The 277,853-nt window shown below is 40.3% G+C and overlaps 6 protein-coding genes across 20 annotated transcripts; 3 read left to right on the forward strand and 3 right to left on the reverse strand.

Annotated features, from left to right (window-relative positions):
* Positions 1 to 1,595: 1,595 nt before the first annotated feature.
* LOC134295894 (uncharacterized) lies at positions 1,596 to 30,629 on the reverse strand. The gene is made up of 4 exons (XM_062969383.1): positions 30,536 to 30,629; positions 27,951 to 28,936; positions 7,926 to 8,520; positions 1,596 to 2,342 (listed from the first exon to the last, which is right to left on the reverse strand). The coding sequence occupies exons 1-3, from the start codon at positions 30,627 to 30,629 to the stop codon at positions 8,512 to 8,514; spliced, it is 1,089 nt and encodes a 362-aa protein (XP_062825453.1). The 3' UTR covers positions 1,596 to 2,342; positions 7,926 to 8,511.
* rhbdl3 (rhomboid like 3) lies at positions 28,821 to 172,230 on the forward strand. Of its 11 annotated transcripts, none has more exons than XM_062971014.1 (10): positions 28,821 to 30,759; positions 37,534 to 37,680; positions 46,495 to 46,518; positions 98,087 to 98,245; positions 136,698 to 136,922; positions 138,396 to 138,544; positions 146,938 to 147,050; positions 154,429 to 154,529; positions 163,284 to 163,344; positions 171,663 to 172,230. In XM_062971014.1, exons 1-10 carry the CDS (start codon positions 30,628 to 30,630, stop codon positions 171,683 to 171,685), a joined length of 1,134 nt encoding a protein of 377 aa, XP_062827084.1. In that variant the 5' UTR covers positions 28,821 to 30,627; the 3' UTR covers positions 171,686 to 172,230. The 11 variants fall into 11 exon arrangements, with proteins under 11 accessions (XP_062827084.1, XP_062827078.1, XP_062827080.1 ...); XM_062971008.1 differs by lacking the exon at positions 171,663 to 172,230 and adding an exon at positions 165,310 to 168,592; XM_062971010.1 differs by lacking the exon at positions 171,663 to 172,230 and adding an exon at positions 165,310 to 168,592 and having other exon boundaries at positions 138,396 to 138,514.
* A 2,495-nt stretch (positions 172,231 to 174,725) lies between these two features.
* Positions 174,726 to 192,522, reverse strand: c2h17orf75 (chromosome 2 C17orf75 homolog). The gene is made up of 10 exons (XM_003223225.4): positions 192,298 to 192,522; positions 187,965 to 188,042; positions 186,263 to 186,388; positions 181,689 to 181,829; positions 181,053 to 181,110; positions 179,857 to 179,976; positions 179,585 to 179,649; positions 179,346 to 179,479; positions 177,824 to 177,927; positions 174,726 to 176,606 (listed from the first exon to the last, which is right to left on the reverse strand). Exons 1-10 carry the CDS (start codon positions 192,438 to 192,440, stop codon positions 176,352 to 176,354), a joined length of 1,224 nt encoding a protein of 407 aa, XP_003223273.1. The 5' UTR covers positions 192,441 to 192,522; the 3' UTR covers positions 174,726 to 176,351.
* An 8,150-nt stretch (positions 192,523 to 200,672) lies between these two features.
* Positions 200,673 to 211,405, forward strand: znf207 (zinc finger protein 207). Of its 5 annotated transcripts, XM_008114392.3 has the most exons (12): positions 200,673 to 200,845; positions 201,862 to 201,988; positions 202,212 to 202,350; positions 203,245 to 203,415; positions 204,032 to 204,107; positions 206,722 to 206,822; positions 207,424 to 207,581; positions 208,544 to 208,633; positions 209,651 to 209,893; positions 210,361 to 210,523; positions 210,666 to 210,849; positions 211,066 to 211,405. In XM_008114392.3, the coding sequence occupies exons 1-11, from the start codon at positions 200,805 to 200,807 to the stop codon at positions 210,824 to 210,826; spliced, it is 1,470 nt and encodes a 489-aa protein (XP_008112599.1). In that variant the 5' UTR covers positions 200,673 to 200,804; the 3' UTR covers positions 210,827 to 210,849; positions 211,066 to 211,405. The 5 variants fall into 5 exon arrangements, with proteins under 5 accessions (XP_008112599.1, XP_008112598.1, XP_008112600.1 ...); XM_008114391.3 differs by having other exon boundaries at positions 210,666 to 211,405; XM_003223183.4 differs by having other exon boundaries at positions 200,676 to 200,845; positions 206,722 to 206,792; positions 210,666 to 211,405.
* Positions 211,406 to 235,369: 23,964 nt separating this feature from the next.
* cd63 (CD63 molecule) lies at positions 235,370 to 257,499 on the forward strand. The gene is made up of 8 exons (XM_003223184.4): positions 235,370 to 235,523; positions 237,734 to 237,815; positions 249,188 to 249,379; positions 253,015 to 253,089; positions 253,333 to 253,425; positions 255,421 to 255,558; positions 255,657 to 255,740; positions 256,860 to 257,499. Exons 2-8 carry the CDS (start codon positions 237,750 to 237,752, stop codon positions 256,923 to 256,925), a joined length of 714 nt encoding a protein of 237 aa, XP_003223232.1. The 5' UTR covers positions 235,370 to 235,523; positions 237,734 to 237,749; the 3' UTR covers positions 256,926 to 257,499.
* A 3,057-nt stretch (positions 257,500 to 260,556) lies between these two features.
* Positions 260,557 to 274,274, reverse strand: rdh5 (retinol dehydrogenase 5). The gene is made up of 5 exons (XM_008114395.3): positions 274,112 to 274,274; positions 266,794 to 267,126; positions 265,313 to 265,571; positions 262,632 to 262,795; positions 260,557 to 260,890 (listed from the first exon to the last, which is right to left on the reverse strand). The coding sequence occupies exons 2-5, from the start codon at positions 267,104 to 267,106 to the stop codon at positions 260,667 to 260,669; spliced, it is 960 nt and encodes a 319-aa protein (XP_008112602.1). The 5' UTR covers positions 267,107 to 267,126; positions 274,112 to 274,274; the 3' UTR covers positions 260,557 to 260,666.
* Positions 274,275 to 277,853: the final 3,579 nt, after the last annotated feature.

The raw sequence follows: 277,853 nt of genomic DNA on the forward strand, positions 1-277,853 counted from the left end.
GCCGTGGTGGAGGCTCCTTCTTTGGAGGCTTTTAAGCAGAGGCTGGATGGCCATCTGTCGGGGGTGCTTTGAATGCGATTTCCTGCTTCTTGGCAGGGGATTGGACTAGATGGCCCATGAGGTCTCTTCCAACTCTACTATTCTATGATTCTATGATTCTACTAACCATTTTGAGCCAGAAACAAATCTAAGAAAATAATCCTACCAATTGAGACTCTTGTTCAGTCTTGTGGGGTTGCCATGACTGAGGCTATGGGCTGTTGCTGTGCTGGGAGAGGCATCTAGTGGCAAACCTTTGAAACTCCTTGCTCCATCCTTTCAAGTGGCAAGGATTTCCATTCATGGGCTGTTCGTGGTTGCAGAGATACAGCAATTTCAAATCCAGTCCATCGCTTTGAAAAACCTTATATTATTTGCAAAGTCTGATTTAATGTTATGTGTAGTGTTCTCATACTACTTCCAATTACTTCTTTAAAAAAAATTCAGCAGCATTAAGCTTTTCCATCAAGAGACTAGCTTCCTTTGATCCAGGCAATCTTATCATTTTTTCATACATGAAGCCTTCTGTCACAGACAGAAAAATGCATGGATAAGCATGTTCTGTCACTGAGCTGTCTTGCCACCAGTTTGCCCATCCACCCTCCTACTTTTGGTAGCGTGTCTTTGTGACCCCTCAGATGTTATTGGACCACAACACCCATTAGCTGTTGTCCTGAAAAGCCAAGGAAGACGGATCATGGAAGTTGCAGTCCAGTGACGCAGAGAGCCTCAGTCAATGATTGTGCTAGAGGTATAATTCATACCATGTGGGGAAAATGGGGACTGCTGAATAATCAGTTGGTTCTAGGTGATTTACGAATGTGCCAAGCTCATATTTCTTTTCAAACCTGAGAGCCTTTGAAGTACTTGACTTTGAGTGGATCCTACCCATGGTCAGGGGCGGTTCACCCGCCAGGCAAACTAGGCATTTGCCTGTGGCGACATCTTGTTGGGGGCGCCACAGGCAAATCCTGGCTCCGCCAGGAAGGTGTTCCGCGCTTTGCAGACCAGAGAAGCGGTGTCCGCTTCTCTGGTCTGCAAAGTATCGAATGTCTTCCTTCTCGCCAGGAAGGCGTTTCTCGGCGCTTTGCAGACCAGAGAAGCGGTCGCTGCTTCTCTGGTCTGCAAAGCGCTGAGAAACAGCTTCCTTCTCACTCCTCGGTGCTTTGCAGACCCCTCCCCACTGCTCAGCCCCCCCAATTTGGGGGGGCCAAAATTCGGGGGGGGGGCACCAAAATTCTGATTGCCTACTCTCAAAAATTACCTAAGAACGGCTCTGTCCATGGTTTTGAAAACTGGATTTGAAATAAACTCAGTTGTCTGAAACAGAGAAAAGTCTCCCTACATTTTGTCTTCATGCATTTACTCTGCATAGGTACATAGAATCAGTAGAGTCCCTATCATCTCCTGATAAAATGTTTACATTATAGTGTGTCCTGAGCTCAGGATCTAACCCAGTGTTTCTCTTCATGGAAGGTGAGGGATCTTTGAAGGATGGCTATGTCGCACCTCAGAATAGTTCACCTTGCTATTGACACCAAGTCACACACAGAAGGTAGTATTTTGTAATTTTATTGAGCAAAAGCAAATATATAAATCAAAGCAGGCAGATATAAAGTTCCCAAAGTTGTTGTAAAAGAGTCAGTAAAATCCAATAATCCATAGGCAAAAACAAGAGTCAGTGAATCCAATAATCCATAGGCAAAACAATAGTCAGTAAATCCAAAAGAACAAAGGCCCAAAGGTTACAAAGATCCAGGAACAGGAGAATCTCTAAGGCAGGGAAGCATGGACATCCACTCAGATGAAGCGAGAATTTGCTTTGACAAAGATCTATCTCAAAACACACAATTTTAAAAGCAACCCAAAAATGCATTTCTTTTTCCTTCAGAGGCCTCTCGTTTTCCAGCCAATCTTAAACTACGACGAGGCTGAAACATTCCTTTCCATTGCAAGCAATCTGCTTTAGATAATGATGACGCTCCTTCCAGGCTTTCAAGGCCGGCCATCTCATTATCTCGCACCTGAACTGAGGCCTGAGACATCTCATTATTTCCCATGGGAATGTCATCCTGGCTGTTATCTATGACCGGCTGGTTCAAGAGTTCATCCTCAAGCTGCATTTCTCGAGCCTCTGAATGAGCCTGTATAATTCCCATCCCCATGCCATCATCCTGAAATTCATCCTGCATCCCATCATCTGGCTTTTGTACCTGAAACCAGAATCCTCTTCTTCATCCTCACTCTGGCTCTGCAGGCTATGCTGTTGCTGAGTCACAACAGGCTAGGTGTTCTGTGAGATACTGTGATTGGGAAAGAATAAACTTTGTTGAGCTATAATTCAATGTATGACAATTCAAGGATTCCCCCATGTTTGAGAAAGTCTGAATTAAGCAACATTTCCCTTAAAATTTGATTACTGGGGTTTCTCCTCTAAACAAGGTTCCATTCCGTTTGCACATCTAGAATCTCTGCCACATACTTCACTGTTTCCATTACTTCATCTTTCTGTATTATAAATTGCTGCGGAGGTAGGGGTGTGCCTGTGAAGAAATCTCCTACTAAATCAACCCCGTTTCTCACATGCTTATGTAAATCCCACCAATCAATGGGCAAAGCCATATTAAAGCAATGTCACGCTGCATTGGATTATTCTTATTATTTTAAGTTGTGCCGCATCCGGTTTTTTTTTTTCCTCCCACTTCGTTGCGGCTGCTGTTTCAATTAATGAGGCCACTTGAAGAAGGGTGGGAAATTAATTTTGGAGTTGAATTAAAACTGAGACTGAGCAAAGGAAGGCAATTTTTAACAGCAAGTTGTCCTTCACAAGGAGGAAACAAGGCCAATCCGTTAAACTTGACATAGAATTCAGATTCCTCTCAAAAAAAGGGGGAGCCGAGCAAACACATTGCAAACCATCAAAACATACAGGCATCTGCGTTAGTGCAAATAGGGGGGAAATTGAACAGCAACAGTAGCATACTAATTCATTTTATATTTGTAGGCTGAGCCCAGCAAATAATCCCACAGAGTAGTAAAGAGGCTTTGAGACTCAACAACGCTCTTTGGCAAGGGGAAAGGAAAAGGGGATAATAACATTACTTAGCATGTTGCAATGGATGTCTGGAATTTGAAATGGCTTTACAGTGGGATGAAAAGGGAAGACTTTGATGAGACCAGGGCTGGAAAACCTCTAACCTTCCAGGAGCTGATGTAAATAGCTGATGGGCTGTGGTTTTTAACTCTGAATATGTTTTAATGGTTTTTAACTGGGAATTTTCAATACTGTTTATATTTAATCCTATTTTAATATTTGCATATTTGTATATTTTAAATAGGAACCCCGGTGGCGAAGTGTGTTATAGCACTGAGCTGCTGAACTTGCAGACCGAAAGGTCCCAGGTTCAAACCCCGTGAGCGGCATGAGCGGCCGCTGTTAGCTCCAGCTTCTGCCAACCTAGCAGTTCGAAAACATGCCAATGTGAGTAGATCAATAGGTACCGCTCCGGTGGGAAGGTAATGGCGCTCCATGCAGTCACACCGGCCACATGACCTTGGAGGTGTCTATGGACAATGCCAGCTCTATGGCTTAGAAGATAAGCACCAACCCCCAGAGTCAGACATGACTGGACTTAACGTCAGGGGAAACCTTTACCTTTTTATATTTTAAATGGTATGCTGATGCTTTTATGTTAAGCCACTTTGAGTCTCCTGCAGGAGAGACAAAGTGGGGTATATTCAGTGGCGCAGCGGGTTAAAACGCTGAGCTGCTGAACTTGCTGACCCAAAGGTCGGCGGTTCGAATCCGGGGAGCAGAGTGAGCTCCCACTGTTAGCCCCAGTTTCTGCCAACCTAGCAATTTGAAAACATGCAAATGTGAGTAGATCAATAGGGACTGCTATGGCAAGTAGGTAACAGCGCTCCATACAGTCATGTTGGCCACATGACCTTGGAGGTGTCTATGGACAACGCTGGCTCTTCGGCTTTGAAATGAAGATGAATACCAATCTTCAGAATCGGACACGACTAGACTTAATGTCAAGGAGAAACCTTTACCTTTACTTTATTATAAATAAATATAATAATAGTAATAATTATAATAATACTCCAACCCCCATCAGTCCCGGTTAGCATGGTCACTGGACAAGTGTGATAAAAGCAGTGGAAGGCTAAGGTTTTCCCATCCATGGATTAGAGCAGGGGTCCCCAAACTAAGGCCCGGGGGCCGGATGCGGCCCTCCAAGGTCATTTACCTGGCCCCTGCCCTCAGTTTTATAATATAATATTTGTATATCAGTTTTAATAATATAATATTGTATATACATATAATATTGATAGAAATATTATAATGTAATACAATGTAATACTAATAATAATACCATATAATAATATTAATTGTATATTATATATTACATGTAATATTACTAATATTATTACAATATAGTGGTATAATTCAATATAGTAATATATAATGCTAATATTGTTCTATGCTAATAATATACCGTAATATATAATATATAGATATAAATTGTAAGCCGCTCTGAGTCCCCTTCGGGGTGAGAAGGACAGGATATAAATGTAGTAAATAAATAAATAATAAATAAATAAATTTTTGACTTAGGCTCGCCCAAAATCTGAAATGACTTGAAGGCACACAACAACAATAATCCTAATTAACTTGACTATCTTGTTGGCCAGAAGCAGGTCCACACGTCCCATTGAAATCCTGATAGGTTTGAGTTGGTTTTTATTTTTAAATATTGTATTTTTCTTTTGTTGTTGTTGTTGTTGTTGTTGTTGTTGTTCTTTTTGCACTACAAATAAGACATATGCAGTGTGCATAGGAATTTGTTCATTTTTTTTTTCTTTAAATGATCATTTGGCCCCTCAACAGTCTGAAGGATTGTGGACCAGCCCTCTGCTTTAAAAGTTTGAGGACCCCTGGATTAGAGCATACTTGCTGCAGAAAGATCTCAGGCTGCAGCACGAAAAATGATAGGTATTCCTCTTATGAAGCAGGGGGAAAAAGAAAGCCGATAGTACCATGCTATTTTGGTTGGTTGGCTTGGAGTATTACCAGGTTGAACCATCCCATAGTGAAATGTTCTTCAATCAATACTAGTTATCCAATGTGACCTCTGTATCTAGGCCATTCATGTTAATGTCCCACTTTACTAACAGAAGTGCTTATTGGATTTTTATTTTAAATTACTCCACATTCACTGAGGATAGGAGCACAGGACCCTTGTGAATGTGGAAAATGCAAATAAAGGCATTTTTGAACACGAGAAAACATCTTTCTAGGAATTTCTGCGTCCTCCAGCATGACTGTATGGTCAACTTCTGTTGGAAGCTGATCATAGACTCACATTAGAGGACCTAGAGATTGCTAGAGAGAAGATTTTTTAATTCGTGAATAATCAAATCTGCAAAAGTCAAAACTACAAATGTGGAGGAATAACATTAAAAATAGATGTTTACCTTCAAAAGGGATCTCAGTTATATGCAATAATGTTCCAGTGTAACAAAAGCCATAAAATAAAAACATGAAAGGAGCTAAAATAACCACATTAGTTGGTAGTCTCTATAAAAGCTGACTAAACGTCCAAATATGTCCATTTATAAATTTCAGCTATGCTTCATTTTTTCAGGTCTTGCAAACATTGTTAGATGTTCTATCCATTGGATCACAGATGGGGAAATATATATTTTTTAGTAACAAAATAAGGAGCCCCTGGTGGTGCAATGGGTTAAACCCTTGTGCCGGCAGGGCTGATGACTTGAAGGTTGGGATGCTGACCTGAAGATTGCCGATTCGAATCCAACCTGGGGACAGCATGGATGAGCTCCCTATGTCAGCTCCAGTTCCTAATGCGGGGACATGAGAGAAGCCTCCCACAAGGATGGTAAAAACATCCGGGTGTTCCCTGGACAACATCCTTCCAGACGGCCAATTCTCTCACACCAGAAGCGACTTGCAGTTTCTCAAGCCACTTCTGACATGAAAAAGTAACAAAATAGCAGTCTTTTAGCAACTGAAAGAGTACAAAAATATACTTCTGTTTGCTATAATTTCCAAGACACAGGTAAATAATCCCTGACATTCCAAAACCAAATTTCCTTCTGTGATCACTTCTTTCCAAAATGTAGTTCCTCCAAAACATGTTCACTGGAATTAGGGGCACAGGACTCTTATTAAAGTGAAGTTAAGGAAGTATTAGCAGTATTGTATCTCCCAAAATTTGCTGACTTTTCCTTTCTTGAATAGACATGATAACAATTTTTGTGAAAGAACAATTTCTGTTGTTTATGACATACTGTAAATGCTCATGTAGAAGTCCATAATTTTAAGTCAAAAACAGACCCCAAAAACCTGGGGGTTTGCTTATCCACAAGTCAGTGTAAGTACTGTTTCAGTGTAAAAAAGAATGAGAAAAATTGGTCTCATTTTGAAATGTAAAGTATCATTTCAATCATATTTTAGAAGACCCAAAATTAACCATTGCTGTTCAACATGTAATATAGCTTTGTAGGTAATTCTCCACCCCATCCATGAGGGCCCTTGAGCCTGATTTTTTGTACCTAGCATGGGCAATTGCCCAGTCGAATGGTGACTTTGCTGCAAAAGTTCTTACCAGAGGAAGGGTATATGGCATTGCCATTATCTGTATTTCCCAATGAAATATTTTTGATCCCCAATTTGGCATCAAACTACTAGCAGCATTCTAAAAGTACTGCTGTTAATAACCATAGGGAATAAAGACACTGTCAGTGTAGTAAGTTCTCAGTTGACTGAAAGGACTGTAAACATGCAGCCACAACAAATTAAAGCATGTATTCATCTATCGCAAAATCCTGACATGGCAAATATTTTCAATGGCAATTTATGTTAAAACTGCTCCTAGATCTGAATGTGATTCCACTCAAATATTGTTATGATGCAAAATAGGCAGACAAGAGAGAGGAAATCTGCAGCGACTGCCATTGTCACAGTAGCTTCTGAGCACACATTAAGAGCTAGTTGGTTGTTCCTGCTTCAGCTTTTCCCATCTGCTAATTTCCAAATGGTGATGTTGTGGACTTGCGTGAATCTGTTTGTTTAACAAACTCAGATTTTTTTTTATTCCCTGGGATGATGATGATGATGCCACCATGCTAGAGCACGTTTTGTATTAACCCTGGTCTTCAGTATGATGTCAGACACAAACAGTGCAATTTGGATTGTTTCCTTAAAAAACCCCTTTTGAAAGATGAGCAAAGTCAGGGCAATAGAACAGGCAAGTATTCCTGCTCTAATGCAAAGGGGAATATCTGTAACCTGGTGCCCTTGAGCTGCATTGTTTCCAGCTGGTGTATGAAGTCCAATACATCTGGAACGCTGCTTTCAAGAGTGCGGAGGAGATGCAGCAGGGTCAGGAGGGAAGGAAGAACGGTACAAAGCAAGCCGGTGATTGACAGGAGAAAGCCAGTTAGCATGCAAGAAACAACATGACCTACAGCTGCACTGAAGTTACAAGACTTTATCTGCAGTGCTGCCGGGTGCCCTGATCCAGAGTGATGCCCGCAAGCACCGGCTTCTCTAATTTGCCACAGCATTATGTCATCTCTTGCAGGGAATGCAGAGGAACTTTGCAGTCAGAGTTGTGCTCTGTGCTTGCAAAAGATCACAAGACGGGTTCATCTGCCAGCCAGTTACCTGGATTAAACAAACATGGGGTACAGCAACGATTAAAAGGGACAGGGTTGCCCCTATGCTGCAAACCATATATGAATCCACAGCAATAAACACATGGCTTTTTGTATGATTACTTTCCCTGCTCAAGCAGTGTGTGCCTTGTATCTTCAGCAAAACTGGAAATAATGAGTGTGCTATGCCTTTCTCTTACCTGGGAGGCCAGATAATAAGAAAGCCCTGTTTTGGGTGACAGAGAGAGAGTCTACTTAACTAAAGCCTATTCTGTGAAATTGAAAAGTAAATCTCTACCCCACACTCATTTCTGTTTCAAGGAAAACAAAAATAGAAAGAAGCTTCAAAAATATTGAAAAAGCTTCATCAGTATAAGGGAGCTGTGGTGGCACAATGAGTTAAAGCCTTGTGTTGGCTGGGCTGCTAATCTGAAGGTTGGGTTGGTGACCTGAAGGTTGCCACTTCGAATCTGCGACATGGGGTGAGCTCCTGTCTGTCAGCTCTAGCTTGCAGGGACATGAGAGAAGCCTCCCAGCAGATAGTAACACATCCCCTGGGCAAAGATGGCCAGTTCTCTCACACCAGAAGCAACTGGCAGTAGCTTCTCAAGTCGCTTCTGACACAATTAAAAAAAAATCAGTATGTATGTAAAATTGAAATTCTATTCTATTTAGTAGTTCTCAAGTCATTTCTGTCACGGAAAAAATCATACAGCCAAGGATTGATCCGAATGATGGTGGTGAATTTCCAGAGAGGTCTGGAGTGAGCACATCGACATAGTGTTGTTAGTCCAACTGTGAGAAGACAAAGAGATAACAGAGGCACATGGTTAATAAAATGATTACATTGTGATCTGTACTTCCCAGGACATGGCATTTAATAATGGATGTTGCCTGCCTCATCATTTACTTTACCTTCTTTCTCAGGAAGTCATTTCTCCCTGACAGATGGCAAACATGATGCATGAAGCTGTAGGTCAAAGTCAGGCAACATTTGGGAGCCTTTTTACAAAAGAGAGGAGCCTCCGGTTGCGAAGTGTGTTAAAGCGCTGAGCTGCTGAACTTGCAGACCGAAAGGTCCCAGGTTCAAATCTGGAGAGTGGAGTGAGTGCCAGCTGTTAGCTCCAGCTTACGCCAACCTAGCAGTTCGAAAACATGCAAATGTGAGTAGATCAATAGGCACTACTCCGGCGGGAAGGTATCGGCGCTCCATGCAGTCATGACGGCCACATGACCGTTTGGCCTACAACTCCCAGAAATCAAAGCCAGTTTACCAGCTGTTAGGATTTCTGGGAGTTGAAGGCCAAAAACATCTGGGGACTTCAGGTTGAGAACCACTGCCCTAGCAGCTTGTCCACATCAGCAGTGCTCACTAACCAAAACGGGACCAGTGTAATCCTATTCATAGAGCTGCTTCTGTGTCAGCTTCTGTTATAATAATGGCATCTAAGTTTCCTTCTATCCAAGAGATTTTATGTGTACCATTAAGAGTATCACAGCAAATGGCTAAGATCTAAAATTGGATTAAGGGGGAAGGGTGCCTGAGTCAAATCTCTCACCACCTGACTAGTTCAGTTGGACACAGATATAATACGTGCAGAGAAGATTTTCATTACGGCATGTATTTCTACTGCAGGAACAAAAATAGTCTCTAAATCATGTCTTGTTGATAATAAGTTGAGTTTAGCAACATCTGTTCTCCAGTCATCCTTCCTGTTTCAGTTTCCTGAGGTCCTCTGCGTATCAAGGAACCTGATTAATTTTTTGTCAGTTTTTACAATTGTACCATTTTCCCCCTGAAAGGTATCAAACTTAGACTAGCGGTAGACTAAAGCAGGCTGATAATTTACAGATATTAGTATGCCTACTGAGTTGTACTAATTTTCCTATTTGAGCATGCTATAGCATTCAGTGAAGCGTATGAAACTCATGCATCAGATTGACACCAATCGTTAGATTCAGGTGCTCAGCCTGAAAGAAACCCTGAACCTGAAGAATGATACAAGAGAGAGAGAGAGAGAAACAACATCATTCTTCTGCCTCTCATAAACAAGAAACCAAACAACTATCGGTCGGAAAGAGAACGTATTTCACATCTATGATGATAAAGAGGAATCTGTGGGCTCAAAGAGGAAAGGGAAAACCCTATGTAACTCTAACTGGACCTTTATTTTGGCAGGAAAAGGTACCAAAAATAACCTTCCAGCTAAAGTGAAAGAAAGCAACTATTTGCAGTTGCTTTCTTTCACTATAGAACTGGGAAGAAGCTGTGGAGATGCCTTTGAGCAACCCAGTTAACAACATTTGCACAAAGCTTCAAATGTGAAAAGAATCCATTTATTATTTTCCAATGCTAACAAGGAGACAAAAGAAACTGAGTGTGGCTTGGAGAGAGGATGAAGCCAGGGTCAGCTTGCAGAGAAAAAAAGGCAAGCAGGACAGAGAGCATCTGATTTTCTCTTCTAACACAGGGCACAAATTGGTTGACAACCATTCAGAAAAACAACAAAAACTGCAGCATGTGCCTATTAAGATGTTTATTTATTTAACGTGTCAGAAATGAACCGAGAGTACAAGTTGTAATGTATTTGAAAACACAAACAAAGTTTTAAAACTTGGCAATATAATAAATGTCCTTTGACCAGTAGCTAGCCACTTGGAGTGCCTTTGGTGTTGCTATAAGAAGGTCCTCCATTGTGCATGTGGCAGGGCTTAGACTGCATTGTAGTAGGTGGTCTGTGGTTTGCTCTTCTCCACACTCGCATGTCGTGGACTCCACTTTGTTGCCCCATTTCTTAAGATTGGCTCTGCATCTTGTGGTACCAGAGCACAGTCTGTTCAGTGCCTTCCAAGTCTTCCAGTCTTCTGTGTGCCCAGGAGGGAGCCTCTCATCCGGTGTCAGCCACTGATTGAGGTTCCAGGTTTTAGCCTGCCACTTTTGGATTCTCGTTTGCTGGGGTGTTCCTGCGAGTATCTCTGTAGATCTTAGAAAACTCTTTCTTATGTTGTCGAAGGCTTTCATGGCCGGGATCACAGGGTTGTTGTATGTTTTCTGGGCTGTATGGCCATGTTCCAAAAGTATTCTCTCCTGACGTTTCGCCCAAATCTATGGCAGGCGTCCTCACAACCTCTGAGGACACCTGCCATAGATGTAGGTGAAACGTCAGGAGAGAATACTTTTGGAACATGGCCATACAGCCCAGAAAACATACAGCAACCCCCAACTATTTCTTGATTTAAGACATTGGTGTGCTGGCTGATATCCAAACAGGGGATGGCCTGGAGATGTCAATGCCTTGGTCCTTTCATTGTTGGCTGCTACTTCCAACATATAAAGCGACTTGCAACTTATAAAGATGTTGATACACACAAACCAGCAGATGAATTTCTCTAATGGCACAGAAACTGACATTATTGTCATCACCAACCTTTGATTACATTTACTGCAGTGGAACCTGCTCTTAAGTAGGAAGCCACATGGACTGGGTCAAGTGCTAGTAACCACAGCACTTACCATTGGATATGTGTTCAATTGTTTTTCCCTCCCTGCTGTACTGATAAAATAAAAATTAAGCACTCTTTGGCTGGTTTGGCCAAAAGTTACCCTAGATCATTTGTGACCCCTTTTTGTCTGAAAAATCTTTATGTGACCCCAGGTATATAGGTATGTAAAATAAGTATTAAAAATCAAACATTATTGATAATAAGTAAGCATCTGCAAGTCTTACTAATATTTTTTGTAGAGTAAAGCAGAAGCATCCTTTGCCGAGTCCACTGTAAGCACTACACTTTGTTGCTAACAGGTTGTGTAAATTTGTGGCATTCAGAAACCTTTTACTGCTGAAAAATTTTCATGACCCCAACATTGCGATATGGGGATCCCATTTGGGGTCGAGACCTACAGTTTAAGCATCAGCACCCTAGACTACATGTGGAGCCTTGTGTGTACCGACCTTCTCAGCGACTGCCATTAAAGTTCAAAAGAATCGTGAAATACACACCTCTCCACATTTCTAACTAGAGCCCCGATGGCGAAGTGTGTTAAAGCACTGAGCTGCTGAACTTGCAGACCGAAAGGTCCCAGGTTCAAATCCCGGGAGCGGAGTGAGCGCCCGCTGTTAGCTCCAGATTTTGCCAACCTAGCAGTTCAAAAACATGCCAATGTGAGTAGATCAATAGGTACCGCTCTGGCGGGAAGGTAACTGTGCTCCATGCAGTCATGCCGGCCACATGACCTTGGAGATGTCTACGGACAACGCCGGCTCTTCGGCTTAGAAATGGAGAGGAGCTCCAACCTCTAGAGTCGGACTCAACTAGACTTTATGTCAGGGGAAACCTTTACCTTACCACATTTCTACATTTAAAAGAAAGCATAATAGGATCACATGTGAGGACAATCACACATTTAGAAGTCACCATAAAGTATGATTTGACTCATTCAGAACATGATGTATGTTCACCACAAACATTGTTTTCTTGCAGAATCCTACAATGTTAGAGGTGGGAGAAGCAGGCTTCCCAGTCCAACCCTCTGCTATGCAGAAATATATAACAAAAGGACTTCTGAAAGATGCCCATCCAGTTTCAGTTTAAACACCTCCAAAATAAAGGTTTCCATCACCCTTAGAAGCAGTTTATTTCACAGTTAAAGAAATTCTTACAGTAAAGAGGTTCTTCCCAGTGTTCAGAAGTAACATATTTTCTTGTTATTTGAATCCACGGATATATGGTCTAGCCTCTGAACCAACAGATAACAACCAGCTCTACCATGTGCATTACATCTTGTCAGTTATTTGAAGATCATATGACCTCTTGGTCCGCTCTTCACCAATCTATATATCCAAAAAATTTCCTCACAGGGTTTGGTTTTTAGACCTCTGATCATTTTGGCCACTTTTCTTTGATCACATTCCAGCTTATCAATATCCTTCTTGATTTGTGGTGCCAAGAACTGGACAGAATATTCCAGAAGTCTAACCAAAGTATAATATAATGGCAATATTACTTCACCTGGGGAGCCCTCAGTGGTGCAGCAGGTTAAACCACTGAGCTGCTGAACTTGCTGGCTGGATTCGAATCTGGGGAGCGGGGGGAGCTCCCCCTGTTAGCCCCAGCTTCTGCCAACCTAGCAGTTCAAAAATATGCAAATGTGAGTAGATCAATAGGTACCGCTCTGGCGGGAAGGTAACGGCACTCCATGCAGTCATGCTGGCCACATGATCTTAGAGGTGTCTACGGACAACACCAGCTCTTTGGTTTAGAAATGGAGATGAGCACCAACCCCCCGAGTTGGACACGACTAGATTTAATAACAGGAGAAAACCTTTACCTTTACGATTACTCAGGACCATAGCCAGAAAAAAATTGGGGGAGGGGGGGCAGGGTTGAAACTTTTTTAAAGCGAATCATGAAGGGTAGTTCCATAATGAAAAATAATTTAGAAATCAGGCTCCATTGATAATCCTCAGTGGGCACTCAAGACAGATAAACTTCAGTGGACACTCATGGGGATTTGGTTAATCAGTTTAAATTCATGAGTAAATCAGGGTTTTTTTTAAAACCTGAAAAATTTCAAGGGGAGGGGGGGGTTGAACCCCTAACCCCACCCCCACCCCCTTGGTTACAGCCCTGCTATTACTTTGCCAGATCTGGACACTTTGTTCCTAATGAGGCAGCCCAGAATTGCATTGCTGTTTTCTTTTTCTTTTTAGCTGGCACATTGCGCAGTTGACTAATGTTCAACATGTAGCCTACGAAGATGCCTAGTTCATTTTTCCATATACAGCTTTCAAGCCGTCATACATCCTATATTTATGCATTTCATTTTTTTGCATAGATATAGTGCCTTACATTTATTCTTTCTGAAATTCCTTCTTTTCATTTTGGCCCAACAATTCATCCATTAAAATGATTTTGAATTCTGACCTGTCACTGCCTGAGGTATTTCCTTACCGCCACGGCCCCTGCAAATTAGTGTCAACTTCAAAGTTGATAAGCATGTCTTAATCATCAATGTCATTCATAAATATGTGTTGATTTTTTTTTGTTTTTTCCATATAATTTTTATTGTAAGGATATAAGGAATCGAAAAGAGATACAAGAGTGCATGTAGAACAAGGGCATTTTTAACATCTTGCATCTTTGTCTTCTTCCATTGTTATCTAATACAAGAAAGGTTTCTATGTTTAAATAGAAAAGAGAAAAAATACAATTTCTTTTCTAATCTAAAACAGAAGGATAGAAAAGTGGGCATACAGTGTTTTGAAATAAAATGAGAAAGAAAAGTTGAGAAATAGAAAATGGAAAGCTCTAACTCGGTGCTTCTCAAACTGGAGCCCCCATGTGTTTTGGCATACAGCTCCCAGAAATCCCATCCACTTTACCAGTTGTTAGGATTTCTGGGAGTTGAAGGCCAAAACATCTGGGGACCCAAAGGTTGAGAACCACTGCTCTAACTAATGCTTCCTACCGTGTCTCTGCCATCTTCTTCATTATCAAAAAATCTATCCTTTTGTTATAAATCTTCTTATCTCTGGTAGATTAACTTTCCACAATTCCTTGGATATCATTGGGGATCCTGTTATTCTTGTCACGAACGTCTCTATTTTTTCTTTTCTTGTTATTCCTACACCCCTGTACTGCTAATTTTCCCTTAATACTATAAAATACAAAGTAGTTCATTTTTCCCTTCTTTAAAATATTAAAAAAGCTGCCATTCTTCTTCAAATTTGGAAGGATCTGGCGATTGTATAAGCCTAGTCGGTTTGTCCATCTCTGTCATGTCCAACATTTTTGTAATCTATAAATCTTGAGTGGGAATTTCTTCTTGTTTCCAATAGTAAGAATAAACAATCCTTGCTGCAGTCATCATGTATAAAAATAGTATCAGAATTTTTTTTTGGTAGTGTTGAATTTGTAAGGCCCCTCAAAAAGGCTTCTGGTTCTAGTGGTACTTTAATTTTTAAAATATTTTCAGTATTTTTATGAATTATAATCCATTTTTTGTTTTGTTTCAGGACATGTCCACCATATATGGTTAAAAGTTCCTTCTTTTTGATGAGATTTCCAATAAACATTTTGCTAATATTTCTGGCATCATGTACCATTTATAAATTTATACCATCCATAAATATGTTAAATGATGCCAGGCCCAGGGGAAAATTATCAAGGTTTGCAGCCTTTCTTCCAAAGCGTGGTCAGAGGCAATCCGAGATTCAAGTTGTAGTCTGTCCAAGAAAAAGGGGCAAAAAAAGCAGATTCCAATGTCTGTTCCAGAAGGTCAAATTCACAGTTTCACCAAAAAGTCCAAGTCTGAAATCCAAAGAGCGTAGGCCAAGGTTCAAGGCACAGGGTCACCAAAGATTACTAGCTATAGAATCAACACAATTGATTTCAGCAATGAGCTGTTACAAATGCCAGCCCTTTATGCTGCTCTAGAAAAGTCCTTACAGCCCCGACATTCTCTTCTGAGCCAGCCAATCGGACCTCCGCAGCTGGATGGCATCGGGGCCAAAGCCGGGTGGGAAGAATTAACTCCTGCTTTTTTTTCTGAAGGACTCAATCCTGCCCAGACTCAGCTGCTTCCATTCCTGGAGGGTCTTGCTCCTGCTCAGCAGTAGCAATCTCTACAGTAGTGGTTCTCAATCTGTGAGTCCCCAGGTGTTTGGCCTACAACTCCCAGAAATCACAGCCAGTTTACCAGCTATTAGGATTTCTGGGAGTTGAAGGCCAAAATATCTGGGGACCCACAGATTGAGAACCACTGCTCTACAGTGTCAGGCTGCTCATCCACCTGGGGCTCAGATTCTGCTGTTGGGATGAAACCCTCTCATCTTGTCCCACAGTCCTGACAGAAATGCACTTTCCTCCAGGATGCAGAGCAACCACTGATGAACACCCTCTGGATTTGGGTGGTCAACCAATTACAGATCCACCTAACAACAGTATAATCTAGCACACAGTTTGCAAGTTTGCCTGCAAGAATATTATGGATATGAAGTTACGCATGGTGTGAAGAAAGAGGTCGTCTGTCTCCCACTCTTTAGGAGTCATTAATTTTTTTATGTCATTATTCCATGTTTTAAAATAGTTTTACTGTTATTGTATTGCTATTGTATTATCTGATTTTAATGTGTTTATTTAGTTGAAGATGATGTGTTTTTACTTTGTTTTATTTGTTTTCGAGCTTGGCCGTTTGTTACCCACCCCGAGTCCCTACGGGGAGATGGAGGCAGGATAGAAAAATAAAGTTATTATTATGATATTATTATTCATCCACATAGAGGCAAATGATTTAGGGTTTAGGGTAGATAAAAAAAAGAAAAGCAATAATTAGAGACTTGAGATACCTTTTAAAATTAACAGGTTTTCTTAAGAATAAGTTAAAATATGTCTGAGCCCTTTCCAGTTCTAGTACTAAAACACATGCATTCAATTCCTGGAATTCAGGTATTTTACTAGTTTAATGCCTTTTGCCTCAGGCTTGATTCGGTAGATCCTAGGATTCTGGTAGACCACACCAAAGTAGTTCCTACCAGTCAGAGATTTAGTCATTATATGGTAAGTACATACTAATATAATGCAGTTAAACTGCATTATATGAGTCCACACTGGCCATATAATGCAGTTTGAAACTACATTATATGATAGTGTAGATGAAACCCCAGTTAAGGGGAAAGGGTAGGTGTGGCATGGGAAGAAATGGTGGTCTGAAGTTTTGGGTGAAAAGAGCAAGAGACAACTGATAGCACATAGTGTGTGATCTCGTTCTGTGGATTTGATCTATAAAGCTAAGCAAGCTGTGGTCCAGTTAGTAAATGGATGGGGGAACCATTTAGGAATGCAAGGTATTGTAGGCTATATTTCAGAGGAAGGCCACTGCTTATCTCCAATTAAACACTGTTTATAGATAAATCAGTGTTAGAATCAAAATCTTTAAGGGAAACAGCTGTCAAGGGGAAACATCCAGTGCTCTTCCTATGCATATTTTCTGGTACTTCAAGAGCCTGCAGTCAAATAAAGCACAACAAACAGAATTTCAGAATCTTTAGTCATGGAAATTAGTGTTCCCATTTGAGTACATCCCCATACTGCTTATGTGGCAGATGTTAGCCGGTTTCTGCCCTTGTGTTTGGTATTCCATATTCATCAATTGACCTTTTTGCATTAGCAGATGAGACTGAGATCTATAGTCTATTAGAATAACAAGAATTTTTGCCATTTCAGTTCATTTTAAAAGAAGGAAGAACTTGGCTCATGTTTTCAAAGCATTCCTTGTATCTCATGGAAATGAGCTACCTACACATTTAAGGTCCAAAGTTCCAACATTCTTGCATCAATTAGTGTTTTACAGAGCTGTGCTGTTCAGGATATAAATGCAGAGGAAAAAAAGGTCAGCCCAAATAGGAGGCTCTCAAAAGTGCAAAAAGGTCATTACGTACTTGCAACAAAGCCTTAATTAAAAGCGTGCCATTTCCCTTGTAGATGTCAATAGCATCAAGGCACTAGTTAACACATCTTTGCTGAAGTGCATTGCTATAAATAATCAGAGCTGTTGATTTCACATTTGCAACTACGGAGCGTGATAATTGTAGGATCAAAAATTGCTGATAAAAATTAATCAACATGGATTTTACCTCCTCAGCTAAGGACTCAATAATTGAAAGAGTTGTTTTGTCAGCCCAGCCATTTGGTAGCTACTCTTTTTTGTTCAGCACAAACAAGAAATGGTGCCTAGGTGCAGAAAGTGGCACTATTGTGGGGTTTCTGTCTTAGGCCCCTTTCACACAGCTGAATAAAATCCCACATTATCTGCTTTGAACTGGAATATATGGCAGTGTGGACTCAGATAACCCAGTTCAAAGCAGATATTATGTGATTATTCTGCTTGATATTCTGGGTTATATGGCTGTATGGAAGGGTCCTTAGATGTCAGAAATGACATCAGTGGGATGCAAGCAGTGGGATAAATGCTTTATAATTCAAGGACCAAGGCATTGACATCTCTGGCCCATCCCCTGTTCGGATATCAGTCAGCACACCAACGTCTTAAATCAAGAATTAGCTTTCTAAGATCTACAGAGATACTTGCAGGAACACCTCAGCAAGCGAGAGTCCAAAAGTGGCAGGCTAAAACCTGGAACTTCGATCAGTGGCTGACGCCAGATGAGAGACTCTCCCCTGGGCACACAGAAGACTGCGCAACTTGGAAGGCGCTGAACAGACTGCACTCTAGCTCCAAGAGATGCAGAGCCAACCTTAAGAAATGGGGCTACAAAGTGGAGTCTGCAACATGCGACTGTGGAGAAGAGCAAACCACAGACCACCTACTGCAATGCATTCTGATTCCTGCCACATGCACAATGGAGGACTTTCTAACAGCAACACCAGAGGCACTCCAAGTGGCCAGCTACTGGGCAAAAAACATTTAGTATTAATAACAAGTTTTTTTCTTTCTTTTTTCTTTAAAAATCTCTATGTTTGCAAATCCATTACAACCCTCGGTTCGCTTCTGACACGAGAAATAAAATAAACTCAAGACTAAGAGCAAATTATGGAAGTAATTAGTTAAAACAGACTGTTCTTTGTAACTGATTGCCTTTTTTTTGTGTCAGCGACTTAAGAAAAGGTTGCTTCTGGTGTGAGGAATTGGCTATCTGCAAGGATGTTGCCCAGCGGGCGCCTGGATGTTTTTGATGATTTTACCATCCGTGTGGGAGGTTTCTCTCATGTCCTCACATGGAGCTGGAGATGATAGAGGGAGCTCATCTGCAATTTTCCTGGGTTGGATTCAAACCGGCAACCTCCAGGCCAGCAACTCAATCTTCATTCCTGCCGGCACAAGAGTTTAATCCACTGCGCCACCAGGGGCCCTTGTTCAATATCTAAGGCATACCCAAATTAACATGGTAACTTTAAAAGAGGATAACTTCACTCTTAATGCAGCTCCTAACTTTTCAAGATACTGTGTCTCCGAGTTTCAGATGTTCCCATAGCACAGGCAGTGGTCCGGGCCAGCCTTTCCAAGCACCTTGCATCCCAGGGCCCCACTAGAAGCAGGAGTGGAAACAGGCTGCTCATGGTGAAACTGCAAAAATAATAGCAAGCAATGATGACATTGCACACAGACTCTGGACCAAAATGATGCATGTAATTCCCCTCTCATTGTGCCAAGTAGAGCTGATTTCCAAGTAAATGTGCACAGAATGAATGATAACCTCTATTATACTCGGAGCCCAACTACGACAGTAATCTCAGGCTTGAGTCCTATTGCTGCCCCACAGTGCTATATCTAAGCTGTTATAGGTAATGGTAGCAGCATTTTGTTCTCAATATTTTTTAAAGAAGCATCTGATTGATAACTTCTGAGAGGACTCATTTGCAACTGAAACATAGGCCCCATCTGCACTCTTGTATAATCTCTAGATTATCTCTTTTGAATTGGATTATATGGCAGTGTAGATTAATACAATCCAGTTCAAAGCAGATAATCTGGATTTCATATGGCAGTGTAGATGGGAGCCTTGGTCTCATGTTATTTGTTAATTTTTAAGGGGAATTCTGCCTACATACTTTATTCTGGAGTGCTGGTCAGTTACGTTGGATCAGGGTCCCCGTGCTATTTTTTTCTACTAGTGTGGGAACACGGAGCAAGAGATTCAAATTGCAGGGGAAAAGATCCCACCTGAACATTAGGAAGAACTTCCTGATGGTAAGAACTATTTGAAGTGGAATATGCTGCTGCTTTGGAGTGGGGTGGAGCCTCCTTCTCTGGAGATTTTAAGCATCTTTTGAGGGTGCTTTGATTGTGTATTCCTGCATGGCAGAACGGGGTTGGACTAGATGAGGCTTATGCTCTCTTCTTATTCTAAAGCAAGAACGAGGTAGAGAGGAGAAAACCATGTTCATACTACAAACTTGTAGCATTTAGATATGTGTGTTTTTAAAGTAATAGTCTAATTACTTTCAATGATTTCTAAATACTATAGCTATAGCAACATCCTTGCAGATGGCCAATATTTTTCACACCAGAAATGACTTGCAGTTTCTCGAATCGCTCCTGAAATGAAAAAATATAATGAAGCAGTAACTGATCTTTAGCTGTCAAGAAAGACTGGCATCCTGTTGGGTTGAACTTTGGAAGTACTGTACTACCTTTGGATGTAGCTGAATGAACGGGGAGGCAAAACTACAAGCAGTCTTGTAGAGAAACCATAGGCTGCTTCACAGTTAACAAAGATTGTGAATGTACAGTCTTTTCCCAGGTGTATAATGCAGTGTTTTGAAAGTATCTATGAGCCAAAACCTTTCCCTGAAAATCACCTCAGGAGAATGGTCTGGAAATTGTAAATAAAAACAAGTATTAGCTTCTAGTTTTAAAAAGATCAGTTCATCATACACCAGCACAACCAAAGTGAATTATTTTAAAAATAACGTTAAATGGCTATAAAGTAGATTTGATAAACATGGGGAGGACAAGTGTAGCCACAGTTGTTAGATGTGATATCCAAATTGAGCTTCCAGATATAGAAGAAACCTACCTCTGAATGAGCCCCTAGAGTCGCAGGGGGTTAAATCAGTGAGCTGCTGAACTTGCTGACTGAAAGGTTGGTGGTTCAAATCCAGGGAGAGGGGTAAGTTCCCACTGTTAGCCCCAGCTTCTGCTTCTAGCAGTTCAAAATATGCAAATGTGAGTAGATCAATAGGTGAGATCAATAGGTACCGCTCCGGCGGGAAGGTAATGGTGCTCCATGCAGTCATGCCAGCCACACGACCTAGGAGGTGTCTACTGACAACGCTGGCTCTTTGGCTTAGAAACTGAGATGAGCACCAACCCCCAGAGTCAGACACAACTAGACTTAATGCCAGGGGAAAACTTTTACGTTTACTTACCTCTGAATATCAGATTCCAAGACAACAACCTTTATGCTCTACTTATGAGCTCCAAGGGGCAGCTGGATGCCAGAAAATTGAACTAAATGGGATTTGATTTGATTCAGTGGGGTTGTTCAAGTGAAATAAGGAAAAGTCTTAGCCTGGCAAATGTAATTCTGGTTTATATAGTGGAAAATAACATATGATTCACTAAGGGTAAAGAAATTTGTCTGTGCAGATATTCTGACATAGACCTTCTACAGTCCTTTACAAACATTGGTCTAAGCTTCTAGGAACTGAAGTCCAAAACATCTGGAGGGCCAAAAGTCCCCCCAGTCCAAACCAAAGAAGAAAGAACCACATTCAGTTCATGCACAAAAGTGAGTTTTGTTGTTTTGTTTTTTTCTCATCTGGGAAGGTAAGTCATGATGAATCATAAACCAAAATGTTGTTTTCTCTTAAATGTTGACACATCCTTGAAATATATAACTCAGGTGTGAAATGGAGTGTTATGGCTGATATCAAAATGAAAACACATTTCTATGAAGCAGTTTTAAAACAACAAGCCAAAGGTTAACTTTAAACAAATGTATTAAATTACAGGTTGCCATCTTTTTTTTTTTACAGGTTTTCTCACGCTCAATAAAACAATCGTAAACATTCTCAGCATGTGTGGTACAGATTTCAAAAGGAGTAGAAATTATATTGTTGAGCTTTCCCACCACTCAGTCATTAACTATTGCTACATCACTTTGGGAAAAAAGTAGTTTGAATTAAACAAAACATCATCCAGGTTTTGATAATGCTGGGATAATAAGAAAGGATGCAGACAAAACTACTGGGAAATCCTGATGGGTGGTAATAATGGACATTTCATGGGATGATGCAGTTGGTCTGAAGTGAACCAGCTGATGTGTGTGTTCTTCCGTGGTGTACCAGCATATTTCCTGTTCTTGATTGTCATCGTCGTCCCCAAACACTGGACATAATCTAACCAGTGGCTTTGTAGAAGACAGTCATGTTCACCCTTTTTTTGATGCAATTCCCATCTTCTTTTTCCATTTGCATTTGGTGAGAGGATAGCCTCCAGTGTGCTGGTATCAGAGTTGGAGAAGGACTCTGGAATACATATCTAAGCTCAGGCAACTCATTGAGTGAGTTTGGGCCACTCACGCTCTCTTAGCCTCAGAGGAAGGCAATGGCAAATCCCTGTGAATAAATCTTGCCAAGAAACCTCTGTGACAGGTTGACTTTAGTGTCACCATAAACCAGAAATTACTTGAAGGCACGCAACTGTAACAATGGCGCTGGGGGTATGTGTGATGACATGACTGTGGGTAGCTCCTTCCTCTCTCTTTCTATTTGAATTTCCAGTGGCCACTCAGATGTGAGTTAACTCTTCTGTTGGCTGTTTGGTAATGATAATTCTGTTCCCCCTTTTGCAATTCTGACACTAATTCTTGATCATGGGCTAGATTGGAGTTCACTTCCTCAGCAACATTACAAGCTTATACAGGGCCTACACGTGTCCTTCTAGATTTTATTTGGGGAGGAGGGGAGGCTATTTTCCATGGTGTCTTGCTCCATACACCTATTTCCCCTACAGTTCCCCCCCCCCCCCGGGTTACACTGGCACACTGAATTTTGTTATTAGCTGCTGTCAAGTTGACCCAGATTTATCGAAGCACTATGAATAAGAGACCTCCAAGTCTCTTTATCATCAGATCGTGCAGAGTCAGGGCAGCGATAGCTTCCCTGATTGAGTCTATCCTCCTGGAATGTGGCCTTCTTCTTTTCCTAATGCTTTATACCTTACTCAGCATTATCATCTTTTTTTAACGAGTCATGCCATTTCTTGATATGGCCAAAGTAGAACAGTTTCAGTTTAGTCATTTTGGCTCTAGTCATCACTTATTTTTCTTTTCACCAGCTCATGGTGTTCACATTGCTGTTACCTCTGTGCACTTGTGCCTACATCTTGTGTAGGAGATTTGTGGTTTTTACCATCATCTTAGGCAATGCCTCGTGGCTGAGTATGATTGTCTCCCAAGGGTAGAGTCTTGGTGGTGGGTCCACAATTTACTGTAGAGAGAGACATATTCTGGATCGGCATGGTATATCGCAATGAGGACATTGATTTCCAGGTAGATGGTGGTCACAATAAAGATTTGCTTGATATGCCTTCCTTTTGGCAGGTTTCTCTTTTTCATCCTCCACTCCTGCCTCTCCAAATCCATAGCACTGTTGGTAAAAGCTGATCTCCAGTTACATCACTCAAGGGCTAGGGATTCTCAGTTTTCAGTGTTTATTCCACATTTTAAGGTTATCTTTAAGCCCATCTTTAATCCTCTGTTGTTGTCCACCTTTCTTCTTCAAAGCTGTGTAGGCTATGCACTCTGAAATCCATAAACTAGCCTCCTGCCCCCAGGCACAGTAGAAGATGCTGTCCTCCCATCAGTACTGAACTTAGACTTGATGCTTTTGTATATAGTGGAATAAGATAGAGGACATCATATGTGGGTGTGTAGGTAAGTGTGTGTGTGCATGGTGTCCTTTTGCGCAAAATGCCTTGTGGAGAATGTTTCATACAGGCTGCGTATTCAGGGGCAACTGTACCAAAACCTACCAAACAGCAATCCCTTTATTGGGATTTATGCTCCAAAGCATAAAATACATCAAGAAGACTTTTGAACCTTTACTGGCTTCTAAATCAGGCAAAAGTGTTAAAACACAGGAGAAGAAAAGTGATGGTGTCAGAGTTACTTTTCTTCTCCCGTTAGGTCAACTTAGCTGATGAGAGAAATAATAAAAGATGAAAAATGTTGGCTTGTGACTCATTGTAATTTTTCTACTCCTGTATGATTTCAAGCATTTTTGCCTGATGCCATCAAAGCCTGCACAATGCATTTTCTGCAGGGTCAGGACAGGTATTTTTGTTAAAATGATCTTAGATTTTGTGTTATCCTACCGGCGGGTGCCCTGGACGCTCTGCGACTGAGCACCTACCCTGTGCCCTGAAGAGCCCACGACTCCCACTGAGGATGCTGGACTAAGGAGGAAGCAATTTCACTGTGTGAATGATTATATGTGAGGTTCTGGTTAGAAGCCTGGATGGTGCTTATTCGCCCTGAAGAATTTGGCTCTGACTTCATTCCAGGATCTGCTATGTCTGCAGTTTCATGGCCACGAAGGATTTTTTTTTTTGTTTTCACCTCCCTCCACTGTAATGGATTGTGGGAGCACCTTTACCTTCATTGGTGAGGTTCACATTTAGCCACGCTGATGTAGATTATGGGCTCTGAATGGAGTAATAAGAATGTATTAAATATCATTAAACATTGTATTATATACAATAAATGTATATAGATTTCATATAAATTTCATATAAATGGTTACAAATGACAATCAAACTGTTGCATTCACAGTATGATGAATGGTAGTTGCATTCACAATTGAATAAACTTTCTTGTTTGTTTTCTTGTTTCTTCATAAAAGAAGAGTAGACCCCTGATCCACAACCGGTTTCGACTACCTATAGTCTTCGTCTGGTGGTAGGGTCTGAAAGTATTGGGTAACATTAATACAATTGTACAAAGTGTTTTCTGGCTTAGTAAATTTGACAACTATTAATACATACTACTTACTATTGTTATTTAGTTCAAACAATTCAAGGGTGTACTCAATAAACCGTAAAGTCTTTCTTAGATACCGTGGAACCTATTGGGAACATACAGTGGCTTACAAGTTGTTCTCTTGATACATTAAACACAGTGAATCATTTTGGATTTTCACTCTCCAGACATAATTCCCTAAAGGTTTGAATGATACCAACTCTTATGACTGTTTTTTATAAATCTGTTGTATTTCTTTAAATGTGACTCATAAGTTAATGCTACACACTGCTTTGTAGAATACCTATGTGAGATTCTTTGCTATTTAAACATCTGGTTGAGCCATTTAGGCTCATACTCGCAGTAGAATAAAACCTGTATGCAGAGTATCATTGATTTGAAACAGAACGCTTTGTAAGTATAGACATAATCTCTTTTCATTATTTTATTTTTATCCACTCTGTGTTTAATGTATCAAGAGAACAACTTGTAAGCCACTGTATGTTCCCAATAGGTTCCACAGTATCTATTCATTTATTGTATATAATACAATGTTTAATGATATTTAATACATTGTTATTACTCCATTCAGTGGACATTTGTTAGTTCAAGCTCTTGGGAACCCATCTTTTCTTATAATATGTGTTATATAAATGCCATCAAGCTGCCTTCAAACTACATTAATTGTTCAGTGTAAATGTGCCCACAGATACTATGGAAGATCCAAGACAGAGCTGACTCTTTGGGGTGTATAATATGTACTGCCCAGGTCTCGACCTGGTTCCTACATTTGACCTGTGACCAGGTACATGTTTGTTTCACTTCCTCCTTTGAACACTTTTGTCCCACTTTCCATGGGGTGCATCAACACCAGGCATGGGCAAACTTTGTCCCTCCAGATGTTTTGGACTTTGAACTCTCAGAAAGCACAGCCAGCTTACTGGCTGTTAGGAATAGTGGGAGTTGAAGTTCAAAACACCCGGAGGGCTGAAGTTTGCCCATACCTGCTCTAAAATGTGGAATGAAGGTAGTTTGATGCTACTTTAACTTCCATGGGTCCATGATATAGAATCTTAGAAGCCGTGGTTTTACAAGATTGCTGGTGCCTCACCAAACTACAACACCTGCACATCCATAGTGTGCTGGAAGTGTGTAAGTCCCAGTTCCTTTTGTTAGGCTGCCTCACCCATAGCTTGAGAGTAGCCATTTTTCTGTTAGTTTATGAGGGTGGAGTTTAAGAAAACCTTTCCTGGTTTGGAGCAGTAAGTTGGTCCGCCCCTTTGCTTAATTAAAGTTATTACCACTAGGGAATCTTGGAAGCAAGACGTGTCTATAGTTGGTCTCAGTTAGATCCAGGCTTGGACAAGCCATTTCAAGCCAGTACTAACTACTCTTCTGGGAACGCATTCGACTGTACTGATCCACCGCTGGTCAGTGGCAGCCTATGGGGTTTTCAGCGCTTTCAGCAAAAGGTGCCAGGCCTCAATAGGAGAGACTGCTCTTTCAATCTCCAGCCTGACCACCTTGGACATTGGGTGCCTCAGAGGCCCCTCTACCAGAGAAAGTGAGCAAGGGAAACTTCCATCTGTTCCTCGTCTTCAGAATCATCCACTAGCAGTGACTTCAAGGACAACCAGCTACCTTCAAGCTTTAAGTATAAACTTTGTTTTGGGGAAATCAAGATAGTACCTGGGTGGAGATAGGCTCAAGATCAATTAATAAACTATTACCATTTCTTGAAAGTAATGCTGTGGACATTGATTCTGTGGGGTTCAACATTCCTTGCTCAAAAAGGGAGAAAAACCAGCATCCCACAAGCTGATAGAAAGTTAAGTCACACTAGCGCGAAAGACATTTAAAGCAGCTTGGGTGTGACAGCACACATAGCATGAAGCTAGGGCAGTAAGACTGGTGTCAAGCTGCATTCATTCTACAGCGTAGATGCAGCCAGAGGCTGTGTAGATGTGTCCTATGTTATATTGATTCTGGATTTTGTTTTATCAACCGGCTGGTAGCTCCCTGACTAAGCCCTTCCTCTGTGTCCCCGAGAAAGGTCAGGGCTCAAGCTCCCCTCCCCCGCCATTTGAAGAGGATGAGCTTTGGGAATGGGGAGCCCTGCAGCTGCTGTTCATCACTGCGGAGCTCTGCACGAATGGCTCAGCAGACAGACTCCGGGTGGGAAACCAGCACTGCAATGTGGCTGGATTTAATTTGAACTGCATTATGTGGCTCTACTACACTGACTGACAAGATCATGCAGCTCAAATGCATTGCAGAGGCTCTCACCACGGCCTCCCCCAACCCAAGGACCCCAGCATCCATTCCCGCACCCCTTTTGTCTCCAAAAGAAGGCTATTCAATTCTAATCAAGCTAGCCAATTGAAACATTCACTCTTACCTCCAAAAGACAAGAGTTCTTTCTCCCACCCTGGACATCCTTCCTCAGATATATAAACCCCACTTGACTAGTTTCCAACAGAACTCACAACCTCTGAGGATGCCTGGCATAGATGTGGGCGAAAGGTCAGAGGAATTCCAGACAGGAAACAATCAGGGCCAGCTAATCACCTCCCAACAAAGGATTCCCCCAGGCAGGAAGCAGCCAGGCTTTGAAGCTGTAAGGCTATTCAATGTTAATCAAGGTGTGCCAATTGCAACATTCACATTTGCCTCAGGAAGGCAAGAGTTCTTTCTCCCATCCTGGGCATTATTCCACAGCTATATAAACCCCACTTGCCTAGTTTCCAACAGACCTCACAACCTCTGAGGATGCCTGTATTTAAAAGCTCTAAAATCAGGACAGTAAATAAAGAACAACACTCTGAGAACAGGTGAATTCCAGACAGGAAACAGTCAGGGCTAGCTAACACACCCCAAGAAAATATTCCCCCCAGGCAGGCAGCAGCCAGGCTTTGAAGCTGTAAGGCTATTCAATGTTAATCAAGGTGTGCCAATTGCAACATTCACACTTGCCCCAGGCAGGCATGAGTTCTTTCTCCCACCCTGGATATTATTCCACAGATATATAAACCTCCTTTGCCTAGTTTCCAACAGACCTCACAACCTCTGAGGATGCCTGCCATAGATGTGGGCGAACCGTCAGGAGAGAATGCTTCTGGAACATAGCCATCAAGGCTGTAGCCAAGGGGGGGGGGTGTTAGGGGTTCAAAAAAAAACCCAAAAAAAACCTGGTGTACTCATGAATTTTAACTGATTAGCCAAATCCCCATGAGTGTCCACTGAAGTTTATCGATGGAGCCTGATTTCTAAATTATTTTGCGTTATGAAACCACTCTTCATGGTTCGCTAAAAAAAAAAAGTTCAACTCCCTCCCCCATTTTTTTCCTGGCTATGCCCCTGATGGCTATAAGTAAAGGTTTCCCCTGACGTTAAGTCCAGTCGTGACCGACTCTGGGGGTTGGTGCTCATCTCCATTTCTAAGCCGAAGAGCCGGCGTTGTCCGTAGACACCTCCAAGGTCATGTGGCCGGCATGACTGCATGGAGCACCCTTACCTTCTCGCCGGAGCGGTACCTATTGATCTACTCACATTGGCATGTTTTCGAACTGCTAGGTTGGCAGGAACTGGCGCTAACAGCGGCCGCTCTCGCCGCTCCCGGGGTTTGAACCTGGGACCTTTAGGTCTGCAAGTTCAGCAGCTCAGCGCTTTAACGCACTTCGCCACCGGGGCTCCTCTGATGGTCATACAACCCGGAAATCTCACGGCAAGACCCAGACCTACCTTCGTCCCTTGGCCACACTGCTCTGGGCATTCCGCCGCTGGCGCATTGGCCACGTGCGCCCTGCAACGCGTCACCCCGATATGTAAACAAGGGGGCGGGGCTATGCCCAACGAGGCCACGCCCCCTCTCCCTCCCTTTCTGGGAAAGTCAGCCGGAGTCCCCTTGCCTTCTTCCCTTTTCCTCCGAGGAGGGAGGGAGAAAGAGAGAAGGAGGGATGCCCTGCGGAGGAGCAAACTTCTTCGCCTCTGCTCCTCACTCTCTCTGCCGGAGAAGGACTCCGGGCAGGAAGGGCTGGCTGCTTCCCATCCCATCCTCTTGATCCTAGCAAGGCGCTTCGTAAGTGCGCCAGACCCTGAGCGGACGTGCTGCGCTTCCCCAGCCCGGGCAGGAAACCGACTGGAGCGAGACCCACGTGGAGGAGGAGGAGACCGAGAAGGAGGAGAAGCCGGGCGCTGCAGAGGACCTCTCTTTCTCTCTGCGCCTCCAAGGCTTTGCCCTTGCAGCGGCCTGGAGAAGCAGAAGGAGCCGCGGAGGAGAGTTGAAAGCGCGCCTTCCCTCTCTCCCGAGACTTTTGCAAGGTCATCCCTAGAGGAAGAAGAGGAAGAAGAACAGAGGAGCCCGGGCGCCCTTAGCAGTGTGAGATTTCGCCTCTCCTCCTCCACCCGGATGAGCCCTTGAGCGACCCGCAGCAGCACCACCAGTAGCAACAGTCTTCCCGGCTGCTCGCTCCGCCTCTCGGCCTCTCCACAGACCCCCCCATGAGGCCATTGGGCTTCTCGGGGCGGCGGGGCTCCGAAGGGGGGCGCCCGGGGCCCCAAGACCCATGAGGAGACGGAGGAGGAGGAAGAAGAAGAAGAGGGGGAGCCGCCTCCGCGCCCAGGATGTGGAGCCAAGCGGGAGGAGGAGGAAGAGGAGCGGAGGGGCGGCCTCGGGGGCCCTTTTGACCAGGACTTAGCCGCCCAGGGCAGACCCTCGGCATCGCACACTAACAGAGATATATTAATATTCAGAAGCCTGGATATTGATCCCCCCCCCCCCAGGAAACTGGTGTGTGTGAGAGAATTGGCCGTCTGCAAGGACGTTGCTCAAGGGGCGCCCGGATGTTTGATGTTTTACCATCCCGTGGGAGGCTTCTCTCATGCCCCCTGCATGGGGAGCTGGAGCTGACAGACGGTACCTATTGATCTACTCACATGTGCATGTTTTCGAACTGCTAGGTTGGCAGAAGCTGGGGCTAACAGCGGGAGCTCACCTGGCTCTCCCCGGATGCGAACCGTCAACCTTTTGGTCAGCAGTCCTGCCGGCACAAGGGGTTTTTTTTAACCCATTTCGCCACCAGGGGGATATTGATTGATTGGGGCCCTATTGGCGCGCGCTAAAACCTGCCTCATTCAGGCTGACACTTTTGCACAGCCTGGATATTGATTCCGTCACCACAGAAAAAAAATACTCCCAACTACAGAATACAACTTGGTAGTTTGGCCAAGCCTGGGTATTGCTGAGTCGTGTCCCCTCCACAAGGACTTGAAGCGCCCGCCTCATCCGACGAGGAATTGGTTTCCTTCAATCCACGCCCGCCCTTTTCTCTGAGAGGAACTTTCCCTCAAGACAGTATATCTAGAATTATAGTTGGAAGAGACCTCGCGTGCCATCCAGTCCAACTCCCTGCCAAGAAGCAGGAAAATCGCATTCAAAGCACCCCCGACAGATGGCCATCCAGCCACTACTTAAAAGCCTCCAAAGAAGGAGCCTCCACCACACTCCGGGGCAGAGAGTTCCACTGCTGAACAGCTCTCTCTCACAGTTAGGAAGTTCTTCCTCATGTTCAGGTGGAATCTCCTTTCCTGGAGATATACAGATATACATATAGATACATTGATCTATCTATCAAGACATATATTGGTGTATTAAAAATGTGGACACTAAGTTTTCATCGCCAAGCCTGGATGTTGCTTTTTGGATAGATCTATCGTGGATTCAACTACTCGAGAAGGCAAAAGTTGGACCAAGCCGGGATATTGATTGTGTCCCCTCAACAACATCTCTTTGGATTGTGTCCCCTCAATGACATATCTATCAATATATATATTGGTGTATTAAAGAACTTGGGCAGTAAGAGGGGAGAGTTTTCATTGCCAAGCATGGATGTTGGCTTTTGGATAGATATAACAGTGAATTCAGCTACTTGGGAAGGCAGAAGTTGGACCAAGCCGGGATATTGATTGTGTCCCCTCAACAACAGTTGGACCAAGCGGGGTTATTGATTGCGTCCCCTCAACAGCAACATATCTTTTGGTTGTGTGTCTTTATTTAACAGCTTGGCAGGGAGGGCAGAGCTTTGTCCAAGGCTGGACACTGGTCATCCCTCGAGGAGGTGTCTCTTGAAGGACTTTGAAGCGCCCGCTTCGCCGTCCCTACGACGCCGACGCCTTGGGAGTTTGGTGGTCATGGCAGCAGAGCTGGCAGCAAGGAAGCCCTTCTTCCCGCCTTTTCCCTCCTCGCCTTGACTGAGAGCAATCCACGCACGGAACTCTCTTCCCTTCAGAGTCGCAGCAGCGGCCGCCTTTGGGAAAGTTTACCTCACACAGGCGACACCTCATCTCCCCGTTCCCTCCCTCCGTCCGAAAGAGGAGCGGCAGAAGGCAGGCGAGGGTCGTCCTCGGCGGGTTGCCCAGCATGGGAGACGGCTCTCCGCCGGAGCCCAGCCGAGCCAGCAGCCACCCCTCTCCCGCCGTGGCCGCCTCCGCAGAAGCCGAAGCCATCGAGGTGCTGGGCGCCGAGGATGGGCTGCCCATGGCCGCCGAGGACGTAAGTGGCTCTCCCTCCTTTCCCTCTTCGGCTCCCCGGTAGACTTTAATCGGATCAAGTTATTTAAAAATAAACTTTGGCATTAAAAGTGCGGGTGGGGAAGGGAGGGAGGAGGAGGAGGGAGGAGAGGTTGGAGTCTTTCGAGGAAGAGAAAGTGCTTCCCCTTCAGGGGCTTCCCTCCAGAGCCCTTCCTCTCAGGAGGAAACTCCACTGAGCTCTTATTTCTAGGAAGTAGACATGGCTGCATCTACACCAGGCACGAGCAAACTGGGGCCCTCTCTCCAGGTGTTTTGGACTTTATTTATTTATTTACAGTATTTATATTCCGCCCTTCTCACCTCAAGGGGACTCACGGCGGATCACATTATACACACATAGGGCAATCATTCAATGCCCATAAACACATCAAACAGAGACCAAGACAGACGGACGCAGAGGCAATTTAACCTTCTCCTGAGGGGATGTTCGATTCTGGCCACAGGGGGGAGCAGCTGCTTCATCATCCACTCTGACGGCACTTCCTCATTCCAGGTCGTAAATTAGTTAAACTTGCCTCCCCACTTTATAAGTGGTACCTTATTTCCTACTTGATAGATGCAACTATCTTTTGAGTTGCTAGGCCAGCAACGAGCAGGGGCTATTTTTTATTTTTAATTGACGGGTGCCCACCACGGGCTGGCCTCGAACTCATGACCTCATGGTCAGAGTGATTTATTGCAGCTGCTCAACAGCCTGCGCCACAGCCCGACTTCAACTCATACAATTCCTAACAGCCGCAGGCGTGTGAAAAAGATCTTGGAGTGTTGTTGTATGTTTTTCGGGCTGTATGCCCATATTCCAAAAGTACTTCTGGAACATGGCCATACAGCCCGAAAAACATACAGCAACCCTGTGATCCCGGCCATGAAAGTCTTCAACAACAGATCTTGAAGTCCTTCTGAACAACAAGTTAAACTTGAGCCTACAATGTGATGTGGTGGCGAAAAAAGCCAGTGGGATTCTGCATAAATAGGGGTATAGCGTCTAGATCCAGGGAAGTCATGTTCCCCCTCTATTCTGCCTTGGTCAGGCCACACCTGGAATACTGTGTCCAATTCTGGGCACCACAGTTGAAGGGAGATGTTGACAAGCTGGAAAGCGTCCAGAGGAGGGTGACTAAAATGATCAAGGGTCTGCAGAACAAGCCCTATGAGGAGCGGCTTAAAGAGCTGGGCATGTTTAGCCTGCAGAAGAGAAGGCTGAGAGGAGACATGATAGCCATATATAAATATGTGAGGGGAAGTCATAGGGAGGAGGGAGCAAGCTTGTTTTCTGCTGCCCTGGAGACTAGGACGCGGAACAATGGCTTCAAACTACAGGAAAGGAGATTCCACCTGAACATCAGGAAGAACTTCCTCACTGTGAGAGCTGTTTGGCAGTGGAACTCTCTCCCCCGGACTGTGGTGGAGGCTCCTTCTTTGGAGGCTTTTAAACAGAGGCTGGATGGCCATCTGTCGGGGGTGCTTTGAATGAGATTTTCCTGCTTCTTGGCAGGGGGTTGGACTGGATGGCCCGTGAGGTCTCTTCCAACTCTACGATTCTATGATTCTACCTGGAGAGAGGGCCCCAGTTTGCTCATGCCTGATCTACACTGTAGAATAATATTCATGGAATCATAGAGTTGGAAGAGACCTTGTGGGCCATCCAGTCCAACCCCCTGCCAAGAAGTAGGAAACTCATTCAAAACACCCCGACAGATGGCCATCCAGCCTCTGTTTCAAAAACTCCAAAGAAGGAGTCTCCACCACACTCCAGGGCAGAGAGTTCCGCTGCTGAACATCTCTCTCTCACACAGTTAGGAAGTTCTTCCTAATGTTCAGGTGAAATCTCCTTTCTTGTAGTATGAAGCCATTGTTATTTATTTATTTACTGTACTTATATACTGCCCTTCTCACCCCGAAGGGGGACTCAGGGTGGCTTACAAACAATGGCAATAATTTAATGCCAGATTCAGACAATAACAATATCAGTAAAACACAATAATTATAAAACTGTAAAAAAAGCATATACATGTCAATTAAAATAGTATTTCACGTGATTAAAACATATCAAACATATCAAAAGTCTAGCACCAACTGAACTTTGAATCAATTGCTTTTGCTGTCCTAGTCTCCAGGGTAGCAGAAAACAAGCCTGCTCACTCCTCCCTATGACTTCCCCTCACATATTTATACATGGTCATTGTGTCTCCTCTCATCCTTCTCTTATGCAGCCTAGACATGCTCTTTAAGCCGCTCCTCATAGGGCTTGTTCTCCAGGCCCTTGATAATTTTAGTTGCCCTCCTCTAAATACATTCCATCTTGTCAACATCTCCCTTCAACTGTGGTGCCCAGAATTGGACACAGTGTGATTCCAGGTGTGGTCTGACCAAGGCAGAATAGAGGAGGAGCATGACTTCCCTGGATCTAGACACAATACTCCTGTTTATGCAGGCCAACATCCCATTGGCTTTTTTTCCCGGCCGCATGACATTGTTGGCTCATATTTAACTTGTCCACGAGAACATAGAGTTGAAGCTTTCTCTGTCAAAGACTGCTGGTACCTCACCAAACTACAAATCCCAAGTTTCAATAGCATTCAGTCATGGCAGTTCAAGAGGTGCCAAACTGCATCCATTCTATATTGAAAAATATGCACCCAGAGGGTTCCCTCAAGAGCCTCTTTTGGTGCCCAGATATAAACTCCATTACAGGCTCTTCTTTCTAGGAAAGTCTGCCCATGGCTTCCCTAACAGTCCCTGTCCTGAGTGAGGGCCCTTCCACACAGCCATATAACCCAGAATATCAAGGCAGAGTTAAACCTCTGAGCTCTTGAACTTGCTGACCGAAAGGTCGGCAAGTCGAATCCAGGGAGCAAGGTGAGCTCCCACTGTTAGCCCCAGCTTCTGCTATACTAGCAGTTTGAAAACATGTAAATGTGAGTAGATCAATAGGTACCGCTCCAGCAGGAAGGTAAAGGCTCTCCATGCAATCATGCCAGCCACATGACCTTGGAGGTATCTATGGACAATGCTGGCTCTTTGGCTTAGAAATAGAGATGAGCACCAACCCCCAGAGTCGGACACAACTAGACTTAATGTCAAGGGGAAATCTTTACCTTTACCTTATCAAAGCAGAAAATCCCACAATATCTGCTTTGAACTGGGTTATCTGAGTCCACACTGCCATATATTCCAAAGCAGATAATGTGGGATTTAATTCAGCTGTGTGGAAGGTACCTGACTTAATGCAGTCCTTTTGCTCCTCATCTACTAATTTATTTTATTTGAGTCATTTTTTACGCTGCTTTTCTCCTGCGCCAAGGCGAGACTCAAAGCAGCTAACAATACAATAAGAACATACAAAGTAAAAATTAAAACAGATTAAAACCCAATAAATTCCTTATAGAAACCTGATTAACTAAAACTGTCAGCGATCAAACCCTATTTACAAATATAACATACCTATTTAAAACCATTAATTAATCTCATTGGGTTAATACTTGGTTATTTTTTAAAAAGACACATGCCACAGTTATTGCTTTCCTTGTCCACTTGCCACCACCAGAAAATGCAGCAACTTCTCTGAGGCAAAATTAATTTCCCACAGTCTTCTCAGAAGTGGCGCCTGGCAGCATGAAAAGAGAGAAGTGGCTTGTCTGCATCTGGCTTCACTGCCATGTTACAGCTAGAGGCAGATGTTGGTACCTTGTGTGGAAAGCTGAGCAAAGAAAGGGAAGGTAATATTGTGGCCCCAGATGCAATAGCTCCTACTTACAAATCCTACTCAGATGCAAAGCACATTGGACGAAATGAAATCTAGAATTAATTCAGTTTGACAGAGTCACTGGAGTTGTGTTTTTATAAGGTATTTAGCCTTGTCTGCCTATGAGGGCTGGTGCCTTGCCAAATTACAGCCCCCAGAATTCCACAGAATTGATTCATGGCAGTTAGAGCTGCACCAAACTGCATTTATTCTACAGTGTAGGTGCACCCCTAGACCCAGAACCATTGCCCACAAGGTTAACATGAGGATAAAATGGATTAATCCCTGGCAATCAATGGTGGAAGAGTTTGATATGAGTGTAAAATAAAAGAACTAGTAGAAACATAGAGGGAAGGGGTTTAGTTATTGTTCAGGCTCTCTTCATTGCTGACTTCTGATTTCTCTCCACTACTTTGCCACTCTGCCGCCTTCTTTTGAACACTGACTTTTTGCTGTGCGCTGCAGTGGCGCATAAGCGTCCTTAGCCTACCACCCACTGTCTGACGTAGTTGTGTCGACACGTGGGAGGTAATTTGTGGTAAGGCTCTACGTAGTCTATCTGCAATGTGTAGAGATGCCCCCATTCAATATTTGTTAGCTCCCGGGAGCTTTCAGTCTGTTCCCTTTCCACAAAATACTGCTTGACTTTTACTGCAAGCTGTATGGATACATAATTGTCATTGGCTCATCCCTCTTCATATTTTTACCCTTCAGTAGTTTTTAAATGGCTAGCGATGATTGAATGATTTTGTGCTTACCCTTTGATAAGTGTGCAAATTACCACACTGGCAGTAATATGACTCAGGGGAGGGAGATTTTTTTTTTTTAAGCAGAGAGATTTTTGTGAAATCTACAACTTTTCCTGGTCATTTCAAGCAATGGTTTTACAAGAAAACATACTTGGATCTGAATCTCTCAGCCCATTTGGGATGTGAACACATGTACTTTCATTTTCATTAAGTGTGGTTACAATACTTTAAACGTGAACCTCCAGCCTTGCTAAGCTGCCTAACTTAGTTGTAAGCCCTAATCTCTAAAGATTCTTAAACAGTGAACCTTATTAGTTCATCAGTACAGCCATCTTCCTCAAAGGATGTTTCTCTCCATCCGGCTGTGTGGCAGAAGGGAGCGGGTGGGGTTGCTCTTAGCCCAGAGCTGCTGCAAGATTTAATCACCAAATGACAACAAGACTGCCTAGAATGGCAAATTCCAGCAATTATGCACAGCAGGTGATTTCCCAGCGATTCTGTGGGTCATACATTGAGTTTAGGTATCCTGGACCTCGTGTCTTGCTCTCCGAAGGTTTACCGGTATAAGAATAAGTCCAAGTACTCTAGTGCTTGAATAATTCTCATAATAATTCTCCATAGAAGAGCGTATTCCAGCATTTATAGTGAGGTGCTAGTATGCAAACACATACAAATAGCTACTTGAATAACTGCCCTGAAAAAGTAAACACCCTGTGAAATGTAGCTGGAATGCATCTGAAGACAATCTCATCCAATTAATTTTCAAACCAAGTTTCAGGAAAGAATAGGGTGCCTTGTTAGTGTTTATCTGGAGATGTCTCACTCTGATAATGAGTTTCATGAAAGGGCAGCTAATGGTGAGATTTGTAGAGTTCATCTGCAATTTGTGTCCTGTTGGTAGAAGGGCATCACCCAGACGGTGTCTCCATCTGATCTGAGGAGTATACCTTCCCTATTTAGCATTAACATCCTCCACCACCCAGAGGGCTGGTGGGAAAGTCTGCTTCCACTACCATTAAATCTGGATCTGTGGTAATTTCACTGCCAATATAGAGAAGCGTTGCTTGTGGAGGTTTTTTTTTTTTTTTGCCTTGGGCAATAAAAGGATTTAACCTGCTTTACTTAATAAGTACATATAAGTAATGACAAAGAGCAGAAATGTATAAGGCAGGGTGGATAAGTGTGGTCTTTCAGATGTTGTTGGACATCAGTTTCCCAGAAATCCACATACCTGGGATACAAGGAATTGCAGTTCCACAACACCTGGGAAGTTACCTGTGATATAACAGTTTCTCAGGAGAGAGTAAAAGGAGTTAATTTCTACAGTATGGATTCCCTTTACTAAGGAATGTATGATATTGCTGTGAAAAGATCCACGTGAAAACAGAAATTTTGGAAACTATGGATTAAGGTGTGCCAAATCATCCATGTCCTTCAGTGTCCTTCAACTACCATTCCATAGTACAGCACAATAATCTTTTATGTGCTCTAACTCCTAAATCTCACCCAGAGCCGACATCCACAGCAGATGCAGATGATGTGAGGCAAGTTAGGCTGAAGGAGAGTGATTGGCCCAAGCTCATCCAGGGAGTTTCATGGCCTAGTGGAGACTTGCGGGCAGGCCTTCCACACCCCAGTCCATCACTTGAATTACTGTGCCACACTGACTCACGTGCATTTGACTAATACTGTTAAATATATTGCCATCCTTACAAAATCTTAGGGAGACATTATTCTTTACAACCCATATCTTGAAGATGTGGTTACCTAGTGGTTATACAGTATGACTCTTGTATTTGTGGGACTAGTACCAGTTTCATTTACTTGTGCCTGACAAAATGTGGCCTCTCTAGGCATTTTCTTGGTCCTCCATATGATTCTATGGTATGCCTCTGCTGGAAGTTGACTATAGAGTCACATTGGAGGACTTAGCAGTGCTCAGACAGGTATCGTCACTAGATATTTCCTAGCTCTTCCACTGTGACTCCATTGTATGCTTCCACCACTTCTGGAAGGGTTTACCATTTCCTACGGTTTTATGTATGCATTAAGTGTGGATATGGGTCATACTATATATGCACCTGTATATCAGCATCTTATTTATTTCTTTTTATAATATTGATGTGTTCTATTAGGTTAGTGTTTTACTCCTAGTTGTTGCCAGAGAATTGGTAGAATGTAATCCACTTGCCATTTCTTGCCTGCTTCTATCGACACGTTCCCGTTACTTCCTGCTTTATAGAATGATAGAGTTGGAAGGAACCAAAGTTCAGCTTCTCCAACCTGCTGCCCAAAGGCAAAGCTGCCCAACCACCAACCCCTCACAGAGCAACCTTTGCTGTCCAGAATACAGTGTGACACAAGCAGAGGGCAGAAGCACACGAGAAAGGTATGTTCAGGAAGTAGCTCTGTGTGGCATAGCTCTGCTTCTCAGTATGGTGATGTCTGTGAGTTGTGAGGTGTGTTTCTGTACCAGTGCTAAATTTGTTTGCTTGACATGGGAGTTGCTAGGGAGGGAGGGAGGCTTCAGCAACATCTACAGTATGGACTACCCTTACCCAGAAATGTATGATACTTACCATAATCAAGGATTAGAGGAGGGTTATGGTAGCTGTTACCAATGGAAACGTGCAGCATTATGGGTATTAGCTGAAACTTTAAAGGAGTCATCCAGACTGGTGATAGGGCTGTGCATCTTTTTAAAATTCAGATTAAAGCCCAGAAGGAATTCAGTAGCCCACTGATGTGAAAATCAGTTGCCACCCATGGGGTGAGTAAACTTATAGAACTCAAAGTATAGAAACAATTCATAGTAGTTTATCTGAACCTTTATCACTGAACTCGTTCTCAGCCAGTGAGTCCCCAGGAGTTTTGGCCTTCAACTCCCAGAAATCCTAACAACTGGTAAACTGGCTGGGCTTTCTGAGAGTTATAGGCCAAAACACCTGGGGACTCACAGGTTGAGAACCACCAGGCCTGTAGCGGGGGTGGGGGGGTGGGGGTGGTTTAGGGGTTCAACCCCCCCCCTTGAAAATTTTTCAGGTTAAAAGAAAAACCTGGTTTACTCATGAATTTTAACTGGTTAACCAAATCCCCATGTTAAGTCTATGAGACACAAAAAATTAAGAGTCCCTCCAGGCACTATCTCAAGCAGATATTGACAGGTCTGTAGGGGTGGGGGGTCAGGGGTTCAGCCCCCCCCCCCCTGAATTTTTTTTCTGGCTACAGCCCTGAGAACCACTGATCTGCTAGGCTCTGTCTAGAATAGAAGGTTTTCATTTTGTATTCTGTTGTCAGTCAAGATCAGCAGTGGGCCATAAAAACTGCCAAGTAGACAGAAAACTAAAGTGGAAGCAGGACCAGGACCAGAACCAGGACCAAGTAGGACTGCGGTGAGGGATAGAGGAACCTAAATAAACTAAAGGCACTAGATCTCATCTGATCTTGGAAGTTAAGCAGGGTCAGCTCCAGCTAATACTTGGATAGGATACTGCTGCCAAATGCTAGGTTCTATAGTCTATATTTCAGAGGGTGAAACTGACAAAACAACCTCTGAGTATTCCTTGCTTAAGAAAATAGTTTGAAATTCATGAGGTCACCATATGTCGAAATGCAACTTGAAGGCACACACGTTATCAATTTCAAACAGGCTGAGGGGAGAGATTAGTCTGAGATGAGGATGCTGAAGAGCAAGGTGATATACAGTGATGGAAAAAGATAGGACAGGAGTCCTGGACCAAATGAAGATTTTATGAAATCGGTGTCTGCTGGTGTGAAGAACTAGCGCGGCAGTGTATATAACTAAGCCAGGGGAGAAACAACCCAAAAGCTGCCTGGAAGATATGCGAAGAGAGCCTTGATGGCATATTGCCAGTCCTTCTTTCACTCTTGTCTCACTCATAAGGGATACCAACACATTGTCCTGGTATCTCCTGAACAGTATCCTAATTGATTATGTCAATGGGCTTATTGGTGAAATTAATCTTTGCCAATAATAATAATAACAACAACAACAACAATAATAGTTATTTCTTGCCTGCCTCTCCTCACAGCTCAAGATGGGTTACAACATTGTAAAACACACATTCACCTAAAAACATTATTTAAAATAAACATATTAAAACATATTTCTACAAGATACATATTAAAATACACAAAACAGGAATCAAACATGAGATGCAAGTTTAAAAATTGTCATTAGGGAAGGAGGGGAGGCATGGACTACTTATCTGAAGCTGAATGTTCCAAGTGATTCCCCTAGCTTATAGTTTTATTTATTTGTTAGACATTATTAATGTGTTTATTTGAAAATATATACATAGTTTAAAAGATTAATTCATGAATGTTCCTTCAGATTTTGGATTGCACCTCCCATTAGCCCTAACCACCACTCCTAACAAGTAGTGATGGGAGTTATAGACCAACAACATCTAGTGGACACACATACTTCAATGGGATGAAAGGATTATCCTCAAAACAGAGTGAGGCATTTTAGGAGAGTGAGAAGGCCTTTCTCTCCATGTAGGACAGTGGTTCCCAACTTGTGGTCTATGGACCACCAGTGATTTGCAAGAACTAAAATATGGTCCATGACTTCACCGTTACTGCTACGGATAATAACACAAACCAATTTTTTTTCTTCGTGTCTTTGTTTTTAGGCCTGTTCCTGGGGTAATTTGGGGTGCCAATTTATAAAATGGCATTGGATTAACCACATCAGCTCTAGATGATTAAATATGGTTTTTTGTGGGCAAGCAGATGGCGATTACTGAATGGCATATGTTCTGTATCAGAAACTAAAGCTGATGTGGTCTATCTAATGCAATTTTCTGAATCAGCACCCCAAATAAAAAAAAACAAAACCCTAAATTTAAAGTTGACCAAAAACTGATTCATAACCCTTTTGGTACTAAAGATGGAGAGTGGCCCTGATCAAGTGGTCCCTGTTCAAAAAAAGTTTGGGAAACATGGATGTAGGGTATATCCTTATAGAGCCCAAAGCCTAAACTACTGAAATGTGTGGAGTGTTTACAAGAAAAGACCACAAAGAGAATGATCAAATTCCTTAATGCTTGTACCCACCCTTCATATTGAAATACATTCATCTTGTTGAATTTGTTTCCCAGAGAGCAATAATAAACCTCTTATTATTACCCGGGAAAGCTATGTTTAACAATACATGTAATTAGAGAAGAGAAGCTGCATTTAATATTACACAAGAGAACGGAACCCCTCATTCAGAAGGAAACAGGCTTTCAGCTCTCCATAATTATAGCTCCTCCAAATGTCTAAAATGTCTTAAATCTTGTTTTTAACTCCTTATTGTAAATTGTTTGGCCAGCATTGCTGGCTGGATAGGTCTCTCTTCTACCTTGAAGCCATTAAAAGCAAACCATTACATTTGAGCTGCTGTAACTAACTGTAGAATTAAGTCATTAACTGGATCTGTTTTGCAAAAGCATCCATCAATCATCAGGCTTAACAATTAACCAGAAAAAATGCCCAGGTCTGTTCTGACTTTTAAAAATGTAAAGAAACCAGAAGGTAATTTCAAAGCATGCAGGCAAATCCCACTAATAACTTGCAGCTCATTCACAAAGCAATTAACAGCTGCTTTGCTAAAGACTGAGTGTCTGGCCTTTATACTAAGTGGGTTGGACTGAGAAGACTATGTTCCATCAGTCGAGTTAACTCCTGAGCAAAATTCTGCTCAGAATATTTCCACTATCAGAATGTTGTGTGATGTGATGTTTACCTGTTTTCTTTTCCATTGGACTTTCTGGCACTATCACTACCACCAGATTTCGGGGCTATAAAGGGATAGTTGACAATAATTGGTGCTACCCCTTCCCATTCCTCTAGCTGCATGATTCCTGTGTAGGGTCAGAAGTGTCCCATGCATGGTAGGAGCTCTTCCATCTGTGGGATGCATACTCTGGATCCCATGTATGGTGGCAGTTTTTAAAAAAAAATATATACCTTAAAGAGAAAAGTTTAGCCATTGTTTTTGACACACAACAATTGCAGTTAAGCTTACTTTTCATTTGTGAAGATGTAAGGAAGCTAGTGGCATTGAACAGGAATATGAAGAATTTTCCCATCATCTATGAAAAAAGGTGTCTTGTCTCTAGAGAAGTCCCAGAAAGGAAAAGGAATACTGCCAGGAGTCTGGGAAAATGTATTAAACAATATGCATCTTTTTTCTGCTGAAAATACATTTTGGGAGTATTCTCCCAGATCACTTGCTAGCACCTAAATAAACCTAAAGGCACCAGATCCCACCTTATCTTGAAAGCTAAGCAAGGTCAGCCGTCATTACTATTTCAGTGGAAGACCGCCAATGAATACCAGGTGCTGTAGGGTGTATTTTAGAAGAAGAATCTGGCAAAACCACCTCTGAGCATTCATTGCCTAAGAAAACCCTATCAAATTCATGGGGTCACAACAAGCTTACAGTTGACCTGAAGGCACATATACACAGACTTCTTTTTCTGCCCATTAGCAGCACTGCAGATGACCTGAGAGGGCAGAGCTTAGCTTCCATCGCAGGAGACACAAAGAGCCAATGAGGTTCTTCTTAGTTCTAAGAAAGCTCCTGACTTCAGCTATTTATTATTGTCTCTGCTAAAATTTGGGACAGCAAGATGCCTTGCTTCTTTTCCATGTCAGATACATGCCTCGTTAATTCTTTCTTGACTTTGTGTCAGCAACTATAACCTGTATAGCCCCTAGGGAGATTACAATTTAAAACATTATTAATGTCAAGTGCCATTGTTGATCAGCCGGGAAATACAAACTGAAACTTCACTGGGTTTGTGCTGAACTTGGAAAATTACCAGAAACAGGGTCTTTATGGCTGGGGAATACTGGGAATTGTAGTCCAAGAAGGTAGCTCTTCCAACCTATGTTTTTGCACCAGTGGCTGCTGAGTTTAAAAACAAACAGGAGGCTTGTGGAAAGTATGAAACCAGATTCATTGTGTAACAAATATGATTTCTGGAGTTTTTTTCTGCAGGCTTCGCTTGCTGAAGATTCATTTTCTGTGTAACAAGAACACTAACCTCTACTTTGCTACATGCTTATTTTAGAAGAAGAGAATAATGTGTGGTTGTGTGCCATGTTACAAGTTGGGAATAGTCAGTATATTGAAGCTTTAAATCAGTATTGGGCAACTGTCTGAGCTGGAGACATTAACCTTGCCTATCTAGATAACGTCACAGTCTCCAGGATCATAGATTGCACTTACAACTCAGGTGTAACTTTGCAGTCTCTACATAGAAGGCACATATACACAGACTTCATTTTCTGCTCATGTATCTGGGGGCAAGGGGTTAGGGCTGTCCCCCTACTCTACTTCCTGACACTAACATAATAAATACATGACTGGGAATGCATGGGCAAGCCTCAGCCATCCAGATGCTTTGGACTTCAACTCCCACAATGATAGGCTGTTAGGAATTGTGGAAGTTGAAGTTCAAAATATCTGGAGGGCCAAAGTTTGCCCATGCCTGGGTTAAGGCATCCTATTATTTAATGACTAAAGATGTTATTGCAGGCCCCCAATGCATGGATACATTTATATTAACATTAATTAACATTAACTACCAAATAAGCCCAAGGTGACAGTGCTAGGGGTCATTTTCAGGACACCTCCTATATTTCAGATTATTAGGTTTTATAGCCTTAGAATGATGACTCTTGCTTTTCAAGACTTCCAAATGTGTAGTGATGTTGGTAGTTCTAGTAGTGGTAGCAAGAGGAGGATCACATTCCTGGTTAGAAAGAAAACAGGCCCGACTCCCATTGCAACAGAAGGCTCATCATCCTGAAACTCAGCTATGAGAGATGTTGCATTGCTTCTGTGCTGTTTGGTAGCATCTGCAATTATATTAAACAAATCTAGGATTGAACATTAAATCACTGAATAGATTTTCAGTGGTTAAATGAATATTCACTCAGACAATGACTTGATTATTTCTGCGGGATTTCAGGGAGCTAATGATAAAGCTTTGAATTCTCCAAGAACTTTGCTAGGGTGGTCCTGTGATGTATAGAGAGATTAGATTCACAGATGTGACATACTGATTGTATGATGCTTATCTAGACAAGATGCCGGCCTTCCTATACATTTATTCTGACTATAATACTTATTCTTGTTCTTGAAACTGGGGATCTTTATTTAATATTTATTCATACATACATAATAACATTGTCTCCTTCTGATTTGAGATGATGATGGAAAATGTGACCAGTTTGAGAACTGAGCAGGTTACATAGAGACTCAGCCAACACTGTCAAAATAAATGGTAATGCTCGACCAAAGGTTCATTGTGTTCCTATGTTTAGAGAATGCAGGAATGGGCTGGCACGTACCCTTTCATATATAGTAGGTCTAACGAAAAGATGGCCCTCCAAATGCATTTAGAGTCCAACTCTCATCGGATCCAATTAGCATGTTCAATAAGCAGGTGTGATGGGAGTGGTAGTATTGAAAATTATCGATATCTGCAGGTTTCCTACTCTTGATTGGGCACATACTGGCATGCTTCCTAACACATATTTACTCTTCCCTCATAACCCATCTAGAGTTGTGTTTGCATGCAGGCAAATGTGTGCGTGATGGATGGACTGTGTGGATGGCGTATGTATATTGAAGCACATGTCATGCTCTTCAGGTTGTGAGGCAGCATGCTTAATCCTTAAGCTTGATATTGTGTCTCACTGCATGAAGACTGATCTATAAAGTTTCCCAAAGTATTTATCTCTATGTTCATTTTAGACAAAGTTATGGTAAAACTGGATGCTTTTTAGCACACCAGTTCTTGATCTTTGATTTCAAATCCCAACCAGTATGACCAATGGTCATCAATTCTGGGATTTGAAATCCAACATTTGAATATCTGAGTTTGGGGACCAATGGTCTAATTGGTGATCTAGAATTATGGTGACCTCCTGTTTAATATCATGGTGTATCTTGGGCAAATGACACACTCTTGGTCTTAGTTCCCCATGTCTGCACTGCACAAAATCTTTCTCAGAACAAGCTGAGGTAATGAGAAAAAAACTTTCTCCACACAGTGAAGAATTATGTCATTTGGTTATGATGTGGCATGGCTTCACAGTGAAGTTGTTCTGAGAAACAGCCTAGAGAAATGAATGGCCAATCTGTAATATGGATGGTAAAGTTTGCTACAGGTGCAGGTTGCTGAGGACATTATGTGTCCTGGGGAAAGGCTGCATCTCAGTGGTATAGTACATCTGCTTTGTACGCAGGAATTCCTCTAGATTTCGTTTTCCGGCATCTCCAGGTCAGGTTGGGAAAGGCTGACATCCTGTCTACAGTCCAGGAGAGCTGTTGCCAATGGTAGCTAGTGCTTCCATGTTAGTGGGGTAGTGGTTCTGCCAGGGTTCAGTTTGAACATTAAAGGAGGTATCTCAGGCATGGGCAAGCTTTGGCCATCCAGGTGTTTTGGACTTCAACTTCCACAATTCCTAACAGTTGTTAGGAATTGTGGGAGTTGAAGTCCAAAACACCTGGAGGGCCGAAGCTTGCCCATGCTTGAGATATTTTTTTTTAAAAACTGGACTGTATTTGGGAAGATAAGATTTGGCACTTTTTAAAACAGTGGTTCTCAAACTGTGCTCCTCCAGGTATTTTGGACTTCAGCTCCCAGAAATCCCAGCCAGCTTACCAGCTGTCAGGAATTGAGGGAGCTGAAGTCCAAAATACCTGGAGGAGCACAGTTTGAGAACCACTGCTTTAAAATATGGAGTGGATTCATTGACCTATTGGCATTAGAGTCACTAGCTTACAACTGGCTGTTTCCAAGCAGAGTAGAGATTCCTGACCTAAAGAGACCAGTGGCCTTACATGGGACAAAGTAGCTGCCGGTATTCTTGGTTTCTAGGCATGTCTGTGCTATAGAGAAATCACACTGTGATCTATATACCCCATGTAAATGGTCTACAAGAAAGGTTGGCAAAACCTGTATTGCTGAACATACTGAATTTTAGTACTGAACCAGCAAGGATGATATCTGATTTCACATAATAATAGCCAAACAAACAAACATTCCAATAATAAAGCCTCATGCCAATTTATGCTCTACTGAAGTGCTACTCAAGTCATGGTCATGAACCAGTGATTGTCCCCCGAGCTGTTGCCTACTGGTCATTGGCCACAGTTTCCAAAAAGAACCAAAGAACTAGAGCCAATGAATACAAACATGTACTGGGCCCTGGCACACTGGAAGAAAATAATTGCTGGTTCCCACATCAGATAATTTGCATTACAGATTGTTGGGCAAATCAACCAGTCAACAGACAATCCTTCTGAATATAACCATGAAGGTGTTGTTTCCAGTGGCGTGAGAAAAATAACTTTCCCAGAATGAGAACTATAGATGCATTGTACCTTGACATGTTCAAGGCCTCAAACTAAGTTCCTGCCAAAGGAAGCACTATAATAATAATAATAATAATAATAATAATAATAATAATAATAATAATAATAATAAATGTCTCATAACCCACCTCCATCTCCCCGAAGGGACTCGAGGCGGCTCACATGGGGACATGCCCTAAAACATCAGTTGAATACAATCAAAACATAAAACAAATTACAGAGTTAACATGATACAACAACCATTTAAAACATCTAAAATAAACACAACCGTATCAATTAAAAAATGAATGAATTATTCATAAAACCATAGTGGCATAAAGTGCTTAGAACTGGGTAGGAGCGGATGGGATTGTGCAATGAAATGCAGGCTGAGTTATTCAAACACGCATTTAAACAGCCAAGATTTCAATTCGGAATATGGCCAGGGTGGGCGCCAATCTGATCTCTCTGGAGAGAGGGTTCCAGAGCTGGGGGGCCACCACCGAGAAGGCCCTTTCCCTCATCCCCAACAACCCACTTGTGATGGTGGTGGAAGCGAGAGGAGAGCCTCCCTGGCAGATCTTTGAGCCTGCGCTGGTTCATAGGGGGAGATATGATCACGAAGGTAAGCAGGACCTGAATCATTTAGGGCTTTGTAGGTCATAACCTGCACTTTGAATTGCCATTCCTATTCCTGTCCCTCAATTTGATTGTTTGCTCTTAAAAGATATATTTTTGGAATGAAGTGCATTTCTGTGCTCTTACACTTTACCCCCTTTTCCTTCTTCTTTCTTTTATGCATTGCCTCTTACCTCTCAGCATTGGAAAGCTCTATTTGATCAGGTACGTGAACAATTCAGATGTTTATACTCTAACACCTTTTAACAATGGAAATCTATTGACTTTTATTTTCATCTGTGTCTTGTAACATGTAACTGATATGCTGTTGATATCATGTTGCTATGGTTTCGCTAGTTTTGGGTGTGCTCTCTACTATCCGTCTTACCTTTACACACACTTAACTCAGTTATTTTAGTCCATTGATTGAGACCCTACAACACACACAAAGCAAGGAGATTAGTGTGATCCAATATGTGTTTTGCCCTTTGCTTAGAAAGTCACAGCTACATAACTGTCAGTGCCTCAGAATGAAGTCCACATTCTTTCCCCTTATGTTAGGTTACTTGTGCCAAAATTACCTTGAGCTTGTTGTTATTTTGTGCCTACAAGTCATTTCTGACTTGTGGTGACCATAAGGGGTCACCACAAGTGACTGTGACGGACTGTGGTGGAGGCTCCTTCTTTGGAGGCTTTTAAACAGAGGCTGAATGGCCATCTGTCGGGGGTGCTTGGAACGCGATTTCCTGCTTCTTGGCAGGGGGTTGGACTGGATGGCCCATGAGGTCTCTTCCAACTCTACAATTCTATGATTCTATCATAGTGTTTTCTTGGCAAGATTTGTTCAAATTGGAGCAGTCAAGCTACTTGCAGCTGGATACTTGCTCATCCACAGTAGGCCAGTATTGCACAGTATTTCTGTTTTACAGCATGGAGTGGCCCATTTAGTCACACCGTGACAAGCAGATTTCACTTCTGTGCATCCATGGTAAGGTCTCTTTAATCACCAGAGGCTACAGGATGTCAAGGACCCAGCAGATTCAGGAAGGTCTTAGGATTCAGTTTTGAAATTAGATATGGGCATTTAGGTTAAAAAATAAAAGTCCAAACATTTTCTGATAAAAAACCATGTGCTTCTGGCCATGTGTAAGGGGATGGAGAAGTCAAAACATTTGATATTGGCTCTTAAAAATCCACCACTGCCATTTTAAAGTTTTTTTGTGCTGATTTACTCCAGCCAAGGAACTTGATCCTCCCTTTTAAAAGGAAATGTACTATTGCTTAGCATCTTCTGAGAGTATCCAATGCAACGGAAACATGCACTACATGCAGGTAAGCCTAAAACACGCATCTTGATATTCTACACTAGTCCTGTTTGAGGCACTTTTCTTGTGTTCTGAATTATGACAGAAGATTTAGTGCTTCTGGTGATGTTGCCTGTTGATTTATTCTGCTTTGTGTGTTTTCATGTCAAAGGAGCCTCCGGTGGGACAATGGGTTAAGCTCTTGTGCCGGCAGGACTGCTGACCTGAAGGTTGGGTTGTTTACCTGAAGGTTGCCAGTTCAAAGCCGAGGAGAGCAAGAAGGCTGGGTCACCTCATGTTGGTTATGAGTTCTGTTGCCAGTTATGTTTTGTTTTGTTTTTCTTTGATAGTTTTGATTGTGCATTCTGTTTAATGTGTTTTACCTGTGGATCTGAAGGTGTGCCACAGTTTGCAAACATTCAACTGGTATTTGTGGGTGTTTTCAGACATGGATGTTAAAAATGCATATGTGAGGGAAAGTAACAATTTGAAGTTGAATTTCTTCTGATTTACTTTTTTTTAAAAAGCTATATTTGCCTTTAAAAATGTGAAAATATATTTGGAAGGAACATGGAGAGGGCTGTTTATGAGTGGAAACATTTCCCCTGTGACTCAGTTTTGGCATATAGCATTAATATATTTCTGTGTGAGAGTCAATATATTCCTTCATGCAAGTACACAGTTGTATTACATTTCTTGGCCCTGATGACAGGAGCATCCAGAGCTTTACAAGCCAATATAACGATTTAAGGTTCCCATGTGGTTAAAACTACAGTCGGAATGTCTCGCACTGTGAATGAGCGGCTCCCCTTGTCCCAGAGATGGCTTATTATCATTCCCTCAGTAATCTTGCTGCTCATGGCGAAGAGTGTCTGTTTATAACCTAGTAAGCTGGGCTCTATATTTAGCCCATAAATCTGGGGTGAGCAGTGTTCCTCATTGTGCACAGTATGTATCTGAGGTGGGATCATGTGGACAGATTGCTTTAATGACAAGTCAGATGAGTCAGTTCTGTAATGTATTGCTGCTAATTGCTCCCATTTTTTACTTGTGATGAATTGTTTTTTTGTGAGGTGGAGAAAGGAGTGGTCATTTTGCTTCAGTCTGTCTTGTGCTGAATCCCCCATTTCCAAAGGCCTTGGGGAATTCCAGGAGTTGTAGTTTAAAACAAAGCAGTAACTTTCCCAAGTTCCATTGAGAAGAGAATGGAAACTGGGCCTTAGGTGTGCCTTATGCTATGTGTGTTTAAAAGCTCAGCTCCCTCTCTGCCAAGAGAATTCATTAAGTAGCAGAGAGAGAGAGAGACAGACAGAGACAGAGAGACAGAGACAGAGAGAACACATTGACTAGAAGCAGGAGCTGAGTTCCAATGCTGCTTGATCCATTGCCCCCCCCCCCCCAGTTCTCAGTGTGCTACCTTCTGCTGTCTAAGACATTTCCCAGCTGAGGCCTCAACAGTTGTATTGGTGCGTCAAAAGAACATAGACTCCTTGAGTATTCCACAGAGATAAGTGTATGCCTGCCCTCCAGTTCTTTGCCAGTTTTGTGTTCCTTCTCTTCCTTGTGATGGTTTTGGAGAGAGTATGTCTTCCCTCCATTTCACCAAAGTAATGCTTGTGAGAGGAAGTGGATGTCGGGTTATCTGACAGCATGGGAGCCTGTTCAGAAGGGAAGGAAGACTTAACTTTCTTTTTTCCCTAGGAGGCTGTGGAGGGATAGTTTCTACAAATTCTTTACTGGACAGCTATTCAGATCTTTTTGAATGCAAATCTCAAGTTCCCCCAGCAGTCATGCTTTCCAAAATACATTGTAGAAGGCTTTCATTGCTGGAATCACTGGGTTGCTGTGAGTATTCAGAGCTGTATGGCTATGTTCCAGAATCATTCTCTCCTGAAATGTTAGGAGAAAATGCTTCTGGAACATGGCCATATAGCCCAGGAAACTCACAGCAACCTATTTTCTAAAGTAATTATTAATATCTAAAATTCTTCATCTTTCATGAAAAAGACAATCCTGCTGGCAGCAGCTGGCAGTGCCCAAGTACTCACCCCATACACTCAGTGGAAAGGTAAAAGACACTGTATGGACACGGAATCAAGCTCAAAGGATTCTTAATATTTTGTTGTCAGATGGTTCATGCTAGGAGGGGAAGCTGAATGTACATGGTTCCCCCATTTATACAACTTAATATAATCAGTGGCACTTAAAGCTGTATGGCTGAAATGCAGTCCATGGATCTGCTTTTTGCCAGTAAAAGGCCTGGTGGTTGACACCTAGCCATGCCAATTTCAGTTTTTGGTAGTGAAACTGACAAGATTAGATAGGGTTTTAGTAATGCAAACAACTCACTAGTACTGGCTAAGAACTGACTATTGTGCAGGTGGAATGTACTACTAGGTAGCTGACATCTGGAAAATTAACACCTCCTGAGTTGGGAGTCAGTGCTGAAATTTAATCTGTCTCTGGGGCATTGTTTCCAAAAAGAGCTCAGCTCTTGAAAACTAGACCCCAGTTTTTTAGTGAATTCACATAGCTTTTATTGCCTACAGGCAAAAGTAGATATACTTCTTTTAGATATTAGCGGCTAGGGTAGAAAGCTCATGAGATTTGCTCTGTGTAATGAAATACTGTTTGTTATAACTAAAAATGTACACTTCCTTGTGGAGTTGCTGACATCAGCCCTGGGTATGTCCTTATTTAACACATTGGTGTCCCACTGTCAGAGCCTGGCATGAAGGCATTTCTCCAGTTTTTATTCTTGTACAACCCCATGAACTGGAATAGCTTAGCCACTGTTCTCACTGGAAACCAAGATCTGTGCCAAGGAACCCAAGCTGACAGACACATCACAGCCAGGAGAACTGTGATTATTTGGGCAACATCCTAGGGCAGACAGGGAGTCTTTTCTAGCCCTTTATATATTGTAGAGTCCAATAGCCAGCCTGAGTGGACAAGACCACTCCAAAGTCAGAACAAAACCAGTGGTTCACAAAACAGGGCAGTCATGCACAGAGCTGAGAATGGCTGGTTCTAGCCACAACAGCTTCTGCTCCACTTACTACCACCTACACAAAAATCATTATTGGAATGGTATGGTGAAAATCACACAAATACATGAATCTGCCTGGGCTGATACATCACTTGTTTGCAACATTGCAGCTCTTCTGATGTTCCTTTGAAATAGAGATGTCAGACTCTGGCTGGGACTACTTATAGACTTCCTCTGTATTCTTGTGCCATGATTACAAGTGAGAGCTACCAGTGGGCGCAACCAATGTCTAATAAGGCACTTGGCACAGTGAAATTGGTGTTGCAGAACCTTGGACAGATCCAAGCAAACAGTTCACTTTGGGCTCTTCCAGACAGGCAAAAAATCCAAGAGGAATTGGGATTTTAAATCCCACTTCTTCTTGGTATGGAGGCCGCACAGCTGGCCTAAACCCCAGGATTTTGATGTGAGGGGGCAGACACTCACCCCTGCTGATCTGTGATTGGCACTGCCAGCCTCCCCATCCATTCCCCCATTTTCCTCTGCACTTACTAGGAGAGGATTCCACTCAGACAAGGACTGAAGCCTCCCTCCCTCCCTCCCTCCCCCCTCCTTTGGAAGAGCAGAAGGAGGGCTTTAGGTAGGGGAGAGGGGTTTCTGCTTCAGGGTTGCATCTTCTGTTGGACGAAGAAAGGCAAAGCTGCAGGCCTGCATAAAAGGCTTCCTCTGGTAAGTTGAGAGGGAAATGGGGAACTGAAGGGAGTCCAGACCGGGGGAAGAAAGGAAAACATATTTTTCCCATTCCTGCAGGTTTACACAGGCATAGAAAAATGCATCTTTCTCATAAAGAACCAGGTTTAAAGGGCAACTTTTAAACATGTGTTTTCCAGCCTTTAACCCAATTCTTCCTGCATTTTGGCTAAACATCGCTTAGCCACTCCCCCCCCCCCTTTTGGGTTACAATGCATGTGTGGAAGGGCCCTTTGTAAAGGCCTGAAACACAATGAAGACAGTTTGGACTAGAGTACCAGTTTCAGGTTCCATCCGTCCTTAGGCTTGGACCTTAGCACTCTGTTGCCTCTCAGTCAGCTCTTCCCTCATCCATTGCTGGTGCCTATGAACAGACCTGGGGACTGTAAGGTTCCAGATATAGAATGAGAGTCATATTGTTGGAAGGATGAAGGTAGGAACAGTGAAGTTGTTTTAGATGAAGTGACTCTTGTTCTGTAGATTCAGTTGAACCCTGAATCTAGGTTAGTGCTTCTGTAGTTTGGATTGTTGACACAAAAGTTCATGGGTTAACTTCCCAGTTGGACTATTGCAATGTAGTCTATGCAGAGCTTCCCTTAAAGCAGGTCTGCACAACCCTGTGTCTGCCCCAGTGTTTGGACCTCGAACTCCCAGAATTCCTATCCATTGAACAAGCTGGCTAGGACTTCTGGATTTGGTGACCCAAACAGCTGAAGAACCACAGTTTAAGGATGCATGCTCTAAACAGTTGATGACAAAGTAATTTGACAACTGCCTCTCTCAGTACCAAACTGGCCAGGTTTTATATTAAACCAGAATATTGCTGCTCATGCTTCAGATGACATGGCACACAAGTATGTTACATCTGCCAAGAGCTTATTGGTGGAAGAACACTGATTATGAAACCCTCTTGTGTTAGACATCTAATTGTCCCAGACACTGTTTGCATTTCAGGCATGAATTAAAATAATTGTACAAACTCTTTGGGAATAAGAACATGGTTGTCTTCTGCTGCTGGTAGTTTGTATTTCTTTTATATTATTTTAAAAGCAAATTTTAATTCTTATATTTTAGATATTTGTAATTAGTGACATTTGAGCTTGGAAATTTGTAATGGTGAGCTCTTATAAAAAAAGGATGTTATATAAATTAAATTAGTAATCATAGCATAGCCCTACAGTTTCTTGTGGTATGAAATCGCACGTATATCATTTTTGCTCCATATCTGTGGTTTCTCATGAGATTAGAGATTGGCAGGAGCCATGATAACACTTTATACAGAATTCTTGATTCAGAAGCACAGTTCTGAATGAACATTTGTCTTATCCATGCTTCACACCCCCATGTGCAGAGTAGCCTCTTTCCATTTTAAAACTTGTTTTTATGTCCATGTCAGAAATGTGTTGGAAATGGAAAGAGAATGGCACCTTGTACAATGTGGATTGAGGCTGTTCGAAGTATTGATATGTGTGTGCTGTGATTTTTTTTAAGAACAGTGTCCAGTTGTAAAGTTAACTAAAGAACGCATGCTGGATTTTGCTCTTTGCATTTTTCCCAGTCTGTAGGGTGCAAAGGACAAGGGCAGGATCTCGATTACAGAATACCGTTTAACATCAACTTAGGAGCATCCCAACTTAAGAGCATTTTGAGTTAAGAGCCATTGCTTGGCCCAGGTCCCGCTTTATCATACGAGCTGCATTTTGAGTGAAGAGCTAGCATCAGAGGGAGAGCTAATGCAATAGTACAAGGGTTTACGGCATCAAGGGAGCAGCCTCAGTGCTTGAGGGGCCAGAACGGATTAAAAGCATTTCAATAGAAAAATTTGCTTTGAGATAAGTGTGTTTTGAGTTAAGAGCCCAGTCACAGAAGGAATTAAACTCTTAGTCAAAGCATCATTGTAGAAGCCTTGGAGATCAGTCCACTTTGAACCTGGACATTGTCATTATAATTGTAATTAAATGCTACAGTCAGGCTACCACATTTGCTAGGGGCACACAGGTATCCCAAAAAAATGAAAACCACAAATAAGGAAATCATTATTTTTTTTACCTATGAGAGTGCCTCTTTAGGAATTTCTAGGTCTTCCAGCATGACTCTGGCTAACTTGAAAGACAACAACAATTGCAGTGGAAGATCGAGAGATTCCTAGAAAGGTATTCTATAGAAATCTCTAGGTCTTTGAGCATGACTGGAAGATATTGACCATAGAGTCACACTAGAAGAGCCAGAGATCCCAAGAGAGAATATTGTAATGAAAACCATGAACAATTCTGCAAAAGTTGAAACCGCACATGTGGAGGGATTTTATAGCTATTTTAACTCTTGATTTTACATTCTTTCTTATATCTTAAAAATCTTGGGAATTGCCCCTTTCTGAAAAAATAAAAACAATTTAACTTTTAATTTGGAAAGTATTGTTGTACCTTATGATTACCTGATTTGAAATGTATCCTGTAAATAATTTTTTTTAAATCAGCAACATTTATTTTTATTTTTCTGGAGCTTCAAATGCAAAAGAAAGCATATTTCAGGAAAGAAGAAATATATCCTCTTATTCCCATCACCCTCTCTCTGTGCTGCTTCATTTGGACTTGGTATTAAGCTGCAAGATACTTGTGGAAAGGAACATATTGACAGAGAAAAGCACAATACACTGGCTGTGAAATCACAGGAAAGTGAATGGTCGAGGTGACTAGGAGAAATCTAAATCACTTGCAAGTATTTTGCTTAATAAGCACATTGGCTTGCTTTCAAGTTTCCCCGGTCCCTTCAGTGCCAGAAGTCCCTTCGGCTAATTATAATCCTGTCTGTCTACTCTCAAGTGCAGTTTTGTTGCCAGCAGAGCCTCCAAGAAGGCTGCTCTAGCAATAATTGCGCCCCAGCCACAAACCTGCTTCCTTGCTTTGTTTTGCTTTCAGTTTGTGATCTCAGGACCCAGGGTAGCCTCATAGTTTGCTTAATATCCCATTTTGCATTCTATGTCAGGCCTTGGGGCAGCTCACAACCTAAAATCAGCTACCAAAATGCAGTTTTTAGTGTTATGTTTTCTCTCACAAGAATCTTGCTTTTTTGTTTGTTTTCAGTTCATTGAGTGAGATACATGGAAGTCATTATAAAAGGGTTTTCACACTTTCCCATCCCCACCCCTTCATTATTTCCTCTAGAATGGGAAAGGGGCAGAAAACTTAAGTGTTGAGAATACAAGGACTTGAAAGCTGGGAAAGTTCATATGATGATGTGTGTGGCCAAGGCAAAGGGTGCACAAGAGGGATGGTGGGCTGCTTGCATCTGTCCCAGCATGGCCTGCCAGAGAGTCTGATGGCAGAAGGGACCTATGGGGTGTGTGGGAGGAATGGCCGGGCCACCTTTTCCCCTAAAATGATGGGGCAGGTTAAAAATGCCTGTCCCAGGCCACTGTTATCTTTGAAAAGGATAACTGTTGGGCCACTGTTGGGGCAAGTGTCTCCTTCTGCTGTCTAAAGTCACGATTAAGGAGTCAAGAAGGGAGGCCTATTGTAAACCGCAAAAGTCCAGGGGCTTTAAATTGGACTGTCTGTCTCCACTCTTTTTTCCTCAGCATCCACCATTACATTTCTCAAGGAAACACTGAGGCAGATGTCTGTGAAACCACAATGCCTCTCTTTCTCATTCCTCCCCTAAACTGTGCCTCACCTTTGTTCTGCAGCTTTAACCCCTTTGACTTTTCCAGTTTAGGCCCTGGGGTTGAAAAAATAAATCTCTTTTATATGATTCGTCATGCCTCTAGATCTGAAGAAAAAATGCCTTGTAAAATATAAGAATGCGAGAGGGAGTAACTGTAGCTGAAAGGAGATCATCCTTGGTTCAAGGACATCAGTATGGAAGATTATTTATGATGTTGTTGTGTGAATTCAGGATATTTCTATCATGCGGTTTTCTTGGCAAGATTTGTTCATAGGATTGCCTTTGCTTTTTTCAGAGGCTGAGAGAGTGTGACTTGCCCATGGCTACCCAGGGAGTTTCCATGTCCAGCTGGAGATTTGAACTCTGTTGTCCAGAATACTAGTCCAGTGCTCAAACCATTACATCATACTGGATTTCTAAAGCTTGGAAAGCTTTTTGAGCAGCTTACATAGCAAATTAAAAAAACCTCAAGCTTATATTATAATTCATTTGTTTATTTAATACATACATCTGTCTCTTGGCAATGCACGCTAAGCAGGTTACAAAATATTGAAAACACAATCTAGCTAAAATGGATTTTTAAAAGTTAAAAAGCGATTTAAGCATTTAAAAACCACATAGTTTAATAATAATAATAATAATAATAATAATAATAATAACAACAACAACAACAACAACAACAACTTTATTTTTATATCTCACCACTATCTCCCGGAAGGGACTCGAAGCGGGTTACACAAGGCACAAGGTGCCTAAAAAACAGAACATAAAATAGACACAATATAAAATACAAATAAATCAAACATATAAGCATGTAAATAACATAAAACTCAGATTAAAACTCATCTTAAAACACCACTCATCCATCAATGTTGGTTAATGTAAATATGACCAGATTGTAAACAATACGGCAATGGAATGGGAATAAGTGCAAAGCTGTAACCATGAGACGAGGGCATGGGATGAAGTACAAGGCTGCATAATTATTTCGTAGATCAGCTAGGGACTAGACATTCTCAAAAGCTTTTCTGAATAGCCAGGTCTTCAGGTCCCTACGGAAGGAGGACAGTGTGGGGGCTTGCCTAATCTCCCTGGGGAGGGTGTTTTAAAACAGTTTAAAATACATTTAAGACAAAATGAAAAGATAAAAAGCTACAACAGCACAAAACATTATTTTGCCTTATAATTTGAACACCAGTGGCCTGCCTAAGTAAAAAGGTGTTTGATTGCCAAGGGAAAGGAACCAGGATTGGGGGAGCAATTGAACCATTTATGGAAGTGAGATCCACAGCCTGGGAGTAGCCACTGAAAAGGACCTCTCCCATGTCTTCACCAAATATCCCTGTGATGATGCTGGACCAAGAGGAAGTCCTACCTGAAGATCTTATCACTTGGGTAAACCCATATAGGAAGTTGTGGTCTTTTAGGTGATTTGAACCCAAGCTGTTTATAGCCTTAGAAGTCATAACCAGTACTTTGAATTCTGCCTAAAAATGAAGCAGTAGCCAATGAAGCTATTTCAACCGGGGGGGGGGGGGGGACGGGGACATGATCCTGGTAACCATGATTAGTAAGCAGTCTGGCCACAGTATTTTGCAGTTGTTGAAGTTTTCAAACATTTTCCAAAGGCAGCTCATGTAGAATGTGTTAACATTAATCCAAATGGGATGTAATCATGGCATGTGTCACAATAGCCAGAACTGACATTTCAAGGAATGGGCCAAGTTGGCACACTAGGCTTTTCCAGTAGTACAAAAAGATATAACAGAGATTGAAGGGTGAATGGGAAGGGGAAAGGAAAACAAGAAAATTAATACTGCAGTCCCCTGAGCTTGGTGGGATGGCTGTTGAATGATAGAAGGTAAGAGGTGAAGCTGGTTTCCCAAAGGTACAAACTGCAGCTCTACTTTCATTTTCTCTTCCCCCCACCCCTTTTCCTGGTGGAATTATTCTCCCTTATTTAACATCTGCATTTAAGCTTCTAAGTTTGGAAGATTTGAAAGAGAATTTTCACAGAAGAAAGTAAGTGGAAGCTGTATGGCTAGTTTTGCATAACTTTAAGCTGATCCCTTGCTTCCCTCAAGAGGAACAAAAAGAGTTTGCTGTGGTTTGATTTGGTTTTTTTTTTTTTTTTTTTGCAATACTTTCCCCACACTCCCTGCAAAGGTGATGCTCACTCTTTAATAATTCACTCAGCTCTCTCCAACTAGTGATGTAGCTCTTTCCCCCTTTTGCTTTCTGGTAGTATGTAGGCCAGGTATCCCCAGCAGAAGAAGCGGCAGCAGTAGTATTTCTGCTGCAGGCCAAGGAAATGCGGCACCATTAATGCTTTGCTTGCTGTGGACTGCATCTATAGAAATTTCTAATATACATTGTTCAGGCTTTTCTAAGTGGCCTATAATGAGAGGTGTGTGGGACAACAGACAGTTAGGGAAATGGGGAGGGGGTTCATGCACTGTCTGAGACATGCCTTCCCTCTACCTTTAGCATGGAATATTTGATATTTTGGACGGCAAATCCTAGCATCTCCTGGTGCAGGCTCTATGGTTGCCCCATCCTTAGTCCCATCAGGGAAAGGTGGTTGTTACTGATGGATGCTGGCACTCTTGGGCAGGAGTCATCTCTTGTTACTACATGCAATAATACCAGTATTTATTCAAGTCTAATGTGCCATTAAATCTAATGTTCATCTTAATTTTCAAAACCCTGAAACCAAAAAAAGCATTTGCTGCCAAATGTAATGTACAGTGGCAAAATGCACTCTTTGTAATTTGTCCAAAAAGTGTGCATTACAGTTTCTGCATGCTTAGAATTTTTCTTTTAAAAACAAAAGTGTTCAAGTACCAAATCTGCTAGCAATGGAAAGTAAAACCTTGGGTGCATCTATGCTGTAGAATGAATCCACTTAAATTGCCTTGGTTCAAACCTATAGGATCCTTGGGGCTGTAGTTGTGACAAAGTTTTGAGCCTTCTCTGCCAAAGAATGTTGATGCCTCACCAAACTACAAATCCCAGGCTGGCATAACATTGAGCCATGGCAATTAAATTAGAGATAACATCCATCAAATAAGAGCTCCAAGTGCTCCTGAAACAGCTTCTCCTTTTGCCTTGGCTAAGCACCAAGATTACAGTGTTATGCTAATTTAATGTGCACCAGGGTTTGAATCCCTGTTCAGCCATGGAAACCCACTTGGTGATGGTGGGCAAGTCACATTTTATCAACCTCAATAAAAGGTAAAGGCAATAATCTCTGAACCAATCTTGCAAAGAAAACTCCATACCTTAGGGTTGCCTTAAATCAGAAATGACTGAAAAGAACACAAGAAGATATATTTAGGAAGAGTTGTTGTTATGTGTCATCAGGTTGATTCAAACTTATGCTGATCCACTCATAGAGTATTCAGAAGCATTTGTCATCGCTGTCCTTTGAGGCTGAAAAAGGTATGACTTTCCTAAGGTCACCCAGCAAGCTTATATTGATTTGTCATGTTATTATCTGGTTTATTTTTACTTTACATATATTATTCATTGTATTTATTTATGTTGTAAGCCACCCCGAATCATTTTCGGGGAGATGGAGTGAGGTATAAATAAAGTTTGTTATTATTATTATTATTGTTCCATGACTGAGTGTGGATTCAAACCCTGGTCTGCTGGAGGGCTAGTCCAACACTAGAACCACTACATGACATTGGCTCGGAAGACTTAAGGGACATAATGTTAATATGTTCCATTGCAATTTTTATAATTGGATAAACCACCTCTGGCCCATTTATCCTATATACTCATGTATAAGTCTAGAAATTCTAGACCAAAAAAATCAATCTGAAATACCTGTATCAGTTTATTCATGGGCTGTACCTTAACTCTTATCAAAAGGTGATGTACTGTACCTTAACTCTTATTTAAAGAGGAACCATCTTCTTCTCTGAGTGGAGTGGTGAAAGGCAAGATCTTTGTCAGCCCTGGAATAACTCAAAAGAAACATTGACCCCACTCTACTCTCTCTGCCATTGTGGCACTACTCGCCTCTTTGAATGCCTGGGTAGAGAAATGGCAATGGTTGACAAGGTCAGCTAGCCCCTTGAAGTGGAACTGGGACTTTCCTCTCTCTGCTGATTGACCTTGACTTATCCATGGGTCATATCAAACCCCATAATTTTGGCCTTAAAACCTGCCCTTGACTTATACATTAACTCATATGTGAGGTTCATGCTTCACTCTGATGTGTCGGACAGCTTTGACATACCCCCTTCGATTTGTAATGCATATACAATTTGCCTGTAAAGAAATGCTAGAGAAGGATGCAGTCAGGCTTAAGCTAAACAGCTTTGAGTAATTCGTCTGTATGCTGCAATTCTAAGGTTGTAAAACTTTCAGGGTATTTCCTGCCATTATTAAAATATATGTATCTGGATTCCTTCTGCCTCCAAAATGCTTGGGACTAAACACTGTGTGAGGAATAGGTCTGCAGGAACAGAGTGAACGGGAGTAGATGTGAGTGAAATAACATTGCACTTGATAATACTGCTTTCATTCTGACTCAATTTCTTGGTGTTTGTTACGTGCAGGGATTGACGTTTGTGTGTTCCTGAAAGCACACGGTGTACTGATGTTCCCTTTTAGATTAATATGGCAAAGGCTTTTTTCCCCCTAGTGCAAGAGTTCTTACTAATGCATCGTAGAGTACCACATCCTCTGCGTGCAAGTCCATTAAAACAGTATTAAAATTTAAAGCTTATGCACAGGTGGCGGTGGTGGGGTCATAAATGCTAAACACATTTTGGCCAAGTATTGCCATGCAAGCCTACTGTTTGTTTAAAGCCTCATTGTCTAGGGGAGGGTCTTGTCTCCATGGGAACAGTGCCAGCTGGCCGGCTAGTCAAAACAATGCCAGTCTTTTCTTTTATGGGTCTTGCTTATGCCTGCAGGGGCAGGCGATCACTGGGTTTGAATCTTGTATTCTTGCCAGAACAACACTGTGCCAAGATGACAACATTTCTGAGGGAATGAAAACTGCTCTAGAAATACTGTATTTCACAGCACTGTATTTTCCCCTGCTGTTCAGGAGCTATCCCTGTTATCAGTTAGGTAAAGATTTACAGTATCCTGCAGGCATACTGATTTGTTATTGGGTTTGTTTGCTTTTTTTGACAGTTGGAGTCAGTTTATAGGAGGTCTACTGTTAATAAATTAGGTTTTTTAGGATTTTATATTGTTTCAAAATTTCTGCTTGTGAAGATGGCAATGAGAGAAAGGAAATGTGCATGTAAGCATATTAAAATGTTGCTTTATTGAAATTAAAGTTCACAGAATCTCCAAGCCAGCATGGCCTCTAGAAGTTACTGTTGTCATTCATGTTGTGTGCCTTAAAGCCATTTCTGACTTATGGCTGTCTGAAGAAAACCTTAACGTGGTCTTTTTTGGTTGCAACATATGTCAGAGGGGATTTGTCCTTGCCTTCCTCTGAGACTAAAAGATAAAGGTAAAGGTTTTCCCTTGACATTAAGTCTAGTCGTGTCCGACTCTGGGGGGTGGTGCTCATCTCCATTTCTAAGCCGAAGAGCCGGCATTTTCCAAGGTCATGTGGCTGGCATGACTGCATGGAGCACCGTTACCTTCCCACCAGAGCAGTATCTATTGATCTACTCACATTTGCATGTTTTCGAACTGCTAGGTTGGCAAAAGCTGTGGCTAACAGTCAGCAAGTTCAGCAGTTCAGCGATTTGATCCACTGTGCCACGGGGAGGCTCCAATAATGTGCTCAAAGTCACCCAATAGGCTTCCAAGGCCAAGTCAAGATTTCAGCCCTGGTATCCTGAGTTATAGTCAAACCACTACAATATACTCCACATTAGCTGAGAAACTTACAGTGTCATAACATCATATCATGATGAACATATTTTATTTGGCACACGTACTTATGAATTGCAGCCTATTTTATGATATGCTATGCATGTTGCCTGAGTTAAAAGATTATTACACATGTATTTCAGTAAACCTGCATATCTTAACAGTACCCATTAGTAAACTATGAATGATGTGGTATAACAGATACTTTTACATAGCTGAGCAAATGAAGACATGGAATATGATGTTTAAAAGTATTGTGCCTGTTGTATCCCGGTGTTAAGATGACTTTGCTTCCCTTCCTCTCCAGCTAAACCCCTTCCGTGGATCTCATGAGCAGATACATTTCAGACCGTATAACTTCCCAATAGAAATTATACTGTTTTAATCTTATTTTGTTTTAAACTGAACTTTTACTGTGGTTCTTGGAGCAGAACTCTGGCCCACCTGCATTGATTTATGGCATTATTTAGGATGATGAGTGGCCAAATCGCAACTGAAATATGCTCATCAATGACTGATTTATATTCCAAGTAAATAGTCCTGAAAGTTGGATTGAGAATTCACTTGCTTTTTCTGGTTCTATATGGCCACCAGTTATGTTATTTTGTCTTACTTTTTTTAAAAAAAGTTAAGTAATAGAATTGATAAAAGCAACTGAGCTTTTGGGCTTATTAAAACATGGCATTGTGGAGAAAACTGGGTAAGAATGGAAATGTGAGCTGTTCACCATTTGCAAACAGCACTGAATCTATGAGTGAATAAGCCAGCATTAAGGACAAACAATAACTGCCTATACCAACTTAAAAAATTGGTACTGCCAAAATTGGTACTGCCAAAACTATCCATGAACAGTTGCCAACTTGTTCAAATTTGCATTCCATTTTTAGATGTTTTCATGTTGGTCTGAACATTCATGATTCATCCATATAATTATGGATTTTCTAAATACCCCATTTTTACATCAATTAGACTCAAGCCAGTAAACATAGCCCCCCCCCCCCATCCCCACTGTATCTTCACGACAACCTGACAGTAAGTCAGGGTCATTGAGAAACCACTTAGTAGTCACAACTCTGTAGAGATTTCAACTTGCATCTCCCAAATATTAGTCCAACAAAATGAGTGATGTTTTGTTTGTGGTTTCAGTCTTTTAAATTATTTGATAAGGAGTAACTTGGTGGCAGGAAGAGAGAAGCAGGTGACTCTGAAGGATGGCATGGCCTGTCCTAGTATGCATGACAATGGATGGGAGTCCATGGAGGTCTGATTCTGGAGGGCTTCCTTAGCCAGGTAACATGCAGGGCTCAGTCTGAATTGTAGGACCTTGGCTAGCTCCAAGCAGTCAATTTCCTCTCACAAGCATTCAGTGCCTGAGTCTGTTTCAGCACATGTTGCAAGACTTGTGCTGCTATTGTTTCTGAACAAGGATCAGAAAATATGGTTTGGCCTTCTTCATTCCTGATGGGGGTGACGATGATCCCAAGTAATGCTTGGCACAGAGGTTGGTTCCTCCTTTCTGTCCGCAGTAACCCAACATGGATGCTTGCTGATAGCAAGTGAGGACAGAAGAGAAAGTGGGAGTCATCTTCTCCACCTATTCCACTCCACTGTTTTCTATCCCCTTTCCAGTCCACCCAGTAAGCTCTGACATCAGTTTTCCAGAGGTCTGAATTGATTTCCTGCAGAGGACTTTCTCCCCACTACTGTTGTTCTGTCCATTTTGTTCATCCCCACAATCTTTTCCATCCCTCTTTTCTCCTTCTGGGCTACAGTTTTCAATCCCTGGCTCATCCAGTGAAAAGTTACTGGAGATCTTGACAAAAGGATGACAAGCACAGGCCAAAGAGCAGGTGTCATCTCAGTTTTTTTCACTATAAATACTTCACATAATTTTTAAAGAGGTGAAGATTGACAGGATTACAATTTATATACCAAAGGGAATAATTATTGTATATGTTAAACTTTTTGTTCATGTGGAATTTTTAGACATATACAATGCACATTGTAGTTCCCTCTCAAATTTTCAGGATGAAGTAAATTGTAGAGTAGTTTTTAACAACTAATTTAGGATGGAAGTGTGTCATATTATAAATATGTAATTAACTGTGTATTACAATTATATGGATATTAATTCTTGTTTTATATAAAATTCCATAAGCCTTATATTATATACTTTCTTAGAAGTAAAGGGTGTGTTCGTGGGTAAACGGAGGGAAAGGGTCTTGACCTCTACAGTCCAGCAGACACATAGCACATGGAATCTTTGTGTTTTATCTCCCAAAGCAAAGGAGTGAGTAGGGATTCAATCTTCTAAAAAACTCTAAGAAAACCAAAAAGATCAACCCAAAACTTTTAGATATCTCTATCTATCTATCTATCTATCTATCTATCTATCTATCTATCTATCTATCTATCTAGATATAAATGCAGATAAATAGAATACAGTATGGCTCCCATATCTGCAGGGCCAATATCCACTATTTCATTCATCTGTGTCTGATAACATATGTTCTCTAGACATTTCTATGCCTTACAGTGTGACTCTATGGTATCCTTGGGCTGGAAGTTCTTCATTTCAATAGGGTTTGCTATTATCTGTGGTTTTGCAACCTTGACGGGTGCCTTTACTTATATTGAATTCCTCCAATTTGGCCATTGATCAAAATATTTGCTTTCTGATTTTCATAAATTGCATTAATGGCGTTAGTGAAGTGAAAGCCCATGTCTAGTTCCCAAATCAATGCTTTAGAAAAGTCCAACTGAGTTTATCAAAGGCTTTCTCTGCGTCGATTGCCGTAGTGCCAGTTCTTTCTGGTTATTTATCATATAGTATTCTATTAAGTCCAGTACTGTTCTTATATTTTCTCTCAAATTTCTAATCGGGAGGAAGCCTGTCTGTTCCTCTCCTATCCAGTCTTTTAAGAAATCTTTTAGTCATGTCGCCAGAACATTCGTGAATATTTTATAATCCGTATTAAGTAATGAAATTGGCCGAAAGTTACGTATGTTTGTTTTTTCCGTGTCTTCTTTGTATATCATTACTATCTCAGCACTTTTCCAAGAATCTGGGATTTCTTTTTAAGGAGTGGTATTAATTCTTCTTTCATTTCAATAGGGTTTGCATTATCTGTGGTTTTGCCTATCCACACGAAGTTTGGGATACAAGGTTCGTGCTGCATACCCAACTTCTGTGTGCTTGGTGTTGGAGAGGAGACAAAGCTTTCTGTTCTGGACAATTGTTTCAGACCTACCCTTAAGGAGTTGGGTCCCAGCTCTCTGGAAGGCCCTGTCTTCCCATATAAGCCTACTTGAAGTTTTAAGATCATCAGGTGAGACCTTGCCAACTTCAAAGAAATGTTGAGGGCGAGGCTCTTATGCTGCTCCTTAATTGCAGAATTCCTCCTCTGGGTGTCTAACCTGGTTCCTTCAGTGCCTCAAGGCAGGAAAAGTCCTTTTAATTTATACAGATTGTTGACTACTGAGGAACTATTGACTACTGATTGACTGCTGAGGAAGTTACTTTTAATGTAAGGAAAATAGTATACTATGTTAACTGAGGTCCTCTTGAATTTCTTTAGTCTCATTTATTTTTTTATTTATGTCTTCTAAAAATCTTGCTTTGAGCTACCCTACATCTTAGTTCTGGGCAAAAGATAGGATATTACATACATAGATAAATAGAAATAGACAGTACTGTTGTGGATGGATGATTAATCTGAAATGATATAAAGCTGCTTTCTCTATACCTCAGCTTGAGAAGTAACACAACTTGATAGTTTCTTTCTTAAGGCATTTCGATACCCATTTATGCAGCTCATTTTGCAGCTTTTGCTCCATGGAGCTGAACAAGGAGCTCTGGTTGTAAAGAGAGGATAGGTTCTCACAAAAAGTAAAAAGCAGGTTGCCATACTTAATGGGTCACATGTAGCTGCAAATGCATTTTGCTGTGGCATTGTGTTATATCTGGCAGTTCCCTGGCTTTGAAGATCTCAGTAGTAGAGACCACACACCATGTTCCCAGGCTGCTGGAGGTTTCCTTTCCCTAGTGAGAAAACCACTTGTGTGTGCCGCTGGGGGTGTGACAGCAAGTGAATGCATGGGAGCAATTCTCGACTTTTAATTTGGGCTTGGCGATGCTCCTTGCCAAGTATGTCACTAAATAAATAGCGGCCGGGTGAAGAGACCCAGTGGCTTAGATCCGATTAACCTTTATAACATCCTCCTGTGTCTTAGATGGATTAGCTGCATTTTTTTATTAAAAGATGCTTATCTCAGTGACATCTGATGGAGAGGAATTGCCCTCCCAGTAATATCTGAGATAAAAATATATTATGGAATAGTGGAGTTGCCTTTATGCAACACTGCTAGTTAGTATGACAGTGAAAAGCTCAAGCCTGTGAACATTAATAATTAGATGTCCAAAGTAATGTTCTATAATACAGGACCGAAATTGCTGGAATTAACATGAAACCCAATTAACATGAAACTGGCACCTTGCACTTTGCTGTATGCTGACGACATAATACTTGTTTATGAGGACAAGAAAGAACTTGAACGTCAAGTGCAAGCATGGTGTGATCAGTTGGCATAGTTCGACCTTTGCCTCAAAGTCAAAAAGACAGAGCAGGGCTGTAGCCAAGGGGAGGGGTTAGGGGTTCAACCCCCCCCCCCCGAATTTTTTCAGGTTTTTTAAAACTGATTTACTCATGAATTTTAACTGATTAACCAAATCCCCATGAGTTTATCTGAAGTTTATCTGTCATGAGTGTCCATTGAAGTTTATCAATTGAGCCTGATTTCTAAATTATTTTGTGTTATTTAACTTCTCTCCATGATTCACCAAAAAAAGTTTCAACTCCCCTCCCCCCGAATTTCTTTTCTGACTATGGTCCTGAGACAGAGGACCTGATTTACCAATGCAGAGGACACTGGTACCATCCAGGTAGACTGGGTCAATCTCCCAAAAGTCAACATTTTCAAGTATCTTGGATCGACATAACTTCAGACGAAGTCTCCATACGGATTAACATGGCTTGCATGAAACGGCACTCGGTAGCAGGTGTATTCTACAACAAGATGTCCAATCACCTAAAATCAAAAATTTATCGAGCTGTCGTAAGGCCTGCCGCAATATATGGAACCGAATGTTGACCAGCAACAAAGCAGGACGCTGCCTCGGTGTTATGGAGGTGAGGATGATATGACTTACAGCTGGCGTCACACGCCTTGACCACATCCACAACTATGACATCTGGCAACTTTTTGGCATGGCTCCAATTGCAGACAAACTACAAGAATCATGCCTCAGATGGTATGGTCATACTCTCTGAAGTGAAGATGAGTCCATTCGCAAGATTGCTCTTGATTTAAAAGTGCCTGGCAAGAGACCAAAGGGATGACCAAAGCAACACTGGCTGGATACGCTGCACAATGATGTGAAAACTGCTGGCATACACCCTGATCAGATCTACGACTGGGTGAAATGGTGCCAACAAACCCCACCATCAAGCAGGACAAATGCTGAAGAAAAAGAAGAAAAAGAACATTAAACCCATTGTGTATTGTGTGTATGTTTTTGTATGTCATCTTGTTTGGCTGCCTTGTCAGGAAACTATTTGGAAACCATTAGCGACAATTGAAATCCAAAGTATCATTTCAGCATGTACTTATTTTTCTAAGTTTCCTTTCCCCCCATTAAGGTTGTTGATTTCTCCAGGTATTTCAAAAACATTAGACCTCACACACACATTCTGGTAAAATATAATGGCAAGGGCTTCTGTTGCTGCCTGATATAAGTGTGTAATGCATGCCAGTTAGTGTTATGTTACAGTTTTCTTTGTTTTGAACGAAGTGCAAAAAGGTGGGTGCTAAAATATTTTATTGAGAAAAGAAAAATGCTTGGGTACAAGGTGATATGTTGAATATTAATATTCTACTCACACTTATTTTGGCAAGATATACAAGAAGCTTTTCCTACAGTTATAACCATGGGGTATTATTGCATATTGATGGCCAGTTCTGGTTTTTATGCAGAAAAGGTTTTTTTCATCAATAGGAATTGATAGTGGGAGGTTGTCATAATCCCAAAAGATGGCTTGATGGGAGACTGTTGGTGACTCAAGAACTGCTGACTACAGGCTTATATGAAGAATACGTTTCCCTTCTTCAGACATCTGCTCTCCACAGCTGGATATGGAAGGATGAAGTGAGGCATGTGAGATGGGTAGGGACAGTAGCACAGTGCCACTGTGCTACTGGCCTTTTAAGCAGAAGCTGGATGGAGGCTTTTAAGCAGAAGCTGGATGGCTATCTGTCGGGGATGCTTTCCTGCTTCTCGGCAGGGGGTTGGACTGGATGGCCCATGAGGTCACTTCCAACTCTATGATTCTATGATTTTTAATCTTGTGAAGTCCAGGCCCATATATCATGGGAAGAAGGTTCATGATTATCTTTAACATTTGCAGGTCGAGCTGCTGCTAAAGGCACAAGAGCAGTTAGGACTTTACACACCCAAACATTTAGCAGGCATAGGAGCACAGGAAGGCAGATTTACTCTCCAGCTCAGGGGCTCCACAGTGTTAAGACCTGTCTATGTGATCATTTCACAGACATGTCTAGTAGCCTGGGCTTGTTGTATAACAGACTTGAACCTGTCATGTTTGGTTCAGTGAATAAATTGCTGTCCATAGACCCCAGGGACTTGGTTTGAAATCCCAGTTCAATCCTGGGAGTGGGGGTTGTGCCACTTCTGTTCTTTCTTCCTGGTTCCCCTATCCTGTTTATTAAACAAACACACATTTGATGGCAGTTTTCATTTTTGGGATAAATATATTTATGTAATTCTTGCCCATTGACCATCATGTAGAACATTTGAAGGAAGGTTGGAAGCAAATGTGCTCGTTCACCACAGTGTACCAGATAAAAGCCTGAATCTTCTTCCTCTCCTGTAGGGAAAAACAGGATACCATTTGCTTCCTAGAAACAGATTGAACGTGTGCCTATAATTCTGTGAAGAAGAACTGGTTTCAAACAGATATTCTGGCATGTACAATATTACAGGGTGTTGAGAGATACCTTGTGAAGGAAATAAAGTTTTGCAGTGGGATTATTCCTCTTTTAAACACAACAAAAAGTTCTGTGGCATCTTGAAAACTAACAAATGTATTATAGCATGATCTTTTATAGACTGTAGCCCATTTCATCAGATCTCTAATATGAAATTTTATTGTCTTGAAATATATTGCCAATGAAAATCACAAATTATATATTCTGGTAAACCTGTTGTGACAAGTTAACAGGAACAGAGGGTATGTGACTGGGCAGAGGAAGTTGCAGATTTAGCTATGTTAGTGTGTTTGAAAGGGAGAGGTGAGGAATTTGCCCCTTGAGCATCGAAAGCAGCTGCTAAAGCGGGAAGAAAGAAGATAGTGAGTGGGTGGTGTCTGAGTGCATGTAAGAAGGTTAATGAGAGGAGGAGAAAGGAGGTGAAGAAAGGCAGCTTTTAGCAGATCTCCATTAATTTGTGCAAATGGTCCCGGCACTGCTTTCTCTCCTCAGGGGTTGCATATAAGATTATACACTGGAGGCTTGATTTCACAGTGACAGTTCAAAGAACTTGACTGCTGCACACTGAGGCAGGAACTTCATCATACCCTTAATGATGATTATATCTGGAGATGGGTCTGTAGGTGGGGCAACATTGGCTATTTATACGTTTTTTACTTTAATCTCCAGATTCCCCACTTAGTGTGTTCTCAAGTAGAAAGTTGTAAGAGGGCAAAACTGTTCCCGTCTATATTGTAAGGCACGTTAAGTTTGTTAATTGGAGTTAAACTATATAAGATGGTCATCATCCTAGGGTGAAAGTAAAGTAAATCGAGTGCCATGATGTGCTGTACTGAGGGGGAATATAACAACAACAATATACAAATGATAGCTCTCTGCATATTTTGGATATAACCATTTACAATCTATTTTTGGTTTCATGCTGAGATTGTAATGCCTTCTGTTTTTACAGACTTTGACTAACGTAGGTGCAGTGTGTGACAGGAAAATACCTTCACCTCCCAATACTAGGTAGACAGTACCAAGATTGGCTTATCCCATCCTGAATTTACTTGCCTCATACATCCCATGGTGAGGCTGCTGCTTGGCAAATGAACATCTAACTTCATCAGCCTCAGCCTCTTTGCCCCTTAAAGTGAGCTCATTCTAGCAATAGCAAGGTAGGTATCATACAGGGTTACCTATACAGGAACACAGTGAAAAATTATTTCTCACATGATTGCATATGCTTTCACTGAAACAGGAGCATTTGCAAGGATGCAAGCAGGGGCAGGGAAGAGAGCAGAAGCAAGCCATATGCCTGTCTTAAACAAGCCATTTATATAATCTAACAGAATAGTCTAATGCATTTTTAAAAACGGATTTGTTTCTAATATCTGCTGAAATGTTATTTATCATTTGGCTGTATGATACAGATCAAACAGGTATCCTGGGTTAGAGAGAGAGGAGCTCACACTGGAAGCTCTTTGGTTGTCTGAATGGGCTCTGTCCCATTTCTAGAGCCATGGCAGTCCCTGAACTGTCTGTCTTTGTTCATCTCATTTGCCATTTTGTCCCTCCCAAGGTGCCTACATCTTATTCATGACTGAGCAACCTGCAGATCCAGGCTCTGTCCTCCAGGACCACCCTTTCTCTTCCTTTTTTGCTTCCATTAATTGTCAGTGTCTGACAGGGAGCGTTGGTGCCTAATAAGCTGTGCAAGGGGCAATTCATTCTTGGCAGATTTTAACTAAAGTGGATTGACGGAACACACAATGTTTTCACCCTGAGTGGAGAAGGGGGCGTCTTCTATCTGCATTTAAAGTGGCTGCTGTTCGCATCAGGATCCCCAAGGGCCAACCCAGATAGGCTAAAATTGTGCATCAGGGTTTTAAAAAATTAATATTGGACAGAGGGTCTGTGGGGCACATGGGGGAGGAATATTTGACAGTTGCCTGCCCAGCTGTGGTTACATACTAATAGTTCTGTGGAAGAAATTCCCATTAGGGCCAATGGGGACTTGAAGCAAGACATGTAATAACAACTGTATACAAGGTAGTTTCCATTATGATTCTGCTGGTAGTGTGGAAAGGTTAAGCTTTTCTTCCCAGTGTGGTGCAGTACTGATAAAAATTATCCCCTTGCCCAGACACCCAGCACCCAGCTTTTTTTTGAAAAGCTTTCCACTGAAACAGTTAGCATCCTGTCCACTGTGGCCTGCCATTCCACTTAGAACTGTTCATACTGGATGAGGTGAGTTCTTGACATGGATGAGAGATTAAACCTGAGAATCAGTTTAAAATGCCCTAAATGCTGCATTTATATTATTGCTGCCATAAACTGTATGTAAAAGCTCATTGGGTTAGCTTGAGCGTTCCTGGGGAAGCTGAGGAATTGGAATTCTCTTTAAGTAAAAACACATCTGCAGCCTCTTTCAAACCCTCCCCTGTTTTGTAACTTATCTATATCCCAAGATTTAAAAAAGCCAGAAGCTGTGGAGAGAGTAGAGGGGTCGTAGCTTATTTTGGGTCTCCCTGGATGGACTAAGCTACGTATTGACTTTTACCACTCAGGGAAAGAGATGGTTCCGCTTTTTAAAAACTAAGAGTTAAGGTACAGGATTGACATCAGCCCATAGATAAGTTGACTGAGTTTTGGAGGGTTAATTTTTGACTAAAGTTTCTAGACTTATACATGAACACATGGGATAGTCTTATTTAAATTGTTCTGACAGTCTATTCTCCCTTTATTATTACATTAACCATATATGATGGCGAATCACTTCCCACACACACCTTAGAAATCATTATTGTTTTTTATTTTTCTAATAACTGAAGTTTTCCATCTTCAACTGAAGAAAAAGGATGAATTTCTCTGTACAGTATATTTCTTTTGCCACATACCTCTTGCAGGGACAGAAAACCTTTAACATACTGTCAGGACCCAGGCTGCAGAGCACCAATAACCATGCACAGAGACCAGAATCTATCTAATATCTTTATTAAAGGAATATATAAAGTCAATAAAAACAAGTGGAGAATATAGTTCAGAAGTAGACCTTTCAGGAAAGGTCAAATATAGTCCAGGAAAACAATGTCCAATATGTGATATTAGAGTCCAAAGTTATAATCCAATAACCGAAACACACACTTTGCCAAGCAAAGTGTGGGGAAATGACAAGGTCCTTTAGTCCAATGGAGCTTGACAACAAGGCTGGAAACAAACTAGATTCTTGGCAAACAAGACTTGATACGTGGCAACAAGAAGCAAGAAGCAAGAACAAGGTCCGTGGCGAGGTCCGGGGAACAAGGCAGGCTTGAAACTAGAACAAGGTCCGTGGCAAGGTCCTGGAAACAAGGAACTGGAATAGCGTAGTCCACACACGATCTCACTCCTGAAGCTGACGAATTGACTCCGCAAGGATCTCCTTGCGGTAAAACAGCTATATAGGATCTTGTTTTCCCGCCAAGGAACACTTTCCCTGGGGAACAAGAAGTGAAACCCAAACTGTGTCCAGATGCATGACTCCTTAAGATTTCCCAAGGGAAACAGGCTTAATCAGCTAATTGTCTGGCAGCGATTCTGGCGCTTCGGCGATTCGCCTCCCTAGCGCCTCTATCTCGATTATAATTATCCTTGCGAGAGAACGGGGGAGAATTCTGCCCAAGGCTTGTTTGGCTGACTTCTTGAGGGCAAACATCTTGCAGGTGCAGGGGCTCCGATTCTGGCTGAATCGGTGGGAAACCCAAGTTTTCCTCTTCGTCTGCCACAATAGTACTAGGAACGGGACTACATGGCCCATGAGACATCACACATACTTAAGTTAGGACACATGCAAACTTGTATCCTGAATTTTGGTTCAGTTTTTGCTCCAGAGGACCCTTTATTTTTGTACACTCTCGTCATCTATGCTAGACGGCTTTCTTGCATTAAGACCTTCAGCATGCTGAGACCTAGACAGAGTCAGAGATGCTATGTTTTAAGATATACCTCCCAGAAGCTCTTCTTGAAAAGCTGTTACTGGTGCGCTTATATTCTCTTTTTGAATGGTTCTGGAGTTGTGTTGATATGGCAAAAGTCTTAAATAAAAAGGCAACCAAGCGTCCAAGAGGAGGGCTTTCCCTTAGTCTGCCTATATTCACAAACTGCTGGTGGGCGGGAGAAGGATCTTATTTGCATGATGGGATTTAAGAAGACATTACTTTGTTTTATTTTAGGGTTTCTCTTTTAGGACTCTTGTGCCATGACCCCTGAGGGTACAACAATACAAAGCCTGCTCATGAGATTTCATAGGGACTGGAGCCTGAGGGCAGCAGCAGGGTGAAGGGACAGGAATAAATGACAGAAGGAGCCTTTCTCTAACAGATGTGGCCACTCAAAAGGAAGCCTGTGCCCCATCTATCACTCCTGCAGATGAGGGCTTTCCATGTCCCCCTCCTTTGTATAGCACTAGTTAAAAATTATCAATGTGAGAAGGGAAACATGGAAGAAAAATAGTGGGGGTGGTTTGTGGCCCAAATAAAATATGCTAATTCTTTGCTTTTGTGGTAGATTATCCTCACTTTCCAACACCTTCTATTCTTTACCTTTATGCCATGGTATGCACCAGCTAATTCGTAGGCATAAAACAATTCAGAAGAATTATTTGGGGAAAAACAAAGGTTGTCCTTATGTTTTATGCCTATGGATTCCACTTCATTTCACAGCTACTGCCCTATGCTCTGGAGTTCTCCTTCTGCAATGCAGTGCTGGAAGATGCAAGTAAAATCTGATCTAAGCAATCATTTAATAAACTTGATTGACCCTTTTTTGGAGATTAGTTAAGGTAGAGAGACTCCTTTGGCTTGCTCCATTGCAAATTTTAAGGGCTAGGATCTCTTCTTTGTAACAATTGATGAGTAAGTTTATGAAACCACATATTGGCAGAATCATATAATGGTTTAGCCAGCTTTATGTTCCTAGCAAGGTTTGGAAAAGTTAGTCTTTTGGGACAACCAGAATTTCAAATTAGCATGGCTACTGGCACATCAAATTTGTTTTCATTGGATTTTCTCCAAATATGGAGACTATGTTTTGAAAGGACCATCTTAAAGTATACATTATGTGACAGACACAGAATTTACTTTATGGCACCCTATTGGGGCAGGGGGAATCTTAATTATTTTTCATTCATAGGGAGTAGTATAGGACTTCATTGAAAATTTTTGTGAGTTGGAAGTTAAATGGATAAGATTTTTTAAAGTTTGGTCTATTACTGGCATCATATCTCTCTCTCTCTCACACACACACACCCTGCATCCACTTGTACAGAGAACCTATGCCTAAGAGGGTGTCCGTAAGTGCAAAGTCTTGCATGAGATTCAAAAACTCAGTCCTGAGAAATACTGAATTCTTCGGAAAAGGCTGAAAGAGTTATGTATCCACTGCACATAGCCACACCGGAAGCCTGGATGGATTAGCTATGCAATGAAGGAATATCAGTGGCAGAGTTACTTCTCCCCACTGTCCCTGATTGTATGATGAACTTTAGTGATGCTTGAAAAGGCTATAACAGGTAAATACATCCTATGAACAGCACTTAGCCTGACATCCCAGATGGAAAACATCTGCCACCAAAACTGGTTCCATAGTTTCCTGCTGAAATATGAACAGCATTGCAGTGCAGGACACTTCACTAACATAGTCAATTGTCTCATCAATTACTAGTCTAAATGCAAATTACAAAATACAATTGATTGACAGAGACAGTTTGCTGTCAATTATACATTGAACACCCCCTGTATCAATTAATTGGTTTCAAGCTACCAAAGTGTTGTTGTGTGCCTTCAAGTCATTAACAACTTATGGCGACCCTAAGGTGAGACTTTCCCAAAGTTTTCTTTGCAAGATTTGTTCAAAGTGGGGCTCTCTTTGCCTTCCTCTGAGGCTGAGAGAGTGACTTACCCAAAGTCATTCAGTGGGTTTCCATGGCTGAGTGGGGATTTGAACCCGGAGCTATAGTCCAAATCTCAGTGCAGTACACCACACTGGCTATCGACCAAAGGTTTAATGGGCTTTTTATTATTCTTAGTTACAGAGCTTGGAAAATTGTCTTAAGAAGAAAGAACATACCGTAATGATACTAAAGCTGTCTATAACTGCACTGTCTATGGGATGGTGCTCTGGGACACTCATCAAATGGATTCATCGTGTCATTGTATTAATTCTTAAAAGTAACTTTCCATGTTCTGCTCAATTAAAGCTAGTTTTAGGCAGGGATATGTTGAATCTAAAGGGAGAACGAATATGTCTCACTAAATCATTCTTCTTGTTGCATCAATTACATACCACGCCCCAACTTGATATTAAAAGCTCTTATAGGCACGGTTATCTCTGTCTACCCACATTTCTGCCATGTTTTGACTTCAGTTACTCCCTCCATCTCAACTCTCAGTTCACTTCTTTCTTCTTTTTATGTTCTTTGGTTGTAGTAATTCTATTACTGTATATTTGGGACATCTTTCAGGAGAATTCACACCCTAATTATTCTTTCCCACAGTCTGAATTGTGTTTTTATGCTCTTCATCTCCTTTTATTTTCTAACTCTGTAAATGTTTGCCCACCAATACCCACAAAGCCAAATGTTGTGAAGAACTTGCTGAAGCTATCTCAGTTATCCCCTGCCCTTTTTGCATAAGAAGATTAGCTGAGCTGTGTGACATGTGCTGGTCATGATTTCACATGAACCACCTGATTTTGGAAGTAGAAATGACCTCTAGTTTTCTGAACATCCCATCGAAAAAAGAGCCATAGTGTGCTTTCTCCCCCAAACTCTGGTGCCCCAAGAGGAGCCTTTCTTTGTCTTTCTTTCCATTCTATACAAATGGAATGTCGTAAAAAGTAGCAAGATATACACACTGCTTTAAAATTGTTCAGAGAAGGCATTTGTAGAAAGCACATTGCAGCTTAGAGCTCTATCTGTGGATTGAAAAGTTTGTGTCAACCAGACCTGAAGACTTGGTATCTTGAAGAGTTTGCATCAACCAGAAATTCAAGAAATGTAGATGACGGAAATGAGGTTGTTGTACTTTGGACATATCATCAAAAGGACATGACTCACAAGAAAAGACCATCATGCATGGTAAGATAGAAGACTGGATGTCAGGAAAAGAACACATTCCAAATGGAAAGACTTAATCAGAGAAGCTACATCCCTGAGTTTGTAAGACCTACGCAGAGCAGGATGGTTGGGTGACTTGAAAATGTCTCATTCATAGGGCTGACCTAAGTCCAAGGCAATATGACAAATAACCACAAAACCTTTCCCACAATTACATATATATGAAAAAACTAAACAAATGTACCTGGTAAATTTATACTAATTGCTTGGGTCCCACAGATATAGAAATCTCTGCCAAAAAGTGATATGGGAGCTCCTAACTGACCATAACATCTTTGGGGAGTAGTGGCTTATTTCTGTAGCTATTGTGGCACGTTTTATACTATTAATGTGGGTCTGCTTTTTTCCGTTCACATGTAAAGAGCCACACAGGGTTTGACTTAAAGTGCAAAGTGTGTGTGTGTGTGTGTGTGTGTGTGTGTGTGCAGTCAAGAGTCCTGAGCACTTTCTCCTTCTGCCTGTTACTTTCCACTTCTCCGCATTGCCTGAGGCAATTCCCTCCAGGTGGAGTTTGATACTATAGGTGAACTTGGTAAAAAGGATGTGTGGCCATTTTGTTTACATGCCTATTTTATACTTTTCATACCTATCCTCACTTTACATATTGTCAGTAGATGTGAGCGTATGCATATGGCGCCTTCAAGTTGTCTTCTGACTTGTGGCAACCCTATTAAATCAAGGCAAAGAATATCATAATTGGTTTTGCCAGTTCCTTCCTCTGAAATGTCACCTACAACAACTGGTACTCATTTGAGGTCTTCTATTCAGACTCTGTTTAGCTTCCAAGATCAGGTTGGATCTAGTGTCTTTAGAGTATTTAGAAATGTTAATTATCTTCAGCCTCCTCAGTATGGTCCTGAGTCTTATTCACTCAGTTCTGGTTATTCTGCATTAAGGCTACATGTGTTTCCATTGCATTCCAACCTGTCTTCATAATTTCTTTTTCAACAATGTTAAATTTTGTCCCAACAGATTCTGAACACCAATTGCTAGCATACAAATGATATGACACATTGCATTCCTACCTCCCTTTGCATCCAGGAGAATTTTTGCTCTAAAATAAAATTTTACATGGTTTGATTTATCTTGCAGTGTTACAAAGTACCATAAGGTGAAAAGCAAACAAACAAAAGCTTGTTTACAGAGCTGACAATTATTTCTGTTCTGTTTTCTCTAATCTCTCTTCTTCCACTGAGCTTCATATGTACGTCATTTATCCCTGACTAGCAGATGGAAAGCAAGAATGTGTTACATTTGCAATTATGATTCTCTGTAGCCTTAGCTTGCTTCTGACCGTTGTCAGTTTTCTACCACGTGTGCCTTCTGGACTTCCTTGCGAGTCCCTATGCCCTTCAGTTTCTTGTTTTTGGTAGATTCTCTCCCTCCCAATTAAAATCACCATCATTTGGCGAAACATTTCCTGCTTCTTGTCGATTCCTTTGGAAACTTGTAAATAGTCTAGAAGGCATTATGCTTTATTTTTAGCTTCTTATGCCATAGCTCAACTTTCAGTTGTTGTTGCCAGCTTTGTATGTTTTGTTGCTGTTTATTATATAGAATTTGCGTTTTTCTCAGAGATAGGCTGCTTGTAGAAACATTTTGGAAAAAACTGTGGGATGCAAAAGCAAGTTGATGTTTCTTTTTAGAATAATGGCTGACCTTCTGGATACTATAACAAGAACAGGTGGTGTAAATACAATTATCATGCAGCAAAATTGAAACAAAAATGAACATGATATGTGTTCTTGGTAGGGAAATATTTGAAGTTGTGCTTAAGTAAAATAACTTTCAAGCCTACTACTCAAATACTAAAATTAGTATAATTAGTATATCTAATCTTGATTTGGAGTGCCAGAGTAATGTAGTGATTTGAGCGCTGTACTGTGTCACTGGAGACTCGGGTTCGAATTCCCCTTCACCCACAGGTCACACACTTTCAGCCTCAAAAGAAGGCAAATGCTACTCCTCTCTGAAAAAATCCTCTGAAAAAACAACAACACTCTGATAGATTTGCTTTAGGATTGCCATAAATTAGAAACAACTTGAAGGCAAACAACATACACTCCGTCTTAGATTATGCCAGCCCTTTTTTTCTTTGTAGAATTGATTCAGAATTTCCTTGTAATTTTCAAGAAGTACTTTGACATGAGTGCTGGGGATTATAGTCTTTGAAACAATCTGGGGAGTATCCACATTACATAGTTATAACTGTTTGATTTCTCTTTAACTGCTATGGCTCCATCCCACCTAGTGTTTGCAACTAATTCAAGGAGGATAGACTAGTGCTCACCAGCAAGGAGACCTAAGTACTTTGCCAAACTACAAATTCCAGATTTTTTTGTGGGCTGAAGTCATGTTACTTATAGCTACTTTTGTAACTAAGGAGAGAATCAATCTATGTTAGATATGTTTGGTTACATAATAGATTGGTCTGGCCATATTTTTCTATTCTAAGATAGCATTTCCAGAACAAATAATTACATTAATGATATTGCTGCCTGCCATCCTCAGTAAATCACCTGTAGTTATGTGGGAGCACCATGCTTTGAAATCTCTACACTGCTATGTTTATCTGATGTATTGGGCTATAGATTAATTACTTCTGCTTATAATAAGTGAGACTCTTTCAGAGGTGAGGGTGGTGGAATTGACTCAAGTGTGAATGCCATATATTTCACCTGGTCATTTCTCCAGAAAGAAAAGAGCAAATTCAAAAGGTAGCATACTTGTTACACATATGCCCAAGGACATGCTCTGGGAAAAATGTATGGAAAGAGAAATCTGGTTTTCCATTTTTTGACACTAGCAAACCTGGCTTATAATATTAATTTATTGTGATATTCCAGGTACAGAGCATTTGGAGCCAGGAAGAAGCTCACCTGGGATGGTTTCAGTTCAAATCTTTCCTCCAAGCAAATTTCCTAGCTAGCCTTAAGCAATCCCTTCCCCTCCCCAACCTCCTGGCAGGCCCCTCCGGTAAGTTTTTTGGGAAAAATGGGGGGCTGGAGGGGAGGGGCGCCCTCCCGCTCCTTCAGGCTTCAGAAGCCCAAAGAATTCGGATGGCTGTGTGGACGCAGTCCCAGGGTCAATCCCCACAGGCACAGCACCTGGAAAGATCTAGACCTTAGCTTAAGATTGGGATTTTTCCAGGTGTCAAATTAATGTGCAGCAAACTGGAAAAACACAGTTTTCTCTGCATTAATTCACTTTTACTTGAGGCATCATTTGGATGCTTCAGGTAAGACCGAGACAAGTCCTGTATTTTGGGCCTGTTTGGAAGGGCCTTCAGTCTTCCTAATACAGTTGACTTTCATTTAACTGGAAGCAACTGGAACTCTCAAGCAACTGGCAATGTGTTTTTATAAAATTGTGTTACATTAAGTTATGCTTGCCTTTATTGTCTTTATTTGCTTGTAATTATGTTCTAAGTAATAATTTTGTTTTTATATGTTGGGATTTTTTGCTATTATGTTTGTATTGATAGGACAGAATATAAATAAGGTTTATTATTACTACTAGTATTACTTACTGGTGTTGTAGGTAAAGGTAAAGGTTTTCCTCTGACATTAAGTTTAGTCGTGTCCAACTCTGAGGGTTGGTGCTCATCTCCATTTCTAAGCCAAAGAGCCAGCGTTATCAGTAGACACTTCCAAGGTCATGCGGCCGGCATGACTGCATGGAGTGCTGTTACCTTCCCGCCAAAGCGGTACCTATTGATGTACTAACATTTACATGTTTTTGAACTGCTAGGTTGGCAGAAGCTGGTCCTATGGGGTATAGTATGTATAGTATGGGGTAAAGTATTAGTTCGGCCTATTTTTAGTAGTAACTTTCAAACAACCAGAAACTGTATTTATCTGATGACTACCAATCCCCATGTGTTTTGATTAATGGAGATTCTACTATATAAATATCATGACATGGTGGTTTCTGTATCAGTGAATCTGCTCTGAGTTTCTGTCCACACTTTAAAGAAGGCGTTCATGAGGGTGAGCTTAGAGGAAAAAAAAGATTAGAACCTTGAATACATTTCAGGCTAAAACCTGTACTCCACTCCCACTGACAAGGAAGCTGCCAAAAACAAAGAGTATCTGGTTGTTTAGTTGGCCCCACTGATTGTGTGAGCCAAGGGGGAAGTAATTGGGCAGCGTGGATTGTCCCATTAGCCTTGCTCACAAGTGATACAGATTGCTTTCTTAAAGATGTCTGAATGGCTGCATTATACGGACCATGTTTATTGCCTTGTGGAGACCTCCCTTTCAGACCAGATTGGGTCATCTCCTGGGCCCCTGCCTTTCACTCAGTCCAGGTCTTCCGTTGAATATTTGTTATTGTTGTTATCTTGGTGAATGAGGGGTTTTGCCACGGGTTCAATGGAGCTTGTGCTGGCCTAGAGTTCATGAGAACTCAGAGACTAAACGAGGAGGAGATGCACATAACAGAGGGATTAAGAAGGGGGCTCTAAGACAGTAACACAGTCTGCGGCAGACTGCTTTTCTGAGTTTGAATTAAAGTTCACAATGTGTCACTTGCCGCTCTTTTGAAAGCCACGTCGAGTGATGCGGGATGCCATTCTGTCCTTGCAGTTGTACTTAGCACTGTTCTGCTTCCCGTCTGCTTCACTTAGCCTCTCTTCTTTATCCTTCCATTCAAGTAGCATCTCTTACTCTTCCCCCCATTCAGGTTTTCCTTTGCTGTCTGCCCCTTGTAAGACTTTGTTGCCTTCAGCACCATTCATCCCGTGTCCTCGGTCCATTCAGGTCCCTGCTTTCCTTTGCTCCATTCATATCCCACAGCCGGCCTGGCCAACCAAGGGGCTTCCCTTTTTTGTCTTCTGCAATCCCCTTACACATCTGACAGTTGATAAGGCATGGTATTTCGAGACAGGTTATTGTGCTTGCCCTCCTCAAAGCCTCCCCATTTTTTCTCTGGGAATACAGGGCTAAATTTAGAATCATATATTGAGCAACCTGAAACGATTTCTTAACAATGTAGTCCAGCATGGCAGGATAAACTTCTAAGTATTTTACAGGCATTTTTGTAGCTTCCAGATGTATGTTATATAAATCTAAGAAATATAGGTGTGGGTGAGAGAGCATATTTCTCTCTCATACATTCTCTTAATGTGAACAGACGCTGAGCAATTGCCTTTGTCAGAGGCAAAGAGGGTAGCTTTAATTCCCCGGCAAAGGAAAGTTAAGGTGAAATCATTTGTCTGACAATTGTTAGAAATGTGACAGTGTCAAAATAAGATATGGGTTCACTTAGGTAAAATCAATGTGGTATATTATATAAAAAAGGAAATGGTGAGATTTTAAGCTATATTTTGTTAATTATCTGTAGATCTTAAGGGTGGTTTTCAGTAATAAATGGTTTATAAGGCAGGTTATATTGATCTTTTTTTTTAATCTTCTCCAAATGGTTCTGCACACAGTGAGAAAAAGAAGGCAAGTCTTTGATATATTGGGCATTCAAGTGCTCACTTCATACATACAGCCTGGGGATAATGTAACAAAATGTTGTATTCACTTTGCTTTTTGTTGCATGAATTGTCACAACATTATGGGGTAAATCTGCACTTTCTTTCCAGAGTCACTTTTCCCTTCACTCAAACCAACCTATAATGCATACTTGTAGAACTAATTTTTCAGAACTAGTTCAGTGACAGAAAAAATGTGTATTTGTATGGGACATGGGATAAGCCTTTCTTCAAAATAACCTAATATTATATCTGTTTTTGGGATGGTTGTTTCTTCCATGCATCATGTTTTATTCTGAAGAGTCTTAAAAAGTGTTTGGGAGGGTGTAAGTGTCTGCAAAATGTCAGTCTGATTTATATGTGGACTCTTTGATCAAAGGACTTCCTTTCTTGGACAGAGAAGCTGTCCACTCCAATCTGTGTACAGACTGAATACTCCAGCCCCATTTAAAAGATTGGGGATTGGGAAGAACAAGCAACCAAAAGATGTGAAGCAGCCTATGAGGTTTTTTTTTAATGGCAGGTGGCAGAAAAACTCCACTAGGACCGTTTTTCCATATCAATATGAAGAGCTTAACAAAAGCTGGTAGAATGAGTAGCAGAGGCAGATTTGCAATAAATAAATAAATAGTGTCCTTAGATATTCACTTTACAAAACAGAAGCATATGTTACCAGGGGGACCTTGTGAATTAATTTCTACATCTGCCCTTTTGGCTTGATGAGGGGTATTTTAAGTCTGAGCAGATATTTATAAGGGGCCCTCAGTGTCAACAGTCGGAGGAGGAGTTGTTTAAAGCTACGGACAATGCAGTTGCTGTTGCCCGTTTTTGGTCTAAAACTATTTAGTTGCTTGTGATTTCCTTTTTTTTCATCATTTTAAAATGTATTTGTTATGCAATGCTTTTGACACGAAATAAATAAGTGTCAACAGTAGGTGCTTCCCCATTTAAATGGCTTTAGAAACAGAAGGTTCCAAGTGATTTCTCTTTTTCCTTTCACCTGTAATAGAGGGGGAAATAAATTATTCTTATGTTTTTAGAGAAAATATTGGTGAAATCCCTGCATTATTAGTAAAAAAAAAAAGAGCAGGAAAAATAAAAAGGGAGGGGGGAGGGAGGGATTTTTAAAAAGAAGATGGCTGAGGCAAAAGCACGTACCCAGGAATGGTTAAAGCAATAGCTTTCCTCTTGAGCTGTCAGTAGCTTCCTGGTACAAAGGTAAACTGTGTTCTCCAAGGTTACCTTCCCCCTTGGAGAAGAGTGGGAATCATGCAGGTCTCCATACAGTGATGAGATGCAACTCCCACCATTCTTCACCTTGGGCAGGTGTCATTGGCTTTACAAACCAACAGGGCCACAAGACAACCAGCTCTGTTGTACAGATGCAGGGCTCATCTACACTGGCCGGTTATTTCACATTGGCCCTGGAGGCCTTGAAGGTGTCCACACACACAAACCTGACCCTCTGTGGCAGTGAAATCACAGTGGAACAGACCAGCCTCTCCCCTTTTTCCTGCACTGATGAGTCTTGGAAAAAGAGGATGGCAGTGGCAGCCCATATGGACAGCAGATCAGTTTGCATTGGACCCAGTCATGCTGTCTACTCTGTGCCCAAACTGCATGGCTTATCCAAAATTTTATCCATATTATGGAGTATTCTTCAACTTTCCTAAGAGCATGGCTGGTTTATCCCACAATAAGGCCGAGAGGTCCCTAGATGCAATGTCAGTGGTCAGTGGTTCTCAGCCTGTGGTTTCCCAGATGTTTTGGCCTTCAATTCCCAGAAATCTTAACACCTGGTAAATTGGCTGGGATTCCGGGGAGTTGTAGTCCAAAACACCTGGGGACCCACAGGTTGAGAACCACTGGTATAGGTAATTAGAAGCACCTTCATTGTCAGCATGGGTAATTGAGCCTATAGTCAGTTATGCAGCTGCTCCCAATGTCTTCAGAAGTCAGCTTGTCCCAGATCCAGCTCACAGAAGGTCCTCCTCTGTGGTTGCTCTTCTCATTCTGTATGCTGGGGAATCCCCTTATTTCTCAAATTGGCAAATTTTTTATGTGTTACTGGGTTGGCCCTGTTATCAGGTAGCATGAAATAGCAGTACAATAGGCTCCCCACTTTTGAGGGATTAGGAGCGCAATATCTATGCAAAGTGAAGAGGAAAAAAAACAGAATAAAAGGCATTTTTTTAACCTGAGAGAACACTTCTCTAAGAATCTCTTGGTCCTTCAGAGCAACCCTATGGCCAGAAATTGACCACAGAATCATGCTGGAGGACCTACAAATGCCTAGAGAGGTTTCTTTTTACGAATGTCTAGATCAAGGATCTTCAAACTTTTAAAGCAGAGGGTCAGTTCATGGTCCTTCAGACTGTTGGGCAGTCGGATTATAGTTTGAAAAACACATGAACTTCAATGCCAAAAAAGCCTAAAGTTCTAACCCAAAATGGATTAAGACCAAGAATTTCCATTCAAGAATACCTGGTGATAACTGGGAATCCTTTGTTTGATCACCTTTCCTTGGATGCAGATGCCAGTCACCACGCTGTTTGTTCAATTCTGTATCCAAGAAAGGCTTTTTCAGTCAAGATCATATTACTACTGCCTGTTTACTATTAAGCCCCATATTGCAAGTACTTTCAAATTAATTCCAGCTTAGAACAAATGACTTTTGCTTCCATGGCTGATTATTCTTCTTTAAGAAACAAATTGCAACCACTTTACTTAAACTTAACTTGCTAGCGCCCATTGCTCTATTGTGTGGGTAGGAAACAGGTAGTCCTCCACATATTACTGCACTACAGATTTCAGCATCCTCAGCCTTGGGTATTGCTGCATGAGGTTATTGGAAGCTGACTGAAAAAGCCTTTCTTGGGTACAGAATTGAACAAACAGCGTGGTGACTGGCATCTGCATTCAAGGAAAGGTGATCAAACAAAGGATTCCCATCTATCACCAGGTATTCTTGAATGGAAATTCGTGGTCTTAATCCATTTTGGGTTAGATCTTTAAGCTTTTTTGGCATTGAAATTTCCCTCATTCTCAGTGTGCAATGATCTTTGCAAGGAGAAAGAGGGAAGCAAACATGGGACAACCTTACTGTGTCTTCTGGACCTTTTGGCAGATCAATGGACCTCATCACATGGCCCTTTTAGGCCATGCCGTTGCACCAGCAATTGCTGGTGAAAGGGAACACACGCAGGACAGCTCGTGGCATCCTGCACACCCTCCCTCCTCCCCTCATCACTTGGACTCCCTCCCCAAGCTTTGATTTGGAATGTGGCACTGTCTTCATGTGGATGACACCTGGCTCTATTTCACTTTTTTAAGGAGCTCAGCCCAGGCAGTAAAAGTGCTGAAATCCTCACAATGTCTGCATGCAAAGCATTCCTGTCCTTGTTGAGCTCTGGCCCTCTCCTCCTCTGCTGCTGCTCTAAACAAATAGGGTTGGCTAGAGGGACAAAGAGCCTGACCTATATTGAGGGAGTGTCCAGTGACCTCTGTGATCGGAGCATACAAGCTTCTGGCAGCCTTCGGTAATTCCTGACTTTTGCCTCTAGTTTGTCCATCCAGAATGTAATCTGGAGTCTTCTAGAGAGAGCAAAACAAACATTGCTTCTAACTTATCTGACTGATACTTTAAACTGATTGCATTTCCCAACCCTTAAGAGAAAGTCTGAACTCCTTTTGAGAGCATGTGGTGCCCTTCTCCAGTTCTGGAGCTGTCCAGCATGCTAGATCTGTGATTTACTAGGGGCATTAACTCAGTGCTTGAATGTTATCTGGCTTCTTGTGAACAGGGTGATACTTTCAGCCCTTGGGTTCACCCTGGGTCAAAGCAATCTAAAGCACATGAAAGGTAGGACTGGATGGTATTTAATAACTTATGGGCTGTCTGAAGAGTATACTACCGGGAGAGAGCTTTAGTGAAAATAACTTTATGTGTGTGCATATTGCAAAGCAGAAGAAGAGTGAAAAAGATTGATTGATTCAAGCAAATCTGTTTTGTGGAGGAACAAGGATGTGGAACAGCCTGTCAAATTGGGTTTCTAAGGCATTTCCCTTTCCCCTCAACCATTTCTTCCTGCTGCTACATTTTCCTTCCTTCTCTAGGTCATTATGAAGATAAAAATAAAATTATGCTACATTTCTGTTATGGTAGCGTCTATCAGCTCTTTCTTTTCAAACAAGTTACTGGTATTATGTTGAGATTATAAAGTAGAGATCCAGCCACCCATCCAGCATCCTAGGAATCTCTTTCCAGTTCAGAGTCAGGTACCTTGGAAAGCAAAGCACAAACAAGAGAGCCATCCCCTGTTGGTATTTTGCTGTTTCTTCCAGAAGCCATGCTAACAGTGTATTGCTGTTGAATATAGAACATGCTTTCCTGATGGCCACATGTGGTCTCTTTCTTCAGGTGCTGTTGTATGCCTTCAAGTTGTTTCTGACCCATGGTGTTCCTAATATGACTTTAATACTGGGCTCTTTGGTTAGGAATTGTTCAGAAGAGGTATACCTTTGCCTTCCTCTGAGGCGTAGAGAATGTGACTTGCCCAAGGTCACTCAGTGGGTTTTGTGGCTGAGTGGGGATTTGAACACTGGTCTTCAGAATAGTAGACAAATTTTCAAATCACTACTTCACACTGGCCCCCTTTCAGGTTTTACTGTATTTATGATAATTATGGAGAGGTGTGAAGTTTTATTATACCTAAATATGGTATAGTGGCTTGAGTGCTGGATAAGGATTCTGGGAAACCAGGGTTTAAATCTCTGCTCAGTTTTGAGGTCCATTGGGTGCCCTTGAGCAAGTCATACTCTCTCAGCCTTTGAGGAAGAAAAATTCTGCCAAGAAATCTCGCTGATAAGATTACAATAAGTCAGAAATGGTTAAATCACAACACAGTCATAACAAATATCAAAATAGATTCAGCCATAAGTCAATGGGGTTACCTAGCAGTCTGTATGGATAGAAAGGATGGGCAATAGGCATTCACTGTGAGAAGAAGAGGCATGACAGAACTAATGCTTTTAGGGAAGGCATATAGGTCAATATCAGAGTGAATATGAAAGGTTCCAGGTTCCAAATCACCAGCCATTTATAAGTAGTATCGGGAAGAATTACTTTCTGAAACTTTAGACCTTAACAATAGACATTAGGCCTGGGGGACATTTGGTCTTCCAGAAGTCTTGAACCTCATTCCAGAAGTTTCAGACAGCATGGTTAATGATAATACATTATGTGAATTATAGTCCAAAAATATCTGGAGGACCCCCCATCCTTCTTGGTGGATAGATGGACCAGTAGTTCTGCGTATCATAGAGTGCAAGCTCCATAATATGGTGAGCTTTTATTTTCTACAGAGCAATGGAGACAAATACAAGTAACCATACTGTACAATCTTGGTGCTTTAAAAAAAATACTTATGATATTGCTGATTATGTTAGATATGTATACTTGTGGAAAAATGTACATGTGAAATGAACTCTATATACATATCGGTGGAGTATTCCTTATTTGGAATTCTGAAACCTGAAATGCTCCAAAATTCAAACTTGTTCATGTGGATAGTTGACATAGTTGATGTCTATGCTTTCTAATTCAATGCACACATACTTTGTTTCATGTAAATATGTTAAAAATGTATAAAATTACCTTCAGGTTATGTGTATAAATTGTACATGAAACACAAATGAATTCCATGCTTAGCCTTGGGTCCCATGTCCAAGACACCTCAGTATGTGTATGTAAGGATTCCAAAATATTTCTGGCCCCAACCATTTCATGTAAGGGATAATCACCCTGCATATATAGAGAGAGCGAGAGCGAGAGTGAGAGTGAGAGAGAGAGAGAGAGAGAGAGAGAGAGAGAGAGAGAGAGAGAGAGAGAGAGAGAGAGAGAAAACAGGGCTGAAATAAACAAATCAATATATTTAGGGCATCCCTGCCCCCATGAAAGATTTGTTTGCATACCAGCTAAGTCCTGGAAAGGATTTGGTACTCTCACTTGTTTTCAGCTGGGTAGTGATCTGTTTTTCTATTTTTCGTGCTCTGATTGGTCCAAGAGCTGTTTGCCCTCTTCATTCAAATCAGATCGCCCTTGAAATGGGGAAGAAAACATGAGCTGAGCAGTGATGGGAGGTAGCTATATCTCCACTGTTTATAAGGCCATTGTTTAACAGCAGTGCTTTGACCCACCCTATTTGTGAACTCAACCGTAGCTAATGTGACTTTAATTAAAGCAGAAAAATAATTTGAGAGTCAAGATTAATGGATAGGAAGGAGGATAGAACCTTAAACCTCCACCCTGCCCCTTATTAAAGAAAGGTTCCTGACATTTTTTCTCTCAAAAAAACAAAAACAAAACCTTTGTATGTATTATAAGAGATGGGAAGAATTTGGTCTCAGGTCCAGTTGCAATTATGTCTATCAACATATTTACATTTTTGCCTAAGAGCCTGGTGAGGGATCAAGGGAATTAAGGGCAATTGTCATTGAAATGCAGAGGAAATCTTGCATGAAATTACCGTTAGTGCCCTATTGTTGAAGTGCTTTCCAGCCGTCCACACCCTCAAGCGGTTTGGTGGCATTTTGCTCATTGACATATGAAGGTAGAGGCAGAAGTAACACAACTGAACGTAAAAGAGGAAATTATTTTATTCACTTGATGATAACATTCATCTGAATGAAGCTATGTTCTAAATGGGGCTAAAAACTCAAGGGACTAACTCAAGTTAGTCCTGGTGTGACCGCTTAATGAAACTGGAGACTTGGCAATCTCTCCCATTCATAGCTCAATAATGGATAAATACTCCAGGCGTCTCTTAAAGGTCAGTTTTTCTTCTTTTTACTCCCCATATCCACTCTGCATATAGGGTGTGTGTAGGGTGTCTATTTATCTGTGTGAAGTGTTGCTGGAGATTTGTAAAATACAGAGAAAACAATGTTATATGGAGAACTGGTTCAGTTTTCTAAAACTGATACTTGATATTCATTCTTTGAAGGAAGAGCTTGAAACCACTCAGGAATGAATTCTTGATTTGAAGAAGTGAGTCTTGCTTTAATATATTGTGCAAATTGTGTTTTAACAGCAAACAACTTTAAGTGAAACAATTTTCAAATCTGCTAACATAGCAGAATTAGATTCAGGTCCTCAACCTGCTTTTAAAAAGCTAGTCAGAGATCCAGGAGAACTTTGTAATCTAAATGTTTTGGAACACATATTTCTGTTCCATGGATTTGTTTTAAGCCCATTATGGCAAAATGTGACACTATACAAGAAGCTGTTTCACAACCAGGGGCCGTTTAAACAGCACTACTCAAAGTGGTGGTCCATAGCCTAGTGTTAATTCATGAGATATTGACTACTAGTCTATAGTAAGTTTCCATATGATGAAAGAAACTATTGTTCTCAATGCTGCTCTCTGTACATTTGGAAAAAGTCCTACTAATCCCACACATATACTATAAGAAGCACTGATCTAAACAGCTCTTGTTAGCTGCAAGTTCTAAAGATGTTTTGTGTTTTGTGCAGTAATTTTCTTGCCTTGTTACTGACTGCTTATGTGAATTGGCTTTCTGATTCAAAGAGCAAACCAGGGTGCTTATATAGAACAGGGCTTCTTAAATTTTTCCCACTCACGATCCCTTTTCCCCCGATAAATTTTTACGTGACTCTAGGTATAGAGACATATAAAATACATATAAAAATCAATACATGTGCTAATAATAAATCAACATTTGAAAGGCTTGTTAAACAGGTTGATTCTCTTTTTTATTAATCTGAAGCATTTTCTACAGAATCCAGTATAAATCCCGCATGTTGTTGCTAGAAGATCTGTGTAATTATCTAAAACAGCCACTAATTGGCATTCAGAAAACTTTTATCATTGCCAAATTTCTTGTGACTCTAACATTGAGCAAAGGGGATCTCATTTGGGGCCAGGACCCACAATTTACTAAGCAGTGATATAGAAGTTAGTTATACAGGCACTAAGGTGATAACTGTTTTTCGCACCAATGTCACAATGTTTGAGGGCCCAACTGGACAAGAGGCTACTGTGGGACTTCTTCTGTCTATCATTCTTACTGTTGAGCCTATTCTACTTTTTCAAAGATTATTTAGGCAGTAGTAGCAGTGACAGAGTCAAACACCATCTTTCTCCTCTCTGACACAGTCATTGCTGCCAACATGCCCAGTAAAAGAAGCAGTTTCTTGGCAGTTAATGGGTTGAACTGAAGCTGGATTGAAGCTGTAGCTATATACCATTTTAGATTGAAGTATTTTCCTGTCTTCTGGGTGGTTGAATTGTTTAGATGTTACCCTGGTAGGGAGACAGCCAATAAGGTTTTCAGAGTGGCATGTGGGCATGCTTCCCATGCTTATTTCTCTCAGTGTCTGCTAAGGGACTCTTTCCAAGAAAGTCTTAACATTGAGAAAATATATTTGAAAACATGTTTGGCACCCATAAGTTTGGCTATCTTATTGCTTATTCCCATCTCCTGGCCATTTAAGAAGAAGTTGGATACCACAAGTCTCAATATGGAGGCCCTTCTTTCTGACCTTGAATATGATCTATTCATTGCATGAAGACTTGTATTGGATTGTTGAAATTTTACCCTACTTAGAACGTTATATGAGACACATTTGACATTATTAATTCTTGTTCTTGCTGCTGCTACCCCATATAACACATAGTTTTATGTTACTTGGCACTTTATATCAACATTCTGTGCATTCAGCTGGGTTGCTATATTGATTACATGGATCTTTTAACTGATTCTTTTTTAATAGTGGTTGTTTTATCCAATTTTTATGCCTGGATAATGTAATGTTATTATTGTTTCATGTTGATAGATTTTATTTTATGTATTATGTATTTTATGTATGGCATCTTTGTGTGCTATTTTGTAAGCTGGCCCTATGGGAGATGGTGACAGGGTATAAATAAATAAATAAATAAATAAATAAATAAATAAATAAATAAATAAATGTGTGTAGGAGGGAGAGGTTTACATTTAAGTAAGTACAAGCATTTTGGACAGGGACCATAATAGTTTGTTTAGAATGGTTTAAACCTTTCCCATTAGCTAGATTTCACCCTAATCAAAAGTAAGAGTCATAAAGTTGGGTGAGTAGGGGATACTTTCCACTGGTATTAATGTATGCTTCATCTTCTGTAATAGAGCACCAGTGGAAACAGTGTGGAAGCAGGAGTTTTAAACCTCTCCCAGCCATCTGGGATGGCCCCAGTCAACATTAAGACTAGGCGCATTTGCTTGAATGCAAAGAGAAAGAAAGAAAGAAAGAAAGAAAGAAAGAAAGAAAGAAAGAAAGAAAGAAAGAAAGAAAGAAAGGCGGGAGGAGAAAGAAAGAGATCCTAAATGACATAATAGATATTTAACATAATGTATAGCTTAGGCCTTAAGCCATTGCCACAGAAATGATTTGAGGAAATATTTAAATTCTATCCATTATGCCCATGTACACATATTGGATATCATTTGACATTGTCAGCATGCAATGATAAATGTACAGAGTGGTGAATGCATGAAGTGATGAAAATCAGCTGCAAACAATGCAAGCTAACACTCCAGAAAAATGTAGAGGCACTCTTGTACTGTTGTATGAGCTTATCTACTTTATTCCATAGAACAATAAGTAGCACAGGAGGTTGAAGTCATTTGTATACTGTACTAGAATACTAGATTGGCCACCTGTCAAGACTAAAGGGCTTTCAAAACCATGTAATCAGGAAACAGCATCTCATCAGGAGGAAATCCAAGGGTCCTTAACAAGGGAAATTTAGCTTGCCTTATCAAAAGAAGACCTAGTCCAGTCTCTAATTATACTGCCATATCTCTACCGTGCTTGATTCTGGCCATGATCTACAGTTATTTTTAAAATATGTCTTTAACTTTTAAAATGGAAGCTTTTATACATTCAGAACTGTGGCTGATTTAGCATTGGAGGCTGGTGGCTCTGCAGTCTATGCGTCACTGAATCCTCTCTCCGTTTAAGGCAGAACTTTTAACAGAACTGAAGGTTGTCCATCCCACTCCAACTTTAGGTTCAGTACCTTGGATAGTTCTTTTGAAGTGCAAGCTAAGAACTCAGGTTAATTTACTTCCCCATCAGAGCTATTAACCTCCTTTGTAATTCAAGGAAAAGAGATGGCAAAGACTAGAGAACTCTAGATGCTACTTGTGTACATGTGCAATATTTTTTTTAAAAGAATGAATTAAAAATAACAAAAATAAAACAAAAACTAAAACTAAAAAATAAAGTAAAAATAAAACTTTACATACTTTCTGATAGTGTAGATCAAGTTGCTAATTCTCTACTATGGTAGATCTACTGAATCAGTGGGATTTTTATGAGCATTGACTTAGCTTTCAGTACTGGATCTACTCTCATTGGAATAAGCAATTAGATTTAGTATTTTGACATTATTTTTTGCCCTCTGGTAGTGCAGTCCCTCTTTCTTTCTTTCTTTCTTTCTTTCTTTCTTTCTTTCTTTCTTTCTTTCTTTCTTTCTTTCTTTCTTTCAAATAATTTTATTGTGTAAAGGTGGCATACAGAATGCAAAAGAAAGAGAATTCAAATTCAAATACACACAATACAGATACACCTGTCCACCAAACTCACCCTCTCCTCCCACCCGTGAACCAATCCCCCTTTTTCTACCACCTTCCACTTTACCCAGATCTGTCATCCTTTCCAGTGAGTCAGGTTTTCTTATGCTATGCCCAAAGTATGACAGCCTCGGGGCCCCTTCTACATTGCTATATAAAATTCAGATTAACTGCTTTGAACTGGCAGTGTAGAGACATATAACCCAATTCAAAGTAGATAATGTGGATTATCTGCTTTGATAATCTGGATTATATGGCAGTGTAGAAGGAGCTTCAGTTTAGTCATCTTTGCTTCTAGGGAGAATTTAGGCTTGATTTACTCAAAGACCCATTTATTTCTCTGTTTAGCAGCTGACGTTATCTATAGAATTCTTCTCCAGCAAAATTCAAATTAGTTTATTTTCTTCTTATCAGCTTCCTTCATTGTCCAGTTTTTCACAACCATACATAGAAACCAGAAATGATTCTTCATTATTTAATGCTTGTTTGTTGTGCTTGTGAATCACATTATAACTAGAATTCCCATATATCTTGATGACCCTGAATGGGAATCAAAGAGATACTGGGCTCCTGGCAGCTCAGTACAAATATCAACTCAGTGTGTAGCAGCAGCAGCAACCACTACCACAGCTATTTGAACAAGGCCTGTTTCTTGTTTGGGATTGCTAGGAAAGGGGCTGAGAGTACAACTGCCACTATCACAATGTCTTTATATAAACCCACAGTGTAATCCTCTTTGGAATATGGTCTCTTTTTGAGTTCAAAAAGACTATCATAAGAACTTGAAAGAGCTAACCAAAAGGATGGAGTACTTTTCCCAAAGAAGGAAAGGTTAAAATGTTTTGGGTTTTTTTAGCTTATGATCTGCAGATGTGAGAAGGAAGAGATTAAAATGAGGAAGAGAACAGGATGAAGAAATAAAATTATACAGGGTGAACAGAAGGAAAGAAACCCAGCCCATTAACCTGATGAGCAATAGATGCAGAAGAGACAAAAAGAGTTCATCTCTGGCATCATATGTGCACACAATGTAATTAACGTACAGAATTCACTGCCTCAGGATGTGGTAATGTTTAATGGCTTTACAAGGGGATAAAGCAACCTCATGAAGGATAGGTCTACCAACTGCTGTTAGTTGTAATAGCTTAATAGCATTTCTAGGAGCAGCAGGCCTCTGAGCACCCATTGCGGAGCAGGTGGGAGGGGAGAAAAGAAAATAACGAGACAGGGCTTTCATAATGTCTTCCTTGGCAGGTTCTTTGGAAACCTCTAGGTGGCCATAGCCTGAGAACAGAAAGGTTGGGACAGATTCACTTCCAATAAATCACCCTGGGTGGGAATGATGGGTGTTTTAGTACTGGAGGGCACCAGTTGGGTGCAGGACAAGTTAGGTATAAATGGTGGCTGGTGGGTTTCTTGTCACTTCAGTAGTCATATTATAACTACCCTCTGGAATCTGATTTCCAGGAGTTAATGGCTCCAGATAAAAATCAGTCGAAACTGGAAGCGGAGGCCCAAAAAGATGTGGCAGCAGGCTCTGGATGCACAATCTTCCTTTGAGAGGAGTTTTGTAGTTCCCAGTGTCGAACAGTGATTCAGAGAGCATCTGGTTGTTCAGAAACAGCTGCCTATAGATCACCCAGCAGCTCTCTGTTGGAAATAGCAATCTCCCAAGCCTTTTACTGTTTATTTGTTAATGTATACATTTGCTAACCTGTATTCTATGTGTATGTTGATTTGCCAGTTTGACTGTACCTCTTTGGTGTGGGAGGGGTTATAGACATGTGACTATACTGAGTATGTTCAGACTCAGGACTCCATTTTGTATTCAGTGTGATTATGGACTTCAATGTATTAAGTCTGTTTTATACCTCAATGGAGGTGGATGCATGTTGCTGTTTGGACTCCAGTAGAAAAGTATGACTTTTGGACTTCTGTGAGTACAACTATACCTAAAGACTATGGACAAATGATTAAGAATGATACCCTGTGTATTCAACACACACACAGAGAAACTACATCATATCTGTAACTGAACTTTAATAAGAAATGTTCCTGTATGGTGAACTAATACAAGATGCTTGTGAGGAAACAAGATGTGTTATTTTTTCTAAGAATTCTTTGTTTTTATCTCTGGGTGTATATTTTAAACTGAGGTTTTAATGGAGTGTATATCTTTTGGGCAATTACAACTGCAACTGCAATTTCAGCTTCAAAGAAACAACCATCCTCTGCTAACCAAATATATTTTTATAGCGGCATGTCTTTATCCTTGGCAGTTTAAAGACAGGGTTCTTCAGTTTAACAGCTGAGTTACCTGTGTGCCATACATGAATGCTTATGAATATCACTTGTTCAAAGGATTGACTTTTAACAAAGTCATGCTTTTCATAACTAGTGGTTTCAAAAAGTGGTCTCCGCATGTTCATGGAAATTCACATTTGCCAAACCGATGTGACATCATTTTTTCCTTTTCAATAAGGTTATGTTTGCCATTTATTTCTAAAAGGTTATGTGCCCAGAGACTGGGTGCAGTTATTTCCAATATTCTCTGATGTCTTTGTTTCTTGCAACCATTATATCTCAGTGACTGGTACTGGCCATGTTCATTTTCTCTTGAATGTGGACTGATTATGATTGACTACTCTTGTGTCTCACTTCTTCTTGGCTACATTTATCTGGATTACTGGTTTGGTGTGATGACTTCTGGGTCAGTTGATAACCATGGCTTTCAACCAAATGACTTTAGACTCATTTGCTGACTGTAGTCAGGATTTTAGTCTGAGGTGCTAAATCCTATCCACTTATGTTCAGCACCTTAGATAAAACCTTTACATTGAGAGTTTAGATTCACCATCCCCACTGACATGGGAGCCCCCATTAAGGCTCTCCTTGCATTCTTAGAGCTGCTCCCTCTCCCCCCCCCCCCACCAACATTTTAAAATACTAGTGAGCAGCAGCCACCGCCGCCTCTTTCCGATGGTATCTTGGGTGTGTATCCTGACTGAAACAGTAGAAAATGCATGCACATACTACCTGGGCAAAGAGAATGCCTTGTGCCAACTTGGGCTATTCTCACCCGATATACTCCTTTTCAGTTACTCCACTTGGCAGGAGGAGCCCTTTGCCAGATTTAGCTGCTGGCAAATGACTCTTTTTGCCCCCTGCCCTCCCTCCCTCCCTCAGCCCAAACTCCTGGGCTGCCTGCCAAACCAGCTTTTCTTCTGCTGTATCCAATCAATTCTAGCTGAAGGTATAGTCTTTGTTCAGTGTTAGAAACAGCAAGGATGTTTTTTTTTTCTTTTTGAAAAAGGTTCTTGTCATTTTTACCAAACTGCCTTTTTCATGTACAAAATGTTTCCATGGAAAGATGCCCTACTGGGCTGCAAATTCTCTCATAAATCCCCACCTCTTTTCTTCTGCCTTTCAATCCATCTGACAAGCTTGATATCATTATTATTGGCAACCAGAGGCCAGCAGGCTAAGTTTCGAAGATCAAAGGCAAATCTCCCTACAGTTGAGATCCAGCCAAGACTAGAGTACATTGGATTTACTGTAAAACCCGCTGAGATTCTCCTGGGATTTGAGTTTATGAAAGAAAATGTTTTCAGCCTGCTGCCAGGTTGAGCTTTCTCTTTTAATGAACACAGAAATATACATTGCACCCTAGCAAATTTTATCTCACCACTAATCATTCCTCTTGCTGCTGCAGGAGTGAAAACCATTTGCAAAGAAATTATTTTTAGTGTTCAGCTCCCAGTGAATCTTAGAATTACCTTTAAAAAAGACAGGTTACTTTATGTGGAGACTGTTCAGTTACAAAGGAAGAATACATTACAGAAAGCGTTCATTTCAAACATAACTGGCAATTCTCCTTTATATATTCTTTTTTCCCCAGGCACCAGAGATCTAATTCATTGAACCTATGAATGTATTACACAATGTATTAAAAACCAGAGAGAGGGAGAGAAGTGCCATTGAGTTTAGGGTTTTTTTCTACATATCAACTACTAGGGTCAACATATATTACAATGGAAATCGTTTTCCCAAGGTCATATTTATCTCCCGTTTCCAAATTATTACCTGTAGGTAAAGGTAAAGGTTTTCCCCTGATGCTAAGTCTATCCATATCCGACTCTGGGAGTTGGTGCTCATCTCCATTTCTAAGCCGAAGAGCCAGCGTTGTCCGTAGACACTCCAAGGTCATTTGGCTGGCATGACTGCATGGAGCACTGTTACATTCCTGCCGGAGCAGTACCTGTTGAGCTATTCACATTTGCATATTTTCAAACTGTTAGGTTGGCAGAAGCTGGGGCTAACAACGGGAGGTCACCCCTCTTTCCGGATTTGAACCTGGCACCTTTCGGTCCACAAGTTCAGCAGCTCAGCGGTTTAATCTGCTGCGCCACTGACTCTGTTACAAGTAACAGAGTCTAAATGAATCAAGATATTTTAACAAAATCCATTACTTACGGTGGATGATTCAGGGATTTGAGAAACTGCAATTGATCACATCAGGTAGGGGAAGACTTGAAATGAATAGTCATAGTTCCTTTGCCAAACCAGTAGAAAGTAATTTACTGCAGACTGTTTTGAATGGATATCAAAGATCTCATGGTATCTCAACAAGGCATAGCTTTTGAAATCATTTGGGTTTGAAAGCCTTTTGCTCAACAGAAGAAACAAGCAACATAAATTCACAGAATTCTCCATTTTCTTGAAAATTATCAAATGTACCATACAGATACATCTTTGATTTCATAAGGTTTGGATGCTGTTCAGTCAAGAATTTTCTTCAGGGAAGCAAAAATGTTGTGGAAAGACGAGAGTTGACCCTGGAATATCCCATCAGGGTCAACTCTCATCTTTCCACAATATTTTTGCTTCCCTGAAGAAAATTCTTGACTGAACAGCATCCAAACCTGCTATTACCTTACATAGAATCAAATATATGATAAAGCCAGCTTGAGAATCTTAGTGCTGTGGTGATTAGTGTTAGACTAGAATCTGGTTTCGAATAAGCCCTTGGTCACGATGCTCTCTGGACAACCTTAGGGCTGTTTTTTTCTCCCCCTTTGATTTCTGTATTAAAAAGGTCTTCCCTAAACCCTCTGTAATGGACAACTATCACCAGTGTCCAACCTTCAATTTTTGGGTAAGGTATTGGATCATGTGGAGCCCTGGTGGCGAAGTGTGTTAAAGCACTGAGCTGCTGAACTTGCAGTCCGAAAGGTCCCAGGTTCAAATCCTAGGAGCGGAGTAAGTGCCCGCTGTTAGCTCCAGCTTCTACCAACCTAGCAGTTCGAAAACATGCCAGTGTGAGTAGATCAATAGGTACCACTCCGGTGGGAAGGTAACAGCGTTCCATGCAATCATGCTGCCCACATGACCTTGGAGGTGTCCACGGACAATGCTGGCTCTTCGGCTTAGAAATGGAGATGAGCACCAACCCCCAGAGTCGGTCATGACTGGACGTAACGTCAGGGGAAACCTTTAGCTTTTTATTGGATCATGTGGTAGCCTCCCAACTCCATGCATTTTTGGATGATACTGAATAACTAGATCCATTTCAATCTGGCTTCAGGCCTGATTATGGAAGAGATAGCTTTAGTAGCCTTGGTGGATGACCCAGACATGATGACCCAGGATGATACAGACAACTGGACCGGGGGGAGGGGGGCTGTCTTTGTTGGTTCTACTGCATCTCTTGGAAGTTTTCAATATCATTGATGATATCCTTCTGGGCTGCCGAACTGAGGTGGAACTTGGAGGCACTGTTTTAATTTCTTGAAGGACAAATGCAGAAGGTGGTGCTGAGGGACTCCTGTTCGACCCCCTGGTCATTGGTTTGTGGGGTCCATCAGGGCTCTGTTCCCCACCACCACCACCACCACCACCTTTTGCTGTTTAACATCTACACGAAACTGCTGGGAGAGGTCATCCAGAGTTTGGGGACACAGTGTCAGCTCTATGCACATGACACCCAACTCTTATATGCCTTTTCACTCAAAACCAAGAAAGCTATCTTGCTCCTAAACCAGTGCCTGTCATAAGTGATGGACTTAACCCAGAGTGTTTGGAAATATCAGTTGGTCCAAAGAACTGTGGCCATACTTAACCTGGGCTGGCTATAGTTTCACTAGCTGCCAGTTTGTTTTAGGGCACAGTTCTAAGTATGGCTCAGGTCCAGTCTATTTGGGAGGTTGTATCTTCCTGTAGAAATCTTCTCAGGCACAGAGATCTTCAGGAGAGGCCCTTCTCTCGGTCTCACCTCCATCTCAAGCTTGGTTGGTGGGAAGGAGAGTGTGGGCCTCTTATCTCAGTGTCTGCCCCTCGAATCTGGAACTCCCTTCTTCTTCACAGGAAAGCCAGAATGGCCTCCCTCTCTGCTATCCTTCTGAAGACAGGCTAAAATATTTATTTTTCAGACAGGCTTTTGCAGATTTTAAGAGCAAGCCAGAGGGTGCTGTTTAATGTTTTAATTGTTTTCATATTTTTAATGATTTAGGTGATTTAACTATCTGTTTTAACTATTGTATTTATTTATTTTACTGTTTATATGTTGTTCTGAATGGTAATTTGTACTGTTTTTAATGTTGTGAGACACTTTGTGTATCAGTCAAGAGATAAAAGTGGGACATTAATATAATAGTAATACATATGTTGTGAAATGCAGATAAATGAAAATGCAGATACCAGTCCCATGCATATGCAGGTTGTACTGTGTTTCCACAGTTGGCACTTAGATCTGAGAACTGTCATTGCAGCCTATTAAAGACCAATGTAGTTGTCATTCTCATTTTAGGGACTCTAATAATTGTATTGGAGTGAAGAATGGAACTGGAGGAGTGTGATGAATGTGCAGTGTTAATACACTGACTGTTAGGCATTCTCTTTGTTTTCTCTCTATTTTTTAGTTTGACCCTGAAAACACTGGCTATATAAGCACTGAAAAGTTTCGAAACCTCCTCCAAAGATATGGTTCTGAGCTGGATCCACATAAACTGGAGGTGCTTTTGGCCTTGGCAGACAACAATTCTGAAGGGAAGATATGCTACCAAGACTTTGTCAACTTGGTAAGTGATTCTTTCAAAGGACACATATTGTTGTGGGATTTAGTGATTCCCTGGTCCAAAAAAACACAAGAAGGGCCTCAGTTCTGACATACTAATGTTCTGCTTCCACTTCGTCTTGTGTTAGGTATCTTTTCCATCAAAAGTCACATATAAATGATGTGGTGAGGGCTGTAGAATATGTAAAGTCTTCTCTCTCCAAATCTAAACATGTCTCTTAACCTGCCACTTTAAATGGGATGTTTCAATATTTTTAAGTCTAAGGTGTAGGACTTCTTCACTCTGTGCAAAATAGACCTGTTTTGCTATTTTTAGCTGCGGCTTGGATGGGGCCTGCCAAGCGCCATCAGACGACACACGGCAGGCCCTACCCACATTCCTTCCAAAGTGAGGGGGAAGCACCAGAAGGCACTTCCTCTTCCAGGGGTGGGGGGGAGGAAAGTGTTTTTTGGGTAGCTTCGATGGAGCTATCCACATTCCCCCCCCCCTTTTCCCCATATGATGGGGGAAAGAGTGGCATGGCAATGCATGTTGTCACGCGTTGCTACCCTTTCTCCCATCTGATGGCACCCTGTTTTGTCCCCACCATGTGATGGGGAAGGAGGGAGTGCATGCAGGGTGACATGAGGTACCCCACACGCCTTCCCTTTCGTCGACAGTGCAATGGCACGGTCTCCGTGGGCCATGTGAAGAGGTCCCTAGTCTTAGATTGTGTCTCTTTGTGACAGACATGTTAGCTGGAGAACATGTGGATACAATCATTAATTGTTTGAATTGATTTGTAATGCAAATCATACGTCCAGTTGTTTTGTAGTTTAAAGTTCTCAGCTTTCAGAGACACGGATTGGGGAAAAATATTTTGGGGTCACAACACAGAATCCATTTGCCAGCATAGCTAAGGGCCATTTTGGCTAAGGGATTCTGGGAGTTGAAGTCTAAAAAGTGTAACATTTCTAAATTTTATCTTTCTTATTGTGTGTCTAGATGTGGTTGTTTTTTTTTTGGTTTTTTTTGCCAAGCAGGAATGTTAATTCCTCGTTTATTTTGTTTTCACACACAATGACAAGAAATTGCCATTTTTTCTCTCTGAAAGTTGAATACTTTATGCCAATTTCAGTGACAGTTTTTGCAATTGTGTAAATGATTTTTCAGCAAATTGCTCACATTGTGCAAATTATAAAGCAGAACTGATAGCAGCTGTTGTATTGCATTGGCTTTTAAAACTGTTTGCATTTTTTGTGCTTGCCTGGTATATGCACTGGTAAGTGCTTTATTTCATACAGGAAAAGCACACTAGCTTTGTACAGTCATGCAAAAACTGTGAAAATGTCATGTTATATTGTTTTCACACTGGAAGAGAGAAATGCCACCAGAATTTTTTTTTAAAAAAAACCTTGAGAAAGTTTTTAATTGAGAATGTGTAATTTGGTGACATCTTTTCAAATTCTTGCACTGCTATAAATACTGGAGGAGAGAAATGCTACCAGGTTTAACAAAACTGTTGTCAGTGTTTTCTATTAAAAATGGGTAATTTAGTGACATCACATTTTTAACACCAAAAGGTAGGATTGGGTACCTAGAGATGCATTTGCTAGCATATATACTATACTTAAAAAAACATTATTATGTTCATATTTATATGCAACAATGGGAACTTGGTCCCCCACTGTGGTTTGGATATATGTAAGAATACCAGAAGCATAAGCTGAGAAGGATGAGAAAGTTGTACACGTCCTTGAAGGAACTGGGGGCGGCAACGGTCGATAGGGAGCTCTGGCGTGAACTGGTCCATGAGGTCACGAATAGTCGAAAACGACTGAACGAGTGAGACGAGGACATACACGAGAAAAATAAATCAGGATGATCTCATGCTGTAGAAGTGAAAGCTCAGTCCTAGGTACGAAGAGCTTGACAGTTCAAGGCTTTAGGCATCCTAGCTGCTCCAGAATAGTCAAACATGCATCTGCTGAGCTTATGCTTTTAATATGGGATTAAAGAAAAGATAATACAAAGACTCAAAAATGCTGTAAATATTGCAGAGTATGGGGGAACACAAGTAAGCTAGTTTGTGATACAGTGTTCCCTCATTACTTCGCGGTTCACTTTTCATGAGTTTGCTGTTTCGTGATTTTTCAATAAACTCTAAAAGACTATTATAAATCATAAAAAATACAATTTACAGCCTAAGGAAGGGAAGAAGGAGAAGCCAAAGGGAGAGAAAAGGAGCCCAAGCAGCAACAGGAGGAGAAGGAGGTGATTTATCAACACATGATTGGTTGATAAAGACTTGAAATAGTGTATCTATATATATAAACTAGCTGTGCCCGGCCACGTGTTACTGTGGTGAAGTATGAGGCCCCTTCTACACAGCTGGATAAAATGCACACTGAAGTGGATTATATGGCAGTGTGGAGTCAAGAGAATCCAGTTCAAAGCAGATAATATGAGATTATAAATGGGTTATATAGCTGTGTGGAAGGGCCTTGAGTCTACACTGCCATATAATCCAGTTAAAATCTGATAATCTGTATTTTATAGGCAGTGTGGAAGAGGCCTAACTCTGCCTGTCCCCTAGGCTGAGTGGGTTGCTAGGAGACCAAGTGGGCGGAGCTTAGCCTTCTAACTGGCAGTAATTGGATAAAAACAATTATTCCTCTCCCTCTAATTAGGACTTTATTTTTCTTTTCTTTTTGTTGTATGAACGTAGAGGCATATATGAGGGGTTGTGCTGCCAAGTTCAGTGTTTCTGGGATGTGTAGTTTTGTTGTTTTGTCCTAGGCCAAAATTTCATTACCCTTTTATATATATAGATGAGTAATGGTGTGTCCCCCCTACCACTAAACAACAAAAGTACAAACCCCAGAACCTAGAAATTTGGCAGCACAATCCACCATCCTTGCCCCTAGGTTGCGACAACAAAAAGAAAAGAAAAATAAAGTCCTAATTAGAGGGAGAGGAATAATTGTTTTTAGCCAATTGCTGCCAGTTAGAAGGCTAAGCTCCGCCCTCTTGGTCTCTTAGCAACCCACTCAGCCCAGGGGACAGGCAGAGTTAGGCCTCATTTAGGCTTCTTCCATACTGCCTATCAAATACAGATTATCAGATTTTAACTGGATTATATGGCAGTGTAGACTCGAGGCCCTTCCACACTGCTATATAACCCATTTAGAATCTTACATTATCTGCTTTGAACTTTATTATCTTGACTCCACACTGCCATATAATCCACTTTAGTGTGCATTTTATCCAGCTGTGTAGAAGGGGCCTCAGATAATCCAGTTCTAAGCAGATAATATAAGATTATAAATATACAGTAGAGTCCCACTTATCCAACATAAACAGGCCGGCAGAACATTTGATAAGTGAATATGTTGGATAATAAGAAGATATTCAGGAAAAGCCGATTAAACATCAAATTAGGTAATTATTATACAAATTAAGCACCAAAACATCATGTTATACATGTTATGCCCCCGGTGGCGTAATGGGTTAAAGCCTTGTGACTTGAAGGTTGGGTTGCTGACCTGAAGGCTGCCAGGTTCAAATCCAAACCGGGGAGAGCGTGGATGAGCTCCCTCTATCAGCTCCAGCTCCATGCGGGAACATGAGAGAAGCCTCCCACAAGGATGGTAAAAACATCAAAACATCCAGGCAACCCCTGGGCAACGTCCTTGCAGACAGCCAGTTCTCTCACTCCAGAAGCGACTTGCAGTTTCTCAAGTCGCTCCTGACTCGAAAAAAAATCATGTTATACAACAAAGTTGACAGAAAAAGTAGTTCAATGCGCATAATGCTATGTAGTAATTACTGTATTTACAAATTTAGCACCAAAATATCACAATGAATTTAAAACACTGACTACAAAAACATTGACTACTAAAAGGCACACTGTGTTGGATAATCCAGAACATTGGATAAGCGAATGTTGGATAAGTGAGATTCTACTGTAATATGAAATAATTACTGTGGTAGAATAATACAGAACAATATAATCTCTAAAACCAGGACAGTAAATAAAGAGCAACACTCTGAAAGCAGGGAAATTGGGAACTCCACAAAGGAAACAATCAGGGCCAGCTAACACCTCCCGAGAAAGGATTCTTCCACAAAGGAAGCTGAGAAGGGAGTGAAGCAGTGTGTATTACCAAAGTCATTATTATTACTATCATTACTATTATTATTATTATTATTATTATTATTATTATTATTATTATGTTGCTGTGAACCGTGAAAATGAATACAATTTGGCTCCAAGTATTCAAAAATGCTAAAATCAGAATATATTAAACTTAATGTGGTATAATAAAACAGAACAATACAATCTCTAAAATCAGAACACTAAATAAAGAACAACACTCTGAAAACAGGGGAATTCCAGACAGGAAACAATCAGGGCCAGCTAACACCTCCCAACAAAGTATTCCCATCACCAAAGTCTGCAAATCCTCTGTTTTCTCAGGGCCACAGACTTTTTTTGGGGGGGGTGGGCTGTGTGCGCTCAAGCACTGCATATGGGTACTTCTTCATCTACACAGACAATAGAAGCACATAAAATATCACAAAGAACACCACTCTGAAAACAAGGGAATTCCAGACAGGAAACAATCAGGGCCAGCTAACACCTCCAAGCAAAAAATTCACTCAGGGAAGAAGCAGCCAGGCTTTAAAGCTGCAAGGCCATTACATGCTAATCATTTTGCCTAATTGCAGCATTCATGTTTGCCTCCAAAAGACAAAAAAAGAGCAATCAGAAATATTGTATATTCACAAGCTTTAGGAAATAATATCCCCTGATGGCGCAGCGTGTTAAACCGCTGAGCTGCTGAACATCTGCACTGAAAGGTCGCAGGTTTGAATTGGGAGAACCTGCTATTCCAGGCTTCTGCCAACCCTAAAGTTCGAAAACATGCAAATGTGAGTAGATCAATAGGTACTGCTCCGGCGGGAAGGTAATGGCGCTCCATGCAGTCATGCCACATGACCTTGGAGGAGTCTACGGACAACGCCAGCTCTTCGGCTTAGAAATGGAGATGCGCACCAACCCCCAGAGTCAGACACGACTAGACTTAATGTCAGGGGAAAACCTTTACCCTTTACCTTAACTACCATCAATTCCTCAATACTTTATTTCCCATACCACCATACTTCGCCACAGCAACGTGTGGCCAGGCACAGCTAGTAACTACTAAAATAATGTATAGATATTAAAATAAATATAGCGTCCCTACTTTGCAGATTTTCACTTATTGTGGGTGGTCCTGGAACGTAACCCCCGCGATAAGTGAGGAAATACTGTATATACTTTTGGATCATTTGGAAATCTGTACCTTTGATTTAGGAATTGGCTCACCCCTTAAAGTAAACTTTAATAAGACATACGTGCTTCAAATTTTTACAGTGTAATGTTTACATTTAGGATGGTACAATCATTTGCAATCCTTTCCAAAGAGGGCTGATTTTCTTATCCAAAGAAAGCTGTTATTTCACTTTACATTGTCAATGCCTGACTTTTCCTTTTGCTTCATTTGCTTGAAGATTTGATATGTTATAAATACTTGTATGCTCTACAGTTGTAACAGAAACTTTTGATGGTTAAATTCTCATCAATTCCCGACCCCTCAAACACACAACCAAGCTGCAGTATCCCAAGAACTATCTGACCCTTTTCTGCAACTTTATCTTGTTTCCTCATCTTCTGTTTTTAATAGAATAGTAGAGGTGGAAGAGACCTCATGGGCCATCCAGTCCAACCCCCTGCTAAGAAGCAGGAAATCGCATTCAAAGCACCCCCGACAGATGGCCATCCAGCCTCTGCTTAAAAGCCTCCAAAGAAGGAGCCTCCACCACGGCCCCGGGGAGAGAGTTCCACTGTCGAACAGCTCTCACAGTGAGGAAGTTCTTCCTGATGTTCAGGTGGAATCTCCTTTCCTGTAGTTTGAAGCCATTGTTCCGTGTCCTAGTCTGCAGGGCAGCAGAAAACAAGCTTGCTCCCTCCTCCCTATGACTTCCCTTCACATATTTGTACATGGCTATCATGTCTCCTCTCAGCCTTCTCTTCTGCAGGCTAAACATGCCCAGCTCTTTAAGCCGCTCCTCATAGGGCTTGTTCTCCAGACCCTTAATCATTTTAGTCGCCCTCCTCTGGACGCTTTTTAGCTTGTCAACATCTCCCTTCAACTGTGGTGCCCAGAATTGGACCCAGTATTCCAGGTGTGGTCTGACCAAGGCAGAATAGAGGGGGAGCATGACTTCCCTGGATCTAGACGCTATTCCCCTATTGATGCAGGCCAGAATCCCGTTGGCTTTTTTAGCTGCTGCATCACATTGTTGACTCATGTTTAACTTGTTGTCCATGAGGACTCCAAGGTCTTTTTCGCACACACTGCTGTCAAGCCAGGCGTCCCCCATTCTGTATCTTTGATTTCCATTTTTTCTGCCGAAGTGAAGTATCTTGCATTTGTCCCTGTTGAACTTCATTTTGTTAGTTTTGGCCCATCTCTCTAGTCTGTCAAGATCGTTTTGAATTCTGCTCCTGTCTTCTGGAGTGTTAGCTATCCCTCCCAGTTTTGTGTCGTCTGCAAACTTGATGATCGTGCCTTCTAACCCTTCGTCTAAGTCGTTAATAAAGATGTTGAACAGAACTGGGCCCAGGACGGAACCCTACGGCACTCCACTTGTCACTTCTTTCCATGATGAAGACGACGCATTGGTGAGCACCCTTTGGGTTCGTTCGCTTAGCCAATTACAGATCCACCTAACCGTAGTTTTGTCTAGCCCACATTTTACTAGTTTATTTGCCAGAAGGTCGTGGGGGACTTTGTCGAAGGCCTTACTGAAATCCAGGTAGGCTACATCCACAGCATTCCCTGTATCGACCCAACTCGTAACTCTATCGAAAAAAGAGATCAGATTAGTCTGGCATAACTAAATAGTTGTTGATCATTTTAAGTTTCTACAGACAATTACATAGCTTCGTTGCTACCCTTCAATCTGCCTGTGTTGGCTGAGGAATTGATATGTGGGGCAGGGGTGATTAGTCCGAAGAAGGAACTTTTCCAAACTCTGGTTTGGTTTAGCTGAGTCTACATAATTGTTAGAGGATATAATGACCATTTTTGTCATATCCAACAGAGCCTATGGGAATTTCTTGTAGCAGATTGTTTTGGTTACCGGCTCATGTTGCGGATGGTTTTCATAGGTGAAATGGGCTCAAGATCTCCCATGACTTGTACCCTGACGATCAGTGGTGAAGATTGCTAGGAGCAGTGGCCCAACAACACTAGGAGGTGCTTAGACATTTGATTTGGGGTTTTTTTCATGAGCAAAGCAGGGACATGTTTACTGTGTTACTACATAGCCATAGCCTTTTGAATTTTAGTGAAAAGGTCACTACGATCCTGTGGCTAACCATGCCAAACTTTGAAGATACAAATCAGTTGTATAACCATGCAAATTGGGGGTGATGGGAGTTGTAGTCCAACAATCTGTAGGGTCACAGGCTGGGAGAATTTGTGCTAAACAACCAGAACTATCCTCCATTTGGACTATGTTTAGGGAACATATGTACCTTCTAGTGTTGTTGACTGCCACTCCTAGCAAACTTCACAATTGATTGTCAGAAATGAACTGATGAGAATGCATCACAATATGATGACATTTATATTGGCTTCACAGTATTATACAATGAGGTTACTTTCTTTTTTTGCCAATCTTAACATTAGCTTTTGCCATTGTAAAAGGTTAATAGTTCATAAGTCAAAAGTTTAGTTTGGAACCAGAGGTCAGGAGGTTTAGCCAAGAAAAAAGAACTGATCAAAGGTCAAAATGACAAAATGAAACTGGATTTATAGATTGTGGGAGTGAGAATTATCCTCCGAATAAATTAAAAATATTTTAATATTTTAAAATGAAAAACAATGAAAGCCATAGACAGATAAACAAAAGATCAAAGAAGGTTTCATGATTCCCAGAGTCCTGAATGTGGGCAGGTGGGTGGGAAACAGCTGTTGAAGCTGAAGATCTGATTAAGAAGATTGGCTCAAGGATAGTAAGATATTGCTTAGATAAGGAACTCGGATAAAGTAAGGACACTGGCTAGTTCACATAATTAGCTGCATTTATTCCTCCTGGCTGTTTTGCTGTCCTAGTAGCAAATAAACCTGTCTTTGTATACCTCCGAAGAATAGCCTACATAGTGTGACTTTAAAAAGTCTTCAAGTAATGTTATGGGGTTGTTGTCAACGTTGGACACATTGTCTCTCCATGCAGTATGAGTGCCGTTATATAGGTTGGAGAATAGTTTTATTTTTCCTTACAGAGAAGATTCTGATCCAAGCCATTTTTATTCTTATTTATTTCTTATTTTACTTTATTTGTAATCTACTTTCTTTCAAGCATTGTGCAGATTTCCCTCTAGAGTCTTGACTTCTCTGTATGTGTTCCTGTTTTTCTCCTTTCTTACAGGTTACTTTTTTGTAGTGTCAGTTGTTCTGGTTGTAGCCTTTCCCATTTCATCAGCTCATCTCTGGTTTTAGTTATTTTTACTATAACTTTTGATAGCCCTTTTTTGACAAACTTCTTAGAGAATCTATTCATTAGGAGGAACCTGAGTACCAGTAATAGCAATGTGCTGGTTAAAGAAATCTGCCATTTAATATCTCAAGATAGTACTGTAGACTGTAACTTTTCACGTATTTTGGACTTCTGCTCCAGAAGCCCTAGGCAGCTTGAAAAGTCATCAGGAATTCTAGCACCTAAAGTCCAAAATATCCAAGGACAATTTTTGGGAACTACTATATGAAATTTTTAGTTTACCACCTAGTTTCATTGAATGATAAATTGTTATTTTCTCCTGCTGCAAACATACAAACCAAACTTTTCATATAAGCCCTGAAAAATGAACAATGCCTGGTTAGTTTGTTATTTAATCTTTTAAAAAGTTACATTATGCCACCATGCCATGTTAACATAATAAAATAATGCAATAAATGTTAATAACATAATAAAACATTTGAACAAAAACCCAGCCAAAACAAAACAAAAACCCAGCCAAAATAGTATGCTGCGAGGCAGGTATTAAAAGCAAGTGTCAGCCAAAGGTATAGACAGTGCGCTCATGTACATTCAAAGTGGTACTCCCAAAGAGTGCCACACATCCCTGTGCTTTTTGCCTTCCCCTTGAGAATAATTCCAGCGAAGCAGATCTGCTTCCTCCAGAGTTTTGCTTTTCTGTGGCGGATAGGCATGTTAACTGTGGTGAATGGTGGGCAGTACCAGTTGAGTCAGGATTTTAAGCCTGCAAAGATCAGCTGTGAAACAATTGGACAATTGGACAAGATCCTCCAGTGCAAATCTGTATCGTAAAGTGTGGATTGGTCATGCCATGATATTCCCCATCATTATGGTATGTACAGCTCTGAGAACGCTAATAGGAAGAAAATTAACTCATTTGAGATGTGATGCCAAAGTTCTAGAAATACTTTGGTCTGCAAAAAAGAAAAATGAGTCCTAAAACAAATCAAACATGCTTTCTCCCTTGAAGCCAATGTGACTAAATTGTGGCTGTCATACTTTAGCCACATTATAAGAAGACATGGCTCTCTAGAAAAGACAATAATGCTTGCTAAGGTTGAAGGCAGTAGAAAAGGAGGAAGACTGTATTACAGATGGATAGACTAAATCAAAAAAGTTATGACCTTGAGTCTCTAAGACCTAAACAGTGCTGTTGAGAATAGGGTGCCCATGTGATCACCATGGGTCAACGCCAACTTGAACGCAGCTAACAACAACAATGGGAGAGTTGCTGACATCCACCTTCCTGCTCACCCTGTCATGTAAGAGTTCTTTGAGAGGAGTTTTGAAAGGGAGATATGTCCTCAACAGTTTTTGGCCCATATGATGTCTCCTGTATATGAGAATGTATAATGGCACATTTTTTGAGGAAATGTGGCAAAGAAGCATTGATTTCCTGTCTTGCCTGCCACTTTATTCTTATTCAATTACATTTTTGCTCTTCTAATCAATCTGTGTGTAGTGACACTTTAAATCAGGCCTGGAGAACATGCCACCTGGGGGCTGGATGCTGCCCTCATAGGACTTTGGTGTGGCCTGAAGAGGCTCTGAGTCTAAGTCTTAGAGAGGAAGGTCATGTGCAGCATTACAGCAGAGTAATATTTGGAACCCATCATTCTCCTGTCCAAGTGCTCTACCTCTACACATTTCCTTTCTCTATGCAGCAAAGTTACCAAAGTAATCTGTGGCAAAGGGGGTGCCACCCGCCAGGACACTGGAAGGGCTGGTATCAGTTGGAAGCACAGCCTGGGGCGTTTGTTGGACTCAGGTTAGCGTAGTGGGGAGCAAGGATGAAATTTTAAGGGATATTGGACCTTTTTTTCAAGGGGAAGGGGGCTAGAATCTTGGTCTCCAGATTATGGTAAAAAAGAAATGCCTTAGTTCTCGACTCCAACTTTATTTTTCTGTGCACCTGTCATCTCCTTCTTATCTGGCAACAAAAATGCCAGCTCCACATCATTCATTTCCCTTTTTAATGAGGGAGAAACTTAGCTTAACCATGAAGTTGTTGTGGGATCTTTGGGGTGAAGCAAAGTTCCTTTGCCCAGTCAAATTAATTTGGCACCAGATCCCCCAGGATCTTTCCTTGTCCTTGCCTTTCACAAATGATAATACATTAAGCAACTCATAAGTCTTTGGTTTTTCATGACACTCAAAAGGAGTTGCCTGTCTAATCGTAATACAGGCCTTCTTTACTCTTCCTCAAGAATGGCATCTTTATAGCTACACATTTTTTGTTTTGTTGTTGCTCCTGCTGAGTGTGATTAAACTCCTTTCTTTCGCATGCTATGATGATCAGATGTGAAGGATTAATCAAAATATATCATTTACTGCATGTGTTCTGTGTGGGTCGTGGTTTATGAATATGCCTCTGTATCTGCCTATCAGTAGTCATGGAAGAATAACAAGAACCAGCTGTCATCTGTTAAAACGTAATTGATCAGAAATGTTTATAGCTTCTCAAAACTAGTTCACAATGCTGTCACTTTACTGTTGCAGAATTAGAGGAACATTGTATAAAGTTCTAAGGATGGACTTATAAATTAAGTTGCAGTGAAATGTGTGGAATCATTGGATTGGAAACTGGCCGACATAAGGCAATATTGTATAGAGAGGACTAGGCTTGAGTTAGATAGATGAGGTAGTGTTATTATCAGGCCTCATACTCTTTTCCATTGGTTCAGGCAAAAATTAAGACAACAAAACTTTACCTGCTTTTCTAACCTTAACCCTCTAGCAACACATGAAAAGCCAATTGTATATTCTACATTCCTTAGTCCTTCAGTGGGAGGGGGATGTCTTTGTTATACCAGCCTTTATTCCCATTTCAGAAAACCCCCATGATAGGTTCACTTTAGGGTCACCATAAGTTGGAAATGACTAGAAAGTACACAACAGCCACAAAAAAGTCTTGGAATACCTCTGCTAGTCCTCTCCTTCACTCTGGAATGCTATATTTTTCAAAAGTGTTGCCATTGGAGCGTTTTTTTGGGGGGGGGGAGTTGATCCAGTAGTTAAAGAAGATGAGAATTTATCTACCATGTTGTGAACAATTAATCATTTAATTAATTTTCTTACAAAAATGCTGTTTGCCCTAAGCCTTGAGTGTAGCCAAGCTATAAATTAAAATAAAACAATCATGTCACCCAGAAGCAATTTACTAACTTGTTCTCTTCTTCTGAAGCAGAGCCAACAAATCTCTTGGAACTGAGTGATAGTTCAAGATATAATGTATCTTCACTTCAAAGGAGATAACGATAAAATCATTTCCACTAACAGAACTTGGTAAAAATTACTTGTTTGAACTATAACTACCAGAATTTCCTCATCCTGGAGGCTAGGAGTTATAGTGAAAAAGTAATATCCCCTCCCCAGCCCTGTTTAGTGGCAACTTAAAAAAAAAACATCAAAGTAATGGCTTGTCAACTGTTAACAAAGCAGCTCACTAACATAATAAATTTTCTTAATGGTGACCCTAAGATTTTCTGTGGGTCGAGTGTGTGTGACTCACCCAAGATTGTCCAGTGAGTTTCCATGGCTGAGCACAGAACTGAACCCTGGTCTCCAGGGTTATCGCCCAATGATCAAACTACTGCACCATGCTGGCACAGCAATTCCTTTCCTTTTGGTTTTGTTTTGGATTTTGACAAACAACTGTGCTAGCACTTAGGGGAAAAGGAGGGTCTTTATTCTATGAGCGAGTGATCAAACCTTTCCTCAAGTAGATCTTTCTGTTTTTAAATTGGCACCGTGTTCTTTTGATCCAACAAAAACCATGTGCTTCGTGGGCTTGGATTGGATGGTAATTTAATGAATTCTTGTTAGATGGTAACAGCTGCACTCTATGGTGATGTGCTCAGAGATACACTAGGGTACTTCCTCCCATTAGGTGTGTGTCAGGCAGTGCTAATCATGTGTGTCTGATATGGGCTTCATAAGTGAGCATCTGCCTAATTAACATAGCCTTTCAGCATGAGCTGATGTCATGGGATCTAATAGCATCATAAAAATGCCATCCATTTGGATCACATTTTACAGTTTTGAAGTATTTGACATGTATTATCTCAGTGAATTTTTACAACATCCATGTAATACAATTTTATTCCCATATTGTAGGTGAAAAAACAGAGGGACAAATAATTGTCTGCCTAAAGCAGTCTTGCAAATTGTGAGTTCAGATAAGATTTAACTGGGGAATTTCCTGGCTCATAGGCTGTACTGTTGCATAGTGCTCTAATTCCCACTTGTACTGAACTGGACCAGGCCTAAGAAAAGTCACTTGTTGGGCCCTGTAGTAACTGGAGGACTCTGGAAGATATGCCCCCCAAAAAGTATTCTAAGATCTGTCCTGGGTAGGAAAGGACCTCAACAAAGCCCTATTGTCCTATCAGACCTTCGGGATGGTTCAGATAAACACATTTCCACAAAAATACCTGTGCTTTTTTGGGCAGAAAGCATGTTTTGAACCAGAAAATACATTCTCTGAACAAACCCAGTATTTTTGCTCAGAAGCCAACATAATTTTAAAATACACTTATTCCTATGCAGAAAATGTGCTCTATATTTAGAATGTATTTTCTGCCTCAAAACATGTTTTCTGCACATAAAAAGTATATCAATTTTGCATATTATGTAAAAAGTATTTACAGGTTGCAGAAGCACACTGATTTCCACATAGGGCACAAGTTTATTATGAGGCAGAAAACATTGTTTTAGTATTTTGTGCATGTCTATTTGTATTAAATACATTGCCTCCATTTTATTGTAAGCTGCCTTCAGTCATAATTTCTAGAAGATAGGTCAGGCATAAAACCAATAAACTGCTGTCACCTGCAACTATGTTATGTCCATGTTGACTGGCGCCCGCCCACCTGGGACTCCTGGCTTGCTCTGCCTGCCACCATCCTGAAGCAGCTCTCTCATCTCTCTTTCCTTCTCACGCAATCTCCACACCAGATACCAGGAAAATCACCATGGAAGACTTTTATAAGGAGCTGAACTGGAAACCTAAACTCTTTCCCTTTTTCCTCTCCTGCCTCTTTCCAACCTTTCCTCTGTGAGCTTTTTGTGCACTTATTTACCTTTTAGAGCTTTTATTTCCACTTTCCATTTAACATAGTAAAGCTCTGTAAGGTGTGCATCCTGTCTTACAGATTTCCACTATGAAAGAGTGGCAGTTTCCATGGGAGAAATGTGAATAAAGAATACAGAGGATTTTTGTAATAGTGAGTCTTTTTAAAATAAAACATTTTTGATAGGGCATGGCATTTTTGTAGCAATCATAATTAGACGTGGCCAGGTCAAATTTCTTTAAGTGACGGAAGATGAAGTACAAACATCCCTCCCCATCTCCAGGTCTAACTTTTTGACAATTTCATTATTTGTGAATTTGATTAAAATGTTGACTTAGGAAGCTCTAGGTCTCTGTGAACATCTTCTGCTGGAAGTGGACAACAGAGTCACACTAGATGACCTAGTGATTCCTAGAGAAACTATTTTTCTTGAAATCTGTAGATCTTCTCACACAACTCTATTGTTAACTTTCAGCAGAAGATATCCACAGTCACAGTGGGTGACCTAGAGATTTTTTGAGGGGTGTTCGCTCAGATAAAATAATAATTTTTTAATTCAAGGTTTTTTCTACTTTCACAGGGGTCCAGTGCCACAAATCACAGTTAATATGGAGAGCCGACTGTAACGATTAGTATGCTTCTCTGTTTTTAAGAGACATGATTGATTTTCCATAGGTTTGCCATCATTTGTGTCTATTAATATAAATAGTAGCAATGTAAAGAAAACTGTTAATTCAGTATAATTGAAAATTTGTAGGTGACAGATTTGGAGTGATTCCTCCCCCCCCCCCCCCCTCCATTCATATGAATTGCTTTGAGCCACCAAGAGTCTGTGGATAACTTGCTTGTGTGTTTCTAACTTTACATTATTACCCTGGCTCCTGCTCTTTTAGGGGCCATGGTGGCTCAGCGAGTTAAACCGCTGAGCTTTAGAACTTGCTGACTGGAAGGTCGGTGGTTCAAATCCACGGGATGGGATGAGCTCCCGTTGCTAGCCCCAGCTTCTGGCAACCTAGCAATTCGAAAACATGCAAATATGAGTAGATCAGTAGGTACCGCTTTGGCGGGAAGGTAACGGCACTCCATGCAGTCATGCCGGCCACATTACCTTGGAGGCTTGTCGGCTTAGAAATGGAGATGAGCACCACCCCTCAGAGTCAGACTTGATTAATATCAAAGGGAAAGCTTTATCTTTTTATCTCAAGGATTTTTGGATTCTTAACCATTTTTCTACACATCTCCACCTAGTCAAAATAAATGCACAGCTATTTGTGCACATATTTAGCATTTTTAAAATTTCACAAGATGGAAAATGTGCATGTTGAAAACAGAAAGATGGCAACCATTAATGAGGAATAAACTACAATCACAATAATCAACCATCATTCATCGTCATATTAGCTACTTTAAAAACAGGGTTTTTAAAGTAAGAACTTGTTCATGTGATCTATACATTCTGCCACTGAAGGGCTTTTACTCATTTGTCCTTGTTCCTCCCCTGCATAGTAGCTTATTAGGTTGTATTTTTTACACAATGCAAAAGTAACAAGCAATATATTTTCGCAAAAGCATTTTCTTAAAAAAAAATCTGTTATCTATTTAAATAATAGAAAATGTCCTTTAAAAAAAACCCAATAAGTCATTTCTAATTCCTCAAAAAGTGATAGAAAAGGTGGGCCGGGCTGTGGCACAAGCTGGTTAGTAGCTAGCTGCAATAAATCACTATGACCAAGAGGTCATGAGTTTGAGGCCAGCACATGTTGGAATGAGCACCCGACCATTAAAATAAAAAATAGCCCTGCTCGTTGTTGACCTAAGCAACCCAAAAGATAGTTGCATCTATCAAGTAGGACATTTAGATACCACTATGTAGGGAGACTAATTTACGACACCATAAAAATCGTCCAGCAGTGTTTGGAATGAGGAAGTCGGCATCACAGTGGATGGTGAAGCAGCTGCTCCCCCTGTGGCCAAAATCGAGCATACCCTCAGGAAGCTGGAAGCTGGAGAAGGTTAAATTGCCTCTGTGTCTGTCTCTGTCTCTATGTTCATATAACATTGAATGTTTGCCCTGTATTTGTACATTGTGATCCGCCCTGAGTTCCCTTCGGGGTGAGAAGGGTGGAATATAAATACTGTAAATAAAGAAATAATAGAAAAGAGTCCTCTTCCCCCTGCCCTCAAAAAAAGTAATGAAAAAAAGTACTTTAAAAAGATAATATTACTAGGGGGGTTTTTTTAGGAGCAACTACCACAACTCCCTCAAAGCAACTTGCCATACTTTTAGCAGCCTTATTTGTTTCCAACCTTTGTTTCAAAATTGTATTCAACTCACAAGAATGTAGGAATATAGATAACATATAATTTATTTACGATGCACACATCCAACTGAAACTTGCAAATTCCATGTGAGTTGCTCCCATCATTACTCAACAGCAAGCTGATGTTGTGAATAACAAAGTATTCCTAGGAAATTGTTTGTGGGTCTTAAATATGGGTATATTTTTCAAGAAAGCAAACAAACCCAAGGTCTTCTTTCAATGCTTGGCAGAGGGGAGCAGAAGCATAGTCAGATAAATGTGGCCTTGTGAATTATTTCTCATATATATGCATGAAAACTGCCGTTTGTGAGTGTAAAGGATGTTTCTGGCACAATGCCACATGCAATTTAGTTTTATGGAAGGAGGTGCTATAGCAAAAGGGCCTCTTTTCCTTTTCCTCTTGAAGAGTGCTTAAAGATTAACATTTTACTTGAGAAGCTGTAGAAAGAGGGGGAAGAGAAGAGAATCTTTACTCCAAAAACAAGGGTGTATTTCCATTAGCATGAAAATTAGCATTTCCATTGTATGTCATGGTTTTGTTGTTGTTGGGATTTTTCTTTCTTTCTGCCATAAAAGGAGAGTGATAGGAGGGGGAAATTGCTCAGACTGGCCAGCTCCTTGTATGCAAACAAAAACAGCTGCGGGCAGAGATAAAGCACAAACCTGTTTAAGTAAACTTTTGCTACTGTTGGGTGAGGGGGACACACTGGATCCTATTTACTGGCAGAGGCATTGTTGACTGGGCTCTTCGTTGGGGGTTGCAATTTGCCTTTGGCAGCCCAGGTCACCTTTTTCACACACTGTTTTGCAAAGCCCACAAAGTCTTAGCAGCAGGACACCAGGATCCCCTGGAGAGATAGAGCCTATGCTTCCAGGTCAAGTGTCCCTCCCTATTCTCTTCTGTAGTAAACAAAGGGTTAGCTTGTTACATAGGAGGGCTGCTTGGATGCTGGTGCTGCTTGGACCCACAAAGGAAGGGAGGCAGAGGCAGCTGGTGTCGCTGAGGCCTCTGTGCGAAGAGCCACCTGCTCGGCTGCCTCCAGATTTGACCCAGGTGAGAAGCAGATGTGAAGTAGGAGAGAACACAATGGTGTGGCTGTCGGGGAACATGCTCTCGGATTATCATAATCCTCTGAAAGACCCATTGACACCCCAGAGTAGTAACATGAGAATATTCTCCGGGCCGGGGCAGCTCCAATTCCCTTTCTCACTAACAGGAGGAGACAAGGAGGCTGTGCTTTAATTGGACTGAGAATTTAGTGTTTTCATGCACACTCAATAATTGTTAGTTGTTTTTTCTAAACACTCGTACAAAATTTGAATACTATGCTAGACCTCTGGTAATTTTTTTCTTCTTACTTGACAAAAAGCCTCTTTTAATTAAAAAACTCGTTGGGCTTGGATATTGTAAAGACCTGCCACTTCATGGGTTTTAAGACCTCTGGACCTCACATTTACTCAGCACGCAGAGCAAAGACATAAAAGACTTTTATATTGTTTTATATGGTTCAGTAGTTTTGTCCCTGTGCTTGAATGGGGGATATCTGCAAAGGGCTTCAGGATCCTTGGATTGAGGACATTTTCTTAATGGATGATTTTCTGTGCACAAATGATTGAAAAATGCATTATATTGGGGGGTTTGCTTGCAAAAGTGCTAACATGTAGATTACTACATTAGGAAATGCATGAGAACATGCAAACAGGTATTAACATGTACATCTACACACATACACTGAACAAAAAAAGTTGACATCATTATTGACGGATGTGGATGCCAAGATAAACTACTTTGGGAACCTTGACACCATGAACTTTGTTGACATCCAACATAAAGTTTTAGTTCTGAAAGGGCTATCTCCATTTCAGAAGCCTTACTTGCCTTCTGTAATTCGAAAATGTGATTATCCACATATATTCACAGAATGTTACAAAAATGGAAATACTATCACTCTACAATCCCCATTTGGTAAATAGGATGACTGTTTTTAAAAGCTGGTCTTTCCTAAAAATTGCAGAGGAAATACCCCCCCCCCCCAAAAAAAAAACACAACATTAGTGGCCTTGAGCATTTAAAAGAAATGCTTTCACCTTGAAAATGGAGAGATGTTGTATGTTCAAACAGATTCAGATTGAGATATGGAAGAATTATTTTGCTAAAGAGCAAGGTTTTGCTACAAAATCTCACCCTCAGACATGAAGAAAGAAGACTGAGTTGTTTATTCAGTTCAGCTGAAATGGATGACACCTGCGATCGTTCGTCAAGGAGCCATAACACGCAATACAGAACAACAACTTTTATAATACAGAAAATGGGAGACACGACTTGAATTTCGCGCCGTTCGTTTCCCCGCCTCCCTGCGCGCTGATTGGTCCCTGAAGCAACGGTGTGAACCCCCAATCAGGGAGCTCCTGGCGCCTCGGTGTTTCCACCAATCAGGGACGAGGAGGCGGGCTAAGCCGAGAACAATGGTTTTGCTAGGGATTATGATCGAGTCATTGAGATAATATGCAAGAAGGAAGTACCGAGAGCCTTGCCAAGCCCTCAAGGTAGTTCCTATACTGCTTCTTAGGGCGCAAATATACATATTTGTCTGGCAGGCTTTGCCAGATTCCGGTAAGCCAAGGCTGATCAGATGGGCTGTATTAGTTTCTGAATGAGTCCAGTTCATTTTGACAGCCAGGGCAATCATAGGCTTTGACCTATGACCAGAGAACCAGATAGTCATCTTTCCATTAAATGGGCCAGCTCTGACGTTTAATGGGGGGAAGACCATATCATAGAATCATAGAATAGTAGAGTTGGAAGAGACCTCATGGGCCATCTAGTCCAACCCCCGCTAAGAAACAGGAAATCGCATTCAAAGCACCCCCGACAGATGGCCATCCAGCCTTTGCTTAAAAGCCTCCAAAGAAGGAGTCTCCACCACAGTCCGGGGAAGAGAGTTCCACTGCCGAACAGCCCTCACAGTGAGGAAGTTCTTCCTGATGTTCAGGTGGAATCTCCTTTCCTGTAGTTTGAAGCCATTGTTCCGTGTCCTAGACTGCAGGGCAGCAGAAAATATCTATTGTCCGTGCAAGATGAGTGTCTGATAGTCTCCTGATGTGGGGGATAATCCCCTCCGGACAGTGTTGCAACTATCTGTTCATTTGATTCCTAGGTCAGATTTCGATCATTCTTTAATGTAAAATATATTTCATGGTGATAAAGGGAAAAGAGGACATGCAGGGTACATGGGTCACATGTAGGAACATATTTCATCTTATTTCATCCATCCCAAAGCCCAAGTTTTAATGTAGGGAATTCATAAAGTAATAAAAGTCCAGAGAAGGGGGTTGAATTTGTGGCGATCCGGAAGAAACGGCCCCACTAGGTCAAAGGTCAGCGGGAGGGGGCACTCCGAAGATGAGGGCAGTTCATGAATGGCAGGCAAGGAGCCCTGGGTAGCTCCCTCCGCACCCAGCACGTAGTCTGAACCTTTGTGAGTCCGTTCTTGCAGAGAAAATTGTGCCGCAGCGCGGGGAAACTCCGTTTTGACAGTTTTACAGGTTTTGACAATCAGCTGATTTGCTTCTAAAAACTTCATTAATTTAAGAACGGGTGGTCTCCTCATGACGGGGTAGCCTTTTGAGTTAGGGGTATGGAAGATGGTCATGCTTGGGGTCAGAATGGGAAAGTTATGACCGGAAATAGAGGCTGGGGGGGGGGGGGGGTAGCCTGCGGTTCCATGGTTTGTCCAGTGAGGGAGAAAAGGAGGAGAAGGCAGAGCGGCTGAGATCGCAAGGGAATTCAGGCTTCAGTGCAAGGAAAGATACAAAATAGCCATAAGGAGAGAGGTTAGAGCAAGGAGATTCTTTATTAGGGGTTTTGTTACATAGTTAAAAGTTTGAAAGGCACAGGGAAGGAGCAGAAAATACATCTTAAGTTGCTGCTGGGGCATGCAGTCATGGCCGGATTGATCTCAGCATGGCTCCTTCCGATCGGCGGAACTCCCTGCTGCAGGTCAGATTAAGCTGAATGCAGATGGCCACCCGGCTTCGACCACATTAGCTTCCCATACCCTTAGGTGTCCACAATACATGTCAACACCACCTTGCTATTATTAATGCAGCAAAAGAGTAAATCACATGATTTTGGTTTGAAGAGAGATGTTTACATGTCACTCTTAAGCATCTTCAGAACTGGGCCAATTTAGGACTTTACCCCCATCGATATTATGTCATATTTGTTGTTAGCCATCATGATGATGTCCTAAAGTGGAGACCCTAAAAATACTGGGGTCTGGGCATGACCGCAAGTTACCTTGATCAGCAGAGCCGGCCCAAGATAATTTTCAAGTGTAAGCGAATAGAAATTTTGGTGCCCCCCCCCCCCACACACACCAAACCACATGAACGGGCCAGCAGAGCATAATAAGTATAAGTTCCGGATTGCTATTGTTGCAGGGCAGTCGGTGGCTCCCAGAAAGAGCACCACACTCAGAACCAGGAGGCTGCGAGTTCGAATCCCACTCAGGGACAAAAATGTCAAAATCAGCTGGAAAAAGGCATGGAGGGTACGGGGTGCACGGAGAGCTGCCAAGGCACATGTTTTGCCCGAGAGCGCCCCCCGTCGACATGCGCCCAACTCGGAGGCGTAATTGGCGTGCCATGTTGGACCGGCCCTGTTGATCAGTTCAAAAACCCACAATTGACCCCATAGCCAATTCCTCATTCCTCTCCCAATGACTCATAAGTACTGACAAGAGTGCAACTCCAGCCATTGGCAAAATAGGCTGTGAAAACATCACCTTCCCATTCTTTTATACAATGTCTATAAAATGTCCATGCCGGTAAACAAGATTTATATCACATTTGGGAAATTCCCCTGACATCTTGCCTTGGCCAGTGAAGCAATAAATCAACTTCTGATCCTGCCCTTGGTCTCTGTGTGTTTTCATTGGAGCAGATTTGGAGCCGGCACACCTGGAAAGCTTCCGAAATTTTTATCCCTCCTTTCTACCAATAAAGGGACTCAATGATGAGTCCCTTTATTGGTAGAAAGGAGGGATAAAAATAAGGAGGGGGATATGTATTTTATTTATTTATTTATTTTACATGCATGTCTTTATTGCAAGTTTGGACATGATGTTTGACAGTAGGCTTATCTTTTTTAATGGCACTTATAACATATGAGTGTGCAGGAGGTGTGCATGAGTGTGCAGTGCAATTGATTTTACTTTGTGTAAAAAGTTTTCTTCTTGCCATTTCTTCCAGTGTTGAAAACTGTCCTTGCTCAAGGGCTGGTATGCCCATTTAAAAAAAAATCCCTAGTTTTATCTGCAGCCCCTCTTTCTTATCTGGCATTATTCTCAGACTGTCCTTTGCTCACATTGCCATAGCACTTAATCCAAGAATTGTATTGATCATGCTTGCTGCAGGTCATTTCCAAGCTTCTGTTCTTTCACAGGAGCCCCTCTAGTGCAATATTGTACTCACTGGTTCTTCTATTTAGTTACCTCCCCACTCACTTTTGACTCATTGCTTATGTCTCCTGCAGAAGATGAGAGTGGCAAAGGAGATATAGCTGATTCCTCTGGTGATTTTGCCATTTGCCACTAGGAACCACCCACCATTGTTTCTAGGGTTGAACTATCAAAACACCTGCTGGGATCTACAAGGGAACTACTCAACAACAGGCATGCCTAAAATCAGGGAAAGCAAGTTCATGGATAAAAGTTGATCTGAACCCAGTTTGTTATGTTTGCCCTCACCGTTTCCCTCCTTCTCTTTGCTCCCTAGAAAATTGTGGCATTCTGTTAACAGTGTGATGCACCACTGTTCCTATAAAATTATACCTCTGAAAGCTAGAGATAATTCAGCCTCCCCACTCCCATCTATAAAAATCATTGCAAAAAGTAACATTTTTATTCTCCACTGATGAAGTGCCTGCCCTGGGTGTCACTTGCTTGTTATTATGGATGCCCTAGCTTGGTTTGGCCTTGTTTTGATGGAAGAGGAAGAAGCCCCTAAACCGTTTTTTTGTTTGTTTTACAAACACACAAACAGCATGATGAAGAGGAAAAAACAGCACATTTCATCTTGTTCTGCACTTTTATTTTGTGGATTAAATATCACCAGGATAGTTTTATTATCTTTTTACAGGGAGGGTTTTTAAGGGGCTACATTCCATGTTCTATCTAAGTTTAATGGCCATGAGGAAAGGGAGAGGAGGACATAAATTTAGAACTTCATTTTTATTTCCACGGTGCTTAGAAATACTTTTGTAGAGCAGACATAAAAGGGGCGTAAATCATAGCTCCACTGTTGCTATAAAATTCTGGTGCTATCTTTGGTAAATGTGTGTTTGGCCAAATATGCTGGAAGGAAGAACAGAGAACAAGAAATGCTTAACGACAAGGACTTTGGAGATTTAACTTGGAGCTCCACCTAGTTTGAAGTGCTACTTTGCATAGTGAGCTGCTATGAAGGGCTCTAGTCTGTGCGCCCTTTGTAGCTAAGGAAGGAAGAGTGTCTAATATCTACTCCTATGACTGGCAGGCAGTATGACATCTCTGGATTAACCAGACACAATGTGAATATTGAATGCCAGGTTTTTGCCTGTGATTAGCAGAGCAGTGCACTTGGGGGCTGTTTGGAGGTGGTCGGGATGTGGAGGGATGGGTGTGTTGTTTTGTGGTGTGTGCTAGCAGGGCCGGCCCTAGGTAATTTTCAAGTGTAAGCTAACAGAATATTGGTGCCGCCCCCCCAAACCAATCACTGAAAAATAAAAGTGTTGGATAAGCTAAAATGTTGGATAATAAGGAGGGATTAAGGAAAAGCCTATTAAGCATCAAATTACATTATGATTTTACAAATTAAGCACCAAAACATCATGTTTTACAACAAATCAACAGAAAAAGCAGTTCAATACATGGTAATGTTATGTAGGAATTACAATATTTGCGAATTTAGCACCAAACATTGAATTGGGATTTAAGGCAGTGTGGACTACCCAGTTCAAAGCAGATATTGTGGGTTATTCTGCTTTGATATTCTGGATTATATGGCTGTGTGGAAGAGCAGTGAGGGTCCTTCCACACAGCCATATAACCCAGAATATCAAGGCAGATAATTAAAAGGCCACCGAAAGGGAATCTGACCCCCGGTATTAAAAAAACGCTAAAATCAGGACAGTAAATAAAGAACAACACTCTGAAAACGGGAAATCCAGATAGGAAACAATCAGGGCCAGCTAACACCTCCCAACCAAGGATGCTTCCAGGGAGGAAGCAGCCAGGCTTTGAATCTGCAAGGCCATTAAATGTTAATCAAGATGGCCAATTGCAACATTTACACTAGCCTCAAACAGACAAGACCTCTTTCTCCCACCCTGGACTTTCCACAGATAAATAAACCCCACTTACCTAGCTTCCAACAGACCTCACAACCTCTGAAGATGCCTGCCATAGGTGTGGGTTAAGGCGGGCCTGGCCCTGGGCCAGGCCCCGAAGACGGCCACAGGCCGAAGGCCGGGCACAGGCCCTGAAGGTGGCCACAGGCCAAAGCCAGGCCCACAGCCGAAGGCCCAAAAGTAGGCCCAGGCACAAAGGCGGGCCCAGGCCGAAGCAACCCTGGGAGTAGGAGGCAGGGGGTGTACGTGCACGCATGCGTGCGCACGCGGGAACACCTCAACTGCACCCCCTAGAGGATGGCACCACAGGCAACTGCCTAATTTGCCTTGCGGTGGAACCGCTTCTGTGTGCTAGGGAACACATTTAATTTAGTTGTACAACAGTACAATGACAATAAAACTATTTTATTCTATTTTGCACTGGAGGCGCCAGTTTCTTTAAGTGGGGCCAGTGAACATGGTCACTCTGGGAGAACACCATTTATTAGGCCATAGAAGGGTCTTGAGTCATTAGCCACATGAACTTCAGTCCTCACAGGAAAGGAACCAACGCACAGCACATCCCAAATCTGAGTCTTTTATGTCTTGCAAGGAAGAGCCTGATGCCATTGGTCAACGTTTTTCAGGAAGAGGTCCAAAGAAATGTGAGAACCACATCAAAACAACGGTAGTTCTAACTTTAAAAAAAAATAAATTATTGATTGTTTTGCACATAATAGTGAAAGACAAAAACACAAATTATTAAAAAAACATATAACAAAATTAAGATAAAATACAACAAGAAAAAGACAAAAATCCCTAATACCAAATATAAACTAAGAAAGGAAAAGGTAAGAAGGGAAAACAATCGAGGTAAGCAAGCCGTCGTAGAATGCACCTCTAAACCACTGTGAAGTCTTACAAACACAAGAAAAGAAGCAAAGAAAAAAGAAGAGGAGAAAAGGAAACGAGAGAAAGAATACAAAAAGAAAAAGGAAAAAAAGAAAAAAGAGAAAACAAAATAATAAAATGACTTCAATTTCTTTGAATGGTATATTTGATAAAGTTCCTTTTGCAATCCATTATTCTTTTGTCATTGTTGTCTCAGGCGTCTCTGTTCTTTATAATTCGGGGAAGTTCTATATCTTGGAGACTTTCCATACTATTCTCAAGTTATTATTTTAATTTTCTCTTTTTAAAGGTAATTTAATATCAGCTCCCAATTAGTCTGGTTCCTTAGTTCATATGGGTTATTTGCCAGAGAGTAGGAGAGACTATCCATAATCCTAACTTCATATTCTTGTGCAGATGATGGCTCCCTATCTGATCCTGATTGCTTTCATTTTTTCATCCACAACAATAAAAACTTTCATTAAATATTGAGATATCCCATGATGGCCTTTGGGGCTTATTATGTAGAAATGTTGAGGATACGTATGTTGTTTTGTGTGTCATTTTTATTCAGAAAATTGTATTTTGTACTAAGTCCCAAACTGCAAAAATCACTGAAAATGCACTGGCACTCCTGTAATCTCACTGATCCTTGTATGTGAGCATGAAGTAAGTCAAGATTTGCTTTCATAACTTTGACTTTTGGCTAACTACATGTGCAATTTTTATTGGATCAGGTTTGTAAACTGACTTTCTGCTTATCTCATTGGACTGATTCGGATCTGGGTTCCTGCTGAATGATCCTGCTTAGCTTCTGCTTTGGATCTCCTGTCTTGGCTTTTGACTGTTTCTTAGCTATTTTTCATCATTGCCCATAGTCTGGGGCTGAGGTTCTCAAACTTTTTCAACCACTGAGCCCTTTTTGAAGCAAAGGTTTCTCATGGGGCTCCAGTAATATATTGTATTATATATTGTATATGATGTATAGATATCAGGCATGAGCTGGGCTGGTGGCAGATGGAGAGTGTTTGTGTGAACTAATTCACACAGTGAGAAAAAAGGAAAGAAAGAACATATAATATTTAAAATGAATAACAATTTTAACCAACATAAACTTAATGGTATTTAAGTGGAAGACTCCAGGCGTCATCCAGTCCAACCCCCTTCTGCCATGCAGGAAAAGCACAATCAAAGCACTCCCAATAGATGGCCACCCAGTAGATGATTGCATTTCCCCTTATGAACCCATGTGATCTCTTCGTTCCTCGGGAGAGGCCCTCCTCTCGCTCTCACCTCCATCGCAAGCGTGACTTGTGGGGACGAGGGAGAGGGCCTTCTCCGTGGTGGCTCCTCGGCTCTGGAACTCCCTTCCCAGGGAAATCAAGCAAGCACCCACCCTGACAGCCTTTAAGAAAAAATTAAAAACCTGGTTCTTCCAGTATGCCTTCAATAATTGATTATAAACACAAACTCCTCAGCATTAACAATCACTGTGCCGATGCACTGCTTCCTGCCTATAGTTAGTATCAATTCTTCTTGTTTCCCCACCTCTGAATTTTTCTTTTTCCCAGTTATAATACAGCACTTTAATATCAGTCTCCTCAGACTCCTAATCATGCACTCCACGCACTTTTGCCCAGTTTTTTTATTATTTTAAATCACTATTTTGTTCCTTTTGGCGGTTCTATTCAATCACTACATTATTGTTTTTTATTGTGCTTTTAATCTGTTTAATTCTTTTTTTACCGCTGACGATGTTTATTTGTTCTGCATACTGGTCAGGCTGGACTAGAGCGGAGGGAGAGGAAGGAGGGAAGGAGGGAAGCACGGAGCCCCGCAGTAGGCTTCGTGGAGCCCCAAGGACTCCACGGAGCACACTTTGAGAACCACTGGTCTGGGTTGTCGTCCATCAGGTGATGGTGATTGTGGTGATTCTCTTGAACCAAAGAAGCCCCAAAGATGCAGAATCATAGTGAATTCTGAAGGAAAGGAAGAATCAGTTTCTCTTCTAGTTTTCATTTAATAAATGGGCGAACGCTTTAGTAGAAATACAAGAAAGTACTTAATTTCAAGTGTGAGTAATCTCATTTATTGTTGCTATTCTATGTTCTAATTATAGTTGCCTGGCCCTGAAGTGAAGTTATAGATGTGTCAGCCTCTTACATTTATGATTCTGTGAATGTGACTGAGTATTTCTCTGTCACAGGTTCAGAGATGTGAAAAATAAAGCAGGATATAAAGGAGGGAAGAGCTCTATGGCTAGATTAACCTGCAGTAGACACTATTAACAGTATTTATGGATTTATATTTCTTTCTGCAATTTGTCTTGGTGGTTGCTATGTTGCCAAGTACAGGTTTGGTTCTATATCATCTCAGGGCAGGAAAGGATGTCTGATATAGAACAAATGGGGATTTTTATTTGATGAGACAATACGATTTTTCATTTCATTTTCCATGTTTCATCCAAGCACTGCCTCTGACTTTAATTCAAGTACTTTCTGGTAAAGTTAGTACCCCAACCATTGCAATAGAAGTAAATATCACCACTATTCTATCTTCTTCTATCTAGAAACGTCAAAACCTGCTATCTACTGAATCAAGTAATTTATCTATGTAGCTCAGTACTGTGTCTATACTGACTTACAGTGGATTCAAGGTTCCAGGCAGGATTTTTTCCAACCTTACCAAAAAAATGCCAGGTATTAAAAGAGAGGCCTTTTGCATGCAAACCATGTCATCTGTGTTATGGCTCTTTTCTAATCTTGTACCATGCCACTTATAACACAGAGAAAACGGAATGGGAGTTGGGCAGTTTCTTGGAGTAGTGTCCAGAAATGTCATATGAGTTACCACCTGATTTTGCTCAGGTCCAGTCCATGTGAAATGGGACATCGCGCACAGCAGATAGAGTGTTCTCCCCAGTAAAACAGTCAGGTAGTTCATCATTGTGCTTGTGAAATGTGACAATGAAATTTTTAAACACCATTATGATAGCTCAGCTGTTTCAAATAATTAAAAAAGCTGAAGCTCATCAATGACATGTCAGTTAAAATAAGTTTTAATTATATATATATATATATATATATATATATATATATATATATATATATATATATAAAACTTTCATTTAAATTAAGAAGCTGTCTAATGAAAATGAAATCTGGACTTACATGGGTTGTAAGAGAATGCATACACAAACCCTTATTCTTAAATGGAATCTCTGGGGTATATGGTGCCTTCTAAAAATGAAATGGTCATGTGAACAAAAAGTATACATCTAGTAGGAATAATTCCAGTAAACCCTTCCATAGTTAATAATATATCTTTGAAAAACTAATACATCTTTGAAAAGCTGTCCTCATTTGCTGAGATTAGGGACACAGGTTATTGCAAAACTACTCCAAAAAAGCAAATAAAATGCTATTTAATTTTAACTGAGAGAACACCTCTCTAGTAATCTCCAGGATCTCCAGTGTAACTCTATGGCCAATTTTCACCACATTTTAATCAAATCTACAAATAATCAAGCACACAAATGTTGGGGTCCAACTGTACCATGAAAATTCAGCAGAGCGATGGGGACACTGATAATGTGCCTCTTCAAAAGTGATGCTCGGCTTTTGTGATTATTTGCAGGCTATTGAAGACTACATTTTATAGTAATGATTTAATCAAAGTTACAATTTTCATCTTAAATTATCATTTTATTCAAGGTGTTCAAATGGCCGTCTCTTCTCAGCATGCACTGATCATCTTATCAAAGCACAGACACGCAACCCTCATTTAAAATTTCTCTTTTAATTTCGTGATGCTTTTCTATTATTAGAATGTTTTATCTTGTTAGAAGTGTATAGATTTTTTTTAAAAAAATTGAACCCCACCCCTTCTTAAATTATAAACTAATAATAATAATAATAATAATAATAATAATAATAATAATAATTTTATGAATTAGTCCTTAGGCCATATCACAATACCAAACCAAACAACAAGGCTTGATAGAACTTGATTACACTCTATGTAGTAAGTTAAAACAAGATACTTCTAACAATACAGTAAATAAGTATGATAAAACAGAATATATACATCATATTTACTTATCACCCCTACAATTTACCCCAACCAGCCCCATATATGTGGTTCTCAAACATATTGTTTTGCTTAAATACAGAGCTGTTTTATATGTCATTTTTGGGTCTTGGCCACACATAAAATAGGTTGTTCTGATGTGAGATTCCCAATACATTGTCCATTTGATATATGGACCAAGGTAAAAGTATCTCACCTTCTGATACAATTTACAGTCAAATAATATGTGTGCTATATCCTCAATTTCAGGTGCTTCACAGATACAAATCTGTTCATTATAAGGGATGCTGTTAAATCTCCCAAACTATTAAGTGTGTGTACATTTTACTTTGCACACCCTGTATTTCTTCACATGCCCACTATCTCTCAGTTTTTCTATATAATAAAAAACCCAAAACTTGCTATGTGCCAAAAACTAAAGGGAGTCACATACTTTTCCTCTTTGGCCTACACATCAAAGAACACTAAAAAAGTGGTTATCTATGAAACTCAGACAAAATTGCAGCTCCTTTGTTTTGGGTGGCACTCCTATTTATAGCCATGCACATATATACGGTTACTTATTGACTGATGAACTTTTCTGAACCTGGCTTGTCTGAATATTCCTCTCTGTTAGGAATCGCATTTCATAGGATCATATCTTGCATCCACATTAAAGCGATAGGCGTCCTCTTTCAAGTCATAATTGTTTAGATTTTTTAAAAAGTCACATAGGTAATGATTAATTAATCTGTCTACTTTGTCAAAAAAAAAATCCCCAGAAGCATATCAGCAGCATATTTAACTTCAGTGAATATACTTATTATAGTTGTCAAATTTCATTTGTTTTTCAGGCCTAAATGTGTTTTGGGGAGAAAACCAATGTGTGTTGTTAGCAAGTAATCTGAGCTTTCTTCCTCACATGCTTAATAATCCAATAACTCATTTTAGGTATATGTCTTTAATGAACATGAATGTACAGTAGTCTCTCCCATTTGCTTCCTTTTTTAGTTTGCATTTTGTCTATTCATCTGCCTTCAGACTAAATAATTTGCTTATTAACTAACGTGAGCCACAAATCAACTGCATGGGAGAAAAGCAGGTAGTTTTGGAGCTGAAATATTGTGTCAGCCCACAATAGGCTGTCTGCCTTTTTCTGCTAATAATTAAATACTTTAATCATTGTGTTGTCGAAGGCTTTCATGGCCGGGATCACAGGGTTGTTGTAAGTCTTTAGGGCTGTGTGGCCATGTTCCAGAAGTATTCTCTCCTGACGTTTCGCCCACATCTATGGCAGGCATCCTCAGAGGTTGTGAGGTACCTCACAACCTCTGAGGATGCCTGCCATAGATGTGGGCGAAACGTCAGGAGAGAATACTTCTGGAACATGGCCACACAGCCCGAAAGACATACAACAACCCTACTTTAATCATATAGACCAGTATTATAAAATCCAGAAAAAAATTGTCCATTTGGGATATGAGAGACTTTCTTTTTGGGTGTAGCAGTGAACAGATAATACATGAACTCTAGAGATTGCAAATGAAAATATATCTGTTGCTTCAGAACAGACATTTCACATATCACAACAAACCCAGTTTGTCATCACCTGTACATTTGAAAAGGAGCCCTGACAAATAGCAATTCTGAAAAACATAACTGTCTGTGACATATGTGTTTTTAAAGCACCTGCTTGTCAGGTTTTAAATAAATAAATAGTGCCTAAAATTGTTGAATAAAAGATCCCAAAGAAAACACGCATTTTAAAGAGTATCAGCCAATTGGTATGAAGCAGTGGTTTTGAGATGCTAACTCATGTCTAGTTTTCTTTCACTGATCTGTGTCCAATTTCATATAACTGAGCCATGACAGTTAAAGTGGTGTCAAACTGCATTCATTCTACAAAGTAGATGCATTCAGTGACTCCTATCATCCTCAGCTGACATGGCTGTTGACCATAATATCCCAGGAATGATGGGAAATTAAGTCCAACATAATTGGACCTGATCCCAGAGATACTTTGAGACTTTTTCTACTGAAGGAACAAGAGAACCTGTGATTCTTACTAAACCACATTTCTTAGGAAAAGGACATGACAATCAGACTGGTTTATGTTTATGTTGCTGAACTGCTTAACTGAAAAGGAATAGTGGCTCTCACCTTTTCCTTCTGAACAGAGTTCTTCTTTGTGTCTGCACATAACTGAGGAGTGCTTCAAACAGTTTGCCACTTTGCTACCCATAACACTTTGGTTGAAAAAAATGTGTGAATCTCCACATACAAGTATCACAGTTTTCCCCTACACTGTTTTAAGAAAGCTGAAATGTCTGACATATCCCCAAGTGGCATATTTCTGTGCACTGAGGATAGGAAAGAGCATTTGCAGCCTCTCATTAGAACATCTTTTCAAACAAAAATCCTATTTTGAAAAATGTAAACAATTTTTCTGGGCAAGCAAATGATAAAGGAGCTGGAGCAACTCCCTAATAGGTAAGGGTTATAACATTCAACACATTTTAGCCTACAATAAAACAGAAAATCTCTCTGTGTGGAATATAACAGAGTGTATAAGAGTATGCATGGTATGGAAAATCAGATAAGCCTCTCATATAATACTAAAGTCCACTGAAGTTGAATAGTGGGAGTTTCAGGACAGAAAAAGAGAAATTATGTCTACAAAGAGCACATTGTCAAATTACAGAATTTGCTACCACAAGAAGTAGTGATGAATGCTGAATTGGAGAAATTTCAAAGCAGACTAGGTAAAGCCATACAATAGCTTTTGCTTATGTTGGCTAGAGATTGCCTCCAGTTTCAGAGGTGGGTTGCTTCCTATTTTATGGAGAATCTATGTGCCGTTACTTACAGGATTTCTCTCAGTCATCTCCAGGATTCAGGACTAGATCGGCCATTTTTTAATCCCACATTTTCCATACCTTATGGGACAGAGAGGGCCTTAATGAACAAAAAACAAAATATGCTGGAATTGGCCTTGGTGTAATTTGAGCTCTGTGTTTTTCAAAACAATTGTTCATTATTGGACATGTCAATTGATAAGACTTGTGTTTCCTAAGAGTTTTAATCTCTCTACTTAATGCCAACATTTACTGCTTTCATAAAATCACAGAAGGTGATTTTTATAGTTGAAATGACTGTTTGCATTTTATTGCCCCAAAGTGATCAGAAACAACTGACATGCATCTCTTCACAAAATTAATGGAACATGAATGCAGGTAGTTTTCAACCCTTCCTTGCTCTACCAGCAAAATATTTTTGTTTCTCTTCCTAGATTGAGCAATGGAACTCTTTAAATGTAAAGAGAAAAATAATGGTAGCCTGAAACTTCTATATTCTTTATATTCATGGATACAAACAGCTCTATTCTGCCTTGGTCAGACCACACCTGGAATACTGTGTCCAATTTTGGGCACCGCAGATGAAGGGAGATGTTGACAAGCTGGAAAGCGTCCAGAGGAGGGCGACTAAAATGATTAAGGGTCTGGAGAACAATCCCTATGAGGAGCGGCTTAAAGAGCTTGGCATGTTTAGCCTGCAGAAGAGAAGGCTGAGAGGAGACATGATAGCCATGTACAAATACGTGAAGGGAAGTCATAGGGAGGAGGGAGCAAGCTTGTTTTCTGCTGCCCTGCAGACTAGGACACGGAACAATGGCTTCAAACTACAGGAAAGGAGATTCCACCTGAACATCAGGAAGAACTTCCTCACTGTGAGGGCTGTTCGGCAGTGGAACTCTCTCCCCCAGACTGTGGTGGAGGCTCCTTCTTTGGAAGCTTTTAAGCAGAGGCTGGATGGCCATCTGTCGGGGGTGCTTTGAATGGGATTTCCTACTTCTTAGCAGGGGGTTGGACTAGATGGCCCATGAGGTCTCTTCCAACTCTACTATTCTATGATTCTATGATTCTATGTAATCTTGACCACTCAGGGATCACATTGGCAGAAGCTACTGGGGCTGTGGATGGGAAGAAGCTAAGGAGCATTGGAAAACAGCAACCTAACAACTTCATCAGACAGCTGATAGCAGGAGGTGACTGTGCTCTGCTTTGCCACAGGGCGTGGGGAATCCGGCACCCCATGCCTCACATCTTCCACATCTCTGGGAGGGCGATCACATGGGGGGAAGCATGAGCACACAGAAAACATGCAGCTCCCCCCCCCATAGATTAGATGGAAAGCCTCCTATGTTGCCACCGTGGTGGCTGCATGCCGGTTTCACCCTCCTTCATCCATGTAGCTGGCACGACGTAGTCTGATGGGAGCTGGCCGGCTTCATGAAGGACCAGGGCTAGATCGCCGTATGCCACCGATTTTAGCCCCCTATGATGAGGTTGTTGATTAGTTAACTGCAATAGAAGATGATGCGGGTGGAGCAGAGTTCACATTCTGTTTTTAAAAGACAAAAGACAGAGCCTTGCCTCTGTTTATGTACTGTCTATCTTCGTCAATTGTATAACGGCATTGAATGTTTGTCATATATGTACCTTTAATCCCCTCAGGAAGATAGAGCAGAACATAAATAAACATAAATAAACTATATTATTATTGTTATTATTATTATTATTATTATTATTATTATTATTATTATTATTTCTTTTATTCTTAGATGCCATCAATTGTAAGGCGCACACTTTCAGTACCGTTGACAGAAACACCAGTTTTTAGAGATGCTTGTATTGGGGGGGATGCATATTAGAATTTTAAAATTCAGTAATTAAAATAATATTTTGCATATTTGTTGATAATTTATAGAGGTCTGCAAAAGGAGGTTAGCAACAGGGGTATCTTCTCTGTTGTATCAACACACTTTTGAAGGTAACGGGAATGATTATCATATGATGCCATGCTGGCAGTTTGACCCCTGATTGGTGAGCATTGCATGGGCAGCAGGGTGGGATGTGGAAGAGCACTCTTTTTATTGGGTTTCAAAAAATCTGAGTAAAATGGTAGAAGTTTCTTCCCTTTAAAAAAACATTCTATTTGCTCTCAGTATCTTCTTTGAAAGCAAACAAAAGCAGTGTTCAATTCTCTAAAACCATAGATTGGAAAGTTTTCTAAAATAGTTGGTTCCTGCTGATTTGTTACATTGTTTAAAAAGTACTGTAGTCAATGTTATGTATTTGGTGCAAGGTGGCCATTACTTGCTGCTACATTTTTGAAGAAAACCCCTTTGGGTTAAGAAAAGAATTGCATAAAAGTACTAAAAAATGTTGCAAATAGATGTAATATTGTGTTGTCGAAGGCTTTCATGGCCAGAATCACTGAGTTGTTGTGAATTTTCCGGGCTGTATGACCATGTTCCAGAAGCATGCCCTCCTGACGTTTCGCCCACATCTGGACCTTCCACAGATATATAAACCTCCCTTGCTTAGTTTTCCAATATACCTCACAACCTCTGAGAATGCCTGCCATAGATGTGGGCGAAATGTCAGGAGATAATGCTTCTGGAACATGGCCATACAGCCCGGAAAACTCACAACAACCCAGATGTAATATTAGCTTAAAACTAACAGTTGAAAATAACTGTAAATGATAAAAGTAATTCCAACCTTCTTCATTACATTGTTTTAAAATGTAGCTGTGACGTACTCTTGTTGCCTTTCTAAAATAGCTGGTTGCTCATAACTGTATTACTTCAACTGGTAGTAGTTACTTTCAAGCTCAAATATGATACAATCCTAAAAGGAGTGTTTATATGTGTTGAGAAGAGAAGTGTGTTGCTTTTTGGGTTTTACTTTTCAACTACAAAAGTATTTTCATCAGGTTCTTTTTTTCAGCCTTTGTTTATTGTAATTGCCCTTGGCTTCTTCTTATGACATTGCTATCAATGAGAGACATCCTGTTTTCAATAATCTTTTAGGGTTTCACAGACTCAGATCTAGGATATGGCTTCCTAGATTGAATCTATCCACTTATAATGCAGCCTCACTCTTTTCCTATTGCTTTAGACTTTGCCAAGCATTACCGTCTTTCTACTATCATGTCATGATATGTTCAAGTACAATTGCCTGACTTTGGTCATCTTTGCTTCTAGGGAGAGTTCAGGCTTGATTTGCTCTCAGACTTGTAGAATTTTCCCCCAGCACCACATTTCATTTCAAATCAGTTGATTTTGTTCCTCCCAGTTTTCTTTGCCGTCCAGCTGTAAACCCATACATAGAAATGGAAAATACTATGACATGCATGGATTCAATTATTTATATGCCTGATGATCTTTGTACTCCCTTCAGAGCTCTCCCATGTCCTAGTTTTCATCTGATATCTTGATTACAGTATCCATTTTGGTGTATTACTACCATGTTTCCCCAAAAATAAGACAGTGTCTTATATTAATTTTTGCTCCCAAAGATGCTCTAGGTCTTATTTTCAGGGGATGTCTTATTTTTCCATGAAGAAGAATTCACATTTATTGTTGAACAAAAAAATTAACATTTATTATATACTGTACAGTAGTCATCATAAACCAGCATAACCAGACAAACTGAATCCTATCAAGAATTTATTGTTACTACCAATATTTCCATGTACAACACTTTATGGTACATACATTTACCAATTCTGCATGCTCTGGTGTTGTGTGCGGCGGGCATGCTTCCAAACAATAACGTTGCTAGGTCTTACTTTCAGGGGAGGCCTTATATTTAGCAATTCAGCAAAACCTCTACTAGGTCTTATTTTCTGGGGATGTCTTATTTTAGGGGAAACAGGGTAAGTTAAGGTATAGGACATCCAAGGACAACGAATCCATGCATACAAGGTGTAGAAATGTATGCTCTTTTCATACTTCATACTCAAGAACATCTATGACTGTTATAAGGAAAACATTAAGCTTGTAACTCTAGTCTTTCACAAATGTCAGGGAGTATCTTTAGTTTTTAGCTCCATGCATTTTGAATTATCACAAAAACATCCTGGGCTTTAGGATGTTATACTTCAAAATTAATTGCTGTTTTATTTTATCAAATCCCAGCAAACATTTGCCAGTCCAGGTTTAAATTAAGTAATGCCGTCATTAGCATAGCTCAGAAAAATTAATTTTTGGACTACAATTAATGTACATGTGTTATCTGGGTTGCTTCCAGAAAGGGATTTTATTATGCAATTGATCTGTTTTATTCATCATTGAATTTTACAGTGCTTCAGATGTTATCACCTCCCATTTCTAACCTTCTCATGCCCCCTCCACACCTGCTTAATCTTTTTCCTTACAACATAAGCACCATTAAGAAAGAAAAGATGGAATAGTTCCAAAATGGCTTTTGACAAGTATTGCTAGGAGTCTTCCAACAGCCTCTGTTTACCAACTATCTGAAGAATATGTACAAACATTTTGTTTATTGAGCATACTTGCTTCCACCTCAAGGTACCATTTTGAATTTGGATCTCTTTTGCAGACCTTAAAGTTCTAGCAAAAAGCCAAAGTGCTGCTAGGTCTGAGGGGGCCTGAGCAAGAGCCTGACCATACTACCCTGTATGTTCCAGAATCACTGTCAGGTTTTTATTTGTATTGACAAGTTGTTCCTTTGCAATTTTCTTCCTGTCTTCTGCTTTTGCTGGTTTTAGTGTTTGTGGGGATAGAAAAGGGCTTCTTTTAACTTCTACTAGTTCTTTTATTCTAGTTTTAAATTTATTTATTTATTTATTTATTATTATTTGTGCTTTCCAAAAAGCTAGTATTGTGACAACAATCATATCATTTGCCAGTGAAACAACTGGTGCCATGCATCATGCTACTTGGCTGCCTTTATACAGTACTTTTAAGGAAAATGTTTTAAGGAAAAAAAGAAAATATTTTCCTTTCTGTTTAGGAAGGGAGAGGTGTTAAGGTGGATACCAGAACCACCTTCTTCATTGTCTGCTTTACTGTCCCACCATAGGGAAGTGGTTCCATGTTCTATTTTTCTTTTTTAAAAGTAGGGTGATGATATATATACTATCCAATCAAGCATTGGATGGTGGTTGGCTACACAAGATACCCACTGTCAGAAATATTAAAAATTAACTAGGTATTTTTAATTACAAAAATGTGAGTCAAACACTGAAGGGGTTAAATAAGCTAGCGTCGCCCTGAGGAGAGTGAGTAGGCTGAAGTATGTTAAAGTTAGTGGGACAAAGCTAGTGTCATCCTGAGGAGTGAGAGCACCTCAGTGTGAGGTAGACCTCACTGTAAGTAGGCATCTGTGTGAGGTTGGCCTGGTGTGAGAAGCTTCGGTGAAAGAAGCCCCAGATTGAAGGCCTTGTGTATAAAGCTACATTGTGAAACTCCTGTGTAAGTTTGTTGTGAGAGGAGGCTCAGTGAGAGGGAAGTTAGAAGTTGTTTATCTGCATAAGAAGCCCAGTGTGGAAGCAAAGAAGAAAGTATAAAGAAGTTTATTTGTGTTATGGAAACCTTATTCTTGCAAATAGTACAACCATATTATTTTACTATAAAGAAAAGCCTCCTAAGGAAGAGATAACATTGGTCTCTGGGGTTTTGTTCTTGTTATCACTTTTGGCTACTGGTGCTGAGTCACGCTGCTGCTAAGTTATTCTGCTATACGTTTCTGAGGAGGGTCTTTTGTTAAAGGTGAACCTCTCTTCCTGCCCCAGCATAACCTAATAAGCAAGGGTGAGATAAATGATAAGGTGAATGCCAGGGCCACACTAGTTGGAGTGTTAAAATATATTGATAAACACAAATATATAATGTAATGCCATACAACAGCGGCTTCTTGGAGGCTATGAATCTTCATTCACGAGTGTGATCGCTTCAGAGTTGCTCACAGCAACTATCAGTATGTGTTTAGACAACTTGGCTCTGCTTGCAGCAATTACCCAATAAGGATCGTACATCTGAAAGCAGAAGGTTCAGCCTTTGAAATCATGAGGCTGTGTGCCAAAAAGAAAGTGGTCCAAAAACAACAACAGCTCTGGGCTGCTAATGCTCTCATGCTTTATGCTTCATACTGAATAAGGCCCTGGCAGCCTTCTATGAGCAGGTGTCAGCAGAAAGTTGGGAGCAAAGGGCTCTCAGAATTAGTTTTGGCAATTGCACAAAAATGTTTACAGTGTGCTTGTAGCTGGAGTGTCACATATACTTGCCATACTTTATTATGCGGTAATGTATGAACAGTGAATAGCACATGCCAAAACAACAGGTTGTTGTGATTATGTTGGATTCAGTATCCATGTCCAGTTTGTTGTCAGCAACCTAACCCTGGAGAATCTTTTTACAAAGCTCAATAGAGCAAGGCTTTTTAAACCTTTTCCATTTGTGATTCCTTTCCACCTTAGAGATGACTATGTGACCCCAGTTCTATAGTTATATATAATAGACATACAAATACACTTCAATCCCTCCTCTTCCTAAGTCCAAACACACTTTTCCCTTCTCAATCAGCACCCCAATTCCTCATCTTCCTTCAACACTTTTCCCTTTCTTAGACAGCAGCCCAATCCCTCCTTATTCCAAACCCCAAAAAATTTAACTTAAGAAATGTTGATATAGCAAATATAATTAAGCATCAATAATTAACCATGTTGTAGTACGCGCCTTTGGCCACAATGCAGTCCATTGTTAGTTTGTGTAACAATGTAGATTCATGTGAAATGATGGTGTAGATAAGGGATGAGCAAATTTTGGACAGCCAGGGGGGTCACTTTTCAGTCTTCTGGATAATCTGTGAGCCATGTGAAGCCTAGAAATAAGCAAAATTTCAAAGATATCCAAAGTACTTATCCAGTTAAATCGAGACTTTATTTGCAACCATTACGCATAGATCCAAATAATCTATAAACCTAGCATAGACTATTTTAATAACCATCTTGCATTTAATTGTGTGTATGTGTGTGTTTAAGAACTCTCCATGTAAGGAACTTTGCTTTCAGATTTTTAGGTATTGACTAAGAAGACTAAATTCAACTTCTCTCTTTATCTTTCAGCAACATCACATCCCCCCCCCCCCCCAACACACAAAATAACTTACTAAATTGTCTACGTTTCATAATAAAACTTGAGAGTCACTACTTTATATTTCCAGATAAGGATAAGATATCAAATTCTATTATTGTATCAAATTATTTTTCTGAATAAGAAATAATGAGATGCTTGGTGTCATTGCTAAGTTTCTGTATTTTATTTTTTGCTTTCCTTTTCTTGTTTTCCTCAGATGAGTAACAAAAGGTCCAACAGCTTTCGCCAAGCCATTTTGCAAGGGAACAGGAGGCTGTGCAGCAAGGCACTGCTGGAGGAGACGGGACTTAGCCTTTCACAGCGGCTTATTCGGCACGTAGCATATGAGACTTTGCCACGAGAGATAGACCGGAAATGGTACTATGACAGCTACACCTGCTGCCCTCCACCTTGGTTCATGATTGCCATTACCATTGTAGAGGTAAGTATCTTTAGGCAGGACAAGATACAGGGAAGTTATGTTTGCCTGTTGACCTGGAATCACTTTTTTTCAAAAAGATCTGCAATCTGGCAAGGGATGATCAGGTTTCAACTGGGTCTGGGGGAAGATTTTATAAGGTATGATAAAAGATTATGGCTTGGTCACATCCATTCCTTGATTACAGTGACCTTTCCTGAATAATTCATGCTCTATGTAATTCCACAGAGGGCTTGGAAGCTTCAGCTTCTGTAGAACTCTACTGGCAGGGGCGAATACCAGGAAGAAAAAGAGTTAAACAATGTGTGCCTGTAAATTTTAGTTCAGATGAGGAACACATTGCTCTCCAGGTGTTGCAGGACTGCAATCCTGGTCAGTATAGCCACTAGTCAGGTATGATGGCAATACCATTGGCATTCCTATTTTAGCAACAAAAAAATCCCTCGTTTGGTGTTATAAACCTATTCAAACAATTACAGAACTTCTATGTGGAAACATGTTGTGCTGGTTGAGAAAACATTGGTTGCAACTGAATTGTATGAAATGCAGTACAATGGCATTTAGTTGAAACTCACAAGTCCCATTGATTAGTATTTTATGTCAATATAAATTGTACGAATGTTTGAAAAGAGGACTATTTCTGTATGGGTTCATGTGGGAGCAGACCATCCTGTACAGGATTGCAAACCATTGCTCATCAGGGATCATGCAGAAATGTCTTTGACATGAACCTCTTTTCATGCTGATACTTAATGCATGGTTGCTGGTTCATGGCTGCAGGTACATCATCATCATCATCATCATCAAAGGATCGGGCAGTAATACAACTCCTTTCTCTACTTGTACAGTGAAGCTTTGAATGTCTAAGTGTGACCAAGCCATAATAATAATAATAATTATAATAACAACAACAACAACAACAACAACAACTTTATTTTTCTATCCCGTCTCCATCTCCCCATAGGGACTCGGGGTGGCTAACAGAGGCTGAAGCCCAAGAACAATAAAACAGAGTAAAACAGATAAAACAGCATATTCAAACACATAATACACAATAAAATCAGGCATGAATACAAATGCAATACAATAACAGTAAAAAACAATTTGGAACATAAAATAATGAGATGTGACAATTTACAGCTCTTAAATTTGATGTAAAGCCAGGATACTTCTGAGGGCTCACCACTTCTAAATTTCTCTCATCCTATGGAGAGAGGGACAGGTCATGCACGAAGGCTGGCTCTCTCCTTCCTCAGGGAAGTGGAAATGTTTGAAGGTGAATGGTTCTATCAGCCTTCGATCTTGTTACATGTACATTCTGACTACTAGTCCTCCCTCTGAAGGTCTGTACTTTCCTTAGTCACATCTGCTTCTGATTAAGTCTTTTATGTCACCTTAAATGCATAAATATACATATTCAGATGCCCATAACTGACTGAATTGTGGCTAATTGTGGCATTTCCTTTTCTTTCCTAGGTTGCCTTCTTTCTTTACAATGGAGTGGTACTGGACAGGTTTGTGTTGCAAGTCACCCACCCCTTATATCTGAAGAACTCATTGTTATATCATCCTCAGCTCCGTGCTCAGGCCTGGAGGTACCTCACATACATATTCATGCATGCAGGGTGAGTGCTGAAGAATCACTGAATTCCTCCTAGTGTGAACTGGATGGGAGTGGGAAAGGACAGGGGTGAATATAATGCCGGTGCCAGTATTTGGTATCCTCAGGCTGCTTCCAAGCCTCAAGCAACTGGCAGGCCCACTGTTGACACATGTCCTGATCCTCCTTTGAAGAGAGAAAGAACCCAGGCAGCATCACCCCATTTGGTACTGCATTGTGATAAATTAAAAGAGTATCATGCAGTCACTGAGAATTGCTGTTTGCCACTGCAGCTAACAAAGTCTGCCATGGCCAAGAAAACATTTCCTATTATTGCCAAATATGAAAGTACTAAGCAGTGATCCAAGGTTGATTTATCCTTACAAAATCCAGGTTACCTTTTTGTAGATTCATACTATAATGGCAAATCCCCAACTATTTGGTAGTTTGACTGTGTCGTTAATGATGGTGAGCACTGCTGTCAAGAGGGGGGGTCCACCACTCAGGATCTGATTTCAAAATCTCTGGGATAATTAAATCCGATCCAGCCCCTTTTCCATTTTTTAGACCAACTATCAGGTCTGCAATTGCCCGTACTGAAACAGGAGTCCAGTCGGTCAGTTCAGAATAATATACTGCTGAGCTCTGGGTTTCTAACTCATCAGCCTGAAAGAGGCTGGAAAAATAACTGTACCAGTATGATGGAGAGATTGATGAGGTAAATGTTGGACTTGAATTACTCAGTCCATTGACCAAATACCAAAACTGCTTAGAGTTATTTGTTACAGATGTGTTTAGAAGTTGGTTTCATTTAAATTCTGCTAATAATTGCTGCTTAATCATAGAATCATAGAATAATAGAGTTGGAAGAGACCTCATGGGCCATCCAGTCCAACCCCCTGCTAAGAAGCAGGAAATCCCATTCAAAGCACCCCCGACAGATGGCCATCCAGCCTCTGCTTAAAAGCCTCCAAGGAAGGAGCCTCCACCACAGTCCGGGGCAGAGAGTTCCACTGCTGAACAGCCCTCACAGTGAGGAAGTTCTTCCTGATGTTCAGGTGGAATCTCCTTTCCTGTAGTTTGAAGCCATTGTTCCACGTCCTAGTCTCCAGGGCAGCAGAAAACAAGCTTGCTCCCTCCTCCCTATGACTTTTCCTCACATATTTATACATGGCTATCATGTCTCCTCTCAGCCTTCTCTTCTGCAGGCTAGACATGCCCAGTTCTTTAAGCCACTCCTCATAGGGCTTGTTCTCCAGACCCTTGATCATTTTAGTCGCCCTCCTCTGGACACTTTCCAGCTTGTCAACATCTCCCTTCAATTCCGGTGCCCAGAATTGGACACAGTATTCCAGGTGTGGCCTGACCAAGGCAGAATAGAGGGGTATCATGACTTCCCTGGATCTAGACACTATACTCCTATTGATGTAGGCCAAAATCCCATTGGCTTTTTCAGCAGCTGCATCACATTGTAGATTCATGTTGGATACAGTGTTGAAGGTAACACTTAAAGATTCCAAAGGTTAGCAAGATCCACACCAGACTTAAATCTTTAGAATTTCTTGTACAGGGGTCTTATTTGTTAGTTCATTTTATAACCACCCATAGCAATTATTTGAGTTTTTGTGCCCCCATCAGGTTGGGGTTTGTCCAATTATTATATTCTACCTAATCAAATTTTATCATTTTTGCGAATACCACGTCAGTTTTCTAAGGCAAAATCTGGGCCCTAAGATAACATTTAAAAAGTAGGAAAATGCTTTACAATGCTAGGTTTTCTGGCAACAAGTGTTGAATGATACTGGAAATTCCAGTTGAAACAAGTAATTTTCCATATACTAATAAAATGCCTGCCTAAATCTTATTTACTAAACACTCAGTCTTACTACATGATTAGTGCAGCATAGTTATTTGCTATACCACAAAGTCATTGGAACTGTCCTCTCACCCTTCCAGATCTATCCACCAAGTAAGAGAGCTGCCTTTTGGTCCATTTAAAAAAATGGTTTTAGATCTGTAGATAAAATATTACTTTGTGTGAGCTAGTTTATATAACTTGCAAGTCGGTGTAGGACAAAAGTACGCACTGAGGTGACAAATCTGTCCTTTGAAAAGCAAGCTTTAATTCTTCACTTTGTAATGATGACTATGCTTTCTTTATAGATCTGTAGGAATCTTTCAACTTTTGTTTGTTTTCTAATGAGAGCCTCCCTTTCTATGCAATGGCAGCTACAGGGAGGAAAAATTTGTATTGGGAACAGAGCAGTGAAGATTTTTCTTTGACAGCATAGTCCCCTTTCTGCTTTCCTTCAGATGCCCTCCTCCCAAACATCAGCTATTTACTTTATAAAATAGCCTATGGACATCCATCACTTTCATGCAATTCATTTGACATTACATCTAGTTGGGCCCTAAATGCTCTGGAATTTATTTGGATGAAAAAGATTGATCTGATCCATGTGGATGCCTCTTACAACCTCAGAAAACTAAGTGCTTGTGGCCAGCTTTCTTTAGCTACATAACACTAACCTTTGCCTTGACAGGTATCTTGTTGCCATTATCCTGTTGTGTTGCTTGAAAAATGTGCTGAACCTTTTAATTATCAAATTTCATTCACACCCTTGGCCGGTTTCCCAGGAAAACTCTGGGGGAAGATACGATATCCTGTGCCTCCCATCTGTAAATATTAAGAGACTTTGCTAGTATAAGCTTATTACTTTTTGCAGCCAATTCTAAATGTTTTGAATGTGCAAATCATCAAAGCTACACCTCGTATTGAGATGCAGTCTTTGCTGATTTCTTTCTCTAATATGATGAAATACACAACACAGTTAGGCAATATAGAACAATTTATAGCCAGTTTAACAACTTTTTTCCACACCAGGAGAATCAATTAAAGTAATAATCTTGTTTTTAAAATGGTGAGACCATTATTCCCTTCTCTTTCACCCTTCTCCCTCAAAGGCCAAACTGATTCAAAGGTGACATCTATTGTTGCATACTTCCTGCTGTGGCTTTAATATGTTAATTTGAAGCTCTTAATTTACTGTGCTCATCTTCTTCTTCATTTTAATGGGCTAATATTTGACAGCCAGGAGGTATTGGAGGAGGTGGAGGAGGCGAAGGCTCCCTTGTTAAGGGTAGCCAGCTGGGCTTCTTAAGAGCCTCCCAAAATGTGTGCTGTTTGTGCCTCAGTCATGATGGAGAAAAGCTTTACAAGAAGCCAGTGCTATAAATTTTGGGCTTTTTTTAGTTTTAAAAGCCAAGTGGACGTTAATTATCTATGGGGTCCACCCATTTGTGTTGCTGCCATAACTAATGACTTGCATTGATTCTAAGACCCAATTTCTTTGGTTACAGAGAAGGTGAAGCCTTGATAAATCAATTATATTGTCATCTGAAGAATGACACATTTGGAGCATGAGAAAGCTAATTATGTTTTATGGGTGCTGATTGACTATGTGACTCTTGATGCTTTTGCTTCTGGTAGAAGTTTGACTGAATAGAAAGCTTCTTGGGTCATTTTTTAAAGAACTGGCTTCCATCAAACACACTGAAAAATAAAACCTTTGAGGCTTTCCCATCTGAAATAAATCACTGCTTCACATGGGTCATTATTTCAAGAGAGTTAAACTCTTTGTTAGAAAATGTTGGATACCTTCCCATGACTGTGGCTGTGTACTACCCCTCATCTAATTCTATTTCATTCTATATAATAAAAGGTGGGTTTCTTTCTCTCCCAAACTGCTGTTTACAACAATTCTAAACAGAGTCCTAGATATTTTTAAATGTAAATCTTTTCCTCTTATTGTCAGAGGGAAAAAATAGGCAGTTGTAAGGAGGTAACCCAGACTATTGATGCTGAAGCTGTTTACAGTAATTGATAGTGGTAAAAGATTATTATTTTATGTAGAAGAGAGGATTTATCCCTAAAATTAAATAGTGAGTCCCAAACAATTGATTTGGGAGTGGTAAGACTCAGTCCTACCTTTTGTGTAAGCATTGCATCATAACACACATCAAAATCTTTATTCATCACTTTGCATATTCCTAATGAGAGAGGTTGCATAATTTTCTAGCAAAGTTTTCCATGACCATGAAAGAGAAATAAGAAAAGACTGAAGTGAATACACAAGTATGCATAGAGAATTCAGTTCTTTTACTGAGTGAGTACTTTGATATGTTTAGCTATATATTTTTCGTAAAATGTGCATTAGAATAGGATTGAGAAGATGAACCCCCCTGCCATTGAAATGTTAAGTCCCAGTAGCCGTATCAATCACAGACCATAGTGGAACATTCAGAGAGCTGCAGTTTTGTTTCTGGAGGATTATGAGTTGCTCATCTCTGCTCTAAATCATTTCCTCACTAAAAGTATGCTGCTTTGCACCACTGCTAAGAATTGAGCTTAGTGGAACGTTTCTCCAGTTTGGTAATGCAGGACGAAGCAGGAGAAGTGGACGACACAATCCAGATGGACAGGTTCAATCAAGAAAGCCACAAATGCCCTGAGTTTGCAAGACCTGTGAGGGCTATGGATGATAGGATAACTTGGAGGTCTCTCATTCATAGGCTTACATTAAATCAAAATTGACTTGATTGCAGTTGACAATAACAAAGTATGTATGGCATTTCAGAATGAATGGTCTTCACTCCCAGCCCCAACTGTAAATGCTTTAGATTTCTTTGAAAAGGATTCTCAATACTGCGTTTGCATTTCATTTGTTCTTTTTTGTACTTTTGGAGCAATTAAAATTCTAATTTGTAATCCAAATGTGACATGCACCTTTCTTCTATATAAAAATGTTATAATACTGGCAATTCTATTTTATTTATTTATTTATTTACAGTATTTATATTCCGCCCTTCTCACCCCAAAGGGGACTCAAGGCGGATCACATTACACATATAAGGCAAACATTCAATGCCTTAACATAGAACAAAGACAAGACAAACACGGGGCTCCGAGCTGGCCTCGATCTCATGACCTCTTGGTCAGAGTGATTTGTTGCAGCTGGTTGCTCAACAGCCTGCGCCACAGCCCAGCCCAATCTCCTTCCTTGATAACTCTCAGATAAGCTCCTCCACCCACCCATTTTCACTAACAGTATATACGGACTCAATGTTTTCAGGAAGTTGTGCACCATGAACCCACTACAGGTTGATCATTCCTTATCCAAAATTCCCCAATGCTCCAAAATTGTCCATATGGGTGGATAAGATAGTCCCGCCATTGCTTCCTGATAGTTCAATGTAAATAAACTTTGTTTCATGCACAACATTATTAAAAAGATTGTGTATACAACTACCTTCAGGCTATGTGTATAAGGAGTATTTGAAACATAAATGAATTTAATGTTTAGACTAGACTCCAAGATGTCTTATTATGTATGCATATGCAAATACAGGTACTGCAAATTCAATTTTCCCCCAACATCTAAAACTTTTGGTTTCAAGCATTTTGGATATGAAATATGCCAACGTTCAGAATAAAAAGTAGTTTAACGTTTTGTGAATGCATATGTAAAGTTACATTTTTTTCTTTATGCCCACCCCTTTACTTTTTTCATTTGCCATTTTCTTGCCCATTTGACCCAGTTTAATAAGATCAATTGATAACAGATTCACACAGTCTTAGATGTGCCTATTTAAAAATAAGTCTTCTTGAGTTCAATAGACAGATGAATACAAGATTTCAGCTTTAGTTTGCAGAAATTTGTCTTGGAGCACTGGCACAAATCCAAATCAATTACTTACTTGATATACAGCTAAGATCCATTTTCCTCCACTTTTTCATAAAAGTGCACTATTGTCTTGATTCAGTGGCAATACATAAATCTTATTTATTGAGCCACTTGCACCAACTGTTCTAATTCATAACTTTAAAGAGGTTTTAGTTTGAAAATATTTCTATTTAGCCCCGTGTTTAAAATGTGCATCCAGTCTAAAAGAGCCAAGGATTGTGAGCCTTTTGCCTTCTCTGTAATTCCAATTATAATAATGCTGCCTACCAATTTTTCTGGAATCAAGGTTAGGCAGAGAAGTCTATAATTTCCTGAAGTCTTCCTTTTAAAGAAGCAAGCACTGGCAGCCTTCCAGTTCTTGATCTCAACTTTGCTTGCCTGTTTCTGTTAAAAGATCAGCACTTCCCCAGGTGAGGTCTTTAGGAACACTTTGGTAAATGTCATCTGGCTCTAGTGGTTTATAATTTGTTAATTAATCCTAAGACATCAGTCTTTGTTGCTTCTGTTTGATAAATCTTCTTAAGTATCCTTCTTGAACAAAATGAGTCAGTATCTCTCCAGGATCGGCTGTGTGAAAACTGGATGGAAAAGAATCTATTTAGCCACTTCACACTATTCTCCTCCTCCATGCTTTGCTCCTTTTAGACAATGATTTGGTTGACTTAACCTCTTGATTTCTGACCTGTGTAACAATTATTTATTTGCTCCTCATATTCAGTGTTGTTGTGGTTCTGGCCATGTTTCTTCCTTTATTTTATGTATAAGCTTGTGTCTTTTCTGACAAAAATAGTATCCAAGGCAACTAACTACGGTCAAGTCAAACATACAATAATTCCCCCATATCCACAGGGGATATATTCCTGGTCAGACCACAGTTACCTGAAACTCTGAATATGACTGAATATCATTAAATTACATGACTTCCATTCTCAGCATATATAGTGTCACCCTGGAGGACCTAGAAATTCCTAGGGAAATATCTTCTCTATGAATTTATTAGGTCCTCCAGGGTGACTCTATGCTAACTTTTGGGAGTGACATAACATATAATTACACTGGAGAACCTAGCACATTTCTAGAAAGACCATTTTGGGTATGGGCTCCACAGTTTCAGGAGTCTTACTGTATTCTGTTGAAATAACAAAGAAATAAAACAGAATTAAAATGCATCCATCAAAAGGAACAACAGTCCACTTCAACTTGGCTGAGAGGCCACTGTTCTATCCTTCAGGGCACTGATAATTCTTTCTTTGCTGTCTGATGTCCCGAACTGCACTGAACACTTGCTAAGCTAGTGCTCTGAACATTGCAATCTGTCCTCAAAGGCTCATTGCTCCAGCCCATTTGATTGCCCTTTTCTGCACCTTTTCCATCCCTACAACATCCTATTAAAGTACAGTGACCAGAACTGCACACAGTATTCCAGATGTGGTCACACCATAGATATGTACAAGGACAGCATGCTATTGGCTATGATTTCTTCTGTCATAATGCCAAATTTTGATTTTTGCTGTATAATCCATAATCCCTAGCCCCTTTGTTCAGTTAATGCCAGTTCATGCTCTATCAAAATATGAAGTTGGGCTTTTTTTTTTGCCCCAACACTCTTCCCTTTAAACTTGATTTCATTGCAGTTTGTTTACAATTTGAATGCCCATTCTCCCAGTTAAAGTCTTTTGGAACTCTAAAACCTTTTTTTGTTCTCAGCAGCCTAAATAATTTGTTATTATCAAGAAATAAGTATGTGACTACCATACTATACACCCTATAGTGTCTACACCTGAAGCTTGGCAGATACACATAAATTTCATTTTTTAAAAGAATATTATTAGTGTGATCCTTTATCTTCCAATATATCTCTACAGCTTTTACTTTTACTGGAGTGTAGTGGAGGAACAAATGTGTTTTGGTCTTAACTATGTTTTCCTTTGCTTGCAATATTAATTTTATTTATTTATTCTGCAATTTTGTTTAATATTCCATTTGTTATGTTGCCTCCATTTTTACAGAACTCGTATCTTCAACAACTTCAGTTTATTGTTCTTGTTTAATGCATTCTGTTTTCATTATTTTTTCAAAACATAACTGTAATTAAAATTAATAATGCCCTACCTTTGGAGATGCCCTCCCACTCCACTACTTTAAAAGTAGCTCTGGATTCCTGCCAGGCAGCCCATATTTTTCACTGTTGTACTTTACATCATGTTTTCTATTCAACATGGTTAGAAGGACAGGATTCTTAAACATAAATCACTATATATATATATATATATGGCTTTGAGGCACAAATTATGGATTTTGATGTAACCTGTAGATACGTTGAGGATCATCCTCAAAGAAGGGAAGGCACTAATGCCTCCTTGGGGTGAGCCCACCGGCCACTGCCATTCCCCCACCAAGGCACAGAAGGGAATGTTTCCTTTTTGATAAGACTGAATCACATTACCCATAGATAAATTGACCCACATTCTTTGGGTTGATTTTTTACAAAAGTTTCTAGACTTATATATGAGTATATAGGGTATTGGAATGTTAGATAGAATTAAACTTAAAAAAATTCCACGGCTTAGAGCTGTGTGGTAGTTAGTTGGGGCTCCACATACAAAGCTTTGCATTTATCTGTCTGCAAAGGGAAGCTGAACTAACTAATGGGAGTTTTTTCCCTTTGCCCCAGGATAGAGCACCTTGGACTCAACGTAGTTCTTCAGCTTGTAGTTGGAGTCCCCCTTGAAATGGTACATGGTGCTGCAAGAATTGGATTTGTCTACATTGCTGGAGTTTTAGCAGGTAAGTGTTATAACTGATGTTGAATAAACTGCATTCATCAAGGAACTGTGTTTAGGATCCCTGTGATGAAAGTTAAAAGGTTTCATTTATCCTTGTTTTTTTTTAATGTATTCAACATATACAGTAGAGTCTCACTTATCCAACGTAAACGGGCCGGCAGAACGTTGGATAAGTGAATATGTTGGATAATAAGGAGAGATTAAGGAAAAGCCTATTAAACATCAAATTAAGTTATGATTTTACAAATTAAGCACCAAAACATCATGTTATACAACAAATTTGACAGAAAAAGTAGTTCAATACGCAGTAATGTTATGTTGTAATTACTGTATTTACGAATTTAGCACCAAAATATCATGATATATTGAAAACATTGACTACAAAAATGCGTTGGATAATCCAGAACGTTGGATAAGTGAGTGTTGGATAAGTGAGACTCTACTGTACTCAGATTGTATCCTGCCATAGGACCTGAGGTGGCAGGGGACAAGTAGTGTATAAAAAGGTTAGTTAAAATGTAATAATATAAACAGATTTTAACAATAAACTCAAGTTCTATAAAAAGCATATAGTTAAAACCAATTTAAAATGCATTAAAAGAATGTAAAAATAATGCACTAGTTCCAAACACAGTTTTTTATGTGATGTAAAAGTCCTGCCTAATAGGAAAAAAAATTAACCTGCTGGTGGAAAGAGAATGGGGATAGTAAGCATTATTATTGTGCTGAAACCAAGGTTATATTTCTGGAATTCTTGTTCCTTTACCAGTTAAGTTGTAGTCATGGAAAAGATTTTTCCAGAAGGCAATATTTTTTCCACATATTGTCCATTTGGTTTTTCTTTTGGGTTCTGGGACAGGCAGCATTTCAGTCAGCATTGGCCTATTCTAGTTTGCCGTAATTGACTACTAGTGGCTCTGCAGTTCTCAAGTTGTGGAGGTGGCGCCGGGGGGGTGGGGGTGGGAGAGATCTTTGGTTTGCTTTTAACCACACATAAAATAATCCTAATTGGTTTCCATATTTAGTCAAAGTTTTGAAATTATACATATACGGTGCAAAAACCAAATGTGTTCAGAAGCCACAGTGAACTTTTTCACCAGATTTCACACACATTTAATCATTCTTCTGGTTGAGTTCCCTTATTATTGGAGATATATACTGGTAGTTAAGCATACAGAACCTAAACATTTATCTCTGCATATGAGAGAAGTCTATATTGAGTTATACACTGAGTTCAAGAAGAGATAATAGGATAGTAATTAAATGTTTTCCTGTATGAGGCAATGATAGAAGTGTGTGCTGTAACAATTATTGCATTGTTGCTACTAACACATTTCAGCACTTGTGCATTCTGTTTTCATGAGAAGCATTTCCAAAGGGAACAAGAACCTCAGGAGTTATTTTGTATGTCAATCTGTATGCTACTTTTGCTTTATCTTTGCATGTTGCCGAGTCAGTAACAGGCAGTTTTACAGTTTGATTAGGGGCCAGTAGAGCAACCTGCCAGTATTGGATGATATACCTTCATGGATTGATTGATTTTACATTTGCACTGCATTTGTTATTCATGTGCAGCACCTCTACAGTTTACAGATGAAGGAAAATTTAATTAAATCAAGAGATGAGGGTGAGCAGCAACTAGAAAGAAGATTAATAATGTGGGCTGGGACAATGATAAAAGGGGGTTAATTCCTCCCAATAGCCCCAACATTCCTAGCATAATTTTGGGTTACAATGAAGAATTACAATTTACAATGCAGTAATAATATTAGATACTGCTGTTTGTCATGAAAAAATATTGAGAGGTAGACATTAGATTAATTGGATTAGAAAGCTAGGAATGGGGGCTCCATTAAACATTTGTATTTTTTGCAAAACAGAATAAATTTGCTTTTATCCTGAAACTTCTGATCCTATGCGTGATTAGTCATACACAATTGGGGGGGTGGTTTTATCCTGAAACAACTGATCCTATAAGTGATGTAGTCATACACAATTGGGGGGGGGGGGGGTATTCTAAAGCCAGTGTGGTGTAATGGTTTGGGTGTTGAACTACAGCTCTGGAGACCAGGATTCTCTGTTTTGCCTTGGAAGCCCACTGGGGTAACACGTCACATATTTTCAACTCCAGAAAACCCTGCAATGGGATGGCCTTAGGGTCAGTATGAATTGGAAATTACTTGAAGGCACACAACAACATATGGTAGATTGCTTCTCAGGGAAGATGTTTTTGTGTAGAGCATTCAGTCACATAATGTCCTAGTTCTGAGACCTGAGCCTAAGTGTGCATGGCTGCATTTACTGTTATTCATCCCTTTTCATGATTCAGCCCCTCATCTCCCTTTTCCCTGTTGTTGTTCCCTTGTCTTCCCATCCTTAATGTCTCCTTCTTTTGAAATTCATGTTATACTAAAGAACCTATACTTTTCTTTTTCTAAATACATAAAGAAATCCAGTAACATCTTTGACCCTAAAACTGGGACAAAGCAGTTTGTAGCATACATTTTTATGGATACAGGTCACTTCATTAGATACATGGAATGAAAGCTCTGTGGACAGGCAGAAATACAAGTGGAGTAAGGGAATGTGAGAAGTAACTGACATGCAAAATATGTTGGAGTATGGTATACAGCTTGGTGTAGTGGTTGAGCATTGGTTCAGATACCCACTTGGCCATGGAAAGCCGTTGGGTGATCTCGGGCAAGTTACAGTCTCTCAGTCTCAAGAGAAGACAGTCAAAAACCTCTCTGGACAAATCTTTCCAAGAAAACCCCATAATGGGTTTATTTTAGAATTTCCACGATTCAGGAAATGATTTGAAAGTGCATAACTACAACAGCCACAGTTAAGTTTGTAAAGAATAGTTAAAAGGATAAAGGTGGAAACCGGTTTTCATACAAGTTGAGATATGCAGGTAAACATTTATATAGTGAGGGACTGTCTGGACTTACATACTGATATGGTTGTAGGCCCAGTAAAATATTATTGTAATGCAGGCATGAAGAGGACTTCTGGTGTTCCTTCTTGTTATTTGTGATTATGTTAATTGTGGAATTATATCTTAAAATACATTAGCCTCCCTCCTCCTTTGTTTAATTTTAAATGGGTCATTAAAACATTCTTACTCCTTGTGGATTTTGAGCGATTTAAAATGTAATTTGAGCGATAATAGCTTATTTTTCTCTTTTTTAAAAAATGTTCCTAACTTTCCTCACTTACAATATTGTATATTTGTTTAATCATTGGAAAGTTTTAAATTATGTCACTCCAGCAGCTCTTTCTAATCTGAAAGCAAGTGTGTGTGTGTGTGTTTATTTGTTCCTTAATGTGGATGTGATTTTCATCTATCTAGCACTTTGTATTCTTCATTTTCCAACCCCCATCATTATTTATCCTACATATTCTGACTCTTGTCAACTGATTTTGTTCATAATAACTTTGTCAGACTGTGGAAAAGAAATGCTAAAAATGGAAAGGGATAGAGGAGTTATAACTTTTGAAAGACTGTATAGCAGTTGAAAGGCACTGCAAGAAAAGATCACAGGCAGAACGCATCTCTTTGCTACCAGCCAATTATTTCACAGTATGAGAACGGAAACATTTTCTTTCACCTTTAAAGTGTTTGCAGCAAAAAGGAAGATAACAGGTGTGATTAATGAATGAAAGTATTAGGGAAAGTCTTGCATTTTTAAAATACTTGTGGACAAATGTGAGGCATTTCAAAGTGTATAATCTATTTTTGCTTTTCAGTTATTTGCGTAGAAACTGGAATTTTAACACACAAAAGAAATTAAAAAATATCAACATGTGAAAACTTTCAGCTCAGTTGGCTGTTTTTTTCAGCTAAGTTAAAGGTAAAGGTTTCCCCTGACGTTAAGTCCAGTCATGTCTGACTCTGGGGGTTGGTGCTCGTCTCCATTTCTAAGCCGAAGAGCCGGCGTTGTCCATAGACACCTCCAAGGTCATGTGGCCAGCATGACTGCATGGAGCACCGTTACCTTCCCGCCAGAGCGGTACCTATTGATCTACTCACATTTGCATGTTTTCGAACTGCTAGGTTGGCAGGAGCTGGCGCTAACAGCGGGCGCTCACTCTGCTCCTGGGATTTGAACCTGGGACCTTTCGGTCTGCAAGTTCAGCAGCTCAGCGCTTTAACGCACTTCGCCACCGGGGCTCAGCTAGGTATCTTATTTTATTAAGATATCCTTGTGAGATAGTTGGTATTTAATTTAATTTAAAAATAAATCCTTTCACATGGGAAAATGAGGTGAATATTTTTTTACATATCAAGCAATTGCTTTCTTACTACTGTGTGCTTTCAAGTCCCCCAGCTTATGGTGATCCTAAGGTAAATCTTTTACAAACTCTTGGTAAGGTGTGTTCAGAGAAGATTTGCCTTTGTCTTCCTGTGTTGAATGAGTGTGATTTGTTCAAGTTGGTTTCTATGACTGAGTTGGGATTTGAACTCTGATTTCTCAAATTTTGAGGACATTTTTTAAATGCAGTTATCTTGAAATGCGCATCTAGTACTAAATCTGTTGTGTAGTCCATTATTAACAGCAGCAGCCTCAACATAACCTTAACCAGAAGTGTCCCTCGTCCTCAATTATTGGGTTGTGTTTGTGTCCTTTTGGTTTCTTTCTCCAAATCACTCCAGGTAATCCTTATCATTCTGCCAAACAGTAATGCTGGTGTGGACATATTGCTATTCAGTCAAAGACATTCTTGGCAAAGGCCCTACTGATGGATGACGCCCAGCATGTGCATCTCATTCCGTCTCTAAAACTGACTGCCATTCATTCAGGAGAGAAGGGAAGGTTTCTTAACTAGTTGTGTTCTTGGGATGTGTTCTTGTTAATGCATCATCTATTTGATTTCTAAAAATGTTAACTTTACAAACACATTTTTAATGTGGAGGATCATAATGAGGAAGATTATAGCCAACATCTAATAAAATGCAAGCCTGCTGCTTCAATTAAGCTCAGAAAAGAAATTATCTTAGGTACCTATTGAGAACTGGAATTTGGCAAGAGAGTATTGGTTGCATGCCTATTTACCGTTGCTAGTTTGAAACCTGGATGTTTTAAATTGGTTTCATCAGAACAGCTGAATAAAAAAAGATAAATGAAAACGTTCCTTGGCCTGTCAGCACTAGAGTTTCCCCAACTTCCATCCTGGTTTGGTGTTTCATTGCTAGGCAATGAGTGAGAAAAGAGACACCACATGAAGTGAGAATGGAGACACTGGGAATCAACATGGCCCCTTTCATTGCTAGTTCCATACTATGTGCATGGTTTTCAATATTATTGGGTCTGGGCAAGATACAGATCTAACCAATCAGTGACAATTATATTAATTTGTGACAAGTATGTGTGAAGCACCATACAAATGTGATCATTTATTCACATTCTAACAAGTAGTGTCTTCTTTGACCTTCGGGAAGGCAAGCTGGCTAAGATGGGCCCTTGGTTTGAATAAACTGGATCACTTTATATGTTCATAAAAAGCTCAAAATAGCTGGTAAAATGATTTTGCAGTGAAAACCTTCTGTTCATACTCCTGATTAGTACAATTTCTTATATAGTTTTACCTTATAAGATAGAGTAAATTAACATCGAAAGAGTGAGAAAATTTGATTGTATAGAAAGTAGGAAAACTGAGATTAAAAAAGGATCAAAAAGGGAGAGAGAGAGAAAAAAAAACCCCAAAAGCAAAGCTAAAGTCTCTCTCTCTCTCTCTCTCTCTCTCTCTCTCTCTCTCTCTCTCTCTATATATATATATATATATATATATATATATATATATATATATCTATATATATATATATATATATATATCTCTCTGAACAAGTGGTGATATAAAAATGCAAAAGTACTTGGCAAAGAAACACACCAAAAAGCAAAAGCAAAAAGCATTAGCACTAGCATTAAACACTTTGAATAAAATCGCTAGGTTAGAAGCAGCTGACATTGGTAATGCTTTAAGAAAGAACTGCCCAAAAACTGTTAAAGTTAAACTAAACAATCATTGTTGTTCCAATACGACAGTTGGAAAATAAAATAATAATAGTAGTAGTAGTAGTAGTAGTAGTAGTAATACTAGTCAGGATTTCCAAGCAGTATGTCATCATTTGGAGAGATATAGAAGAAGAATATAACGTGCATTTATGATAAGTCTATATTTCATTAAGGCTAGTAATAAATCATGTTCTTACTCCTAGAATAGTATATTTTTGCTTTTTAGTACATTAAGAATACTTTTTAATGTATTTCCTTAGATGGTAGAATATAAATGCCTGCATTTCAGGCAGAATTAGTAGAATTTCTTGTTCTCCCAGACAGGTCTGGCCATAGATGTGGGCAAGCATTCACATGGGAAACAAAACTGAAGCTGAATGCAAAGGCCCCTTTTACACTGCCCTATATCCCTTTATCCAGTTATCTGGGATAACTGGATTTTATGAGTCCCCACTACCAGATAATCTGGGATAAGCAGATAACCTGGGACCAGATCCTGGGATATAGGGGCAGGTGGATGGATACTCTTTTCAGCGAGCTAGGATTTTTTTAAACAGAAAAAGCGGTGCCTTTCTTTGACTTAAAAAAAAGTTGTATAAAGTTTTGGAGCCACTAATTAGGAAGAATAATTTTAAAGTTGTGTTTCCTTTTTCCTTTTCAGTTCAATGTTATTTGTTCTAGAAGAAAATCAATAAAAATCACAGCTTGCCAGGTGTCACCTTAAAAAAAATTACACTGCAAAATTATTGGGAAGAGCCATAGGTGCCCCTGGATCTGCTCCATGCCAAGGCTCCTGTGTATGCTAGGGCTAGCACCTTTCTAGCAACTAAAAATTTAGACTATATGGTCTGTCTTGCTGAATCTCACAAACTTATCCTACATTTTGTTTGTAAACCGATTGCTTTGTCGAAGTTAAGAACTAAGGCAAGGAGGCGGTGGAGATTGCCAGTTCTTGTTCTTGGTCTCTAGTGGACATTATTCAGAGGTTTAATACTTTTGAACCTAGATGTTCCATTTAGCTATAATATTTGGCAGGCCAATGCGTTGTGGGTTTAACTGTAACTTTTCAAAAAACCATCTATGATAAATGACCTTTTGCTGGACAAATACACATTTTCTATTCTAGTGACACATACATGGTAGATACCCAATGGTAGAATCACCTTGGTGTCTACTCCTAAGCAAACCCCATTGAATACTATGACATATAGTCACTCACAACAACTGAATAGGAAAGGTGGTTATTTTGCAGTAAAATAATAACCTCAAAATGCCTTCTCAGAATTTCATTCAAAAAAGGAAGGAGCAGATTAACACTTGGTTTAGCAGGATCATGTCATAAAAGTTCCTTTTCTTTCCAAGGTTCCTTGGCAGTGTCTATTGCTGATATGACTGCACCAGTTGTGGGCTCCTCTGGAGGAGTGTATGCGCTTGTTTCTGCTCACCTAGCAAACATAGTAATGGTAAGTGCTGGACATTTGGGATTTTTACTTTCTGGGACTAGAACTGCCAGAATCCCCAGTTCCCAATTCAGGTTGTTGTGGTCTAAAAAACCTAACTTTCCCAAACTTTGTTAATGAAACTGATTTAATATTCTGAATACATTTTGTAATATATTTTACTTTTTATTTTACTTTTGCTGATCAAAGATTGCACACAGACCACCCATATTTATATTTAAACAGATGAACCATACTTTTTCTAGGTTTTACCAAGATACACATGCTATATGTTCAGGGTTTATCTATTCAACAGACGTAGTATTGTTTAGTAGTTATTCCCTCTTCCTGGGAAACTCCAGAAAAGTACTGTGACCCCAGAGTTAGGTCCAGGACAGGCTGAGAAGACACTTTTCAATGTCTGGGTGGGAAAACAGTGGTGTCAGTGGCTCTTTAGCTCTTCTCCTCAACAGAGCGTTTAGCCAGTGATTCTCAACCTGGGGTCCTCAGATGTTTTAGCCTTCAACTCCCAGAAATCCTAACAGCTGGTAAACTGGCTGGGATTTCTGGGAGTGGTAGGCCAAAACATCTGGGGACCCCAGGTTGAGAAATACTGGTTTAGAGAGAACAGGGTTGGCGCTTCTACATTTTTTCAGTATGGACTAAGGTCTCACCTTCCATTACTCAGAGAAGGTGATGGCTCCTTTTTGTGATAAGAATAATACTATACCTTAACTTTTATTTTAAAAAGGAACCATATTTGAATGCTCAGGTGGGAAAATATTAGTTCCTAGGAGCATCTAGCCTTCTGAAGTGGTGCTAGATGCTCCAGTCACTGCTATTTTCTTTCCATTCGCCATGGAATCACCCTAGACTTCTTAATGGGAGATATTGAAATCCTCGACTTATACGAGAGATAGACTTATAAATTATATACAGTAGGTGGCACTCATACTTTATATAGACTAAACCTTGCCAATCATGTATGACAGGGTTGTGAAACATATATCCCTCTGGATGTTGTTGGACTGCAAATTCCAGCAGCCCAAACCAGCATAACCAATGGTTAGGAATGCTGGGAGATGGAATTCTGCAACATCTGGAAGACTGCAGATTCCCACTCTTGAAGAGTAGATTGCCAAAACAGAGCTATGTGAATAACTAACAGCATGGAATGACTTCATAAAAGACTGACACCTTGGCATTACTCCATTTAGCAACATATAAGCAGGTTGAATTATCTGGCATTCCCAAATATCCATTTAAAGTCTGTATTTTCCCCACCCAATTTATGCACCTCAAAGTAATGTATCCTCACATACACATGGATACACACAGTATTTTCATTTAGTCTCCGATCTAGGTACAGTCCATGAAAATTTACATAATAATAAGTTAGTTAACCCTTTGAGTGCCATAAGACTCTTGGTTGTTTATACTCAGTTGCAGTTATCTTTTCATGTTATGTAGTTCTGGCAATTGAAATAGGAATAATTCTTACTTAATGGTGACAAGGGGATTCTTGCGTAATGAGAATGTTTTGCATTTGCCATTACAATATTTTCATGATAATACTCATTTTTGTTCTGTGTTGTTTTTCTTTTACTGATGAGAGTAAGGGTTCTTGGGAATCTTTTTGCTTTCCTGTGTGCTTTTTGGTAACTATGAGAAATAACGCCCTTGCCTGTAGAGTGAAATTTTCCTGAAAATAAATACACTGTGAGCAATAAGGCATTTCACCTAATGATGGGGGAAGGGGAATCAGAAATAAGCAAAAAAGATGCAAGAAAATGCTGAGGAGAAAATACAATATTTAGTAGCACACTCAGAGTTTTCTGACTACATTACCTATTTCTGTGGAGAACCAAACATCATGAGGTGTTTTTTTTTTTACTGCTGCTGGAATTCTTTACAGACAAAGCCCGTGTGTATTCATGTAAAATGAAGATGGACAGTATCCATTAATGATCTAGCTTACCGTTTGACGCACTGGATGTGGACAAAGCCAGTTGTACCATTAAGCAGAATTAGGCAATTGAATTAGGCAACAGGTACTGGAGGACAACACTAGCATTTTCTTAGTTCTTTCTTATGGACTCCCTGGCTGTTCTCTTCTGTTGGCGCACAGACCTATATATGGCAACAACCTGTCCTGGGTCCTGTAAAACCAGCCTGCAGTTTCTAATGTGGTGAAAGTTTGTACAGTTTAGCAAATTTGCTTCTTTAGATTTGATCATTTGTAGATATGGTTAAACTAACTTCTAGGTCCTCCAGTGCGACTCTGTGGTCAACTTCTGTCAGATGACCTAGTGATTTCTAAAGAGAACAAACACATTTATAGGAATGTCCAAGTCCTCCAGCGTGATTTTGTGGATAACTTCCATTAATAGTTGACCATAATGTCATTCTGTAAGACTCAGATTCATAGAGAGGTGCTCTCTCAGGAAAAAAAATGATTTCTTTATTCATGAATAAAGAATCCCATTTTTTTTACCTGAGAGAGCACCTCTCTATGAATCTCTAGTCCTCCAGTGTAACTCTTTAAATTTTATGCATCTCATGAACATCTTTCATTTATAAATATATGATTATTTCACATACACTCAGAGGTTTCTCATTATGTTTGTGTGACACTCCTACACATTGCAGCTGACACACTAACATATCGTGACACACAGTCTGGAAAGCTCTGGTTTAATAATTCAGCTTCTTGTTAGTCAACTCCTGAAAGATTCAGCTCAGTTGCCATATTTTATGGGATTCTATGAGGAATAAGAGGGATGACGTCTTAATAGGAGATATGCGCTGCATATAATGAGTTCATCTACAGGGACATTTCAGGTTTTAAAAAACCCTTCATGGTTTGTGTTAGTGAACCTATGGAAGTTTGTATAGCTCATTATCCATTGTAGTAGAGAGCAGTACATTTATCATCAACAGGTGGGTATTTTCGTATTAGGAGCGACTTGAGAAACTGCAAGTAACTTCTGGTATGAGAGAATTGGCCGTCTGCAAGGATGTTGTCCAGAGGACGCCCAGATGTTTTACCATCTTGTGGGAGACTTCTCTCATGCACCCACATGGGAAGGTGAAGCTGACAGATGGGAGCTCACCCCACTCCCCGGATTTGAACTGCTGACCTTTCCGTCAGCAGTCCTGCTGGTACAAGAGTTTAACCCATTGCGCCAATGGGGGCTTCTATCAGCAGGTGGTAGCAACTTATTTCCTCTTAGGTTACAGGTGGGAACACTTTGCCATATAATTCCCATCAGCTCATCACAAGGGCAGTGGCTGGAGATTGTAGGAGAAAAAGTCCAAAACATTTGGCTAGCTAAAATGTTCCCCACCTTATCTTACCTGTTGTTTTGCTGGAGAAGAAAATGGAAGAAAAAAGAGTATTGCTGGTGACCAGGGAAGTGTTTGCAAAGCCTTAGCAACTTGTACACCGTCTCTTGCATAATGGCTTTCTATATTGGTAATATTCAGCAAACAGATTGAATTTTAAAAAAACTCTCTTTGTACTAAGCTCTGTTAACATAGCAGAAGATTAATGCCATTGACACTGAAGCCAAAGAAATCTAACAGTTGTTCCTCATCCCTGGGCTGGCAAATTAACTGCTTCCCCGTTTCCTTGTCCCAGAAAGGAGCAGGAAGATGTAAAGGTAGCACCCATTTCTTATGTTCCTAGAAAGCATACCGGTAGCACAGGGCTTTAAGGAGTATGAAAAGGTGTTTGAATGTAGGTGCTTCTGTTTGGGTGGTCAGTGCATCTTTAGTATTGTGAAATATACATGTCCTGTGTATATCAAGATGAAACAATTCTATACTTAATAAAATTCAGCAGAGTTTGCTGATGAACAGACATCTAGGTGATTCTGCAATATTGAAGAGCTTATAAAACCTGACCATCACACAGCAGATCTGAGTCTCAAATGGCTAGAACAGCTGTGGCACTTAAATGCACTTATTGCAGTAGAACAGCTACGTGTGCTTCTGTGTTGTTTTTCAAAGGCTGCCGGGTACATGATGTCTGCTAGAGTGGAAAAAAGGAAATACGTAATAGAATGAAGACTATATTTAGGGAATATAGCAGGAGTCCAAATATTATGAGGGAGTCATAACTGTGATTAATTGTGGTGAAAATGAAAACATATTTTCACCTGGGTTTTTAAAAGGTCATAAGCTTGAAGCTCATCAAAAACTGAAGAAATGCCAGATTTTAGCAATCTAGAGTAGGAACTGATTGATGATACAGCAATTTCTTGTGTTTGCAGCATTTCCATGATGAATGAGAAACAACAGTTTTCTGTCATTATTCTGAATTTAATGGAGCCTTTGATTTGGTTTTAGATATAATTTATTTTTTTGACATAATTAAATGAGAAATAGATTTCTGCACTTGAAATGTTGCTTTCTTCTTTACTTAGAGCTTTTACTTTCCCCAGCTCAAATGTGGGTAAACTAAGAGGGTATCTTACACTGTAGAATTAATGCAGTTTGTCTTCACTTTAACTGCCTTGACTCAATGCTATGGAATTACAGAAGTTGTAGTTTTGCAAGGTATTTAGCCTTCTCTGCTGAAAAGTGCCGGTATCTCACAAAACTAAAAATCACATGATACCATAGCATTGAGCAGTGACAGTTTAAGTAGCGTCAAACTACATTAATCCCACAGTGTAGAGGCACCCTTCCAGTGGGTCAGGGGCTTGTTTTCTTATCCCTACCATCCACTGTAGGCTACATCAGGCTCAAAGATGCTGAAAAATTGGGTAAATGAAAAAACAGAAATAACTGGAGAAATTTGTAGAAATTTGAAATTTCATTTGGGATGGGTTGAAGACACTGTACCACAATTTAGATCAAAGCTATCCCCCTTAGAAGCTTCCAAAGCGGTATATGAGGTCCTTGGGGATGCATATATAGCATATAGACCATGTCTTGTGTATCCATGCAGTAAAATGTGAGCCGTAGTGATCTTTCTGTCCTAGCCTTTGTTGGGCACTTTCTCATAAGGTCACAAATCTGTCTAGCAATGATTTTCATGATCATCTGAACTGGAGTAGGGCAGAGATTTCATTAGCAGTCAGAAATGTAGTGACCTACACCACAATGCCTTTCATGCTTTAATAGTGACTTGTGCTGAACGTGCTCAAATGCTATGGAACATACTCAGAACAGCTGTCAAATCCTTGCTGGACTTACTGGAATCACATTTCACTTTACTATTGGAAATGTATATAAAATGAGACTAGCAGCGGGCCAGGCGTTGTTTAATGTATTATTTAATACTCAGGAGGACCAGAGATTTCTGACAGATAGATATTCTTGCTGACCTGCCCAACCGAAATACATGATAAATACGTTATTCATATCCAAGTCACATCAGCAGATAAATTTGTCCATGTAATCACAACATTAGAAAATGCTCAGGAAAAAATGTATGCTATAAATCACTCTTATTTATTTTCTTAAGAGTGCAAATATTATACGAGTATGATTCATTTTGAACCACGTTCCTTTCTTACATTTGTTAGGTTTAAATGTTAATTCCTTTTTGCCTAAGTAATAATTTCTTGTATGTCTCACACTACCCTTTTCCCTAAGCTAAGCTACCCCAAACAACACATCCATCTAAATGACTATTGTAGTGTGTAGTTGGAAGAAATTTATTTATTTGCCATATTTATATCCCGCCCTTCTTGACCCCAAAGTGTGCACTCATAGAGGCACAATTTGATGCCATACAACACATATTCAGCAAATAAAACATAATAATAATAATAATAATAATAATAATAATAATAATAATAATAATTGCTGTTGCCATACCAGGTGACAGTCAAATTTATGAAAAACAGGAAAAACTCTGCCATTATCAGGACCTGAAGATCGAACTGCAAAGGCTCTGGCATAAACCAGTACAGGTGGTCCCAGTGGTAATCAGCACACTGGGTGCCATGCCAAAAGATCTCAGCCTGCATCTGGAAACAATAAACATTGACAAAATCACGATCTGTCAACTGCAAAAGGCCACCTTACTGGGATCTGCACGCATCATCCGAAAATACATCACATAGTCCTAAACACTTGGGAAGTGTTCAACTTGTGATATAATAATAATAATAATAATAATAATAATAATAATAATAATAATTATTATTATTATTATTATTATTATTATTATTTATTAATATATCACCCTATCTCCCCCAGAAGACTCAGGGTGGTTTCCAATATAAGCAAAACATTCAATTGCCAATAGGAGACCATACAACAAAAGTAACATCATCAAACAATAACATACAATCCTGCTAAAACAACCAGAAACATTTAAAATCCAGTTTTAGTTTACTCCATCAAGATACCAATGACCAGAATTTCAGAATGGACATGGTCAGCTATGAAGGGCTAGGCAAAGGTTAATACGACAGAGTATCATAGGGCCGGGGAAGTGAATAAAGTGTAGAGCAGGTTGGCAACCAAAGGGGAGGGGTCTAGGAACTAATCATGCTCGAAACCTGCTGGAACTACCAGGTTTTCAGGTCCCTGTGGAAGGAGGGACCATAGGGACCTAAAACATAAACATTAAAACACTGTTAAAACATCAACATTAAAATGATTAAAATCACATAATCCAATGTCGTAAGAAAGCCTTCAGAAATATATAATGATGAGTGAGGGGCTTGCGTGAATGGCCCTGGAGAGTGAAAACAGGGCTATAAAAACTACATAAAAGTTGGGAATCAATTTGGAAAAAAAAATTGAAATATACATATGCAATGGCCTTGAAGGAGAATTGGCTAAAAATGTTCCATCGCTGGTATATTACACCAAAGAAATTAAACCAAATGTATACGAATACTTCAAAAAATTGTTGGAAATGTGAAGAACAAGAGGGAAGTTATTTTCACATGTGGTGGACATGTAAAGAAACAAAAAAGTATTGGGAGAAGGTCCATAAAATTTGTCAAAAAATGCTTAAGATAAATTTTCCTAGGAAAGCGGAGTATTACTTATTGGGAATAACGGACCAGGAGATACGCTTAGATACTAACGATGACATTATATTTACATATTTAATAACTGCAGCTAGAATGAGCTTTGCCAAAAAATGGAAGCAAAAAGAAATGCCGTCTATGGAAGATTGGCTGCAGAAAGTGAAAGAGATAAAGGATATGGATAAATTAACTTTTTTACTAAAGAAGAACACGGGGACGCCGATAAGATACACTGATTGGTCCAAAGTAGAAGAATACGAAAGGAAGGGATGTTGTAATCTAAGTGATAAAGATCAGAAGGATGAAATATCCTAGTGTCTCTTCTTGTAAGCATTTAGTAAAGCAAAGAAGCACTGACTAAGCCACAACAAGGAAAACTCTCATCTTTTTTGAGGGTTTGTCCTTTATTAATAGACAAAGAGGATGATTCAATACTATTTTGTTTGTTTTTTTGGATCATCCTCTCGTATTATTATGTATTGGGAAACGCAAAGGCGAAGATGGAAGTCATTTTTTAAAAAAATATTGGTTTTTTTGTTTTTTTTTCTTCTTCTTTTTCTTTTTTTCTTTTTCCTCTTTTTTCTTCACTTTCTGTCAAAGCATTGTTCTCACTCTTTCGATGTTATTTACCTATTATATACACTAATAAAAACATTTTAAAAAAAACTACATAAAAGTATTCAGCATGTTCAAAAGTTTAGAAGATATACAACCGTTTATTAATTGGTTGGCCAGCCTATACTGTCATCTAACCACATACACATTTTTCATCTAGCAGATGAATGGTTATGAATCAGGGGGAAAAGGACCAGAGTAACATTTTGCAGCAAAGACAACAGACATTCAGAAACCTATCTGATTATGCAGTCCTGGTTACATGGAGTAAGGAGATTAGACTGAGATTCCCATCTTGTTGATTTTTTAAAATAAATTCTCTCTCCTCTGATTAGCATTGCTGCTGACTATAAACAAGGAAAAGTAATCCATTGACTTCAAAAAAGATAAAGGTAAAGGTTTTCCCCTGACATTAAGTCTAGTTTTGTCCGACTCTTGGTGCTCATCTCCATTTCTAAGCCAAAGAGCCGGTGTTGTCCTTAGAAGCCCCTCCCTTCAAGGTCATGTGGCCGGCATGACTGCATGGAGCGCTGTTACTTTCCCGCTGGAATGGTACCTATTGATCTACTCACATTTGCATGCTTTCAGACTGCTGGGTTGGCAGAAGCTGGGGCTAACAGCGAGAGCTCACCCTACTCTTCAAATTCAAACCACCCACCTGTGGTCAACAAGTTCAATAACTCAGTGGTTTAACATGCTGCACAACCGGGGGTTCCTGATAGACTTCAGAAAGCTAAGCCTTAATTGTGCTTTTGCACAAGGTCTGATGGATTATTGGCATATATATTCAATGTTGCACTGTGTTTAAATCTTTTATATATTGTATTTTACTATGTTATTTAACTATTTTAACTGTTTTATTCTTATTTTATTGTATTATGATGTACTGGTAGTGATCCTGCCAGTTGTGTAAGCCTCCCTGAGTCCCCTCGGGGAGAAGGGTGGGGTAGAAATATCGGAAATAAATAAATAAATAAATAAATAAATAAATGTGTTTTTCTCTGCCTTGAAGGCTGGTCAAGAGCAAGGGCTGCAGTAGATGGCACAAAACTTGTCAGTCTCCTTGGGCTGGAATGGAGTTAGTGGGAACACATCTGCTTTCAGTTTACTTGCATGTGAAAAGCTTAATTATGAATTATTGTCATTTTCCCTTCTGCTTTTTCAGAATTGGTCTGGAATGAAGTGCCAATTCAAGCTGTTGCGCGTGGCTGTTGCCTTGATCTGTAGTAAGTATTCCCCTGTGTTACATAACATGATACCCCCTGTCAAAAGAAACTATTCTAAGGGTACCTGATGTGTGTGTAAATGTGCCTTATTTGGGTTCATCTGTTGACATATAGTGACCACATTAATTTCATGACGTTTTCTCAGGCAAGGAATACTGAGATGTGGTTTTGCCAGTTCCTTCCTATAAAATATAGCCTACAGCACCAGGGATTTGTTGACATCTCCCATCTAATTATTAACAAGAGCTGAATCTGCTTAGCTTCCAAGATCGGATGAGATCTCGTGCTCTTTGGGTATCTCTTTTGTTCCTATGCCTTTCTTAAATAAAGTAGACCCTACAAGTAGAATTAATCGTGGAAACATAGAAGGTAGAATCCTACTGATTGCTTAGCTTGGTTTCTAACCCAACAAAAAACAACCCTTTTCTTGTAGTCATAGTTTTGTTTTTTCCTGGGACAGAAGTAGTGTTATGAGTAAGCAACATGAGATGACTGTCCCAAACAGTGTCTCCACACACAGTGAAATACAGGAATGGAAAAAGTGCAGCCCCACAATATCATTTGAGACAGTCAGGACTCCCCCAATTTTCTTTTCCTAGAAATAAAACAGAACAAACCTAGGGCACAACTACTACTCATTTTGGACCAACTTTGCTCCCTAGTTTTAAATAGAAGGTGGGCACCGGGGCATGGCAGTGTGACACACTCTTGAACTTTCCTAATGTAGTGACATTATCAGTTCCTTGATGTTCTTATTCAGTTCTAGATCAAACCCATTACACAAAACAGAGTCAGACAAAATCAGTGTTGCAAAGTGAAGCTTCACTGATGGCTAATGGATGAACCAAATATTTTATAGCAAAACAGCCACCCAAAGGTCTATAAACTGATAGGCAAGCTAGTCCCCTTTGTGACTGATTTTAACAAAGTCCATAAGGTGCTAGTGGTTTGTCCAGGCTAGGATAGCATTCATTAACTCCCTAGACCAAAACCAAAGTATTAGCCCAGAGTTTAAATAGCCAAGAGATGCACACAGAAAGACCTGACTAGGCATGTCACATCTTTTAGTATCTGTAGGAATAGGAAAAGCAGCTAAGTAACAGAAAAATTATTTCCCATGTCTCTCTCAGTTTGAAGGTGGGAGCTGAGGCTGAATCCACATGAGGGCTGTATCCTAGCTCAGTATACAATATCCTGTCCTGGTTTGACCCCATTAATACCATACTCACCCATTTTAATCCAAATTCAAATTGGTCTTAAAAGCCACACATTTCCCCCACCCTGAAGTCACCTCAGTACAAAATGGCATTTCAACCGTGGTCATGTGTTCATTATATTGGATTATTTTAGATTACACAAGCATAGCAGCTGCTTGCTTGCCTTCTCTTCCCAGTATGCATAAAGATATGTGTATATCTGCACATCCATATAAACAAGTAGCTTTTCTTTTTTCTTTTTATCTCACTCACATCCCTGTCCAAGGGAGATGATAATGATGATGATATTACTAATAATAAAAATATTTGTTAACTATCTTTGCTCACAGTTCAAGGCAGGGCACAACACAGTAAAAGCACATCACCCTAAAATACATACAATAAAATGCATATTTTAAAACACATTAATATAAAGTTCATATATTAAAACACATGGTACAAAGTTTAAACTAAAATAGTAATCAATTGTAAATTTAAAATTCATGGTTTGAAATTGGGTGGAGAGAAGGAGAGGTTTTGATGGATTGCATAGCGAGAATGGGTGAGGTATTGGGGACTCACCACATATATAATAGAGAGGGGAAAGCTCATAAATCAGCCACAGTTGAGAAGGAGAAAACACACACACACAGCTGTTTTGACTGTGCCACCCCATGTATTGCCATTTTATGCTATCAGATTGAACCTCATAAGAAAGTGGGTGTGAACTAAGATAGTGTGTGACTTCACTGTGACTTCTCTGTTCCAGTGAGCTTTGAATTTGGACGTGCTGTGTGGTTGAGGTTCTACCCATCTGCTTATCCTCCGTGCCCACATCCAAGCTTTGTCGCACACCTTGGTGGGGTGGCTGTTGGAATCACGCTTGGTGTGGTCATCCTAAGGAACTATGAGCAGAGACTCCAAGACCAGTCCTTGTGGTGGATCTTTAGTTCCATGTATGTGGTGTTTGTACTCTTTGCCATATTCTGGAACATTTTTGCCTATAGCCTCTTGGACTTGAAACTACCTCCACCTCCTTGAGAGCCGAGACTGAGGAACTGTCAATGACAAATGGATGACTTCTCATCTGGCAGCTCCACTGGGGGTAAAATGAAACCTGAGGATTTATTTTTGTATGAAGATTATAAGATATAAGTATATTCATCTTCTGGAAAGGCACACGCTGAGAAGGCCCAGATGAAGAATGATCATACTACTGAAACAAACATGACTTTTTGACTTAAACAATGACTTGTCAATTGAAACTTGCTAAGAAGATATGTGGACATGCCAATTTGCAGGTATTACAGTACTTCATTAGAGCTAGGCATTATATCCCTTGCTCACAAAGTTAGTTTGGTGCTGATCTCATGAGAAAGGGCTGATGATGAAGCTCTCAATTTATGTAAGTGGGCGCTTCTTCCCATCACACATACTGGTGAATGTTTATGCACATGGTGAATTTTTGCCCATGTTTTCCCAGGTTAACGTTTGCTTCTGCAATTCAAAGCTTTATGGGCCAAGGGAAGACCAATTTCTTTCTTTAATGAGGACACTAAAGGGACACCTGGCCCAAGCAGCTTGGTGTGCTCTTAATTGATAGGTCAGGCAGTTCATATACAGTTACTAATGTCCAGTGAACTTAAAGAATGTATCCTATAGAAAATTCTAGGTGCTTTGATATACAGTTGGCCCTCTTTATCCATGGATACTGCAGCCATGGATTCAACCATCCATAGCTTGAATATATTCCACACACACTAAAGAAAGAAATTCCAAAAAATGAATGTTGATTTTGCCATTTTATATACGAAACACCATTTTACTATGCCATTGCATATAATGGGATTTGAACATCCACAGATTTTGCTATTCACAAAGGTACCTGGAAGCAAAATGCAACAAATAACAAGGGCCCATTGTATATAGGTTCACAGATAGTCCATGACAGTGGCCAGTTTTCAGTTAAAGGACAAACCAAATGGTAACAAAAAAATCTAAAGGTGCTTTGACCAGATTTCTAAATATAACTGCATACATTACTTAATTTTTGCAGTTTGTGACTGGTGTTTATTTCTCATAGTAAATGAATCAAATAGTAAGTCTCTTTTTGCTGACAATCATGTTCTTTTCCCCTTGATTTTCTTCCTTGGTCCTCCTAAGGCATTTTAAGGCAACAACTGCTCTGTCACAACAGTTAGGGAGATGCTAGGAGGGAGATGGTGTTGCACTGAGATGCCGGGAGACAGCTCAGTGCCCCACACAACCTGCCCTACACCCCTAGGCTGGCATGCTGCCTTGGGTAAGATGGAAAATATTATGGAAAAGGTTGTGCAGGCAGCCTACTATCTTGTGCCAGCCATAGAGATATCACCTGTGTGTGTGTGTTTTAATTTTGAAGATGCCCTTCAACAACATTATACCTCACACAACCTTATGGATGCCTCTAAATTTTAGATTACGATCAATCTATGGCGCTATACAAGCTCTACATTCACTTTTATTTTTTATATGTAGATTGAGCAACATTTGCTCAGTTTTGTTTGGAAAATGTGAATGTGGCTCCTTTGCCTAAGGAATTCTAAAAGTAGCCAAGTGCCGCTTTTAAAATATTACATACATATTTAATGGGTCAGAGATATGTTTGACAATACCTCAGCTAGAACCTAGTTGTCACAGAAATAAAAACGGAGCGACACAGGTGGCAGAGCTCCTTGCAAATATAAAGTTGGGGAACTGGAAAAACACAGCACTGCAACTGCTCTTCTTGACAGCTAATTCTCTATGTGGAATAATACATATATTTGTACAGAGCTGCATTTTGTCCTGTATGCCCTCCCATGCTTGATGTCTGCAATGGTGCAGTCCAAACATAGTTTGACCACTGAAGTGAGAAGCATTCTTTAGAGCTCAGGTGTCCTGCACAAGGAAGTTGCTTCAGGAATTGGTAACCACTTGTGATATTTTTCCTTTAGCAATCTAGTAAGTTTGTAAAACTGTAATCAGTAAAACCTTTGCTTATGTTGGTGCCCTGACAAAGAACTAGCTCTTTTTCCTGGAGATGAGTGTCACTGCTGTATACCCAGGATAAGCCAAGCCCTGTTGCTGAGCCAACTAATTCTAGATTCTTGGCATGTTTATTTTTGTTTATATGATACATATTTGTCGCATTCACACTTTCCAGTTGTGTTATATCTAAGGAGTGGAGACAAACAGATGGCCTTCCAGATTTTTTGAACTACCATGCCTATGATTCCTTTACATTGTGGCATAAATGGCTGGGACTTGTAGGAGTTAGAATCCAAGAGATCTGGAAGCCAGAGAATATCTAAATATGTAATGTGTCAACAGATTCTTTGTCTTTGATAGCATCAAATTACTGTGGCAGCTGAATTGATTAATGTACTGAAACAATCGGTTAAGTTCATGCAAACATTGTATAACAGCAAAATACTGTTGTGTGCACACTTATCAGGTGTTTTGTTTGCAGAACAATAAGCACACTCAAAACCACTAATAGTTTACCACTCCAGACTGTATCAGGAGAAGGAAAAATTGTATCTTGCTATTTCTTCCTTCTTTCAAATGCTTTCTGCTATCTGGTGTTACATTTTCATTCTGTGATAAATGGTTTTGCTTTGCCTCATTCTGTTTCTCATCTAGTGGTGGCCAAATTCTCCATAGCTCAACCTAGAACTCTTTAGCAAACAAGTATTCTCACTAACTGTTCTGGAAAACAAAAAGGCTCATTTTGTTTTCTACTGGTATTAGCACATAGGCACTAATGAAGCTGAGCAGATGTGCCTTATTGTATGATTTCTGGGAATTATTCGTTTCCAGCATCAGCCATTGCAGTTAGCCACTTAGAAATTAAACCATAAATATCTGTAAAGACCTATGCCCAAATTCAATTTGAGTTTTTGTTTGAAATGGAAGACTACTGCAAAAAGAAGTGGGCTCCAAAATAATAAATATTTACTAAATTAGAAAATCCGATGGGGCAATCTGATCAGGTAGTTCACAGCAAATGCAAGTAAAGTTTTACTATTAAAGAGTTTGTGTGTGTCTCTGTGTGTCTACAAAGCAGCTGCTAATTTTCTGGCTGCACATTCGCGAGAGTTAATCTTACAGAGCCAGACAGAGAAGAACTTTTAGAAGGAGACCCCAGTTGGTTCATACTACAACCCAAGTGTTGAGAATGAGATTAATTTGTATTTCAAATAGGTTTTTAGGAGTGTCAGGAGCTTCACTGCAGTCTATCTCCTTTTCTTTTTAAGGAGACAGGCTACACAATACATGCAAGATATCCTCCACGATAGGGAACAGGCAGCCTAGTCAAATCCATGTTACATATCTGCATCAAATAAACAGAGAAACCGCATAGATACATTTCATTTATATTGAGATGGCTAGAGTTCTGTTGGGTTCATTTGAGGAATTGCTTCAGCTGTTAAATAAAAAACAAGAGTTGCACAGATTCTTTAAAGCTGACCCAAAGATGTGAGGGGGAAAAAATCAAGAATTTTGCAATTGTGCTACTAGTGTTTGAATTTCTCTTGAGCTCACAGATTGTTGCCAATGGTCAAGCTTAGGCTTTTGAGTGATTTGAACAGAGTTTGGCACTAGTCTCATTAATCAGTTTATATCAAATCCTTTCTCCTCCGTCATGGGCATTTTGCCTTTATTCATCCAGTACTTCAAATACTCAACAGGTGAATCAAAATAATACTGTGGTTATTTTCCCCATGAGAGCATGATAAATCCAAATTACTCCTTCATTAGCAGTGAAATCCCTGTCACAATGAGACAGGAAAGCATGGAATGTGTGTCTTTGTTTCTCTGTTGTGGAACATTCTTAGGGGTGAGAGAATTCGTCAGCCCTCAAGTCTATTTTTAAGGAGTGCAAACCTTTCCCTTCACTCCAGTGTCAGCTCACATTTCCCCTTACCTAGCGACTATACAGCCTATCCTCCCACTCCTTGTGAACTCAGCAAGGCAAACAGCCATAGAAATTATGGACAAATATAAGTAATAGGATTGAGGAATGTTATCCTACTCCACTGTTTTTTTCAATAAGCTTCCTTACCATTACTTCTCTGCTTTCCAAGATGCAGTTGCTTTGTATGGATTTGTCCCATGTCCTAACACTGTATAAATAGCCAAAGCAGCCTGGTTTGTTTTTTTAAGGGTGTATTAGTCATCCAAAAGCAGGCATAGATAACCTAATGCCCTCCATACCATTTTAAACTACAGCTTCCATAATTTCTAAGCATTGGCTGTACTGGCTGAGGCTCATGAAAACTGTACTGCAACTTTATGGCAGGAATAACTTTACCTACCCCTGTCCTAGGGCATATCACTAGAGTAGTAACAGAGTGTGTTAACAATCATTGACTCACCCATCCATTTCCTTTTTCTCCTATTTTTGCATATATGTATGCACATAATCACTATTATACATAATGCTGGATGTAACAAGGAATACCTCAATGTGGCATTGCTCCATAAATGGTTGTGCACAACTGGATGCAAGTTAGTGTCTCCTGTGGCCAGTGTAATGGACATTTAACCTCCACAGATACTGTATTGTACAGCCCCCCCCCCCACACACACACACACCTTTAGCAGCACAGCAGTCGTATCTGGCAAAATTTAGGCTTATTTGTAGAAGAATGTTTTGGTGAATATTGAACAGCATGGTAGTGCTGAATACTGCTTCATGGGAAATTCTGCTGATAGTTCAATTGGATGTTGATGTGAAGCTTTAATGAAGGCAGTAGTGCAACCAGGTAGGCTTGACCTCTGTCAAAGTACAGCTTGCATGACAATCACATACACCTAGACCAGAATATTTGCAATAGGCACAAATAGATCTCTCCTTCTTGCATTTGTGCCAACACAGAGGGACAGGAATTGGTGTCAGGCAGAAAGATTTTTGAACTCTTCTTTTCCATGCTAAAACAGACCAATTTAAGGATGATCTCATAAGCAGAATGTCATGGGACAATAGATTCCACTGCAGATTCCCCTTAGTTGCATGAATGTGACCCATTTAATTGAACTGCAGAGTTAAGGAGAGAATAGGTTACAATAGCATGAAATAACCCAATTTCTGGACTATACCACTTGGGACTGTAGATGGGGATTTGTATGAATGCTGCCGCATAGGCAATAAATTTAAATGAAGAGCAATCCACATACAGCACTGGATACCAGGGAGAAAAATTCTAGCCTACTATTCTTGATGATATATCAGTTCTCTACCTGCCAGTATATTATTTGTTAGTAATTGTTATTAATTCACTCTCATGGTCATCAAGGTAATCGTCAGTCAAGTGAATCTCTGTCTCCAATCTGAAGTGGTACCTTCGAGAAACAGGTTCATCTCTTCAACTGATTTATGCAAACCACAAGTTAATGTTGCAGCTAATGGAACTTCCTGCATAATCTGGCTCTAAACTTGGCTACACATTTCAAATGTGTTGTTAGAGAGGAAATCTCCTTCCTGGCTATTTGATCTATCTCTTACTATAGCAAATCTTAGATTCAGAGGATACAGACCTGAGGTTAGGCATTGCATTTCTCCCCTATGTTACATAAATCTAGCCTTCCTGATACCCCAACAAATTCAGTGTTCCCTTGGTTTCTCCAAAATATGTAAAGAGGTACGTATTACTTGAGGCTTTTACTAGTCAGATCACACAAGACTAAGGCTGCTATAAGTTAAACTGCCTCTTAAAGCCACCCAGTGTTTCTGGGATATTGCTGTTCCAATGAGTGATTAGGGGATAAATTTCTCTCTTACCTCTAGATGTCCTTGCAAGCTTACCACATTGCACTGCTGCAGACATCCATAGATTAATTACATCTTGCGGTAGGTCTTAGCCTCTTCACAACAGTCTTTGTGTTTAACTCTGCTCCTGCCAGAATCTATGAGATACAGTATGAGCATTTCTTGATATATGTGGAATCATTAAAATGCCATCATTGAGAGATAAAACTACAGGTCAAAATGCAAGCAAACAGAGGCTTAAAGCCAGTTTCTGCTTTCGTTGAAGTTTGTATGATGAGGCACAGTGATGAGAGAAAGTGCTATCAGATATCTTCTTATCTTTTATATAGAAGAATTACACCAGAGAGGTTAAAGAGCAACTGAACTTGGATGGATGGTGAAAAAAAGGATTGCTCAGCATCTGTAAGGACATCTACTGGCCATTGTTGAGATGGGGTTTATTACTCCTGTTACTGAAGGATGCTAACCATTGTAAATCAGGCTTTTCATGACTTCAGGTTTGTTCTAGGTTGATTATAATTTTCCTGTTAGAGAAATTCTGTTGTTCCCCAGTTCCTGTTTCTATTATGGGATAGATTTTTAAAAAAATGTTTACTCCCTAAACGTAAAAGTTTGCCCCAGAACCTACATAACATCACTGAGAACTCTCAAGTACAGCTAAGATTTCTATGATAAGCTGGCTGTATTTAAAGGAAGAGGAAAAAGGAAGAAATAAATGTTTCTACATATAATCACGTTCTTAGCAGCTGATCTGAACTGCTACATATAGAATTTGCAGGAAAGAAGTTAAAGAAAAATATTTGTGCTTGCTTAATTCCATTTACTGGTTTTTTTTGCATATTCTTTGGCCCTCACCAGTTTTCTGCCAAATAAAGGAAGAATATGTTGGGGTGTGAATCAGACTTTAACCAATGAAATGGCATGTGAGAAAGAGTAAAACATGTGCCTGTGTCTTCTCTTAAAAATCACCGCACACAATCTAGCATGCTGAAAAGCAGTAAGGATGCGACACCATTGTTTGTTATTGAAAGCATAGACTTGGTCAGACAAAGTAGTATTTTTCCTACTTATGTGACCAAGCCAGGGTAAAACCATGTTTGTCCTCCCTTTGTTTTTACAAAATTAGCTCATTTTAAACAAAACAGAGCATTTGGGTTTTTTGGTATTATTTTTCCTAATTACTTTTTCATCCAGATTCCAAAATTTGCTCCTTATTTGTTCTTACCAGCCATTGCTTAAACTAGATAGGGGAAACCAGTGGCTTGCCAGATGTTGATGAACCAGAATGGATGACAGTCGAGGAAGATGGGAGATACACAGCAGCATTTAGATGGCCACTAGTTTCCCATGCTTGGTCTAATTTCCTGTGAGAACATAAGAATGTAAATTTAAGACTGTCACACAGTTTGTTCATATAGCAAGAATCGTGTCTGAACTAGGCTTCTGAATCAATAGTATGTGAATCAAAGGAGTCTGTGTGTGCAGCCAGGAGTCCTTTGAATACTTTTTTTTTTTAGTTTGGAAGTTAGCAGTTGGATTAAAAAAAACCTGTCTCTTCACTGGCACCTACAGTGGAAATATCACAAAACTTTCAGAATCTCCATTTAAGGAAGGGAGAAAAATTAAAACTGTTTGCCCTCATCCTCAGTGGAAATTTTGCTTATAGAAGCTTCCCTCTGAATATATATACCGTGTTTCCCCGAAAATAAGACAGTGTCTTATATTAATTTTTGCTCCCAAAGATGCGCTAGGTCTTATTTTCAGGGGATGCCTTATTTTTCCATAAAGAAGAATTCACATTTATTGTTGAACAAAAAATTTGAACATTTTTTATATACTGTACAGTAGTTGTCTTCACAAACCAGCATAACCAGACAAACTGTGAATCCTATCAAAAATTTCTTGTTATTACCATTATTTCCATGTATAACAATCTATGGTATGTACATTTACCGATCCTGCCTGCTCTGGTGTTCTGTTCAACGGCATGCTTCCAAACAAAAACTTTGCTAGGTCTTACTTTCAGGGGAGGCCTTATATTTAGCAATTCAGCAAAAACTCTACTAGGTCTTATTTTCTGGGGATGTCTTATTTCAGGGGAAACAGGGTAGGTAGCATCGGCACCCCAAAAGTTGAAGGGCATGTCTCCCTATTTGGACTCTAGACTATTCCACTTCAACATATACCATCATGCCCCTCTGAGCATCTAACTGAGCCGGCTAGATGTCTTTTGGTGCACTTGCAGAAATGTGTGTACATTCATAACTAAACTTGGATCTTCATCTGCTCCAATCTTGAAAGTATTGTTCAGAAAAACGAGCGTGAGCATAGCCAGTGGTGAGCAATTATGGTGTTGCTATACAGTCTAAATGCCTGGAGATCTAATTGTACAAATTGCTTGAGTCAAGAAATGGCTAGTATCTTTGATGTTTTCCATTGCAGAGTGATGTTTTCCATTGCAGAAGGTTTTGCTGTTGCAGAAGGAAGAATTCACTATCCCTCTTATGCAAGGACCCCTATTGCATCCAAACTGTCTCTTACTGTCCTCCCTGACCTCCATATAGTAACTGGTGGAGAATCGAGGCATGAAAAGGTATCTGGCTATGTCCGTATAGCTAGACCCATGATGGTAACAGTATGATTTGGAACCTCTTGAGAGTCCCTCAGAAGTCCCAAAGGATGGCGCTGGGGTTGACGATCTGGTTACAGAGACATCATCAGATATTTCTCAGCTACTCCAGCTTTCCCACAGCTACTATATGAGGTGGGGGACCACAAAAGACAGATAGGTTTCAATGGAGGTGAGAATTTTATGCCCCATTTTCTAATGCAGGAATTTGGTCCTTGCTGCCATCTCCCAAGAACCACTGATTTTAAACAAGCCTCTTATCTTGCCTATGGCCACTTTGATTCTGCACTGGTGACCTTTGATTAAATGACTGTATAAGGACGGAAAGGAAAAGTCCTGTATTACTAAGCTATTTCCATGCTCCTGCTTATAAGCGCTTGAAGCCAGGAAATAAAACTGGGCACACTTGGCATTCCTGTGTAACTTATATATGCATCTTTCCCCTCTTCAAAGAAGTTGAGTATTTTTCTGTCCATACAAATGTATCTTTGAAACGTGATTTGAAGAAGGTAGATGCGCACATTCCTGAGATACCAGGTCCAATTTTGATCACAGGTAAGGAGTTTATTTCTAGGGCTTATGTTTGATTTGCAACTGAGGTTGGTTTACACATCCCTCTGCACACAAATCCCACTTTGTGACACAATACCTTAACACTGTTCACCAGGAGTATCAATTTTTATCTGATGGGCCACGTCAAGTGTATGATGGCAAAGATATTATATTCAACTGTTTGGTGAAGAAACAACAACAACAAAAAAACTTCGTTGATGGTAAATACATTTTAATATCATAATTAAGCACTGATTTCTAATTAAAGAAAACTCGTTCATGAGGTTCCTCAAGAACCTCAAATAGAATACAAATTAGTAACAACAATTTATACGATACTCTGAAGTCCACAGGCTGAATGTGTGCAAGAAAAATACATTAATGTTAATCATGTTTACTAGATATATTAGTCACAGTGTACCCCCCCCCCCCAAGTATCTGTCAAGTTTACAAAGAAAGGTAGATTTCGCTTTTCTTTAGTACAGGTGACACACACCCCCTTTGGCTAACCATTAAACCACCAAATGAAGTAATCTTGTCTTAAAGATAATGTTGAAGAGACTATGGTTTCCCCTGAAGGGCTCTAGGAGCAAACACAGTACTTGCAAAGCAGAATGCTGTAAAAATGTCAAAATATTTTTCTATTGTGTATGTTTTCTTCTTAACACTTGTGCACAGATCTTCTCCCACTCTTCTCTGCTTTTAAAATGAGGTGGTCAGTAGAAATATGCCAAAAAAAAACCTTGCAAAGCAGAATAATGTTTTACAGCGAGAACTATAATTAAATAATTAACAGCTAATCTTAAGGAAATGTCATTTCAGTACTGGATTTACCCACTGCTTCAATTTAATTTGATGCCATGATCTAGTAGAGGCAGTTCCTACACAAACATAAAGAGGAATGTAGAAATTCAAAAGGGTGTTTTTTTATCGTGTCAGAAGCGACTTAAAAACACACTGCATAATGCAAAAGCAGATTTAAGTACCCAAACATCATTTTTTCATTAGACAGAATACAGAAAGCTTGAGTAGTAGCATTTTCTAGATATATCTGTCTAACGTCAGATCCAGCCAAAGATAAGTTCTCTTGTACAGTACAAAGAAAATCTAGATGTAGTAGTCTGAGCATTGGACCATGACACTGGAGATCCCCGATTTGCCATTCTAATTCACTGGTTGACTGGGAGTGAGTTACACTCTCTCAAGTTCAGAAGAAGGTAAGGACAACCCCCTCTGAACAAACTCTGCCAAGAAAACCTTACAGTCACCATAGGACAGAAATGGCTTGAAGGCACACAATAATAACAGCATGGCTGGATAAAAGCATAATGTCCCAATCCGAAAAATTGCTTAGGATACGCAGAAACAATCAGCAAATTCAAATGTTTTCACCTCCTCTTGCATTTCTACCTGCAAATGTTTTGTTAAGTCAGTTTTACTGTGGTACACAAATTTAAACCTTCAAACCAGGATGACAAACCAAAGTTTTATTTTCTGGTTTCCTAAGAAGTTTTTTAAGGGATGCTCAATGCCCACATTTTTACAGATTAAACATCATGGGGACATTGTGTTTAATGAAGCCAAGAAGTTGCCTTTCAAACCAGGCATGCAAGAAAAGGAATAAAAGGGAATGGATACCAAAGCCAGCCATTTATTCCTGGGCCACCAAAACAATGTACTCCGTGCATAAACTGCAATATGCAAAACAAGAGTGGTTTTTTCTTGACTACATTTAAATACTGTGAGGGGATCAGCTGCATTTCTCCACATTGTGCACTTTAAGGTTTTTTTTAATGCACATCTGTTTGCACATATTAAGATTGCATATGGATATACATTAATTCTGCAATGTGTAAGTAGTCCGATGTTCGGGAGAGGAATTTAACCTACAAGCTGGTTCTCTCATGAATTCCTCAAGGACACTGATGACGTTTTTGGCTTCTGGCATTTCTGCGTGTTCCACTTTCACGATCTTCAAGAGGACATCTCCACTGCCACAATTCTTCAGAAACAAGTAACACTTGAATAAAGCATAATGGCTCATTTCTGCCTGTCTGATGAACCGCTTCAGGTTGTTGATGTCTTGTATGGCCTAGAAAGACAGCAGAAAATAAGTACTCACACCAAGAAACCACCCATGAAAGCAGTTCTGCGTACTCAGTTCTTCCTACTGCAGTCCTGTGCATGCTTGTCTGGAAGTATGTTCCATTGAATATAGCTGCTTTCGGAGCGGATGAACACAGGAGTTCATTCTACTGTTTTAATGCTAATGGATTTTCAAGTCAATTATATAAAAATGGCTGAGGATATGCTGACACAACCAAGGAAGGAAACTGGCAACTTCATAAGACCAGCTGTTCAAGAAAGAAAGCAAGGGGCAAGAACTGACTCCCTCTTCTCCCTGATTGACATGATTGTCTGTCATTTTCCAGGCCAGTGTCTGCATGGGCAGACACAATGCACGCTCTGATTTAAGAACTCACTGCATAAAACACGAGGAGCAGTTTTATGGGAGCAGTCAATGAAAAGTTCTCCAAGAAGGATTTCACATCCTTAAATGAAAATCAGCCACCTGGAACACAATGGGCACCATCAAATCCAAACTAGGCACTTTAAACTTGCATTGATTTCAGAGGAAGACAACAAAACAGCTGTTTATTTCTCCTACTGGAATCAGGGAGCACTTTAAAATGTTTGAATCGAGTCCAATGCCCAGCCACTCAGATGCAGGGCCCATTATGGTCCACACAGATATGCGTGGGCAGGATTGTAACCTCTGAGGTTGCACAGGCTTACACCTAGTAATTACTACCACTCCTGTATTAAGTTTCATAGTCTGGTATACAGGAAAAAAAATATGTCCCATGGATATTTAGTTGCTTATAAAGGTCATCTTTTGTAACACAGCACTGTTAACAACTCAAAGAGTAAAATAGGGACAGAAATTGTCTTGGTTCAAAGATAATTTTTTTTTCTATGCACTAAGGTCGTATCCAATTAAAAAGCTGTAAAAAAACAAAAGCCATTTTGACACTGACTTCAGTCAGGGATAGATGTTATCCTAAACCAGGGCTAGAGAAACTGTGGTCCTCCAGATATTGCTGAATCCTAATTTCTATCTGCTTTGGCAAGCCTAGCCAATGGTAAAACATTGTTCCGACAGGTTCATCAACATTTGGAGGTCTGAAGGGTCCTACTCTCTAGCTCATGCCCACAGAGAAACCTATTACTTAATACTGCCTCAATGAAAAAACAATCTGTGAAAAGACACCCACATTTCCAACCTCATTACACATTAGTGTGATGTACCTTCAGTTTAAAGTTCTCCAGTATCTGCTGGAAAAGAAATGGGTTTCCCCCCTCAGGACCATTCAGAAATGCCTGCATCCAGTCTTCACAGAACTTGTTCCTACCTAAAACATTGTTTGGGAGGGAAAGGTGTTTTGGGATGAACACAATACACTGCAGTATCTCCTCAACATAAATATGATGAGACTCTGAGAAACATTCCAAAATGTTGCAAAAAATAAAAATATAGAGAACTGTTCATGATTCCTGAAATTGCAGTGGTTGGCAAACAGAGTCATTTACCTTTGCCAGTTTATGAAGGAAAGAAGAGTTGGTGACACATTCTCATCTCAAGATACACTTCTTCAAGATTCTACAGGTAGGTCATCAGCCTTTCATTAATACTTAGAAACAAACAGCAAAAACTATTTGTTTATACATATTTGTAACTGGGAAAATGTTAAGAGAACAGTACATGTGGCCCCCCAGTGGTGCAGCAGGTTAAACCACTGAGTAGCTGAACTTGCTGACTGAAAAGTTGGGGGTTTGAATTTGAGGAGCAGAGTGAGCTCCCACTGTTAGCCCCAGCTTCTGCCAACCTAGCAGTTTGAAAACATGCATATGTGAGTAGATCAATAGGTACCACTGTGGCGGGATGTTACCAGCGATCCAAGTAGTCATGCCAGCCACATGACCTTGGAAGTGTCTATGGACAACGCTTAGAAACAAATGGAGATGAGCACCAACCCCCAGAGTCAGATACGATTAGACTTACTTTCAAGGGGGAACCTTTACGTTTACTACATGTAGCCTAGAATACCATGCAAGAAAAGTAACTTTTGGACTTTTTAGAAGCTGTCAAGACTCCTCTCACATCCAGGATCCAATAGATGCAGAAGGCCATTGCCAATGACTGAGGGCAGGCTGTGAAGTTTGATTTTCTATACCATGGCCTCATAGTAGAGCACTGAGTTGGAAAAATGCCAAAACCTGTGTAACTGCAATAGCTTTCTTGGGCCAATTAAAAGCACCGAGAAATATATGCAAACTTTTGTAATCTCTACACATTTCCTAACCCCTTTAATTGTGTGACTATCATTCTGGCATTTTCTTGTGGCTTTATCTTCACTTTTTATTTGACTAAGGTAGAAATATACCACCAAACCCTCACAATATCCAGACAAAATACATTGTGATCTTTCAGTAATTTATATTTACGTGGATGGGTAGAAGCTCCTGTTTTCTCAAATATTTGAGTCTGAAGCTTTGGGTAAGTACAAATTCAGAAAACAACTTTGAACAATCAAAATGATAGTACTGATGTCCAATACAGTACTTGTATATAACTACAAGCTTTCTAGTATTCAATTTCCCTACCACTAAACTCTTTCTTAGGGGCAGACTGGCGGGGCAGATTCCCCTCAAAAGCTGCAATTTGTGAGAGTGATAATCAAAGGTGAAGTGTATCATTTCTTATTATTAATAACTCTGTGAAAATGAGTAGCACTGCTGTGTTTAAACCCATCTCCACCTGGAAGCTCACCTGCATTATGGAACTGCAGCTGTGGTCCACTGCAATCTATCTCCACTGGTTTGTGTCCCTCGGTCATTGCTGTGCATAATGAAGTCACTGTGGTTTCCCGGACAAGATCCTGAAGGCTTGCTGCTCTAAGAAACCTGCAACAAAATGTGATGGTTTTGATTTTTTTGATAGTATTTCATTTGACAAGGCAGATGCCATATAACAATGTAGGAAAGATTTCTATGGATAGGTTTCCTTACTTGTGAATATCCTTTTTTGTCCTTCCATCAGAGTCTTTGACTTCAACTGGGGTGCAACTCAGAGCCTTGAGATAGGAACGTGATAGTGTCAGTGCTTATATATTGACACAGGTTGAAGGGATAATTCTAAGGCAGCAAGTCCTCCCAACCCGCAAGCAACAGTTTGTCCCACAGTATGTACAAATGGAAACCCCTTTCTTAGTCTCTGAGCCAAAAATAAATACCTGTGGGTGAAAACAGATCCAGGTAATCTGAATTTGTACACTACTCACAGCATGTAAGAGAAGTGCAAGTTTCTCCTGGAAGAGCTGTACCACTCTCTGAATTGGGCAGACTGAATCCTCAAACCACGTTCTGAGGAAAGGTTTAATGTAGGTTTCCAAGTTATTTTCCTGTAGTGGGAGGAATTGGACTTAGTAGAAACAGTTTGAAATTCCCCTGAGGAGCAAAAATGGTTCATACTGCAACCCAACCCAAGTACATAGAGAGCCTTTTGTGGTTGTTGGAATATCGGCCAGAGAATTACAATGAAGTTTGCTAATGTTTTCTCACAAGTGATTCTGACATCAATATTTGCATTTCCCTGGGCTGTAAGTGCCACGTGAACCAGAATGTATATTCAGTTTTAATGGTCCTTCTTACAAATACTTAACAACATTGATGAAGTGATTAAGTTAAAGGTTAAAAGAAATGTGGGGTTGCATTTGTCGATCCTTGCTCTTTGAGAACAAGGAGACAGAAGCATTTTTTAAAAAATTAAATGAAAAATTAACAAAAACAGAAAGAAAGGCACTGAAACATAGGGAATGCTGGCTCTTCCATGCACCTGGGCTGCTACTAAATAATGTGCGTAACTAAATGCCATGTTTTCCCTGCATTGTAGTTCTCCTCATTGTAAAACTAGCAGCTGTAAATTACAAATCTCACACTACTGCTTTGGTCTTTCCCCAATGGACTTTGTCTACTATTCAATTACCTCTTTTGTCAGTAAAGATAGGAGAAGGCTCTTGATTCTATACCCCTCAAAGTGCATAAATTATTAGCAGATAGGGAACAATTTGGGGAATTGTTCAAACAAGAGACTCAATCATGTTTCACAACCTCTGACTCTGCGCCTGAATTAGACATAAGCATCTCTTCCCTATCCTCTGCAACTACTTTTTGTTGTTGGGTAAAAATCTGAATTAGTCTAGTAGGCTGTATTTTAGAGAAAGGAATTAACCAAACTACATCTATTTAAGAAAAACCCTATGAAATTCATGGGTTTGCCATGTACTGATTTGAAAGAGTACACACATGTACATGAGAGAAATGAAAACGAAATATGAGAAGGAAACGCAATTGAATCTGCATGTATCACCACAGGGTTTTTTTTTATAAGCATTACTAATTTTAAAAATCAATTTCATTTACAAATAGGAAAAGGTTACATAACTTTGTTATTTACAAAATAGCAATCAACATTTACCTCTGAATCTAGGTTAATCTTCAGGTCTTGAACATATCTGTCAAGCTCAAGTCTGAACGTAAGCTCTTAAGGAAATAACCTATGCATCTGTTCAGGGATCTTAAATATCCACCATTTCATGCCTTAATGTATGCTCTTGAGCCCTTCATTTATGTTATATATTTTAGCAACATCCTAGAAAAATCATGGAATTATATTCAGTATTCACTCAAGGAATTGTGAATTGAGTCATCAGAAGTATTATTAGCTAAGCTGGCATGTAAAAGTACAGACACTGAAAAACCATTTTTGGACTTGTGCTTGCTGATACAACTGCAATCAACCTTTGAAAACATTAAAGTTGGGGGGAAAATAATATGCTGGGTCTTAATTTCATTCAAGCTTGCTGTCTTTTGACTTTCCAATCCAGTCCTGGGAAGAAATGGGCTGAACGCTTACTTTGTATTTAGATTTATTCATCTGTATGAGCTCTCAGGAATCTAAATAAATATTTGTTCAGCCATCAACATGTTGGGCTCATTCAGTGATGTAAGCGCAATGCTTTGAATTGAGAACCGTGACATTTTTTCAGTCTTAACCTTCATTTTTTTCTCTCTTTCTCTCTCTCTCACACACACAAATACATTAAAAGGATATAACTCAAGCCCCTTCTCTGAGCCTCCCAAAAAACAGACCACGTAGTCCAAGGCGCTGTCACTTGATTCCAGGCTTTCTGCTTCTGTAGATTTTTCTGGTTGGAGCAGACAGTAATAACAACCAACTCGACTTTCTGGTATACTGACACAAGAAATACCAAATTAATTACACAATAGTTGTACCAAATAAACTCTATTTTATCTTTAATGTTTTTACAATGTCTCTTTTTATGGATCACATTATTAACGGAGCACATTTGTTCCAATTTGATCAAAAGCAAAAGACTAGACTCTACAAAGGCATTTTATTCTAGTCACTAAAGCATTTTTATATTTCCATTCATGTTTTCAATCTGCCTCAAAGATTTGGGTGCAGCTACACTGCAGAATTAATGCAGTTTGACACTAGCTTAACTTCCATGGCTCAATGCTATGGAATCCTGGGATCTGTAGTTTGGTGAGGTACCACCACTCTTTGGAAGAGAAAGTTAAAGATCTGGTAAAACTACAACTTCTAGGATTCCATAGCATTGAGTCATGGCAGCTAAAGTGCTGTTGATACTGCTGGAAATAGCAACCTTCAAGCCTCCACTAGTTATTTGTTATGTATATAATTCCAATTGCTTTACTGTATTGCCTAGGTGTGTACTGGTATGAAGTTTTCCTTAATTCTTTGTTGTGGGAGGAGCTGCAGACCATGTGATCAGATCTGAGCTTGTTCAGGGCTCAGACTCCATTTTAGATCTCAGACTCCATTGCACTTTCAGACTAGACAGAGATTCTATTACTCTCAGAACTGAGAGATGCTTTGGATTATGGACTGTTGATTCTAAGAAAGATGGCCTGTTATCTATATAGAAAAACTACTTCAAATCCTATCTGAAACTGGATTGATGTGAAAAATACATGTATGCTGAATACATGAAGTTTGTGAGTAAACCAACTATGTTACTTTTAAAGAAGTCTCTTATTTTTGTCTCTTGAGAGAATGATTTAAATGCAAATATATTTTAAGGGAGAGTAGATTTTTTGGACAACTAAAAAGAACACCTCTGAAACTCTGCTGAATATATAAAGGTAAAGGTTTTCCCCTGACGTTAAGTCCAGTCATGTCTGACTCTGGGGTGTGGTGCTCATCTCCATTTCTAAGCCGAAGAGCCGGCATTGTCCGTAGACACCTTCAAGGTCATGTGGCCGGCATGACTGCATGGAGCGCTGTTACCTTCCTGCTGGAGCGGTACCTATTGATCTACTCACATTGGCATGTTTTCGAACTGCTGGGTTGGCAGGATCTGGAGCTAACAGTGGCCGCTCACGCCACTTCCGGGGCTTGAACCTGGAACCTTTCAGTCTCCAGCTCAGTGCTTTAACGCACTTTGCCACCGGGGCTCCCATATATATATATATGTGTGTGTGTGTGTGTGTGTTTTGTGCATTGGCATATTTTTGTCCCCAACAGAACGAACAGATATCTAGGTTTATCAGTTTAACAGCTGAGAAACCCAATTACTTTGCATAAATGGCATTTTCCCAAAAGGTTCTGACTCTAATAGGTCATGCTTTTTACCAAGAGGTTATGGCATAATTTTTCAAAAGGTTATGACTTCTAACAAGGTCATACCTTTCCAAAGATCATAAAATCTCCAGAAGGTTGTGGAGATTTCCATATTCCGAAAGATATGAATTATTTCTACAGTATAGATGCACCTTGTATCTCCACACCTCTCTGGCCCAAGATTAGCTTCTGGAGAGTGCAAAAACTGTTCTTCTCTTTACCAACCATTCTGGAGTAACCTACAAAGATTTTGAAGATAAAATATCTTGGACCTTTTTAATAAAGCTGCTATCAAAGGTGACATCTCAGCGATTGCTTCTCAAGAGTCAACAATGAATCACCCTTCCCTCATCTGGCAACCTGCAGGCCTCTTAGACTAGAATTCCCAATGTCCCCACCATGGTGGCAGCTGGACTCTGAAACATCCAAGGGCTGAATCAGATCAGGAAGGGCTGAATTAGTTTCTTAGGCTAAATCCAGAAAGAAGTGATTCCCTGCCCCACTGATAATCCTTTCTCTTTGGCATGTTTTGTGAAACAGCTTGACAGGATTAAAGGCAGTAGGAAACAGAAGCCTGAAGAGAACTCACTTCTAGTTCATTTGCACAGTCCTATCCACCCCAGTCCTCTTTTCAAGGAGTGCAAATGGGGGAAGAGGAGAAGTAATGTTGTCTTCTTACTCACCTATAACCACTTTCCCCCCAGTATCATGGACCAGAAGGGGAGGTAGCTCAATCTGACAGTCATTTACACTAAAAACACTGTGTCTGATTTGCCTGTTGAAGGGATGCGTAGGCCAGCTGATTAACTGGCTAAATAGATGGATTAAATATCCTTTTAATCTACTAAGAAGGCATCCATAATTAATCAGGAAATGCATTTTTTATGTTAAAAGTGACAGATGGCAATTTTCAAAAGTTTTTTTAAGTGGCAGATGGCAAGGAACTTTAGACTGAAATCCTATATCCATTGACCTGAGAGTAAATCCCACTGAATTCCATGTCACATACGTCTAAGTAGTCAAACAAGATTGTGCTGTCACACTATCACAGGATAGCTTGCCTCTTAAAATGCTGCCACTCTAAAAATAAATTATGCTTTTCTTCCTCGCTGAAAAGCCATTTTAATTTCTTAACCATACAAACACTTAGGCTACAATCATAACATTTATACTCTTTGGAACATGATCAACGGCCATGAGAAGCTGCAAATATTCCTTTCTATGGTCCCATCGACACCGATTATTTAATGCAGTTCGAAGTTAGCTTCAAACTGTGGCAGGCAGACAACAACCTCCCACAAAAGAGCACAAAAGTGCCTTTAATGAACATGAGTGCTCTTTAGTTTGTATAATCACCATCCAGGCCTCAAACCGTTTCAAGGATTTCCTCTGGAACAATCTGCACAGCCAAACCAGTTTTTCTTCAGTACTGGTTTGAGACTGCATTAAATGGTCAGTGGAGATGGCCTATGTGCAGATCTGCCGGTGTGATAGCTCTGTAGCTTGCATTTCTGCCTAGAAGAAGGGGCTGGACTAGATGTCCCTTGGAGTCCCTTTTGTTTTAATAGCAAAAAAGCATACACAGGGAGAGAGGCATGTTTTTGTGGAATGTGAGCCAAATCAGAAACAGAAGCTAGCACTCAGTTTAGAACAAAGAAGCACACAGAAAAAAAGCTAGTTTGGAGCGTTTTCTCCTTTCTGCAGGAAGTCAAATTAAAGGCTTTCCTTTAATTGATTTCCTAGGTTTGTAGTTTTTCTCTTTCCTAAAAGTAGCGATAACAGATCCACAAGGAAAGGCCTACTTGATGAGGCACAGCAAGGTCTGCTCTTGTTCCTATATCATTTTTGGTGATCCACATGCATCAGGGTTGAAAACAGGCCTTTTTAAAGCACATACTGCAAATCTTTGACCTACCAGAAGCACTGACTTTTCTGCCTCAAATTCATTGCTCTGCTGAAGCACAGTGGGGCTGATTCCTAATGTAAGAACATTTATTATGACCTTAGAGAAATCATATCTTCTAACTTGGTATTAATCATTAAAGCACATGCTATCTCTTTCTATTTTAATTTTTTGCCATACAGACACTTCTGTTGGTGAAAAAAAGGAGAGTCAACAGTTGGTGTATTTTAATTACTCCATCAACTGCTATTTTTGGCAGTACACAATGACATGAAAATAAGAACAGAAACACTGCAAGATGAGGTATTCCTTATCTCATATTTTCTTTGAAAGAGAATGGTTTCAGAGAACTTTATACTGCCATCTAGAGAAGTAATTTTTTTCAAGGGCATCAGACAAATGGAAAATTTCAGAACCAAATTACTTTTATTGAACCAAATAAAACCTATATTTTTGTGATAATTTATGGTACAAGAACCTTTGCTACGTTGATAACATGTTAGTGCATTTTCTTTTTAAAGATAGTTCCTTTTGCCATTATGTTAAAGGTAACATGACACCTCTACCAAAAACAAACAGAGCTTCATGTCTTCTTTGCTCCCCGCTGATGTCTAGCAATGCAAAACCCAGGATAGGTTTTTTGAGCCATTAGTGGCATATACAAAGTAAAGCAAGTAAAAGAAACTCAATCTTTTAACAAATAACAAACTGACAATTCTCAGTTAGGAGCCCCTGATGGCGTAGTGGGTTAAAGCCTTGTGACTTGAAGGTTGGGTTGCTGACCTGAAGGCTGCCAGGTTCGAATCCCACCCGGGGAGAGCGCGGATGAGCTCCCTCTATCAGTTCCAGCTCCATGCGGGGACATGAGAGACGCCTCCCACAAGGATGGTAAAACAGGTTTAGTATACTGATTATATGGATTATAGCACTTTTATATTATGTGTTTCACGGTTGCGGTTGCTTTGAAATTTTTAGATGTGAGCATGATGAAATTGCATGGGGGTGCTTTGTCGGGGTGAAAGGAAGAGAAGAAACAATTCTTTTTGGTGGCAGTAACATCTACCTTAACATCTTAACATTACATTTTGGAAGATGGAAACAGTATGTGTACTCTTACCTCAACTCCACTGATGTAACGTTGCCCATTCCTTCAAAAAAGGACCCCTTTGCAAACTGTTTGGCAATATAACTGCGCAACTCCATCTCTTCTTCAGGGGGTAAGTTGGTGTCCACCAAAGACAGGCTTTACCCATAAAAAACAAACAACTCACTATTACTAATGATGGCGATGGCATAGCTACTTCTTCAGTACTCCAGAGTGCCTAACCACAGCCAACTAAAATGAGATGCAAGGGCTTCCACAGAAAAAGACAGCCAATTTCAACTGAGCATGGGCCTCCAAACACATCTTGTTAAACTAAAATTTAAACATTGTGTAGAATTTTTTTATTTAAAAACTCTAAATAGCAACCTCAACAATCCTTAAGGGTTCTTATTTTTATTACCATTAGCTCCCTCTACTGTAGAAAAACTTGAACTATGGAACGTAAACAAAAATGCAGTTTTTAGGTAGGTACAGTAGAGTCTCACTTATCCAAGCCTCACTTATCCAAGCCTCTGGATTATCCAAGCTATTTTTGAGGTCAATGTTTTCAATATCTCGTGATATTTTGGTGCTAAATTCGTAAATACAGTAATTACAACATAACATTACTGCGTATTGAACTACTTTTTCCGTCAAATTTGTTGTATAACATGATGTTTTGGTGCTTAATTTGTAAAATCATAACCTAATTTGATGGGCGCAGGCAGGAGAGCAAGCCAGCTGAAACCAGCTGCAATGAATCACTCTGACCAGGAGGTCATGAGTTCGAGGCCCGCTCGGAGCCTATGTTTGTCTTGTCTTTGTTCTATGTTAAAAGGCATTGAATGTTTGCCTATATGTGTAATGTGATCCACCCTGAGTCCCCTTCGGGGTGAGAAGGGCGGAATATAAATGCTGTAAATAAATAAATAAATAAATTTAATAGGCTTTTCCTTAATCCCTCCTTATTATCCAAGATATTCGCTTATCCAAGCTTCTGCCGGCCTGTTTAGCTTGGATAAGTGAGACTCTACTGTACCTATTTTTAATATTCCACTACATTCAGAGCCGGTCTGGTGTAACAGTTCAAGAGTTGGACCAGAATTCTGAGGATGCATCTACTCTGCAGAATTAATGCAGTTTGACACCACTTAGTTGCCATGACTCCAATGCCATGGAATAATGGGAGTAGGGAGTTTTGTGAGATCTTTAGCGTTCTTTGATAAATAGTACTAGTGTCTCATCAAACTATAAATCCTAGGATTCCATAGCACTGAACCATGGCAACTAAAGTGGTGTCAGACTCCATTAAGGTAGATACGCCTTAGGGGAGCAAAAGCACCACTCAGCCATGGAGAGTGACTGAACAACCTTGGGTAAATCATACTCTCTCAGGCTCAAAGGAAACTCACTATGAATAAACCTGAAATTTATTTATTATTTATTTATTTACAGTATTTATATTCCGCCCTTCTCACCCCGAAGGGGACTCAGGGCGGATCACATTATAACACACATAGGGCAAACATTCAATGCCCATAAACATATCAAACAGAGACTGAGAGACACACACATAAACCTGAGAGAGACATAAACCTGAAATTGCCATGAATGTGCCACTTTAGAGTCAGCACAAGTCAAAAATGACTTGAAAGCATACAACATACAATAAATAGCAGTATGAATGTATAGGAAAGAATTCAGAAGAATAAATCACTTTGCCATCCTGTTTTACCTGAAGTCATCAGAAGATGGAGATTCAGCTGAAGTACTGCTTGGACTCCCATCATCATTTTCTCCTCCCTGAGACAAACTAGAAAAGGCAAACCAATACAAACACATGAAAGACATGCAGCTACTAACACCAAGTTAGTTTTTATTTTCTTTTTTCTATATTTCCAGGAGAGGTGGAAATCCAAAAAGAACAAGTAAAGAGGTTTATTATCATCAAGTGTGCACAGGGCTGCACACTAACACAGCTATTCTTCAATAAAGGTGTAAGCATAATTTTGGATTCAATAACTAATCTAGGAAATAAGAGTGCAGCCTGGACCACAAATGCAAAACAGTCACTTAATCCAGAAATGGGCAAAGCAGAGGTGAGGTGAAGTTAGTTAGGAACAATATGGAAAACAAAACAGCAAGACACCAATGCCAATATATTTAAAATATTTCTTAGCAGTATTTAAAAAATTGAGGATAGTTCGGAGCTGTACAAACTGTGTGTCACAAGTTAATGTGTCAGATGTACTGTGCAGGTGTGTGACATGAGCATAACAAGAAATCTCTGAAGCAATAAATCATGTGTTGTCGAAGGCGTTCATGAGAGGAATCACTGGGTTGCTGTGAGTTTTCCAGACTGTATGGCCATGTTCCTGAAGCATTCTCTCCTGATGTTATGGCCACACCTTTGGCAGGTATCCTCAGAAATTGTGAGGTCTGTTGGAAGCTAGACAAGTGGGGTTTATATATCTGTCGAAAGTCCAGGGCCGGAGAAATAACTCTTGTCTCTATGAGGCAAGTGTGAATGTTGCAAATGGCCAGCTTGATTAGCATTTAATGGCCTTGCAGATACAAAGCCTGGCTGTTTCTTGCCTGAGATAATCCTTTGTCGGGAGGTGTTAGCTGGCCCTGCTTGTTTCTTGTCTGGAATACCCCTGTTTTCTGAATGATGTTCTTTATTTACTGTACTGATTTTAGAGTTTTTTAAATACTGGTAGCATGTAGACAATTTCAACAGAAAGGATGAAACAATTAAAATGAACAAAATCTGGCTACCAGTATTTAAAAAAACCCTCTAAAATGGCTGCCACAAACTATGTATATTGAATCAGTTGAGAATCTACAAGATATTAATTGAACAATTATAGCAAAATGCGCTACAGGATGTATTGCATAAACAAAGTTTTGGCTGTTTAATAAACCTTTTCCATGTTTTTTTATGATAGAATCAATTAGGAATTGACATTTATAACCTAGGAACAAAAACTGTATTGCATAGTGTAATGAACAAACTGTTGAAGACTTTCTTGGAAGGTTCGTATAAAGCTGTGGCAAGTTCAATGTTAGAAAGGACAATAGCTGTCAAAGTGGTGGTTGGTAGCCCAGTGCTGGAATACAAGCCATCACTATGCATTTCCAGAAATCTATATAAATACATATACAGGCATGTTACTATAATGATAATATGGCACAAAGTCAGTAGTATTTAGCAACAAAATTACTAGTCTGCCAAGTCAGTTACTGTAGTTTGAGAAACATTGGGCTAAGATATGTAGATAAGCAAAGACGGATGGCTGATTAGAGTCCAAAAAGCTTACTTATCATTACTATGTTAGTTTTTACAGAGCCACAGGACTCTTTTTTCACAGATGCATAATTAAGTGTAATTACTTGTTTAAAACATCTATAATCACTTTACAAATCACACATGAGAACAATAAAACTGAGTGCCACAAGGTGCGGTGCTAAATTGCAATCAGCTGATTTTATGGCATCACATTGGGATACCCCAAGGCCTTTCACATCTAACCATTTTGTACAGCAATACACAGATAAAACATTTCTGAGGAGGCATCCACATTATAGAAAGAATGCAGCTTGATACCACTTTAGCTGAGATGCTTCAATGCTATGGAATCCTGGGAGTTGTAGTTTTGTAAGGTCTTTAGCCTTCTTTGCCAAAGGGTGCATCTATACAGCAGAACTAATGCAGCCAGGTTTTGAAGCTGCAAGGACATTTGATGCTAATCAAGGTGGCCAATTGCAACATTCACACCTGCCCCCAAGAGGCAAGAGTTCTTTCTCCCACCCTGGACCTTCCACAGATATATAAACCCCACTTGCCTTGTTTCCAACACCTCACAACCTCTGAGGATGCCTGCCATAGATGTGGGTGAAACATCAGGAGAGAATGCTCCTGGAACATGGTCATACAGCCCGGAAACCTCACAGCAACCCATAACTAATGCAGTTTCACTCCTTTAACTGCCATAAGGCTATGGAATCATGGGAGTTGTAGTTTTACAAGGTCTTTAGTTTTCTTTCCCAAATAGTGCTGATGCCTCACCAAACTATAACTTCCAGGAACCCAAAACACAGAAGTTGGCAGCTGAAGTGGTTTCAAACTGCATTCATTCTACAAGATAGATCCACCCTGAAAGATGTTCATCCAACTTTGGTTTAAAGACCCCAAAGGCTAATCCATCCCTTTCCCAAGCAGCCCAGGTTTTAATAAAGGATTACAGTATTCCCTCACTACTTGGCGGTTCACTTTTCGCGGATTCGCTGTTTCACGGTTTTTCAATAAACTCTAAAAGAATATTATACAGCAAAAAATTACAATTTACAGCCTAAGATAGGGAGGAAGGAGAAGCCAAAGGGAGAATAAAGGAGCCCAAGCGGGTTGAGGAGCCCAAGTCCTCAACGCAGTGTTTTGGCAATGATGCGCAGCTGAGGAAAGGGGTGACCGGCTGGTTGAGGAAGCAAGCGGCAGAGTTTTGTAGGAAAGGAGTTGCCAAGCTCATTCATCACTATGATACGTACCTAGATTTGAATGGCAACTACGTTGAGAAGTGGTATTTGGGTGTGGCTTTCAACTGCATATGGTAAATGTTTTCTCCTATACTTTGTTCATTTTTAATTCCAAAACGTAATCTATTTTCTGGATAACCCTCGTATTAACAGGCTTTGGTGCCCCAAAATATTACAATGGTGGCCATTCGCTTCTGCCCATAATTATTTTAAAATGCAAAAATTCATAGGTTACTGTCATAAAAGATTGCAAGAATATTGAGATGCTGGATAGACAACCAGAATGCAAGGAAAATAGAAATGTGCTGGGCAAAATTGAATTTGGCCACATTAAGCCACGTTGGCTTTTAAGCAGAGGCTGGATGGCCATCTGTCGGGGGTGCTTTGAATGTGATTTCCTGCTTCTTGCAGGGGGTTGGACTGGATGGCCCATGAGGTCTCTTCCAACTCTACTATTCTATGATTCTATAATTCTAAGGGTACTGGCAAATAAAATGGTACCAATCAAGGTTTGCCTTTGGGTTCTTTTGTGATGTTTAAACACCATCCTTGGTTGAAGCTGTGCATCTGTATAGTCTACTCACAACTTTGTATTGTTGGTGGTCTCTCTTCAACTCCTAACCAAAGCTGACCCAGTTTAGTGAGCATCTAGGTGCATCTATACCAGTGGTTCCCAACCTGTGGTCCGCAGCTCATTGGTAAATCGCGAGATGTAAAATAAGGTCTGCGAGGCATGCGGGGAGAATCAGCTCTAGATTATTAAATATGGTTTTCTGTGGGCGAGCAGATGGCGACTACTGGATGGCATACATTCTGCATCAGAAACTAGAGCTGATGTGATCTATCCAATGCAATTTTGTGAATCAGCACCCCAAATAACCAAACTGAATGTTAAATTGACCAAAATGATTTGTAACAATTTTGGTACTAATGTTGGAAAGTGGTCCCTGGTCAAAGTAGTCCCTGGTCAAGTGGGCCCTGGACAAAAAAAAGGTTGGGAACCACTGATCTACACTGTAGAGCGAATGCAGTTTAATGCCACTTTATCTGCCATTGTTCCATGCTATGGGATCCTAGAAGTTATTGTTTGGTGGGGCATCAGTACTCTTTGGCTTAAAAAAACCCTAAATACCATTTAAAACCATGATTCCATAGCTTTGAGGCATGATAGTTAAAGCTGTGTGAAATTGCATTAGTTCTGCTGTGTAGATGCACTCTAGCTTCCAACCACTGATGCGATCCTGTGCCTTTAGGTTATTCAGTGCCTAACAGAGCTAAACCAAATACGTTTAGGGTCATTCATTTGGCCTCATTAAAAGAGCTTGCTTGCTTTTCTCTTTTTCTCAAAGTCGCCAGAACCTGGGCGTGCAAGTTCTCATTACAAACGCAGGTCAGTGCCTGGTGAAACCGAAGGGGGTTTGGCCAAGAAGGGCCACCGTCTTCCCTGGACCAAGCTGGAAAAGCTACGTCGGAGAGAGCTCCCAGAGACAAGGCCCAGGTCCCGCCCTGTCGCCGCCGCCAGCCCTCCTCCTCACCGGCAGCCTTGATAGCCGTACAAACAGTAGTAGCTGTTGCTGCTGCGCTCCGGTTTCCGTTCCTCCGGCAAGCCGCCCCCCTCCTCGCTGCTCTCCAGTTCCCTCTCGTCTCCGTCGACAGACAGCTGGAGGGAAGGCAACATCGTTGCCTTGTTTCATGGACCGAGAGCAAGGAAAACCTCTTCCCCCGTTGCCGTACAGTGCAGCGTTGTATTCGGTCTCTCCAGCTCTCCGCCCCGTTACTATCGTTCCGGGGTGCATCAATGCTGTAGAATGAATGCAGCTTGACTCCACTTTAACTGCTATGGAATCCTGGGATCTGTGGCTTGATGGGACAGAGAGGGCGAAGGACCTTGTCAAACTACAGCTCCTATCATTCAATTGCATCGAGCTGATGTCAAGCACCGACTCGTTTTCTGAGTGTTGTTCTTTATGTATTGTCCTGATTTTAGAGTTTTTTAAATACAGTAGAGTCTCACTTATCTAAGCCTCCCTTGTCCAAGTTTCTGGATTATCCAAGCCATTTTTGTGGTCAATGTTTTCAATATATTGTGATATTTTGGTGCTAAATTCATAAATACAGTAATTACAACATAACATTACTGTGTATTGTACTGCTTTTTCTGTCAATTTTGTTGTAAAACATGATGTTTTGGTGTTTAATTTGTAAAATCATAACCTAATTTGATTTTTAATAGGCTTTTCCTTAATCCCTCATTATCCAAGATATTCGCTTATCCAAGCTTCTGCCGGCCTGTTTAGCATGGATAAGTGAGACTCTACTGTACTGGTAGCCAGATTTTGTTCAAACAGGGGAATTCCAGACATGAAACAATTAGGGCCAGCTAACACCTCCCAACAAAAGGATTCCCCCAGGCAGGAATCAACCAGGCTTTGAAGCTGCAAGTTTTTTCAATGCTAATCAAGCTGGCCAATTGCAACATTCATACTTGCCTCAAGCAGACAAGGGTTCTTTCTTCCACCCTGGATCTTCCATAGATATATAAACCTCCCTTGCCTAGTTTCCAATATACCTCACAACCTCTGAGGATGCCAGCCATAGATGTGGGCAAAACGTCAGGAGTGGATACTTCTGGAACATGGCCATACAGCCCGGAAAACTCAGCAACCCAGTGATTCCGGCCATGAAAGCCTTCGGCAACATATATTAAAATTGGAAGCAGTTGCGGAGCCACAGAGGAAACAGAGGAGCCTTGCAGTAGCTACGTACATGAGCTAGTGATACATTCTATCTAAACCCCTTTCCCCCTTTTATTACAAAGTAACTTGTTATTAAACATAGTCTGTTATCCTTATTTCTGCTTCTTTGTGTCCCTTTTGCCTCCTGTGTCTTTCTCTCCCCTTTTTGCCTCTTGCAGCTCTGCCTGGTAACTGCTTGGCCCCCACAGCCCTAGGAGTGGGGCTTCCTCTTTCTTTCTCCCCAGAATATTAACCTCCTTTACCCTATCCAACCCTGAGGCAATCCTCACCCCTGTGAGTACCCCGGCTTCCATGATTGGGTGCCCCGGTATCCACAGATCCTCATATATGTATAATACATAATATTTTATGTTACTCCCAGGATCATGTATATATTGTCTTTGGCCCAATGCAGGGTAACTGAAGGCAGTAGTCCACCTGTGCATTTTTATGCGACAGCCATCACTCAAGGTGAGTCCAAGGAAGCCTACACACAATACATTGGACTGCCAATGTTGTTCCAGTTGATCTGTAGTTCCAATTGATCTGTAGTGCCATCTTAACCATGTGGTGAGCACTTGGTATCTCCTGGGGTTTGGTTCCAGACCTCCTCTTGGATACAAAAATCCATGGATGCTCAAGCCACGATATATATAATGGCATCATAAAATAACACCCCTTATATCAAATGTTAAAGTGAAGGTTTGCTTTGGGATTATTTATATACCCATGGATACTGAGGGCCACTAAAACATTTTAAAGTTTTAGATAGTTGGATCAGTGGATAAAGTGTGTGTTTCCAGGGTAACCTGGAAAATTCCTTAATGTTGTTGTAAATCAAGGTCCTTCTTATGGCCAGTAACAACATCAGTTGGAGGATATGAAAGAAGCCCCCCCCCCTTCCAGGATAGTAACACATCCGGGTGACCCCTGGGCAATGTCTTTGAAGGCGGCTGATTCTCTCACCACATTAAAACAGTGTATGCGGCTATTCGCTCTATACTGCTGTAGAAATTATACTGTTTAGTCCAGGGGTCCCCAAACTAACGCCCGGGGGCCGGATGCGGCCCTCCAAGGTCCTTTACCTGGCCCCCACCCTCAGTTTTATAATATATTTTTATATCAGTTTTAATAATATAATATAATATATTGTATATACATATAATATTGATAAAAATATTATAATGTTATACATTATAATACTAATAATAATACCATATGATAATATTAATTATATGTTATATATTACATATAGTATTACAGTATAATTGTATAGTTCAATATAGTAATGTATAATGCTAATATTGTGCTATGCTATAATGGTATATGTTGTGACTGCGCCTTAGGGGATTATGGTTGATGGGGATGGAATTCGAAGAGGAAGAAAAAACCCTCGTGATGAGGGTTCACTGGAGGAGTTGTGCAGGAAGTGTCAGGACCCAGGCTGCAGAACACCAATAACCATGCGCAGAGACCAGAATCTATCTAATATCTTTATTAAGGAAATATATAAAGTTAATAAAAACAAGTGTAGAATATAGTTCAGAAGTAGACCTTTCAGGGAAGGTCAAATATAGTCCAGGAAAACAATGTCCAATATGAGATATTAAGGTCCAAAGTTGTAATCCAATAACCGAAACACACACTTTGCCAAGCAAAGTGAGGGGAAATGACAAGGTCCTTTAGTCCATGGAACTTGATACAAGGCTGGAGAGCAAACTAGATTCTTGGCAAACAAGGCTTGATTCAAGGCAACAAGAAGCGAGGAACAAGAACAGGGTCCGTGGTGAAATCCGTGGCGAGGTCCGGGGAACAAGGCAGGGCTGGAACGAGAGTAAGGTCCTGGAAACTGGAGTAGCGTAGTCCACACACAATCTACTCCCAAAGCTGACGAATTGACTCCGCAAGGATTCCTTTGCGGGCAAACACCTATATAGGATCTTGTTTTCCCGCCAAAGAACACTTTCTCTGGGGAACAAGAAACGAAACCTATACTGTGTCCAGATGCATGACTCCTTAAAGTTTCCCAAGGGAAGCAGCTAATTGTCTGGCAGTTATCCTGGCGCTCCGGCGAGTCGCCTCTCGAGCGCTTCTATCTTGATTATAATAAACCCGGCGAGAAAATGGGGGAGATTTCTGCTCAAGGCTTGTTTGGCTGTCTTCTTGTGGGCAAACATCTTGCAGGTGCAAGGGCTCCAAATCTGGCAGAAACGGTGGGAAGCCCAAGTTTTCCTCTTCATCTGCCACAATAGTACTTGGAACGGGACTACATGGCCCATTAGTCATCACAGGAAGCGACTTAGAGAGCTATATGGGGGATCTTCTGAGGAAGATTCAGATGGGGAGATGGATGCTGAGGAACAGGTGGTGGCTGGGGAAGCGGGCACTGAATGGGCACAGCCATCAGAGATGTCTGGGGATTTGGGGTCTATGGATACTTCTGAACCTGGGGTTTCTGCAGGAGCTGATCCCAATTGGGATGCTTGGAGAAGGGAGGATGGTTCTTTAAGTGTTCATGGGGCTAAGTGTGGGCAGGATGATTGGGACTCCGACGAATTGCTAGGTACTCCAGATCCACGAGCTCTAGCTGTGTGGAGCTCAGACTCTGAGTAGATTTGGGACACCTGGTGTTTGGGTGTGAGTGTTTGGTCACCCAGGAGGAAGGGGAATAAAATGGGAATGTTTGGCCACTGCACTTTGCGTGTGGCAAGGTGTTGCTGAGGCGCCATTGGGATCTCTGTGTTTCCATGAAGACTGGACTTGGACTATGATTTGAATCTTCTGTTATCTCCTAGCTTGGCTCTCGCTGTGTCTTATCGTGGACCTGTTTTGGATGACTACACCCTCTTCAGACCTTGGATCGGAATTTGACCGTGCTACTGCCTTCGCCCTGTGATTGATGACTACTATCGGCTTTTGACTCCTGGCTTGCTCTTTGGACACCGCTGTTATCTCTTGACCTAACCTTAGAATCCTGGACGACGTCTTTTCACCATCCTTTTGGGAGCCTTCGGCTTTATCCACATTGTGGAAGCAGTCTACTGCATTCTTAGTTTGTTTGTTTATTTCCTGACCAATTTGGTGTTTTCTTTTGGGAACTGTTCCTTTGAAAACTACAGAGCCGGCTGGCAGGGCTTGGACTCAGAAAGTGCAGTTTGCACTAAGTTTGTTTAGCTTTGTTTTTACCTGCTTGTGTTGCTGAATTATATTTTTGTTTGAACTGCTCTTGAAGCACTGATAGTGAAGTGTTTCAAGGTTTTTTCTGTGTTAACATTACTTTTTGGCTTATCTGCTGAATAAACTCTATTTTTGTTCGCTAATTGGCGTCTGACTCTTGACAGTATAGTTCAATATAGTAATGTATAATGCTAATATGTACATACAGCTGCTCTGAGTCCCCTTCGGGTTGAGAAGGGTGGGATATAAATGTAGTAAATAAATGTAGTAAGTAAATAATTAATTAATTTTAGACTTAGGCTCACTCAAATTCTGAAATGACTTGAAGGCACACAACAACAACAACAACAACAACAATCCTAATTAACTTGACTATCTCATTGGCTAGCAGCAGGCCCACACTTTCCGTTGAAATCCTGATAAGTTTATGTTGGTTAAGATTGTTTTCATTTTTAAATATTGTATTGTTCTTTCATTGTTGTTGTTGTTGTTGTTTTGCACTACAAATAAGACATGTACAGTGTGCAAAGGGATTTGTTCGTATTTCTTTTTCAAATGATAATTCGGCCGCTCAACAGTCTGAAGGATTGTAGACCGGCCCTTTGCTTTAAAAGTTTGAGGATCCCTGGTTTAGTCAATATTGCATCACCTGATATCCACTGGGAAGTAGCAGCCAGCAATGAAAGCACCAAGGTATTGATATCTCTTGCCCATTCTGTTTGGATATCAGATAGTATGCCAATGTCTTAAATCAAGAAACAGTTTCCTAAGATCTACAGAGATACTCTCAGGAACACCTCAGCAAGCGAGAGTCCAAAAGTGGCAGGCTAAAACCCAGAACCTCAATCGGACTCCTTCCTGGGCACACAAAAGACTGGACGACTTTGAAGGCATTGAACAGACTGTGCTTTGGCACCACAAGATGCAGAGCCAACCTTAAGAAATGGGGCTACAAAGTGGAGTCCATGACATGCGAGTGCGGAGAAGAGAAAACCACAGACCACTGATTACAACGCAGTCTGATCCCTGTGATATGCACAATGAATGACCTTACAGCGACACCAGAGGCACTCCAAGTGGCCAGCTACTGGTCAAAGGAAATTTAGTATAATGCCATGTTTTTAACTTCATTTGTGGTTTTTCTATACATAACTGTATTCTCAATTCACTTCAGACACAATAAATACAACACCAGTTGGTTTGAGGGTGCATTTACACTATAAACTGAATGTAGTTTGGTCCCACTTCAGCTGCCCTGCCTCAATGCTTTGGAATCCAGTTGTTGTCGTTTTACAAGGTCTTCAGCCTTCTGTGCCAAAGGTCTGGTGCCTCACCAAACTCCAACTGCGAGGATTCCATAGCATTGAGCCATAGCAGTTAAAGTGGGGTCAAACTGCAATAATATCTACCTACCTACCTACCTATTGGGTTGCTGTGAGTTTTCTGAGTTGTATGGCCATGTTCCAGAACCATTCACTCCTGACGTTTCACCCACATCTATGGCAGACATCCTCAGAGGTTGTGAAGTCTGTTGGAAAACTAAGCAAGGGAGGTATATATATCTGTGGAATGTCCAGGGTGGGAGAAAGAACTATCAGAAATATTAAATATTAACTGGGTATTTTTTATTACAAAAGTGAAGACCGAAGCCTGTTAGTTAATGGAACAGAGCTGACATAGCTCTGAGGAGCGTACGTAAGTGGAAGCCTGTTGGTGGTTGTTTTTCCCTCAGTGTAAGGTGAACGTCAGTCTGAGGTAAACCTGTTTGAGAGAGAGAAGCCTCGTGTTTTAAAGCTCCTGTGTATGAAGGCTGCTGCGTGTTAAAGCTACTATGTATTTATTTGTGTTACACAAACCTTGTTATTGTAAATAGCACAATATTAGTGTTCCCTCATTACTTCGCGGTTTGCTTTTTGCAGACTTGCTGCTTGCTGTAATATTACAATGGCGGTGGTCTCAGTCAGGTTTGGACAGCAGGGCAGAGAAAGAGCCCAAACGGCAGCATGTTCCCTACTCCATGTTCCTCTGCCCCTTTCATAGAATCATAGAGTTGGAAGAGATCTCATGGGCCATCCAGTCCAACCCCCTGCAAGAAGCAGGAAAATCTCATTCAAAGCACCCCCGACAGATGGCCATCCAGCCTCTGCTTAAGAGCCTCCAAAGAAGGAGCCTCCACCACTGTCTGGTGCAGAGAGTTCTGCTGCTGAACAGTCCTCACAGTGAGGAAGTTCTTCCTGATGTTCAGGTGGAATCTCCTTTCCTGTAGTTTGAAGCCGTTGTTCCACGTCCTAGTCTCCGGGGCGGCAGCAAACAAGCTTGCTCCCTCCTTCTTATGACTTCCCTTCACATATTTGTACATGGCTATCATGTCTCCTCTCAGCCTTCTCTTCTGCAGGCTAAACATACCCAGCTCTTTAAGCAGCTCCTCATAGGGTTTGTTCTCCAGACCCTTGATCATTTTAGTCGCCCTCCTCTGGATGCATTCCAGCTTGTCAACATCTCCCTCCAAGGCAGAATAGAGGGGTAGCATGACTTCCCTGGATCTAGAAGCTATACCCCTATTTATGCAGGCCAGAATCCCGCTGGCTTTTTTAGCTGCCGCATTACATTGTTGGCTCATGTTTAACTTGTTGTCCACAAGGACTCCAAGATCTTTTTCACACGTACTGCTGTCGAGCCAGGCATCGTCCCCCATTCTGTATCTTTGCATTTCATTTTTTCTGCCGGTGAAGTATCTTTCATTTGTCCCTGTTGAACTTCATTTTGTTAGTTTTGGCCCATCTCTCTAATCTGTCAAGATCGTTTTGGATTCTGCTCCTGTCTTCTGGAGTGTTGGCTATCCCTCCCAGTTTGGTGTCATCTGCAAACTTGGTGATCGTGTCTTCTAACCCTTCATCTAAGTCATTAATAAAGATGTTGAACAGAACCGGGCCCAGGATGGAACCATGCGGCACTCCACTTGTGACTTCTTTCCAAGATGAAGATGCTTTCTTCCCTTCTTCACTTTCTTCCCTTCCTTCCTCCCGCTTTCTACTTCCTTCTTAAGGAGAAGCCTACCATCCCTACTTTGCAGATTTTCACTTATTGCGGGTGGTCCTGGAACGTAACCCCCGCGATAAGTGAGGGAACACTGTATTTTACTAGAGTCTCGCTTATGCAACATAAACGGGCCGACAGAATGCTGGATAAGTGAAAATGTTGGCTAATAAGGAGGGATTACGAAAAAGCCTATTAAACATCAAATTACATTATGATTTTACAAATTAAGCACCAAATCGACAGAAAAAGCAGTTCAATACATGGTAACATCATGTAGTAATTACTGTATTTACTAATTTAGCACCAAAACATCTCCATGTATTGAAAACACTGACTACAAAAACATTGACTACTAAAAGGCAGACTGCATTGGATAATACAGAACGTTGGATGAGCGACGGTTGGATAAGTGAGACTCTACTATACAAAGAAAAGCCTCCTTTGGAAGATATAACATTGGTCTCTGTGTTTTTGTTCCTTTCATCACTTTGGGCTACTGCTGAAGAATTGCTCTGCTACAAATTTATGAGGGGGGGTCTTTTGTTATTAAGCCCACTTGCCCAACAAGAACTCTTATCTGTTTGAGGAAAGTGTGACTGTTGCAACAGACCACCTTGATTAGCATTGAATGGCCTTGTAGCTTCAAAGCCTGGCTGCTTCCTGCCTGAAGGGAACCTTTGTTGGGAGGTGACAGCCTTCCAATAAACAATATCTATCTAATCCCATTCGTGTGGGGATTTCCAGAGGGGAGTCGGTTACAATGTCTCAACGACAACAGGCCTCCTGAAGTAACTGCTTGGATTGGAACAATCAGCATCGCAGGCAAACGGTTTCTGACGTCACACTTCAATCGCGCCGCAGGGCGCCGCCGCCTCCACCAATCGGAAGAAGCCTCAAAGTGACGGAACAATGCGTGACGTCTCTCCCAACACTGTCCGCACGCCTGCGCATTGCATTCTGGGAATCCGAGAGTTAGGCGGAGGAGCGGCCATTTTGTGGATGTCGGCGGAGAGAGCGGGAGGGTAACTTTTGTGTAGCTGGTCGTCGTCAGATTTTCGAGTCTCGCAAACTAAGAAGCCGTCGCCGACGACATGGGAAGAAAGAAAAAGAAGCAGCTGAAGCCTTGGTGCTGGTATCCTTTTCCACTCGGCTGAGGCGGACCGCTGCCAATGGAGACACAAGGCTTTGGCGGCCTAGTTGTTTTCGGTTTCCTGTGGAGGTGAAGCAGCCCGCTGTCTATCGCCGCTGGGCCTCAGTCGTTCCTTGCCTAATCCTCGACTCGTTTCGCTTCTCCCCTTTGGTTATTTAGAGCCAACTTTCTGTATATTGCCATCCCAACCCCTATAAAATATATAATTGTGAACTTTAACCTTATGCTTTATTAGTTTTGGTGTCCGCCTTTGTTATGTGTTTTTTAACATGAATCGTAATAGTATTATATCATATCTCTGTTTTAACCATGTACCCAGCCTTGAGCCGCAGGTAAAAATTATTAATATTACATAGATTCTCAAGATTTCAAGATGAAATTTAATAATCCAGGGAGAATCAGCTAATTCGTGGGTTTACCCTATAATTTGCCACCTTTTAATGTGTGTGTGTGTGTGTGTATGTGTATATATCTAGGCTGCTGTGAGTTTTCCATTCTTCCTACGGGCATCCTAGTGTCACAAGAGGACTTAAGGGAGATGTGCTATAGATGGTACCATAAGTAATTATTCGCCACTGATGCATACCAAAAATTGATCATCCTTGAACTTCACACTTAATGTTTTTGACATACAGGCACATCACTTCACATGTGAGTTATAGTCATATATCTAAATGTTCAGGGTGTTTCAAAATGATGGATCCAATTTCAAAGCAATATGTTTCACGATGGCAACATGTTCCAATTACACAAAAAGTTATAAATGGTTTAATGAGTTGTCAAGACAACGTGTTTTACTAGCTGGGGGCTGTTTGTGTGCTGGGAGAAGCATCTAGCTTGTAATCATTTGAAACTCTATGCACTGCTAGATAGGGCTGATGGGAATTATAGGGCAGCATGCCTGAAGGACTCTTGGTTGTAGTAATTATTACTAATGCATATAATGAATTTGAGTAAGAGTATTGTGACTTCATGCTTTCCTTAACAATATGAAACAGGTATTGTAACAGGGATTTTGATGATGAGAAAATTCTTATTCAGCACCAAAAAGCAAAGCACTTTAAATGTCATATATGCCATAAGAAATTGTACACTGGACCTGGTTTAGCTATACACTGTATGCAGGTAAGTGCACAAATAGATACTTTCTTGTGATTAGTCTGCTACGAAGCAAACATGAAGTTTTATGAAGATTTTAAAAGATCATTGCCGTTTTTAATTACTGGAAATGGTATGTTCTGTTTCTAATGAATCAGGACCAAATCTGCCTCATTAATCTGGGTAAATAATATGGCTGGTATTCAGGCTGGAATTAATATCATTAAGTTATATTTAAAAAATTATTTAGGTACATAAAGAAACAATAGACGCTGTTCCAAATGCAATACCTGGAAGAACTGACATTGAACTGGAAATCTATGGTATGGAGGGCATTCCAGAAAAAGACATGGATGAAAGAAGAAGACTTCTTGAACAAAAAACCCAAGGTAAATTGAAGCATTTTGTTTGCAATCATTCCTAGCTAACATAATGCTTGCATGAGAATAAAATCACTTATGCATAATGTTTTTACTGGGAGAAACTTAGATAGAGATTTAAAGATGTAATGGCTTGTTTTCTCGCTTCAATGTCTCACATTATTGTGAGCCTGAAGTACAGAGTTAAACACTTGCCAGTTTGTACATTTCACATAGGTGTGTGGAACGCATGCCTCCTTTTCTCTCTTTTGGCAACAAATAGAGAAATACAAATAGAAATTGGTATCCAAGTCTGAAATGTTCTTAATTGTTCTTCAGGTAATTTTATTTATTGTTGTCATGTACCTTCAGGTTGTTTACAACTTTGTTTCCCTCAGCAGGCTAGTTCAACACAACCACGCTGCCTCAATTTTATTTGTACTTTGTATTATTGCCAGTTGATAGTTGTTCTAAGCCTTCTGCTGCTCACATTAAAAAAAAAACATTTAATTGAACATCCCATTGAAAGAGGTTGTCTTAGTTTGAACTTGTCCGCTGTCATGGAGCCTTTATTTTTGCCACTGCTTATTTCTTCTTAGTAGAAGATTATGGTGGATATGATCAGTAACTGGCCAGTTTTGGCATTTTTAGCTTCTGTTGTTTGGAATGGGATCTGATTATTCTGTGTAGGGAAGCCTTTGAATACTCTTGAAATAAATTAACCAAACATTGCTCAAGAAGAGTTGGAAAGCCATCTCCCTAAGTGGTCAAAGTGTTTAGCTTTCACCATAGTTTCTATTCTTAATAAGGGTTTACCATGTTAAGGAATGTATTGTATAGTTTGCCTCTGCTCACAAAGTCTCAAGTAGAGTGATTCCAAGGTGGAAGAGATCTAATACCAAATAATTGACATTAATCTTTTAGCGGAGAGCCAGAAAAAGAAACAGCAAGATGATTCAGATGAATATGATGATGATGAATCTTCAGCTTCAACCTCATTTCAAGCACAGCCTGTGCAACCCCAGCAGGGATATATACCGCCAATGGCACAGCCAGGTTTACCCCCTGTGCCAGGTGCACCAGGAATACCTCCAGGTACTGACCATTGAAAGATTGAAAACAATGGAATGGTGATCTTAGAAATTTCTTCAGTTGTGAGAAACAGTTTTGTGTAACTATTTGAAATACAGGGTATTTCAAAAAGATTGCTCAAAGTGGACTTTTGTAGATATCACTTAACTTGTACTTAGAGTTAAATGTTTTTTATTGGTATCAAAATTAGGTGTTTTGATTTTCATTCCTTTTTTGTTCATAACCTTCAAGCAGACTATGGTTTAATAAATTGCTGACTAAATTTCTAATTTAGCCAGTTAACAGGCATGTATGCAGCACTGATCTTGTTGGTATTTCCATAATAAGCAACCTGTAGTTTGAAACTGAACTGTCCCTCCTTGATTAGTTGCATACAAATTGTGAATGGGCCAAACTGTAAGGTGTGTTGCCAGAGTTATAAAAATAGATTGACACATTTGGCAATGGACACATAAGAAAAACAGAAGGATAAAGTGAGTTTGATACTTTGATCTGTTATGGTAAAGATTTTGTTAACTTGTGTATCCTTTATTTGAAGAATTAACTGATATTACTAAAAGGCTACATTGTTTTGTTTTCAACTGCCGTATAAGTGATTATTAATCATTATGACTTTCAGGTATACCACCATTAATGGCAGGTGTTCCACCAATGATGCCAGGAATGCCTCCAGTGATGCCTGGAATGCCACCTGGGTTAGTATAAATCGTGGCTTCAAGAACTTTTTTCTAGTCATACCTCATCATTCCAAAAAGGAGATTCTTTAGTTTCCGACATATTACAGTCTATGGAGGTTCAAAAAGCAGCATTGCTGATTTGCTGGTCAAAAAAATCACAAGGGTTGTTTAAACAACTTGGCCTACATTAGACCTTTTTTTGATACCGCACTTCATCTTTTTCCATTGGTGTGGAAGATTGGTGCCTGAGGTGATGTTCTCTACTCATATGCACCTATTTTCTAGCAGTGAGAGAGTGGTGAGTTCAGGTTACCACATATCTTTAGTCTCACTTTACTTTTAGCCCCAAAATATTGGCATTTAAGTAAGCCTAGAAGATATGCTGCTAAATCTAATGTTGCTAAATCTGATCTATATATATAAAAGAGTGATGGCATCACAGCAATTCACAAAACAACAAAAGTACAGGCCCCCCAACCTCAAAATTTGACAACACAACCCATCATCCATGCCTCAAGGTTGATACAACAAAAAGAAAAGAAAAATAAAGTCCTAATTAGAGGGAGAGCAATAATTGTTTTTTATCCAATTGCTGCCAGTTGGTAATTGCTAATCTCTGCCCACTTGGTTGCCTAGCAACCAGCCTGTCAGCAAAGGGACAGCCAGGGTTCAGTTAGGAGACAGGCAGATTTAGGCCTAATTTAGGCTTCTTCCACAGATTATCTAATTTGCACTGGATTATATGGCAGTGTAGACTCAAGGCCCTTCTACACAGCTATATTACCCATTTAGAATCTTATATTATCTGCTTTGCACTGGATTATCCTGACTCTACACTGCCATGTAATCCACTTCAGTGTGCATTTTATACAGCTGTGAAGAAGGAGCCTCATATAATCCACTTTTAAACAGATAATATAAGATTATCAATATACAGTAGACTCTCACTTATCCAACATAAACAGGCCGGCAGGATAAGTGAATATGTTGGATAAAAAGAAGGGATTCAGGAAAAGCCGATTAAACAAATTAAGCACCAAAACATCATATTATACAACAAATTTGACAGAAAAAGTAGTTCCATGCGCAGTAATGCTATGTAGTAATTACAGTAGTCTCTCGCTTATCCAACGATCTGGATTATCCAACGCATTTTTGTAGTCAATGCTTTCATTGATATTTTGGTGCTAAATTCATAAATACAGTAATTACTACATAGCATTACTGTGTATTGAACTACTTTTTCTGCCAAATTTGTTGTCTAACATGATGTTTTGTGCTTAATTTGTAAAATCATAACTTAATTTGATGTTTAATAGGGTTATCCTTAATCCCTCCTTATTATCCAACATATTCGCTTATCCAACGTTCTGCCGGCCCGTTTATGTTGGATAAGTGAGACTCTACTGTACTGTATTTACAAATTTACCACTAAAATATCACAATGAATTTAAAACACTGACTACAAAAACATTGATTATGAAAAGGCAGACTGCGTTGGATAATCCAGAACATTGTATAAGCGAATCTTGGATAAGTGAGATTCTACTTTAATATGAAATAATTACTGGGATAGAATAATGCAGAACAATATAATCTCTTAAACCAGGACAGTAAATAAACAGGGGAATTCCACACAGGAAACAATCAGGGCCAGCTAACACCTCCCAACAAAGTATTCCCATCATCAAAGTCTGGAAAATCCTCTGTTTTCTCAGGGCCACAGACAGTAGAAGCACATAAAATATCGCAAACAACACCACTCTGAAAACAAGGGAATTCCAGACAGGAAACAATCAGGGCCAGCTAACACCTCCCAACAAAAAATTCACTCAGGGAGGAAACAGCCAGGCTTTAAAGCTGCAAGGCCATTACATCCTAATCATTTTTCCTAATTGCAGCATTCATACTTGCCTCCAACAGACAAAAAAAACCAATCAGAAATATTGTATATTCACAACCTTTAGGAAACGATATCCCCTGATGGCGCAGCGTGTTAAAGTGCTGAGCTGCTGAACTTCTGGACCGAAAGGCCGCAGGTTTGAATTGGGGGAGCGGAGAGAGCCCCCACTGTTAGCCCCAGCTTCTGCCAAACCAGAAGTTCAAAAACATGCAAATGTGAGTGCATCAATAGGTACTGCTCCGGCGGGAGGGTAACGCCGTTCCATGCAGTCATCCCACATGACCTTGGAGGAGTCCATGGACAACGCCGGCTCTTCGACTTAGAAATGGAGATGAGCACCAATCCCCAGAGTCAGACATGACTAGGCTTAATGTCAGGGAAACCTTTACCCTTTACCTTAACTACCACCAATTCCTCAATACTTTATCTCCCATACCACCAGACTTCGCCACAGCAACGCGTGGCCGGGCACAGCTAGTAACCAAATAGTATTTTGTGCACCCCCTCTCCATTCCCTTCTGTCATCCTGAATACCATGTGAAAACTAGCCCCATTTCTTAGGCCTCCTGAACATGTCTATTATTGAGTATCTACTGAAAGATTAGGTAGGCATGCTGGCTGGCTGCTGGAAGCAGAATTGTTTTTTCAGTTGAGTAATATTTCCTGTTGCCTTGTTATCCTATGCTACCCTATGGCAGGCTCCATTTTAATGCCCTTCATATTTCACAGGATGATGCCAATGGGTGGCATGATGCCTCCCGGGCCAGGAATCCCACCTCTCATGCCTGGTATGCCACCAGGTAGGTCAGGAGTGATGAATCCCTACTGTGGTGAGAATTACTTTATTATATTTTTAAACTGGATTTATGGTTGGTAAGAATGGTGTGCATAGAAAGCAAGGACACAGAGTGGTTCTGAGATAAAATGCTATTAAAATAGAAGGGCATCTGCCTGACTCATTACCTATAATTGATCAAATTTGGAATCTGATACAGTTTGTTTGTGTATGCGTGTGTTTACATTTTTTAGTCGTCTATACTGAATTGTATGTTTTTTAAGTTGGTTTGGGCTACTGTTATCAAAAGTTAACATAATTTTGAATTATCCCCATATCCCCATTTGAATGGTTTCTCCTTTACTGTAGCAGTACCAAAAGTTTAATTTGGTCATGGTGGCATAGGTGAGAAAACCCCAAACTCCTTGGTCCTCCTTTACAGACTTTTGGCAGTACAATTTTTTATTGAAGGGAGTGAAGCAAGATCTGTTGAGCTGTTGTAGCTTCATTCTGGGTAATATGTGTAACCAGAAAAGTACTGCCTGGAGGAAAGGCTGCCTCCTCGTTTTCCTTGGTTGATGTTTGTTCTAATGGATAACTTTTTTTCCATAGCAAAATTTTCAGTAGGAGAAAAGTATGTTTTTAATTCATTATAGGTATGCCTCCACCGGTTGGTCCTCGGCCAGGTATGCCCCCCATGACACAAGCACAGCCTGTGTCTGCTCCAGGTGTTCTTAACAGACCTCCCGCTCCTGTCTTGGCACCAAACCCTCAACCTCCAGTTACTAAGCCACTTTTTCCCAGTGCTGGACAAGTAAGTCTGTGTATCCATTAGTGTTGTTGTTTTCTTCTTTTTAACATATGAATTGCAGTGTAATAAGTTGCAGTGCATAAGCACTTGTTCTCAATGTTTATGTATTGTTTACAATGTTTATATGTTGACAGTAGTTGATTTTGTATTGTATTTTAAAACGTTGGAAGCCACTTTAGGTCCCCATTGTGGGAGAAAATCGGCATATAAAGATTTATTATATTATTCTCTGCCACTGAAATTGATAGAAATATTGCTTGGTATTTGATATGTTGCACAGTGCTTATTGTGAAATATATAGTTAACTACAGCTTTGCTATTTACACCTATGGTCATTTCATCTTTTGCTCACTTTCTGGTTGAGGACCTTGATATTTTTGTCAGTTCAAAACTGAATAGGGGTTTTATTTTCTTGCAGAGGAATAAGCATGACTTGTGATTTTTGTAAGCAGGTGCTCATGGTTTTTAAGAGGTCCCACAAAAAAGTTAGTAGACATTTAAATAGCCTTAGATTTATACATTCCTGTTCTCTTGAAAAAGAATCAAAATTGTATAACCAGGAATATATCCCTGAACTTTTTAGTGTATTCCATTTTATTCATTTTTCATATTAGGCTAAAATAAAATTAGTTCTCAGTGGTGGTGGTGGTGAGAAGGTGTTAGATTGCTATGGAATAAAATTCATGGCTTTTGGAATTAAATCATTAGCTCTTTTACTTAAAATGGAATGGTATGCATGATAGATTCATGTCCTCCACTTTGGATTTATTATAAATGAATATGGCTCTACTACTTGGTTAACTTGGCAAGCGCTTTGCAGAATTCTTCATAATGTACTATTGCATTTTGAACTTCTGCAAGGTAGATAGTCATTTACAAAGAAAAAATCAAATATCCATCCTCTCGGTTATTTTTCACACATTTCTTTGGAGACTGTTTACTGTTTCCTTTCTTTTATGCTACAGATGGGGACACCTGTCACAAGCTCAAGTACAACTTCATCCAATTCAGAACTGTCCGCACCTTCTAAAGCTCTGTTTCCTAGCACAGCACAAGTACGCAGGAAGTTAAAATTGCTTTGCCAATTAACCCTTTAGACCGTTATGTAAACTTTAATGCCTAAACATATTCAGATAATTGTAGATTCCTGATTATGTTTAGCTGTGAGCTCCAATCTTAAATTGTTAGATACTATCCATCTACAATATTTGGGTAATGGAAAGAAATTAAAGGTTTTACATTGTGATTCTAAAGGGTTAAAAAGAAAGAGCATGAAAGCAGTTGAGTGCATTTTAGTGAGCATGGTTTATTTTTTCTAGTTCATGCTGTTAGTTCTGATGCATCATGATAAATGTGAGGAAATGTGGGGGGACATTGCATCATGCACTGAATCCCAACCTAGTTGCTTCTAGTTTGGAATTTAGTGATTACTTCAAAACATGTGCTGTTTGCTTTTCAAAGCATTCTCTCATAAGTGAATCTAAGAGTTCTATATGTTCTAATTATATTGTTTACAGTGAGGAAAAATATAACTTCAGAGATCATAGGAGAGAATAGTTTAGATGAGAAAAAGATATTTGAAGCGTCTCATAATAATAGGTTTTATGCAGAGAATGCTTTTAAAATCATTTCATTTAATACTACAAATTTTGACACTAGTGTTCTTTAAAAAACACTAAAACCCTTCCTAAATGTTCTTATTATATCTGTAAATGCTAACTTATCTAATACAATTTTAAACTAATGCATACTAGATTTGCCTAATCTGTTTCTTAGTGAACCAGATCTTGAGCATACTATTTTATTGAGTGTGTTGTGTAAAATTCTGCAAAAACAATAGCAACAAATAGATTGTGCAATTCGTTTTGCTTCTCTTGTGGCTTTTGATCTGCAACGTCTTTAATGTGTGTTCGTGGAAGGGGGATTTTAATTTTTTTTCAGTTTGCTTTTTGACATAAAGCTGATCTTTTACTTTGGCTAATGTAGGTGTGCCAATAAACCGTACTGCTTTGGGGCGTAATGTTTATGTTTTCAGTACATCTGTTCTTAGAATTTAACTTTGTATCTTACAGGCTCAGGCAACTGTTCCAGGGCCAGTTGGTACAGATTTCAAACCTTTGAATAATGTGCCTGCAACTACTACAGAACTCCCTAAACCTACATTCCCTGCTTACACACAATCTATAACTTCGACCACTAGTACAACCAACAGTACTGCAGCTAAACCTGCTACTTCTATAACAAGTAAGCCTGCTACTCTTACAACAACCAGCGCAACCAGTAAGTTGATCCACCCAGATGAGGATATATCCTTGGTAAGTTGAATAGAATTTCTGCTTGCTGCATAAATTATCATTTTCTGACCAGTAGTTGTTGGATTATTATACCAGCTCTCCAGCCAGTTCCTTTCCATATTTAATGCCAGTAAAATGTAGCATTGATGCATAAGTATAATTCTGAAAAGCAAATACTTTTAATATTATGACCCGCTCTAGACTGTTTCATATTTATTGACATTTACTGTAAAGCAGATACAGAGATAAAAACTTTCTGTGAATGCTACCTTTAAATTACGCCTTGACGGAAGTGAAAATATTAATTCATTACTTGTTTTCTAAATGTATGTTCTGTGATATTTATCTCATTAGTTTAAATGTACTGTCAAGAGTTCATCTGTTCAATTTTCCTATATATGGCTTGTGTGCTGTGCGCTATGTTTGTGTTTCTGAATGACTCTTGATCTCCCGTTAATGAAATTCCTTCCATGTTCTTCTATTAATAGGAGGAAAGAAGAGCCCAATTGCCTAAATATCAGCGCAATCTCCCTCGACCAGGGCAAGCCTCCATGGGCAACCCACCCGTTGGACCAATTGGAGGTATGATGCCACCACAGCCTGGAATTCCTCCGCAGCAACAAGGAATGAGACCTCCAATCCCACCTCATGGTAATAAGACATGAAATGTAGTTTGTTTGAAAGCTTATGATACAATGTGCTTAACTATGACATTAAGTGACTTCTGAAAACATTACTAATTGCAATATCGCTTAAGAGGGTTGCCTTACTGTTTTCACATCTTCTTCCATAGGTCAGTATGGTGCCCATCACCAGGGCATGCAAGGATACCTTCCTGGAGGGATGCCTCCATATGGCCAAGGGCCCCCCATGGTACCTCCTTATCAAGGCGGACCTCCTCGGCCTCCAATGGGAATGAGACCGCCAGTCATGTCGCAAGGTGGCCGCTACTGAGGCTACAGCAAGCGCTCTAATAGGTTTGGAGATTAAACCTTTTCTCATCTTGTGCTGTTAATATAGCCAAGCTTCCATCAATTAAAACTCCATTGTGACTTTTAGAAAAAAATCTTTCCACATACAAGGAACTGTTGGACATTATTTTACATGGGGAAAATTTATTTAGAGTAATAAAACAGAACCTTCCCTGATATTGCAATTTATACTGTATGGCTTCTTTTTCATGTTTCATCTAGGTTTTTAGAAGTGAAGTATAGTAAATATGGTTCGTTAAATTGTGAAGGCGCTGGAATTACATGAACATACCATCTTAAAGGCAAGTTCTGTAACCTTATGTTGCTGTTCGTAAAATGATGCCTTCACAGCACATCACGTGCTGTTGGACTTCGTGTCCCCAACAAAAGTTTGGTGAGGGCTTTAACTGTTACCATCCACTTGTACACTGAAGTCTGAACATGTAACAATATTTAATGTATTTAGAGTTCCTCCTATTGCAGGGTTTATAAAATTGACCCACTAAGTTCATGTGACTTTCTGTACTGTTTAACTTCATTGTAATAAAATGAAAGAAAAACATTGTCTTTTTATTCATGACCAGCTGTGGACAACTGCCTGAAGGTTTGTACGGATGCATGCCGTGGTAGTTTATGGTGTAATAAACACAAATTTCATGATGCTCTATTGATATATTTGAATTATTTAAAACTTCAAAGTCACTACTTATGCTGTAACTGACTCCTGAATAAGTAGGCATAGACCTGTACACTTATTAAGCAATTGCAAAAAGCAATCTTTTCAGGGGGACCCTGATAACTTTTTTGAATAGTGCAGCTCTCTTTAAATTTGCATAGGCCACCTCATTACAATATCAGCATGCTATGTTTTCTTTTGTTTAAATGTGTTCTAAGTATATTGCATTATAGAGCACATTTCTTGATCTGGTTTAAGATGACTCTTAGAACTGTCTGCCTCTGACTCCAGGTAGGGACATCCAGCTACTTAATATAAATGTCACAATGTTTAGATGGAAGATAATACTGCTACATATGCTTTACATTCCGTGAGGTCTGTGTCTCAAATTTCCATTTGAACTGGTAATTTATTTTGGGGCTGACAAGACATTTTTGCTTGTGAATAGCAAAGAGCCATCAAGCTGATGTAGAAAATGGGCTGAGAGAAATCTGACTAGAAACTACAGTTGAAGCTCCATCAAGTCTTGCCCACATTGCATGGCAGGATTACCAGGGCCTTGAGAGGGTTATACCAGTGTGAGTGCACCATATTATATTTTGAATCTCGCCCAACCCTGGCAAGGTTTTAGATGTTTCTTTAACTGGACTTGGTTCCATTTGTGCAATTTAGCAGGAGTTCAAAGGTGACATTATTTCCTCCAATAGAAGACAGTACTTTCAGTTGAAGCATGTAGTACGTTTTGTCTGAGTATGTTGGGTCTTAACATTTTTTTATGTAGCCTATAGCAGCTTTTTTCCTTAGTGTTTTTGTATTTCCAAGATGAAGTATTTGCATGAGAGCTGAGAGTAACAAAGCACACTGGGATAATGTTCTTATTTCATTAGTTGGTTTATGAAGGCCAATCCTGTTATTTAAATGTTTTGCCCTTCCCCGTGGCTGTCATCCTTGTTAATGGCACATTTGTAAACTGTTACTGCATAGCATTGTGAACAGTGTACTTCAACTTAGTTGCTTTGCATTTGAAAGCGATAGTTCATACTGAAACAGATACGTGCTGCTTTCATGCATGCTTTTAAAAATTATTTTTGTAAATTATGGGCTGATAGGCTTCCAGTACGTCTTGCCTTCCAGTAGATTCACGGGCTTTGTAGTTTTCATGTGTTTTGGTTCTTTCAAATTTATTGCATTTATTAGAAACCTTACTTTGCTAATGTAATTCAGCAGTATAATTTTCACACTAAATATTTCCATGAAAGTACCCAAAATGCACTGTCGTGTTCAGTGTTTACTGGTTGCTCATCATTCTACAGATCTACCTATTTTGTTTTATTGTGACAGACATAATGCAGTTAGTAATACCTATTCAAAAAGAAACTGTTTGCTCATGTGGGTGAAAACAGTAAGCACACCTTAAGCTTCCTTTAATGTTGCTGTCATTTTAGATCTCTGCTGCTGAAAAGGCAGGTTGATATTAAAGTGACTTGTCTCTTAAAGCTGTAGGATGCTGCTTCATGAACAGTTTTTAGGTCCATGTGAATTTTTGGCCCAAATAAGCTTACTTGGATATACTTATATAGTTCAGACTAATATGCCACACGGTCCTGATAAATCTTCGGCAAGACCAAAGCCAGCAAACTTTACTTTTATTCACCCAAGAGGATTCTAGTGACATGCCTCATACGTTATTAGCAGAGCTTGAACTATTCCTGATAATCTAAATTTAAAATAACTAGTATGCCATGGTTAAAAATGTACACATTTCTAATCTATTGTACCTTTCTAATGCTTGTTTGTAAACTCAACGACACCACTGAGAGTTTATCTGGGCAGCGTGCTTGGATTACTGATAACTACATTGTTTTTCAATAGAGGAGGGTGTTCTGAAGCCAGTAGATCATTCCATCCTCTTCCAGAGACAGGGGTGTTCTCATTTGTGAGTGAAAGGGCATAGTCCAGTTTCTGTCCTACATCCACTAAAAAGCATGAGTATTTTGTTTATGTAAGAAGCTGCAGCAGGATAAAACATTTTGAGGATCTCAATAGGAAACCTTATTTTCAATAGTGTAGTATGTATGTGGTGTTTATTCAACTATTTTAGATTAAATGGGAAACCATGATTTTCTGCTATGAGAATGAGCCCCCATTTATATGCTTTGTTGAGGTCTTTAGTGTTCATACACGAGATCAAATATTTCTACTTTTGCTCTTTGAACTAGCCACAGTTCCGCACAGTGTTCAAACTCGTGAAGTGGGTTTGTTTAAATTATTGATGGTAAATGCCAGTCAGGATTGATTTTAAATCAAGTTTTTTCAGTACAGATATGAAAAGCTATGGTACTGTAAACTGAAACTGAAGGTTTTCAACCTCCCTGGATCACAATATGTTTGTGTGGGGAAGTGTATGCAAGACCTCTCAGGCTGTTCTCATAGTGAGAAATCATGGGGCTTTGTTTTGTTTGGACAGGAAAGGGGTCTCTACTCAGGCATAATGAAATGTGATAATGAACCCTAAGCATTTAACAAATACATATTCATGACATTGTAAAACACATTTTTCATCTGATACAGATGCCTTAATAATTGTACTGGTCTAGCTACTTAGTAACGAGTCTTATGAAGTTCTGAATAGCTAGCAGGTGAGGTTTCATCTAGCATTCTAAAATTCATTTTCTAGATGCTGTTGCTTAGAGGGCAAACACCAGTTATTGACTAGGTCCTGAATAGAGATCATAGTGGTAGGATGAGCACTCTTTCTGGATCCCCCTCTGCCCCATATGTGAACTCTTGGTGTTAAACTTCTGTATATGATCTATGTGGGGTTAAATTCTTTAGTCCAAACAAGGTTTGATCATTGGAGTTTAGTTAATTTTGATTGCATGTATTCTTAACTTAATTGGGTCATGTTTTTCTAAAATTTAAACTTTTCTTCTTCCTATAGCCCTGCCATAGGACAGGCTGAGGCAGAGTCTCAGTGTTGCCCTGTTCAGTCTGAGGCAAGTGGGATTTATTTTATTCATTCTAGGGGCTTTCACAGCTTTACAGCTGTTGGATATTTATGTCCCCAAACTTGCAGCAAGTTTGGTGAAGGCTCCTACCTTTAATTTAATTTAGGAATTTTTATAATCTTTGGGTGGGCTCTATATTGATATTCTGATTTTTGTGTTTTTGCTTTACTGTTAGCAGAGAGAAATAATTTAAATTATAAATGTCACTCTTCAAATCTTCCTGTATAATATTCTACCACTTCTGAATGAAACTTGGTTTGATGATGCCATGATTTGTCTTGGAATATTATTAATGAAGGAGTTTCCAGAGTTCTGTTGATAGTATTCTTCAGAAAATGTCTTTTCTCTGTTGATACATGCCTCTGTCATTCAGGTAAATGGAATCTGCTGAACCGAAATTTAAATGAAATGATTTTTAGTTGTTTATCATAAGAAAATATTAATATAGAGCCTACAGAGTGAAGAAAAATGCAGATCTGAGTTTTGTAAGATGGGAAAATTGGGTTAAACATTTAGTAGGAAATATGCCTTTTTCATCAGCCTATCATTAAGAGTGAACAATTTGCAATATTTCTGCGCACTAAAACTTAATATATGAGGATTTTAGCATTTGAATATTTTTGTAGCAGACCATCTGCTGAGTTCATATAAAAATCCTTTACATTATTTTAGAGCAAAGGTGTAAAATCAAGGTGTGCTGATACAATTTACAAATAAACTTAGCAAACTTGTGTCTGCTAGCAGATGTGACATCTGAAACATCATTTCAGAAGAAGAGTACACAGAATCTCCATAAGAATCCAGACTTTATGCGTATTCCTTTTAGTAACCCTTACAGAGCCTTGATCTGCTTCTTAATTGCCCTTCATTTAAAATAGTAGGGTTTGGCATGAAATCTCTTTCAGAGAGAAAATCAGAAATGTGTGTGCACTGATGGCTGCTTTCCTTTATGCTGTAATTTTACTCCATTGTCCTCACATTCCTACTCTAGCATCAATCTTTGGTTACTTCTCTGGGACAATATGTAACTTGTGTTTTTACTTAACCCATTGTTTAAAATGCTTAAAGCTGTCACACTACTCCTCTGACTTCCATGCAGAACTTCTTTTTCAGTGTTTGAAAAATTCAGTATGACCACCTAGTACCCAACCCTTTATTACATTGCAACTAATCACTGTTGCTGGCATTGAGCACATAACTCCTGTCAAATTAATGATGATGCTATAGAACACTGAAAGATAAAACTAATCAAAAATTCTGTATTCTGGAAAAGTCTGCTTATTTAACTGTTTTTGTCCCTTGATCAATTTGGAATAAATTGATTGTACTCAGGATTTCTATTATCTTGAAATATCCATGAGAAAAAAATGCCTTACTGTCACTGTGCAATAAAATGGATAGAGAAATTTTTAAAAATCCAAATGCATGATTTTGCTTGAGTCATAGAAAAAGAGGAAAAGACACTAGTATTGAATATTCTTTTTGTCCATAATAGTATATGATATAAGGCCACACAACTGATGTATAACCAGTGTTATGGCCTGTACTTTCAGACTGTGTTTCTGAATTGAGAGTTGAGAGATGCTTAATCTTGAACAAATATTTGTTCCCATCTTTAATTATAATACAACCTAAAACATGTAACTGGTTTTCCCACTTGTGCAAAGATGATCTGATGAATAGGTTTTATTGCTTTCCTGTGCTGTTCCTTCCTAGATTTTCATGCATGAATTTCTAAACAAGCATTTTACTAATGGAACTACTTCCAAGTTGCTGAATAAACTCCACGATTAGCTCACCCCTCTGGTTATTGCCTGCTTCTTCCAGGACAAAATGACGTTGAACCAATGTAGGACTTGAGCCTCTTTGATCATGGTCTCTGAAATGAAATTCATCTCTAGCTTTGAATTTTAAAATTGAGTCATAAAGGTGACATGCATTTACCACATTTTAGATTTCCCCTCCCTCTCAGAAATTCAGAATATTTTCCAAATATCACAGAAAAATGTTCTGCCAGACTGATTTAAAAAACGATTCAAGACTAGCAAATGAGAGGGAAATTGCCATCATGTCCCCCTTTTCTATTTTCCTCCAAGAACTTGTGTCTAACTGATTTTTCAGTAAAAGCATTTAAACAGTGGTTTGAGGAATCTGTTAGAACAGCTGCAGAGCAGAGACTTTGAATAGCAGATACATTTATCCCAGATGCCAGGCTCACATCTGAATTTTATTTTTAACCTTTGTATTATTAGAGTATAAGATTCTGAAGGTTAAAACTGTAATCCAAGCAGGTTACAAAAAACTTCTGTTTTTTTGGAGGTGATGAAAATTGTTTTAATTGAACTGGGAAGGAAACTACTTGCTAGCAATATACTACTCCCCCTTATATAGATTTGAAGATATCCCTTCAGTGTCTGAAGGCCTCTTTTTATCCTCTGCACTTCTACATTTTACTAACACAGAATTATTCACTATGCAACAACTTGTTTTAATTTTGGCCACTGGCTGTAATAATATTGTTTCAGCTTTAAAGAAAGGAGCATGATTTTTAAATTGTATGCACATGTATATTTTTGTGACTGTATATTGTCCAATTAAATCACACAGTCCTCTCAAATGAATGCAATAGTTTTTGTGGTAAAAAAATCATATAACATTTTCTCCACATTACCACAGAACACTTAAACTTGTATTTACATAAAATGTCTGTCAGCTATAAAATATGTTCAAACTGATACCAATAGAGTAAATGAAATACTTGTTATTGGAACAGAAACATTTTGCTTTACATTTCACATGGAAATTCTGTGCTGTGTTTAGTTAGCTTTTGAGGTAACTAAAGTTTTGCACATGGCTGGTCCTGAAATTGCAATGAACACCAACTTTTGTTTTTTTCTGTACCATCTTTGTTAATATTTTTAGAAGAAAATTTAGGAGATCCATGATAACAAGGGAAACATTGAACATACAGTTTCTTTTTAACAGAAATTCATTGTAAAAGAGTCCTCTTGCTAGACTGGAAAGTGTAACACTTCTCTTTTGGTAATGGATGTGTAATACAACATTGGGATCAGGTTATGGATAGTGCAATCATAGGCAAAATGAGAATCTTCCTTTTAAATTCAAAATATTATGAAGTTACTAATATGCCAGGATGGTTTTCTATTATTGCTGCTTGACAACCATTAGTTTTGAAATCTTCTATCTATACTGAATGTTATCAAAGCTCTAAAAGTTGGAAGGGGTGGCAAGTATATAAACTGGGTCTTAAAGGCAAATAACACTCTATTCCCAGGTTTTTCAGAGTCTGTAGTATAAATGATTTAAAATTCTAATTTGTAGTTAACAGTTAAGAGTTCTGTTATGCATGCATTTTAAGATATTAGCCTTAATGTCCACACATGTGATGTCTTATTCTTTCACTTCCCTTTCACTTACTGCACCGGAAAACGTGTTTAGGAAGGTTTCCTCATTTGTCACAACAGATTTTGAGGGTACATAGAGGGATTATGAAGGGAGACCCAACCCCATTGGATTCTATCCTGTATATTAAAAATAAGGCAGGAACACAGCTCTTCAGCTAACTTTCATTATTCCTCTTTAATCGATTTAATCGATTTCATTATTCCTCTTTAATCGATTTTTAAAAAACTTGCCCTTCATATTTTTGTTCATCAAGTATGTAGCAGACATCAGGTTTATGTAACAGAGTGTGTTTTGCAAAAAAAATGGGTTTTTAAACTATTAATTAAGATCCCTTTTGGTTTAATACAATTTGTGTTTTTGTTGACTAGCAGCAGAATTTCAGCATTTGCTTCTTACTGGTAGAGAAGAAAAATTCCCTCAGCACTGCCAGTACAGGTTAGTTTAATCTGTAAGTACCTGATGTTTGTTTCAAATCCTGTACCACAAATACCATGTTAATACATCAGGATGGAGCCATAAGTGAGCTGAAGAAGGTCATCTCTTACTACACTTAAAAGTAAGAAATATACATGGGCTTCTATTTAGAAAGTGAGGGGATATGACAAGAAATAACCAACTTGGATTTAACTTATGGCTTCTACAGTAAGTGGGAGCCCATTTGGCTAAGATTGGTTTATGAAATAACCTTAATTATTTTGGGGTTAATGGGTGTTTATGCCATTAACAGGAGTAATTAAATATTCTGATTCTTTCTCCTTAGCAGTCTTTACATACCCCATCAGCAAACCTTGGCCACCTGATGGGTGCATCTTTACCTATGATGGGTATTAACTGACATAAAATGCTGTGTTCCTCTGAAAGTCTCAATCCCAGTCTGTTTTCCCCCCTCCTTCAGTTGGTTCTGGATGTCCAGTTTCTTTGATTATTTTTAAGCAGCTTATGTATATCTATAGTGTTGCTTTTGTGTTTAAACTGGTTTATGGGAAAATGTGGTTTTGTTTTGTTGGACTTGTGTGTTCCTGTCTTTTATTTTCTTCCTAGCAAATTTAACTGTGCAACCTATCCTAAAATACTTATAAAATCTACAAGTAGCATATTAACATCTTAGTAGCCTTCAGGCATTTTTGGTTAAAAGGAAGTTGTGCACTTGCCATGATATTGAGGCCATCAAAGTGCCATGCTTCATAGTTCTGTGTGGATTCTTAAATTTTCAGTGTCCAAATGAGCACTTTGGCGAGACCTTCTTGACTGGCCTGGCTAGGTTAAAGTACCAGCAGGTTAGCATTATACTTGGTATTTTCTGGATTTCCTCAGTGGTACTAACTCTGTCCCCCTTTGAGTTAGGATATGGCTGTACTGATAAATAATATTCTATTATCATTCTCTTTGTCAAATGCTCATGGACTTGTAAGGCTAATAGAAATACTCTACAAAACTACACTAAATTGTCCATAGCTGAGCTCAGTAAGAAATATTGATGACTGAAAGAATCTTCTCATTATGAGGATTCTTAATGATGAGTCCCTTTTGAGAGATCGGACGGGATAGAAATAAAGTGTATTTATTTATTTTATTTATTAGGAATTTCCTAATCCACTAATATAAAAAAACCAGAATGGTCTTAAGAATGTATAGAAGTTTGTAATTCTTCCAGGAATTGTCATCTACATTTCTCTAATGGTCTGCATTTCATAAGAAGAATCCTCTGAATAATCTTCCACAGATACATAGTGTATAAAGGCATAACACTGTTGTTACTTTACCAATATCAGGTGAATGATTCACTTGATCTGTTCATAACTGGGAGTTACCCAAGATTAGCTTGTTCTGCTTCTACAATAGAAACTGAACTTTAAAAATAGTCATTTGTTAAAGAACAACCCCCTCCCCCTTTAAAAATAAACTGAGCTGAATTTATTAAAAGATGTGTGAACAAGAGGGCATCTTGCAAAATTTTGTGTCAGGTTTTTAATTTCTTATATAAAGAAATTAATAGACTTTCCCGTTCAGGAAAATGCAGATGTTATCCTGGGAGTGCAGATGTCACGAGGTTCCAGCATTCATGCACATCAAAGCATATGGTTGTTCCCTTTTGTGAAGGAGTACAGACACAGGGTGTACAATTCTGGATTGTGTCAGAGGAAGACTTATCTGATAGGATGGGATGCTGTTTCGTACGAGATTACGTCCCTATAGTTGAACATTTATGCTTTTGAGGATCCTGGCATCAGTAGTGCCAACATGTTATGACTGCTCTAATTTGTAGATAGAAATTCTTTTAAGACTTGAGGTATTTCAGCAATATTCTGGATTGTGTAGTGGTGATCACAATATTGTTTCATTTAACCAAAGCTAAATTTACTTCATTTCTCAGAATAATCTAGATTTTTATTTTATATTATTTTATTTAAAAATTCTTGGAAGAACACATGCCAAAAACTGGTCCGTGTTGATATTGGATTGCTTCATATTTGCCAAGTGCTCCACATGGTATGAAGCAGTTGGCCTCTGTCCTGCATATCTCCACATCTTTGCAGTGAGTAGCCGTTAAAATATAATGTCAGTCTGAGTGCTGTAACAGCAGACCTAGTAATTTTGTCTTGATTATATGAAGTCAGATTATGTAGTTCTACAGACAACAGCAGCACCAGAAAGCAAGGGAATTTATTTCAGACCTGGAAAATTGGTAAGTATCTAGTTCTGTGCTTTTTAATTTTTAAAAAATTGTATTTTCACTCATGTAGTATTTGGCTGATGAGAGTAATATAAAAATGGAGATGCGAAGACAGTTTGTCATCTTTTTCCGTTCATTATTTTTATGAATGCCATCTTCAAATGTAAAGTTTTAAGAAGCTGTGTACTTTCCTTTCATATATTAAACTTTTTATTCATATTAAATCACTGTGTCTGTGTATTCTTCATCCCTCTGAGTAATGAAATATTTGTACAGCATTGTTCATCATGTTGTAATTGATATTGAAGTAAGAAACTTACATAAAAAATATTTCAAGCTACCTTTGTAAACATATCTTGTGAATGCATATAATTTGGGAAGTCAGTTCTGTTGAGCTTTATAGGGCTTACTGCGTAATAAAAGTATAGCACTAGGCTTCATATTTGAAAAGGCTGGACTTTGGTTGAATTCAGAATACGAGCTGTTGGATTTAGAACAGGCCAGGGTTTGAAAAACTGCTCTTTTGAAAAAGAGCATGGAAGAAACCTCCAGAGAACCCGAGAGTGACCGTAAAAGGGGGAACTGTCACAAGAGGCCCACTTTTAGAAGGAATTTGCCTCTGGGTCCTGTTTAATTTTATTAATGGTACAGTTAATCTAGACTCAATCTAGTGGCTGGAAATAGCTCAAATAATGTGCTGGGTTTGAGATGTTAGAAAAGAAAAAGTATTTGCACATGAATGTAAAAGGGGAAATGTACTATCTCTTCTTTCTTCACTTCCTTTCTCTTAACAGCTATGATTGAAGAGGAAGACTGACACCAGTTGCAGAATCTTTTTAGAAGAATATTGCTTCACTTACTGGGTTTTGTCTCATAACAGTTTCAAGGATGTGATCTCAGCATTTCCCCTTATGTATAGATTCTTAGAGGTGAAAACCCATGATGTAACAAAGAAGTTTACAAGTCTCTTCAAACTCACTAACAATTACCCTTTCCTTCAGACCCATGTTGAAACAAACACTACTGCAACGTATAGCCTTCAATATATGGCAAGAGACTGAGACCTTCTAGGAAGGAAACTAAAGGGCCCTGGGGTTCAGATTGTTATTCTCAGGATGAGCAATCCACCATGATTGTTTTCTCATCACTCCTATTTGTTGAAGGACATCCCCTAGGAAGAGAGAAAAATATTAAAAGTGAACATCAAGGAAGATTTGCTTTCTTGAACTATGGATTGAGAAGGACTTCTGACAAAAGATGGGTTATCCATAGCAGTTAAAAATAATGTTTACACTATTTCAAAAATCAGATTGGGGGGGGGGGCTTTAAACTGAGTTTCATGGGGAGGGAGACAGTATTTCAGATGGCAGAGAACACCAAGTACTGGAGACAGTAAGTACAAGAGCACAACAGTGGGCAGAAAACAACTAGCTGGAGAGGTCTTGGCACCACTGCACAGAATAGGAAATATAAACTTGAAGTCTTAGGAAGGCAAATATGATTTAATAGGTATCACTGAAATCTGGTGGGATGAATCTTGTGATTGGAATGTAGTAACTGGAAAAGGTATAACTTATTCCAAAGAAATAGACCATACAAAAGAAAGAGCATTCGCATTATTATATCAGGAGGCATGAAAAACATTGAGAACCTTTGTGTAAAAATTAAATGGGACAGAAACAACAGCGATCTCAATGTGTGCATTTACTGTAGGTCTTACATCCAGACTGAAGATTTGAATGATGGCTTCCTAAAATAAATGAAACTACAAAAGAGGGGAATACAAACCAATAGTCAATGCTTACAGGATAGAAAGTCAGAAAACTAAAGCTCAAAAAAATATGTTCAGGATCACTAGAAAATAAAAATAAGAGTTTGGGCTATTTTCAGAATATGAGGAAGAACAAGGAAAAGACAAGGGAAACTAAGGCCATTGTGCAGAGAATATGATGAAATGCCAAAGAGAAACCTGACCTGTTTAATTTTTGCACACACTTAGAAAAGCTGTAATCCTTTTCACTTTTTGGATTGAGTTTCAAGCTTGATAGATCAGGAGAATATAGCGGTGTAAATTTATTTCAGGGGCACAGACAGCAAAACATGTTACAGGGATGTTAACCCTTCTCTATGTTATCCAAAGCTTTAAAAATACATATTTTTGCTGGACTCACACTTTAAAATGTACCCATTCTGATTGACATACAAATTCAACTTAAGAACAAACCTACAGAACCTCTCTTCTCTAACTGGGGGCTGCCTGTATATGTTTTCAGTGGCCACTAAACTTAAAAGTGAAATTTAACATGATTTAAAAAATAGGAACAAAAATTAAAATATGTGTTCTTAAGATCTAAATTGAATATTTAGAAAGAATACAGGACTTCACGAAAGAGCTTTTTGACAGGAATACACTGCTTTGTGATGTGATGGAGTCTCCATTTTTGGAGGTTTTTAAACGGACTGGATGGCCATCTGCCAGGAGTACTTTTATAGTAGATTTTTGTGTGGCAAGAGGTTTGGCTGGATGGCCTATGGGGTCTCTTCTAAGTTCAATTCTATGATTGTATTACTTTCTCATAAATGTTAATAGGTTTTTTTTTTGGTAAAATCTTGGGTAGCAAGATTAAAGCTGCCTCTTGTCAGTAGTCCTCCACTTTGATTTTGATGGGGGAGCAAGAAAAGGGAATTTTCAATCTATTTCTGTTTGATGAGTAACAGTCCAAAAACATTTTGAGGGATACATCTTCCTCGCCTATGGTTTGTTTGATAGCATCCCTCAGTAACTTTCCCTACGTTACCACTCTGAGTAACTTGCTGATGCGGTGGCTTTTGGAGCAAGCGCCACCTCAGTGGTGGCACATGCAGCTTTTGTAATGGCTGATAATTACTTGAAGCTAGTTAACCACATGAGTTAAACAGAAATAAGATTGAAAAGGTTCTCTGATTGTAAGGGTTCCTAGGTGATTGGCACCCTTCACATTTTTCTCCTTCAAAGCTGTACTTTGATTCTGCTGCCTAATTCAATCCTTGACTCTCCCCGCTCACTCGTGAATCAGTGATCTCATGACAGTGCTTGCTTTGGAAGTGGTCCAGGGGCAATACACAAATCACTCTATCTAAAGGGAAACAGTTTTTCTACTGTGCTCAAATCTCTTTTTCATTTGTGGACCATATAATTCCCTTCCAATCTATTCACCAATAAAAGGCATAAAAGCTCTCACAAATTTAATGTTACATTGTTGGGTCTCGTTATTAACAGATTAACATGTTCTCTCTAGGAAATTACATCCTCCAGTGCAAGTCTATGGCCTCCTTCCTCTGTAACACTGGAAGACCTAGAGATTTATAGAGAGAGCACCTCTAGATCCTCCACTGTGATTCCATGGTCCGCTTCCAGCAGAGGACCTAGAAATCCCAAAATAAATGTTCTCTTAGGTTAAAAAATAAAGCAGAATTTTTTATTAATTTAAAAAAAACTTTTATAAGGTTTTTGTTCCTTTAACTCCAGCAAATGTGCAGGACTGACTGTACTCTCAAAAACAACTGAGCTCTAGTGCTATTTAAAATCAAGTAGCAGAAGTGAAATGATGATTCAGATTAGCTGGAGAAATAAATCTGCTCACCTTTGTTGCCTTAGTTGGCGGTGTCATGGCAGGGCTATTTTATAGTTAAAACAATTCCTTTTAAAATGGAAAACAAATAAGGAGATCAGCTACTTGTTTATTCAGATAACATCCCATTCCTCGGAGCATCTGCCATTAGGATCTCATATAAACCCCCAATTAGAATCATAGAGCTGAAGGAGACCTCACGGGCCATCCAGTCCAACCCCCGGCCAAGAAACAGGAAAGTCACATTCAAAGCACCACGACAGATGGCCATCTGGCCTCTGCTTAAAAGCCTCCAAAGGAGGAGTCTCCACCACAATTGTGGGTGGTTTCTGAACTAGTCTATGAGCAACAGAAACATGGAGATGGCTGGCCAAGTGCTGATAGAATCATTGAGATTTGATGTGTGAAGACAAAGATTCAGTCTTTGCTAGCACCATGAAAGCATTCACACACCTGGGGGTGCTGCATTTTGAGATGTTTGACCTAGCATGGCTGCATATGCTTTGAGAATCTATCTGCTATTTTGGGGAGAAGGGGTCTACATTTGCCCAATATATATAATTTCCATGGGAAATCTGTATAAGCAAATGTATATTATTCAAGGAAGAATGTTGATTTCCTTTTCATTTACCTGAGTTGTTTTGCACTTTTCTTCATTTACATTAAATTGTAAGCTATCTAGATATTTCAGACAGTGAGGGGAATATAGATTATTGTGTGGTTTTGGACTTACAGTGAACATAAGATGAAACAATTATGGGATTTTCTTGGTAATATTTATTCAGAAGGGGTTTGCTTTGCCTTTTGATTTTGCAAACACTTATTATTCTTCCTCATATAGTCGAAGTCATTTAATAAACAGTCCAGTGAGTCTCATTAAATAAAAGCATTGGTGGATGGAATTACACACTGGTCAGGCTGGTTTTTTCAGCTACTTTCTGATCATACTGGCATTGGCAACAATGCAGTCCTATTTTCTTCCTTTAGTGCTTCACATTTTTTATTCTTTGCTTTACCTATGCTGTCTACAAAAGTCAGTCTCATTTTTAAGAGCAACTCCCAAGACCTAGCTAAGTAAATAACAGGTATTCATCAGTTAACGATTAGATGTGCTCATAGGCATGGCTTCTTTAACAGAGAATCTGGTACCAGAGATAGAAACAACATTGAATGAATAGGGGTAGGTTACTGCTCCATAAAAAAGAAGAACAATTTATCATGTTTCAGGAAATGTTTTATCCAAGTCTAATATATTTGAAACAACCAGGTCAGACAGTCCTTGCATAAATAAAAAAGAAGGCTTCTTCCAAAGCACAACTATGGTCTTTTATTTCAATTGTTCATTTATAGAGTTCTTTCACTACTTTGTGGTTCACTTTTTGCGGATTTGTTGTTTCGTGGTTTTTCAATAAAGACTATTATACATCATAAAAAACAATTTACAGCCTAAGGAAGGGAGGAAGGAGAAGCCAAAGGGAGAGAAAAGGAGCCCAAGTGGCAACGGGAGGAGAAGGAGGCGATTTATCAACACATGATAGGTTGATAAAGACTTAAAATAGTGTATAACTACTAAAATAATGTATAAATATTAAAATAAATATAGCGTCCCTACTTCGCAGATTTTCACTTATTGCGGGTGGACCTGGAACCTAACCCCAGCAATAAGTGAGGGAACACTGTATTATTTTTATATTTATAGATCGGATTTATAAACCTATGCTTTTTTGACTTCTAGCCTTTCAGCTCATCTTTGGCTCACATCTCACTTCCATATCTCTCTGTATTACTACACTATGTAAAAAATGTTCCTGATTGGAAAATGTTATTTCCGTTTAAGTGTGCAGGACTTACTTTGAAGTTGTTTTTATACTCCAGAAACTTCATTTTTGTGGCTGCCACATTTATGTTGAATTGGTTGAGACTATGAGATATTCATTGAAAAGCTCTAGCAAAATGTGCTGCTAGATGTCCTGCAAAAACAATGTTTTTGCAGTTTAATAAACTTTTTTTTTTCATATTTTTGATAGAACCAATTAAGAAATGACATTTATAACCCAGGAGCAAAAATTGTGTGACACTGTGCTAGCACCACCACCAGCACTTAAAAGATTCATCTGAATTCCCGCATGAAGCCTCCAAACATCATTGGTTTTGCTTGTGAAAAGATGGCATCCTAATCAAGCCTAAACTGGGGTGGAAAAAGTCAGACCCATGGGCCATATGTGGCCCAACTCCCTTTTTGTGCTTCTCAAAATGTCCAAACTTAAGAATTTAAAAGGTGAACATGTCATAGAATGGCATCAACAACTCCAAAGTATTTCCAGATGTGACAGTTTAACCTTCAATATTCCCATGACACCTAATTCTCCAACCCTACAAAAACTCCACAATCTGATGAAGCTAGGAACAAAACATGCAGAACATTTCACAGAGGGTGAATATGAAACTAAGAAGTAATAGGTACTCCAGATGACTTCACCCAAGGTAGATCACGCAATCCAGTATCCACACTCCCACCCAAAGTTCCAGAGAAAGAAGAGCCACTGTTTTTTTTCATGCAGAATATTCCAGGTCCAATTCCCCGTATTGCCAACTAGTGTCAAAGATCAGGTGCAAAACTGCAAAACAGCATTTCAGAAGTTCCCACTGAAGAATTACTCCACAGGTCAGATTGCCAAACTGGACTAAATATACAAACAGTGCCAGACATCTTCAAACAGCATAGCTTCCTTTGTATGAAGTTTTCATTTCAGCCCATCATGCCTCCTTGCCCTCATAGAATTGTCATTTTTTTGCTTAGATAAGAGTCAAGGGAAGTCATTACTTCCCCATTTTGTTGAATGACTGTATGAATTTTGGGGAAGCGTGAACTAATTCTGACCCCAATGTACCCAAGAACCCCACATTTCTTATACCAATGCAAAAAGGGGTACAAGCATGTCTTGGACACACCTGTGAAGAGATGCTGGACACAAGAAAAGCACAGAACTTTTCCTCATACAGGTCAGATATAAGGGTGGTAGGAACAACTGGGGGATATACTATGCATCCCAACAATTAATTCAGTCTTTGAGTGAGTAAGGAAGGAGCTAGTCTCAACCAGGGTTGGCCCAAGACATTTTGATATCTGAGATGGAGGGCATGATTCTAGGTGAAGACAAGTGGATTGGAGCATGGTTGTATCTTCCTTCAGTGGTCAGAAAAACAAAAAACAGTGCAGAGAATGAAAATGCCAATGCACATAGCAGTTAAAATATCATTGGGCTTCTTTCCAGTCTTCAGGAAACATTTATAACCACAAATGTCACTTTGCAACTACCGGTATAGGAGGTTATAATCTTGACACATTCAAAATAAATGTGCTTTTAAAGACACAGGTTTCTGAAAAGACTCCTGGAAATATCCTAACATCCTTGATAAGCCACACTGAAAATTGGAATGACTGAAATCCTGGTCACTGGAGCATCTCAAACAAACAAAAAGTGAAACAGGAACAAAGGACCAAGAATAGCCTACAGATTTACGTCCAACAGTGCAGTCAAAATAATAAACAATAGACGGGCCTCCAAGCACAGCAGAGTGGCTATTTATTCCCAGAGTTTAGAAGTTAATTTCACTGAACATATCTGGCAAAAGAAAATGAAGGAATTATTTTTTACCTGTAATGTCTTATTTGTATTTTAAATCCTTTCATGTTTCTGTGAGTAAAGTAACATTTTTTAAAAGTCCAAAATAATTAATGAGTGCCAATAGCTGAATAATGTCTGCTCCTAGATATATAAAATATGCTCAAGCCTTACAGATTTTGTGTTGATTAAATGGAACTACTGTGCTTAGTTCCACATCTGTTATAATCACCAAGTTTGAGTCCTATCTTACAGAAATTTAATTTGGAATACATTTCATTAAAGCCAATGCAACTTATTTTTGAGAAACACAGGAATGCTAGAACCTGTAATCTAAAACCATTAAAGTGGAAGTGGGGGAGGGATCCCAAGCTGCTTTGGAGCTCTTGGGAGTGACGGCAAAGTCTTGTCTTTGGGCCACGCCTGGCTACCTGCACAGAGCAAATGTATCAGGCTGTCCCTGCTTACTGCCTAGTAAAATCAGCAAACTAAGCCTATGGAATTATTGACTCAAAGGTATGATTTGCAATACAGGTGGATAGACTTAATCAAAGAAGTCACTCAAGCCCTTGGGGTTGCAAGATGGGAGCAGGGCTGATGATGACAGGGTGACTCATCCATTCCTGTTGAGTGCCTTAAAGGCATTTCTAACTTGCAGCCACCCTCACAGAGTTTTCTTGGGAAGATTTGTTTGGAGTGAGTTTGCCTCTGAGGCTAAGACAGTGTGGCTTGCCTGAGGTCACACAGTAGATATTCATAGCTGAACATGGATTTGTACCCTCATCGCCAGAGTTATAGTCCAATACTCAAACCACAACACCACTTTGGCTTCCATCGACTCATTCACAGAGTCATCACAAGTCCACATCGGCTTGACAATAGTTGACAAGAACACATTATCAACTAGATCCAACATGTCTTTACTCCAGTAGAAGCATGCCTTGAATTGCTAACTTGGGTTTATATTTCTGTGCGCACTCTGACAGTAAGATCCGCAGAACAGATTGAGGAAAGGTTTTTGTGTTATGGCACAGGAGATAGGGATGAACTTCTTGATGATTTTTTTCCCCTGCCAAAATTGGGCTTTTACATTATTTTGTTCAAGAAAGGAGTCCTGAGGCCAGAGACATAGCAACCAGGGAGACGAAATGTTTCACCTTAAATTATTTATACATATATGCACACAGACACATTTCTAATGTATGTCTCCTCCTTTCTTTTTTATTTTGCATACAGGCTGGGCATGTCTAGCCTGGAGAAGAGAAGGTAAATGTGTAATATTTGAAAGGATGTCATATTGGTGAGGGAGGGAGCAGAAACTAGGACACCAAGCAATTATTCAAATTGCAGGAAAAGAGATCCCGCCTCAATGATAGGAAGAACTTCCTGATGGCAAGAGCTGTTCAACAAGAGAATACAGTGCCTCAGAGTGTAGTGGAGTCTCCTTCCCTGGAGATTTTCAAACAGAGGCTAAATAGACATCTGACAAAAGTGCTTTGCTGCATGGCAGAATGGGGTTGGACTGGATGGTCCTTAGGGTTCCTTCAAGCTCTATGATTCTACAGAATGGTCTGTTTACACAGTAGATAACACAGAACAACATTCTCGCCTATCACAACATTCACAGTGTTATACTGGAAGATAGCTATAAAAGTCCATGATGCTGTAATCCTGACTATTGTCAGAGTAAACATTATGACATATTTAGCAGCTGTCTTTGGTCCAAGATCTGATTCCTAAGTCTGTATCTCTACTGTTGCTAGTAAGTAATCTTTTCGTGTTGTGTGGCTGCTACCCAAGGTGTGTCCAATGAAAGAGCCTAGTAAGAAACAGCTGGACAAAAATGAATAAAATGGTTTGGTCTTATCTCTTGTGACATAAACAGACATTTTGAAAGTCTCACTGTGTTAATCAATGCACTCATGGAAACGGGTTGCGTTACAAACCCACTGTTTTCAATATGATAACCAATTTAATTTATTACAGCATAAAAAGGGAAATCGACATGGAATCTAGCGGCATCTTTGAATTCATCTATTTTAGCATAAGCTCTTGTGATATCAACTTACTTTTTCAGCTGTACAGATGAGGAGCCCACAGTAGCGCAATGGGTTAAACCCTTGTGCTAGCAGGTATGCTGACCGAAAGATTGGCAGTTCAAATCCGGGGAGTGGAGTGAGCTCCCATCTGTCAGCTCCAGCTTCCCATGTGGGACATGAGAGAAGCCTCCCACAGGATGATAAAATATCAAACATCCGGGCATCCCCAGGGTAACGTCCTTGCAGATGGCCTATTCTCTCACACCAGAAGTGACTTGCAGTTTATCAAGTTGCTCCTGACATGAAAAAAAGCTGTACAGGTTGCTAAAACCACTGTTAAAATAACTATGACTTTTTGTTAATGGCATTTCAGTTCATTGACTTAACTAACTCCAGTTGCCTCCTATATTGGCAATGTGTATAAATACCCTAAAAGCACCAGATCCCATGTGATCTTGGAAGTGTTAGCTGGAAAGGTTAGTACATAGAAGGGAAGTTGCCAATGAATATCAAGAGTGGTAGGCTATATTTCAAAAGAAGGAAATAACAAACCACCTCTAAATATTCCTTGCCTAAGACAACCTTATGAAATTCATGCATTCATCATAAACCAAATGGTAACTCAAATGCACATTCACATAACAGCAAGCCCCGGACTAGGATTTGAATTGTGTCTTCCTGGAACAGATTACTACATCTTCAAAAAGGAGGGCTATAGTAATAATTTCAACTGTCCTGATATTTTTTTGGATAACAGATCCAACAAATCTCTCACCTGTCTTGCTGACAATTATATTATACAGAAGATGAAAGAGGCAAGAAGGGGATCCTAACAAACAGTGAAGATTAGATTAATGGGGAGGAAGTGCTAGATTCCCTAGGCAGGATTGATCATATTCTCCTGAAGTCTGTTATACAACGCAAAGGGAAAGTAAAACATGTATTTTAGACTTTAAGAAAGCTGATTTCAGTAAATTTAAGGAAATGTGTGTTCCTATTTCCAGGAATACTTGCAGAGAAGAGAGAATATGATGGATGGAGTTTTAAAACTATGAGCTATTGAAGGCACAATTGCAGAATGAGCTCAGAGAAAAGGCAGAACTTCTCAACACCTTCTTTGCCTCAGTCTTCTCCAAAAAGAAAAACATTGCTAAACCTGGGGGAAATTGAGTAGATGATGCACTTTGGAAAATGGAGCACAGAATAGGTAAAGAGACAATACATGCATATCTGGCTAATCTAAATGAATTTAGGTCTCCAGGGCCAAATAACTACCTCCAAGGGTATTTTAAAAACTGGCAAAAATAATTTCAGAACCACTGGAAATAATTTGTGAGAATTCCTGAAGAATATAGGAATCCCAGCAGATTGGAGAAGGGCAAATGTTCCCATCTTCAAAAAGAGGAAAAAGATAACTTAGAGAAATAATCTGTAAATCAGTTTAAATCCTGAACTATACGGAGTGGACAAAGTACCATAAGAGGGGGAGGTAAAGGTAAAGGTTTCCCCTGACGTTAAGTCTAGTCGTGACCGACTCTGCAGGTTGGTGCTCATCTCTATTTCTAGGCTGAAGAGCCGGCATTGTCCATAGACACCTCCAAGTTCATGTGACTGGCATGACTGTGTGGAGTGCTGTTACTTTCCCGCTTGAGCGGTACCTATTGGTCTACTCACATTTGCATGCTTTCAAACTGCTAGGTTAGCAGGAGCTGGGGCTAACAGTGGGCGCTCATTCCGCTCTTGGGATTTGAACCTGGGACCTTTTGGTCTGCAAGTTCAGCAGCTCAGCACTTTAACACACTGTGCCACCAGGGGCCCCTAAGAGGGGAAATGCAACCCAAAATAGATAAAGAAGTGGTCCAGGAAAACCTGGCTACTCTAAATGAATTCAAGTCTCCAGGGCCAGATGAGCTACATCCAAGAGTATCGAAGGAACTAGCAGAAGTCATGTCACAAAACAGAAAACTTTCAGAAAACAGGCAAATTCCAGACAAGAAACAATCAGGCCAGCCAAACACTTCCCAACAAAGGATTCCCTCCGGCAGGAAGATGTCAGGCTTTGAAGCTGCAAGGCCATTCAATGCTAATCAAGGTGATCAATTGCAACATTCACACTTGCCTCAAACAGACAAGAGTTCTTTCTCCCACCCAGGACCTTCCACAGAAAAATAAATCCCACTTGCCAAGTTCCCAACGGACCTCACAACCTCTAAGGATGCCTGCCATAGATGTGGGCAAAATGTCAGGAGAGAATGCTTCTGGAACATGGACAGACAGCCTGGAAAGCTCACAGCAACCATTTCAGAACAACTGGCAATAATCTTTGAGGATTATTGGAGAACAAAAGAAGTCCCAGCAGACTGGAGGAGGGCAAATGTTGTCCCTCTTTTCAATAACGGAAAAAGGGGGCCCTAATCAATTATTGTCCATACAGCCTAACATCAATACCAGGAAGATTCTGGAAAAGAGCAATAGAATCAGGAAAACTACAGGAAGAGAGATTCCATGTACATATTAAGAGAACATCTTACAGTAAGAGCTATAAAACCTCTTTGGGGGTTTTAAGCATAAGCTAGGTGGCCACCTATCAGGAGTGCTTTGAGTGTGTTCCTGCATGGCAGAATGGGGTGGGACCGGATGATTTTGCACTCTCTTCCAACTCTAGGAGTCTCTGAACATAGTGGAGGTTTCCATGTAATGTATCTGATGGAGTGAATTGTAGCCCAAGAAAGCCCCCAGCTTAACTTTAGAGTCTCGGGCTCATCAGTCTGGGGAATTATGGAAGCTGTCCTCCAAACATAATTTCCAGTTTTCTGAGACTGCCTCCAGTGCAACAAATGAAAGGGCCTGAAACATTGGGCTACTTCTATTTAGCCAAACATTTATTTCACTAGCAGCCACAAGCCCCCTTTTTGGATCAGGATTTGGAATCACCTCCTTGATATATTTTCTTCTCACTTTGATTCATTTTTTTTAATTAAAATCACTGTTCATGTGCCCCAAGACTCTGGAGGCATTTGAAATATTTTCTATTCCTGATTTGAAAGTGTTCTTTCCCGTTTAATTGTCCAGTCCTTACTTTGAAGGAACCCCGGTGGTGAAGTGTGTTAAAGCACTGAGCTGCTGAACTTGCAGACCGAAATTTCGCAGGTTCAAATCCCGGGAGCGGAGTGAGCACCCGCTGTTAGCTCCAGCTTCTGTCAACCTAGCAGTTCGAAAACATGCAAATGTGAGTAGATTAATAGGTACCGCTCCGGCGGGAAGGTAACGGTGCTCCATGCAGTCATGCCGGCCACGTGACCTTAGAGGTGTCTATGGACAACGCCGGTTCTTCGGCTTAGAAATGGAGATGAGCACCAACCCCCAGAGTCAGACATGACTGGACTTAAGGTCAGGGGAAAACCTTTTACCTACTTTGAAAGTAGTTGTCATATTCCAGAAACTTTGTTTTTGTGGCGGCCACAAAACTATGTTGACTTTGTTGAGACTCTTGGAGAAATTCACTGAAAAACTATAGCAAAGTATACTGCAGGATGTCCTGGTGAAAGCAAAGTTTTGGTAGTTTAATCAGCTTTTTCCATGTTTTTAACACAGAAACTCATTAGGAAATGACATTTGAAATCATGTTACATGGTGTAATACACTGCAGAATAAACATGGTCTGAGTCCACTTCAACTTGCCAGGACTCAATGCTGTGGGATCCTGAGATCTGTAGTTTGGTGAGGCACCAGCGCTCTTTGGCAGGGAAGGCTAAAGATCTTTTAAAAACACAACTCCCAGTGTGTCGTAGAAGACTTTCATAGCCGGAATCACTGGGTTATTGTGAGTTTTCTGTCTGGTCATGTTCCAAAAGCATTCTTGCCTGATGTTTCTCCCACATCTATGACAGGCATTCACAGAGGTTGTGTGGTCTGCTGAAAACTAGGCAAAGGAGGTTTATATATCTGTGGCAAGTCCAGGGTGGGAGAAAGAACTCTTGTCTGCTTGAGGCAAGTGTTATTGGTGCAATTAGCAACTTTGAATAGCATTTGCAGCTTCAAGGACTGGCAGCTTACTGCCTGCAGGAATCCATTGTTGGAAGGTGTTAGCTGATCCTGATTGTTTTATATCTGGGAGTCCCCTGTTTTCTGAGTGTTGCTCTTTATTTACAGTCCTGATTTTAAAGTTTTTTAAATACTGGTAGCCAGACTGTGTTCATTTTCATGGTTTCCTCCTTCCTGTTGAAATAGTCCACAGGCTTGTGGATTTCAATGGCTTCTCTGTGTACTTTGTGTAGAACTATACAGAGAAAGTAGAAAGGATTAAACGATGAAAATGAACAAAATCTGGCTACCAGTATAAAAAAAACCCTCTACAACCAGGATAGTAAATAAAGAACAACACTCTGAAAACAGAGGAATGCCGGACATGAATCAATCAGGACCAGCTAACACCTCCCAACAAATGATTCCCCCAGGAAGTAAGCAGCTAGGCCTTGAAACTGCGGGCTATTAATTGCTAATCAAGGTGGCAAATTGCAACATTCACGAGTACCTCAAGCAGACAAAAGTTCTTTCCCACACCCTAGATATTCCACAGATATATAAACCTCCCTTGTCTAGTTTCCAACAGACCTCACAACCTCTGAGGCTGCCTGCCATAGATGTGGGCAAAACGTCAGGAGAGAATGCTTCTGGAAGATGTCCATACAGGCCAGAAGACTCACAGAAACCCACTTGCCTAGTTTCCAACAGACCTTACAACCTCTGAGGCTGCCTGCCATAGACGTGGGCGAAACTTCAGGAGAGAATGCTTTTGGAAGATGTCCATACAGCCCGGAAGACTCACAGCAACCCACTTGCCTAGTTTCCAACAGACCTCATAACCTCTGAGGATGCCTGCCATAGACGTGGGCGAAACGTCAGGAGAGAGTGCTTCTGGAAGATGTCCATACAGCCCGGAAGACTCACAGCAACCCACTTGCCTAGCTTCCAACAGATCTCACAACCTCTGAGGATGCCTGCCATAGATGTGGGCGAAAGGTCAGGAGAGAATGCTTCCGGAACATGGCCATACAGCCCGGAAAACTCACAGAAACCCAACTTTTCTCACGTTTTTTAGCATAGAACCCATCAGGAAATGACATTTATAAGCCGGGAACAAAAATAGTGCCACGTAGTGCAATACACTGCAGACTAAATGCAGCCTGAGCCCACTTCAAACTTGCTAGGACTCAAAGCTGTGGGGTCCTGAGATTTGTAGTTTGGTGAGGCACCAGCGCTTTTTGGCGGGGACGGCTTAAGAGCTTGTAAAAATACAACTTCCATTTGTCCACAGCATTGAGACAAGGCAGTGAAAGTGGTGGGAAACGGCCCCCACTCTTCCCGCCCTCGGCTCCCAGGCCCCCTCCCTTTCCCTCCTTTTCCTGTTGACTCAGCCCCCTCCCCTCCTTTCCTGCTGGTCACGCGGGGAGGGGGCGGGGCTCCAGGGGCGCGCGGGGAGGGGGCGGGGCTCCAGGGGCGCGCGGGGAGGGGGCCGGGTATAAGAAGGCGCGGCGGAGGGGCTGGGCTCAGTCCTGCCCCTTTGGACCCTGCGGCGGTGTTGTTATTGGATTTCTCTCCAGGAGCAGGAAGTTGCAAGGTAAAAAAAAAAAAGGAAAAAGGGGGAGGGGGTCGTTTTTTAATGATTTGTATAGAAAGGGGAAGGAAGAGCGGGTTATTCTGACTCTTTTGGATTTGCTTCCTTCCCTAGAGGTTTGTTTGGACGGCCCTCTGTCGGGAGTGTTTAGATGGTGTGTATGTTCCCCGCGTGGCAGAATTGGGTCGGGCTGGATGACCCTCCCAACTCCAGGATCCATAGTGTGACTCCATGTTGGGGCTTTCCTTGCCTTCCCAGCCTTTATAGTGCTAAGAAAAGGAGAAGGAAGAGCGGGCTTGAAGAAGAGACAGAGAGGGGCTGGCTGCTCCCATGCCACGTTGTTAAACAGAGGCTAGACGACCATCTGTCGGGGGTGCTTTGATTGCTTGGACTAGATGGCTCTTATGGTCTCTTCAAACTCTTCTGTGATTGTGTTGTCGAAGGCTTTCATGGCCGGAATCACTGGGTTGCTGAGAGTTTTTCCGGGCTGTATGGCCATGTTCCAGAAGCATTCTCCCCTGACATTTAACCCACATATATGGCAGGCATCCTGAGGTTGTGAGGTCTGTTGGAAACTAGGCTACTGAGATGTGTTGTCGAAGGCTTTCATGACCGGAATCACTGGGTTGTTGTGAGACTTTCGGGCGGTATAGCCAAAGCTTCTGGAACATGGCCAAACAGCCCGAAAGACTCACAGCAACCCAGGCTAGTGAGGTTTATGTATCTGTGGAAGGGCCAGGTTGGGAGAAAGAACTCTTGTCTGTTGGGGGCAAGTGTAAATGTTGCAATTAATCACCTTGATTAGTACAGTAGAGTCTCACTTATCCAAGCCTCGCTTATCCAAGGTTCTGGATTATCCAAGGCATTTTTGTAGTCAATGTTTTCAATACATCATGATATTTTGGTGCTAAATTCATAAATACAATAATTACAACATAACATTATTGTGTATTGAACTACTTTTTCTGTCAAATTTGTTGTATAACATGATGTCTTGGTGCTTAATTTGTAAAATCATAACCTAATTTGATGTTTAATAGGCTTTTCCTTAATCCCTCCTTATTATCCAAGATATTCGCTTATCCAAGGTTCTGCTGGCCCATTTAGCTTGGATAAGTGAGACTCTACTGTATATTGGAAACTAGGCTAGTGAGATGTGTTGTCGAAGGCTTTCATGGCCGGAATCACTGGATGGTTGTGAGACTTTTGGGTGGTATAGCCAAAGCTTCTGGACATGGTCAAACAGCCTGAAAGACTCACAGCAACCTAGGCTAATGAGGTTTATGTATCAGTGGAAGGGCCAGGGTGGGAGAAAGAACTATTTTCTGTTGGAGGCAAGTGTGAATGTTGCAATTAAGCACATTGATTAGTATTGAAAAGCCTTGCAGTGTCAAGGCCTGGCTGATTCCTGCCTGGGGGAATCCTTTGACAGGAGATGTTAGCTGGCCCTGATTGTTTCATGTCTGGAATTCCTCTTCTATGATTCTATATCCTCTTTTATTCTTTCCCTTTCTCTCTCCCCACCCAAAATGGACAACTATACGGGATTTTGCTAGAAAGGACTCTGGCTGCATCTACACCAGGCACGGGCAAACTTAGGCCCTCCAGGTGTTTTGGACTTCAACTCCCACAATTCCTAACAGCCTAACAGCAATTCCTAACAAATCCAAAACACCTGGAGGGCCCAAGTTTTCCTGTGCCTGATCTACACTGTAAAATTGATACAATTTGACACCACTTTGATCCTATAGAACTGTGTGAGTTATAGTTTGGTGAGGCACCAACCCTCTTTGGCAGAGAAGGGGAAAAAACCTTGTCAAACTCCCACAATTGTATCGCAGGACGGTGAAAATGATGTCAAAGTGCGTTAATTCTACAGTGTAGTATGTTTGTGTGGAAAATTCCGCCTTGGTGGAGAGAGTGTATCTCTTGCAACTGAAGCTCCCCTGACTTCCTCCTGGCAATATGTTTCTAAAAGGATTTCCATGAGACCCAGCCCATGAGGAAACTGGGCCCAGGTTTACTGGAATCCACACTCTTCCTTTCCTCCCGCTTTCTGGCTCAGACTGTCTCCTCCAGGTTTCCTGTTTCCTTTTCCCAGCCTCCATGAAATGCTTCAAAACGCCCATCTTCTTTCCTCCCCCTCTTTCCTTCAGTGAGGCGTGTTATCCAACTCTTAAGGCCACTTCTGTTCTGTTTTTCCCTCCTCACAGGGACTAAAAAGGCAAAATGGGCGTCGAAGGTGGCATGAAGTGTGTGAAGTTCCTGGTCTTCTTCTTCAATTTCATATTCTGGGTAAGTCAGTGGAAGGAGGGGGAGGTTATGGGGCTTGTTTTGTCCTTTCTCCCTCCACCATCAAAAGTTCTGGGCTGGGTTTGTTTGGCCTCTTCAGCAGCCAAGGCGCTTTGTTCGAGTTTGGGCAATTAACCTTTAAAGGTTGAATTAACTCTGACAAAATGGAGTAGCTGTTAAAGTAGAGTTGTTGGTTGGTTTCCTTGATGGTTTTCCTGCTTTCCTGAAGGGAGCAGAAATCTGTAAGTGCTAGTAGTGAGTTCCCCATCACAAGTGCTGTTTATCTTTGGCTGTGTTACAGTCCTTGGAGACTCCTACATACATAATAAACGTTTCACGTGCTTCTTCTCATACTTTAAACCTCTTAAGTGCCATCATTTCTCTGCTGGAGAATTCTAGGCATCCAGCTTTGGAGATGCTCATGTCTTTGAACAATGTTGTTCACTAATGCCAAAATACTTTGCATACTTGATAAATAAATGTAATAGTTTCCCCCTGTTCTGCTATGACATGGGATGGGTTTACCTATCCACACAGAGCTTCAAATAAGTTTTGAATCAAAAACAACCTGAGGATTACCAAATATCTCCCTTTGGGGTTCAGTACAAAGGCAGCAATGAACTTGTTTGAAAAAGAAAATGCCTTCATTTGCCTTCAAGAATGCGTTGTACGTGTCTTCAGGTCACTTCTTAAATGGTGACCCCATGGATTTTGTAAGGTTTGTTTAGGCAGGAAATACTCAAATGCGGTTCAGCTAGTTCCTTCCTCAGAAGCTGAATCTACCCTGCCCTATATCCCAGGATCTGATCCCAGATTATCTGGTGGTGTAGATTTATATAATCCAGTTCAAAGCAGATAATCTGGATTTTGGGACATAGGGAGGTGTTGATCCAGCCTAAAATACAACCTCCACCACCTCACATTCATTGGTGGTTTCCCATCTAAGAACTAACCACGGCTGGCCCTGCCTAGTTTCCAAGATCAAGTGGGATTTGGTGCTTTTAGGACAGTGGTTCTCAACCTGTGGGTCCCCAGGTGTTTTGGCCTACAACTCCCAGCAATCCCAATCGGTTTACCAGCTGTTAGGATTTCTGGGAGTTGAAGGCCAAAACATCTGGTTGAGAACCACTGCTTTAGGATGTTTGGGATGTAGCTGCAGTTATCAGGATGTTCATAAGCAGCAACCACTGATCTGTTTCCAGTGCAATGTAAAACTGGTCACCTTTCACAAATTTTGAGGAAGTAGGAAGCCAACGGTTTTATGACTTGTGCAATCAGATTTCCAAGTTTAACCACCCGAATACTTCAGAGGTTCTCTTTCTTCTAGTGGAGCTGGCTGCTTGGTCTCAACCCTCCTTATTGCTGTTGGAGGGAAAGCAGCTGTCATGGGAGCCTCCGTCAGAGAGGGTGGTGTTGTCTGTGTGTGAAGACAGTTGTGGGGAAGTCCTTTGGCCCAGTTCTTTCCTAGAACATGACATCAGACTGTTAGTAAAGTTTCAATGACCCAGGCTGAGTCACAAGTGTAATCCTGTGGAAAGAGGTTACATCTTGCTCAATAGCAGAAGGACACTTGACTCCCCCTTCAGTTTCCTCTTTCACAAATGCTACATTTTGGGGGGGGGGGGGAGAGGAGAAATCTCTGGCCTATGGCCTTCTCTTTCCCCAATTTGCGGAGCTCAGTTCTCCCTCAATTGGAGTAGTCTTATGCTGTGCCTAGTAGTCATTACACTATGTAACAAAATATGAGAAAATTATGTTCCTGGTTCAAAACTATTATTTCCTTGGAGAGGACCAGGCGCCGAGCTTTTTCTGTTTCTGCCCCTGCCTTATGGAATGCCTTGCCGCCCTATATGAGAGCCATGCGTGAGTTGGGGCCTTTTACCCTCGCACTCAAGACCTGGCTCTTTACTAGAGCTTTTAATCTATTTTAATATTTTTAATCAATATTTGTATGTATGTATTTTTATCCTTTTTTATCTTGTAAACCGCCTAGAGCATCGTGGATGGAGGGCGGTTAATAATTAAATGATGATGATGATGATGATGATGTGTAATTCTGCAGTACTTTGAAAGTAGTTTTTATACTACAGAAACTTCATTTTTTTGCTGCCACAAACTATGTTGATTTAGTTGAGACTCCCATGAGATATTCACTGAAAAACTATGGCAAAATGTGCTGCAGGATGTCCCGCAAAAGCAAAGTTTTTACAATTTAGTAAACTTTTCCCATGTTTTAACTAAGAAATGATATTTATAACCCAGGGGGAAAAAAATCATTGTACATAGTGTTATCAGAAATAGCAAGACATCATGCATTTTTATGCTTCCAGGACTAAAACCTATTTGCTTGCTGAGGGATTGGGTTGAAAAACTCCACCTAGCACTTAAATCAGGAGCCTGATGACGTAGCTTGTTGTCAGCTACTTTGAGTAACTACCTTGAAAGAAAGGCAAACAGAATAAAGAAAAACAATAGTGGCCAACCATTGATGTCATTTGGCACACTGTAGGCTTGTTGGCATGATAATTAGGGGAACTATGGGGGGCATAGTTCTTTATTTAGTTTTCAGTCACATTGGGGTGTGATTGAGATAGTGGCGAAGATATATATGTATAGAAACGGGAAATGAGGGAGCTGTCACTTGATAAAACTTTCTGATACTTAACATCACGCAAAGTTTGGTTCTAAATATCAACTCTTCATCTCTTTACCATCTTGATCAAACTGAGAAAACACACACAGCTGACTCAATATCTTTATGTTTGACAAACAAAAGAGGGGGTAATGATAAGTTGCACTGACAGCAGTAGAGCACAACTATTTCATTCTATCCCATGAAATAGCTGCGTCCTTTTGCTGTCAGTGCAACTTATCATTACCCTCTCTTTTTGGTTGGTTGGAGAGAAGAGGGCAGAGTGGATGCCCCAAAGGCTTCCTTTTAAACATGAATTCAGCTTTCTTTATATAGCAGTGCTTGACTTGTCAGCTACAGTATGTGAACCACAAATTCTCTTTGCCAGTTGCCCCTTACTGATTAGTTATTGACAAGCTAAATTGCAACACTGTTTTGATGAGGAATGGAAAAGGGATTTGACTGAAACTGACATAGAAAAAGTAATAGGAAAAGGGTCCCCCCCAAAAGAAAAAGAAAGAGGGATGGATTTCATTTTTTATATTTTGATGATATAGTTTCTGTTTTCTTTATTTCTGAATATGTGTCTGTTGCCTGTTGATATATGGCAGCCCATGAATTTTGTAGGGCCTTCCTAGGCAAGAAGTATGTACTCAAAAGTGTTTTGGTGTGTTCCTTCCTCTGAAGTATAGCTTACAATGCTTGGTATTGGTTGGCTGTTTCCTATCAAGTACTGGTTTCTAAAGTCATACAAGATCTGGTACCTTTAGGCTATTTAGCTCCCATTATTTTCTAAATATTACTTAAAAATTAAGGTACTAGCATGGGAGAATGTGGGAAATAGACTCAGTAAGCCCATATACTGACCTTTTTCTGTGACAGATGGATCATGATTTGCCAGTCCTAAAGAGGGTTCATTAGTCATATGTTTGCTCTCCCTGTTAATGCAACAACAATGGCAAACACTGCAATGTTAAAGCACAGTTACTTTGATAGAAAAATATGGGATGGGCCTCTCCTGAAGACAAAAGACTCAGATTCTAGAAAAGCCTTCATAATCACTACTTATCCCAAAATGGTTTCTGACAATATTTCACTACATTTACAAGTCAAAAGGGGCCCTTGGCGGCACAGTGTGTTAAAGTGCTGAGCTGCTGAACTTGCGGACCAAAAGGTCCCAGGTTCAAATTCCACGAGCAGAATGAGCGCCCGTTGTTAGCCCTATCTCCTGCCAACCTAGCAGTGTGAAAACATGCAAATGTGAGTAGATCAATAGGTACCACTCCGGCGGGAAGGTAAGGGCGCTCCATGCAGTCATGCCGGCCACATGACCTTGGAGATGTCTACTGACAACGCTGGCTCTTCGGCTTAGAAATGGAGATGAGCACCAACCCCCAGAGTCGGTCACAACTGGACTCAACGTAAGGGGAAACCTTTACCTACAAGTCAAAATCCAAGTTAAACACAGCAATTTCAACTGCAAGTTGTAATTATATGTTTGTAGCAGTCCAGATTTTTATGTATATGTTGGCTTAGCTTTTGCTGAAAAAATGGCACTAGTTCTTGTGGTCCCCAATATCAAAACCCTTTGCTTTTAAACTAAAGTAGACATAGAAATACAAACTTAAGTATTTCATAATACATGATGTTATGGGATTTGTGAGAAGTTAGGATTTTTTAAAGCTCAGACAGGATAGTGAAAAACATATTTTGTTCTAGATTTGCACTTTTAATTGAGATTGATTTCACTATTGAGCAAGAGCAGATATGACCTTCCAGATGTGTTGCTTTGTAACTATCATAGTTTCTTATCATTGACTGTGTTACTAGAGCTGACAAGGCCACAAATACTGGGAGTGGGGCACAATTATCCAGTGCTAAAGCAAAATGAAAAGAACTCTGGCCACAATGATAAAATATCAGTACTTCAGGTAGGGTTTGGTAGTTGATATTTTAAATTAGCCCACGTCACCCCACTATTCCTTGTTATGCCTATTTTCTGCCAGGATACTGGGTGGCCTGGAGGCTCATTTGTTTGCTTCCACTTGGTTGCTTAGTGTGACCATAGTATAATATTATCCAGGAAGTGAGTGGAATTGTGGTTTTTGTCTCAGTTTATCTTAGGAAGCAGTGGAACATCAACATGATGAGAGGAAGTGACTGCATGTTCTTTGGGACACCTCCCACATGAGGCCACTTCATGCACTTTAGTAAAATACCTCTGGTATATGTCTTAACCGTTGGTGTATCCTCGTAAAAAACAGTCTATGTGGATGCTATGGAAATTTAGCAAAGCCAAAAATAATGCTAGAGCAACTTAAATGCATATTCATTATAGCCTATGCTTTTGTGGGCTAAATCCCTTGTGGTCTGAGCAATAGTGTGTGATAGCCAAGAGGGTAGGAGGTTTCTAAACACTTATTTGGTATGAAATTGCAGTCAGTTTTGGAGAAGTTGTGGAGGATGACCATCTCACACAATCATATAACCCATATCAAGGCAGAAAACCCCATAATATCTGCTTTGAACTGGATTATCTGAGTCCATAATGCCATATATTCCAGTTCAAAGCAGATAATGTGGGATTTTATTCAGCTGTGTGTGTAAGGGGCTTAAACCAGTGGTTCTCAACCTTTTGGTCCCCAGGTGTTTTGGTCTACAACTCCCAGAAATGCCATCCAGTTTACCAGCTATTGGGATTTCTGGGAGTTTAAAGCTAAAACTTCTGGGGACCCACAGGTTGAGAAAGGAGCCTCAGTCGTGCAGGTGGTTAAACCCTTGTGCGGGCAGAACTGATGACTTGGAGGTTGGGTTGCTGACCTGAAGGTTGCCGGTTCAAATCCAACCCGTGGAGAGCGTGGACAAGCTCCCTTTATCAGCTCCAGCTACATGCAGGGACACGAGAGAAGCCTCCCACAAGGATGGTAAAAACATCAAAACATCTGGGCATCCCCTGGCCATGTCCTTGCAGACTGGCAATTCTTTCACACCAGAAGCAACTTGGAGTTTCTCAAGTCACTTCTGTCATGACAAAAAACAAACAAACAGGTTGAGAACCTCTTCACTAAGACATGCCATTTCTTGTTCTATTCCAGAGCATACATTTCAATTATTCTCAATAAAAGTAGTCCCATTGAAGCTTATATAAAGACTGACTTACCAAATTCCCATCTATTCATTGAGTATACCCTATTTGGGAGTAGCAGTTGGATTGAAACACTATCTTTTTAGATTATTAACCTTGTTTTATCTGTTTGCCCAGAAGAAAAGATGACTCACATTGATTGGATTTAATTTATATATTTATTTTTCACATGTACTACAGCTTTTGCCACTTCTCATGCTTTGGGAAATCTTTCTCCCTTAAAAAAATTAATGTGAGTTAACTTCTTCTTGGCATATTAGATATTTTCCAATATGCAATACCTTGCTGTTGCCTGAATCTGATGGTGGAAGGACAGTAAATGTGCAAAGCAACCAGTAGCTGGAAGACTCAAAACAGAAAGTGAACCATTCCCACTTCAAATAGCAATGTTTGCTCCAGATTTTTTAAAATAGGGCAGAATATCCACACCAAGTTCTAGAGAGTACAGTGTTCCCTCACTTATCGCTGGGCTTAGGTTCCAGGACCACCCACAATAAGTGAAAATCCGCAAAGTAGGGACATATTTATTTTAATATTTATACATTATTTTAGCAGTTATACACTATTTTAAGTCTTTATCAACCAATCATGTGTTGATAAATCGCCTCCTCCTCCTCTTGTTGCCTCTTCGGCTCCTTTTCTTTCCCTTCGGCTTCTCCTTCCTCCCTTCATTAGACTGTAAATTGTAATTTTTTATGATGTATAATAGTCTTTTAGAGTTTATTGAAAAACCACAAAACAACGAATCCGCAAAAAGCGAACTGCGAAGTAGTGAGGGAACACTGTATCTGCAATATTAATTTTAGGATGCAGGAAGAAGATTATGCAGAAGAATACGTACTGAGGTTCCTTTATCCAAAATGCATGCAGCCATTAATATTCTGGATTTAAAATATATATTTTGGAATACTTGTATGTACATATCTTGGAGATGGGAGCCCAACTCAAAATATGAAATGCATTTGTTTCATATATATTCATGCACAGAGCCTGAAGCCAATTGTATACAGAGTGTTTTAATAACTTTGTTTCATGCAGAAAGTTTGTATACATTGATCCACCAGAGTCAAAGGTGTCACTATCTCAGCCACTCCCATGGACAGTTTGGGATTTTGGAATATTTTGATATGTTGGATAAGGGATGCCAATGAATGTCTTGGTATAGTCTCCTGGTAACAGTGGTCATTCCACTTGCAGTGACATTGGGATTGTAGTTGAGTTGGGCATAGTACATTTTCAGTGGGCTTAAGCCAGGCATGTCTGGCCCGGCAGCAGCCCCCCCCTGCCACAATCAAAGCCCTCCTGACAGATGGCCATGCAGCTTCTGCTAAAAAAAACCTCCAGAGAAGGAGACTCTACCATACTCTGAGGCAGCATATCCCACTGTCTAAAACAGTTTGAAGGCACACAACAACAAAAATCCTAATTTGATTCTCTAATCACCCAAAAGCAGGCCCATACTTCCCATTGAAAGAGTAGGATGTTTGCGTTGGTTAAAATTGTTCTTTATTTTATATATTGTATTGTATTCTTTCATTTTTATCCACTACAAATAAGATATGTGCTGTATGCAGCACCCCTGACTTAAGCAAAACAAGTAGTTGAAAATAATAGGAGAAACTGTGCCGAGGAAGAGTTGTGTGTCTGGAAACGACCTAAACCAATTATTTCCTCCATGTTTTTCAATCCCAAAGAGTGGTAATAAATACAGGTATTTTTACCTAGAAAGCGGTTCCTTGCTTTCAGGAAGGGAAAGGAAAAGTCACATATGTGTCAGAACTACTCCTGCAAAGCAAACTGACTGTTGACACCCTTTGTTTGTTTGTTTGTTTTTTGGTTCCTGTATCCAGTATGATTCAAAATCTGGAATTGCCTGCATGAGATAGTGACAGCTTATTAAAATATTGTATAAAATTACTTTCAGGCAATATCTATAATAAGGTATATATGAAATATAAATTACTTTCATGTTTAGTATTGGGTCCTTTCTCCAAGGTGTCTCACTATGTATTTATAAATATTCTAAAAGCAGGAAAAATCCTGCTCCCAAACATTTTAGATAAGGGTTATTTAGTCTGTCTTGGATCTTTCTCTCTTCCTCATGAGTGAATTCATGAGAGCTCTTAAAGAAAATCCAGAATGCTGGCTTTGTTACACAGAAGTCAAATCAGGTTAGTGTGAACAATGGTGGCAAAGCGAAATGGAACATTTCCATTTGCTATGCTGTACTTGTCATCATAAAGCCAGTGGGATTTCTGTCTTGTGCTAAGACATGAGGAAGAAGCTTTGCCTGTCCCCAGCCTTCTCACCTGGCAAGATCGATGGTGATAACAGTTCTCTGCTGAATTGACTCCATGTTTGTTCATGGCAGGTTAACTGTGTGCCACCCTGAAAGGGCTGGGTCTCTTTGCCTTGGGTGGATCCACCCCACTGTGATAGGGCAAAGTAAATACCGCTTCAGGAAGCGCAGATCCCCAGACTAATTTGGTTGCTCCATGTTTTGAAATACATTCAAGTAATTTCCTCAAACACTGTGACATTGCTGCTTTAGTTCCAAAAGCTGGGTTTCTTAATTTTGTTTTTTTGTTCCTTGTCTTAACTCTGCCTTTTAAAAGTACTTATTGTAGTTGCCATTCTTCAGCTTCTGGTCACCTTTCCCTAGGCTGCTCTTGGCTTTAGTGGGTGGATGTTACTTATGTATGAATGCCCAGACTTATACCATATACCTTTTGAACACGATGTAGGTAACATTTGCTCTGAACTTTTAATTAGGATAATTAATTTCAACCAATATTTAGTTGCCTTTAACTCAGTCTGGCTAAGTATGAAATACTTGTATGCTACATATCTTCCTTCCATATCCTTCCTGTTTGCGTATATAGGTTATGTTGCAGAAATTGTTTAAGTTGCAGGTCTGAAGAATGGCACTATATCCTTTTGTGAGATAAATTTCCTATCCTCAAATGCTCACACATAGAAAGTCAGCCAATGGTGACTTTCTATTTGTTCCTGACTTCCAAAACTGCCGTATTTATGAAGAAGCTTAAAGCAGAATAAATGTGTATGTTCAGTGGTAATGGAAAGGCCCTACACTTCTTAAGAATGCATGGACTGAGGAGTGAAGACCATATTAGAATTGCAGAAGCTGATAGACCCCTTACTTTTTATAAATGGGAAGCTACTGTGTAAGTGCTCATAAATATTTGATGGTGACAACATATATTCTCTTGCTGCCCATATGTAGCTTTTATATATTGCACAAATATCCATAACAAGGGAGAAACAATTGATTTGAAGCATGTGCATATTAAAACTAAGCACTCCCAGAACAGACAGACCATGTCTATTATTTGTTTTAAAATATTTAAATGCTGGCTTTCCAGTCAAAGCCTCCCCCATTTGCTTTCCGTTAAAATAAACCTAAGAACTGCTACAGCCAGTAGACTTTTAAAAACATACCCAGAAAGTAGAATCTTTTTTTAAAAAAATACTCAGTTATGTGTATGTTTTGGAAAAAATATGGCATGCGAAAAATTGAAATTGAGTGCAAGTCTGTGCATCAAATGAGCTATCTTCAGCTCCACATTTAATTAAAAACAAGGCCTACAGTAGGACCAGCCATGAATTAAATATCAGTGGTATCCATGATTTCAGTCCTCAGTGACTTCTGGCCTTATAATTCCCCATTTCATTGGTTGAATGAGTGTGCTGTCCCATGTTTCATTTCCCCAGTGTAACTATTAGCTAGCCTAACCGTATCATTTATCCCTCCAACTCTGATATGCCTTATAATATGTAACCTAAATTTTCCTTCCTATCAAAGATAGACTGGCAACTAAGATTTGAGTGTAGCAAATCATTGACAAGATGGATCCACCTTACCAACAGAAGAGTTTTTTGCGTGGGAGGGTATAGCATTGTAAAAATTTAATACATCTGCTAATGACAGAATATCTTTCCAGAACCAAAGCTAATCTGCCAAAATTTGGCTTACGTTTTAAATGTATTTTAGTTCATAAACTTTGTTGTATTGGGCTTGGTCCCACCTGTAAGCCACCCCGCGTCCCTTCGGGGAGATGGTGGCGGGATATACAAATAAAATTATCATCATTGGATTAGATATGTTCAATGGGCAGTGGGTTAATATCACACTGAGATTTTTTCCCTGTGTCTGGTGTGAGAGAATTGGCCATCTGCAAGGACATTGCCCAAGGGACGCCCGATGTTCTACCATCCTTGTGGGGGCTTCTCTTATGTCCCTGCATGGAGCTGGAGCTGACAGAGGGAGCTCATGCACGCTCTCCCCAGGTTGGATTCGAACTGGCAATCTTCAGGTCAGCAACCCGATCTTCAAGTCAGCAGACCTTCAGGCACAAGGGTTTAACCTACTGCATCACTGGGAGCTCCTATACATATGAGATGATATTTATGTATTATCATAGTAAGACCGAGGAACAAATAATTGCCTGCACAATGATTGAGGAACACTCTTCATACTTTACTAACCAGTAGCATTGGGTCGCTTTTTGGAGAGAGAAAGTGGGGTATTAATTGTTGTTGTTGTTGTTGTTAGGAGTGCTGTGCTGGTAGATGCAACTGGCCGCTGCTAGAACAGACTTGAACATCCAGGTATTTAGAGCCAGTCCTGACCCAGAAACAAGCAAATTAATGAGATAGCTAGAGTGGTCTAGATCAGGGCTTTATAAAAAATTTTCCCACTTGCCACCCCTTTTGACCCAAGAAATTTTTATGTGGCCCCTGGTTATATAAAATAAATATAAAAACCAAACATTAACTGATCAGCATTTGCAAGGTTTGCTGAACAGGCTGATTTCCCTTTTTATGAAGTGCATCTAAAGCATCTTCTCCAGAGTCCAATGTAAACAGCACGATAGATTTGGGCAAATGTCTCCCACAGCCACTAAATGACTTTCAGAAAATGTTTACTGTGGCCAAATTGTTAATGACCCCAGCATTGAGCTTGGAGTCAAGACCCACAGTTTAAGAAGCAGTGGTCTAGATTAGAAAGTCAGGCTGGGCATTGAGAAATCCATTTTCTAGTCCCAGTTCAGTAGTGAAACCTTGGCCCAACCACAATTCTCAGCTAGAATTATCTCACAGGTTTGTTATAAAGATACAGTGGGGAGGAAGAGAGCTGTATCAACCAATTTGAGCACATTGGAGAGAAGCAGAGATGTAGAAATGTTGAATACCCTAAAGCAGTGTTTCTCAAACTCTGCTCCTCCAGATAGTTTTTTTACTTCAACTCACACAATTCCTAACAACTGGTAACCAGCTGGGATTTCTGAGAGCTGAAATCCAAAACACCTGGAGGAGCAGAGTTTGAGAAGCACTGCCGTAAAGGGTTACCACACCCAAGAGAAAGGGGGCTTCCTCTCCAATACCTTGCCTCACAGATTTGAGGTTAAGACAGGTTTTTAAAAAAATACCTGAGCTGTGTGTATTTCTTTGTGCAATAACTCATTCTCTACTTCAGTGGTACAGTGCTTCTTTCTATCACACAATGATTTTGTTATTTGCCACTGCACAATTCTTGTAATATAATGCCTTTTTCTCTCCGCTCTTTCTCTTCCACAGCTTTGCGGCATTGCACTGATCGCCCTGGGGGTTTATGTACAGATTGAGCTCAACAAAACATTGCAGACGACTGGCTCAATCTCTTCCTCAGGTGCCTCCATCATCATTTTGTCTGTCGGCGTGATTGTCTTCTTCATTTCCTTCTTCGGTTGCTGTGGAGCAATAAAAGAGAACTACTGCATGGTCACCACGGTGAGGAGGGGGTCAGTGGAGAAGGGTGTGAGGAAATTTCAGTGGTCACTAGGAGGGAGAGGTAAAACAGATTCATGGGGTGAATCGAACATATGTCCTCCCTTGTTACAATTCCGGCTTCTGGTTTCCCATGCAACCCAGGCATCTGTACTGTGGCAACAAACACAGGCTGTACTTTGCCCTACAGGTGTATTTTAGTTTCTTGGTGACATTGGCACTGTGCAAGAAGTACTGTTCATTTTTTTTACAACAAAGAAAGCTGGTGATGCAGCAGTCATGTTAAAACCAAGATACCCAGGAGTCAGTCGTCCTTGGAATTTCATTTGGGAGCTTTCTATCTCTCTTCGACATTATTGAGAAACTCACCGCAAAGACTATATACATGTTAAAAAATAATTATGTACTAAAGAAATAATGAATCCAAATCCCTATATTTTTCATAATTTATACCTGGATACATTAAGGGGAGGAGTGAGGAACTGCAGAAGACACTGAAATCCCAATCTTGTTCCTCTGCTGTTGGGGTTTTCTCCCAAAATTGTTTTCCAATATTATAGCAGGTTTCGATGGCTGTAAGGAATAGAATGTTTGATTTCTTTAAAAAAACAAAACAAAATACAGAACTGCCTCCACTGCTTTGCAAGTATGCAGGATGATACTGTGGATGCAAGATTCCAAAATAGTCATCCTCTAGTTAATATTTCTGTCTGGCCTAGTATGGACCTCTCAGGTGGACAAAGATAGGACCACCAGAGAACATGAGTAAGGGCTTCCCATCTTCTGGGATTAGCCTTCTTTTCTATCTTTATTCTGTAACTATTGTTCTTGTCATAGATATAAAGACTGAAAGTTTCTGAGTCGAACTATACAATATACCTTTGACATTCTGTTGCTATTTGCCTTAATCTATTGAGGTTTGAAAAAAGAATTGTGCATGGTTCACAATGCAGTTTAGGTAGGGAGACTGTGAAGTTAGTTCTCGAAGAGTTAGATCCCTAATACAGTCAGCCTGCTGTGCTTGTGGATAGAACTATCTATGACCTTAAAACGCTTTTTTCAAAATTCAAAAAGGAAGGTTTGATTTTGCCAATTTATCTAGGGGACCACATGTTTATTATGCCATTGTATATAATGGGATGAGCATGCATAGATTTTGGTATCAATGACCCACTGTACTACGTACAGAGCCCCCCTTTCCCCTGCCCTTTGATCCAGCTCTCTTGCATGGGTGTGCTTTTATACCAGGAGAAAGTGAAAGGAGGTATTGCAAAATATTGTGGGAGAGTACTTGAACAGTAATTAGCAGAAAAAGACTTGGAGACCATTTAATACCACTGTTTACATCTGGGCTGATGGAGAGCACTGCCATTTTGGGAATGACAGAGGAGTGGATGATTATTTTTTCACCCTGAGTATAAAATACTTGAATAAGGTCATGATACTATAACCCTCCACAATCACGGTGGTTAGAGAAACAGGACCCTTTTAAAGTAGAAAAAACATGACTATCTTAAGCCCGCAAACATGTATGCTGCAGACTCTGCTGTTGCTGCATCAATCAAGGCCACCTCCATTGCTTCCTCCTAGAACAACTACATTGCTACAAAAATCTCGTGCAGTTTTGTTGTTCTCTTCCTCTCTGTCTCCTTTTCAAGACATACTTTGGTGCATACCTCCTTTTTCCATCTTGGTACTATGAGGCCACAACCTTACTCAAAGGCAACCTCTGCCTCCCCCACCTGCCCCCTCAGTCCACTGCCACTTCTCAACTATTCTCTTCCTTCTTCCTGAGTGGGCATGGAGTTCTCATAGTATCATGGTTTTCTCGTGGGTGGCATTGCTGGCTGGTCGGCTAGCTAGCTGGAGTGGCAGGAAAGAAGCATGCAAGTGCAAGTGCCCAGAGAGGAGCCCAGTGGTGGGGTGGGGTGCTACTGGGTTTTCATTTAAAGATACAAGATTCCCCCAGCCTACCCCTCCCGGGCAAACTCAGGAAGACACAGCTCCCCTGGCACTTTTGCTGCAATTTGCCTGTGCCTGCCTCCACTGGCACCCTTTTTGTGTCCCATGATCATGGGAAGAACTTCACTCTTGGCAGTTTGGTCCACAGGAGGCTCACTTAATAATTTTATTTTTATACTCTGCCACCATCTCCCCGAGGGGACTCCGGGCGGCTTACATACCAAGCCCAGAGCAAACAACAGAGTTTAGCAATTAAAACACAATAAAAACAAATAACATATCACAATCTAATTAAACAAATAAAAATAGCAGGGGATAAAAACATTAAAATTAATCAATCTCAAACCACAACAATTAGGCAGTAATACGGTGGGAATAATCAGAAATTAGAGAGGGCTAGGGATGGGCTTGTGAAAAGAAAAAGAAAAAAAGATGATAAGGCCAGGGCTGGGTTAAAGTGCTGAGTGCAATCTATTGGTCAACTAGGCATTGGGTGTTCGCTTGGAAGGACCAGGAGATGTGCTCCCACTCAAGTTTGGCTTGGAAGGAAGAATGGAAAGAAAAGTCAAAAGGAGGGAGGAAAGGGTACATGGCAGGCCTGTCTAACTCCCAGGGGGTCTTTCACCTTGTTTCCCCTCCATGCCCAACCTGTGACCAAGTTCTCCTTCACAGCAGCCTCATTCCTCTCCTGCATAGAAAGAGAATCCTTCCTCAAGAGGAGCATGTTAGATTTCCCTCTCTTGGCCAAAGAAGGATGGAGAGTTGTTCTATGGTGGAGAGGAAGGTGCATGAGAAGCCAGTTGATCCTCTCTCCTCTGAAGAAGGACAAAGTCCTTCCTTGATGAAGAGTAATTTCGAACAGACTCTTTAGAAGCTGGCTGTTCCTCTTTTGGCCCAAGAATAAAATGAGTATTTTTTGGAAGAGAAAGCATTGTATGGTTGCTGAGGAAGAGTCCTTCCTCAGCAAAGAAAAGTTTGGGAAGTTGGCTGTATCCTCTCTGCCAAACTGGAGCAGGGCAGCAGCAATGGTGACAAATAATAACATCTACAAAAGTTTATGGGGCCCCTGGTGGCACAGTATGTTAAAGCGCTGAGCTGCTGAACTTGCGGACCAAAAGGTCCCAGGTTCAAATCCCGGGAGCGGAATGAGCGCTCGCTGTTAGCCCCAGCTCTTGCCAACCTAGCAGTTCGAAAACATGCCAATGTGAGTAGATCAATAGGTACCGCTCCGGTGCGCTCCATGCAGTCATGCTGGCCACATGATCTTGGAGATGTCTACTGACAATGCCGGCTCTTCGGCTTAGAAATGGAGATGAGCCCCAACCACCAGAGTTGGTCACGACTGGACTTAACGTCAGGGGAAAACTTTACCTTTACCTATAAAAGTTTAAACCACAAGTGTGAAGGTACAACAGTATTACCACTTGATAACCTTTGAATAGGGATAAATGCTGAGTTGATTATTTACATAGAACCTGGTAGGATGTTTGAGTTGAAGAGGTAACTGTTCTCTTGTTAGGCTGTCATGCCAAGATCTTTGGCCTTGGGATGAGATGAAATTTGTGTGGTTTAGGAGGTACATGGATTATTTTCTCATTAACAATATACCCCAGGTGCAGTGGGGCTAGAACTACTGAAGAATCATGGATATTAAAGCACTTTATTTCCTTGTATAGTTTGCTGTCCTGCTGACGCTGATCTTCCTGGTGGAGATCGCTGCTGCCATTGCTGGTTATGTCTTCAAGGATAAGGTAAGACATGTCCCTGGATATTAATCAATGGTTTCCTCCGTATTTCACACTGAAATTCCCGTGTGTGTGTGTGTTTATAAATGATGATGTCTTTCTTTAGGCCCGCTACCAGAAAAAATTAACCAGAAGTTGTGTTTGCGTCCCCAAACTGATATTCTTTCAGGGTGGTTTAGTTATTCATATTGGTGCCTTGTCAAGCTTGAATATCCCTTTTCACTTATTTCATCTTCTGTCTTTCTCTAGGTGAGGACAGTAATTGATACTGAAATCAGAGCAGAAATGAATCAGTACAATAACTCGGACATTGCCAAGGGTTTGGATGACGTGCAGAGGACTGTGAGTAAAACAAAAAAGCACTTATGTCTAATAATTTATTTATTGTTTTTGCAGAGAGGTGTGAGTGATAGAATAGCCTTCCCACTTACTAACTACATGTCTTACTAACATTGGAATTAAAAATGAACTGCATTACTCATGTCACATCAGGCAAAGCTTGTGGAAGTGACCTGCATTTCAAATATAGATTGCCGTAAGAGTGCATGTGTAACTAGTTGTGTGCTCGTTCAGATTTTATCTGCTGCTGTTTATTTATTACTAGATCTGTATCCCCTCTGTCCTCCCCTAGAGCTCAAAGTGCAACCAGTGTGGTCTCTTTCCTCTTACTTTATGGTCAGAATAACCTTTTAACATAGGATAGGCAGAAAGATGATGAGTGAGCCAGGTCGAAGTTGTAGTCCAAAATATCCAGACACTATCAATCTTATTTTAGGTGACTTTGCTTATGAAGCAGGCATACATGAGCCCAGCACTTCAGATTTGCTATAATTAATAGGCTGGGCTTTTAGACCTTTTTTTTAAGCTCAGTGATCTATGAATTCATAGATTATTTTATTATTTTTATTATTTTATTATTCAAAGCCCTTTTAAGTCAGTAGGGATCCCATCCTCTCGGGTGGCAGTAGGTAAAGGTTTTCCCCTGACATTAAGTCTAGTCATGTCCAACTCTGGGGGTTGGTGCTCATCTCCATTTCTAAGTTGAAGAGCCAGTGTTGTCTGTAGACTGTAGGTCATGTGGCCAGCATGACTGCATGGAGTGCTGTTACCTTCCTGCCAGAGTGATACCTGTTGATCTACTCACATTTGCATGTCTTCACTGTAGAAGAACATGTGGGTCAAGAATAGGGCTCCACAGTCACCTACGTATCCACTGCCAGGGTACTACACCTGGAGGACAATCTTACTCAGGCGAGGGATTGCCTAAGTAATAATATATATATATATATATATATACACACACACACACACACACACACACACACACACACACTAGCTATGCCCGGCCACGCGTTGCTGTGGCGAAGTATGGTGGTATGGGAAATAAAGTATTGAGGAATTGGTGGTAGTTAAGGTAAAGTGTAAAGGTTTTCCCCTGATGTTAAGTCCAGTCGTGTCTGACTCTGGGGGTTGGTGCTCATCTTGAGTCTACACTGCCATATAATCCAGTTGAAATCAGATAATCTGTATTTTATAGGCAGTGTGGAAGAGGCCTAAGTGAGGCCTAACTCTGCCTGTCCCCTGGGCTGAGTGGGTTGCTAGGAGACCAAGTGGGTGGAGCTTAGCCTTCTAACTGGCAGCAATTGGATAAAAACAATTATTCCTCTCCCTCTAATTAGGACTTTATTTTTCTTTTCTTTTTGTTGTATGAACGTAGAGGCATGGATGAGGGGTTGTGCTGCCAAGTTTAGTGTTTCTGGGATGTGTAGTTTTGTTGTTTTGTCCTAGGCCGAAATTTCATTATCCTTTTATATATATAGATATATGTGTGTGTTTGTGTGTGTATCTTACACACACCCTACCTACATTCTTTGGGTAAATAAACATTCTTGGGTCAAAAGGGGTTAGAATAATCGAGTTGGAAGAGACCACAAGTGCCATCTAATCCAACCCCATGCCATGCAAGGAGTTGTGAGCGGAAAGGTTTAAGAAGCCCTGCTGTAGGTCATATATTAGAGGAAGGACTGGCAAAACCAGTATCCCATGCTTAGGAAAACCCCGTGAAATTTGTAAAATTGCCATAAGTTAACACATGCACACAGCAGGAGAGTATGGTTCAATAGAAAGAGTATCATGTTCTAACATGCATTAATTAATTTTGAATGAATACATCCCTGTTGGCTTCTGCTACCTATCTGCAAAATGGAATGCCTTTCATGAGTATAAGAAAATGTTTTATACTCTGGAACTGCTGACGTAGGCCACTAACCTAAAAACCATGCCATGTTGGGAAATGCTCACATCTTTCTTTTTCCTTGCCCTCTACCCTATCTGTAGTATCGCTGCTGTGGTGCTTCCAATTATAGTGACTGGTTTCACGTGAAAGGGTTTGAGCCTCAACGTGTGCCTAGATCATGCTGCAAGAATGACACGGATTGCACAAGGAACCCAACGGATGCTAATGTCTACACAGAGGTTAGTATGGGGAACTATTAGGGAGGCATTTATTAGTGACTACCTGGTGGACTTTCTAAGGCACTCTTCATGTTTTTTTTCTTCTTCTTTACATATAGGGTTGTGTGTCAAAAATAGAGGCCTGGATGAAGAAACATTTTATAATTGTGGCCGGAGTGGCACTGGGCATTGCTTTCTTTGAGGTACGAAGAATTATAATGTTTTTTATGGAAATGCATGCATGCATGCACACTCTGCCTTGTTATATGATGCTCGTGGGCAACATCATCAAACTTGGTGATGCAAATATTACTATTTAGGCCTAAGTAATATTTATTTTTTTGCAAACAGTTATGACTTCATCATTTTTAAATTTTTACCTTTATTAAATGTGATTTGACCATTTTAAAAAAGCCCAAGCAGTTTCCTCAAAGCAGGAAACTTGCATTGGAGAAAGAAAGAGGTCAGTGTTGTCTGCATTGTGCTGCTGCTTTGCCAGTCCAATACACTGTCTTGATAAACAATGTTTTCTCCACTGGGCACATCCATGAAACTAATGTTGTATACCTCACAGCTGGTTCCTGTCCAATGTGAATATTAGCAGGTTTGAGGAACTTGGTCTCTGGGGAAAGGGGGAATTAGGTAATTATGATCTCCCCCTCCCCTTTGTAAACAAACACCTCAGGTGGAAACAAAGGATGTGCCTGTTTTGCTTTGTTAGCGCTCAGCTCTTCTTAAAACCCAGGTTCTTACATTCCAGTTCTTTTGAGGTTTGCAACAGGATGTGAACTTGACACTTTAAAAAAGAAAGCAAGTGTCTGCAGAACACGATAGCTTTACCTGCAGTTTTTTGTCTGAATGTTTTGAGATTAATTCTTGGCAGGCATGTTGAGTTGAGTTGGGCTGAAGCCAACGTTTCACACCTGGTAATAGCTATGACTGGCGTGCTACTAATCTTCCCTAGTGAGCACATGCATGTTGTATTTGACTGGCATCAATCAACACAACAGTGATTGAAATGCTATGAACGCCCATGAACAGAGGACAAGCGAGCCAAATGTACAAACCACAAGCAGGGACATTCTCTATCCTACCACTTGTTGGTCATATAGTAGTCCAGGTGTAAAGAAGGATTGTGGAAAAGGGAGGGGAGACAGGTGATGTGAGATGGGCACCCAATAAGGGTTTTTTATGTACCCAAGGAAAAGGAGGATGTAATGGTTGCAGGGGGAGCCTTGGCTCCATATCCAAACTGCAAGTGAGTCCATCCTGCTTGCAAAGAAAATCTTTCAGTTGATAGTTTTCTCTTACTGTTTTTTCAGCTCCTTGGCATTATATTTGCCTGCTGCCTCATGAAAGGAATTCGCAGCGGCTATGAGGTTATGTAGCCCCCACTCTTCCTGTTACTGCAATTACAAAACTCTGGAATATTTCTGTCTCATCTTCTGGGGATGCAGCTGGCCATCACATGCCAACGGAATGAAGTCGGGTGCAGGTCTCCTCTTCTGTTGCCTTTCTTGAAAATATATGGTGCCCTGAAAAGATTCACATGTTGCCTTATTTACCTATCTATCTACCCTTATTTTTCTCACAGGGAAGAGATTCTATTTCCCACATTTCATCCCCTTACCCTAGTGGGCAGCTTGTGATACATGAATGCTGTTATATATCAACAGACTTTTCTCCTAACTGTGAATAGGCACTCTTGAAGTTTTGCTTCTTTCAAATTCATACTCCCTTAAAGACTTCTAGGCTGCAGCTTTCCCCTGGTAACACACTCATAGGAAGTAGACACTCCTCTATCTTTAGGATGTTCCCTTTCCTTTGTGGAAAGGTGGGCTTTTGAATCAAGCAGGGGCAGTTGTTCTGGAGGCCATGATGAGATGGAAAATTGTGGGGTTTGATTTTTTTTTTTAGCCAGTAAATCACTATTTTGGAAAATAAAAAACATTGTTTCTCCCAGGTGTTCTGCCTCATTTGTGTTGTGTGTCATCCTGACTTGCACCATCCATATTATGGGTAATCTCTTACTCTGCTTTTGACTCATATGTCTGTCACTCTTACCTTAAACTGCGGGTGCTGAGTTGCCTTTATATAACATTGGGTAAGAGTTAAGACTGGCCAAATGAAAATAGCTTTCCAATTATTCAGAAAATGTAGAAAGTAGCTTGAAGTATTGTGCTGTGGTAAGGATGGGGAATGTATAACCTCTCAATGTTGTTGCTGGCCATCTCTTGTCATCCTTCATTATAGACTAGGCCTGATGAAAACCGAAACCACATATTTTCCTACCTTGAACTATCTAGTACAGGGGTCTCCAAACTAAGGCCCGGGGGCCGGATGCGGCCCTCCGAGGTCATTTACCTGGCCCCCGCCCTCAGTTTTATAATATAATATATTGTATATACATATAATATTGATAATATTATAATGTAATACAATATAACACAAATAATGATACCACATAATAATATTAATTATATATTCTATATTACATATAATATTACTCATAATATTACAGTATAGTGGTACAGTTCAATATAATAATACATAATGCTAATATTGTGCTATGCTAATAATATAATATATTGTATGTACATATAATTTGTAAGCCACTCTGAGTCCCCTTTGGGGTGAGAAGGGTGTGATACAAATGTAGTAAATAAATGCAGTAAATAAATAAATAATATATAAATAAATTTGAGACTTAGGCTCACCCAAAGTCTGAAATGACTTGAAGGCACACAACAACAACAATCCTAATTAACTTGACTATCTCATTGGCCAGAAGCAGGAGCACACTTCCCATTGAAATCCTGATGAATGTATGTTGGGTTAAAATTGTTTTTATTTTTAAATATTGTATTGTTCTTTCATTGTTCTTCTTCTTGTTGTTGTTTCTGCATTACAAATAAGACATGTGCAGTGTGCATCGGAATTTGTATTTTTTTAAAAAATGATAATCCGGCCCCTCAACAGTCTGAAGGATTGTGGACTGGCCCTCAGTTTAAAAAGTTTGAGGACCCCTGATCTAGTAGGTGGGAAGTAACAGTTCTTCTTCCATTAAACTTACATGTGCAATTTTCTGATCCTTGTTATATGTTTCCTTCATAGGAAGCAACACTCATCTTGTATTTGTTGTATTGTTCTGCCCTGTTTTCAGCTCTGATTAGAGTTCATCCATGGTAATTGTTGGCAAAACACCTTATTGGATTTTAGGATAACTGTTTATTTTATTTATATCATGTTATGTTATAATATAACAAATGTATGCACCATGTGGTTTCTAAATGTTGGGCTAAAACTTAAGTCATAGCTGCACAGTCAATGGTGAAGAAATTCTAGTACAGCAACATTTTGGAGGCTGTTATCTATACCTGCACTATCAATATATGGGAGTAGACTTCCTATTAATTTTTCCCACCTCTTCTGTAAATATTATTTCACTTATGCCAGCGTATCGCCTCCCTGACCTTTAAGCTGGTGTACAGTACTGGGCTTGGTTTGTCTATAGTGAATTGTAGTGTGCATTGTAAAGGGGAAGTTGTGTGTGACAGGGATCTTGCTGTGGTGAGGCTACAGGAACGTTTGTCCAGAACACAGTAAACTTGTAAACTTGCTCCCCCTTCCCCCTTTTTATGACATGTGTTAGTAAAAGCAATGAAGTTGCTGCTTTCATAACATCATGTGATGATTTGCAGGGCCTTCCTTTCATGTGATCTGATGCTAAACACAGCAGTATATTTATGCTTGGATTGTGAATACTTTTTAAGGCTTGGGCATGCTCATTTAGTGAAGTTTATGAATGGCTTCACACATCATGTGGGTAATCTGGGCCCTAGCCAGCATCACTGTTGGTCACACTATGATGGGAACTGTAGTTCAGTCACAGTGGGAAGGCTCTTGTTTGGTTTGCGGCTGGGGTTTCTTCATACCTCTGGCCCACTATTACATTTCTGACAGGCACACTGGTATGGCCCAGACTGGAACCTGTCTTCTTGATTTTGGATCTCTGCAAGGCAGGTTCTGATTATTGAGAGATATGGACTCTGAATGGGATCTAAACTACACATATCAAGGTTAAAGGTTAAAGCTAAATTTCATTTTTTGTGTCCACATATTCCACTTTTTTTGTCTTCTTTCCTGCTTTCTTTATAAAATACTATAGCTCTCAAATTATAGCATGGGGAATTCCTGAAAGCATACTGGAACTTCTGTAGTGAAATGATCAGAAAAGGTTTCTTGACACATCTTCCTATTCTTGGTATCTGCTTGCAGTGTATAAAAGGTGTATTTTTAATTGCCATGAATCCTACGCTAGGAAAAACATAGAACAGTAATAATAATTGAAATAATTGTCATGAACTGCTCAAAGAGTCTGGCAGCTATCTACATGGTTGGAATGTGCATTACAATCTGCTGTAATGCTATAACGCCCTCTGCTCACCATTCAATATCCTTCTGGTCTTATGCATCTCTTCTGTCATTGGATAGCCAGTTCTTCTCTCCTGTCTCAGTTGCATGGACTCATTCTTTTCCTTTATCATTCTTATATTCATTCTTTTAAGACTGATTATGGACAGAAGCCATTCTTCAAATTAATATTCTAGATCACTCCAAAAAGCCTCAGGATCCTACTCTTCCCACTACTGAAATCCGAAAATATACCAAAGAGATGCTTTGAATTACAGAATTATCAATCCAGGAATTCATTTTGAGAACTGGAATTGAATGCCAGTTGCAGTCCTTCCATACACAAATCCAGTTATGCTTACCTTAAGCTCCCTCTATTTCAGCAGATAATACAGAGATAAAATGAATTTTTGGTCACTTCATTGTGGTCCTTGTTCAGCAATTTAGAAGTCGGAAACTTTACAAACCTTTACAAACCTATAGCAAATCACTTAAAGATCTACCTAGTGTTCAACCCAATCGATTACAGCATTCTGTATAGTATGAGTTTCAGTAGCCAAGCCCACAATGACCTGAGGAAGATGGGGTGGCTGGGCAACACCTTACTTTCACTGATTATATATACACTTTATTTCTTTATCATTTTGGTAAAATGTGTTCTTTTTTGACCGTTGGGCCACAGGTCTGGTCCTGGGTAGGGGAAGAGGCTTTGGAGTCTAGCGGACCCTCTGTGCTGGCTTTGGTAGAATCGTAGCCAGAACAATGTCCACCATGAAAGCAGGCAGGTAAGAGATTGGCAGCCACATAAACTTGGCATCCCACCCAGCACTGTAGCGGGTGCGAGGGTGCTTAGCCTCTAGGGCATGCTCCATGCAGTTGGTCACTTTGCTGAGGTCTGGGTCACAAATGAGGTTCATGATGAACTTCTGGACCTTCAGGTCTACAGGAGAGAAGAAACCCATGTCGTTCAAAAAAGAAACAAAACACACTTTTTGTATTGCCTGCTATATTTCCTCCCATCCCTGCAGTACTTCGATATTGCTACCATGGGCTTACTGTATTAGTGGTGGTCTTTCGCTTGGTTATGAGATATACTGTACCCAGCCCAGTGCATGCCTTCTGTGCTTTTCCTCAGACCAGAGCTAATCTAGAACCTGAAATAGAACCAAACCATTAGATACTCCTTGGGACAGAGTGCGAATCATGCAGTCCTTCAGATGCTGTTCTATTACTCCCAGCATTTGTTATGCTAGCCAAGGACTGGCGGGAGTTGTAGTTCAACAACAACATCTGGGGGGCTGCATGATTACCATCCACGCCTTAACACTCCTGCTAATCTCAAGTCTATTATCATTTATGAAGTTAAGATAATAGTGATCTAATGTTTATTGATTGTATCAAATCACCTCCCTTCTCATGGACATGGTTCTGGAGCAGAGATGAGCAGATGTTACCTGGTGAATGGTTTTGGGCTACAACTCCCATAATTCTACTTTATTACTATACTGACTAGGGCTGTAGATAAAAAAAAATCACAAGGTTCACAGTTGATCATTGCTTTCATAGAAAGCTTTCCTGGTGCCTCATAGATCTAAATAGTGTATCTATAACATGAAGATATAGAAGCACTTGGAAGGTTTAGAAAGCCTCACGATACCAACCATCTCCTCCATTATTGAGTTGTTCAGCCTGTAGAAGATTTGCTGGAACTTTGTTATACATTCATCCATCCCTTTTTCACATTGGAGGCGATGAGTGCTGGGCAGTTATGCCCAAGAAGGAGCAGGGATTATTTAGACCCCAGCAGAGTATAGTGTAGGCTGCTATTGCTGTCTGAAACCTGAGCAAAGCAACTACAGGGCAAACAAGGTGAGTTAGTGAAAAATATAGTTTGGGATAACATTTTTGCTGAAACTTATCTGTCTGTTTTCCTTTTTGGTGTTAGAATATACAGTGTTCCTTCACTTATCTATCGTGGGAGTTACGTTCCAGGACCACCCGCAATAAGTGAAATTCCACAAAATAGGGGCACTATATTTATTTCAATATTTACACTTTATATTAGTAGTTTGTTGGCCTTTCCCCCCCTGTGCAAGCATTCTTCCTGTGCTGCTTCCTCTCCGGCGCCGACGAGAGGGAGGGTGCATGCGCAAAAGGGAAACTGGTACCTTTTGTGCATGCGCACTTCTTAGAAAAACACCGCGAAGCAGTGAGGGAGCGAAAAGCGAACTGCAAAGTAGGGAGGGAACACTGTATTCTTATTATTTCCAAAGCACCCATCTGTCAGGGGTGCTTTGAATACGATTTTCCTGCTTCTTGTCAAGGGGTTGGACTGGATGGCCCACCAGGTCTCTTCCAACTCTATGATTCTATGTTCTTTCTGCCTCTGTTAACAAAGCTATTGCTGAAGAAGTAATGCTCAGAAACACAGTAACTTGCTTAATGGAGATGTACCTGAATGAGTGTTGTCACTTAAAAAAACACCTGAAACTAAGTTGAAATTTGCTAGAAGGCTTATAAAAATCTAAAAAACCACTGGGTTTTGAATTAAGTTCTTGGAATTTCTTGTTGCTCTGTTCCATTTCATGGAGGCACAGACTGGTAATAGCTCTGTTTTTCAAGAACCAGGGCTACTACGTCTTTCCCTTTGATGCTCACATCTGTGCTGAACTAGGACTCACAGTTTGAAAAGAAGTCTTCACCATAGCTTTGCCGGGCCTCAGGACGCATTCGATCCCAGATTTGACGCAAAGAGGACTCAATTGAATCGAGATTGGTCACAGCAGTCTTGAAAAAACCTGGCTCCACAATGGAGACTTTTACGCCAAAATGGTACATATCCCTCCTGAAATAAAAGGGGTTTCTGACAAAATGCACAACAAATTCCGTCTATTTGATATCTAGCAATCCTTTTACATAATCAGGTTTGAACAGCAGAATGGCCCAGCTGCCAATTTATTACATAAACATTGCTTTCAGTTTGTGGTTATGCTAATTTTTAAGTGCTGAAGTATGTTACGGCAAAGCTGCAGCCTACACCAAATGATCTTCATATATGTTTTGGTGAGGGAAGGGAAAGTTTGCAAGTCTGTTTTCACTGTGTAGGACCTTTACATAATGTGTAAAAGGGCAGAATTGAACTTTTCGCCTTGCATTTCAGAGGCAGGAAATTCGCTACCATTAAATTCTTGCTTATTGTATAGTTATTAAAAGCACAAGCAAAAAAAAAATATCTGCAAGACTATAGGCAGTAACCACAAAGAGGAAGACATGCTGCCCAGTGAGCTTCCTGTTGTTCCCTTAAGTCTGTTCAGAGATAAGGTCAATGGTGTAAACTAGTCACATAACACTTGTAACCTTTGCTATTTAAACATTTGTGCCACCATGAGAAACGGAAGACCAAAATTCCCCTTGCCCCACATTCCTTTTCTTTTTAAACTAGCACTCAAGGGTAATTAAATTTTTTTGTGGAATTGTAGTATCTGAGCCTTAGAAAATGTATTGTCCATTTTAGAATACCTTTATTGCGGAGTGTTAAATATTGAAAACTGTCCACACTTTTATATCCTGCATTTACACTGTAACATTGCCCACCATTTTTCTTTGGATGCCTAAACTGGATTTCTAAATGTTGAGCTAAACCTTTAAATTGCTCCAATGCTAGAAACTGGAAAATCTCATTAGGTGGTAGGATTTCTTATCTGAGTAGGCAAAGTCCTCCTTCACCTCTCCCATAGTTACATCTATGTTAAGAAGCTTGGAGTGCTGCATTTTGGCCAGGAACAGCATTATCATGGCTTTTATAATTTCCGCGATTGCTACATGGATTTTTTTCCATATATTGATTCAACCCCCACAATAAATTTATTGTTAGGCCTAAATCAATAAATCTTCAGTGAAATAAGGGGATACTAGTAATACCGTGGATTTGGAAGCTTCAATGTTTTATGATAAATTCCAAGATAGGGTTTTAATGGGTAAGTATAACATGTTGTCGGGAATATAATTTCGTAAAGGAAAATGACTACAGTAACCCCCCCCCCACACCGCACCCCACATTCAATGGGATTAGGGCTTCAGTATTGTCATGAAAGTGGAAAAAACAAAACAACCACTATTTTATTTTCCCTGAGAGAACATTTCTCGAGGTCCTTTGGCACATTTTCCAGGTAAATTTCTGCTGAAGGTTAATCCCAGAATCATGCTGGAGGACCTGGAGATTCCTAGAGAAAACATACTAATCAAATCCTCAAAGTTAAACTCATTGAAGTTTGCTTGAAAAAAATAATTACAATAGGAAGGGTCCACTGTAACAGTTTGAGTTCCCCATTCTTTCAGTAGCTGCCCCTCCATTCCTGAGCCTTTGTGCATGTATTCTATTTATTATTTATTTATTTTAAACATTTATATTCCATCCTTCTCACCCTGAAGGGGACTCAGGGAGAAGCACAGCATACCGTATATACGGCAAGCATTCCATGCCGGGACATAAAATAATTATAAATATACGCAAACATTAAACATTAAAATCTACTTTAAAATCAGCCTGTTTAAAAACATTAAACATTAAAATCTACTTTAAAATCAGCCTGTTTAAACCAACTCAGGACACCATGCTGGCTCTCATTGATATTCAATGAAGGAAACTGTTAAGTGCACATATACAGAGCTATAAGGTAAAGGTAAAGGTTTCCCCTGACGTTAAGTCCAGTCATGTCTGACTCTGGGGGTTGGTGCTCATCTCCATTCTAAGCTGAAGAGCCGGCGTTGTCTGTAGACACCTCCAAGGTCATGTGGCCGGCATGACTGCATGGAGCGCCGTTACCTTCCCGCCGGAGTGGTACCTATTGATCTACTCACATTGGTATGGTTTCAAACTGCTAGGTTGGCAGAAGCTGGAGCTAACAGCGGGCGCTCACTCTGCTCCTGGAATTTGAACCTGTGACCTTTCGGTCTGCAAGTTCAGCAGCTCAGTGCTTTAACACACTTCGCCACCGGGGCTATACTACTAGACTTTTCTCCTCTTCCCATCACCTTCTAAATCAGAAGGCAAAATTCAATCTTTTTCCACCAGTCGGGGGAGTAGCTGAGCTAATCTATTTTTCTACCTCTGAGTTATGCCAAGAGCATGGGAAATGGGGTGGAAAAATAAAAGCAGGAGGAAACACATGGAAGAAGATCAGTTGATTATGCAAATAAAGGAAATGTTTAATGTTTGCCAAGAGCAGAAACAATATAGAACCAGAGTAATGAAGACCAAGAAAAAAAGGGAGCAAGATATGGCTGGAGGAGCAAACTAAGACAGGTAAGTCTGGGGTGGCAAATTTACTGAGCACAAGTAAAGCCATACCTGTTATCCTACCTGAGGCTGTCGGAGAAGGCCTCAACACAGTATTTGGAAATACAGTAGCCACCACCGTTAGCTGAGAGGCGACCCAAGACGCTGGAGGTATTGACCACACGGCCACGAGCTTGCTTGAGCAGGGGCAAGAAAGCCAATGAGACCTCGATCATGCCAAAAGTGTTGATAGACATGACCTTACGGTAATCCTCCACTATCATCCATTCTGTAGGGCCAATAGGGTTGGCCACACCTGCATTGTTAACTAGGCCAAATAACCCTGGAGGGATGGAAATTCATTATTGGGAGAAAAATAACAGATAAATCACCTTGCTTTCCTGTACCCAAACTGTTCACCACTCCTTCCTCAGCTAAAGTGTTCTCTGGGATGCCAGTAGACATGGCTCTCACCCCACTCCAATCGGTACCTACCAATTGGGGCTATAGAGCATGGAGCCAAGAGGTGGATAGAGAGTTTGTATTTCCTATATCTCACACCAATAACACCAATTCAGTGAGGACTGCGGATGTGGGGTAGAGATGCCAAATGTAGCCGCCGTATGTTGAATCAAGATAGTATGCATTGCTCAGGTCTTGCAAATTCAGGGCTGTGACTTCCGTGACTGAGTCAACCCACCTATAATAACATTCTCCTCTTCCTCCATTGTCTTAAAGTTTACAGACTATTATTGTATTTTTCAGTCAACCTCATGAGATGTATACATTGTGAAAAATAATCTTTATGTAATTTATTGCATACAGTAAGACCCCTGTATCGGCAGGGGATATGCTTCTTGCTGAATTGTGATTACTTGAAACTACAGATACAACTAAACACCTTTAAATAACCCCACTTCTGGTCCTAGCATGTCATAGAGCGGAACTAGAAGACTAGAAGTGGTTGTCAGCCTGGAGTCCCTAGATGTTTTTGGCCTTCAACTCCCAGAAATCCTAACAGCTGGTAAACTGGCTGGGATTTCTAGGAGATGTAGGCCAAAAACATCTGGGGACCCCAGGTTGAGAACCACTGACTTAGAGAATCTTATAGATATATATTCACTGGGGATTTGCTAGGTCCTTCACAGTGACTCTTTGGCAACTTCTAGGGAAGCATACCATCAGGATCTAGAAAATACTTAGAGCAGTGGTTCTCAACCTGTGGGTCCCCAGATGTTTTGGCCTTCAACTCCCAGAAATCCTAAAAGCTGGTAAACTGGCTAGGATTTCTGGGAGTTGTAGGCCAAAAACATCTGGAGACCCCAGGTTGAGAACCACTGAACTAGAGAGACAATTTCCCTCCAGGTGCAGGTAAGCAAAGCTGCAGATATGGATTCCACAGTTACTGCATTTGTATTTGACATGGATTAATAGAAATCTAGAGCATTGGATAGAACCTGAAGATGGGTTCCAAATTTAAATCTCCATCATGATAACAAGGTGATTTACACACAATCCTAACTCCAGCCTATTTATTCCTTCATCCCTTCTGGGCCAAGACTCACCTTTTTCACCCACTTCACCTTTCACCCACTCAACGGCTTTGCGGATGCTCTCAGAGTTGGTGACATCGAGGAGGGTGGTCCGCAGGTTTGGTGAGCTAGAACGCTGCAGGTTATCAGCCCCTTTCTGAGTCAAGCAGCCTGCTAACACTTGGAAGCCCTTCTTGTCAAGCCGCTTGGCCAACAGGTTCCCAAAGCCTGTGTCACAGCCTGTGACGAAAACATACTTATCCTTGAAGGAGCTCAACATCTGCCGGTCTCGGAAGAACCAGACCACTGTCCAGAGGACACTGAAAAGCAGCACGCAACACCACATTGTAAACTGTGGCTGGAAGCCTGCAGGAAGAAGAAAGATTGGTAAGGTAAGCCAGGAAATGAAGGATGCTTGGCTTTGAGCTGGAACTCATTTTTATTTTTTCAAAAGCAAGAATGAGGTCAGTTTGTCTTAATCGCATATGCAAACGCATGTTCTAATTGCAAGGTTTTACGATCTAGAACGGATTATTCCCAATCTGCTGGTATTTAAGCAATCACTTGTGTGCCTTTACATACCATGAGATCTTTGAAACAGATATGGAAAGTATATCAAGAAGGAAACAAGTGATGTAATGGATCATGAGCTCAGGTAACCAAACGTAGGCAGGTCCTTCGGAGACATTATTGATATGTTTAGGATTTAAAAACAAGCTGCAGGCATGAAAGGCATAGGTCAGAGCAACACTACATGTGATGACGGAAAGAGGAGTATTAATGCTTTGCTTCCAGCGGGAATGTAATGGCGCTCCATGCAGTCATGCCGGCCACATGACCTTGGCTTAGAAATGGAGATGAGCACCAACCCCCAGAGTCGGTCACGACTGGACGTAACGTCAGGGGAAACTTTTACATTATCAATTAAAATAGTCTTTCAAATGATTAAAACATATCAAGCATATCACCAACTGAACTTTGTACACAAGAGCTGTAATGCTAAACCAGAGAGCAAGGATAGTCAGAGAAGAAATACCAGCAAAAGTAAGGGGCTTTCATTAGGGTTGCTTGTGCATTTTTAATCACCATTATTATTGTAATCCTAAAAAATTGAGCCTGCTTTGTTACTATCTGCATTGATCTGCTTGTTCACTTTGAATTTCAGCAACAGGATGGGGCCTGTTGCCAATGGCCATCTGAACCAAAATTGATGTGACTCATTTGTGTGTGTGTGTGTATAGAAAAGAGAGGAGGTTGATCTGGATCAGGACTATTGTATAAGGGGAGGTGGGCTCTAGTTTTCCCATATCTCTATCCAATCCAGAGTTTCTCAAACTGTGCTCCTCCAGATGTTTTGGACTTCAAGTCCAACAATTCCTAATGGCTGGCAAACCGACTGGGAGCTGGAGTCCAAAACACCCGGAGGAGCACAGTTTAAGAAACACTGCTCTAACCTATGCCCATTAGGAGGAAAGTTCCCATTGGCACCAATGATAGTTTTCCTCCCATTGCAATAGTCACAGAGCCCTCCAGTTTCTGCAAAACTCAAATCCCACAATGGTGTAGGGCCAACTGTAACTCAATCATGATAGTCTTTAGCTATTCATGAGAGAACTTGTGTGGTATGATAGTTAAATGATGGCCGAGAAAACCCAGGTTCAAATTCCCTCTCACTGCTATGAACTTCACTTGGACTAGTAACTCTCCCCACTTGATGTAACTCACAAAATGAGGAGAGAGAGCTATATGTACCATCCTGAACAACTGAGAGGATGGATGGGGAGTAAATGTAATAAATATATCAAAAAAAAAACTCCCCACATGTATGCATTACATTTACTGGTAGGCCCAGTTCACACCAGGCAGTGTGTCGTGAAACACAGTTAATAGCTTTAAAACACACACATAACTCAGGGGAAAGGAGCAGAGTGTGTATGACAAATGAGCCGTTGATTAGTATGGACCAAGTTACTTTGCTAAATGAAATTAGTTCAACTATATCCTACAAATGGCTTAAACACTGTAGCGGTATAGTGACTGGAGACCAGGTTGGAATCCCTGCTCAGCCATGGAAACCCATTGGGTGACCTTGAGCAAGACACACTCTCCCAGCCTCAGAGGGAGGCAGATCTTGCCAAGAAAGCCCCATGATAGAATCATCTTAGGGTTGCCATAAATTAGAAAAGAATTAGAGAAGACACACAACAATGTTTTCACACAGTCCCCATGACACAGAGTGCAACTTGGGCCTCGTATCCTTAACTGGTGTGGTTAATAGTAACAGGAGTAATGTATTCTCTTGATTCGCATTGAAAAGCTGCAAGGCTTTTCAATGCTAATCAAGGTGATCAATTGCAACATTCACACATACCTCAAGCAGACAAAAGTTCTTTTCCCCACCCTAGATATTCCACAGATATATAAACCTCCCTTGTTTAGTTTCCAACAGACCTCACAACCTCTGAGGATGCCTGCCATAGATGTGAGTGAAACATCAGGAGAGAATGCTTCTGGAACATGGCCATACAGCCCAGAAAACTCACAGCAACCCTGTTCTCTCACCCTTCGGCACTTGCTAATGGGCAAAGAGGGCACCCCAGGGATCCCAAACCATGGTCCTCCAAGTATTTGAACTTCATAAAGTGAAGTTCACTTTATGAAGCCGGTGGTGCAGGCTGGTAAACAGCTGCTGCAATAAATCATTCTGACCATGAGGTCATGAGTTTGAGGCCAGCCCATGGCGGGGTGAGCACCCGTCAATTAAAAATAAAATATAGCCCCTGCTGTTGCTGACCTAGCAACCCGAAAGATAGTTACATCTATCAAGTAGGAAATAAGGTACCACTTATTAAAAGTGGGGAGGCAAGTTTAACTAATTTACAACGTTGGAATGAGGAAGTGAGGAAGTGCCATCAGAGTGGATGATGAAGCAGCTGCTCCCCCCTGTGGCCAGATCCCCTCAGAAGAAGGTTAAATTGCCTCTGCGTCTGTCTGTCTGTTGTCTCTGTCTCGGTTCGATGTGTTTATGGGCATTGAATGTTTGCCCAGTGTGTACATAATGTGATCCGCCCTGAGTCCCCTTCGGGGTGAGAAGGTCGGAATCGGAATACTGTAAATAAATAAATAAATAAAAGTTCCAACCAGTTTAGCTAACAGCCTGGAATTTTGAGAGATGAAGTCCAAAACACCTGGAGGATCAAAGTTTGGGAACCTCCGGTCTAATCTGTGTTAACAGTGTTATCCACAAAAATAACTGCTATGTTTACTTAATGCAAAAAAATAGCTTGTGGTTCACCTCACCCTTCCACGAGTGAAAATCAGAATGGAGCGTGCAGTTATTGACTCCTTAGTGAACTCTTGTGGAGGTTTGAGATAATGAAGTGAAACATGAGGTCCTTGGGAATTTCCATTTCAAGAGATGTTATGTTCGGCCTTAGCCCCAAACTGGCTCACCATCTCATGTGGCACTCATTTGACATGTGCCGAGTGAGCTTTGTGGGGCTATTGTGGCTTATTAAGTCCAGCTCAATGCCTGGGAAATTGATGCTCAGCTTTCTCTCACATGGATGCTTAGCCTCTTCTGTTCAGACTCTGTGGTTTAAGTATTAGAGGATTAGCCGCCAGTCCAGAATTCCAGGATCAGGCAAGGTTTCATAACCCAGTTTTGTAACTGGACAAATGGAGGGCCAATATACGTTGTAAAATAATTGAAATTCATTTATATCCAGTTTGCTCAGATAAGCAGTGGAGACTTGGAATAGTTTTTCATCCTGAAATGTAGCCCGAATTGAGGCATAGATGTTCTCATCAGCAGAACATTTCTTAAAGGTAAAGGTAAAGGTTTCCCCCTGACATTAAGTCTAGTTGTGTCCGACTCTGGGGTTGGTGTTCATCTGTCAGAGTTACTTTGAATGTGATTTCCTGTCAGGGGGTTGGACTGGATGGCCCAGGAGGTCTCTTCCAACTCTATGATTCTAGGATTCCATTCTATAATTCTATCTCCATTTCCAAGCCAAAGAGCCGGCATTGTCTGTAGACGCCTCCAAGGTCATGTGACCGGCATGACTGCATGGAGCGCCATTACCTTCCAGCTGGAGCGGTACCTATTGATCTATTCACATTTGTATATTTTAGAACTGCTAGGCTGGCAGAAGCTGAGGCTAGTAGCGGGAGCTCACCCCGCTCACCGGATTCGAACTGTCGACCTTTCAGTCAGCAAGTTCAGCAGCTCAGTGCCATCATAATCCTGATATTCATATATGAATTTACTGTATATACTAGAGTATAAGCTTAGTTTTTCAGCCCTTTTTTTAAGACTGAAAAAGGCCCCCTCGGCTTATACTCGGGTGAGGGTCCTGGTTGGCTTATATTTGGGTCAGCTTATACTCGAGAATATATGGTACATTTATTATTTTTATCTATTATTATTGGTATTATTACATTTATTATTTTTCTCTATTATTGTTGCTACTATTACATTAATTTTACTCTATTATTATTATTATTATTATTATTATTATTATTAATAAATTTATTATTTCACTCTGATCTTCTTCTTCTTCTTCTTATTATTATTATTATTGCATTTATTATTTTACTCTATTATTACATGTATTATTTTCCTGTAATAATAATAATAATAATAATTATTATTATTATTACATGTATTATTTTACATGATACATAAGTACATTTACATTGAAGATGAGAATAATGATTTGATCAGAGTTGGACAGTCTTATCTTAAATTTGAGCTTTATATAAATATTCAAAAACATTTAACCTACCGATGCCTCAATTAATGTAATTTTATTGGTATCTATTTTTATTTCTGAAATTTACCACTCTCGGCTTATACTGGAGCCAATGTTTTCCCAGTATTTTGTGGTAAAATTAGGTGCCTCGGCATATATTCGGGCCAGCTTATACTCGAGTATATATGGGTAAATATATTTATATTCACACATGCACTGTTAGCATAAATAATAGGTAAAGATAACGGTTTCCCCTGACGTTAAGTCTAGTCGTGTCCGACTCTGGGGGTTGGTGCTCATATCCATTTCTAAGCCAAAGAGTCAGCGTTGTCTGTAGACACCTCCAAGGTCATGTGGCCGGCGTGACTGCATGGAGCGCCGTTACCTTCCCACCGTAGCGGTACCTATTGATCTACTCACATTTGCATGTTTTCAAACTGCTAGGTTGGCAGAAGCTGGAGCTAACAGCGGGCGCTCACTCCGTTCCCTGGATTCAAACCTGGAACCTTTCGGTCTGCAAGTTCAGCAGCTCAGCGCTTTAACACACCGAGCCACCAGAGTAATGTGTATAACTGGTCAAATATTATCTTTTTCTCCTGGAGAAAATTTGCAATGATTCTCTATGATGATCTGCACACACATATATGTATAGGGTTCTTCTCTCTCTATATTTCAATTGTGGTCTAACACAATTCCAAAGAAGGGCAACTGAATTGTCAGAGGAGGCTCTTGACCACGAATGCATATGCTATCATGTATGTGTTAGCTTTTCAGATGTCAGAGGATTCTGTTGCTTTTCCTGCAATGGACTATTATGCACTTACATGAATCTTATTTGTAATTGTCAGCTGGGCTCATGCCTCACTGATAAATTTGTGCAAAAAATGAGGGCTTTGATGGAAGATAATTATTGTTAGTTTATTTGAAAGAGGCCAGTTCTGATCCCAAAATGACATGCTATGGGCTATCACTTAGTTTCTTATTTATGACGACCCTTTCACAGGATTTTCTTCGCAAGATTTGTTCTTTGCCTTCCTATGAGGCTGAGACTGACTTGCTCAAGGAAACCTAGTCAGTTTGCATGACCAAGTGGGGATTTGAACCTGAGTTTCTTGAAGTCTTGCTCCAATGCTCATACCATAACACCACTTTGGCTCCTGGCTTATGGTACAAGAGTATATAAACTTCATAGGGAAAATCCTATGAAATTCATGAGATTGCTAAATGTTGAAAAGCAACTTAAAGGCACAAAACTATTAACTATGGTAACTACAGCATATGAATTCTTAAAGAGAATCCCCAGGGGTTTTTCAACTTCAGCTGTCTGGGCTCTGCCCCATGTAAGCCGCCCCGAGTTCCCTTGGGGAGATGGTGGTGGGTATAAATATTTTTATATTATTATTATTATTATTATTATTATTATTATTATTATTATTATTATTATCTATTGGCTTGAAATCTGACTCCATGATGAACCAAGATGCCAATGTCTCTTCACCCCAAAGTAACTGTGAAGTCATTCTAATCTGAGAAATCAAATGGTGTGAATCTAGTGTGCAGGATGGTTAGGTTAAAGACATATAGTAGCAGCACTGGGCACTGATTCAGTATTCCAGATGACAAGCCTTTAAAAAAAGCCCCAAGCCTATAATAAACCTATATACCGTTGTTGAAGGCTTTCATGACTGGAATCACTGGGTTGCTGTGAGTTTTCCGGGCTGTATGGCCATGCTCCAGAAACTCCTGAGCTTCAAAGAATCAGGGCCAATTAACACCTCTGAACAAAGGATTCCTCAGGGCAGGAATCAGCCAGGCTAAGATAAGAGTTCTTTCTCCCAATTTGGACCTCCCACTTGCCTGGTTTCCAACAGACCTCACAACCTCTGAGGATGCCTGCTATAGATGTGGGCGAAACCCCAGGAGAGAATGCTTCTGGGTCATGGCCATACAGTCTGGAAAACTCACAGCAACCCAACCTATATACTCTCTATCACAGCTGGAATTGTGGAATCTGCAGCTCTCATCTCGTAAATATAAGATGCTGGCTCTCCGAAGCATTCCCAAGGCAGGAAGAACATTTTAGAAGCACCAGTCCTGACTACTGTTTTCATTGTGCCGCTTCAAGTAATTTCCAACTTATGGTGACCTAAAGTGAACCTATCACTAGTTTTTCTAGGGTCGAGAGTATGTGATTTGCCCAACGTCACCCAATGGGTTTCCATGGTGAGGTGGGGAATTGAACACTGGTCTTTAGAGTCATAGTCCACTGCTTCCCAATTATTTCCCAAGAAAAAAATAACTGCACTTATAGAGACTGCAACATTGCAGAAGAAAAATAGTATGCTGTAGAGGTATAATGGTTTGATTCTGGAGATCAGGGTTTGAATCCCTGCTCAGCCATGGAAACCCATTCTTCAGCCTCAAAGGAACTCGAGGGCAAACCTCCTCTGAATAAATCTTGCCAAGAAAAACCCACGATAGATTCTACTTAGGGTTGCTATAAGTTGGAAATTACTTGAAGGACCACAAGAAAAGTAGGCTTTGTAATTGTCATGGTGCAATGCCATTCTTTCCCCCATCTCATATGTCCCTCTTACCTTCTCTCCAGATGAGAGTGCTGACAGGTTTAGCAAAACTGAAAACAACAGCTATGCAGCGTTGGCTAGGACACTTTCCTGTGTTTGGCTTCAGTTACACAAGGCAGCAGACACAAGTTCTGATCTTAGCCAAAGTCCACGGCGGGGGAGAGGCCAGCGCTTTTCCCAATCAGCTCCCTGTCAAAGGACGCCTATGGGCAGGGACTGAGTTCAGCATTAAGTCTTGGTAAAGCTACAAGGAAAGTTAACCAATTGGCTGCCACTCAAATTGAATATCTCTGGAGCCTGGAAAACAATGGAATAGGGGAAGCAGAAATTCCCAAAGGATTGGGCTGTGCTGGAGATATCTAGGAGAAAAGACAAAGGCTCCGGTCTTCTTGAACCTTGCCCCAAACTAAGTGGGACCTGCTGCCAAACCATGCAATCACAAAACAATGGGAAGTTTGCAGCTTTGTTAATATCACATCCTTCTTTTAAGGAAATCAGAGCAGCAGATATGAGTTCGCCTTCTAAGGAATAATTATTGTAACAACCCATTTTGTTGCTGCTGGCATTATGTTGCCTTTGAGTCATGTCTAAGTTATGATGACCATAGGGGGGTTGTTGTTTTGCCAAGGTTTACTTGCCTTTGCCCTTCTCTGTCTATAACTTACAGCATTTGGTATTCTCTGGTGCAACCCCATTCAAGTACTAACTCACCTTGACACAACTCAGTTTCAGAGATTATTATGGAAATCTGGTGCCTTCAGGGCATTTAGGCTACACCTTGCAGTCAAACAGCCTCCCAATGTATTTATACATTATACCCCCCTGGGGCTACATTCTGATAAGAATGCTATTTTTACTGTAGTTCAGTTGGAGACCACTTTGCATTGGAAGCCATCTTCTGGCCTTTCAACAAACCACTTTTTGTCCATGTCAGGAGCAACTTGAGAAACTGCAAGTCGCTTCTGGTGTGAGATAATTGGCCGTCTGCAAGGACGTTGCCCAGGGGACGCACGGATGTTTTGATGTTTTTACTATCCTTGTGGGAGGCTTCTCTCATGTCCTTGCATGGGGAGCTGGAGCTGACAAAGGGAGCTTATCTGCACTCTACCCGGATTCGAACTGGCAACCTTCAGGTCAGCAACCCAACCTTCAAGTCAGCAGTCCTGCCGGCACAAGGATTTAACCCAGTGGTTCTCAACCTGGGGTCCCCAGATGTTTTTGGCCTTTAACACCCAGAAATCCTAACAACTGGTAAACCGGTTGGGATTTCTAGGAGTTGTAGGCCAAAAACATCTGGGGACTCCAGGTTGAGAATCTTTTAGGAGAGTGAAAAGCATTGCACCTTTTTGTAGAAACAATATATTTTTATTTATTCTCTTATTATTTTATTTATATACCGTTTCCCCTAAAATAAGACATCCCCAGAAAATAAGACCTAGTAGAGGTTTTGCTGAATTGCTAAATATAAGGCCTCCCCCGAAAGTAAGACCTAGCAAAGTTTTTGTTTGGATGCATGCCCAATGAACAGAACACCAGAGCATGTACATACCATAAAATGTTGTACATGGAAATATTGGTAGTAACAAGAAATTCTTGATAGGATTCTCAGTTTGTCTGGTTATACTGGTTTATGATGACAACTACTGTACAGTATATAATGTTCATTTTTTGTTCAACAATAAATGTGAATTCTTCTTCATGGAATAATAAGACATCCCCTGAAAATAAGACCTAGAGCATCTTTGGGAGCAAAAATTAATATAAGACACAGTCATATTTTCGGGGAAACATGGTAGTTATTTCACCAACAAGGAAGCATTATCCTGTGATTCTCTGAATGAGGAATTCAGGAACTCTACAGAAGAAAATCTTAACACCTCTTGGTAATAACCAGGATTCTTTTGTGAGCCGCCCCGAGTCCCCTTTGGGGTGAGAAGGATGGGATATAAATGCAGTAAATAAATAAATAAATTTTTTCAGAGCAACTTGCTATTCCTCTTTTGCTCTACCTGATCTGGGTGCAGTTGTAATTATGCTATACAGAAAAGCTTCAAGCCATCTCTTTGTTTCTATTAAACTCATTTTGTATGTAACATTTACAATAATCATACTTAAAAATAAATGGCTTTTACAATAACATCAGCATTCTACAACTTGGTACCAACCAAGAAAATGAGGTAGGTTCCAGTTTAACATATCACAGATTGGATAATTAATTACTATGCAGAAGGTATGACAGGCAAACGCAGGGAGGAGAGCAACTGCAATCAAACCAGTTTGTTTTTGATGCTGCTGTTGTTGTAGTTGTTGTTGTGTACCTTCTGACTTATCAAACTCATTTCTACACACTAAAAACAGTTTAAAGACAGAATCCCATAGAACTCATCATATGATGCAAAACTACTTCTGGCTATTTCCCTTGGGATTCCATCTTAAAAATGTGTTTCAAGTGTGTAGACTTGGGTAGCAATAGTCTTCAGAGCTCCTAATTCGTGCAGAAGCAGGTAAGGCATTTACTTTCATGTGGGATAGGAACTGTCAGATTCTCCTGAATTTGTGCATTTTAGTGATGTCAAAAACTGGTGTTTTGGTGGGTGTTCTTGAAATGAGCCTTGATGTTCCTTTTGTAGCCAGTAATTCTCTTGCATTAAACTTTTACCGTAATTTTTTTTAAAAAAGGATTCTTCTTCAGGAATTGCACAATTTAGATATATTACCACTTCACAATGGCTATATTTCGCCCTTTTAGGCCTAGATTTTGGACTTCCACAATTGTAAAGTTTTCTTTTAGAAAAAGAAAAAAAAGAATGTCTGATGACTCAGAAGGCAGAGAATTACAGTAGAAATAGACAATAGTACATCGCATGTGATGAGGTTGAATATATTATCCATTTTCCTTAAACAGAACAAAATGCTATAAGAAGACAATTCCCTCTGCTCCCCGCCTCCTACCCAATGGGCTGAGGGCATTCAGATGACCCTATCATGGAGTTTCCTTGGCCAGATTTGTTCAGAGGTGACTTGTCTTTGTCTTCTTCTGAGACTTTGGTTGTATCTACACTGCAGAATTAATGCAATCTGACCCCACTTTAACAGCCATGGTTCGGTGCTATGGAATTGTGGGAGTTGTAATTTGGTGAGGCACCAACATGCTTTGGCAGAGAAGGCCAAGACCTTAGAAAACTACAACTCCCAGGATTCCACAGAATTCAACCATGGCAGTGAAAGAGGTTTCAAATTGCATTAATTCTACAGTATAGAGGCACCCTGAAAGAATATGCTTTGCTCAGGGCCACCCAGAGGATTTCCAAGACTCAGTGGGAATTTGATTGCTGTCGCCTTGGGTCCCCTTTGGGGTAGAGAAAGGCAAAGTAGAAATGTCGTAAATAAATTCCATGCCACACTTTATCCTTACTTTTTAGTAACACTGTGTGTATGCATAGGGATGGGGAAACCAGACCTTAAACCAGAAAAATAGCCTCTTTGTTATTTTGCAAAGCTCATCACAAGATTCAAAATAAGAAGTCTGAATAGTCATTCTTTCTATGAACAGAAAATGGGCTGAATTGGCCTTGAAGAGTTCAGTTCCCTTCTCTGGAGTTCTTATAACATTAAACTTTTTCACAGCATAGTAGGCCTACTTATTGTGCAAGTTCTTGAACATGGTCTCAGTTATACATGAATTCTGAATATCACAAAATCACTTTGGATGATCTAATTATGTCTAAAGAAGTGTTCTCTATAAGACCCCAGC

The sequence above is a fragment of the Anolis carolinensis genome, chromosome 2 (genome assembly GCF_035594765.1).
Source record: "Anolis carolinensis isolate JA03-04 chromosome 2, rAnoCar3.1.pri, whole genome shotgun sequence".
Taxonomy (NCBI): domain Eukaryota; kingdom Metazoa; phylum Chordata; class Lepidosauria; order Squamata; family Dactyloidae; genus Anolis; species Anolis carolinensis.

What these genes read in the sequence shown, in the direction of transcription:
- rhbdl3 (XM_062971008.1), top strand. Translation starts at nt 30,628, where the DNA reads ATGGGAGACGGCTCTCCGCCGGAGCCCAGCCGAGCCAGCAGCCACCCC. An exon ending in TGCCCATGGCCGCCGAGGAC is followed by an intron (nt 30,760 to 37,533) that starts GTAAGTGGCTCT and finishes CCTGCTTTATAG; the next exon opens with AATGATAGAGTTGGAAGGAA. An exon ending in TTGCCATTACCATTGTAGAG is followed by an intron (nt 136,923 to 138,395) that starts GTAAGTATCTTT and finishes TTTCTTTCCTAG; the next exon opens with GTTGCCTTCTTTCTTTACAA.
- LOC134295894 (XM_062969383.1), bottom strand. Translation starts at nt 30,629, where the DNA reads ATGCTGGGCAACCCGCCGAGGACGACCCTCGCCTGCCTTCTGCCGCTC. An exon ending in GGAGATGAGGTGTCGCCTGT is followed by an intron (nt 28,937 to 30,535) that starts GTGAGGTAAACT and finishes TATCTCTGTTAG; the next exon opens with TGTGCGATGCCGAGGGTCTG.
- c2h17orf75 (XM_003223225.4), bottom strand. Translation starts at nt 192,440, where the DNA reads ATGTTGCCTTCCCTCCAGCTGTCTGTCGACGGAGACGAGAGGGAACTG. An exon ending in ACAAAAAAGGATATTCACAA is followed by an intron (nt 179,480 to 179,584) that starts GTAAGGAAACCT and finishes ATTTTGTTGCAG; the next exon opens with GTTTCTTAGAGCAGCAAGCC. An exon ending in GCTGCAGTTCCATAATGCAG is followed by an intron (nt 177,928 to 179,345) that starts GTGAGCTTCCAG and finishes ACAATGTTTTAG; the next exon opens with GTAGGAACAAGTTCTGTGAA.
- znf207 (XM_008114391.3), top strand. Translation starts at nt 200,805, where the DNA reads ATGGGAAGAAAGAAAAAGAAGCAGCTGAAGCCTTGGTGCTG. An exon ending in TAGCTATACACTGTATGCAG is followed by an intron (nt 201,989 to 202,211) that starts GTAAGTGCACAA and finishes AAAATTATTTAG; the next exon opens with GTACATAAAGAAACAATAGA. An exon ending in ACCTCCAATCCCACCTCATG is followed by an intron (nt 210,524 to 210,665) that starts GTAATAAGACAT and finishes CTTCTTCCATAG; the next exon opens with GTCAGTATGGTGCCCATCAC.
- cd63 (XM_003223184.4), top strand. Translation starts at nt 237,750, where the DNA reads ATGGGCGTCGAAGGTGGCATGAAGTGTGTGAAGTTCCTGGTCTTCTTC. An exon ending in TCTTCAATTTCATATTCTGG is followed by an intron (nt 237,816 to 249,187) that starts GTAAGTCAGTGG and finishes TCTCTTCCACAG; the next exon opens with CTTTGCGGCATTGCACTGAT. An exon ending in GTTATGTCTTCAAGGATAAG is followed by an intron (nt 253,090 to 253,332) that starts GTAAGACATGTC and finishes GTCTTTCTCTAG; the next exon opens with GTGAGGACAGTAATTGATAC.
- rdh5 (XM_008114395.3), bottom strand. Translation starts at nt 267,106, where the DNA reads ATGTGGTGTTGCGTGCTGCTTTTCAGTGTCCTCTGGACAGTGGTCTGG. An exon ending in AGGTGAAGTGGGTGAAAAAG is followed by an intron (nt 265,572 to 266,793) that starts GTGAGTCTTGGC and finishes CCATCCCTCCAG; the next exon opens with GGTTATTTGGCCTAGTTAAC. An exon ending in TGAAGACTTCTTTTCAAACT is followed by an intron (nt 260,891 to 262,631) that starts GTGAGTCCTAGT and finishes TCTCTCCTGTAG; the next exon opens with ACCTGAAGGTCCAGAAGTTC.